Source organism: Lathamus discolor, chromosome 1, assembly GCF_037157495.1.
Source record: "Lathamus discolor isolate bLatDis1 chromosome 1, bLatDis1.hap1, whole genome shotgun sequence".
NCBI lineage: Eukaryota > Metazoa > Chordata > Aves > Psittaciformes > Psittacidae > Lathamus > Lathamus discolor.
In genome coordinates this window covers 119442576-119730933 of record NC_088884.1, presented here as the reverse complement: position 1 = coordinate 119730933, position 288358 = coordinate 119442576, and the positions used below count along the sequence as shown (strand labels likewise).

At 42.6% G+C, this 288358-nt stretch overlaps 5 protein-coding genes and 3 long non-coding RNA genes across 29 annotated transcripts; 4 read left to right on the top strand and 4 right to left on the bottom strand.

Annotated features, from left to right (window-relative positions):
- Nucleotides 1-116477: 116477 nt before the first annotated feature.
- Nucleotides 116478-120777, bottom strand: LOC136021210 (uncharacterized). 2 transcript variants are annotated; one of them, XR_010615695.1, is made up of 3 exons: nt 120372-120777; nt 119030-119238; nt 116478-117817 (listed from the first exon to the last, which is right to left on the bottom strand). It is a non-coding gene; the product is annotated as an uncharacterized LOC136021210 (long non-coding RNA). The 2 variants fall into 2 exon arrangements; XR_010615699.1 differs by lacking the exon at nt 120372-120777 and adding an exon at nt 119906-120036.
- SFRP2 (secreted frizzled related protein 2) lies at nt 117966-121798 on the top strand. Its single transcript, XM_065693179.1, has 3 exons — nt 117966-118616; nt 119220-119300; nt 120733-121798. Exons 1-3 carry the CDS (start codon nt 118124-118126, stop codon nt 121035-121037), a joined length of 879 nt encoding a protein of 292 aa, XP_065549251.1. The 5' UTR covers nt 117966-118123; the 3' UTR covers nt 121038-121798.
- Nucleotides 121799-125563: 3765 nt separating this feature from the next.
- RNF175 (ring finger protein 175) lies at nt 125564-152096 on the top strand. Its single transcript, XM_065664436.1, is given in 9 exon segments — nt 125564-125650; nt 126393-126676; nt 140454-140601; nt 147514-147668; nt 148498-148591; nt 150209-150268; nt 150271-150339; nt 150983-151116; nt 151967-152096. Coding segments are annotated over 9 exon segments (1161 nt in total).
- Nucleotides 152097-154004: 1908 nt separating this feature from the next.
- On the bottom strand, nt 154005-160673 carry TLR2 (toll like receptor 2). 7 transcript variants are annotated; one of them, XM_065693147.1, is made up of 5 exons: nt 160560-160673; nt 160140-160325; nt 158576-158643; nt 158237-158380; nt 154005-156587 (listed from the first exon to the last, which is right to left on the bottom strand). In XM_065693147.1, the coding sequence occupies exon 5, from the start codon at nt 156577-156579 to the stop codon at nt 154228-154230; it is 2352 nt and encodes a 783-aa protein (XP_065549219.1). In that variant the 5' UTR covers nt 156580-156587; nt 158237-158380; nt 158576-158643; nt 160140-160325; nt 160560-160673; the 3' UTR covers nt 154005-154227. The 7 variants fall into 7 exon arrangements, with proteins under 7 accessions (XP_065549219.1, XP_065549182.1, XP_065549189.1 ...); XM_065693110.1 differs by having other exon boundaries at nt 158338-158380; XM_065693117.1 differs by having other exon boundaries at nt 158338-158373.
- A 1135-nt stretch (nt 160674-161808) lies between these two features.
- On the bottom strand, nt 161809-184063 carry LOC136021131 (toll-like receptor 2 type-2). 8 transcript variants are annotated; one of them, XM_065693028.1, is made up of 5 exons: nt 183603-184063; nt 169541-169819; nt 166585-166717; nt 166359-166435; nt 161809-164579 (listed from the first exon to the last, which is right to left on the bottom strand). In XM_065693028.1, exons 3-5 carry the CDS (start codon nt 166660-166662, stop codon nt 162197-162199), a joined length of 2538 nt encoding a protein of 845 aa, XP_065549100.1. In that variant the 5' UTR covers nt 166663-166717; nt 169541-169819; nt 183603-184063; the 3' UTR covers nt 161809-162196. The 8 variants fall into 8 exon arrangements, with proteins under 8 accessions (XP_065549100.1, XP_065549119.1, XP_065549109.1 ...); XM_065693047.1 differs by lacking the exon at nt 183603-184063 and adding an exon at nt 183023-183039; XM_065693037.1 differs by lacking the exon at nt 183603-184063 and adding an exon at nt 169891-170088.
- Nucleotides 166365-176913, top strand: LOC136021165 (uncharacterized). 3 transcript variants are annotated; one of them, XR_010615689.1, is made up of 7 exons: nt 166365-166837; nt 167141-167230; nt 167802-167922; nt 168193-168388; nt 170236-170394; nt 174691-174793; nt 175823-176913. It is a non-coding gene; the product is annotated as an uncharacterized LOC136021165 (long non-coding RNA). The 3 variants fall into 3 exon arrangements; XR_010615690.1 differs by lacking the exon at nt 167141-167230 and having other exon boundaries at nt 167792-167922; nt 174691-174780; XR_010615686.1 differs by lacking the exon at nt 167141-167230 and having other exon boundaries at nt 167792-167922.
- A 123-nt stretch (nt 184064-184186) lies between the features above and the next one.
- On the top strand, nt 184187-185142 carry LOC136021121 (uncharacterized). Of its 2 annotated transcripts, XR_010615679.1 has the most exons (3): nt 184187-184249; nt 184394-184486; nt 184899-185142. It is a non-coding gene; the product is annotated as an uncharacterized LOC136021121 (long non-coding RNA). The 2 variants fall into 2 exon arrangements; XR_010615675.1 differs by lacking the exon at nt 184187-184249 and having other exon boundaries at nt 184268-184486.
- A 2243-nt stretch (nt 185143-187385) lies between these two features.
- On the bottom strand, nt 187386-270518 carry TMEM131L (transmembrane 131 like). 5 transcript variants are annotated; one of them, XM_065692963.1, is made up of 35 exons: nt 270371-270518; nt 270029-270099; nt 262766-262809; nt 234693-234764; nt 233281-233404; nt 232101-232217; nt 229955-230065; nt 223263-223340; nt 221256-221409; nt 218938-218996; nt 218505-218613; nt 217471-217573; nt 216692-216845; nt 215875-216045; nt 215513-215582; nt 213380-213497; nt 212506-212647; nt 211393-211502; nt 209916-209988; nt 207639-207781; nt 206864-207006; nt 206349-206535; nt 205278-205463; nt 203443-203592; nt 202227-202843; nt 199737-199891; nt 198635-198759; nt 196991-197148; nt 195897-196082; nt 194783-194861; nt 193664-193749; nt 191925-192045; nt 190247-190335; nt 189249-189391; nt 187386-187798 (listed from the first exon to the last, which is right to left on the bottom strand). In XM_065692963.1, exons 1-35 carry the CDS (start codon nt 270492-270494, stop codon nt 187520-187522), a joined length of 4851 nt encoding a protein of 1616 aa, XP_065549035.1. In that variant the 5' UTR covers nt 270495-270518; the 3' UTR covers nt 187386-187519. The 5 variants fall into 5 exon arrangements, with proteins under 5 accessions (XP_065549035.1, XP_065549055.1, XP_065549045.1 ...); XM_065692983.1 differs by having other exon boundaries at nt 193664-193746; XM_065692973.1 differs by having other exon boundaries at nt 212506-212644.
- Nucleotides 270519-288358: the final 17840 nt, after the last annotated feature.

The window sequence follows — 288358 nt, the reverse complement described above, 5'->3', positions numbered from 1 at the left end:
GTTTCGTAGTATGTTCAGTGTGCAAGAAACCCCAAATGCTTTTTGATTTCCTATGCACTTACAACACAGTTTCACAGCAATTTGCTAATGGCCATGGAAGCTTTGGCCCAAATCTTGCAGTCCTCTCTCAAGCAAAATTTCCACTTGCTCAGAAGTCACCTTGCTTAATGCCATTTACTGCTCAGACCTGGAGAGAAGCTGGACCTTCACACTTGATTCGGAGAAAACTCCAGGAACAAACTTGTCAACAAAGTTTTCAAGCTGACAAGCAGGTATTCTTTATTGCGGTGCCGGGAGACACGGGGGATAGCTCCTCCTAACGTGTGTCTCTCTGTTGCTCCACAAGCCGTCCTTATATAGTCCCAGGGCATACATACATTACGTCATTTTCCAGAAAGTTCCCCACATGCGTACAGAATTGTGGTGGTGGTCTCTGAGGGTCATTTACTTCTTCCAACAATCTTCATCACTTCTGGCAGCCTTTGGAGCATGCGCAGTAGATGCTCATACCAGTTTAATTGGTTCGTTAGCACCGGAGACATAGTAATCCTCCTATCCTCCTACTTATCAGTTAGTTTAGCTGTAGCCCATCCTGGACACCTGCCATTCCCAGATACTCCTTATCCCTGTGTCCTGTTTCTCTAGACTGTTTTTCTTAAAACTGTGTCAACTATAACGATTAATCTTGTACCAGAATGCTCAGTGTGTTCTCTAGCTGCGTTCTATTTTTTTTCTATGTATCATGCACTTTAGTAATTTTCCATTGCTACTGTTACAAAGCCGTCAAACTTAACATTACTTAAAACTGATTCTAAAGGTTTATATATTCCATTTTGTGATTTTCTGTCCCCCTTGTCTCACACTTGGGCAAGGCAGAGAAACCTGCTCTGATGCAGAGGATAAAATCAGCGCCTGACATGGCACAGCTGTTCTCTTAAAAACTAAGTGCTGTTGTCTGCAGGCAGAAAATACTGCCTCCAGTTTTTGTTGTATAGCACCATGACTTTCGATGTTGGTTTGTTTGGGCTTTTTCAAATGCTTTCTTCTATCAGCCTGATTGGTGTCACTAGGACAAAGTTTTGAGATTTTAGTTGGGATTTTTTTTACATATAATTACTTTTGTGGACCTAGAATAAGAGATGTATGTTAAAAAAGTTGTAATTGAAGTGATTATTAGAGCCAACATGTTTGGAGGAAAGGAGGCTTGTCTGTTTCTATGTTAGCAGCACTGGTCTCATGGGAGTAGTAGAGTCAGGACAAGGTTTGTCTATGCTCCCTCTCTGTTTCGAGGAGTTGTGGGAAATCGCTGGGACTTCTGGAGATGAGAAGGTGGGGTTGCTCTCTGCTGGGTGGATGTCCTTGGAACCTGTTCTAGAATAGGCAGCTGTAGTGCTTGGTTAGATATTAGGAGGCATCTGCAAGCAAGTTAGCCATTGCTGCTATATGTTTGAACAAGGTAGTGGTTACTTGTAGACTTTCTGAATACAATTGTGGATGGAAAAACAGGGGAAAAAAAGAGCTTTGTTACACTTATATGCTGCCTGTCAGATTTACATATGTGCCTGCAGACCTGGTGAGCTGAGCTGATCTCTCCCTGAAAGGCTGAAATTAATGAAAGGGCATCACTGAGTTCAGTGGAGGTAAGCCCATGTCAAACTGATATAAACACATGCGAAATCAGGCTTCAAGTAGCTTTTTTAGGCAGTAGAAATGTTTCAAAATCACCCTGATTCTGTAAACCCTGTGCAGGCAAAACTCTGGGATCAGGCTCTCATAACATCATTGCTGACAATTTGCGTGTCTGAGACACAAAAAATAAGGTCTGGCTTTATATGCCGCAAGCAAAGTGAGAGATGTGAAAATAATAATAATAAGCTATTTTTGATCCCACCCAGCAGTAAGTTCATTTAATTGATAAAGACAATTGATGACTTCTAACTTGAGCATCTGCTGTCAACAGGCATCTGAGCCTTAGAATTAAAAGAACCCTCAACAAAAATGGAAAAGCTTTGCTGATACTTCAGATGGGTTTCATTTCACGTTGCAAAGTTGCCAAGGCTAAGGGAAGAAGGGAGTGGCTGTAAGACTTAGCATTTTTACACACTTGGAGCAACTTTTGAAGAAAGCAAAGAGTGAGGGGCATAAGCTGGGGACTGGGCTACAGCTGTCTGCTGGAGTTTGCAAAGTGTGTGTGTGCGCGCATCATCTGTGAGCTATTAAGCTCTTATTGCTTTTGCCATCTAATACCCTTGTTCGGGAATGTACATACTTCAAAATAAATTAGACAGGGATATGGTATCTTGTATCTGTCTTAACTCATCTGTCTCTGCAGAAGGAAATTCCCCACTCCTGGGGTCCAAAACTTCCTGGTTACCCAGAAGCAGCAACAACCATATTTGAAGCATTCAGAAGGATTCAGAAGCATTCATATTTGAAGCATTCAGAGGGAGGTGACAAGCAGCAAGTCCCCATGTGCAAATTGGTGTGTGGCTCATGAGGTGGGCATACAAGGGTTGTGCAATGACTCAGGTGAACCTTGTACAGGGTTTTCAAGAGCTGAACTGATCTGGCCTATTTGCGCAGAAGTTGCTGACTTATTTATTGTTCCAGTTGTTAATTACAAAAAAAAGCCCCAACCAACCAACCTCCCACCCCCCCAAAAAAACACCAACCCATTAAAAAAAATTGTCTATAAAAATAAATACAATAAAAATAATAAATAATTAAAAAAAAAAAAAGAGACAAGGCAGTGAAGGCTGCATTTCTGAGATCAGCAAGGGTGGGGGCAGCACCCTGGAGCTGCCCCAAAGGTGGCTGTGTCCCGCCTGGGGCAAGCCAGCAAAGCCCTGCACCCCCAGGCTGGGGACACCTCAGGCATTGCCATAGCCCTCTCCCAGTTAACACTGATGAGTGATTTCTTAGACATCTATTGGGCTGAAATTATGTTGCTCAGACTAAACATATTAAATGAATTACAGCAAATTTGTCCTGGTTCCCTGGTGACCTAAGCCCTGTTAAAAGGCGGCTATGATAGTTATTAGAGCATTGCCTTTAGCTACTGCTTTGTGGATTCAGCGTCCCTTGCATGTAAAAAGTCTGCTCAGAGGTGGGCTGCTCTGTGGCAAGCGTAGTGGATCAAAGGGACAGGTATCAGACTCCACCACAGACATGTCTCCCAGGGTTCCAGGCGAGGTTTGCTGGCGGGGCACTGTGAACGTAAGTGGCTGTTGTGGGCTTTCCTCCATGCACAGTAAAATCCCAGGTGTCTGAAGGAGTCTGTGAGGCAGAAGGACCACTGATAACTTCATTAATACAAGTGGGAATAGGACTTCTGGGCCTTGGCCAAGAGGTTTTCGTAAGTCAGTGCTCTTCCCCTCAGAGGCTTCCTCCTGCAGGAGAGGGAGCAGTGAAGGAAACTGAAAGAAAGAAGGGGAAAATCACTGTTCTGGGGCAGCATTTGCCATGGTTTACTATTGCACATCCTTTGGGGGCTGCAAACATCTGCTGGGGACCAAAGCTGCACTGCTGAGCATGCAGAAACTTGGAAGTTTCCACAAGCTACATAGGACAAGCCGTGAGCAAAATGCCATGAGTTTTGAATCCGACTGACATCTACTTCCTGAAAGACCATTTCTCATAAAACCAGGATTACCCTGAGTTGCTGGAAAACACAAGGTACTTTGGCTGCTGGAGTCATCTTTCTCCCCTGGGGGCCTTGCACCTCGAGCTCCCTGCTCTTCAGTCAGTCTTCAGTCAGAAGTGGCTGCTAACGTTTAACCTGTCAGGTGTAATGGCCTTGTATCACATATTAAGATTATTGTTGTGAAATGGGCTGGGTTTATCATTTATTAATTTTTAAGACAATGATACAGGTATCTGTATTTTTTTCTCTTGTAATTTCAGCTAAAGAAAAAACTATTCTAATGTGACTATCTACAGAGTTCCTGAAGAAACCTACAAAGGCAGGTAAATGGAACATTTCACTCCATCTATTAACCCAAAAAACCAAAGCTGTGATTTTTCACTTACAAATATTTTACTGAAAATGCTTTATGTGAAACAATTGATGACTTGGTGAACTTAAGGGTCTTTTCCAACCTAAATGATTTTACAGTTAAGCAGTGTAGTGAAGTATTTGCCTTCTCATGGCTTGTTGAACCTTAGATGCTTTTAATTTTGATTTTCAATATATATGAATAGAGTTGTCAGTTAAACAAATTTAGAGCAACACTAGGACTGAGAGATGAAAATGTTTCTCCTGAAGGGCTGTATAATGTAGTAATTAGAAGTGGAAATAGGACTCTGGCCATAGAAGTTCTCTGAAAGTCTGGAAAAGCTACATTTGGCCTCTGCGTAAGGCTCCTGGGATAAGCAGGACCTAGAAGGCTTTGCTCCTGGCAGCCAGGGTTCTGCTTCATATTGTGGTTAATTAGAAAAGCAATGCAGCCCTCGCATGGCTCCCTGACAGCCCTCCAGGTGGGTGAACCTCAGATCCATCTTGAGCTTCATTCTGATACCTCATCCCTTCCCCATTGCATCCTCGTGTGCTCCACAGGACCCCCATGAGTTCAGATTTCCTCCTTAAAGCTCCTCTTCCCAGTTCTGCAGATGAACCACTGGAATTCCAGGTTCATCCCGAGAAAATGCCCTGCAGCATGGAGGAGATCTTTGTGAGGAATGAATGGCTCCAGTGCTGCATTTCAGCTGAGGACTGTGCAGTTCTTTTTCTAGGCTAGCGGTTAATTTAATTTGGGAGGATGTTTGTCTTCAGAACAGCTCATATCTCCTCAAAATAAGCTCCCTATTCTCTGCTACCCAAAGGAGCACCACTCAGATGCTTGGGCCAGGGAGCCGACACAGGAGCATTCTTCGACAGATAACACTGGGCTGATCCCAGATTCCCAAAGGAGGCAAACGGTGAAACAGGGCTGAGACAAGGTCAGATTCCAGTTTCCTCTGGTGTTTGTATAAAGAGCAGATCGGGTTTCTTCCTGTCAACTGAGATTTGGCTATGAGCACAGCGCTGGAATAATTCATAAAATGACAATGTCTGCCAAAGTCTTCACTTGAATTGATCCTTTGGGTGTTTTGTTTTGGGGTTTGGTGTTGGGTTTTTTCCCCATTTTGTTCCTCACATCATTTTATTTCCTATTAAACAAAGTCATGGTGTGACATAAGCGTAATGAACCTTATTCCTTAAAACCTAAGAAACCAGTGCTATTCTAGCCGATAGCATGAGCCATAGAATGTGCGAGTGAGTTTTCTTTTCTCTTCATACTTTTAAGAGGCCTTCTTTGTGAACAGTTTGGGAGCTCTAAGTTGGAAGACTGTTTTATAACCAACCTGTGAAATATATGCTACATATATGTTCATATGCATTTAATATGTATTCAGCTATATTAACAGCAATAGAAGGATGGACATTTCCATTCCTGTGCAAGAAGGGTGGCAGTCCCAGATGCAAAAAGATTACATACAGCACCATGTGTCCACTGGGGGGAGAGCTGGGAAGGGCATCTGGAGGCCCTTTCCCATCCCAGGCAGGATTAGCCATACCTGACGGATCATCTAACTTTTCTAAAAATCCCCTGACGCTGGGGGCTGAAAAATTGCTTTTGTTGAGCAATTTATTGCGTGACTTACTATCTTTTCTGGTAAAATGCTTTACTTAAGTCACCACTGCTGAAGTGACAGCCCATCCTTTCGTGTCTGATTGCAATGGACACAGAGAAAAGTTTCTCCCACTCCTCTTGGTAGCAAGCTTTTCCAGGTAGTCACATCTACCCTACATCTTCCTCTCTTGGGACTTCATAACTCTCTGACGTTACTGGTCCCATTGCGTAGTCTCCCTGCTCTTATCCTGACTGTCTATAAATGAGTGATGAAGTGACCCATGTTGCACCAAAGGGAGGAACATCATCTGAAATACTGTTTCACAAGCCACAGGTGGCTGCTCCCATGTGCACAGAAGATCACATGCACTCAGGATAGATCCAATGGGCCAGTCATACTGGTTGAAGTTTTGTCCCTGCCATGTTTCACATGTTCTTTGTCAGTAGAGCTGTAACCCCCAAGCATTCAAACCAGGAAAGCCATGATGCAAAACAAACCCTTGCTTGCCAGGGCTAAGCCTCTACCTTTGCTCTGGGAGGAGTGGAGGTGCCTACTGGAGGTGGGAGACCAACAGACCCTATCTATCTCCTAATGCTACAGTCTGAGTCAAAGAGCTCTAAGTGTGCTGATGCCTAAGGTTTTACAGGGTTCTACCTGGGTTGCAAACACCCTGTGCAGCCACAGACCAGAGCCCTGGGTGCACTGGGCTGCTCAGTTCCCACCACCCCAGCAGGGGAAATTACCTTCTGCTCTTAGGGACATGGTGTAGTGGTGGCAGTGTTAGGTTTACAGTTGGACTCAATGATCTTAAAGGTCTTTTCCAACCTAAATGTTTCTATGATTCCATGATTCTGTACTCTTAGACTAGATCCATTTTCTAATTGATCAAGTCTTGTGGATATCAGGAAAGAATCAGTGACAACAGGATGGAATGAAAACTGTCTTTAGTGCCCCCTCAGAAAAGTGGCACTTCTGAAAGGCAATAAGGGATGAGACTGGAAAATATCATGGATCCACAGTGGGATAGTTCATCCATTTCTATGGCAAGAGGCAGGGCAAGGACGCTGCCTGCAGCCGTTCCACAGGGCTCCTGGGCCTGGGGAGAGGTGCTGGAAGGACGTATTGCGGTGGGAGCACGCTCTGCGCCTGTTTCCCCAGCAGCGGTTTGCTGCTCCAGCTGAAAGCCCAGCGGCGGTTTGCTGCAGGCAGCTGCCTGCCAGCCAGGGGTCATAGAGGCATGAGTCACCACGGCAGGGCCAGTGTCTGCAGGGAGCTGAAATGAAGTTCGCAACTCTTAAAATAGTTGGGGGATGAAAAAGCCACTGCTGACGGGTGCTGAAACCCAGTCTTTTAAACACCGTGATAATCAAGAGTCCCTAGAATTTTAAACTAATTAAAATAAAGCTGGATGGAATTAATACAAACCAGCCTCAAACCAGGCGAAGGAAAAACAAAACCCCATGCAAGCTGATCTGATGAAGATTATGGAATGTAAGTGCCATTCAATTTTCTGGAATACCACATTATTTTTTATACTGATGTTAATAGGAAAGTATTTTACAGACTCCCCCAATAGGTTATGTTGGACTTGATTCCAGTGTCTCCTTTTGCAATAATGCTAGTGGCGAAAGAAATGCACATCAATGTTGTTTTAGCTGCAGTAGAAATGCCAGGGAACTCAGACCTACACTGTGCACTATCACCTCGTCAACTGGTAAATTACTAAATCGGAATTTTATGAAATTACTCAATCAATATTTGTGCAGATGGCTTCCAGGAAAAAGCACTTGTGTGTCTGTTTAACTCCAGTATGTAACAGATGGCTAGAGACAAGGCATTTCTTTTCAGCCAGGCTCATATTGACATTTTAAGATAGCTTCCTTCAGATGCTTATTAGTTCTTGTAAGCCAGCCATTAAATCTTACCTTATATATTACAGTTAAAATAAAATTCAGTCATATAAAAGGCCTTTAAGAAATGTTATAGCAGTTGGTTACAAAGAAATTAAGTGCAAACCATCGCTTCAAATTTGTATTTAGTTTTAGGTTGTAGCATTTAGATGTTAGAAATCAGTTACTTGTCTATACATTTACTGCTGTTCTTTACCGAATTATGGATCAGAGCAGTTCAGCCCTTATTACTAATTGGCATATAAGTCTTTTTCTTATTGTTCTTCTTGCAACTCTAAGCGCCAGTCACTCTCTAGGCAGTGTAACATATCTCAAGATGGACCAGCTAGGAGCATGCAACACCTAATTCTGTAGGTTGCATCTTCAATCGTTGTCTCAGGTCGCAGTGACAGATGCCTTATGGGTAAGGCTGCCAGACAGCCTTCTCCCCCTGGGGTCAGCAGTAGTGCTGGCAGCCTCCATGTCTGCAGCATCCGTGACGGTGCATGAGCAAAACCTCACCTCTCTACCTACAGTTCTGCTGCTGCGCCTTCAACTTCAGCACCCTGTGCCAAAGCTGTCCAGGTTTAAGCCTCTTCTTCCTCACGTGGCAATGTGGAAAAAAGTGGGAGACTCTTTCACAAGCCTCCAAACCATCCTGCCTCCTGCATACAGCTCTGTTGTTTATAATCCCATTGCACAGACACAAGTGAGGTAGGTGCTGGGATCTAAAAAGCATGTTCTCTGACTCAGACCACTTCCACCAGCCTCAGGCTCTATCACCTCTAATGTGCAGAAATGTATTTCTCTGTAAGTGTTTTTCTTCCATCTATCTTTTCCAGCCTCCCAGCCATGATTACTTACACTGGAGTTTTAGTATTTAAGTGGCAAAACTTAATCATCTGCTGTTTCACACTTGTTTCTGAAGTGTTGTGACCATAAGGGTAAAAAGAGGACAACACATCTCCGAAATTAATGGCAGTCAGGGAATGTAAATACAATTTCTCAGCATATCCCCAGCCACTGTGTGTCTGACTTAATGCTTTTAGATGGGTCCTTCATCTGAATGCATCTTTGTTGGGGTTTGTACATTAACCTCACACTTCGCCGAGTTTTACTGCGCAAGAATAACACTACCAGATGTAGATTCTGCTTTCTGATATCATCCTGAAAATTATTATGTGGTGACTTAAGCATTCACTTAGAAATCTTAGCTTTGTGGTAATGAGTTTCTTGCCAGAAAACATTCATGATATAACTCAATACTATTCGGCACCTATCGAAGAACTAGTATTAAATCCCAAATAGCTGGCATTTTTCTCTATCATTGCACCCACTGCAGTTGAGACATTATTGAGCAATGAACAACTTCTCTGCAAGATCCATTCTATCACTCACTCCAGTGTTTTGCTTTCCCTGCAAGGGAGAGGTGCCTCAAAGTGCTTTTGAAGTAATATTGCAGCCTCGCAGTAGGGGCAAAGTGCAATTTCACTGCACACCTCAGAACAAGTTTGCCACCCATAGCTGTGTGCCACAGCCTAGCAGTAGGATGCTTACTCCTTCAGGTAGCTCCAAGGATGGTCTCGCACCCAGGACAGGTTCTGCCTACCAAAGATGTCTGTGCAAAAGAGGAAGAAAACCCCATTCCTAAGACTTTGTTTGCTTTGACAAAGGGATTGAGAAAGAGAAGCTCTCTTGATCAGCACATAGTTTCACAAGCATTTCTCACCAGCCACAGTGGAAAACAGTGGCATTCTCAAAATAAGATACATTTTGGTGATATTTTACACCAGGAAAATTCTTGCAGAATCATCTCATTATTTCAACATCACCATATGGAACAAACTGGATCCTTACAGATGTTCATAAAGCCAATTTCTCTAGCAGAATCCACACAGGGTACCTCTGCCCCTTAAGAAAGACACTGACTACAGACAACAGAGAGGGAGACCCTCCAGTGACTTCCACTGCCAACCCTGCTCAGCTCTTGGTGGCTCTCTCCACATTTTTAATTCTCCTTCAATTCCCCTCTCCCAACTCCCTCTCTGTCTGAATAAGAACTGCGGGACGTGATAAAGGCTGAAGTGCTAAGGTTTCATATTCACTGTTCTGAAATGGAGAAGGATTTCCACATGAGTGGTTGAAGTCATCCTACAGCATTTTCTACTTGGATGCTTTATCAGTATGTATTTTCAGCAAACCCCCCTAGGGTGTAAGTAACTCTAAGGTTACTTTGGCCATGATGACCTACACACACATTTTCAAGGATGCAGTTACCTAAAAATTAATATCTTCTCTCCCTACAAAAACTGCTGCCTCTGTGGAAATGTTATTGCTCTCTGCTGAGCAGAGTTCTCCCCATCTCTCTCTGACCCAGAAAGCAAGACTCATTAAACAAATGGGCCTGGCTTTAATGGACTTGACAAAGAGGAACTTTCCATTACAGATGTGGCAATAACAGCACAATATATACTATAAGCACATCACTATTTTCCTTGACCTAGGGAAGTTGAGTTCTGATTTTCTTTTAATCACAATGTGTTCCTTTGAATAGTAAATTTGTGTCACTAGTCTCTTTTTAATACCTATCTTAGAAGAAGTCACTGTATACAAAAAACCCTGAGACATTTAACATAATGGGAGCTTGCAGACTACATAAACTACAGATTTATTTTCAAATGCTCACTGAAAATATATACCTCTTATAGTACCCCTTACATAGCTCCACATAAATATTTATATATGGTCTATATTTTAAAATGCCTTATCCTTCAGCTCCAGAATCTTTCAAAACCAGCTGAAGTGAATACCTCCAGAGAGGTGACCTGTTTCAGATGAAGCACAGCCCTGTCCCTGCTCCATCACTTAGGGTACAGTGAGACTATGTGAGCTAGACCAGCCCTGCCGTAGAGGGCTGCCTGCTACAAAGCCTCCAAGATTTCTGCACCCCATGCACAGCAGAATTTGCAACTGGACCCTTTTCTGTGTGAGACACTTATTTTCCCTTTGAGGCTTCTTTGGCAGGGTACATGGTGAGTGCACAGAGCCAGTGCTGCTTCCCCTGTTTTGGGGCTTGTAGGAGAGTGGGAAGGCAGTTGCTGAATCTTAGCTGGCTCCATCCTTGGGCCACAGATAGGGAGGAGCAAGCCTCCATGCTGCTTCCCTGCTGGCAACCTGCCCTGTCCCAGGACAGGGAGAAGCTGCTCTCAGACAGGTTTGATGAGTGTCGTTGCCAATTTATGGCCATGCCTTCGTGTTCTTTGCTTTTTCATAATCAATGCTTGGAAAAGGCATCTGTGAGGTTATCATCCCTTAGAACATTATTAAAGTCTAGTGGAAGTATTCATTTAGTACCAGCAAGCTGGATATTTCATATAACTGCTACTTTTTCATAACACAGCATGTTACTAAATGTGTTTTAAAAAACAATTGTGGATCCCATTTTACCAGTTGTATAACATGGATACTTGCTTGTCCAAGCAAAGCAGTCCAATGCATCAGTATGCTGCAGAGGCATTCATACGGGCAAAGTGCCTGCTGGGCTGAAATCTGCATTCAGATATTAGTTTCCTTATGTCTAGGGAGTTTTACAGTCATCCATTTGAAGAATTTTATGGCAGCTTGTGCTATCAGAGAAGCATTAAGGGGCTGCTCAAGGCCGACAGAGGAGAAAAGCAAAAGGATGGAAGTGACCACTTCCAGCAGGTCATGTGCTCGTACTGGAGGAGTTGGGGGAATAAAGGCTGTCTATCTAAGCAGTGCTACTCCAGGCTGTGTGCTCTTGTGCTGAGGTGGCTGTGGATGCTATCCCCAGATCCCATCACACAAGCAGGATGATCAAACCTGGTTCCTTTATCTCCAGCCACAGCCCCCTGCACTTTACAGGCAGGCTGTCTGAATTCTTTTCCAGCTAAACTACTGTCAGTTAAACAAGGAAGCTTTATGTATTTGCACCAACAACATCCCCACTGTTGGGAGACCGCTGCGGCTCGCCATACCTCTCCTTCCAGGGGCTCCTTCCAGCTCCTGGCTCACTTGGAGTCAGCAGGCAGGAGCTTACCATGCTTGGTGTGGGGGAGCTGCAGACAGTATTGCACTCTGTGTGTTGCAACCCATTACGTCACTGGGACTGTGATTCTCCAAACTCCTCACACCAGCAAGAACAAGAGTATATTTTATTGCCTTGATGAGCAAAGGCAGCACTTTGGGTTCAGAAACTCGCAGGTGGCTCCATAAGAACAAGACGTTGCATCTTAGCATCAAGTCCTGTACAGCTGGGACCCCATAAACTCCTTCCCCTGAGCAAGGATTAATAGTGATTCATGCCTGTGTGTATACTGTTAATGTGTGTGAGTTAGTTTTACTGAAGCTTAAAGGAAGTATGTGCCAAAGTACACACAACAATGCACTGATGGTCGCTTTGTAAAAGTTAATCATGAGATAAATGAGAAAAAAAAGGCATTTTCTTTAATTAATATGCAGAAAACTATTTAAGCAGAGAAACGATGAGCTACTTTGTATGTGTGAAAAATGCACACTGATAAAGGAAAGGTTCATCTTGGCATCAGAAAGATATTTGCATGCCCTGAACTCCCAGCCTTAGGCCATGTTTCTAGGCAAATACATTTTCCCAAGGCTAAGCAGGCAGCAGAATATGCTGGTGCACCACCTTCTGTTAAATGGGCTGTTATTCATCCTGCTAGAAAGGTTGTACTGTGCACTTCTCAGGAGAGCACCCAACGCATCAGCATATTCAATGAAAAATGGCACACTAAACCCAGAAAATCACTACAGATTTTCTATCCTTTTCCGGGAAATCTGGGAGTGGGGAGCAGGGTGAAATATTCCAGCTTACTCTACAAGCTACTGTCTACCAGTCCCAGAGCCCAGCTCCCATACCTCAGAAGCCAGTTCCAGAGAAAAGCTTGCTTGTTCCTCTTTAAGCATCATGTAGTGCTGCATATTGCCTGGAGCCTCTTGAACATGAGACTTTCTGTCTTGTAGGAAACTCCAATTCAACACTTGGTTTTATCGGCAACTAGAAATGAGGTTTCCGAATGTCCATTTCCTACAGAGGGGAAGAATTTAAGAGAAATATGGTTTTAAAAGGTCAGGATAACCTATGACACTGCCACAGGCCAGTCCACAAAAGCAAGTGGCTTGAAGTGTAGCTTTAGATATAGGAATAAGCTAAATTCTGGTGGCATGAGACCAGAATATGTACCCTCATGTATCCTCTGTCACAGCAGCATTTCAGCTTCAGCACACACAGCCACTGCCTCTGTTGTATAGCCAGGACTTCAGGATCCATCATAACCAGGTGGATTTGGCAACTGGTGGCATTTGCAGCATCACAACATTTCGGGCAAGTGCCGAAGGGTGCAATGTCTGAGGCTCATCTGGTATGATCCCACGTTTTTCCGTGGTTTAGCCACAAAGTGGTGATGACTTTAATGTTTGTCCTTATAAAGTGAGTAGGAGTTACATTGGCTATACTGTTACTTGGCAGTCTGAATGGCACTACACTCACTATTAATAAGGAATAACCGTCTTGTAGTTCAGCCATAGAATGAAATGGGAAATTTCGGTAGCAGTAACCAAAGAAAATGTTGGCAGTGGGTGCTGTCTTTGGGCTATTTTTGCCTAACCAGACTAATGTGAATAGATTTTTTAAATGGTTCAATCGTATAAATATTCAAAGAGATGGCAGTAGATTTTATTAAAACCAGCGTGTTGCTTGAGAGGGCAGAAGGAAATAATGGCTCAAGGGTCTGGAAACAGGAGATGGAACCACTTACTTCTAAGTCACTCTTCCACATCCAGCCAAGGTCAGCAGTAAACAAGACTCGTATCGTTACCAGCTGGTGGCCCACAGAATGAGAAATAAATTGATAGTGTGAGCCCGGTTTCCATTAACAGAGGCAAATATCACAAAAACAGAACCAGAACCAGAACTAATTGACACTATTGCTGGCTTTACCTGGGAAGTTAAGGACAGAGCTGTGGTGGAAACCGGACCACTTTCTCAGCATGGCAGGTGGTCCCACGAGAGCCAAGGTGGAGCACGGCCTGGCCCCTTCCTCCTCTGGCGCAACATGCCCAGTGTCCAGCATGAGCTGCACAGAGATGCTGAACACAGAGACCTCCTCCCAGCAGGGCAAGGAGGGACCCCCTCACCCTCCTGCCTTCCCCGGGAACCATATGCTTCCAGGACAAATGCTTATGTCTGATAGTTTCATTGGCATTTGCATCAGTAATGTTCTCTTCCTCCACTTTCCTCTAATTATACGTCCTCTTGAAATAATAAAGTTTTAAAGCATAATAGGTGAGCTTAGACTGAAGTGGCAGCTGATATATATTAATATTTTATTGTTTGTTTCTTCTAGATTTTCTGGTGTAATTAGTTTATCTAGCCATAATATTTTAAGAACACAATCGAATGTCATGTTAATTAGAAGCCAAAAAATATACTCACAACATATGAATGCTTAAGAAATGATGGCTCTTTTTTTTTTTAAATACTACAAAGAGAACATCAATTTAGCAAAATTACATTAAAGAACAATCCCTGAGAGAGAGAGGAGAGAGGGGAAGAAAGAGTAAAGACCTGCCAAAAACAAAAAGACTGCACGGGTCAGTGGTCACTTGATTACAATGTACACATTACAATACACGTGTGTATATATAAGCACATACATGCTTGTACATAATCATATCTAAACCAGCATACTTTAGCACTTGGCTCCAGATTTGTACTTTACAAAATGGTCCTTTCATAGGTATTAAGAGAGCATGAGATCCAGAACTACAAAAGGAAGTGTGCTGGTTTGTTTTTACTTTTCTCGTATGACAGGCCAAATATTGCCTTTCTTGATGTTAATATCTGGAAATTTGTTACACAAGTAAGGTAGGGGGAAAAAATTAATAAATGGGACTCATTAAAGGTATTGCCAGAAAAAACTTACAAGATTTGGCCAGGCCACTGATTTAATCAACATTTTTTCTTATTGAAAGCAAATGTTCAAGCACAGTGGAGTTGAACTGGCTAACCGGGGAATTTCAAAAGACGGAAAATGAGTCTGTATAAGTCTATATATACCAAACATTAAATGGAAGATAGCTCTGTCTTCATATTCTGGGGAAAGCAGAAATAAACTCAGCAGTGGCCAGCTTGGCTGGCTGTGTCTCCAAATCCCATCAGCTGCCCTGGAGAGTCCAAGGGCACTCATGTCATCTTGCTGGGCGAGGTGGCTTGAATCCCATTTGTGATCGATGTATCTGGGGGCAAAGGTAAAGGCAGCTGAGGTAGTGGGGGCAGTTTTCCGCCATCACCCTCAGACATCAACACCATATGCTCCTCTGATAGCTGGTGCCTGGTAAGGAGAGCCCTGGTGTCTCCAGCTCCTTGAAATACCACCTGTAGCATGTATGCACCTTTATGAACCTAAATCAGGCCTTATAGCTCTGAGGACATGGGGTGGGCATTCCTGTACATCAGTGGATGCAAATAGTACCATCACCTGTGCCTGAAGGGGTGGACCTCTCCTAGCTTTCTGCACCAGGGCTGGGAGAAATGGCCAGTCTACACCATCTTCCCTTTGCACAGAAGCAGAGGAAAGAACAGCAGCATCCAAGATAAGCAAGATGAGTAGTTTAGTCTCATTTAATTTCCTTTCCTTATATTCAGCAGAGAAACTCTTCATGCCTTACAACAACTGGCATAGCAATGGGTTGAAGCAGATAAAAACACTAAGCAGGCGCTGTTTGAAATGCTGCATCTACAAAGCAACACAGTACGAGGTGGTTGTGAAAGCTAAATATTTTCCTTACCCCTCTGCGCATGCAATCTGCACCTTGAGTCAACTATGCCACCTTGCTATAGACAAAGATTTAGTTTTATGTACGGGAGTCTTAAAAATAACCTTCACCTCCTGAACCCCTTTCTACAAATGCTCCTCCACTTAGCCACAAGCTGAAGCTAATTTTCACACAACATCTGCTGTAATCAAAACCATCTGTGTGGATATAAGTTAAGGACAGAGAATTTACAGCCCATGTTCTTCTCATCTGACACTGGGAAGCTTTCCTGTGCATTGTCTATATGTCTGCATTAGCTATATGACTTCGGGTCCAGACACCCACACTGTTTCTTTTTCAAAAGCACATTTTTTTTTTAAGTCAGCCAGGAATGCTCATTACCGTGATGCTAAGGAAGGAGTAAGTGATGCCAAGCTGACTTTAGCAGAGACGCAGGCTACCGTGCACAATTGGTTGTTAGGCACGGAAGAGGCCTGTCGCGGTTTTTTTGATCGTCCAATGTGTTTTATAAAGGCTCCTCAGCTTGGACCAACTTTCCCTCACCATAGGTAATTAGGAAAGAAAAATAAATGAAAGCCGGACCCTTCTGGCTGCAGAGGAGTGCTGTGCTCAACGTAACCCCTTCAGCTGTACAGTGCCAGAGGGAGCTGCTAACAGCACTGACAGTTCAGGGGAGTGATTTATGAAGCTTTTCTTTTGTGAAAAGTTGGCTTCTAGACAAACTATACCCCTGCTGCTGCCTGTGTACACCTCTGGCGAATATATAACCTGAGAATATTCCATAAATGGACCATTATGCCCAGTGACTCCTCTTAAAAAACATGATTAGAAAACAAAACAGCTTGATCCACATTCATATAATACGCGTATCAGAGATTATGATACAGCAGCAGCAGAACAAGGCACACACCACACCACCTGGTACAACAGAAGATAAGTAACCATTTGTTTACTTAGGTATAAACCTGAAATTCTCTCCTGCTGAACTTGTATTGCTGAGCTAATCTACTCTGTTATACCAAACATATTTTTCTTACAGTACATCACTAATGAACAGTTTCTCTGCTGGTTTGGATGTGACAATGACAAACCTCTATCCGTACAATTTCTTGTATCCTGTTCTTGTCACTTTTCCAAGAGCAGCAGTATGCACAAACTTTGCAGGTTAGTATGGTGACAAGCACCAATTCATATCTTTTACACAGTTTCTAATGTCCTCATGCAATTGCTCATAGATACCATGCATGAAAGGTGTCATTATGTTAATGGGTATTAGTCGGTATTAGTGCTTGCTTAAAAACACCACCCCAAGAAACATCCTATACCCTTCCCTGGGCAGCAGACCATTATGCTGTATTTATGACACTTTAAAGAGTCAGTAGACTATTTTTAGGTAATCATTTGATGGGAAGCTTAAAATTTAAGAAGTCTCTGATGCTGTATTTCTGTATTTCACAAGAATGATGCAGTCCAGCTTTGTGGTCAGAGATAACGTAGCACTAAGGAGTTCTTCATTAGAAGAAATTTATTTCCATGCAAGAACAACTGCAGAGGCAGATGAGAAAGAGTGCTGCTGAGCCACTCAGCTATTGCAAGGCTGCTCATAATTTGGGTGAAAACCAGTAACCCGGGTTTAAGGCAGCTTAAGAATGGGCTAACATGCTTAACCTATAAATAACTCAATCAAAGCTTTCCAGATCCTGCTGTAAGTGTACAATATACTTAACCCAGTGAAAGAGATGCCATCTCTGCAGCCTCCACAGGGGTGTTTTGCTACTCTGTTGAGCTGTTTTTGTTAAGGTAAATGGACTGCTCTGTCACAGTCAGCACTGACTCCACATGCATTTCCAGGCATGAGTTAAATTCCATGATGCTGGATTCTACTTATGCTGAGGAGATGGAGAATGATGAGAGTATGAAATGCAGAGGGGATAGAAAGGGTGAGCACAAGTGTGGGCACACTCACAATCACTTCAGAGCTGGGCTTACATAGCGCCTCTAGTGACTATGCTAGCATGAGCTCCCCAAGTGTCTTACGGCAGAAGGACCAGGCACAGTGCAGTCCTGCTCACCTTTTCATTAGCATGACCCAACCCAGTCAGGAGGCAGTGGTGATGCTGCACAGGCTGGACCGCACAGCCAAGGCTGGACCCTTGACAACCCAGGCACTGGATGTGAGCTTTGTGGCACAGCTAGCTTGGATTATTGTTCATCTGCATCCCTTTGTCAGCACAACTCAGAACTGAACTGTTGTGTTTGTTACGAGGAGAAAAATGCAGAAATGGCATTACAAAACCTCACACAAATGAAGTTTCAGTGACTCCCAGAAGCCTGTTTCATGTCACTTCTAGTTCATGAGTCTCTAGTTATTACTGGATGCTCCAGCTAACAAGGCACTCCCCCTCTACTCTGCTCTCGTGAGACCTCACCTGGAGTATTGTGTACAGTTCTGGTGTCCTCAACATAAAAAGGACATGGAACTGCTGGAACAAGTCCAGAGGAGGGCCACGAGGATGATCAGGGGACTGGAGCACCTCCTGTATAAAGACAGGCTGAGAAAGTTGGAGCTGTTCAGCCTGGAGAAAAGAGGGCTGCGTGGAGACCTAATAGCAGCCTTCCAGTATCTGAAGGGGGCCTATGACAGGACAAAGGGTAATTGGTTAGAACTTAACCAGAGGAAGTTTAGATTGGATATAAGGAGGAAGTTCTTTCCTGTTAGGGTGGTGAGGCACTGGAATCAGTTGCCCAGGGAAGTTGTGAATGTTCCATCCCTGGTGGTGTTCAAGGCCAGGCTGGACAGAGCCTTGGGTGAGATGGTTTAGTGTGAGGTGTCCCTGCCCATGGCAGGGGGGTTGGAACTAGATGAGCCTAAGGTTCTTTCTAACCCTAACTATTCTATGATTCTATGAGAATAAAGTAATACCTGATCTGGAGGACTGATGATAACTACTTCTTCAAAACTGCTACTCCTCAGATGTAGTGAAAGACATCTATAAAAAACAATGGTTATAGACTTAAAAAAAAAAAAAAAAGATAAAAAAAAAATAAAGAAAAAAAAGAGGTATCTTGAGGATGTGTTAATATCAAATCCCTTCAGCCTTTATTAGCAAATCAAGTACCACCACCTTTAAAGTATGGAAAGAAGGTTTCTTCATGGCACAAAGGAGCACCATAAAGAAATAACTTCTTTGGGGACTTAATTTAGAAGGACACAGTAGCCCTTTTCCTACCCCATCACATTTGTCACCAAAATTAGATAGAGAGGCATGTTTGGCTAGAAAGCTACAGGAAAAGAAAGATGAGGAACTGAGGTGAGTGTTTTGGATGACATCCATAGCGGGATATTGTTTTTTCAGAGTGTTGTTTTTATCAGCTTTGCACCTGTCCTGCCTGGAAAGCTGTGCAGACCAGCCTGATTAACACAAGTGAGCTTAATCAGGGCTTGAGAGGTCACCTCCCTGCCAAAAACCTGCGAGTTTTTTATAGGCCAAGTATGCCATCACATCAGCTAAATAAACTCTCCCTGTTCTTTCTGGAGTGGCGACAACATTTATTTGATCTGTTTGGCACCACAGATTAAATACAAAGCTGCACACTAAACGGGAGATATTTTTTTTTCAATTACATTTTAGGTGAGATGGAGCAAGAATAAAAGAGAGACAGAAAGAGCAAAGTCAAATAACCAAGGTGTTATGCTAGAAAAAAGACCTTTCCTTGGCGCAAAGTAATTGAAAGTAGAGCCAGGAAATTATGATTCTAATACCTACTCTGTCATCTGATTCTGTGTGGTCTTGGGCAAGTCCTTTAAACCTGCCTCTTTAATTCCTTCAACCTGTGAAATGGGGACAACCAACCACAGAGGAGTTTGATGAGTACTAGCAGATGTTTTCACAGCACATTGAAAAAATGTGAGAATCCATGGATGTGCTGTTATTATTCTCCGGGAGTACACCTGAATGAAATGAATCTAAACGGAAAAAACTTATATAAGATGTAGAAACCACTCCTCTTTCCGCAGTAGGTGATTTTATTTAATTTTTATTTTAATTTTATTTATTTTTAATCACGTTGCAAAAGTATCTTTACTAAGAATTCTTGCTCTAAAGCTGGCTGAGAAATACCTTCTTGCAATGTTTTATCATCAGAAATGTCTGCTGTTTTGACTGGATCCCTAAGATTTGTGGGACAATTCTGTTTCTTAACTACTTGAGTATGACATTAGGGATTAAGTTGCCAGGAAAATACTAGAAAATCTGAGATTTCCTCAAAATTTGCTCATTCAGGATGAAATTCAATCCATCCTCTTCAAGGTAGACATGACTGGAGGTTGTATTCTGTCTCTTTGCATTTCTCTCTTCCTTCTACCAGTTTTGACAACAAAAGCCCCTCCCCAGAGGCCTCACATAAGAGAAACACCGGCAGGCCATGCCCATGGAAAAAGAGAAGACACAAGACATTAAAATGGGGAGTCAGCAGGAAGACATGATGAGAACCTCCCCAGCTAATTGAGTATTCAATGGCTCTCACTGCAACAACATGAGCCACACAGTAGAAAGCTTAGATACAGCAGTTTGATAACTTGATGCCTAAAAGTAGTGTCCTTTGCTCCTAGTCAGAACCTTCCTATGGGTCTGATTTGCAAAGATGCTGACTGTTCGTTAGTCTTCATAGAAATCCACAGGAGCTGAGACACTGAGCTGGGTCAAAAAACAAGCCCCTTGCCTGGGTGCCTCAGTCCAGTGTGAAAATGCAACTCATGGTGTCTCTGAAATTTCTGTCTTAAATTTGCTTTCAAATGTTTCCTATGCTAACTTCAGCTTTGGTGCAAATCAGCAGATTTAAGGATTTTTTATTGGCTTGAGTTAGATACACTGTAAAGTCCATTTCCAGCAGCTGAAGAAGGGGCTAGGATTTCTTGCAGTGTGGAAGCCAGGGTGTGACAGTACAAATTCAGGCTAATGGAGCCAGTCCTGTTCAAATTTCAAACATTTTCCACCCCTTGGAACAAGTGTTGCTTTAGACAAGTTGCACAATATGATAGAAGAAAACTGGGACTCCACTGTCATTCTCAAACAAAGAGCATATTCATTAGGAAAACCACCCCCTCCAAAGCACTTACACTGGCATATGTTTCTTACAGACAGCAAGGGCTTCAAATCATATCATCTGTTACTCATTTACATATCACATTAACTAGTGAAGACAGCAGAAATCTAATGTTACTTCCTAACCAGCTCAAGATCTCTCTGCAGCTTATTAGTCACCTCTTCCCTCAGAGGACTTGTGCTTTGCTGTATGGTTGCAGTTAAGTCACCAGATGGTGTGGAGTCAGCACTCTAGCTTTTTACACCCAAAGCCCATTCTTTTTTTTTTTTAAGCCACAGGTAGTTCTATGAAAATCCAGCTAAATGAGGAAGAAAGGACTCTCAGTTTGGGAGAGGCATGCATGTGGTGGGTGCATGCATCAAGTGGTGAGGATGGTGCCACCCAGCACCTGCAATCGATGGTGTTGCTTGTTGGCTATGTGGATGGGCCAACAGAGGAAAGAGCTCACGAAGAGATGCCCCAACAGCACAGAACTGTGCATAACCTGCAGGGAAATGCATCTCACCACTTAACCTTGCTAACACTCCCAGGACTGCACAACCTCAACTACCCAAGTGTTGAAACTGTGGTCAGTAAAAAAATGTCCATTATTTAATAATAGTGGAGCAGCTGAAAGTGGCCCCAGAAACCAGTAACATAAATTTTAAGGAGTGAGGTCTTTCAAGGGAGCCCACTGATTTCTTTTCTTTAGAGGTTTCTAGGAAGACTTTAATTTCTTTGCCCCATGGAAGAGAGTTGTCACGAGCAATAGTTCACTCTTTAATGTGGCACGCTGCTGGTTTTGTTTAAACCACTTAGCAGCCCTGCTTAAGGCATCTGGTTGTGTAACTGACCTTCCACTGATGCTCCCAATCTCCAGAATTCATATGCTGCTGTGCCAGCACACTGAATGGCTTACCAGCTCCACAAATTCTGCATTCACAATGCCTGAAAGACAAGATGTTTCTGAAGCTTGCCAAGTAGACTTGATTCAAGATCATTGTATTCTAGTAGTGGGTTTAGGATATATGTCAATAGCTTTTGTTTAGTGCAGTTTAGTTGGACCATTGCATATGTGATTGATGCATCAGAAAGTAACTCTGGGAGAGCTGAAGCAGATTCATTTAAAGCTTCCATTTTGGAAGCATTAAAATAGGTGATTATTCCTGCGAGAGCCTCTGAATATCCTTAGGCAGGTAATTTTTTCGGGATCTTTCAGGATCTTCCTTTTTTCAGGATCTCAGTATGGAGCGGGAGCTGGCAACTTCACCTGGAGCTCCACATCACAAAATGGGCTGTGGTGTAGCCAACAGCATTACCAAGGAGTGACACACAGTTGAAGAGTAAAATACCCTGGCAAAGCTTTTCAGGGAAGTTTATACAAACTGTGCCTAATTAAACTTGGTTTAAGGTCACTGCTATTAGCCTCTAACTTTATCAAGAAAATTATTTTAAAAAGGGTTCTTGGATAACAGAGCTTTGGTTTTTTTTTCAGCAATAATCTGTTTTCTGTGGTGGATTTTAAATTAAAACCTTTTGCATTGTAGTTTTTCCACTTACAAGTGGATTATTGCCACTTAAAACAATGAAAGGCAATTGTTATCCTTGTGTTACAGAAGGATCTGAAAAAAATACAAAAGCAATAGAAATATGCCCAATTTTGTTTACACATGTGTGGATATCAATGGTTTCTGGTGCAGGCACATGAGAGGAGGGCTGAGAAGAAAGTGCCGGCATGATGGATTGCATTTTCCTGTTCATGGTCATCTGTCTATGTGACATACATAGAACAGTACATATGGTTAGCATAGCCCTCCTAACTCAGTATATTTTACACATAGCCACCTCAAAATCAAAGCTATAACTCCTTGCACTTGTTTATTTTCCTGGGGTAATATACAGGGAAAGGTGACTCAAAGAAAACAAAATGCACAATATCAGAGAATTAAATTTTTAGTCAAAACTCAGCAAAACCAGGCAAAGTTTTCTGGGGCGCAGAGAAGATGAGGGAGTACTGTGGCCATCTGACCCTTTTCCCATGGATGCTGCCATCTCCGTCATCAATCCTTTGCTTCTTACCTATTTTTGGGAACTGTTCTCACACTAAATTTACCAGAAGTTTTTTCAAACTGAATTAGATGCAACATCTTGTCTTTTATGTGGGTAATATATTTGAAGAGAGCACTGTTTAAACCTTTTGCCTTGCACAGAATGAAGCACATTGCCCCTGCTACACAACCTGCCCATGAATAACCACAGCCTTTCAAGGCTACTTTGTCCCCTTCCTCCAGCATGTTTCTCAGGTTTATGTATCTTTTCTCAGGACTGCAGGAAGTACTGAAATCACTTTGAGAGATGCCTTTTTGATATTATTTCTGCTTCAATGCAACGAAAAAAAAAACAATCCAAAGTAGAGGGGAAAAAAAAAGAGAAAGATTGATCTGGGTATTTTGCTCCTTAGCTTTTTGGCTTTAGTCATAGAGCTCTTGTAATTGCAAGATCTCTTTCAGGCTTTTAGGTTTCTTGAAACACAGAGGCCTTGTTTTGATACAGGAGCACTCGGACCCATGGATGGCTGTTGCATTATACATTTCCACTGTTGATCCTATATCAGCATCATGTGGTGGACATGTCTCATTTAGAGAGACACTCAGTTTGCCAGTGGATATCATTCTGACCCTGGGAAACATGGCAATCCATCAGTGTTAGATTACACCCAATATCAGAATCTGGTCACCATCTCCAAAATACACCTGTCTTTGTTTAGTCCATTTACCAGAAAGCAGAAGACAAGATTTTGTACTCAGGGTCCACAGATGTCTGGTTTGCCCCAGTACACACAAAAAAAGGGTTTTTTTTCATATCTCCTTCTACATTTTATTTAATTTTAATTTAGTTTAATTAAATTCATTTAGAATGGATTTAATAAATTCTTTTTTTAATTTATTATTTTTTTAAAAGGTCACTTGCCATCTGTTATCAACGAGTATGCTAGACCCAAAACATAGCTCTTTTTTCATATGCAGTATGAAGAATAATAACTACTTTAAGAATAAAACTGATACTCAAGCAAAATTCCGTTATACAATACTCCCCTGTTGGGGAAAGAAAATAAGCCATAACCACGGCCTATCCGCTTACTTTTTCCATTTCTAGTCTCCTTCTGTCTAAGGAACATTGTCAACATTTTGCAGAGAGAACCAAGTGCCAGAGAAAGAGTAAGAAGAATTTGATGGCTACCTTTCCAGCCACGTGTTTTCTTGTCCAGTTCTCCCCAGCCATCTGATTCAGCTCTGCCTGGGAGTTCAGTGCCTGCCACCCTGCACCTGCAGGGCCTGGGACTCCCATTTCCCAGGGTGCTCAGTATAATAGTGGGGATCTGTCCTACCTCTTCCTCAGTGTGCTTCATTCAGAACCTCACCAGGCATGTTTGGCTGTGGCTTTGATTTTGTACATACGTTCACTGCAGATGTCTCCCACTCAAGTGCACTGGCAGCATTAACTCTCCCAAACTTTGCAGGCTGTTGCCTCATCTTCTCTAAAAAAAGGATGTCAGATTATTTTCACAGCCTGTCTTCTATGTCCCTTCCCTGTTCCCTTTCACTTACAGGAGACATGCTTGAGGCAATAGTATTTGCTAAAGCTGCAAGCTGGAAGGTAATTCTGGAGACTATTTGGGGAGAGTGCAGGGCTTTTACCCCACGGTCATGGGAATATGCCATGTGGCTGATCACAACCAAGCAGGTTTGATCAGCAAGCTCTTACCAAGCTGTTCACCAGTTCTCCACAGACAACGGGCTGCTTGTAGACACTAAAAGGGGTTGGATTGTTAGTGGGCAATACAAATGAAAGTGCTTGTATTCTTTCAAAATGTATTTCTGCAATTGGTGCAACTTATACTACGATACACAGCTGCAAAAGTCTTCCTCCTCCTTCACTCCTGCCCCTACACTGGCCAATGGTGCAGCTCGAAGCCAGGGTAAGCTCTTTCTTCCTGTGGATTTGCAGCAGGAGGATGTGCTGCTCTTGTACTCCATGAGGCTTGGGATGCAGGTCTGCCCAGAACACTGTGCTCAGGTGGCCAGGCTGGAAAATGTCCCACCTGCTTGTGGATAACTCACAAAGAAAGAAGGAAGAGAAAGAAAATTGCTGAATAAAGTCTTCCTCTCAGATAGATTTCCCAGCCCCAATCATAACCTTCCCTCACCCAGAATTTGTTGCTGTTACTAAAATAACCAATCCATGAGTGCAGTGCACGTGGGAAGAGCAGACTCATCCTATGGAGGAAGGATGGGTGAACACCCTGAGGCCCTGCAGCGGAAGCATATATCTCTTAGCGCAGACAGAGTCTGCTTTGAGGCCTCTGCCTCTCAAGACAGTTTGATAGGAAAAAGGTCCTCAGATCCCCTCCCAGAACTCATCTTAACACTAACCAAGGAAAACACATATAATTAAATTAAGGCACTTTGTTTTTGTATCAGTACAATTTATAAAGATACCAGTGTGACAGTTTCTAGGCACAAATATAGCCTTCATATTTTTCCTGGATGTAACACATTGTTTTCTCAGCCAGAAAGCTGCGCTAAGAAGACTCTTGGGCACAAAGCAAAGCTCCAGGCCATCTTCCTTGGTAAAAAGAAGGGGTGGTATTTGCCCTTAAATTGTGTTTCTATCTAATTACATTCAGGAAGAGTGCCTTGTTTAACCAAAGCCAGTCACATGGAAGTATTTGGAGCAGGGAATTCTGATATCTGATACAAAAGTTCACATCAGCTGTCATGCCTTTTAAAGATGGTAAAACATTCAATCAAGCCATAAGTTGGATTGTTACTTTTTTGACAGCCTATTTCCTGTGTTTAGTGTCTCCAGTTGTAACAGGGGATATTTTCAGTACAGAGCCAATTCACTTTGGGTGTAGGCAACCTTATGAGTGCTGTCATATGCTGAAAAGTTGAGAGCAGGATATATCTCTGTCGCCAATTACAGATGACCACAACACTTGGGACTCATTGCTGTGGTGGCAGTTTGTTAGCAAAGGTCTCCATACCTCCTGCCCTGATAGCAGAAGGGGTTCTTCCATTCCCATCATTTTCCCAGTAACACTGAGCACTGCCTTTTTCTGTCCCCTGTACTCCCCAGTTGCCTTTTATTTTCTTCCCCTGGAGAAGACGTGAACACGAAGAACAAAAATCAAGCAACAACTTCCTTACCAGTTTCAAATTGATGAAGGATGGGGACGTCCATCAGGGACCAGCAAGTGGGGGAAGAAAGTGGACTGAGGCCGATGGGCTGCAAGTGAGGAGGCATAGGTAGAAAAAGCATGCAAAGCACTGACAAACAGGTTACCCTGAAGTTTTCTCTCTAGATCCATGGTCCCCTAAAAGGAAGGATAGTTTAATTTTCCTTCAGGTAAACAGCTCAGGATCTACACGCAGCATTTCCCTGAGCTTCCCACACTCTGCATGACAGCTGTTGTAGAGTTAGGATCAGAGGGGACATCCACTTACCTCAAAGCCCTGGAAGACTCAAGCCAGCACGGTGCAGGTGCCTCCAGAGGCTGTCTCTCTCCAGGAGAAGGCAGACTTTCCTCCCAGGCACGCAGGGAATGAGATGTCTCCTTGTCCTCAGAAAGAGAAATGTCCATTTTGCTGAAAGACAGATGCTTGAGCATTATCTGGTGCGTGCAAGCAGCTGCCAGCTGAGGTGCTGAGTCTGAGCCTGGACTGGCAGCAGAAATGGCCTTGGTTGATGGCAGAATTATTGCTGATGTTATTTATGAATTACTGTCTTTGATGTTTAACAGACCTGGACATGCTGTAAATTAAATTATTATTTGTTCATGGATTCATAAAATGCAGTCATTGTCAGTTGGAGATTATAGCAATAACCCACAACAAATGGGATTTGGCTTTAGTTTTTAATTTAGGGGCAGACTGCCATGCCCTTGTTCACAATGAAATAGTGACTTACTTTACAAAGATAAGGTGCTTTTATTAGCGCACAGGGTGTTTGGAGTGGAGGCCTTGCACTCAGCCTGGCCTTGATATTTACTGAAAATAGAACTATTTCATGTAGTTCTTGAAATATCAGCAACTAGGAAATTGTGCTTCATTTCTTCTACTACAGATAAGGAGGTGATCCAGTTGGTATTTGGGCTAGTCAAGGTTAACGTTATTGGTTGCACTGGGACCACAGGTCTGCCAGGTGCCCTGTCTATATGATCTTAACAAAAGAAAGGGCAGCGAGAGTTATTTTGAGACAGCCAGCTTTCTCATAAAGTTAAACTGGAGGATCCCAATAAATGTATTCCACTTAATTTACAGCCTCCTACGCTTGCCCATCAGAGCATACATACTGTGATATCCTTTTGCTGTGGGAGTGTGTTGAACTTAATCTAATTATTTCTTCTGAGTTGAGAAACTAAGAAAAATAACTCAGGTACAGGTTTTATGTGTAATGTTTTCTTAATCTTATGGACTGACTTAGGCGTATCATTCATACAATTGTAGCCACTAAAAAACTAAGGTTGCACTGGAAAAAACAAGGACTAGGTGCAGAAGAGAGAACCAACACTATATTCTTCTTAGACTAGTTTGTGTTCATGTCGTTGACCCACTGGAAGCCCCTGGGTTAACTCAGGAAAAAAAAGAACCTTCTAAAAGCAAAGTCCCATTGATCTCAGATCAAATTTACATAGAGAAAAAAAGCAGAGCATTTGACTTTCCTCTAGAGTTCAACATCACACACATGCAATCATCCATCTGTTTCCTTAACTAGCTTTTAGCTAGGAAAACATGAGCAGTGAATTTTGTCAAAGACCATGGGAGGACTACAAAGCATTGTGTACCAAACAGTAAATATTTGTTTCAATACTACAATATATGCTTACAAGATCAAAAGAGAATATGTGAGTAGTGACCAAGGCCCATGGCCTTGATGTGAAATACAATTTTGCCTGCATACTGGCTTGGTACTTTGGCCATAGGCCAGAGAAGGAGCAATGCTAGAGAGTAAAACTTTCAAGTCCCCTCTGAAAATGAAACAGTCTGTTCAAATGAGTGTCTAGTACACCCACCTAACTTATGAAGCACCCAGCAGTTTTAACAGCTATGACTCTGAGCCTTCCTGGGACAGCATGCTGTCTGCTTAAGCCGTGAGTCCAGAGACATTAGCTTGGGAATAAACTTAATACAAATGAGACATTGGTTTTATCGTGAAAACATATTGCATTAGGAAAGGAAAGGTAGATTAAGGTCTTTATGACTCTTGATCTTCATATATAGGCACATAGGGTGGGCCTTTGGCTTGAGACTATTTTCTCCTCCCTACATACTCTCTCTACGCCAGTGTTAATCCAGAGTTAGTGAAAAGATATTGTCCATCTGAGTGGGTTGTAACCTCTTGCATCAAGACCACATCTGAGAGCCTTATAAAAATATCACATTGCACGCTCACCTAATATCTTGATCCTAAAAGGCTCCCATTTGTGGAACTTGAAATTCATTAAAAAGTCAATACATCCTCATTTATATCCTTAGCTCTTGAGAAAGAGATGTGTGAGGCATTCTGGGTTTTGGAGTTTTTTTGGTTTTATTCATTTTACTGGGATCATAATGAAACACATCACTAAAGTACCCCATCCATCACGTCATTGCCAAAGTATTCATTTGGTCTTCTCCAACTGGGATCAAATTTTTAATAAGGAATTTGTACCTATGTAAAGATAAACTCTTGAGCTCTGCATGTGATTTTTCTCTGTGTTTCCAAAGAACTGAAAATATGATTCATTTTTTTCTGGTTCTTGCAGATAATTTGATACAGAGTATTTTAGAAAATTTCCTTTGTATTTACATTTTGGCACAAGTACATCACATTGTTACATTGTTCACAGCATTCCTATTGTCACTGCCAACTTCTTTTGGAGAAAATCAAAGTAAAGCTGAGACAAGATATATCAAGCCACAGCCATTTGGGTGCCTAGTATTTTATTGATCCCTTCTTTCTTACTGGTTTCCAGTTCTCAGTCTTGTCATTTAGTGCTTCTAAATAAACTATTTTCTTGATTGTTTAGTAAATAATTTTACAAACAGAGCTGTTTGGGCAGACTCTTCTTCATGTTAAACAAGTTAAAACACTCTACAAAGCCATATTGTGGTTGCCTGATGTTTGGAAGAGTTCCAAATCTGATGATTGGAAGATGTTTATGATGGTACATTTTAAAAACAGAAATGAGGCAACTTTCACTGAGCTTTCTTAAAAACAAAGGACACTCATGATGTAGCCATTTCGGGAATCTAAGACTTTGATTATTGAAGCCTTCTGCCTCTAAAGAGACTCACAAGAAATCAGTGCACTTGGCCTTGCACATTTATTTTCTCCAAGTGGTCTTACCTATAATTATGTGGAGGCTCCTTCTCTGGAGACATTTGAAGCCCATCTGGATGCATTCCTGTGTAGCCTGCTCTAAGTGGCCCTGCCTCGGCCTAGATGGGGTTGAACTAAATGATCTCCACAGGTCTCTTCCAACCCTAATGATTCTGTAATTTTAGCAGAATAGAAAAATCCCTACAGTGAGGGGTATCTCTTCAGAAATTTAGGGTGATCCATCCTAGGAGCTTGAATTTGCTCCTTCCCACCATCTCCTTTGCACCCTCTTTTCTACATCATGCTCTCGCGGTGAAAAAGGCTAGCTCAGCTATTTCTCTTCATTATGAAGGCCTTCTGCATCTGACTCCCCAGAGGCTCAAAAAAGGTTCAGACATATGGGGTAATTTTGAGGCAGTGACCCAGTAGAGAATCAAAAGACTGTTGCCATCAGGCAAGTGCTATCATGGGTATGCTGGTTTATCCTTCCTTAAATGTCAGGAGGGCACCACCAGGTATCTCCAGTGCTTCTTGACAGCATTTCAACAGTGGATGCAAGCTAGCTTCAGGTGTTAAATAAATAAGACTAAGTTGAGCACAATTCGGTATGTGGGCAAAGCTCTCTTTTGAATCAAGCTGTTCATGAAGTCTACATAAATAGTCCCCTAAGGACCTCATTAGGCATTATTCCATTTTTTAAGTTATTTCAATACTATCTTTTTTTTAGTTATTTTCCCCTGGAGACTGGATGATACAGTTTATTTAGCACACAAATTTTTTTTTGTTTTATTTTCTTTTTCTGTGTTTTTTTTAACTTGCTTCCATTTAATTATACGCCTTTATTTAACTACAGATTTAGTTCTAGTCAGACTCAATTAAGGTCTTTTTTTGGTTGTTGTTATTTAAAATCTTTGTCTTACACTATTGGCCATCACAATCTCATCTACTCTCTTAAGAGTCATTTTTCCTACATGCAGGGCAGTACTGCAACACTTCGCCATGCAGCAGAACACAGTTCACCCTCACTAAAGGCCCCTGGGGTCAATGAGGATTTCAATATACCTCAGACTGGAAAAAGGGTGAATCCTTGGGGATTTTAATCTCTCTGAAGGTTTATACCACATTTCACCGAAACTGTTTGTATGGGCCTAATCCTGTCTACATTCTGGAGAGCACCTCAGCACATGCTTAGCTGGAAGCATGTGCTCAGGGCCATTAAAGTTAATGATGCTTAGGCAGATTTCAAAGTTAACTGCGTGTTAAGGGTCTCTCTGCAGCGATGGTTTCCAATGGTTTGCCTGGAAGAAACTCAATAAAATATAACTGGGTTTAACTGCATAGTGTTTTCACTGTGGCAAATCTGTCTGCCATGAAAACATGAATGGGGAAGTGTAAACTTCTATACTAAATACTGCTAGAAGAATGATTTATACACAGCATTAAAAAAATATTGTTGCAATAGAACAGATTACCATAAGCTCTCTGGGGAGACACTTCGCTTTCCTTGGGTTTTGCACAGTGCCTGGCAGACTACAGATGCCAGAGTTAGCAAACAGCTATTAATAATAATAAAATACTTCTACTGACAGAGCAGACGCCAGTTCTTTGTATCAACTACATGCATCAGACAAATACATATTAGACAGATAAATATAAAGCTGCTCAAATTAACACTTTGTGAGTTAGTAATTTTTTCTTAAGATGGGACTGGCTCTACTTTGTGTCTTTTTCCACCCCTTACTCTGTCTCACTTCAGTTTAAATCTTTTTGTCAGCCATCTGCCTGAGTCAAATCAACCAGCATAAGTACAAGATCATCAACCATCCTTATTTCGCTATAGGAATCATAGCAGAGCACAGGCTGTTGACAACGGCTCTATACCTCACATCTGACTTCTTCACAGCATAGTTCTTAGACCTTTATTCATTAGAGCTTAGAACGCCTTGTTGCAGGTTAATTGCTTCACTGCCCAGCCATGAGACATGCTGAAAGCTGCACCCTTTCAAGGAGAGGGTGCTTTCAGATTAATGCTGCCAAATTCAGGTGAAAAAGGCAACTTTTTCCAAGTTGCCAACTGCAGCAAGAGTGTTGCACTGAGTCTTCCAAGTGTGTGACAACAAGGCTGCAAGTATCAAAACCTAACACAATGAAAATGCATTATTATGAGGTTTAGGGTAGAAACATGAAGTGAAAGCAAGCTGACTTGTTATGAGATGCAAACAGCTCCTTTTCTAACTCTTTGTTCTTCTGCTACCAATTGTTCCCAGCATGACCAACGCCTGCACCAGCCCAGCCCCTGGGAAATGCCTCTGTGAGGCAGTGAGGCAGCAGCAGGGCAGCACGTGGCGTGGACACCTTGAGTTCAACAAGACTGAAGCCTCTGCAAGACAGAAAATCCGGAGTTCAATAAAAGATGTGCCCCATGCCTGCAGTCCCAGATGGGCTCTCTTTGTTCCTGTTCTGATTTTAGCACATCCAAAGCACACCGCATGTTTTCAAGCTACTTTTTCCACAGCCACAAGGGCTAGGAACTTTAAAAAAAATAAATAAATATGAAAGCTAAGATTCCAACCTAATCAAAGCACTCTGGAGGCTCAGACAATAAAAAAAACAAGAGAAGTTATGAGAGCCGCCAATGAAGCCAGCATCGCAGTTGTGCCCCCGCCACCTCTAGCTGCCTGAAGAGACAGGCGCTGAGTTTGTCAGGCACTCAGGCTTCTCGAGAGCCCAAAAAAGCCCACATGTTTTGAGGAACACAGGATTATTTTGACAAGAGCTGCCAGAAACTAAAAGGTTCATACACGCGAGGAAGACTGACTCTTCTATTTACAATGAACCGGCCTGGCGGCTCCCAGCCCAGCTCCTAAGGGCTCTCCAGGGCAAAGGCACAAAGATGTTTTTTTGGAAGCCTCCATGCTCTCCGGCTGCCTCCTCCAGGCAGCTGTCCTGTATTTTCTTGACGCGACCCTCCCAGACGAAGCAATATCCCTGGCCTGAAGTCAGGCACCTAATGGTACCTTGGGGACCTGCCACTCATGGTGCACACCCACCCATCCCTTCCCATCGACAGATACTCCCACAGCGCCCAGCCCATCACTTGTCTCCTCAAAACGACACCAGCTGCCCTGCCCGCGATGCTGGCATTGCAAGAGGGAGAGGTTTCAGAAGAAGAAGCCCTGTCGGCACAAGGCAGGGCTGTAAGCTGTGAGAAAGGAGCAAGGCTCCTCCTTCACAAATGAACTTGGCCCATCACGCTTTGCATTCTGCCATCTACACCAACTTTAAAAGCCATTTCACAAATAAGTACATTAGTATGTGGAAAGTTGTCCTTAACAGAGTGTGTAAAGGGGTTTGGCACAGAAAAGGTGTGTGATAAAGTGCATTCCAAACCCCAGCCCTGAATTAAGTATTGAAGAGTGTTCTCCAGTGGGGAAAAAGGGTGAAGAAAAAAAGGATGAAGCAAAAAGAAAAGAACCAAAGCACTTGGCAAAGGCACAGATGAATCATGAAACTCTAAATAGAGCTGCCAAAGTTCCAAAAACACTCTTAGGTACAATTTACTAAACCAACCAAGTAAGAGACGCTCGTAAATTACGGATGTATGCAGATGTTGGTGGACTCCAGAATTAACTTTAAGCCTATTAAAACTTTAAACACTCAATGTGCTTGACTGTCAACAAAGGTTTTAAATAGTGTTGCAGTTTGCAGATCACCAGGGATTCAACTTTCTCAACTGAACACCTTTAGGCTGGAGGCTTAAGGGCTGCAGTCTGCTATGATTAACGGGATGCAAACATCAAAAAATGTGGAACCTCCAAATAAGTGAATTCATAGACAGGTCCAGCAGAGTGGCTGAAACCATGGCATGTCACAGATTTGAGATCAAAAGCCTTCCATGACCATTAAGATGTTAAACATTAATATTTACATCTTGGCATCTGCTGAGTTGTTTGGTGAGTCATGAGGTACTTCAGTAGGGCACGGTCTGGGGAATGCCCACCTTTCCTGTTCTCTGTATGGTAAAGGTTGAAACTTTTAGGTCAAAAAATGATGTACTTAGACTGCCAATCTGATGTTGAAGCCACTTTGCTCTATTGACAGCCCCAGTTTCACCTGAGGTATCTCTATTTTGGGATGGTCTCCGAAGAGGATGAAATTACGAGAGGACTAACTTACAAAACATAAGTTTTTTATGATGGAAATATCTTGCTTACAGCATAAAAAAATATGGACTATCATCTATGTCACTAAGCAGAATTCCAACCTTAATATCAAGGACCATTTCAGAAAGGAAGGTGCACAACAGACTAGATCTGTGGTATTTAGTGGGCACAAGCAGAGAGGTTTGGTGCTTATTTATACCATCTAAGCCACTGGATGTCAGCAATTCTACCAAGGCTGGCTTTGTCGTAAAGACAAAAGAAAGAGAATTAATGCAGATCTAGCATTGCCTACTTTTTAATGAAGTCCACTCATGCTCTTGGGAGAGGGTGAAGCAGTAATCCTCATCCTCTGCTGGTCTTAGGTTCCAAACTTTTTTTTTTGCCATCTGAACTTATTAAAACCCTTTATACACTTATAAATTCTTCTGTGGTACATGATATGTTTAAAGCCAAAATAATAAGAGAACGAGAGTGTTTCTGCCCAGAGATCCTTAGAAATTGAATGCAAATTTCCTGATAAAAATCCCAAAGAATCACAACATAGTCTAGTGTCCTATAAATTATGCTAAATCAAATAAATCAGACTATATCATCCCTAGTGGCTCCTACAAAGTCTTTAAATATATTACCCACTCCTCATCAGTCCATTCCACTCAATAACCAGCTCTGTCTTCGGTCCCCAGGCCTGCTTTAATTTGAACAATATATTAGCCTTTGCAGTATAAAGGAGAAAGAAACCTCAGGAAGAATGTAGGCCGGCTTACAGATGAATCTCCTGTGGCAGCTCACTTGGACATGTAGGATGGATGGCTATTCTGAGCGGTTTGCGTCCCAAATGCAGCCAGGGCAATAAATCCTTCCCTGGCAGGCCAGCCAGCAGCTGAGAGCCCAAGCTGTCCCTAACTCTGCCTTCCTCCAGTCTTCACCCCCTCATGCCTCCTAAATACAAAGGCCTGAAGCCTCTCTACCTCCATTCAGAGGGCATATTTCATGGCAGACCTGGTAAAAGCAGAATCAGAAGCTCAGCCTCAAGGGAGGGAGATCTCCCCTGGTGGGTCTCCCATTGTTGGGTGGCCATGACCACCCTTGCACGGGAGGTGGCACTGGGTAGAGCCAGATCCTGAAGCTGCCATCCTCCTAAGTGAACCCCCGGGGCCATGCCAGGGCACGTGGTAAAGAGGATGGACCTGAGCATCACCTCCTGTAAGCTGCTCCTTGGAGGCTGAAGAGGGCAACCAGAGGTAGCCAGTCAAGAACCTGCTCCTTCCTAAGGTGTCTTAAAAGCAGGGAGACTAAACCACCCAGCCCCTTCCCAGGGTACAGGCTGGTGTACAATGTGCCTGAGATACAGGGCCATGAGCTGAAGGATTGTGGTGCTGAGCCAAGGCTTTGCTCGGCCTTCCCCCGAGAAAAGAGCAAACGGCGTTGTGTCTAGCATCGTAAAACATATGGTAGGGCTATCAAGAAGGAGACTGCTGAGGATACAGTTTAACAGAGCTGCTGGGACTTCAATTTTATTGCATTTATTTTCACAAATCATAATAATAAAGAAAGGAAAAGTTGGAGTCCACTCAATTGAGTTAATGCTTTCGGAATTTTATTAATCAACGTCTCAGCATTCATAAAAAAATGACACCTTTTAAAACCAGTGGAGAGGAACTTTTCCAAATAGTTCCAATCAAAAGAAATTATTTTAAAACTCACATTACATGTATTTTTAAACCAACCCCTTGGGGAGATGGGTGTGAACTCTGAATTATCCCAATTAACTTCGGTGCCAGAGATCAAGGCCAAAAATTGCGAAGTCAGCTCTAAGCTTTCTGAGTCGGTTGCTGAGGGTGTTACAATGCCAGTAAAGCAGCGACCATGTGCAGCTGAGGTTTTTCATGCCCTGTGCAGCTGGGATTTTTCATGCCTTGTGCCTGTGTCTGTCCTGAAGCACCACTAAGAGCTCCAGCAACACAGAGCACGGGGCATGACAAAGAGCAAAATGTCACAGCCTTTAATAGCCCCGATACTGACTAAATAAAATCTGCCTAAGGGAGAAAATAGAAACCAAATTATTTTAATGCCCATAAAAAGTTGTTTACTGACCAAACAAATGCATTCCTTTTGTCTGTGTACATGGTTAGCATTCACTTAAGGGCACTAATTTCAGTTCTGAATTTAGACACTGTATTTCATGCCCACGGCAGGGCTGGATACCCACATTTTCACTGTGAGTCTAAGTGAGTGAGGGGGCAGTACATTTAAAGTGATTCCCCCTGGGTCTTGTCTTCTCTAACTCCAAATGCCAGATAATACACCATGTCCTGTTATTTACTTTGGAGACTGAAAATAAATAGTGGATACATCTAAATTTGGAGCAGCAAAGCTAAAGCCTAGGGCCATGGAGGAGTCTCCTCCAGTGGGAGATCTGGAGAAAAAGCAGTCTTTACCCTAGTAAATGCTAGTTTCATCTAAGAAGCTGTTTCCCCCCTCTTCTTCCAAAGCTTAATTTCTCCTTTCTTCTTTACAGCCTCTCTTTTCTTGCTACCTGACTGTTTTGCTTCTTCCCTAAGAGGTTCAGTCTCCTCCTCATCACATGCTCATTTTTCCTCCTGCAATATCCGCTTGGCCCCACTCCCTCAACCAAGGGAAAGCATGAGAATTCAACCTACCCTTCTCCAGGAAGGTGCAGCATCACTGCCTCTCCCACTGCCTGGAAGGGCAGTGCAAGGGGGAAGGTAATAATAATGAAATGGATGTGAAGGAAAAGCTTTGGTGGACCTACCCCAAGCTCTGAGGGTTGTGCGATGCAGCTCAACCAGACAGGTGAAAGCTGCTCGGATCTGCCGTGTAGGGAGTGCAACACAGGTCTGACCACGATGAAGAGGACTTCTGGTGGACAAGACAGTTGCTCTCATTGGAACATGATGCCTCCAAAGAAACAAAATACTGCAAGAGCCATGTCTTGCAGTAGCCCTCAGCAAGGTCCTGTCTCTCAGTGGCGCAGCTCCCTCTGTAGGAGAACTGTCTCTGTGTGATCGCACTCTTCTGAGACATTTCCAGCAGGTCCTACAGAAACCAGCCAGCCATTCAGTGCACTGACCCTGTTCATCTTGTGAAATCAAATGGTGAAAGACAGGATTTGACAGAGGGGAGTGGTTGTCATTAACCCCATGAGACAAAGGAGCTTTTTTCTGACTAAGAATGGAAGAATAACGTTCAGAAACTATTAAGGCTCTTCATTCAAACAGATACTATTGAGCACTATTCATGCCACAAAGGTTTATTTAACCAGAAGACAGTGAGGGTCCAGGAGTGAATAAACACAGAGTTTTAAAGTTTTCAAGGATGCTAAGTTAAATATAAAATAATACTCTATGAAGGTGAACTGTTGTGCTGCTCACAGAAGCCCATTGTGAGCAGAAATGTTCATGTGAGCAAATGTTACTGTGCAATGCTTGAGCTTTAACATCATACAAAACACAGTCCAAGAGTCACTCAGCTACGCAGAGCAAAAGGCAAGGTTTTACCACAAGCCCATGTTCTTCAAAACAAGTTTTAGTGTGACAGGCAAGACTTGGTGGCGTACTGTCTGCAACAGCAGCCAAGTAGCCCATGATCCTTGAAGGGCCAGGTTTCTGTCAACCCTATTGAGCCAGTTCTCAAATCCACTTTGAGAAGGGAACTTCCAGTTGGAGTGAGTGGGAACCTACTCGTTTGGCAGCTGGTGCTGTTCAAGTAAGTGTCTGGTAGTGAGGAATTCAATAATTCAAGAAGTTGTTGGATTTTAACCAGATCCCATTGACTCATCTCAAATTATTCAGCAGACTGCAATATTTACAGAACATTGTTTTAAGAAAATTATGCAAACTATATGTCCTTGTCAGATAAATTATTCACAGTGAGTAATATGACCCTGCCGCTGTTCATAAATACAGCTCCCGACCCAGTTATTTCTCCTGTTGTCTAACTACTGCTTTGGTTAGCTCAGGCTTTGGATAAACTCTAGGCTTCAGCAAAAGTAATGCAGCCATTTCAGTTGACTTATCTCTGCAATGCCACATCTCCTTTGCCGCTGAGTCCGAGAATGCTTTATAAAAAGAACTGTTACCTTCATTTCATGGATAAGAGCAGAACCATGGTAAAGGTAGTGTCCTATCCAAAGATGAACAGTGGCTACTGATAGAGCCAGGATCACAATCAAAGATGCTCAGTCCTGTACTGAAATTCATACTTTCTAAGATGTGTCTGGCAGCTCTCTCATTTTGTCAAATACCTCTGTGTTTTCAGATAGCTGAGCTACTGTTAAGCTGTCAGTTTGGGACTAAAGTCGCACAGAAGGACACTCAGGGATCCCAGCACACTCTAAGACTGAAGCTCTTGATGCTTTGGCCATCCCAGAAAGCCCCAGATCTCATACGAAGAAATTCAGGTCAGGGAAACCGACAGAGCCTGAATCCCTTAGGAGCTGTACATGGAGATGCCTTTGCTGTGGTATATAACAGAAACCAAGCAGACAGCTGGCATTTTAAAAAAGAGATCAGATCCATCATAAGTTTCCTTGGAGTGTTCAAGCTCTAGACTAGAGTAGTGCCAGAAAGAGTAACATTAACATTACAAGGAAACCCACAGGAAAGAGGGTGTTAATGGCTAAAATGTAGGTCTTACCAAATCAAGGAAGGAGAAGCATGGAAACAGAGAGAGCAGAAGAAGCTGTAAGTGCATAGTCTTTGCAGAAGGGGAGAAATGCCGCCAAACCTTAAAAAGCTTCACTTATGTACATTATTGAAAGAATGTAACATGGAAAAATGGAATTTTACCCTCCAAGGGGAAAAGTCTTTGGAGAGGTGGCTGATGCCAACTGTTTTTGCTGTGCTTGATATGAGGTTTTGGCAGGTACCACTACAAAAATGGAGCACACATTTGTGGTCATTTAACAAAAGAGAAGACACCTCTTCTCCATGTGGATTGGAATGCAAATGGCTTTGATGATTTGAATAAATGCGTTATGGTTTTGACAGTATAAAGTGTGCAAAGGTTTACATAAATAAAGTTTTAATCAGAAGGAAAATAACAGGGATGTAGGCTCTGCACAAGACAGAAAAAAAACCCGAAACCAAAACCAGAAAACCAGAGTGCTGGCCTAAAGCTGGAAAATGGAAAATATATTTTGTATGTAATAGAAATAATGTTCCTAGGAGAAAAATGAACACACCAAAATGGCCAGAGAGGTACCAGGACTAAGACCATTACACTCTAGGAACACTGGCAGAGACAGGTGCAAAAAGGACAAGCATCCCTCAAAATACTGAATGAGAACAGGAAATTCATACTTAATACAGCTACTTGACCTGGGAGCCTGAAAAGGTGTGCAGATAGCACTGTAAGATGCTGGCAGTATTAAAATGTTTGAGGTAGCTAATCAGAGTACTGCACTGAAGAATTTCAGCCTTGAGCCACTAAAACAGTAAGTAAAAACCTGAGAAGCCCTTAGACTCTTCCATGAAGGGTATTGGTGAGATCCTTCTAAAAGCATGAGTTTATGTCTCATGGATGCTAATAAAAATGTCAGTATGTTGTAACAGAGAGCAAGGTTTTGAGTATGGTATTTGGGTGTCAAAGGTTTTATGTCTTCATCTACTGGAGGCTTGTAATAGCTGGGAAGAACATTATGTCACTACCGCTGTTGAAAAGAGCATGACAAACTTGCCCTGGGAACAGCGGAGATATTTTTGTTATTAAGAGAGAATATATCTAATAAAAACACAGAAGAGAGATCATAGCAAAAAAGAAAGCCTCTAGAGAAATAATCTAGATTAGCAGGGGATAGCACCACTAAACAAGGGCTACTTTGCACTCTACCTGTACTCACTGTGGCACTTGTTGTGTACAAGCACCTCACCACAGACTGCACCAGTGATCTGGAGCTTGAAACAGAAAGCAGTGAAGTCCCAAACACACAGCTGCAGGCCCCCTTTGTACCAGCGTAATGGGCCAGTAAGTGAAGCTGTCAATGTAATGAAGCACCTATTGGCAAAGGAGGGAGAGAGGTCATCAGATCAATATGTAGTACTTTTAAATTATGAAATAACAAGGACAACATACGGGTTGTCAGCAGCAGACATTTTTTTTTTAAGAAACAAGAAATTGAGATTGCTGATGCTATAAGAAAGTGAGCTCAGGGATGTCAGGGACTTGCTGGGGCATGGAGAAATATTTTAAGAGGAGACAAATATAAAACACAATGGGGCATCCTGAAAGCTGCTGCCATGTACTGTAATTAGATGAAGCTGTAAATATCCGTCCATATGGGAAACTGCACTTAAACCAGACCTTCTGTAGGTGGAAGATGAGGAGTGTGTCTACAGCATTTTTGACCAGAAAGGCTACCTGCAGCAGCCTGAGCTCCCCACAGCACTGAAAGGTTTTGCTTCTGCTCAGTGCTCATGAAGCTGCTGTCCTCTCTGTGGACAGGAATAGCCAGAACCTCAGATATAAGTTGGATAATCATGGTTACTTTGATTAACAATAAAATTATAAGCTTTTCATATCCTTTCTAAATGCATTTAGTACAACGAAGCTTAGCTAGAAAGGACAAGGTAGGGAATTGTGCATTTGCAAGTCTCTGACAACCTGGTTGGACTGACCACTGTGTTTGTTACACAATAGTGGGCATTTAGAAGCCAGGCACTAAAAGAAATCTGCTCTCTCAAACTTCATGGCCTTCAGGGCTTTCTGACCAAGCACAGAAATGCCAACTGAATTATAGGAAACTTCTGTTATTGGGCAGTCCGTGCACATACTTCTGAGGTCTGCTTGATTCTCTCTGTTCTCCCTAAAGGGAAGGCTGCAATACATTCAAAAGAGAGATGCCCTTTGAGAAAAGACAACGCCCAGAGACAGCACAGCTGTTTCTTCATGCAGATATCCCACCAAATACGCAGATCCTTCAACATTAAAGGAACATTAAATATCTCCAGATCTGGCCTGATCCGGTCAGAGGAAGTCTCCAGTTCCTTCATGGCAGGCAATCACTGGAAGTCTAATTTGTTACTTGCTGTTACAGAAAAATACTCCCACTAACTTTAAGTCTTCTTTGACAGGACATTTGATGTTTCCATGACTGAAACATCAGCTGAGGTTTCAACATAGCTGAAGTCTCTGTCACTGAAAGACATGTCTCTGAATTCAGAGTTTCCTGCAGACATTTGTGGAGCCAAAAAGCTCTCTCCCTCTATCACACAAGAGTGGGATGTTTGAAGGTCTGTTTCCCACAGAAGCCACCACTCTTGCAGCAAACACACACACATGAAGTGAAGCAGCTCCTTCGGCTGCCTGTTTTCCTTTGCACAAACAGCAAAGTATGAGAGAAAAAGGAGTCCTGTAGGATTATGAGGGTTTCACATGGGGGATCTGAAACCATAGATCAGCTGTCTTGGTTGAAAGAGCAAAAATATTTATTTCCTATTTGCAGTTGCTCTGAGGGAAATTGTAGCATGGGAGCAACTGCACCTGAAGCCATAGCCGACAGGAGTGCTGCAAGGAGAAAGGGGTAATGTGTTACCATGCATGGGGACTCATGACTGGGCATAGATCAAGTATTCCCTTTCTCTTCCTCTCCATATTCCTTCTTCCTCAGTCAGCCCCTGCTTGAGAAAACAAGGAGATAATGTGCAGAGAGAAAGATACATTTCCACCCCTTTGTTTGAATAAAATAGCACTTTTCTATCCTTTGAAATACGGATTTGTTCCACAGAGTCCCTGGAGACTCAGCACCAAGAAAATACCACCCCACAATGCCAGCTGATGGCTTGTGTCTTGCGCTGTACCCATCTGCTGGCCTCTAGCCTACACTGACACTTCTTGTGTGGGCAAAGGCAGCAAGACCACTCTCCACAAGTGGATAGCAGCTTTATTCCTGTAAGAGATGCTATTTAGAGCAATGTTAAAGACAACTTTCTGGTAGCTAGTTTGTGTGTGTATAAAAAATAAAATAAACCAAATAAAATTCTTGGTGTCCAGCAAAGTTACTGGATCTCAGACTTGCTGGCATTTGCTTTTGGACTGAAGAGAGAAATATCTCTGTAAAGTTTCCATTGATCTATAAAGCAGAAACATCTGCTGCTAGTGCTGTCCCAGGCCGTCTCCGACTGCAGTCAGCAGGAGGCGGGCCTGTGGTTAATAAGCTTTCTCTCTCCCTTCCACAGTAGATGTCATTGCAATGAGTATGAAGCGCAATAAGAAGGTTTACAGGATATGGGCTAACTCAGCCAGAAAATACAAAACACAAACATGGAAAAAAAGCATCACTGAGAAGACTGTCAACAGCTTTCATATTAGCGATGTACTCCTGCCAAAGTGAAAACAACCACTGGACCAGCTACCCCAAAACAGCCCTGGGACTGGCCTCCGTTAAAAATGCCGCAAGGACCATTTTAAAGCTCTCTTCTGCAATCCTATATAAAACTGCTTGCAAGGCTGGGATTTAATCAGTAAGAGGCTGTCCTTTCTGGCAGGATTTTCAGGGAGTTTAATTCGATTTATAGTGTCGTTTATGCCATATACCCACACTGAGATTTTTCATTTCCTCCATGATGCTAATTGGTACACACTTCCAATGTGGCTAAAGCATCCCACAGGTACCAGGGGAGTGGAAATTCCCCTGCTCAGAGATGAGCCTGGGGCTCACCACTGACAGCACCATTAAAAAAGTTGAGTAAAGTTTGTACTTTCTTGGGCAAAGTTTGTGTTCCCCATAGGCTGCTTTTCACAAGATTGCTGGTTGTTTCCACCTACAGGAAACTTCGGTGGGAAGGCTCCAGCATTTCACCTAGACACCTCCCTAGTAAGGCCACTTCCCCACCACCCTGCTGTGTCACGTGCCACAGGCTCCTGCACTGATGAGTACCTACTGCTTTACTTATCCTGCCTCTGGGAAAACAGAGGGGCAAAGAGGGTCTGTAGTCGGCACCTGCAGCGCCAAAAAGGCCCTGGAACAGCCTGTGAAAAAGGCTTTTTGTGCACTGGAGGGACTTGCTGATACAGCGCTCCTGCTTGCACATCCTCCTGTCTGCCAAAACTGAGGTGGGTGCTCAATGCTTGGGGAGGGCTCGGTTTGAACAGGCTCCCCCAGGACAAACACCCCAACAAGGTCTGCCTGTGTCATGCCCCCACAGACTGCCAGAACCTCCTGAGACTCCGCCACCCCTGATGCTCTGATGCCTCTTGGTCCTTAATAGCCTCTGGGTAAGTGTCAAGCAAATGTCACTGCTACAGGCACAGCCAGTGCTTCTGTGAGACTTAGCATCATTTCGCTTCTCCTGGGGAACCAAAAGTTAGCTGGTACAGAGAACAGCCTTTTTAATAGCAGGAACAAGACTCTTCTGATTATGCTGTGCTGGTTATAGCATGTCACTCTGTCATCACCCTATCATTTCTCTGCTGCACGCACCACTTGCTCTAACTTTAATGGTGTTACACTTACCAAGGTTATAATTACACATTATGGTGCGGCTTTCCTACACTGAAAAAGGACTAAACATACAATTACACAGCTCATAAATAGAAGGACGCCGTACTACTGCACTAGCACACATAGCCACATAAAACCTTTAATTTTGGTTTCAAATAGATTATAGACATTTTACAAGGATGTTATCCCGACTGTGGTAATTGTTAGCACCACCTCTTGGTGAAAACCTTCAACTGCACCCGACTTTCCCGAGTAATGCCCCTTTACAGGGGTGAAGGCCATGGTTCCTGCAAAGCCAGTCATTAACTAGAAAAGAATCATGAAAAAAAGGATTTCCTGGTTGTTTGTTATTATTGTTGTTACAAATATTTGAAGATAAATATCTGAGCCTACGTGTACCTCTTTAAACCATTTTAAGAGTTAGAAATACTTACTGACCCCTAACAGTCAAAGACACACTCAAATGAAAAAACATATGTGCCAAATTCAGTGACCCCTTGAAACTTTAACATTACAGCTAAAAAGAAAAACATATGGAAAATACAAATGTCTCGACAACAATAAATACTAAGCCTAACTGTCACTGTGACAAAATGAGACCTAAGTGCTTTCCTCTAAAATCACCCATCATTTTGGTCATAAATACTAATCAAAGGGGATTGGAGGGCAAACTAATCACATCTCCAATCCCCAGAGGGTTTCTGAGAGCAACACGTTGTTGTGAGAAGTCATGATGCAACTACACTCTACCAAGAGGATCTCCCACACATTCGAACATTTTCAACACTCAGTAGTTTGGTTAAAATAAAAGCATATTGAATGGTTATGGCCTTTCTTAGCCACTCCCTTGTCTAAAAATATTCATTTAAGGCCATCTACATCTGAGATTTCATGACCACACAAAACCTTTTTCCTCAAACTGTCTTGTCAAGAACGCCACGTACATCCCACCATATGTGTTCAACAGTGTCCTTGCTGTCGTGGGACCACCAACAGCATCTGCTGGGAGGCACTAACCTTGGTGACCAGCTCCACCAGGACTGTGCTGGGGTCATGGAGGATGAACTGGTGTGAGGGGAGGGGCAGAGCCTGCAGGCACAGGGGCAGAGGGGCTCAGAGGCACCCTGAGCTCTCGTCCTGAAGGTCAGCACCAAGATTTCCTGCAAAGGCAAGGCTTTTCGCCTGAGGTCTTTTCATGAAAAGCCCCAGGGCAGGCCAGGTGGAGGTATCTGACAACAATCTCAAATGACAAATCCAGCCATCCTATGTCTGCATGCCTAACATCCATGTATTTCATAGGACTGATGCAGATGGTTAAATTTCATTGTTTATCAAGTGACCACATTGGCCAAACATTGAGCTATATATTCACAATCACAGATTTAGTCCCTGGCATAAGAGTGATGTGACATCTTCAGTTTCATTTGTGATGAAAAGACCAAAGCCAGGAGTAGGGACAGAAGAATGGAAGGAAAGACAGAAGAAGGAAAGTGAAAGGGAGAGACAAAGAGAGAAAGAGATAGAGAACAAGGGACGGACGGACGGAAGGAAGGAAGGAAGGAAGGGGAGAAAGAAAGAAAGAATTATTCAATTCATTCCTTTCTGCTCATTCAATTTTCAATTTTAATTGTGCAGAACAGGCAAACAGAAATGAATGACTGGTGTTTTTGGAAATGTATAAGGCATGAAAAGTATGCACTTCTCTTAAAGTAGCTTTTAAATTACTTACAACATAGTGCACTCAGAGTTGCTTATTGTAGTGTAGAGTTCTGTGATCTGTGAGGCGCATGAGTTTCAGGAATGGGAAGGGGTCACTACAACACTTTCATTCCTTCTTTTTTTCCTCATTTAAAAAAAAAGAAAGAAAGAAAGAAAAGAAGAAGGAAAAGATCTCTTAGCTAAGATTTCGTAGCTTTCTCTGTGATTTCTAGTATCATATTCCTATACATTTTGCACCATTAGGGAAATTCCCATATCTTACATTTGCTACTTGGCTACAGTAACTTCATGTTTCTCTCTCTTGGTTCCTGCAACAAAAGCTGTAGGCTCACACAAGCATAATTAACAAGAATATACACGTATATACTGGGCCATTTAAATCCTGATCAAGTGTACAGATAGGAACATACACATGCATAAATATGGTCACCTTCTACTTCCCTTATTCAGTAAGAATTCCAACTGGAAGTACTTAACAGAGGGGTATAAAGAAAGTGTGCAGGATGTGGGTCTGGAACTTGGAGGTAGAAGAAAATTTCAGTTCTGAGGATCAAGCAAGTTTGTGATGTATTTTGTATAACAGCAGCAGCTTAAGTCAAAATTTTCAGGAATGATTTTCAATTCCAAGTACTTTAAAATGAGACTGAAGCCTGGCCTTTTTAAAGGGGCATGATAATTTCTCAGATCCAGCCCGCTTGCTTTGGTCAAGTAGAATACAGAACAACGAATACCAACTTTCATTTTTTGAATCCCCACATTTTGGTTGACAGCTCTTGCCTTTTGGCAATACTATTGGCTGTGAAGTCTCAGACAAAATTGTGTACATTCACAACTTAACCATCTTCCTGCACAGAGTAAATTGACAGGGGGAAATAGAAGAAATTTTACAGTCTGGGTTTTTTTTTTTGCAACGTAAATTAGCTCTTTGTCAGGAAAAACAATGAGAAATACATATATATTTGAGAGCCTCATGCCCTGGTTAGTTATTAGCTGACAGCAATGAAAACTCCTTGTGAGCTCTCATACTTCCAATTTATGCTATGGAGGCAGTGGAACAGACTTCTAGTGGAAGAAGGACATCTCCAGGGAGATAGAGGACAGCTTCAGTGAACTGAGGTCTTGAGACCACACTGGTGATGTTCACTCCAGCAGGAATGGAGAGGAATAAGTTGGGCAATAAAAGCCGAGTAAGGTCCTCTCAGAGAGATTGCAGCAGGATGAAAAAAGGCAGAAAGCAGTCTCTTGGGTTTGAAGACGGAGACACAAGAAGAAAGTCCCTGAGGGGAGGCGTGGAACAGTCAGAAATGAGAAGTGGGAAAGAACTGATTAAAAATAAATAACAAGTGACTGGGTGAACATACATGCTAGTAAGACCTGTAGTAATTTTCAGTGTTACAGAGCAGACAGGGTGCTATTTTTGTTCCCAGGGGTTCAAAAATTTACTGTTCAGTAAGATACGCCAATGACATTGCCGTATCTGCCAAAAGAAAACGAGCCAAAAACACTGGAAGAAAGAGAACCACTAAGTTCATCTCCCCACTATGCAAAGAAATACAGCTCCTTACGGTGTTTAGTCACAATATACTCAGTTCAGTGCTTCACACTCAAAGAACAGGATCAGACAGTCCAAGCCCTGTCAATGTTACAGAAGAAATAGCCAAACTCACTGAACGGTGTTTACCAGTGGTTACAAGGCCTTAACAAAAACAGACGAGTCAGCATATCCTTTGACCTGAATTAACAAAACGAAGTGCTTGAGAGAGCACTGTCCTATCCGCAGTGGACAACATCTTTCCAAGATGAATGCCCAAGTTTTTTCCCCTTTTAGATGCCGCAAATGGTTTTTGGCAGATGCTTCTACACCCAGATGGCGCCAAGTTAACTACTTTTATTATGCCTTTTGGATGGTAATCTTTCCGCAGACTTCCTTTTGGCATTGCTACTGCACCCAATATATTCCAAAGGAAATGACAAGGCTACTGCAGCACCTGGAAAGGGATAGTTGCTTGTACAGACAAAGTCCTGGGATATTGCCATTAAGAAGCGAAACATGATAAAAGCCGGTCAAGATTTCCAGAGACACTTGGTATCCGCATCTAAAATGCAATAAACATTGGGCTACATCAAAACTAGCTGAACTACTGAGATAACATGCGCAAAACCTAGGCATAAGGGCAGACTGAGAAAAGGCAAATTGGCCTAAGTATGCAATAAATTAATGCAAGCTCCTGAATCTATGTCAAAATGAAATGAATGCTGGGTTATGAATGGCAATAATACATCCTTGGAATGAACTCCTGGAAAATGTAAGCACCTGATATTTGAACATAATACGAGAATATGTTTTCAACTGAGCAGAAGCCCTACCTGAGGCACAGCAGTGCTCCCTTCCCGTAACCACTTGCAGCCGCCTGCTGTAACTGCGTTGTAGATTACTGAATTATTGCAGCCTGGTCAGACCGGCGGGGCTGCTACATACTGCTCCTGGTCATTCGCTGATGGTATAAATCACTCTCTGAAGACTGAGGAGTGTCTCATTGAGAAAGAAGCATGTGAAAAATGCATAAGAAAGCTCTTCCAGAGCAATTTCAACTTTTGACTGACCACAAACCACTTGTACCCCTGATAAATAAGAAAGACTTGGATCATGTGCCAATGACTTGTCAAGCCCTACTTAGGGCTTAATTAAGTACAGTCCGCAGACATAATACAGGACTGTGCTTGGCACAGCCTTGGGAGTTGGTGGTACCCTGTCTAGATACCTTGCGAATGTGACAGAAGTATGAATATTGCAAATGGCTAAGGAAATTAAAGCTTTATGAGAGAGGTCTGCAAGCCTTAAAACCAATGTCTGATTCATAATTATAACACATCTGACTGGCTACTACCAAAAATGCAGAACCGCAATATTAGAGTGTGGGAAAAGAGACTGCCTTAAGTACATTAGAAACATACCAATAATAACTGGACTCTCATTCCAGAAAGAAGCAGCATTTTGTAGCCAACACGGTTATCCCAGCAAAAATATCCCTATGGTATTTCATTAGTGAGAATTATGAATAAGACAAGATGTCCACTTAGTGGTCTGCCACTGTTAGATGACATCCTGATCATTCTAGCCATGCCTGAATGTAGTTGTCTGTAAAACACAAGGGCTACCACAGTCTTCTGATAACAGCTGATATCTACCTTGCTCCTATCAGTTAGGAGCACCAAGAGCTCACAAGAGAAGCTCCTGACCCAGGCCTTGCCCACAGGGACTCCACTGTGCTGTGGCAGCAATATTGAAGCATGCAGTGGAGCAACACAATTACTTCCCATTTATTCAGGATTCTTTTGCTTAGGTTATTACCTTAACACAATGACTTTGAAACTGGAATGCCCTTACTCAAATATTTTAAGGTGCAAGCTTTCCAGCAATACATTGTACGTCTCTATCTGAAATTTTCTCTCCCTCTTCTCTCTCCTGGAATTCTTGCTTTCAGCAACCACATCCCTAGTTTTCTGATTCCTGGAAAAAAATTCTCCTTTCTCATGGCATCTTGCTCGATCATTAAAGTTGACATGCCAAAAGCTTCCCACCGAGATCTTGTTGGCTTTTTTGGCATCCTACTTCTCCACATCTGGTATTTTATATAGCCGTCCATAATATTATCATTCTTTTGCCAGTAGCTTGTCTTCTTCATGTGCAGACCATATCTCTCACAAATTTCTCCCCAAATGAGTGCCTTCTCTGCTACATTAGCTTCTCCAGCCCCAAACAACCCAGCTGTCTGAAAGCTCTAAATTTTTTCAGAAAACATATATCATCAAGTCCCAAAATACCTGACAGCCTTATACATAACGAAATTCCTGAAAGTAATACACTCATAACTTGTGATTGAAGGCCAATGAAAATGACACAAGAAACTTTCCTTTCCTCCATGCTGTTGCAGCTTAAGTAGCATCCAGAAACTTCCTGATGATTGATGTCAACAGAAATGGCAATTGATGCTGTTTGTCAATGAATTATCAAGATTACTTTGTATTTATGTAAAAGCGAGCTTCTATTTGTAGACATTAACGTGATAATGCACACCGTTCCCTTACAAATGAGGAGAAAAACCCATCAGTCTCTGTATCTCAGGTGATATGCCATCCTTTGTCCACATCATAAAAACTTGCCTTGAAAGGCTGATGAAAACTACTAGACAGGGATGAAAACAGAGGAATCCCAGAACAGAGGAACACCATCTATAAGCCATACCAAACTTTTACAATACTCAGCAGTAATACAAAATATCTTAATCTACACAAGGCAACTGGATATGCTCTTAACTATCTGCTCTTATTCAAAATAAGTATTAACATTTATTTGCTACTTAATATTCACACTAATTCTACTAAAATTTTGCTCATAGTTTCATTTCATTTGTGTCTTTCATGCTGGTATTTTCTGATCCTGCGATTTCTGTTCAGCCTGCTAGAGCTAGGTTGAAATAAGGTGTCAGTAACATCTACTCAAACTAGCAAACTACTACTTTTACTCTCTTACTACCCTCTCTATAATGGTTATTATATCCTATCTCCTATATTGTCTCACACTGCATGCTGTCCTACCAGAAAAATTTATTCACAGGTCTACAACTGCCAGAGTGACAGGTCTATGAACTGTGAGGCCTTACAGTAAAAGTGATTTTTTTCCCCAGTCAGTGTCAAAAGCAAAATCAGGTAAGTTTTCTGACCAAATTCCACAATCAGGAAAACCCCACCACCCCAAATAAAAAACCAGCCCACCAACCAACTGACCAAAACCAAACCCCAGCCCTCAAAGCAAGCAGCTGATGAGTGTGAAATGAATTTTCATAAAAAAGTCACAAACAGAAATAAAAACTTCACCAAATGTTTGAAAAAATCATCATAGGGACCGCTTCCAGCCTTCAGGATTTTTTCAGTTGACTAGAACAGGTCAAACTCTGGAAAGCAAGTCTTTGTCTCCAGGTATGTGTACAGCTACCTGCATTTTAAAGTCCTCAAAGAGTAAAGTGCCCAGCTTACACTGAGCTTTTCTGGAAACCAGGAAATAAATCTTTTCTTACCTGTCTCTTGGAAGAGAGAAGAGGATTCTTCGTGGAGGGGGCAGCTGAGCACAGGAACAGATTGTCCAGAGATGCTGCAGCAACCCCTGCAAAGATACAAACCTTCACCAAACAAGGCCTTGGGCAACCTCACCTGACTGTGAAGGCTTTCAGCATGGGGTTGGATCAGATGACCTCCAAACATCCTTTCCAATCTGTGTTTTTCTATAGTTTGATGATTCTAATCACTCACTAAATAAAAAATTAAATATCGGTCAGTGGTTTTGACATGTTTCTTCTGTGATAAACTACACTTTTAGTTTCACCATGTTGAGATAGAGACATGACAGCTATTGATGGTTTCTGGTTTACCTACAGGTGTAAAACATTCCTACATATGCAAAAATACTATACCTGTCATTTTAGCATCTGTGTTTTACTTGGACATGTTTTATCATTTGAACTATGATAAATGCCAGTGCTTGTTTCACCAAAATCTTAAATTAAGCCTTAAGCTGTAAGGATATACTTATCCCTACACTCTCCTGCATACTGTTTCCTTGTTTTACAGGTGGAGAACTAAAGCACAAAGGAAGCCTGCAGACAGGTTGCCAGCTGAACCTTTCCTCCTGAATCTTGGTCTGTTGCTTTCAACATAAATACATCCTTTGGTCCTTGTTATATATTCTGTGGGCAATTTTTTTTCAGTCCGTAAGAGTTTCTTCTTGTAGCTACAGCAGGTGATATAAAGTATTCAATGGCAAAAATACAGTCATCCAACCTACTCCTTATACACAGCTTAGTTCATGGAGTTTATAACACATTTTGAGATAGGACGTAACTGTAAGCATTTACTTTAGTAGCTGCTTTATAAAGGCACTTCTGTGAAGGAAGAATGTTGCTTTCATTATACGCCACTGGAAGAGCCAATTATCTCCAAGCTGTTTTATCTGCTGGGGGCAAGGATGAGACTGAAAATGCAGACAGCATCAGGCGCATGTTGATGCTGGGGACTGTATTAAAGCATCCAAGCTGTGTACCCACTCTGCCTCCAGATGTTCAGCTCTGGCACATCCACAGGGAAGAGCTGAGCTGATATCCATCTTATACTTTCCTGCCTCTCCCCATATGGTCTCTAGTCCCGAAGGCACACATCCTGCATCCCACAGACCCTAGTGACCTCCACTTATCTGCAGAATTTGTAGAATTTTCTGGGTTTTGTGGCCAGACACTGCCTTTGTTTGAGCCTTGCAGCAGTTACTGATAATCTCAGCATTACCTTTGTCAGCTGTCACTTGGGCTATATGCTCTAAAATATTATCCATTTCAATAAGAAGGATACCCTGGGGACACAGATGTCGAACAAGTGTCTAACTGCTTAGCTTTCTACTGGACTACCAAGCCTGCTTTTTGCTAAACCGCTACAAACAGAACAACAAAACCACTTGCTAGATCCTGCTCACTTTCTGTGTAAGTCCCTCTTCACCCATCAGAGACTTTTCAGCTCCAGTCAGGACATAGTGGAAGAAACTGGCCCTTCTCTTCAAACTTCATTACCCCATACGGGTACATATGCATGTCCCACCCCTGAGTGTGCCACACCACTGACCATTGATATACTCATTCAGGTGAAATGCCGGTGCTCAAAACCAGAAAGTCCCTAACTACCCTTACAGCAGTGGAAGCCAAGCTTCCAAATACTTACAAGGCAAAGAGGGGTGTTTCCAAGGGCATGAACAGCAGCCATGTTCCCAACTAGTTGTTGTGCTTGAGAAAATCTGTCTTGCATGTGTGAGCAGCTGGGGCAGGGCATGATCTCCCTCTGGGGACATCCTCTTTCTGCATTGTTTTCCCTTTTTAAGAGTACAAGTGCTGGGCAGCCGCCCGCAACTGTTGCTGTGTAGGATGAAATGAAATATAGTGTTATTAATAAAAGAAAAAAGTAACTCGCACAATAGTGAGATTTAGTTAGGTTTCTGAAAAAGGAAGAGCAAAGCAGCAGTTCTTCCCGCATCTCCAAGGATTTCTGGGGTGAATATTCAGTTCATACAACTGCAAGGATCTTGGCAACATGTGCCTAATTTCCAGTGGGAAGGCAGAATGGCCAGTGAGAAGGGATGCTGACAGGCAAGGAACTGAGTAGCAGTGTGGTATTTTAACGAAGATGAAAAGTGTTGCTCTACATCTGAGAGCAGCTTTGTTAATGCAGTTGCATTTCTCAGGCCACATAGCTGAACCGTCAGTGGGTTTGGCTGTGTCACCTTGGTATAAGCAAAGCTTGATGAAATGTGAGTAATTTTTAACAGAAAGCATTTCTGTGGGTTTGATTTTCTGTTTTGTGGTTATTGCCTTGGAAGGAACGTTAGTCATTTGGGGTTTTTGCACTTGCGTTACAAAAAATAATAAAAAGACGGGGAAAAAAGGGTGGGAGATACAAAAGGTTTCAGCGACGGTGACAAGCTCACTGGGGCCCACAGTCACAGCCTTGCTGACCCACACGGACACCCGGTTTGCAGAGGGGAAGAGAGGCTGCTTGCCCTCCCCTTCCACCTCCTCCTGGCCAGGAGCAGAGCTGAGGGTGAAGTAAGCTCACCTCTGCTCACCCACATGCCTGACAGAGCCCAGGAGGGCACACGCTCACTACCCCTGCCCTGCATCCCCCCCATGCAAACCTGGGTGAAGGATGAGCATGAGACAGTGGAAATCAGCCAGTGCACAGCACTGAGACAAGCACTAACCAACACCTACACCTTGCTGAAGGAAGGCACCTACATCCATATGGGACTCCATGTCCATCCATCCCCCTCTTAGAGCTGGTCTGTAGACTGGTCCTGTACAACTTTTTTCCAGAAGAGTTGTCAACCAGCAGGATGGTGAGATTCATCATTCCTCAGCCAAAATAGAAACATCCCCCTTCCTCCTTGTAGATGCATCTCCCCCAGGGTTAAGAGCCTGGCAGCTCCCACCCCTGGCCATACCTGACAGGAAATGATCTTTGGGCTTGCAAAAGGCTGTCAAGTCCAAGGCTTTTCATAGCCCTAGTGTCTTGGACCCTGCAAGCTGTTGGGAGGTTTCCAACAAAATTCTGACTTGCTGAGAAATTTCCAACCAAACCCAAGTGTCAGCTATGTAGCTGTGAGCTGAGAAAAAGGGGGGGGGGGGGGGGGAAATAGCATGGTCTTATTTGGTTTGTAATTGTAGCTCAGTTACAGTTATCTGCTCTAAAACAGTCTTTTCTTTAGTAAAAATTCTTGAACAATAAAAAGCTGTCTCTATCCCCACCTCAAATGCAGTGTAAGCTTTGTAGCTAACTAGGAATAGGATCTGTAAGGTGTATTATGCCACTTGCTACATGCCAAAAATAGTTTTCCAATAGCTTTGAAACAGAGTGACTGCAGTGCATATAAACAAACAGAAAGCTGTTTAGGGCTGGATCTTTAAAGTTTTACCTCCCAATTCTCCCTGCAAAAGTAATATCATCTCTGGCTCTCGTACTACTGTAACAGATATGCAAAAATGCATATATTTAGCTTTGCAACTGCCCTAAGCCATTAATTTGGTTCCCATGTGAGACTTGGCTAGCTGATTCCCCAGTTTTAAAAGGTCTGCTAGGCTGCCTTTTTCTGACAGGTCGAAGGATCACAACAGAATCAGTTTAAAGGGTGCGATGGCTTCATGGCACTTAGACTTGTCTCACGATAACAACACCTTTCCACAAAGACTTTGTATGTCCTCAGCAGGGTGGCTCTGCTGAGGGAGAGGTGCTTGAAATATCTATGGAGTATAATGAAGCAAAGATGACACTCACCCATAGCTCAGGTGAAAAAGCTGATATCATTGATAACTTAGGCAAAATATTATTGTATTATATTGATATTATTGATTAGCTGTAGGCAAAATAAGCTCTGTGCTAACGGAGGAGCAACCCTACCTCTCTGTCCAGAGCCAGAGAAAGAGCCACTGAAGACCAAGAGCTAGGTCTCTTTGTACTCTGAGAGGGGTTTCTATTCTGCCATGCTGCTTATGCTCTACCACAAGGCTTAGGAAGCTGTCCCAACCAGGCAACTTCACTCTGAGCAACAATAGAGGCAATGTGGCTGTCACAACTCATCTGCAATTAGTCACATTTTTTCCTCAGTCCTTACAGTGGAAAGGGACCAAGGAAATCAACGAAAGGTACAAACAGGCCCATTTCAGTTACTTTTCCCACTTTTCCTCTCTGCATCTGCTTTTTGCTTCCTGGCTTGCAGATACTTTGATAGCAAAGCACAGAAAACACTGTAGCAAGTACTTCATCAGTACTGGCAAAACTCTCAAGGGAGAGGAGAAGGAATAGGTATGAAATTGTTACTCTTTTTGCTCTCTGTGTTTATTTATTTTGGATCCATTGGGCTAGACCACAACTAAAACTTTATGAACCTAATAAAATTCCCAACATTCTCAGACGTGGGTCGTGATGTTTATATATTAGGCAGAATACAAAGGTGTATTTATGAGGAGATTGGAAGTACTTAGAGATGCTTGAGCTCAGGCAAGACATAAAGCACATGTAAGAAGTGTTTTCAAACTTAGCACAGGTACAATCGATCCAACTAGTGCTCTTTCCACCTGTGAAGGTGAAGACGAATCACATAGCACATCAGAACCAAGCATTTTGGAAGAGCTGTGCACCTTGTCATAGAACAGTCTCACCTCCTCACAAATGGCAGGGTACAGGGCAATTTCATTATTTTTTAATACATGTTATTTATTGCCTAGTTTTGCTACCCTTAAAATATGAGCTCTCCCATTTTGGTAGTGGTGGTAAATATACTATGCTAATAAACAGCATAAGGTTACAAAAGTGAACATCTCTTTTCCCTTCTGTCCTCATAAAACACACAGTATTAAATAAGCAAGATATACTGTCTGACTCAATTGCAGGGATAATGGGTCTTGGCGACAGATTAGGCTTTGCGTCTTTATAAATAAAAAAAGGCTAGTGGGAATATATGCTGGGATCTATTTTTGCCAGAGAAAAATAAACTGTTCTGTCAATACAGAGATAATCCCACTTCCCCCCATCCCTCTCTTGCCTTCGGCCATCTCCATCCTCCCAGCCTTATCCCCCCACCCATGAAAAAAAAGAAAGGTTATGTATTCATTCTCCTCCTGTCACGCATGATTTTTTTACTGGTTTCAGCATTAACTTTTTTGGATACTTCCTGTCACTGAAAGACCTCTCCCTCCCCACAAGAACAGCATACGTTTTCAATTTAGATTATGTTCCCAGCAGATGTTGCAGGATGTGAAGGCCTTGCTTTCTCTTTCACTAAGAAGGCACTTGTAACACGTTTTATTGTCTCGAATGGAAAAAAAAAGCTATTGCAATGTTCAGAAATCTGTCAATGCGATTTCGTAATCTCTACCTTAAAAAAAATCATAACTGGTTAACAGAAAAAAAAAAAATACAGGTCTGTGTTGAATATATATTCCTGACGAGTATTTGTAAACATTCCTTTAAAGGGTGCTGTGGAAGGAAAGGCTTACTATCTCAAGAACAGCTCTCCAACTTTCATGCACAGTCACCCCAAGAAACACTTCTTATTTTCATAATACTTTGCATGAAAACTCCAAATACATATCAGCGCCTTTTGTTGCCCGCATGGAGCTCCAGACTATCCTGTGTGCATGTGGCTTTATCTGAAGTTAGATGGGTTAACACGAGCCCTTCTGTTCTCAAGATATGACACTGATATCCAACATGAAGCCTGAGGTCTGGGTTCGAACGTAACACCCATATATACCATGCGGAGCTTGCTACTGGCCAGGGTCATGTCATCCATGTCATCCTTGCAGCAGGAGGACTGGCTTAAAGTGGATTGAAATACCCAAAACCTCAGTGCTTTGAACTTACCTAAGAAAGATGGACCAGAGCAAGTGAGGTCCTGCTTCATTAACAGTCACCTAAGAGTAAGGCTTGAAAGGAAAAGAATAAGGTAGGCTGCATTAAAACCAACAAGGAAGGAGAACTAATCAGGCACTCAACATGCCAGAAAATGGTATCCCATAGTCTCCAGTCTCTGAAGATTCTCTTTAAAAACCTTCAAGCTTATGCACATTAGGAAGTTGCTGTTGGTAGTCTGTAGGATGCTTGCAGTGCCACAGAACCATCTGTTATCATCTGTTTTCACAAATGCCTGCTGCTAAACACACGTATATGTGTGTGTGTACACGTATGGGTATGCATCTGTGTGTGTATATTTTAAATATACTCATATTTACTTATTCCATCCTTTGTGTTGAAACTAGGAACAAAATGAGGTTGTACCCTATGGCAAAACATGTACAAACATAATGCAGAATCTCCAGAGCTGCCAAAAAATCCCTGCTGTAGAGAGAGAATTAAGTCCAAGAAAATGGACAGCAAACCACAAGTTTCATACAGAAAGCTTGTTTCCAATGCAGTCAGATTTTATCATTCCATTTTTTGTTCCTGTATAATGGAAGCAATTGGTTTCTACTAAAACATAGGTATGTCAGAGCCAGAAGCAATGGTCCATCTAAACCTACATTTGTGACACTAAGTAATAAAGACAGATTGTTATCTCAGCATCTATTCCCAACCACATAAATCCAGCCAGCGTCTATATCTCAGGTTTCCTCATTTTCCATGAATTTGTCTATCTTCCCTTGAACTGATATGCACTGCTTTTTGTTACTGACTTTGGAAACGGCTCCATAATTTATAAACTCTTTATGTAATAGAAATTCAGCTTGAGTTATAACTGAGCTTGGTTGTTTCCACCTGGTCTGTTTGGTTTCCCGATTACACACACAAACTTCCAACTTACACCTTTCTGTAAGCAATTACAGGAGACCAGGATCAGCCATAGGCAGGAAAGAGAAGAAGCAGCCACAGCCATGGGGACAGCCATCCATCCTTCTCCAGGTCTGAGGAAGAACCTGCAGGAGGGCAGCAAAGGGATAGGAACAGCAGGAAGGCAAAAAGTTATCCTGAGGACACAGTGGCTCCTCGTGGGTAGAAGATCTGAATTGAGCATATAAACATCCCACGCTTCCCAGCATGGCTTTAAATTAATAAAAACCCATTCTGTAACACTGCCATGGAATGACTGACCGAGACATTTATAGCCCAAAGTATCCAGGAATTCACTCTCTATTACACTGTGAGCATTTATTTAAAATATAAAAATGAAATTCAAATGGCCATATTAGGAAGATTTTATGTCCTTTGTAGACACATATCTTTTATTTTCAGGACAAAGTTGCTTTTCTTCCAAGAAGACAGATGAATTCAGAGATGGAAACTTGCTAAAATCATCAGCAATGGTATTGTATAGCTCATTGCTTACTGCTAGGTGATATTCTGCAGTTCCTGCATTATACTGAGAGGCTGAGATAACTGGACTGGGTTAAGCCAAAAAAGCCAAAAATAGAAATAGAAAACCCACAGAATATTGTAACAGATATTCAAAATTAAAAAACTGTAATCAGCAAAGCAGAGAACCTCTGTTAACATCTTCACTTATAACAACTATTTGTTGAGGCATTCAAATAAAAAAAGTAAATGAGACCAATTTAAAAAGTAGCTTTTGCAAGCCCAAGAGTTTTGGATTACTTGTACAAATATCCATATTGTTGAAAGCTGGGCAGCTCTCAGGAATCCTTTAACTTTTTGACATATCTACACTGTGCATTTACATCCCTATGAGCTCTATTGGTCCTGCCTGGGAAAGGCAGCCTTCCAGAATGACCAGTCATGCATTTTCCATGAGCCAGCCCCTGGATAAAAAGCAGTGCTAATCCCAGAAGTGGGGATCATTGGCAGCCACATGCAGAGCCCCACTGGGTACTGGCCATGCTGTACCAGGCAGCCGGTGGAAATCTGCACTCAGGATGGGCAGCACAACCTAGAAGTGCTGGAGAGCACGGTGCTGTCCTCCAGCACAGGGTGCTAGCGTACTGCACTGCCATGGAGACTCAGCCATGCAGGCCTTGTCCTGTCTTTCTAGGAAGCAGCAAAGCACCTGAAAGGGGTATAAGGATTTACTTCGGCCACAGCTTTTTAGCACAATTTTGTGCCATGTTTATAACTGGATCAATAAAATAAACACACTTATGTCAGAATCTTCATGTGCTGCTTTCTTTTGAATTGAATTGAATTGAATTTCTTTTCTGAGAAATTCAACTCAAAAAACTTCCTATATGCATCGCCTCCTATGAAAAAACATACAGGTTTGGTCTCAGTTTAAACTGCTTCTTCATACTGCCCACAAGATGTGGACAGTATGAAGATAACAAGATGTTATCACCTTGATTTATTTATTTTTTAATGCTATTACTACTTTCAGTTCTAAGCTGGTGCATCTTCCAGTTACTCCTAGGTAAGTCCTGCACTCTTGCCTTAGGGTACAAGATGTCACCTCTTTCCTGAGGGACTATCAATGAGCATATAGGAACTATGAAATCATTAACCTGTAGGTCAAACTCTTCTTGCAAACGTGTGACCAAGGAAGCTGGTAAACTCAAGTCCATGGTTCTCAAAAGATAAATGTCTTTCTGTGTGACATATATTTTACAAATACCCAGCATGACTGAAGAAGCTAACTTTCTAGATGCTTCCATACAAACCCAGTTTTTCAGTTTGCTGCAACAGATACGTTCACCCTGAGAGTTACAGAGCACCTAAAACAACCACAGTCTTGGCAGAAAAATCCTTGTTGATACTTAACATCACTGTAAAATCCACTCATGCTGAGTGAATTAATTACTTACTAAGCTGGCAGTTTTTAAGACAGCGCAAAATAAAACCAACCAAAAGAGCAGAACATAAAAATCCAAACATAATCACAATGTCTGTTGAAATGTTAAAGTAAGAATGGAATAACGTTTGCAGTGCTGAACCTTGGCCCTTGGATGAGTTTCTTAGTACCAGATTTCAAAACGCATTAGCGCCTACAGACCCATACAGGTTTCTTGCAATGCTTTTCGACATGCATATCAGGCAGTCCCAATAGTCTAAAACCACTCAGACCAACTCTGGAAACTATTTAGCACCTGAATCAAATTTATTTCCCCATAAACCTCTCAGTTCCTTAATCATAATTGGGAAAACTGTACTTCTCTGCCCCTCAGGAATTATTCAATAAATTCTACATAAGACTACGGAAGTCCTTTAGGTATGATGGCAAAGGGAGAGCCCAGAAGTCTCTGGACAGATCCAAGTGAAATGAAGAATTAAGTAAAGGAGATTGACAATGACAAAATGAGCTTTGCTTTGGTTCCCGGAGATAGACAGACAGGCAGACAGACAGACAGACAGAGAGTGTGTAAACACTCTACTAAAAGTTTCAAGTTACAATCCGCAGTCTGTAAAACCCAGCTAGCACCATTTTCAGTGAAACAAACCCAAAATTAATCCTAATTCATAACACTGACATTTTCCTTAGTGTCACTTATGAGATATCAAATTATTTCCATTATTCACTGGAACAAATAAATAGCAAAATGCAGAAATTCATACCAAAAGCTGTATTTGTGGAAATACTGTCTAGTTTTTGGAGAAAATACTCTGTACCAGGTCATCAGTTCAAGACAGATGGCCTCATAAACCTCTCAGCAATGTATAAAACCTAAGGTTATATTTGATGGGTTCCAGGAACTGCATTTCACACAGATGACTGAATGCTGCAGCAGACAAGCAGAGGCCATTTACTGCCTAGTAATGGGATGTGAGCTGAATACACCCATCACCCGCACTAGATGCAGGGCAAGACCAAAATGCAGAGTGACCGAGAGCTGCTGTCCCCACTGCTGTGCCACACCACTACATGCTGCCAATGGTGAGCTGCAGATTTGTGAATTCCTACACTACTTAAATTGTTTTCTGCCATTTTCTCATCTACAAGGACTGAGTGATGATGCTGAAAGAAAAGCCCAGGAAAGTAGTATGCTTCATGGCATAGCAGAGACTGCATTTATATACCTGGCTCTGTCTGGCTCTTCAGACATTGCTAGGCATCCCTTCTCTATGATTAACGTTTGTGGTGAGAGCATCAGACTTCACTCATTTACTGGTATTTTACAATGGAACCTTGTTTACTTAAGTTTACACATGTGAAATACTCACTCATATCTAAGAGACAGACAAGTTACACAGTATTAGAAGTTTATGAATATTTTCCAGCTTCATACTATTTTTGACGTATCAATAAACTATCACCCTGAGTGCCAACACACATAAAGGTGTAGCAGAAGGCATCATATAAATAAATATGGCTACCATATGGTACGTTGATCTGGCCATTGCAAAGCAGGCACAAGCATTCTGTTGTCTGTTTGAACTGGAAGCCTCTCGATTATTTAACAGTACCTGATGTGCACTGGTCTTTATATGTGAAAAATAATCTCATGCTAAGAGACATCACTTTAAATTTTAGAAAAGAGAGTGCACATATATTGAAGAGAGAAGGAGACAAATCTTTCCACATGTGAACAAAATACTGCAAACAGGGCTACAAGGGATACGCTGTAACCTGGGACTGGGAAGTATGCGAGGGTTTTGCTAGTATTTCACCTACTCAGGTGATTCTACTGTTTTAATGGAACAAAATTATGTAGATGGAGCTTGCAACTTGTTTACTCATTGGTTTAGAGATTTCCTGGTGTTGCTACAGATCAGGCGCCACTGGAAAGCATTAGTGATGTTATTGTTTGTTTCTTTAAATAAACATAAAACTAGTAGGTACACCTGACCAACTGATACCACTCAACCCCTTTTTTTAATATATACTACTTGAATCCAACAATTTTTTAACAATTTCTACATTTTGTTACAGAATAATTCTTCAAAGCAACTTCTTTGTTGAAAATGTCTCTCAGCAAGCAGTTACAGCCTCGCCAACACAAAGTTCTAGGTAGGCCTGTTGACATTGCCCCGTTACTGACTTCATTCAATTCTTCTTTGTATTCCTTGCCCTTAGATGCTTACAACTGCCTGGGCTCAAATTGCTCACCTTACAAATCTGCCTGAGGATTAATTATTCAAAAAATGCCTGGAAAACTTCTGAAACCTTTGGAAAGGTACAGCTCGCAGGTGCTGAGGGATGCCCTCCCCAAGGCTCACCTTGTGCTTGCTCAGTGATGCTTGCCTGCACTGGGCACCGCTGGCAAGCAACAAGACTATGCACATGCACTGGTCTCCAGGAGCCTGGCCTCCTCTGCCCTTCTGGTGCTTCTTGCTGGGCTCGTGTGCTTAGAAGGAAGAATACAACAAGCTTTGGAGCAGAGGGGCACAGCCGGAAGGGGGAGGTTCAGGAGAAGATATTTCTGGACAAGTACGCTCAACACTGCCAGATGCACACACATCTATCTGCTGATTTTTAAGGACTCTTGGCTTTGAGATATCTTTCTTCTGTTTTAATCAGTAGATACTTTATAAGATATAATTATGATCCAAAACCCCTATGTGCCTTCTAACACAATTTGTAAAGGAACTTGAGTATCTGCAGGGGTACGGGGTGGGGAGGTTGATTTTAGCTTACTCTGCTCTCAGTGATTATCAGGCTATTTCATATTAGGCCATGATTCCACTAAAAATACTTGTAAAAGTCCCTCCCCATCCTTGATTTGCTTTGCCTTGCCTAGCTCTAGCTCATAATGGATTTTAAATCTCATTTTTTCCTGCTAGCAGTAACTTCAAGAATGTTCTTGTGTAGCTGCCACCTCTGTTTTCCATTTCCAGAGTTCATTTGTTAATCTCAGATATTTTTGAGCAGTCCCTTGTGAAGCCACACTGGCTTTTTAACTTGTTCTTTGCGTATCTTTTTTTCAGAGGAATTTTAATCTGTTGCAATCTAAATTGAGGTTTCTTACTAGAATTCTCCAGCTTGTTTGCACACCCTTGGATCTGAGGTACTTCTCATTGCATCGAGCCCACTAAGTCCCTAATTTAACTAAGTAGTTAAGGATGTGCTTAATTTAAAGAATGTGTATAATCCTATCCCTGCTCAACAGAACACATATATCAATGACTGTTCCAATGGCACAAAAGCACATGCTGAAAGTTACTGTAAATTTGTAAAAACTTCTATTTTTGAAATCTAATCCTCCAGTACTACTGCAGCACTTTCTGGCTCCTAAAGAGTTTTCCTCAATTAAACAAAAGGAGATTTGCAATACTCTGTTGTTTTCATGTTTTAATTTTCACAGGACTTATTACCTTCGGGGTTTTTGGGTCACTGCAGTTTTTCACATACCCTAGAGAAAGGTATCTGAATGTTTTACCATGCTGGTATGACAAGACATCATGCTCTTGAAAAGCAAGAGGCCCTTTATTCAGAGTAAGCAAAATAAAGCAGACTTTTTAGACCTCCAGTTTCTGACTGGTAGGATTTCCATTTGAGGAGGAATCAGCAGAAATCCACTGTGAAGGCTCAAGCTCATGTCATTCCCTCCAGGGCTCAGGCTGAGAGGCTGCACAGAGCTCATACGCTCTCAGACCAGGCTTTAGCTCATCTCAGTAGTTAGATGACTTTTTACCTTCTTGCAGAAAGTGACACGTACCACGCACTCAGAAGCATGTTTCCATGAGATGAAGGAAGAAAGAGAGGCTTACCACTTCCATGCTCCTTGGGGTTATTTGTACCTTTCTCATTATAAGACTCAAATGAACCACCCTGGAAGAGCAAAGTTGTGATCCAGTAGTATAGTACTGTCCTGATGAATCTTTGTTTACACCCTAAGCTGCTAAAAATAATAATTTTTGCTCTAGTAACCAAACGCAATGCAAATTGAGAAGAAATGAAAAGGAAGCAACATGACAGAGCAGCAAACCCTCTTTTTACCAGTCAGTTTTGCACTATAAATTAAAGCTGACAAAATAAAGATAATCATGGAATAGCTAGGGTCTTTCCACCTTGAGGCAACCAAGTAACTCATTGTCCCTGCAGCCAATCAGATGCAGTACTTACAGCTTTGCTCCCTGTCTCTTAAGGAGTATGTTGTTCTGTTTCTTGGCTAAACTGTTGACTTGGGGTGGAACACGATTTCCGGGCAAAAGGCAGAACAGAGCACAGACCTGTTTGATTCCTGGCTTTGGTGTCCTGTCATTGGCTCAAGGAAAGTTTCAGTTTAAATTATTTTGGGTTGTCTTTGTTTTTTCTCATTCTTTTCTTTTTCTTTTTTTTTTTTTTCTTGGTAAGTTTGCCTCATTTCTGTATCATCTGTTAAATATACTGTGCAGCTTGATGCTATCACCCACACCCCAACAGCACTTTAGCACTTTATCACTTACTCTCTTTCAAGCAGAAGAGGAATTTTTCTTGGTGTTAATGGAAGTGCAGTCAAGGGCTATGTGGGACCCCTCTGAGAAGAGAAGCACATACCATGCGCAGGGGCCTTTTTTAAACATAAAATTGAAAGATTTTATTAACATAGGAAATGATTCAAAAGAAGCTGCAGGCTACAAAGCAGGGTAATATCCCTCAGGTGGTACAATTACCCAGACAACTGGAAAAACTTGCAATTATACAAATAAGGCGTAGGCTGGCGAAGCTGATAGCAATGTAGGAAGTTACAGAAGAGTATTGCTCTTCTAGGGAATAAAGGGAGAGCATGTTACAACCAGCAGCCAAACTTGGATAACGTGATACCTAACATATTAAGGAAAGATGTTTAACATTTCTTCATAACAAAGTAGAGGAGTCATAAATCACAAGGTACTGATTCCTTTGGGTGCCACAATTCTACAAGTTTGAAGACAAAAGATGGATCAAGTTTCATTCTTATTCTCATTATAATCTCCATGTAGCAACCCTGAGGTCAGAGAGAGAGGCAAGAGTGATGGAAGTACACCTTCAATGAGGGAGAAGTGATTTTGCTTTTCATTGCTGGGATTTATTACAAGAAGAATCTGCTGCCTGAGTAATTGGGAGCGTTTTGCCTCATAGGGCTGAAATAGCAGAAAATTTGGTAATACATTGAGTTATTCAGAAATTATTTTGTAAAGGAGATGGCCCTTTAAATTTAACCACTTTCCCTATCAAATGCTCCTTTCCAAGAAGTAATTACTGAATCATTCTCTTCCTGTGTCATATAAGTACTATTTCTTTCCATCTCCAGAGGTTTTTGTGCTTGCATGAAATATTCCTGTTTCTCCACACTAACACACTTTAGCTACCTAAAAAAATACCAAAACCCAAACCCAAACCTAAATGTAGAAGAGACAATTCAACATGAACAGACATCTTGTGTCAGAAGAGATTTAGCAAGCTCTAATAACTGTCTGGGCATTTATTTGCTATCATTTACCTGATCATTTCAAAGTACTTTTGAGCCATTAACGCTTTACAACATCCCATGAGGTTGGTGGTTTTAACCTTCTTTCACAGACAGTAAAAATGATACAGAAATAGCTTAGCCCCTGTGCTGTAGGTCAAATGGGCAGCTGCAGAGAGGCGCCATAAACATGCTGACAGGGTTATAATATTCCAACCATTAGCCAACACCACCTCCTTCTGGAATGAAAAGTCAGTAACACAACTATCTGATACGGGGCGGCGGGGGGGGTGGGGGGGGTGGGGGGGTGGGGGAGTGGGGGGGGGTGGGGGGTGGGCAGTGTCCGAGGAGAAAAATCACTGCAGCTCCTTGAAAAAGATCACAAGGCAGTCTTCCTTCAAAAACAGACACCGAAAGGTTAAAAGGTGAATTATAAAATTCACCTTTTCAATCACATCCAGTACCCGGGCTGGGCAGTTAAGGGGTAGGTATGCTGCTGTATGTATGCTGTATGCATGTACAGCCACCCCATCCATCTGGTCAATCCGCCATGCAGGGTGGATTCTGAGAATACAATTCAGAGACTGCTTCTGAAGTTTCAGCCCTATGGGGAGAAGACTGTCTGAGCAGATTGTATGCAGCACCAGGGATATATGGAGCTCAGATCATTACAGTGCCGTGACGACCACAGCAAACACTGAAAAGAGTCCAGGCGATCATTGCATAAGAGTTGAGCACTTTCCTGGCAGTGACTGTGAAGAATATGAAAATGTTGAAACTGAATTTATTCTCCGTTTCAACATCATATCTCTGAAAGAGTCAACCAGCAACGGAGTTTCAAGGGGGAAAAGCTCCTACAAAGCTAATGGCTTTTTACTCTCTCTCTGTCAGCAGATGATTAATTACTGGTGCTGGAGGTGCATCTGAGCAACTTAGAAAGGAGTTCTGGAAGTCATGAAGAAGCAAGAGAGGTTTTGACCAAGGCTTAATCATTCTATTCTCAGCCCTTGCTCTGTCCAAAGCTCCGCTGATTAGAAGCCAGCAAGAATTTTTCCTTGAAAAAGGCAAAGGAAAACTTCAAGATAATCTTGGTTTGCAACTTGGGATCTCACATTAACAAGAAACTAAAGCAAAACATTAAAAGTGTGTTTTCCCTTCAAAGTCAGACGCCTGACAATCAGCACCTAAATCTGTTTTCTGAAGCTTATGTGTCTGTTCCCAAAGCCGCTATAAACTGGCTGACTGGGGCCTCGGAAACGTATGCCGCACATAGGCTGACACATTATTTGGAATCGTGAGTTTAATTGGAGTGACCCAAGTTAAAAACTTTCACTAAGTGAGTCACCAGTGATTACAGAAAAAAAACAAGTCCTACATCTCGTTTCTCCCTGTTGCTATGCTCGGAACACAAGAGCACGCAAACCTACACCCCCCACCCCCAGCTCCTCAAGTCACACCAAACCACACCATTTCTGGAAACACATTCCCCAGCCTAATATGAACTTGTGGTAGTCACTGCAAAGTAGGTCTCGATAATCTAAAGCAGAACAATGGAGAAAGAAGCTGATCTGAAAATACTTCCTGAGCAATAATTTATAAACAAGTACCTTCCAAAAACCTCCTGTACTAGAGCTGAGACTACAGAGTTGAAAACATGTAAGATTTTATCATTGTACTTTACAGATTTTAAAAGTAATAAATATACAATATAGATCCAGCACGTATGCATATAGATGATTGTATTTTTTTATATTTAAATATTTTTACCATTTTTTATGAAGCTTCCCTCCAAACATCTGGAAATTTTAATTAATTTTTTTAAAGAATCTTTTTAGCAAGCAATAGAACAGCCAAAGCTTTCTTGCCAAAACATTCCCAAATACTGATTTCATTTTTTCCCAAAATTTCATAAATATTTTTTAAAAATCCTCATAATATTTTTTTTTCCTGAAATGGAAAAGTTTGGGTCTAGCAGTGTTGCCATTACAGGCAAATAAATTCTTGTTCCTGAGGGAGATATTCAAGAGTCTTCATATGCATTAACCATTCTCTTTCCACATTGCCCTTCATCCAGAAAATACTTTTGACTTCTGCAATAAGAAAAGCAGGTATCCCCCAGAACAAATTGCCTGAGGCACTATGCACCTCTAGAATAGCCCTAGCCAACATAGAATCTTTACATGGAACTTGGTGGACATACTATGGAAAAAAATACCTTGGGATTGCCTAATTAAAGACTGTTGAATAACATAAGCAATCTTTAATCAACCTAGGAAGTTACATTAGGATGGCTTATCAGAGAAATTTGTACCAAAGTCTTAATTTCTTCACCTTGCCTTTTGTGTTGCTATATTTTGTCCCATCTCTGCCCCGCCATCCAGAAGGTCCATCCTTTTCCCCCCAGGATGATATTTCAATCCTTCCCTCAGCAGACAATGATTCCTGTGCTTTCAGTGTGCTGTTACTTCTGGTGACAAAGTTATGGCAAGATTAAGTTGGAACGCTTTCCAGATGGTGCAGGAGGAATGCCATGGCTCTCTTCCTCCAGCTCAACCCTTGCCCTTTCAGGCAGCAGCTCTGCGGCCTCTTCTTTAACCTGCTCCTTACCACTTGACAGTCTGCCTACAAATCCTCATCTCCCTCAGGTAATTTCAGTCTCCCACACAGCTCAGTGCACTGAAGCCCTGCTAGATTAAATCTCTACATTTCACTTCATTTGAAAGGAATTATCTTGTCATAGAGAAATATCAGCTAATCTGGTACAATTCAACTTTGAAAAACTCCTGTTGATTTAAGTTTTTCCATTTTCTACTTGCCTTTCTATCTATGTTCTCTACTGTTTCAAACCCTTGCATGCTACTAGGGTGACACTAATGACCTGCCCAGATATTTTTTCCCTTCCTTCTACAGATGGTGTTACAGGCATTATCCTCAGATGATAAAGTGCTACCTTTAAGTTTATAGATTATTAAAAATCCTTCCTATCAGACTTGTAATTTCCTCTGCCAGATCTTGGACTGTTATGAGATGGACATTATCCAACCACTCTTCCATTGCAAACGCATTCATTTGCACTTCTACAGTTACTCCTTACTACCTTCGTCCCCACAGTCTACCTTACAAAATATGCCTCATTATAAAACAAAGCAAGGTATTCTTTAGTTTGAGGTAATACTTGGACTACCTTTATCTTCATTCTTCCTTTATTTGACTGGGGGAAAGAGGGGATTTTTTTGACCTTATTTCTAACCAGGGTGAAGAAGTATGTTAATATTAAAAATGATCTTGTTTCCAGTGACAGACGTCAAAACGTGCCTCTAAAGGGTTCAGCTAAGCTATTTATGGCATTGTGATATGCGACAGGAAGGTCCTAATGTTTACTCAAATGTGAAGCTGCTTTGCTCTAGAATTGCACTGGCAGATGTAGCAGTAGTCATCCAAACCCCACATTTGGTCCAAAAGAGAAAGGAAAAACATTCCAACATTGATTTCAGATTCCAATGTATTTGTCATTTTGAGTCTCTATGTCAGTGAAGATTGACCAGAAACTGTTTTAGTGACTGTCTTACCTTACGTGCTTCAGTGTCCCCAGAAATGCTCCATCCGACTAGAATGGATGTGCCTGGGCCAATCCAAGTTTTCTGCAGAGCACTTTGTCGCCTGCCATGCTTCCTACAACCAATATAGCCCAAGCTCTTCCATCGCCCGGCAGTCAAAACAAGTGCACACAGCAGATATAGGAAAAGTAGGGAAAGTTTAATGATTATTTTATGTTTCTCCCAGGGAAAGCCATAGGCAGCTATTCATTAAATTCTCAAAACCCTCTTTCAAGTCCTTCTGGCTTGAATGTATAAGGAAGATCCTCCCTTCCCTGTCTCAAGCTCCTTCCATCTTCACCATGCCAAAACCCCACATCAAGCCTCATTTAAGCAATACACAAGGAACAATTTCAATCCACTTAATACGTGTAATCAAATAGCTCACTGTTCAGTATATTCCAGAGTTTGGGAATGCTTATGAAGCTGCAACAAAATTTTCAGTGCACTGCAGAGCTCTGCTTTGAACTGCCAAAGAAACTGGAGGTTCTTGCCATAAAATTGAGGTTCAGTGTGTCACAGAGTGTACATTGTTTTGCCTAATTTGAACCTGGAAACAATTTCTATGCTTGTTTCTAAACTGGTAAGTAACCATTGAGATTCATGTGTCCATGTTAGTACTGAAAGAGATTTTCACTGTGGGTTTGGCCTTCTAAGATACCCCATGGTGCCATCTCCTGTCTTACTATCTATACATTAAATTGCACTAAAGATTAGCTGAAATGCAGAATGTTTTTTAACTCTTATCACTCCTCTGAGGAAACCTTTCCTTTTATCTTCCTTAAGGATTTCATGGAAGACTGAGAGCACTGAGAAATCCCCACAACAGTCTCTATAATACATTGGTTAAAATTGCATATTTTTAGCCAGCGTCTGTAATGTTTTATATTTAAACTAAATGGTATGTCTGTGAACTATATTCCCATGAAAGCTGCCTAATCTGACAGTGGCATGATGGTGTTCCTAAGTACCACACTGAAGCAGATCTGGCAGCAGACCTTCGCATCAGGATGCCCTTGATACAAGGCATGCAGGAGTGCTCCTGGGCTTCTGAGGGCTTTAACAGCATATGGAGATGCAAAATGCCCTCTGGGGCCAGACCGGCCATCCACCTAGCCCTGTAATCTGTCTGTGACAGTGGCTTGTTGTAAATAAGACTGTACAAACATGAATGCACTAATACATCTGGCAGAGCTTACTCAATTCCTGTTATTGCAATCATTGCAACAGAGCATTCTTTTTGGATTAGTAGTGTACACCTTTGTGTCATGATCTGTAGAATCCTAATGACCAAACAAAATAAACTTGGTCAGTTTAATCTCTTGATCTGTCCTCAAAGAGCCTTTCTGATTGCAAATAATGAGCAGGCGGCACCTCTTCGTTTAGCAAAAGAGAGAAGAAAGAAAGAAGTATACAAAACCCATGGGCAAAATATTTATTAAAATATACCAGGCCTGGCTAGCATATGTTATCAACACGATGTCTCCAAGTGGGCATGGAGGCACTCCCCAATTTTGCTAGCATCTTTGAAAGAGAGAGAAACCCACTGGAGTAAATTATATGGAAAGGAAGAGAGAGGTCCCCACTCACCTCTGGAAATCCCCCAGGGCTTCATGGCAGTTGTGGCCAACCTGTGGCCTCCCCGAGGAAGGATGCCCTGAAGTCTTCTCCTCCTGTCTCCCCTCATCGACACCTGTTTTCGGGGTGCATAGGCAGGACCACAGTACAGTCCCCAGCTTTCAATGGGGTCATGAGGCAGCCTAACTACAACAGCCATTATGCAACACAAGAGCATATCCAAATCAGAACTTTTCCCTTTTTTTTCTGTCAGCCCTTTGGAGTTCTGTTTTTTTTTTAAATACTGGTAATTTCCAGAGAGTTTTCTCGGAGGTAGATGTTCAGCTGAAAGTTAAATACTCCGCCAAAAAGCAGACTTAGTGAAGAATACTTGACTAAGCCTTTCAATTTCCATCTCAGAAAAGCCTGTGCTAGCCTGTGGACCCTCTTTTCTTGCCCCTGGACTCACACACACTACCAGTAACTCGTGATTTGGAAGTAGCTACCTCTTACACTGCTTTCCAGCTTGTCAGCAGAGAGAAAAGAGAGACGGAGGGGGAGATAGCACTCAAGGAAGGCAGAATCCCTCGAAACAACAAATAGTGAAGACAGAGAACTTAGAAGTGAAATATTACAAAACTATGCTGTCAGATGTTCTCAAAAATGGCCCACAGGGGAGAACCGGCTAGTCACGCAGAGCTGGCTCTCCTTAGTCCCAGCTATTATACTGTTATGAAGCTAAAATTGCATGAAATAGTTTCCTAACTTTACTTTTCCATGTATGTAATAAGTATGCACACCACAAGGGTGTTTCACAACTGCAAAATGGGAAGGGGAGATATACACAAGACACTCTGTATTAAAATGTGATACGTGCTATGAAAAACAAATGAGAACCCTGGGTCTGACCTAACTGTGAAGTAATTTCAAGTGATAATAAGATACCAATGGTGAATTTGTTAAATCTGGAGTACATGTGGAACTCATCTGAAGCATACAGCCAAAAAATAAATACACCAATTTCAAAAGTGATGCAACGTGACATCTTGCCCATAAGCAACTAGCTGAGGACAGTCTAGCTTACAATTATATTTTTGTAGACCTAAGTTTGGTAATTTTTTTAGTGCATGTTAATATTTCTTGTTTACATAACAGGTCAGCAAGTTAACATTCTCCTTGATCTTGAGGCACCACAAGTCACACTGCACGGTACAGCAAAGGGTCTACCAACCCTCGAAGATACATCCACACAGTGTATTAGTCTTTTAGTTCAAAATTAAATCTAATACCAAAGTCTGGCTTCATATACATCACAATTATTTTGAACTGATCATGTATTTTTAATACCAATGTGTTCAAAAGATAACTAGATTAAATCATTATTGTAACTGTCAATACGTCCATAGCAGGACCAAAGTAGTTAATTTTCTGAAATCCTCTTCAGCACAATATTTCCATGATTTTATCCCATCAAGTATGTGCTGCTTTGCTCTCTGATGCGCCCAGACTCTCCTTCCTAGATTCCGTCTAGTCTCTTCTTGAAAGACCTCAGTGACAGCAATTCAGCTACTTCCCAACAAAGGCTGTTCCAAAATCTAAGCCTTCTGGATATGCCTATGGAGTACCTCTGTTTTCCATCTACTATATATTTTGTATTTAAAGCTCTTTGCAATTTTCATTACTGGCATTTATGGACAAGATTTTGCAAGAATTTATCCTGTTCTTATACACTGTTTTCTACTCATTCACTGGATAAGGAACTTAGGTCTCCAAGACACATTTCTTTTATCTGTTCCCGCTGCTAGGAGCTTACAAGTCAGGTGTAGAGATGCAGAGCACCAAAGAAGTGACGGATCTGGATGTAAGTACCTCTAAGCAATAAGATGCATCTACATATTAATCTGTTTCAGAAGAAGGTACAACTTGAAATGAAAATAGGAATAATTCTATGATAACCCTATGTTTAGACAAGTCTTCAGTGGCTAAAATAACATGTTTTTCTGAAATACTGATACCTTGCAGGGAAAGCAGTCATATGGATATCTGTTTGCATTGCTTAGCTTTTGGAGACAGAAAACTAGATGCATCCTCCTCATCCATCAACAGTATAATTTACTGTCAGGCTGCTTGATACCGGTTTTGTTTCTAACAGGTTTTGACTTTACATAACTCAAGAACATTTGCCCACTTAACAGAGACTTCATTTTCACTGTACAGCAAACAGTTGAAATATGTGAATATTGCCATGTAATATGAATAATGTCAGAAGTCAAAGTATTTTCTGTTTCTTATTTTTTGCTGTCTCCAGAGCATCACTCCTTTCCTTTCCCACAGCCTGATACTGAACAAAGTATTTTTATGCTAAGCACTGATAATTTATCAATAATGGAGGAGGGATAGTGATTTACCAAGGAGACAGATGACCAGTGCCGCCCAAGTACTATGACAATAGAAAGGGAGCATTTTAAATTTTCAGGGACTTTTTGGAAAAGCTATTTTGGATTGCCCCATGAGGAAATCAGGAAGCAGGAGGCATATGTTGCACTGCAACCTTTCACAACACAACAGCCTAAGGGCAATGAGAACACTGTCACACTGCTGAGGATAAACAGTCCATGAGTCCTACAGTAAAATATTCTGTGTCAGGAAAATGACCTTGGTCTTTGACCTCTACATGATTCATATTCTTTCAAGTTAATACTGAAGACAAAACATATGACTGTAAAGTTATGATGCGCGTTTAGCTGTAAACACAGGACTGCCTGGTCAAAATCACATGTTGTACTCCCTTTCATTTACCTTTGTCTTCCTGCACATTGTGTTACCACTGAAAATTAAATCCCCAATAAGCTTCTGGATAGGTTTTCAGACTGATTTCAGTTTAATGAGTATTCAAATGGCTATGTAATAAACATGGGACCCACGCTAAAACTCTCATGAAAAATTACCCTTTTAATCTTAATTATTTAACTGATAGCAATTATTTTCTTAAGTAGGCTCTCAGGAACTGAAAATTTGACCAAAAAAGAGTAATTCTAGTGATTTCACAAACCAGGATACTTGTTAACTTTTTTTTAACATCATCTTTGAAGACTTGCCATGCCTGTGTGGTAACCACGTAGGCTAAAATTCCCCAACCAATAGATAAACACAACCACTGTAAATATCTGGCTGCAGGTTAATAAAAAATGTCATAGAGATAAGCAAGTGTGTTGCTCCACCATCCTCTCAAAATCTCTCTGTTTTGGAAACACTAACACTTCCCTCCAAAAAAAGGAATACTCCAAACCAAATTATAATTCCAGTCCTTATCCTGGTGAAGTTTCAGAACAAGCTGATTTAGCACTGACAAGAAAAAGCTGAGGAAAAGCAAACAGTATGTCTGACCCTCATCCACAGAGAGTCTCTTATATGCTAATTTGACACTATAAAAAAAGCTTTTTCTGATGTGCAGTTTATATTTCCACCCACACACTATTGCTTTACTTCACCAGAAGAGTACAAAGAAGCCCTGGTAAATGAAAACAAGCCCAGCATTTGCATATGAAGTATAAGTGTCCCTCCTCTTCTCAATCAATGGGATGAAGTTTACGAATAGTACCTACTTTCTTAACAGGAAGCCTACCTGCATACACATCTTTACATAAATGCTTACATTTCTATTATTATGTCATATATAGGGGTAAGACTCAATATGCCCCATATAAACATGAACTTTGCATCTTCAGTTACAGCAACTGTATGTTAAAAACCAGGCCTGGGGTCAATATTACCTCTGGATCTCTACAGTCCATATACCAGAAGTACAAGACCAGTTTTGAGCATCATCATTTTAAAATACTCCACTGTTTAACATCCTGGTGGCTACCAAAAGCAATATGCACTCACCAAAGACCCCACCTGGACCCTGTGAAGATGCTCACCTTTGTTTAAATTTCACAAGCATTTTCTTAGTGTCCCCAGGTCTGCAAGAGCTGTAAACTCCTCATGGAGTTTAGAAAGTCCAGAGTGCCTTAGGTCAGGACACCCACTCAGCAAAATGCACCATTCTCACCAGTGGGTGGGATTAGCCCCTACAGACACAAGCTCTTTTAGGAGGATCACTACAGGGAGCCTTGAGCTGCCCCATCCACATCAGGGTCCTCACTGAGGCTGCCTTCTGCCACACAGGCACAGCCACAGCGAGGTGGACAGGCTTTGCTTGTGTCTAATAAGTCAACATTAAGATGGGAAAAATTCACCCAATACCAAGAGCTCCAGCAAGACCATATAACACTTCATTTGTGTGCTACAAAATTCAATGGGGATTTATATGAATTAGATCCTTGTGCACAAGAGAAAGTTAACCCTTGCTGAATAAACAATTTTCACTAGTGGATAAGAATTAGATAGGATATATTTCTTATGAAGCAGTTTAATTAGAATGTGAATTAAATTACTGACATACCATGTCTTTCAATGTTTCTTTTTCATAATTTGTTTCTTCTACTTTTGTTTTATGAGAGCAGTGTTCCACCAGTGTCCTGGGTTCAGGAGTAGCAGTCATTCTTTTATCTTCTTTTTTCTCTGTGTAACAAAAACAAAGATAACTTCCAAAACCAGAGGAAATAAATCAGAACACTCGAAGTCAAGGCTTTCTCTTCGGTTTGACTTGATTCAGTGAAAACACATTACCAAGTAGAGCAAAAGTTTGCCAAGTCTTTTTAATGACCCAGAAACTGATTATGATGTACTGAATTTTGCAAGTTAGTAAATCTGCCCACATACACAATAGCAAACCAAAATGTTTGGACTCTGCCACCAGCAGGATTTTCCATTCAGAATTACATAGATCCAGTAGCATAGTGACACCCAAGAAAATCTCTTGGTGGCTAGCTGGATGAAACCAACAGTCACAAGAAGATATTATCTGCAGACATCAGCATAATCACCTTCAGTAGAACATTTCTGCCAGCCACGCTGCAGCTGTTCATGGTCACCTCTGGCCCTCAAAAGGCCTTGATGAGACTGAAGGGCTAAAGCCAAATCTCCATCCTGGTGTCTGTGCCTGCCTCTTTCTCTTGCTTTTGTATTCTCGGCAGTGTCCTTGCATGCGAAGATAATTGTGCTGTTTCATGTTCTCTTGCGGAGCAGTGGAGGACAAAGCCACAAAAGTTCCTCTCAGATGTATCATTCCTTTTTTCATTAGTACCAGACATAATTAGGACCTGACCCAAAGACACCTCAAGCTGCTGATGTACATCCATTCACTCCCCTGGGGTTTTGACCAGCACAGGTCCCAGTATGGCACAAAACAGCACAATTATTTTCACACACAAGTACATTGACAAGAGGTCACCATCCTCTTAATGATGTACATGCTCTGCCTATCAAAGCCAAGGGGTGTTAACCATAAGAAATGACTGAATTTATATATATAAGGAGGAGACTAGAAAATGAAATTACTATAGAAATTTATTTATTATAGAAATATATTGCTATAGAAAATCCATCTTTGTTTTCCAAGCTGTTCTTGTTTTCAAACTCAAGTGTTTTGTGTTTCCCTCATCAGTAAGCACCACCAGTTGGGAATGGCTGTGTCCTTTGATGAACACAGTAAGCCATGGTGTTACTGCTGCAGCTTCTATGGGTATTCCTGGAAAATTTCTGTCTTAATTGTACTTCTCTCCAGAAGAAATGTGCTTTTAAGTCAATCAGGGTTTACAAACATCTCACCAAGTCAAGTGAAGTCCAAATGGGTGAAAGGCGGTTTTATTTTCCTGCTACGCATTTTCCAGTCACACTTATTTTTATGCTAGCAGGGGAAACCTCCATGATTTAATAACTACAAGCCATTTAGCAAACATGAACTCAAACAAGCACTTGTAAAGAACAAAAACAAATGCTTCACTCCAAAAGGTATGTTTTTCTTTTAAACACTTCTTCCGTTACAGAAACATAAATTTCACTGATTTTTACTTTTTTTTTAAACAAAAAGTTATCCCCCTCTCTCCAATCCCAGATGGTTAGATGTTTACTTAGTGCAAGGAACTTGGGAGGTTATACAAACACGAACCTAGTTTGACAATCCATTATAACTTGGCTAATGCCCCTCTGTCACCAATAATCAAGGCTCTGCTAACACTTTCATTCCTTTCTTTCTTATTTTTGCTGAGTACATTGCACTCTGCCCAGCTGAATAACTAGGATTTCTTTTCTTTCAAGAGAGCACTTTCTTTTAAAGCCTCTTAAGGGAAAAATATTTATTCCTCAAATGAAGCCCTTGATGGGGTTTGCTGCTTGCAGGTGAATTTGCAGAAATGTCCATTTTCAGAGCAGTTTCAGACATAGTTTTCTGTCTGCTCTCCTTTTTCCAAATGACAGCACTGTGCAAGGAAACAGTGCCCAGCTGCAGCACCTAACCCTGTATGTCTGCCCTGCCCCAGAACTACTTGATCAAAAATCCAAAACTGAGACCTGATCTTAACAGAGATGCCAAAGTCCTGAGACCACCGTATACCAAGTTCCTCAATATAAGTGAAAAAGGTCCAAACACAAAAACCCTACTGATTCAAGACTTATCTGCTTCTTTATGGGCACCTAAAATATCGATTGTAAAGGGATACTGGAGTGGGCCACAGTGTCAGCCTGTGAGCTCAGCTTCTCCAACCACATGAATTTGGGCTGTCCTAGAAGAAACCTGGGAATCCCACTGAGAAGTGCAGTGGCACGGTGAACCCACAGTCCAGCCACTGATTCACAAGCTTGCACGGATACCTGTAACTCCACCTTGACTTGCCAGTACAGTCTCCAAAGAGGCTTTAGCATGGCCAAAGGCTCTGGTCTTATCCTGCTCCCATGCACAAAGGAGCTGTGGCTATGTAAAGGACAGGGCTCCCAGGGACTGGCTACCCCAGTACCCATGTCAGCAAAACAGCCTTCTGGGGTGCTGACCTGACACATGAATCACATGCAATGCAGGGGGTACATGTCCTGCTTCTGCTAGGCAATACATCTCCCCTGGATGGTGTCTAAAGTGTGTCAGACCCGTGCATCTGTCAATGTGCTGGACCTCATGCTGGGTTGAGGTAAGTAAAGCTTGGCAAGTTTGCATTTCCCTGCAGAGCATTGCTACTGCCGGCAGGAGCACCTCTTGGGCTAAGCAAAGCATAAAGAATGGGGCCCTCCGGCTTCTCCCAGTTGGGGTCTCTTTGATGAAGCAAAGCAGAACTGAATAAAGAAATTCCTCTTACCCAGCCTCTGTGGGAATCCAAACATTTCTGAAGATGTTGTCATCTGATGCTGAATACAGAAGTGAGAGTAACATATTGAAAGGATCCTGAGGGAGTAAACCTTCATTTAAAAGAGAAGTGAATTAGGAGCTCTGGAACTTGCCCCTGCCAAAGCCCTCAAATACAGGGTCTTAAATCACTTTTGTGCTCCTAAAGACAGGGAATTTAGGAGTTTAAAAGGGGTGTCTAAGGCCTTCATCCAGACAGCAACCTTTAAAACTGCCATGTTTGCAAAGGTTTTGAAATCTCATTCTTGCCCTTCTCAAGTGGAAGACAATCTACCCAAATGCAATAACATTAAGGCAAAAAAAGTCCCTAAACCACAACCACTGAAATAAAGCATTGCCACCAAAAGAAGGCACAGCCCTGTGGAGGACCCTCTGTGGCATGAGGTTGCTCTGGGCACGGAGTGGCAGTGCTGGAGTGGAGCCATCGTGATGGGTCACAACCTCCCTGAAACCAGTGCAGGTCCCGGAGACCACCAGCAGGTAGAGAGCAGCATGCCGCTGGAGCTGAGGACCATGTTGTGTGGACTGCCGGCAGGAGAGGACAATGTGGTGTGGCCCCACACGCCACAGTATGCTCCAAACTGCTGGGGTGAGCATGGGGACAGTGAGCTCATCTCCCACCACAAAATAACAGAGGAAAGATTCTACCTGCTGAAGCAATGCTAGCGTGCCTGCCTCACCTCCAAAGCCATAAAGGGATGGAGCCCAGCTGTCAGCGCAGGAGCATCCTAAAGCACTCACAGGGCCAGTCAGGGAGCCAGGAGATACGGAGAGAGACAGTGAAGAGTGCAGCATCCAATTCAGCATATCCCTTAAGTATGTGTTTAAGTAAGTGCTTTAGTAAGTCAGGACCACAGGGTGTCTGCACAGATGGCCTTCACCAATACTGGGATCTTGTGAGGGGACAAGGAGGTGGCTCACTCCCCTGCAAAAACAGGCGATGGCAAGTAAAGCCAGCACAGGAAAACAGCAGAGCCTGCAGAATTCTGTAGCAGAGATCATCTGCATCTAGAAGGATGCTCCTCAGAGCAGCCCATTTCTCCAGGCAGTCACATTGGATTATTACCATACAGTATCTTTTTTTCTCTTTTTGCATTTTTTGTTTGTTTTTCTTTTTTTCTCTCCTTCCCTCCCCCCCCCCTCCCCCCGCCCCCCATGTTGTTTATTTCAATTTTCTGATCTGCACTCTTGACAATGGAAAAGCCGTATCCTACATATGTTCTGCAGATTATTGGACCCACCTCCCCTTCCAAGTGTTCCAACAACGATCAGTTGTTTTCTGTGCAGTGAGAGGGATTACAGCCCTGTGGTATCTTTCTGCATTCTTTAAAATCTTCTCTCCTCTCTGGGGAAGAATCTGTTTCTGATGTTAATGTGGTGCTACGTGTTTGTAAAGTGTTCTGATCCTGCCTGCTGTCACCACAACATGGTGATAAATTAGGACTTTAATTTCAGTTTAATTTGCACATGCAGATTAACAAAAGCAGAGGATAGGGCATGGAAGGACAGAATACAACTAACATCTCTGCTTCAGTCAGCTCACTCATATGCATCTCTGGAGACTGTAACTGCTTTATCTTAGTGTCAATACATAAAAAGCAAGAAACTTGAAAATTTAATACAATTAATATTATTTTGACTCAGATATTATGGAAGAAGGGTGTTTAAGAAAGACTCTTGGCTACAGAGTTAACACAAATCTTATTCAAGTTTCTCCTCTTCTTAGTACTGCAAGAAAGCATCATGTGCTACAATTTTGAAGTATGCCGTTAACCCCACTGAGCTGAAGGGTTCTGGATAAACAGCTATTACAGCACTTTAAGTGGATAGAAATGGAAATGTTAGCAGTCTCTCACAATGAAAGCACAAACCATCCCAAGGTGCTTTGAAGGATATGACCCCATCACTGCCAAAGGCATGAGGATCTTCAGCCCCACAGGCCACGAGGGAGCCAGGCAGGATGCAGTACATCCAGATATGGTCAAGCTCACCTTTGTCATATGGCCAGCTGGCCTTAGAGACATTTGCAAAGGTACTGAGTCACCGTGGGGACTCTGCACTTTTAAGGCACCCCATTTCTCAGCCACTTAGAAGAAAGGGATGAGGTCAGAAAATGTTATGAAGGAAGCAGAGACCCATCAGATCTTGGCAAGACAGCTTAAATTGATTGAAGTGTTAAACATGAAGGACCACATTTTGGCTGTAATATATAAAATTTGTGCTAGGCATCAGGAACTTTTCAAAGAGTGCTAATTTATAGATGCTTTTCTAAGGAGGACAACTGAGTATATTACTTTTCCTTTAAAGTGCAGCTGCAACAGCAAACCACACACACTCTGTAGGTTTTATAACCTTGCTAATTTTCCCCAAGTCTTGGGAGCTATTGGTGGTAAGTATAAAGGTATTTTGTTTCAACCTAAAAAGAAAAAGAAAATTGAAAATTAAAGAATTTGTTTTCAGAGGGCAGCTAAAAGCTAAACTAAAGAAGTATCAACTCTGATCTGCACAGAACAGCCAGTGATTCCAGAGAGACTGGTTTATACCAATTACTCTTGATTCAGCTGAAGGAATTGGGGTTTTTATTTTTATTCCTATTCATATCAGTGGAAGAACTGGGCACATAAAGCATGTAGCAACAAAATGACAGCCTAAAGGAAATGCTGGATGAATTAGTAACCCTTTTGGCTGTATGCAGAAAGTCTGTAGCCACAAGAAGATTGATCCTGGGAGCATTGCACTGGATGAGGTACTTGCACAAAGAGGAATCAGCTTCCATCTCTGCATCACATTTTTTTGCTTTCACATTCCCATTTGTAAAACAGGCAACTATAAAACTAGTTCCTTGGGATACACAAGAGGCTTAGATACCACAGCAAGGAGAAGCATGTAAGTGCTGAGACTGAAATCCTCATCTTCCAATCCCATTACTGCATAAAGCGCCAACCAGCCATTTTATGTCAGCTCTTAAAGCTGTGAATGTTGCTTTTGTCCTACAGGAGAAGGAAACCACATTTTTCATGGTATCATGACAGAATAGCTCAGCACCAGGTACCAGCCAGTACAGCAGAGAAGTAGAGTTCAGTACAATAGAGAAAGCTTGAGCTCATCTTCCCATTTTACCAGTGTCAGGGGAAAGCTTTCAGTGTGGGTCAGGAAGAACAGAGCTTTGACCACAGGTTTGTCTAACTGCCTATGCAGAAGGGGTGGATGAAACTTTCTCTGCAACTAAAGCATTTTCTGGGGACATGAAAAGAAGCTCTTCTGCTCAAACTCTAACCACAGTCCAAATTTTTAAACAAAATATTTTAGCTATGCCCCAATATGAGGGGCAGGCTGCAGAGAAAGGTTATTTGCGTTTAACAGCCCAAAAATGGAACTGAAGATTTTTCTCCCTCACAGTTCTCTGGACTTTTGTCCTTGCTAGATAGTCTATAGGGAAAAAAAAATCACTGTCAAACCCCTATGGAGGTCCGAAATGCTTCTCATGTTCCAAAATCACTGGGAGAGCTCACACAATAAAGTATTTGCTGGAAAAGTACCAGAGCATGTTAAGCATAGAGAGGCAACTTTAACTCTCACTTTCCATGCTTGCATGAGCCTGAGTCAGAACTGTAATGCTATTAGACCTATACCTATATTTTTGGTTTAACTTAAAGCATTTCTTCACCTGGTCAACACCTTATTATTTACTCCCATATGTTATCCCACATTATCTCATTAGTTACATTATTTTAACTGCACTAAGGATGCAAGTGATATTGCCAATTTGCTACCAAGTCATAAAATTATGTATCCTTTTATTATAATTGGTTTTCTAAAATATGAGCTAATTGTACCATCTCAAGATACATTTCACCAGCTGAAGAGTACTCTATTAAGCATTGCATTACCACAATGAAAATTAAAATGTATGAACAGAAAATTATAGAACTTTTTATCCTACTCTCATTATTCTAATTTTCATTTGCCCCTGATACTATAGATACAGATATCCTGCTTAAGAAATGTCACATGGGAGATTTAAAACTAAATGGTCTGAAACAGGAAAAGGAGTTAAGTAAGTCCATAATAGCTCTCAGAGATCTGCCAAAATAGTTTTTAAACTGTTCCTGACCAAGCTATAAAAGTACGTGGCTAACTATACTTACCAGCACGCAGGCAATCATATCATCAGCTTGCTAATATATCTTTCATTTTAAGGCCACCAGCAGTCAAGCAGAAGATTCAGCCTGGGTTGTTCCATAAATAGCTATTAGCCACAGCACTGAGCAAAGTGAGGGAAGAATGTTAGTGTCCAGGAATGAGTTTGTTTTGCAATGAAGGAACAGCAACAGAAATTAAGACTACACACTGTTTTGTCCTTTGTACACTGAGAGATCATCCTCTGGCTCATAAGGAAAACACAACTAAGTCCCAGTAAAGCTCTGAAGACACTCTTGCTTTCCACCTTGCCTTACTGGTCTGAGGCCAAGACTTTTCAGGTGAGTTTAACATAAAAATTCAGCATACAAAAAAAGAAAGTTATAAACACGCATGATGAAAGTTGGGAGAGCTGTCTGGAAGTTATACAGTCATCTACTGAATTCACAGGAAAACAGTTCATCGCATAAACCTTTACAAATGAAAACTTAATAGTCTGGAGTTGTCAGCACAGCGTACCATTCATGGTGGCTTCCTTTCTTAGGCATCAAATGTGAAAGGCTTTCTGAACTTCTTTTCTTCCTTCTGAGACTAAAGCACTGTTGTAGCACATGTGAAATAGGTTTCCTAATCTATTGGTACAGAAAAGACTAGCTGATAAAAGAGTACTGCATAACATTGAGTGAGATGGGAAGTAATAAATTTGCTGAACCCTTTAACAGAGAACAAGATTTTCTATGTGTCTCATTGTTGAATTTTCAATCATGATTAACTTATTAAGTAGAACTGGTGAAATAATAAGCAAAAGTAAACCACATGAACTCCTTTGACTGTACAGAAAAATCACACTTTGCCCCAGCCCTATGAAAAGTGACAGTGAGACTAAGCGGCAGTGACTGAATTCACCAAAGATCAAAGTGAAAATAAGAAGCAAGTGTCTTGCAGTGTTAAAGTGTGGGTTTCTTCACAATAATTTGCAAAGATATGTTACTGGTCTTGAAAAAAATATGCATCCAGTCTGCCAACTCAGCCCTGCTGAGCAGCAGCAGATAGGGCAGGATCCTCGAGCTCACAGCAGCTAACTTCAGGAGCTTATTTCAGCTCTAGTGAACCTTTCAGAGTACATTCTATGCACTGGAGCATATATCAGTGGAACCACTGACAGCGGTACACAGCACCCCTACTTCCAAACAAGGAAATAAAAAGGACAACCAGGAAGGCTTATCTTCATTTTCAACTGGAGATACATACCTTACAATTAGCATACTTATGCTACACAGAGGGGGATGAAAACAACAAAGCACACCAGACATAACTCCGTTCTCAGAAGAGTGCTGCTCCAGCAGCACCATCATCTCCAGGCTCCAGCAAGTCCATTGCCAAAAGCAGACCAAAATGTCGTCTCCCAGTCTGTCACCTAAGCACAGTTCTGTGAAACCACACATGCCAAAGCCTAAGAAAGATTGTGCAGGAAGCCAAACTGTGTCTTTTCTGAGGAAGAGTTACTGGCACACTGCGTATGAATACACAGCAGTAGCATAGAAATCTATGCATGCATCCTTTATATGCAAAGAAACCAGTAAAGATCTTTGCTACCAGTCCAAACCCACAACCTTTTATGTGCATCATCTTCAGCCACGCAGAGAAAGTTCAGTAATTATCCTTGAGTGACGAATTAAAATGCAATTCACAAGCCTTCCTTAAACCCAATGAGAAACAGTACTGTGCAGTGGTTACTGCACTAGGACTCAGCCAAATCAAAATCTGTATTTGACTTTCCTACAGAGAGATGGTGGAATCTTGACTACCCAATTCCTCACTAACCTCTGAAAACAGAGGGTATGGATGCTAACTATACATTGAAATGTGTAAGAGATGAGTGTTACAGCTATTTGCTTGTGGAATGCTATTCTGAAGTGCTATTAATTCCATAACTCCATAATAATAATTCAGTATTTCCATAATTTCATAACCATGTAACTTCATGAGCACTGACTTTCATTAACACTGCATGGAATTATATTCAGTGTCAGTGTGTGAAAGTCTCACAAGGACCATAAATTACTGTAACTTATAGGTCATGCCAGAAGAGAAGAATGTGTTGGTGATGCCTTCTAAATTATAATTCTGCAATTTTTTCTTACTGCAACCAATATCCAGCATCACTCGCCAGTTGTTTGACTGCTACGTTTCTCAAATGAAACCTACACCAAAACATTCTCATCAAGTGAATGCTCGTTGGTGTAAAGTATCCTGTATTGTCTGTCAGAGAATTATCTACTAGACTTTGCGACTTTTCAATTATGTATTTAACCATATACTAATGTCCTTAACGAATAAGAAAAAAATTAAGATATTGCATAGTATTTTAATGCCAGTTGTCACGTAAATTATGATTGCTCTGCTCTACAAGCACAAACAATCCTGAGCTGAATATTTCTTCAAGACAAGGTCACCTGAAGAAAAGCCTCCTTTAGGAAAAAAGGTGGATAATGCCTCCTTTCATCCACTTCTGAAATTCCAGTCACCTTGTAGCTTGCATGGCATGAGAAAATACTCCTGAGAAAGGCTGCTGCAATATAAGAAATGAACACTGGGATTCTTGGAATTGTTTTAAAGTGAAATAAAAATGTAGCTATCGGATTCCTCAAAGCCACAATTTTCAACATTGGGCTGGTCAAAAGCCCACTAAAATTAATCTGAATTTACTGATTTGCTTTAAAATCTGCCTTTCATTGTGCATGTAATATGAGCATAACCATATTTTTGATTCAGTGGGATATGCCCCATTTCTCTTACCAGTTCCAGGAGAGGATCAGAGATATTACATGATGAATATGCTGCACTTAGTGTGATTTTATTGCACCTCCGTTCCTGCTGCTTTGTGGAATGTGCAGAGAAGCTGGCTTCCATGATGAGAACAATCCAAAATGGGTAGGAAATAGAAGTTAAACAACTATTACTGATTTAATGTATATTCATAGGGCTATTGTTTCTATACAGTTCCTTGAATATTCTGGTTCAGCAGACGCCCCTAACATCTGTTAACCCCTATCAGTCTGCTTTTTCAGGAACTCAACAGAGGACATCATCATTGATGTAAGTAGGTCAATGTCACATAATAGCTCTGGGACTGCACACTCTATAGATTTAGTGTATGACTCTATATGTGTTACTGGTTTTTTACCGAAAAAGACATTGATCACCATGACAGACACAAAGCAACGCTATTCACACTCCCTGAACTGAGACATCAAATGGACCCATTGCTAATTAGGATGATAACAGCCAGGAATTAAATTTAAAAGCCTCTGTTTATTCCCACTTCTTAAAATTATTCCACTCTGTCCCATCCTTTTCCTTCTCACAAATCCAGTAGTAAAACTTTGGGCAGTCTCTTCTGTGATTCTGCTGAACAGCTTTTTGTTAACAGACACACAATAACAATGATAAACGAGATGGGAGAAAGTGGTCATTAAGCTATTAGAAGCTGAATGTACACCGTCTGAGCACACCCAGCATTTATCTAGCTTTAGCTTGCTTTCCTAAGCCAGGAATATAAAATGATACAGAGCAGAAAATGTAAATCATCAATGACGTAATAGTGACCTGTGCAATACCTTGGAAGAGCTTAAGCATACATTAACATTTTCTTTACAAAAAACCCCATTGTCCTATCCTGACATGAATGCTTGCTTACTTTCTTCAGGGCTTTCCAGAATGCATTAAACCTCTATATTCCTTAAAACTACATTGGCCCTCTTGTCTCTGAAAAGATGCAGCAGTGTTTTCCTGCAGCTGGCTGTGCAGCCAATAGGTTTTGACTCATGGCGATGGGACTGAATACTAAGAAATGTTTGGTGGTTTTAAGTTCTAATTTTTAAACAGCTCCTAAGAAGCACTCAGCTATACTACCAGTGAATTCCTGCTGGTCTTGGTAGAGGGAAAATGTAAATAAGAGAAAAAGCAAAAAACCTGTGCTTACTGAGTCATTTGTCATGGGAACCTGGTAAAATCTTGTGGAAGGAGTGCACCTAACAACTAATAAAAGTACTCTGAATGATTCATCTTTGGCTTGCCAAAAGAGGCACGAAGATGACGAGGAGCTTGACGCATCCATACCTAGAAGTTGCAGACACGGAGACAGAGCAACATGGGAGAGTTTGTTGGGAATACCCAATTTGAATACCCAAGAAGAGCAGATGTGGGCAGAGCTGCTCTCAAAACCTGATGGTATCGAGAGGCAATGAGCGAATCCAGAGGAACAGCCGAGGTGAAACTTTCCAGAGACAATGGTTTGCCTGTCTCGTTCAGGAGATTAATGCGCTGACAGGTGGTGATGATTAGCTTTTTAAAAAAGGCTTTGTTGGGGAAAATTTGGAATGTTAATTTCTTTCCTGTTTTCTGAAGTTTGAGGTTTGTGTGTTTGTCAAGTCATGCTTTGCAATGATCTTTTATCAAAAGTGGTTATGGTTTGCTTTCTTTAGACAAAACATTTTGATAACATGCTTTGAATATGTTCCAATAACCATTTCAGAACAAACTATCACTGACATTTCCAGGACGTAAAGTGTTGGAAAAGCCCAGCTTTTCCCACAAGTATTGTTTTGCTCTGAAAGAAGCCCATGCTGGAATGAAAAAATTTCTTATCAAGCTTCAAAACTCTCATCTGAAGATTCTGAGGGTTCACTATTATGTGAGATGGTGATTCATTAGTAGAAGACAGATCTGCTCAAACAGAAGGGTATCCCAGAGTCTGTAACTTTCTTACCTTGGTTAAAAGTTCACAGGAGGAACTTGGAGCAGAAAAGTAACCTCTTCAGTCTTTTCGACCAAAGACAGCATCTGTGTAGAAATAAGCGGCTTGTTAGCATACATAGCCTATCATCTTCATAGAATAGGTAATTTGCACTCATTTCTCCTCATGCTGAAATGGGCTTTTTTTACCTGCCTACATTTTGCACCTTTGTTTTACTTTCTTTCGGTGTCTGGGTACCTAGCTACAGCTATAATTTCATTGATGTTATTTTTACAAGTCAATACTGAATTAACTGCAGGCTGACAAAGAGACATAACAGAAGAAAAATTCTCTGCCTTAAGTTAACTTAATATGCAATTACAATATAGTGAGTAAGAAACAGTGCTTTACAATTAAAGCATTCAACTAGTTAAAATAACAATGCATAAATTTCTGCAAGAAGAAACTAAACCCCTTCACATGTAATCTTGGATTCAAGTTATGAATACCCATCAGATAAGTGAGAATATCCACTGGCAGGGCATCAATAACAAGGGAAGTTCAGTTTAAAAACAGCCACAAGAAAAAAAACCAGTAATAGCTCTTACTGCTTCTCATAGCAATGAAACAGCCACTCAAATGGAAAACGAAAATTTAAACAACAAATGGAGTGTAACTTTGAGCAAGGATTTGTTTTTCAAAGACATTCATCTATGTTATACAACTAGTAGACTTGAGTCCCTGTAATGCAACAAGTTCATATCCAAGCTCAGATTTTAGGGAGTACATGATGTTTTGATTGGAAACTAGATATAAGGAGACTCCTTCAAACAATAACCAAAATAAAGACACTGACATGAAGAATTCAGCTGTGGCTTCACATGTAGCCCAGGCAGTCTGGCATCTCGCTGACCAAGGCAGGGCTGCTGCTCTCCTTCCCCCAGATTTCGCTGCTTTTGCCCCAGCACCAGCCTTGCCCCATCCCAGGCTGCCCCACTGCTTCTTCCCTCCACTGCTACGCATCAGGTGACAGAAACCAACACAAGGTTTCTGCTTCTTATTTTCCTATTTTTTTGGCCATTTTAGTGAGCTAAATCAGGTAACAGAGAAACCCAGCAAGCAGAAGGGGAGCACTGGAAGCACATGGCATGGGGGAGGTACTGGGGAAGGAGCTCTTCCTCCCTAGGTCAAACCCAAGCTTTGTTCACTGAGGTCAATAGTGAGGGCCCCACTGACTCCAACAGGCACTTGATTGGTCCCACATTTGGGAGGAGAAGGGAACAGATTCATATGTGAAACCCATCTTCATTCTGCATGTGCTAGTGCACACGTATGCAGGTAAACTGTACCCAGCAGCCAGTCTCCTCTTTGGTGGTACACTGTACACCTCTGTTAGGGAGCTACAAAGCTTGTACCAAATTTGCCATAAGGAATAATCTATGAAAACTCACAACAAGCCTTACATCCTCCTCTTGCCCACAGTGCTCCTTACCTAGAAGGTCGATCCTATGACTCTTTTGTCTCATTCCCTCTTTGCCGACATGGCCAGGTAAGAACTTTGAGATGGAGTAGGAGCTTGGCCACTTTAATTTAGGCCAGAACACCCCCACCCAAACCAGGGCCCATTCTTCATTTCATGGAGAATTTCAAGCTGCAGAAGGTTAATTATGGACAGTGGCAAGGTGAGAATGAGCAGCGGTGGCACCTGTCAAGCCATGAGCTGCGCTGGATTTATAAACAAGTTCTGTACTCAATTAATGCTCTTGCCTTTGGCACGCAGAAAAAGTTTGCTCAAGAGCAGAAAAAGACTGAGTAATACAAAGCTGCACACTGCAGCACTTTATTCATTTTTTCACGTTGAACCAAGGACCTAATTAGTTATGTTAGTGTAGAACTAATAGCAGATTTGTTATAATGGCTGTTTCTTTCCTAAACATTTTACGTAAAGCTTAGAAGTTTGGTGTCTGAGTATGCCAAAAAAAGTGAGAAATGCTTTCTCTGCTCTTGAAAAATCTTAGTCTAATTCGATTGTTTGTTTTTCTGCCTAGATGTTAAACTGGAAAGAGTTTCTCTTGGTTAAAGGTACCAGAAATATCAATTCTTCTAGTTTAAAAGGTGCTCAGGAATAAATTTATTCTGACCACTGATTTGTAACATTAAAGTAGCAGTGAACATATTTTGGTTAGACATCCTATAGTTATCTGTAAACCTGGGGATACACTAAATACGGTCCAAATGTGATAACTGGTTTAAATAATCATGGGGCTGGCGAGGGGGAAACTACCAACAGTGTGATATATATTAATTACATCAGTAATCACATAGTATAGACCCCAATGTTCAAAGACTCTTTTCCTCATTTTAATTTGTACAGTATTTATACCACCAAGACAGTAACTAACAAAAAAGCTTCCCTTCCTGCTTGCTTTTCAGAAGATTTATACAAACGTTTTCTGCTTGTAAGAAAAATCCTGCCTGTGGCAACCCTTTTACCCCAGCCTTCACAGCTCCCTGCAGCAGGAAGGGAGGGCGAAGATATGATAATGGATGCAAAGCAATTGCCTAGCCCAAAGCTGCTGCATGGCCACAGTTAACTCTAATAATGGATTTGTCCAAAGACTTCCAGTAACATGCTGGTATTATTACAGCAAGAGAACACACTGCTGTAGATCATGCAACACTCAACGTATATTAACATAAACTTCACACACACACCTCCACATGCCCCTCTTTGCATACGGCTATGAAAAGCCTAGAGCGGATGAACTGCTTCAAGCATAGAAAGAGCCTGGCTGAACGAAGAAGAGAGTCTACACACTAGTCACCATCTCATTGCTTGACCTCCTAATCCTTTTCTAATATCACATTGATGATGTCATCTGAGTATACCTGGAGTGCAAGCAGCAAGCACAGCTCCTGCACCCAAGACAGATTTACAGCTGAATAAATCAAAAACCAACAATCAGATGAAAATTAATGGTTGACAACTTTTGAAAAGTGAGTTAAAAGCTCTTTGAGAAACAGAAAGGAGGCACAAACACACACCATAACTATTGAGGCCAGGAAAAAGAAAGAAACCTAGAAAAGAGAAAGAAACCTAGAGTCACTGTGCTCTGCTTAGGTGCCCTAACAAACAGCTGCTTCAATGTAAAGAACATAACCTCTCCTTCACGCACGGACTGCAACCCAGAGCTGTCTTCCTATGTGCACTTATGTTTTCCCAGCAGAATGCCCTAGACACTCAGTGTCGAGTCAACATTATCCCCCAGTCAGTGCAATGTGATTTATTTTATGTGATGTAGCACAGTTTCATAAGAAAGGGGCTGCGAGTCCCCCTCCCCATGTTGTGCCCCAGCACCCCCTTTTCCCTGTGGCTACAGCTTCATTTGGCTTTGAGGCATGCTGGTTTCCTTCCTGAAAGCAAAATGCTCCTGTGAACACGCAACACGATAGGCATGCTTAAAAACACCTCCCAGGCTGAGTGCTCCAGGGAGAAACACCTTGTCTGGATATTGCACGGGACAAGGCATGGAGAGGTGCTAAACTGCTCACCCAGCAGCGCACGGCAGAAAAGTTTCATGGTCAGAGCTACAGCCCAGCTGCTGGTGCCACAGAGGTGCAGAAACCTGAGCAGGAGTCCCAAGTCCCCAGGTTTGGCCTCAAGCACTGATACTAGGTACTGGGCCTTTAAAAACAGTGTTTTGGAACATAAATATGCAGATAGTTTTGGGGTTTTTTTATCAAGATATAAATTTTCCTTAGAAGGGTTACTTTGTTCTTTTATTATCTGTACATGAACTATGCAGGGCATTTGTTTAGGATCTGTAAAAATCTGTTTCCCATAAGCAGCTTGGCATTCTGTCTTTATTAGCTACAACTTTCATACAGAAAACATTGTACTATCAAAAAGAAGCATTATTACTTTAACTTTATCACACCAGGTGATTACAACTGAGATAATTAGAGGCTAATTTGTGAGGAGCGAAAGGGGAAGTGGAAGTGGAGCTAGAAGTTAATCAGTGTGCCCGTATTTAAATCAGGAGTGCACAGAGGTTGATTTTTAGCAGACTTTTGCAGCTCAAACAGCTCCCCTTGAAGGACATAAGAAGGAAAAAAATGTATAGAAAGAGCTGGAGGAGAGAGGACAGGCAAGTGCAGCGTGGGGAAGAGCACATTTAACCTCCTGGGCTGAAGCCACCTTTCATGTGTGCAAGGCTCCCACCTTGGCCAGGGTGCTGCTCTCTCCTTCCCAAAAGCCAAGTGTGAGCCCAGCCCTGGGACAAGGAGCCCCTGAGCAGCTCCACACAGAGTGTGCTGGAAAGCGCATGTCCCACTACCAGTGCTTCCAAGTAGGAGCCAGAGGCAGAGCTCTTTGAGAAAGAGCTCAGAAAAGGCATTTTGCAAGTAGAAAAGTTTAAAATAAAATTTAAAAGATTAAAAGATTAAAAATAAAATTTTAGAATTAAAATAAAAATTGAAATTAAAAAATACAGCTCTGGTTCTGATATTAGGGAAAGGTAATTTTGGAGCATAGGAGGAGTTACCTGAATCAGAGCAATGGCTGCTGGAGGGCAGATTACATCCTGCAAGCTCTTCCCAGAGCAAGATTGTTTCTCTTGCTGAGTATGCCCAGAGAACACGATGCTCACCACCACCTCACCCCCACCACCACTCTGGGGAGAAACTGAGAGACATGAGCCCATGCCACACTAGTTAAGCTGTGCTGCTTCCGGCATTCCTGCCAGCTCAAGTTCCTCCTCATAGCTCTATGTTATAGCACATATGTACCCCTTTGCTTTGTCCAGCGTAACTCACTACAAACATCCAGCCATGACAGCTCCTGTGCAACTGCTGAAGGTTCTCTTCCCTGCCATCAGATACAATAGGAACTAAGCCCTTGTATTCTTGCTGGCTGTTGAGCAGACCCCTTAGAAAAGCTTGGGGGATGCGGATCCATTTAATCTGCCTGGCTGTGCATTAGGAAATACTAAGTACTTTTTTTCCACCACTGCCTTCTCAGAAAAGTCCTCCGTATGGGTTGTTTGCTTTGCCAGAATAACTTGCGTGAAATAAGCTATTACCAATACAAGCATTCTTATGATAGGCTAAGGGAAATTTATGGTAGCGCTTTTAGCTGTATGGCAATAAGGTGAAGAGAAGAATTACAGTGGAAAAAAGAGTGTTTGCTACACCTGATCAGTGAATAAAGCAGTTCTTGGCTCCTGCCTGCTTCCTCTGATAGTATCTCGAAGTCTGTGTTCATAGGAGCATTGGTACCCCAGTTAAGGGAGGGTGAACTCTGCCCTGCTGTCCATCAACCCAGACTGCCACAGGAGCAGCACCATGGGCGTTTCTGTTATTCTCCCAGTTACTGACCAAAGCTCATTGAAAGATGGGATGCTCTTGTTTCCATCGCAAGGAGATTCAGCACATAGACTTTAACAAGGTGGGAACCACGGACTCTTTCTTCCCGGATCCAAGCCCCAGGCATCCCCTTCCTTGAAGAACGCCTTCCTGTGCATGTCTGATGTCTACAGGTGAAGCACGATTTTGCTTGACTTGCCTAGACAAAAGAAGCAAGGGCACAAGCTGACATATGAGTGATAGACACACTAGCGTCTGGCAATTGCCCCATCTCTGTTTTCTTGCTTCCTGTTTAATAGGCCCTTTAGGGAAGTTTATTGCTGATCTATACTAGAAAATTACTCATATAATTGAAACATCAGTGTAATATTGTTTGCCCAGTAAAACATTCTCTTCAGGAATTTCTGGATGCAATTATCCCTTGTGACTAATAAAAACAACAACTTAATTGCAAATATATGGTTAGAAATGTCATTTTATGTTTAAACATAAAATGCCTGTTGTCTCAGCATTTCAGATCAAATGGACTGTCCTTCCTGGGAGCAGCCAAGGGAATTCAAGGAGCAGAAACAGGGTAGGAATGACAGAGGCTAATTATCCTTTCCTCAGGAATTTTGTTGAGTAAGCATATGAGATCCAATTTACTATTATAACCCTGAGATGCTCCTGAGAGAGTCTCAGATGCATCGGAACCCCAAGGCACCTTTAAACCCACCAGCAGTGCAAGCAGGGAGCCTCTGCCAAGTACAGGTTTAACAGCACCTCTTCCCCACTGCCGTCCATGTCCCTAATCCCAGCTCTACCTGAGCAGGACCATAGCATGACCATAGGAGCTACTCAGCATTTACCCCTGGTTTTCAGGGTTTCCCAGAGCAGAGAATGGCACAATACTTACAGTACTCTACAAGGGTTTGGCTGGGTCATTGTTATTTTTCAGATTTTTGCATTACATCCTTTACTTTTTATATATCAATATGTGCATATACCAAAAATTCTACATACGCAGAGATGCAAAGTCCAGGAGAAAGAGGATGAATAATGGGGTTTGAGTCCCTGTAAAATCCCCAAATTACTCCTTTTTAAAATACTTGTGTTATAATAAAATGAAGAAAACTCTTTTACAATCCCATATTCTGAGAAATGAGGGCTACTGGCAAAATGTGACTAAGGCACAATAGTTTTCAAACCTGGTACAATCTGCACAACTTCACTAGAAACCAACCATAAGGCATTAATAATTTCTTTTCAAAATAACATTAAACAACCAGTGCTCAAATAACCCCAGGAAGTAGCCTAAAAATGGAAAGGTCACTTATTCAGGCGTTAGCACTAAACATGAGAGTCTTGAGCTCATGAAGTGAACAAATCATGTCCTTCTGTCCCCCTCTACATGAAAGAGGATTCAATATGAATAACACAACATTGTCCACATTCACTGAAATGGAAGAGAATTCCCACATTATGTCACCAAAATGTCTATTTGTTATTGAGTTTAAATATAATTCACTAATATTAAGATAGAAAAAGAAAATAAAAAGAAAAAACACCCAAACCAGACCTCTAAATCAAATAGCTTGTTTGAACACTCTGTGAGATCACTGGAGTCCACACCTGAAGTGCAAGGATGTTCTTTCCTCACAAGCAGCCAAGGCAAAACTAGACAACATGGGAGCCACAAGAAAACTTGGATCCTAGTTCTCATTCTCGCTCACAAATGGTTCTAGTCTTCGCAAGAAAGGAAAGCAGTCTCCCAGCTCCAAACACCAGAAACCCAGAGGAAACCCTGAAACTTTACAGTCAATGCTTTCTTTTAATTTATCATGCAGAGCATTCGCTTTGGGTTTTCAATGATTTACTACTAGTGCAGCTTAACTCTACTAAAGTTGAAATCAGCATATTACCATATATTGAAACAATTTTGGCCTTTTGTTAGTCTTCATACAACATCACTGTAAGCATTGACACCAGCTTCAGCGTCAGCAGAATACACATTTCGATATGTACTCTAAATTAAATATGCATGAGAATCTGAGAGCCACAATGACAATTACTGCACCTTGGAACGAGACTTGGAATACTTAGTCTGGCAGAGTTCAAAAGACTTTTCAGCTGGGAGCAGCTGCAGCTTGGTTAGTGCAAGAATGGCTTGATTGCAGTTCATAACTTGGAATATGGATTAATGCAATATTCATGGAAAACTGTGTGTGCAGAGCTCCATATGGCCAGTGGAGCTCTGAAAGTATTTTGCTTCATGGAAGAATCATGTCACCGGAATGCATTTGCCTTTAGTGCGTCCAAGTTAGGAAGGAAGCTATTTTCCTTGCTTAGCTGGTAGGCAGGTTGTGGAGTCTAAAACTCCCCTCCACTACCCAAGGAGGCTGGAACAGACCTGCTGGTTCTTTTGACTGTGTCTTGACTGGCTCCTCATTTCTGTCCAGCGGAATGCACAGTGAATTAGCTCTATCTAGACCATCCTCACAGATCCTCTGAGATGGCTCTTGAGATTAGCAATGCTGTCAATATAGACAAGAATCAGGACCTACACACAGTCCAGGTGGGCTCTCTACACATCAAACACACCCAGCAGCTTTGTACAGTATGAATAAACACTTTGGTGACTAAATAAGCCATCAGACAGGCTCGAGCAGATGAGATGACTGCGAAGACAGCAGGCAGACTGCAGCACTCGCAGTTTTCCATCAAAGGCTGAACAGAGCACTGCAACCACCCTTATGCTGAGTACCAGGGGGAGGCCAGCCAAACTCCCACACTTAGTCATTTGGCACCTGCTTTCTTGTTGCTCTGGTGCTATTGAAGATCTTAAGGTCAGGACTGAAGAGTGTATCTGGCAGATCTCATTTGGGGAGGTAAAATGAGGGGGGGTGGCACAAAAAAGATGTGATGCCAAATCACACTTTTAGCTGGGTCCCCATTCTTCACATGGCTTTATTTCAAGGCACTGCAGGAAAATACCAGAAAAAAAAAAGGATTCATCCTAGGTCACAGAATGGTTGAGATTAGAAGAGACCTCTGGATGTCATCTTGTCCAACCCTCCTGCTCAAGCAGGGCTCCCAGCATCAGTTGCCCAAGGCCATAGCCAGTCAAGTTTTGAATACCTCCAAGGATGGAGACTTCACAACCATTCTGGACAAACTCTGGCAGACCTTGATTGCCCTCACAGTAAAAAAAGTTAGCTCTTTTGTTCCAGTTTGTGCCCTTTGCCTCTGATCCTGGCACTGCCTGCATGACTGGAAAGAGCCTGGCTCCATGAACCTTACACCCTCCCTTCAGGTATTTGTACAAATCGATCGGATCCTCCCAGAGCCTTCTATTCTCCAGGCTGAACCGTCGCAGGTCTCTCAGCCTTTCCTCATAGGAAGCATGCTCCAGTCCCTACATCATCTTTGTGGCCCTTCACTAGACACTATCAATGTGTCTATGTCTCTCTTACACCAGGGAGCCAAGAACTGGACCCAGCACTCCAGGAGGGGCCTCACCAGTGTTAGCAAAGAGGAAGGATCACATCCCTCAACCTGCTGGCAATGCCTTTCCTAATGCAGCCCAAGGTACCACTCACCTTCTTTGCCACAAGCACACACTGTTGGCCTCCCAGGTCCTTCTCTGCCAATCCACTTTCCATCTGGGTGGCCTCCAGTGTGTACAAGTGCCTGGAGTTCTTCCTCCCCAGGTGCAGGAATTTGCTCTTTCCCCTAACTGAACTTCATGAGGTTCCTGGATAAAAGACACTGTGCAAAGATGCTGCTGTTGCTGTTGGAATGAGTAACCCTCATTTGCTTTGCAAATTTGGATCACCAACATAGGCTTCATGAACAGAAATCATTCTCCTTCCAATAGGGTGAAATACTGCAGCTGCACTAATACATGAGGCATCAATTTAACATTTGAAGTAAATAATATTCTTTTGAAAAGGAATATACTTCTGCAGGATGAACTTGCAAGAAAGGCAGAGTGGAATTATCCAAGTTTGAATTGAGCCAGGACCCTGGAGCACGACACAGGTTACCATCCTCACCTCATGGAGATCACAATTATTCAGAACAATTAGAAATGCCTTTGGCAGATAAGCTTTGACCATATGAGATCACCTGCCACTGCTCAGCAGAGGGGATGCTGCTCTGCAGCATGTGCAGCTCACTCCATGCTTGAACAAGGCCAAAACAGGAATCTTAGCCCTTCCAAGAAATACCCACAAAGACCAAGTAGCATGATAAACCGAAAAGCAAATTAGGAACAGCAGCAGGGAGACACCTGATGCACTTCCCAGGCATGTATTTTGGGGTGATAGTTAAGCAACTGTGGCTGATTTAAAAATGTGGCTAGCTCCCATAGTTTCATTTCTGTCAGGAGGATCGTGCACCTTCGCACCTTTCCCTGGTGTTACTTAATCTCTTCCTACTTTTCTATCACTTCCGTATTTTCTGATGAAGTGCTAGCACATTGGGAGCACCCGCTCGGTTCATAAGTGGCTGTGATCTCACATACAGATTTCCAGTGAAACGGCAGTGTAGCTTAGGGAAATAGGAATGTGCTTAAAGCAACTTGTGCAACTCACTAGAAATCACACCAGCTATTACATGGAGGAAGGTGCAATTATTGCATGCTGTTATCTGACTTCTGAGAATTTGGAGGAGTGTTGCTCCAAGTGCAACAAGATCAGTGAAAGATCTCTTACTGATTTCAGAGGGTCAGCAGTCTAGCTCTAGATGTTCAGTGCTCTAACTTGATGTTTCCTTGAAGTTCCTTTCCAGAGGTTAAAAGTGGTTTTGGGGGGGGGGGGGGAATAAATCTTAAATTATAGGACTCCTGTTTCTCCTCAGTGTTCAAGGGTTGTCCATTTGCAGTCTTCACAGAATAGCAAACCTTCAGCCAATATTCATGTGATGCTGCTGAACACAGACTTCTTGATGATTTCTTTTTCAGCAACATCGCTGGCTGGTGGAGGTTGTGATAACTTGCTAGAGCATTTTATTGTGCTCTTTAAGTGGATTGTTTTCCTTGCATCATGTCCTCTAAGGCATACTGAAATGATTTAGGACCTGGCAGATCTTATCTGGGGAGACAAAACGATCAGACCTGATGCTCAAGTACATTCCAATTTGTGTGTCTTCTCATTCTTCGCATGGCACTGTTTCAAAGCATTTTTAAAAAAGAGAATGTTTATTATGTATATTCTAGTATTCTATAGAATAGAATAGCATTTACATCCATGGATTAAAAACAACATTGTGCTTATCTTCTCAGGACTAATCTACAATTACAAAGCATGGCCTTATGTGGGAGTATTTCACAAATAAATAATTATGCTTTCTCGAAGGCAAAGCTGTCACCACCACCATCACCTTTCTTTTAGCATTATGGTAGAGACTGTGTGTGTCGTCTTCTTAAGCTCATTTTCCCTAAACTTGGGTCATTCTTTCTTCAGGAGATCCTATGGTTTTCTGCACTCTGCACCTTCCAACAACTTTCCTTTCCTAACAGCTTAAGAGCTCTTAAGGTGAGTCAGGGCCATGTGAAGTTGTGGCAGAAGACCCAGAAGTAGTAGAAAAAGGGCTAGAGGCTGCCAGGAGCTGCAGATAGAACATCCATCTCATCTCCACCTGCAGCCAAGCAGTGAGGCAAACCTGCACTTTCCTCAAGCACCTAAACCTCTATGCCATTGTCAAAGGCATAGGAAGAGCCTGCCCCTGTGGTACTAACATACGATTCAGAAAGCAAAAGGTCACCAAAAATCACCAGTATCACCCTTACACAAGGCAAAGACTGACACAGCCTGAAGCATGCTCTCTCTCTCCCTCTTTCTCTACCACCCAGAAATTCAGCCAAATGAAAAGCAAAGCCTTCCCTCCAGGAAAACCAAACAAAAGCCATGTGTCCTGAACCCTCATTGTGTCCAGACAGGCACAGGGAGTTTGCCAGAGCAAACAAGTTCCAGAGTCAAAGGATTTCCGCTGAGAGCTCTCTGCATCCAGTCCTCCTCAGCCTGGCCCCGCGCTTCCCAGCCAGCTCTCACTGCTCAAACCGCGGCAAAGAGGCCTCCCATTACAATGACATATTTGACAGCTTTGCCAAGAGCGCTTGGTGAGGTGCCAAAGAAAGAAGCAGTGCGCTTTCCTGAAAAAAGCAGACATGCTGCAGAGGAATACTTGAAACACTCCTTCTAGTAAACCTGAATGGCTGAGCGCCCATGTGGAGAAGCCCTTGCGTTGTTATACCAAGGGAGAGTGGAGAACAGGCTCCATGGGGCCTCTCTCTCTCCATAACTTGCCCTCCCTTTCCCAATAGCATTCAAGGCATCCGCGCTGGAGAGCAACCAACCGTTTTCTGCCCTTGGGTTCACTTTGAACACATTCTCACCTGCTGAATTTCAAGCTAATACCCTGCATTTACCTTGTATCAATTAGCAGCACTTCAGAGCCCCAGTGCTCAACACAGATTTTACTAGGTCTCCTCTTTACCCAAGCAAAAGCCCCAGGCCCAGTTCCAGCTGCTCCCATGGTGAGAAGTGCCATATCCACCAAAATCCCTTAGCCCAGTGGAAAACCACTATAAGAAAACCAGAGATGCTTGAGAGGACACACAGTATTTGGGAAGCATTTTCAGGTAGATGCTGAGTGACACAAAGCCATATAACTCCAAAGATGGTGTCACCCCAAAGCACCAGCTCTGAGTAATAGGATAAGGATTCAAAATAATTATACTTTCGTGTGTCTAGACAGAGACAGAAACCACAGCCCTGTCCAGGATTTCTTGCTGTAGGGAAAACCCTGAGGAGGAGTAAATGCCATTGCAGACACTAGAGCGCTTCTCTCCATGACCCAGAGTAAAACGATACTTTCCAGTGGCAGAGTTTTAAGGGGCTTATGGAGAAAAGTGTGTGTGTGTGTGTAATGAGTGGATGAAATGTCTTCATCATAAGGTCTCCCATATATTTATCTGAGGCATCAGTCTGCTTCTAAACTTGTATGATGCAGGAAGCTTTTAATGGCATGGCATAATCTAAGGCACGTACCGTTTCCATTTTTAAGACAGTTAACTTCTCTCTGGTTTACACAACTCCCTCTGATTTTACACAAAATCAAGCATAGCAGCCTTCCAGTATCTGAAGGGGGCCTATAGGGATGCTGGGGAGGGACTCTTCATTAGGGACTGTAGTGACAGGACAAAGGGTAACAGGTTAAAACTTAAACAGGGGAAGTTTAGATTGGATATAAGGAGGAAGTTCTTTACTGTTAGGGTGGTGAGGCACTGAAATGGGCTGCCCAGGGAAGTTGTGAATGCTCCATCCCTGGCAGTGTTCAAGGCCAGGTTGGACATACCCTTGAGTGACATGGTTTAGTGTGAGGTGTCCCTGCCCATGGCAAGGGGGTTGGAACTTGATGATCTTGAGGTCCTTTCCAACCCTAACTATTCTATGATTCTATAAGGGAAGGCTGTTCTTCCATTGCTTTTAAGCAGCATATCCTTTCTTTTTGTTTCTTCTTTAAACCACACTGTTGTTTTGGGGTTTGGTTTGTGGGTTTTATTTTATCATTATTATTTAATGCAGGATTGTGCATCCAGAGCCTTGCAGATGTAATGCATAATTGAACATTATATTCCGCTCTTAAGAGAGACACCATAAAATTAATATTCTAACTATATTCTTGATGATCCAGGAGAAGAGAGCAAAATAACACAAAGAAAATACTCTAAACCAATTTGTGGCCTACTACAGATTATTTTTCAGATATTAGCATAGTAAGAGGAAGACTTAACATGAATAGAAGGTGGGGTTTAATTCACAAGCAGTGTTATACTGTGCAAGAATGCTTTGGGTAATTTTGCAATTAAGGAGTCAGAATGAACAGGATTTGGGATGATGGGGAGAAAAGAGAGTGAGAAAAGACCAGATTTCAAGCAATGGTCCCTTATCCCTGTGGGGGAAGAGACTGCTAGGGCTCAAATCACATTGCAGATGGGACCACAGTGGGGTCAGTATTTCATAGCATGGCATTCCTGGCTTCACAAAAGACATTTGAAATACTTAGAACAAAAGTTTATGGGTACCATTTGATGCAGTACTCTAAAGCCAAACAGAAAGGGGTGTATGTGTGTGTGAAGTATAAAGTGATGCATAAACTGTATTCAAGAGAGAATCAAGGTCAGGGGAATCAGAAAGGGATGGCCATTACTAATCAGCTACTTCAGTCATTACCACAGCCATGAAACTAAGATATGAATTTGGAGTAAAAAGTACCTCATATGGGGCTGTTTTGCCTTGGGATATTGGTGTGAACAAAGAGATGTCAAGTCATTAAAGTTTGAGCTGATGCCAGGTAGTCTCAGATTTCAGAGTCAGGATCCAGAGTTTCTATTTGTGTCCCAAACTGTTTCTAGAAGTAGAAATAATGAATTTGAACTTTATCATAGGAGCACTGATGCCTGATCTTGATACCTACTGGCATCTAAAAACATCTGAGTTCTATATAAGGTGTGTTTTTTTTGTGCATTGCTGAGGCTCCATTTTTAATTTTCATCAGGTTAAGGTTTTCCTTAGTTAAAATGCTGAATTCTGGTATTTGTGGCTGCAGAAACGTATCCTTAAAGGCATACAATAAGTAAATGATGGAGTTCTGCCATTGTAAACACACAGTTTAAAATGGTGGCTGAAATGGAAATCTGCTTTTTCAACCAGGCTGACATCTCTGCACTCCATAAATGGGCAAGGAACAAAGAGAAGGTGTGTTATTTTATGCTCAGAAATAGCTAAGGTGCATAACCATGACCAGCAACTGCCTGAGTAATTAATGCTAGAAAAGGTCCAGGGAACAGGTACACCTACACTACCACATCTGCTGTTCAGATGTTTATTAGTCACAACTTGACATTAAAAGGCCTTCTAATTGGCAAGGGTTTATTCCCTTTGATCTCAGGAAGTTTGCAATTGTGAGGGCCATAGACACAACACAAATGATGTCTAAGTCTCCCACCCTTCCTTATGTATTGCAGAAAGCATGAACTGTAGTGCAGAAAGCAGGGTGGCAGCAAACAAAAAGCAGGTGAGCTCCTCTCTCTGGTCTATAGGGGAAAAAGGACACACACCTCCCCAAGTGCCCAGATTAAGGGTGAAAACCTGATTTCTCACATATAGCCTTGATTACTTCTCTAACTTTATGTCCAGAAAGCACAGCTTTCTGCAGCATCACCTTACACACTCCTGCTAGTCACCCCATCTGGGAGCCAGCCAGCACCCCCATGGTCCTCTTTACACAGTGCAGGGGCCACCCTACTGCTAGTGGACAGGGTTAAGGCACAAGTGCCCCAGTAGCATAGCACTGGGCAGCATACATATGGTGCTGCCCACACACAGAGCTGTGATGGGGATGGCATGGTGGCACATTTATCACTGCCACCCCATCATGTCCCATGCTCACCCTGACACACCAGGTCTGGCCACTGCTGCCCTGGAAGGAAGCCCTGTTGCAATGCCAGGGATGTTCTGGCAAGAAACATTTCCAGAGAGCTGCACATTTGAGAAGGCACTTAAAAAGCTCAGACCGCTTTGTTTAAATTCCATTTGAAGACAGACTCGTAAGTTCTGTGTATTATTTATTGGTTATTGTCTTATTTAATCCCCTTTGGAAATGCAACAATAGAGGAGTTAGTTCTCCATTATTTTTTTCCAAGCTAGTGATGTTATTCCTTTACTTAGAAACAGAAAGCGGAGCTTACCATGCATTTAACTACCAGCACAGACGAGTTATGTGACCACACTTTCCCAGTTCCTGACTTACCACCAGCCACCATAAGTGATGCACTGGTCACTGGTACATCACTTGGGAACACAGATCTTTGACTAGCTACCTCAGCAGGTGCATCTCTGCCCTCAAGCAAAAGTGCACCTTTCCTCATCACTCCTGAAGAGCACCAGAGGTTTGGCCCTGAGAAACAAGCTTCCAGGAGACTGTAGGTGTCTTGTCCCACATGCACCACTGCACTAGTTTGAAATTCTCACCTCCAGGCTAACCTACAAAGGAAAATCAGGAGTAGAAAAGGGCACTTTCAAAAAGAAGGGAGATTGTCACCACTTCAGAGTGGTCTGCTTATGCTCTCATTGAGGAGCACCAATACTCCCACAAGCTTCAGAGAGAAACTCGGTTATCAGCGATGAACAGGAGGACGCCTCTGGTTTTCACTATCAGCTTTCTTTTAAAAAGCCCAACAAAATAAACACACTCAAAAGCCCCACACCACCACTGCTCTCTCATGCTATGTAAAAGCCCATTAAAAAAGTAGGAAGATCCTCAGACTTTCACCCTCCCTTTCACACTGAAGCAAGCTGCCCTCAGACACAAGTTTAGTTTATACGCATCTGTTGAGCTTTTTTGCTTTGAAGAGGCATTTGTTTTCAAGGAAGACATGCATAAGAGTCAGACTGCACCCTGAAATCAGATTTTACTCCTGTAATGGTGGGCTTGGGCATCTGGAGTATATATGCACTACAGCTAGTCTCCAGTTCAGCTTGTAAAATCTTTTTGTGGGGGGTAGTGACTTTCCCAGTATTTTTCATGTTAGAATAAATTAACTTAAGTGTGCATGGAAGGTAGGAATACATATGACTGAAATGAAAAGTCAGGCTAAAAATAGCACTAAACCAATTGCATTGTTCACAGTGAGGGAAAGGAAACCTGGGGGGAAAAAAAGAAATATATTTAACAGCTGTCTCAACATAACGTCAGATTTATTCAAGATTTCTAAAATGGTCTTTGACAAGTCTTGACTCATTGTGTAGGGCTGGAAAGGGTATTGAGGGTGGACTATTTCGTGTGATTTATAAGAGACCACTGTGACTAGTCTGAAAAACCTGCATACAACTGCCCTAAATTAAAACAGAAGCCTACATAAGACATGTACCTTACAGACAAAAGGCTTAAAGCATTCTTCAGTCTGACTCACCAGAGTGCGGTTTGCAAAGGGAAACTGGTTTCAAGAATTTCTGTTAGCCAAAGATGTATTCTCCAAACTCTAGAAGAACTGAATTCTTCCATTAGCACATTTTGGAAATTAAAACCTAAACTCAAGCAGCTATCTCATGCTTCCAAAGGCACTGCACTTGGATTCTGGATCAAAAATTGCAGACATTTTCAGTGGCTCATTAACACTGAATCACGTACTAGCCTCATTTGTTGAAAAGCTTGCATGGCACATACAGCAACTTCTACATGGGTACAGCTTCAAAAGCACTAAAATTTGCATGTGTGGAAGAGCGGAAAATAATGAAACCATGTGCATTTGATCAAAGATGGACGTGTTGGCCTCCTCCTTAGCTCTGAGACATAATTGCACAAATTTTCACATGAAATTTGAACATTACCCGACTCATCAACAGAACCTTGCACAGGCTGTACCATAAAGAAAACACTCCAAACATCATCACAGGAAGCAAGGGGGAAGTGAAAACCCCACAGCTAGAGGTGCCCTGCATAAGAAGTACATTAGTTTCACAGACTGAAGAGAGGTCAGATTGTGATCTTCCTTAAAACCCTGGTTTTCCCTCTCCTTCCAGGCTAATACTCACTCACATTCCCCTGCAGAGTCCAAGAAATTACTAAGCAGAGGTCAAGTCTGACTCCCACAGCAATCCCCAAGCCCCATGAGTAGCCCCATACAGGCAGCCCCTCTGGCTTCTACTAAATGTCTACAGAGGTATGTGATTGACTCCGAATACTGTGGGAAAGGCCTAATAATTCTCCTGTGCAGCTCTGGCACAGATTTGGATGGCCAGCACCACTGCACAAGTAGAAAGACCACTTTTCCTTGGAAGTATGACACAGAACTTGAGATTAGGCCTGAAATCCTTAACTTTTACATCATTTTAAAATGCTAGAGTAATAGCTAGCAATATCCCACTGGAGAACAGATTGGGCTAAAATGGCATCTTACCAACATGCTTTGCTTCCCATTGACTTTTCATGATGCCAGCTGGTGATCTGTATAGCAGCCACCTCACATCACACATGGCAACTCAGGAGCCAAAACCCTCCTGCCCAGACTACATGATGACCTTACAGCTTCTGTGTCACCATGCATATATGGGGAATCAAACCCAAGCAAACCTCCCAGAACCTTCTATGCAGAGTCATAATACCCCTTTTCAGGGATGGGGCTTTGGAGGAATAGTGCTTGTGGAGGAACGGCTGGAAACAGACCAGCTAATACTCTTAATGAAGGCTTGACAGCTCTCCTTTTATAACAGTGCTCCTAAACTTTGCATAATACAGCCAGGAAGGTATAGGCAAAGTCAAAGGGCTGGAGAAAATGAAAGTCACTCCAAAAGAAAAAGAAGAAAGTCACAAACAAGAGAAGGAGGTGAGACTTCCAGCTCCTTCATAACCTCCAGAACACCACATCTGGGACATTTCTTGCCCAATGTGAATGATGCTATAAGGAATCAAGTATTTTCTTGAGTGCACCTACTCCCATTTGCCTCATACAACTACAGCAAAAAAAGATTTCTACATGAAACCTTGGGGGAAGAGGTTCCCATCCAGTATTAAATCATCCACAGCTCCTCCCTTATTCCACAGAAGTTATCCAAGATATCATTCCCAAACTTGAGGAGTTATGATTGTCTATAGCAACATATTTTGTGTCAGCTAAAATAAAGGATCCGGATTCTGAATTCCCACACATACACATATAAACCCAAATTCAAGTCAGCGCAGCTCCACCAGAGCAGAACTGCTGTAAGATCAAATGTCTTTTATCTCCTGGACTTCCTACACGTTGCTCTGAAATGATGGCTCAGTCATCACAGTGCTGTGCTCTGCCTGGGATGGATAAGGATAGTACGTTGAGATCTCATCAATCACTCTAGCTCCTATTGCTCCCGCAGAGAGAACTGTTATGGCAACAGGAGCCTAAAACCCACGTTTACAGTAACTGAACAGATGCATTCCAAAAGTCTGGGATGTTCTTGCAATGGAAAAGCTGATGAACTACAGAATAAAGACATATGCCATTTATTTAATTTTCTGATTTTCTTTGATTCATTGCTAGGACAAGGAAACAAAAAAGGAAACAATGAAAACCTGAGGTAAACTGTAATGAGACTGTCACTTATATATTTCATGCAGTAGCGATTCCTTCCATGCCAGCACAATGACTGCTCCTTGACTTTCTCCAGCTCAAAACCCTAGGCTTTATGCTGATTCCTGAAAGGGATGGGGCTTACATAGTAGCACAGAAGGTGTCTCCACTTCCCTCCCCCCTAATTTTTTTTCCCCGCTGGCCAATTGTATTAACATTTGACAGAACGATATCAGCTCAGGCACTACATATCTATATGAATATTGGCAGCTAAGCAGGGGAGAGAAACCTCAAACTGATCCCACAGCTAACAGCAACTGTGGGAACCTCCACATGCAGTCTCTTTCTCCCTGGGCAGAGGGAGGGCAGGAAAGACTAGAAGTGACGTGCAATCTAAGGACCTGAGATTTCTGCAGGGGATGTAGGATTCTTGGTAGGAAAGCTGGTTACACTGCTCAGGAGCAGATCTCTGTGCATCTTTGCACTAAAAATTGAAATGTTTCCCCCCTGAAATGGAAGAGAAACAATTGTAGAGATGCACTGTGATGAATATGAGTATTCGTGACCTGTAGCTGTGTAAAGTGGGAAGAAAACTTCTGTATTCAACCTTTCCGCTGTGTGTGTGTGCTCACACACATATGTGCACACAACCAGAATACATACACACCCACACAAACAGAGTATACACACAGACTACACACATATGTGCGCATACACACCGGGGAACAGTCAAACACTGGAATTATTGCAAGTATATCTATGCACATGCACACAAACAAAACCTGGGATTTCTAGCAAAGCTCGAGTGATTCAGTGTAATAAAAAAGGGCTCCTTGCAACAAAACACTTAATGAATGGCAGATTGTGCCCAAAGGGTGCCATTACCCAAGGGAGCCAGGGGGGTTGGCTGGAGCGAGCAGTATGAACAAATGGCCTAAGGATTTGTTAGGGTGAGGACTGAATTCAGCACAATCAAGTGGCTTCATCTCCTCTGAAGCCTTATATATTTCATCCCCAAAGAAGATTAAGCTGCAGTATTTTTCCATGCTCAAAAGTAAATTTTTTGTAAGAGAAATCCGATTTCTGAAAACTACTGCACCCTCCCAGTATTTTTAGAGTCCAGGTCTCCTCTCAGGCCCAGTAGCAAAGAAACATGAATTAATACTTTTCATTATAGTTTAATTTCATTATTATCTTCTTGTATATTGACTGGGAAAATGGAAAAATTCTAGCAAGAGACAACAACTTGCTGTTCTAAATGGCCAGTAGAGATAAATGATGGCTCTAACACTGGGTACCTTCTAGAAATCATGTTTTCACTTTCACCTATAACCCATAATTTGAAGTATTTGTAACTCCTCTTACCCCGAGGAAAATGTATTATTTACAGCATGTTTTCTATTTATGTTTTCTATTTTAGGAGATCAGAATTCCTCCTTGACTCCAGCTCATACATCACTTCGGTGTCAAACTCTGACCTCATCCCTATTTGCATTTTCTACTCTGATAGAGCAGCTATTTCTGATTACAGACTGGCAAGATAAATCACAGAAAATTGGAATTCCAAGGAAAAGAACATTTCATGGTTCGTCATGTTGTTATGAGACAGGCAGGCTTTCAGCTTGACTGTTTTATTTTTATTAGGGGATGCTCAGCACTATGTTTTATATGCTCTCAGAATACAAGCCCATGTAGTCAAAACCCGCTGTCGATTATACTCCTCAAGAATTCTGACTCTAGATTCGTGACAACCAGTTTCTCCTGAGGTACTACTGGCTCCATCTATCCCATGAAGCCATACTCGTCATGGTTTTAAAAATGCACTGACTCACAGACTGGTTGAGGTTTAAAGAGATGTCTGGAGACCCTCTTGTCCAACCCACCCCCTCAAGCAGGGACACCTACTGCCAGTTGCCCAGGACCATGTTCAGTCAAGTTTGGAATACTTCCAGAGAGGGAGACTTCACCACCTCTTCGGAAAACCTCTGCCAACAGGTTTTCCAAACTCACCCTCGCAGTAGAAGAGTTTATTTTTATGTTCAGATGGTACCTCCTGTGTTCCAGTTTGTGCCCATTGCCTCTTATCCTGCCACTGGGCACCACTGTAAAGAGCCTGTCTTCATCCTCTTTACACCCTCCCTTCAGGTGTTTATAAGCACTGATGAGACACCCCTGAGCCTTTTCTTCATCAGGATGAACAGTCCCAGCTCTCTCAGCCTTTCCTTATAGGAGAGATGCTCAAATCCCTTCATCTTCACCACCTTTCACTGGACTCTCTCAGGTACACCCACATCTCTCTTGTACTTGGGACTCAAAACTGGACCCAGCACTCCAGGAGTGACCTCACCAGTGCTGAGTAAAAGGGAAGGGTCACCTCCCTCAACCTGCCAGCAACACTCCTAATGCATCCCACGGTACTTATTAGGTTTTCTTGCCACAAGGGTGCATTCCTGGCTCACAGTCAGCTTGGTGTCTACCAGGACAGCCAGGTCCTTCTCTGCCAAGCTGCTTTTGAGACAGTCAGCCCCCAGCATGCACTGGTACTTAGGGTTATTTGTCTTCAGGTGCTGGACTTTGCATTTTTCTTTCCTGAACTTCATGAGAATCTTATGGTCCATTCCTCCAGCTTAACAGGGACCCTTTGAATGACAATACAAGTGCCTGGTCTATGAACCATGCCTCCGACTCTTGTATCATCTGATGTGGTGATACATTTTATTTCAAACTTGCTGAGTGTGCACTCTGTCTCAGTGTGAGGAGGTCATTAAGGAACAGGTTAAACAAAATCAGCCCCCAGTGAAAATTCACATGAAGTCGTCATTTCTGTATCCACCACCCTACATCTCCCCAGCCAGCTCTTCCTTCTTTACAAATATGAGGTCCAGCAGCGCATCTCCCCTCATTGGCTCCTCAATCACCTGCATCAGGATATTACCATCAATGAACTCCAGAAACATCCTGCATTGCTTGTGTCCTGCTGTGTTGGCCCTTCAGCAGGTAACTAGGGTGGTCGAAGCCTCCCATGGGGCCTGTGAACATAAGACTGTCTGAAAGCCTCACCTTTTTTTTCTTGATCAGTAGGTCACAGTTAAAAATATTATTAAATTCATACTAGTTTGTAGTTTGTGACATTTCCACAAATGCTTCTGTGCAGTGGTTCTTCGCCAGAATATGAGAGAAATAAAATCTAATGCAGGAAATACATCTCTGTGTAGTCAAGCCCATCTCCTTTCTTCCTGTCACTTCATTTGTAGGACTAGCAACTTGCAAAGGACACCCAATAATTCAGAACACACTGTGTTGAAATCAATATGTAGTGAGCCACAGTTTGGGATATCCAGACATACTTTCAATACTGCTTAATTTACAGATTCCCAACTTGAAGATGTTTCACGCTTAAGCTCTAGGCTACCGTGTGAAGACTGTAAGGCATAAGGTCCCCTTCTCCAAAGGAATATGTTTGTAAATACTGAATGGCATCACTCACAACGAACCACCAATTTAGGGAAGGGAATAACTTTCAAAAGACAATCCTGATTTGCTACCCACAGACGGGAAAAAGCTGTACCTTGTTAAAGCCATCAAAAGTAGTCAGGCTTTTTTTCCATTTATGTAAATTTCAGCCAAAATGTAACACACAGATGCACATTTTTATCACCTGCAATTTAAGCATGAACACAATTGTTAAGTAACTGATGAGTGTCAAGGAAGTAACAGATAGTCTCTTCTCACCATGTGCAATACCAACAGCATGATGTTACCAGTGAGTGACCCTGGTTCAGATATGCATTATGGTGTAAATGCTCCTAAAATATTCTTAAAAATAGAGCTGTGTAGAGGTGTTTGTTAGAATTTTTCCCCTCCTTATGAAACATGTTCTTCCTATGCAAAAATCTGAGTATGCTTAAATATGATGAATTGCAAGCAGCAAGGTGCCAACTTTCCCCTTAAGCAGAAGACATATTGTTCTAGAAGGACACAACGGAGGGGTTTTGCTTTATGTAAGAACACTTGTACAGTCAAATCCAAGCCTTCCTTAGACTGGTAACAGGGCTGTGCATCCCCATGGGATAGGCTAAATAATAAGCTAAGTTCCAGAGCTCAGGTGTGCCATAGTTCCAGGCTTTGGTGTGCCATAGGGGGTGAATTGACTCTAATAATTTCACTTGACTAGAAAAGAAAACATATACAGAGAGTTGCAATGATTTGTTCAAAATCACACTGAATTAAGCAAAGTTGAGAATAGAAGCCAGGTTTGTCCCAGCCCTTTTTCATAGAGCCATCCCTCTGCTTTCCCAGAACGAAAAAAGTTCAAGAGGGGGCATATGCATACATTGCTGTAAAGGATAGAAAAGTAGCTGCGAACTGACACCATTAAATCAGTGCAATCTCATTTGCTTAATGTATTAAGCAACATATGAAAGGAAACCTCAAGAAACTGCACAATAGTCATCATTCTCAACAATCGAACAGCCAAAGGAAAATTTTCTGCTCAAGCACAAGATAAGTATTCATGGACATTTTGTAGATACATTTAAAAATGCTAATAGGTGTTCTACATCTCTAAATAGGCTGGAGATGCCAGATGCTTTTCTCTCTTCTTCACAAAATCAAGAGGTGAGGGGAAAAAAAAAAAAAACAAAACCCAAATTCAGAAACATATCACAAAGATAGTAGCAGGCATTTCAAGTATATGGCCAGCTCTTATGGCTATAGGCACAGCTGCGCTTTGCATAGCATTACAGAATTAAAGCTGTTACCTGCACACATTCTGAATGCACAGCCAGTATTAATGACACAGGCCATCTAGGAAGGATTAAGGATTAGTTATCATTTCAGCTCAATGAAAGAAGATCTATATTTCTCTTTTGGACACATAATTCACAGGAGAATCGTCCTTGCCAACACTCTGAAAAAATAATCTTTCAGAATTCTTGCAAACCCACTGTGTTATGATTTCATCTCATGAAATACAACACCTTTACATTAAACCTCATAAAACTAAATCCTGCTGGATCTCTTCCAGGCTCAGAGAATAAACAGCTATATCAGTGATGCCTAGAACAGTAAAATCTGGCCCACTGTCATATGGCATGCTCCCATTTACAGAGGGGAGCAGGTCTGCAAACAGCTAATTCACATTGCTATTACAAAATCCTCACATATAATGAATTTCTCACATAATTGGTCTAAGAAATACTTCAGGGGAAAAAAGAATGCTTTGAACACCATAATACATATTTATTTCTACTTTTTTTTTTCCTTTTTAACCTATTCCCTGCCTTCCCCTTAATGAAATATGTGCTGCAGTGCTCTGTTTTTTAGCAAGCAGGAGTGAGTTTAGTTGCATCTGGAACTCTGGCAGATAGCAAAGGAGGGAAAATTATTGTCAAAAGAGTTCAAAAGCACAGATGAATATATCCAACGAGATTACTTTGTAAAGCCCTATTATTTTCCCTTTGCAGTCAGAAGACCTACAGATTCCTTTTAGTCTTGCCGGCCCCACCCAAAGCATGAGTAAGAAGGATATTAAAATAACCAAGTACAATTACACCACAGATATGGAGACCAGCGTATGGCCAAAGAACAAAAGAGATTTTCTGTGTGAATTAGGCTCTTCCTTGTCCCCTGTGTAGAGCTATGCCTTAATCCCCAGATCTGGGCAGAAGCTGGCAAGTCTTCATGCAGGAACTGCAATCACAGACCCAGATACACAGATGTCACACATTCCTTCCGATCACTTAGCAGGCTAATTACATCTCAGGCAGACGGCAACCAGATCATCTTCAGTACCAAAGCTCACTTGGTGCAAGCACAGCAGCCAAGGCTGACACTAACTGATACCACACCTCACCAGGGCCTGAATTCCCCTAAGGCTGTCCTCCTCATTTTTAACATTCTGACCATGGCACTCTGGATTTTAGTAGCCACAGCTAGAAGATGGTATTGCTATAGTAAAAAGGGGAGGTCAACTGTACTGCAAATAGCCAGCGACAGAAAGCAGAGGGAGTAATCCTACAGCAGAGGGAGGCAAGCTACTGAGGCTTCAGAGGGAGGGATCTGCTGGAGAAGGGACAAAGTTTCCCAAGGAACTGTCAATGTCCCTTTTGAACCAGGCAGAAGAGAAACATCCCTGTTAAGATGGTTGATTAGATGGTGTAACAGCAGGACAAGGTCACTGACCCTGCACTGGGAACAATTAGGACAGGATGTGCACTTGGAGAGCAGTAGATTGAGCCTGCAAGAGGACAACGCAGGACACCTTCACTACCCCCGGGGTCATCGTGCCCATCCTTTTCCTGGGGGTGGGGAAGGCTGATGCCCTAGGATAGCTCTCTGTGGTTTGGGGGCTATCCCAACCAGTGAGTGACTTCTGTCAGAAAACTGTAGCATAGGGTCTCAGCATGTATAAACACTTGAGGCTGGGATGAGGGAATGGCAATTGTTTGCAGAACTTGGCTACATAAGATGCTCTCTCAAATTGGGTAATGAACCTACCCCAGAATCAGCTGCTCTTATTCAGGGCATACCCAGGCTGACAGAAACACATCACCAGGTGAAATCCTAGTATCCACAGAGGCCTATAATCCTTAGGGAAAGAAAGTTAAAAAAGAGCAAGAGAGGTGACAGAATACGAGGCTAAAGTGAAACTGATCTGACCTAGTATTACCATTCTTGAGGCTTTATTCTGATATTTCAAGCATCGTTTTCAACACAGTTTTTGCCAAACCAGATGAAGATAACAGAACTTGGTTTCAGCTTTGTTTGTCTTTTTCAGTGTGAACACTTTCAAGATCCAAATGTTTAACTCTACACATTATTAAGTAGCAAAGGATACATGTCCGTAAACCATGGTACCTTTACTTTCAATGTTTATAGAACTACTCAAAACAGCATAATTTCACCATTTACTCACAGATGTAAATATTAATTCTAAGTTGACCCTAACACACTTTCTGCCACAACTTTACTTATAGGGACTAAACAAACCTTGTTCTCCCAGAAACCTGGGGGGGGGGGGGGGAGTAATATTACGCAAGTAAACCAGAGAATTACATTCTCACCTTTCTTTCCAGACATGAATTTAAGTTTTCCCTGCAGGGGGTCAATCAAGCCAGCTACATATCAGTTGGGAACGTGGGTTGCAAGGCACTGTCATCACTTAGAACTAGCAGTTTCAACCAGACCAGAAGACCAAGCATTGACTTGGATCCCAAGGTCAGATCTGTTGGCTATGTTTAATTCACTGTCAAGTTCAGCCTGCAGCATTTCCATATCACATACCAACAGTGCAAGAGTATGTGAATAAAGGTGCACAATAAAAGTGGCAAACAAGCATTCTGCCTAGCAAAGCTCCTGCTCTAGCACAATGCAATCTCTCAAGAAAGAAATTAAGATAGCAAGGTAAGAGAAAAGCACAACAATTCTTTTTCCTGACATTTACGTCATGTCTCCTTCGCTACAGTACAAACGCCATGTGTGAAGAGCCCTATTAACTCACACTGAAGCACCCCTTTGGTCAGGAGCAGAATTTCTACTGCTGCAATTCCACGATGAGCTTTGGGATGGGACAGCATCTCACTTTTTGCAAGCAAAGAAGTCCAGCTGATGCATGGCAAGGAATTGCACCCTTCCTCAGCATGCTGTTAACCTGCTTTACCTACATACCATTCCAGCTACCATCTCGGCCACAATGCTTCACGGTTCAGCTCACAAACTATTTGGCCAGAGTCATTACAGCTAGCAGAGTCCTACAGCTGTGACCCAACAGGCTTGCAGAATAGAAATGTTAACTACTAGACCAAGCACTACTAGGTGCAGTTGGAACTTGATCAAACCAAGCCGGGGTTGGAAAAATGTTGTGAGGAGATGTGCATTTGAGTAAATGGAGGCTGAAATGTATTATTCACACCGACAAAGAAAAACGGAGAATATTGGAATAAATAGAAACAAATCAATAATTAAAGGTATGCAAAAAACCCGAAATAATAAATAAATGTACTGGGTGGTTCTTAGACTTATGTCAGCCTATGTTACGTGTAAGTATTTGCACATACTGAGAAAGCAAAAATACACATGGAGAAGATAACCGTGTTCAAAATGTACATTAACAGGTTTGTTTTCTTTAAACGAGTTTCTTCAGCTTTACTTTTCTGTGTCAAGTTCATGAAGGTAGAACTGTAAATTTCTAGTTTGAAAGCAGAATAGTAGAGGAAAGAAGAGATTGGAGATGAGGACCAAAAGTTTGAATATATTCTTTGTTGAATGCATGTTAAGTGAACATTGCTGCTGCCTTTTCCAATCATTTCTGAACTTTGTGAAAACTGGAGATGTAATACCATCACGAGCCATGTCACCCAAACTGCTCCTGGGTCAGCTTCTTCACACATCTGGATTTTTTATATATTTGGAAATAGCAACTTTATATTTTTTTTAATCATTGATTATGTGCCTACCAGTTTGATTACTTAAATCACTTTGTAATTGAACCCAAATCCAGTGTAGAGACTAATTTGCTAATTAGATCAATCTGTCATCCTGAGCAGATTGTTTCACTGCTTTATTTTAAGTCAGGCTTAATATTACAGCAGCATAGCTTTGGGCAAGAAGTTCCTTGATTTTGTTTTTTGAAGATGTTTTACTACAAATTAGTATTTAAAATAATTTTTCAGCAAATAACAGGTGCCCGACCCTTGAAGCCATTAGAATTGCCCTCTACCCGCAAATCTGACCATTTCCCAACAAGTAGCAATTAGTTCTGAAAATTACTTTCTGTGCTTGCCTCTCTCACTCATTTACAGTCATTTCCTCTGTTAGGCAGTTGCAAAAGCATCTACAGAACTGTATGACTCCACAGCATGTAGACCCACTCCAAAGCTCACTGATATCCACACCTTTGGCCATTCATCAGGGGAAGTACTACAGCAAGCTTGAATGCAAATGGTCAAAACCCACCCAAATGCTGATGTGAAGAGCAAAATTTGGAGCTGGACCCTTCATGACCAGCAAACTGTTGCTGTGGCCAATGATGGTAGTATTTCTGTCCCATGCCACCCTGCCCAGAGGCAGCAGCTCTTCTTTTTTCCCTTTTGCAGCATCTGTGCCCTAGCCAGAGCTCAACATTTTGACATAAACACCCTGTCTTTCTGTATGGCTCACATAGCAAGGCCCTGCTCTCTGTTCAAGGTGCTAGCTACTAACAGGCTGCAAACAACAGGGGGAAAAAAGGGGGAGGAGGAAGATCTGTTACGTGATAGCTTTTTAAATAAAATACACTAGAAACACCAGGTACCATGCAATTGTAGTCCTCTAGCCATGGTCTCTGCTATCTTTGTCATCCAGCATTTAGATTAGATACAGAACAAAGGGAGCGGTCATCGCAAACAGACACTTTGCATGAACAAAAATGCTCACTATGACAAAAACTGTAGCTAGATATAGATGCATGTCAGATAAATTTGAAGAATAATAACTTGCTAAAGCACTAGCACATAAATAAATCTAATTTATATATATATATATGTCTGTGTGTGTGTAATACAGCAACCAAGCACCTATATTTACCATTTAACATAAACAGAGGAAAGTACAATGCAACTTTGAAAAACAGAGGCTTGCAATAATATTTAAGAATGTTCCTATGGAAAAAGTTCCAACTTGGAAAAACTTGCCTGAAAATTTTAAGCTACTAGATACAGGGAAACTATTGCAGGAATGGCCACTAAAATAAAAATGAAACAGGAAAACAACTAGAAAACTCCTTGCGACTTGCTTTGGTTTCCATGTGAAAGTAATCAGACCTGGTTTGATCTTTCCCCTCATGACACGAAACCCTGATTAAAGATGGTCTAGAGTTTTGGCCCCCGAACATACCGTTTCTGGAGCAGGACGGCAGCAAGCAGCAATACGGAGCGTTAGGAGAGCGATACCCGGTGTCCCTGGGCAAATTAAGAGACGACATGGTGTGCACAAGCGCCACCAAGAGGATCTTCTTCCCAGCGTCCAAATAGGATTTTCTCCCCACCCCCAGAGCAGCACCCTGGATTGCTCAGGCACTCGCTCAGCGCCCTTCGAGCATGAGCCGCTCACTGCTGCATTCTCAGTGAGCATTGCAAATGCAGAGGGAAGGATAAACGACTTTTTTAGGGTTCCTTTCAGAACACGGGGGGGAACGGAAGATGCATCTGCAGCACATGCAGTTCTTGACAAAGGAGCTTTTAAATGTTGTGGGAACAGAACACAAGACCGCTGCCCAGTCCTGGGTCTGGAAAATGTTAAATTCCACCTTATCAGCCACCAAAACAGAGTCAGGAGGGGTCTGTTGCTGCGCTGCCTCCCCTCAAAACCTGTGCAATCCTGCTTTTTTCCTATCAAATGTAACTGTGAGATTCAAATACTAATAATATTTTGGTAGTGTGATGCTGGAGCCCATTTTTTAAGGTTAAGCAGACATTCTCATCAGATATTTTTTCATTATGGGGAGAAAGCCAGTTTTGTCTTCACCACTGCCATTTTATGGGATGAAAAGAACAAGCTAAAAAGCCACAGCTTTTCCATTCCTTTACACTGTTACTAACCAGAGGGTAATCCCTCAACCTCAAATTCATGCTCAGAGAGCCTCTGAGGCCAGTATCTCCCTAATCTGGCCTGGCTACACACACCAGTGAGTGGCCAGTGAGGCTGGACCTCCTTTGAGGGTGAAAGCAGCACCAAGCTGCTTGGGAAAGGGGGGTGCTTTGTGTTGGGTAAGGCTTGGCTACCCTCCACTTGTGTGTGCCTCCTTCTGCAAATCACTGCTCTCAGTGTGGCTGATAACACAGCCTGGTCTTGCCATCTTCCACGGTGGGAAACCAACCTGTGAGCTGCTCAGGGACAGAAAGCTCAGTTTTGTCCAGGAAGGGGAGAGGAGGGAGGTTGCAATAGAAGCTTGAATCAAGCCTCCCAGGTGCCAGGTGTTAGCAAGCAAGGGCTCAGCTGGGTAAGGCTGCAAACCACCTAGACAAACTCTGAACTTGGAGCATGGGTTGGACTAAATGGTCTTCTGAGGTCCCTGTCACAGTTAGCCTATGATTCTGCAACTGAAAAGGTGATGTTGCCTGCAGGTTGGTGACAAGCAAGTAAGAGGCTCAGACTGGGGGAGCCATCAGTGATAGCGGTTTTCATCCCAAGCTCATCACATCAGCAAAAGCACATGAATGAGTCATAGGGTCTGGGGTGCAAAGAGGCTCCTACATGCAGTACATACCCAGGTAAGGGATTAAGTGATCTCAAGACAGTGGATTTGGAAAAACATGCAAGGCAGTTTAACAGAGTGGTGGTATTTATTGCTGCCTGAGTTGAGGCAAGTCTTGCCCACCCTTTCACAGACAGGCAAGTGTTTCTCTTTTCCAGTTCTCAGCTTCTAGGTCTGGCCAGGAAAAGGTACGAAAGGTCCAAATTCACACCAAGGCTTGAGAGCAAGAGGAAGCAGCAGTATGGTTGTAACACAGACAGTGCAGACAAGGCAGTGCTACTCTTAACTCCCTTCAAGCACCCAGCAGTCAAGTCATTTTCCCCATAGCTCATTTTCACCACCATCCACCAGTTACCATTTACTGAGAGGTTGGGGGGGGGGGAAAGAGAACTGGGGTTAGGGTCTTTTATCCATGCAGCTCATTCTCTCACCTAACTCCTAAGACTTAAGGTGATTTAAGCACTTAAAGATTAAAGGCGTTTTAACAGCTTATATTGCTTTAAGCATCTAAGGTAGCTTAAACGCTTATGCTACTTTCAGGGGTTTATAGCGGCTTAACTGTCCCTGCCACTTGATGAATTTATGGGTGCTCAAAAGTCTATGCTCCCTTTAAAACATTAAAAACCTACCTTAAACTATCATTGTTTTTTTAAGCATGTCTTCCTACTTGGCTCCCCCAGGTTGGGAGAGGGGGTACCCCAACCCCTCAGCTTTTCTTGGGGTGACAGCGCCCTTACCTGATGGCAGCAAGCTCCAGGGAGACTGGAACTCCCATACGCACGGGTCCGAGCCCACGGTTAAAGGGCCGGGCCGGATCAGGGCAGCGGCCTCTGTCGGGCAGGGCCCGGGGGGTTAAACCTCTCTGGGCCAGCTGCCCTAAGGAGCTCATTAGTTTCATTCCCAATTAAGCGTGAAGCAGCGTCTGTTTATGGAGCACGTGCAGAGGGACACCCCCCCCCCCCCCCATCCCAGTCCCAGCTCCTGACTGGGTCCCCCCGGCCCCGATGTGCGCCCCTAAATCCGGGGAAGGCATCCGCACCCGGGGCAGCCTGAAACGCCACCCGAAGGCTGCCCGCACCAGCCTGTCAGGGCTGCAGGCTGGGAACGCCGTGCCCGGTGTGCACCGGAGGAGCACGGACGGCAGGCACCTCCCGCTCCGGCACTTTCCCCTGCAAGGGATCAGAGCCAGGGCAGCAGTGGTTGCCCCGGTCTGCAGGCTTGGGCTGGTTTTGTTTACGTGACCTCGGATCGTTTGAAATTTATAGTAAATGAGTTCTCCAAGGGTGATTAAAAGTGGAAACAGTAAGGTCTCATAAAGCCTCGTTTCAAATCAAAGCTTAACCCTGGGAAAACTATGTGTTTTTCCTCTTTATTTCCTGTGGGCTGGAAACAAACAAGCAAACTGTTCTGGTGAAAACAAATGAGCAGATTTCTGCTGGATATGTCTCACCCTCCACCCCAGAAAATAAATGGTTATCATCTCCAGCCTAAACAAAGTCTGTTCAGGTTTGAGTCCTTGCTTTCACACAGCCCAGCTGACTGGATCTGCAGAAAGCAGCATACGGGGCCACCAGAAGTTTTTATGGAGCGGCACATTGTTTTCCGATCATACTGAGATCCACCTGAAGGGATATAGAATCATAGAATCATAGAATAGTTAGGGTTGGAAAGGACCTGAAGGTCATCTAGTTCCAACATCAGTTACTCCAAGCAATAAGAAGCAGTGAAAAATAGGGAGGCAGACACCCCAGCTACAAACCTGTCCATTTTACAAAGACCTGATGGATAGCCCAGCCATTCAGGGTAAGAGCATACATGCTGGTAGGTCCTCTTCCACAGAAGAGGAGTTTGAGGACAGAGGTGGGTGGGATCAGCACTGGGAACTGGAAGGGGTGTCTTGTGCAAGTGGCAACAGCTACAACCTCTGGCAATCCTCAAGACTTGGCAAAACAAGCTCGAAATGGGCACCATAAGTCACCAGCAGGGCTCAGAGCTATGGAAGTCAACTGAGGCCAAGAGTTTGCAGATTTATTGTTTAAAAGAATGAGTTGAACGCAGAAAATAGATGGTAAGAATATGTGGGGCTGTAAGAAATAAACTACTTTTATGCTCTTCCACAAGTGATATTAGACATTCAGGACATTTATTTTCCAGGTATGAAACAATTCCAAGAAGAGAGAAGCTGACCTTACAGGGAGATGACACCAACCAGCATGGCCTGATGGAAAGGATCTTGAAACCTCCTCCGAAGGAGCTGGCACTGGCTTCAGTGTGTGACAGCCGCTTGCGTGGGGCAGCACTGCACTCTACCAGGGCACTCCAGCAGGGCAGCCCTGTGCTTTCCCAGTGGGAATGCTGCAAGTTCCATCTCTTTCCTATATGCCCCAAGCAGCAACTCAAACCTCTGGGAAGCCTAGCCTGGAAACTGGACACAGAGGAATTCTGTAGTTTACAGAAGTCATCACAACTAAGCTTAGCTTCCCATAAAACATGTCTATCAGGAGATATATTCAGTAGCTGATTAATGAATGTGGCTTACCACAAAATGATACTACACAGACCTACTCTTTTCAATAATAATCCCATAAATAACATTACTAAAATTTCAAGAAATCCAAATCTCACTGAAGCTGCGTCATGATCCCAGTGCCCTGTCTGTTGTCTTCCCTTTTGTGGTAAATCAACACAATCATAATTCTTTAAGGGAGCTTCTAGTTGAAGACAGGATCGAAGGCAGAGGGACATGCCTGTGCTGTGCAGAGCCAGGGCCACATTTCTAGCCTCAGAGAAACGTGCCAGGTGTCCGTATTGCAAAAGTACTCGGATCCTCCCGCCCGGGGAACCCCCTTTTTGGCGGTCGGGGGCCATCCAGGGGCTGTGGGGCCGGGGTCCACTGCAGCCCCCCGCTCCTCGTAGGGGCAGGAGGGGCGGGGGGGCAGCAGAAGCCCCGCCGGCAGACCCTGCCTAGCCGGGGGCTAGGATTACCGGCAGCCCCCAGCAGCTGCCTCCTGCTCCAGCGCCTGGCCGAGCCCTGCCCAGCATCGCGGCGAGGGGCAGAGGTGCCAGACACCCCCCGGGGGATAGGGGAGCAGCAGTCTCGCCCCCTGCTTGAGGAACCGGCCCGGCCGCATACACATCCGCTGGCAGCGAAAGCACGGAACGTGGGCAAGGGGGGCCGGCGGGGCGAGGGGGGTCCCGCTGCTCCTCAGTGGCTGTGTTAGCGGCGGAGCCCACCTCCAGCTACCCCGGGCTGGAGCGGCCTCTCTCCCCCTGCTCTCCCCAGGAGCGTCTCCGGCTTCCGTGGCTCTTTGTTCGCGGGGATCTCTCCCCCCTTCCCCGTGCTCGCACGGTAACGTTTCTCGCAAGGATTTCCTGCCAAAAGACAATCCCCCTGAGCTAAAGCAGACCGAGAAAGTAGTGACCAATCCTTTCTGGATGGCTGTCACCAGGCTCCTCCCAGCCCCCACTCCCCCTGCCATTTGCATACAAAAAAATCCAGAAAACTCCCGTTTGCCCCCACATCTCGCTCAGACCCTCCGTCCCCGGCTGGCAGCAGGAGCCCGAGCGGGGGACGCTGCCTGCTGCTGAGGGCAGCGGCGCGCCGCGCGCTCCGCGCCCTGCCACCCCGGCCCCTTCGAGCCCCTCGCCAACCCCCCACCTCCTCCTCCGCGCCCCAAAATGCAGCGCCGCCTCTGCGCCCTGCTCCTGCTGGCGTCCCAGTGCATGGGCTCGGCCGCGGGGCTCTTCCCCTTCGGGGAGCCCGACTTCTCCTACAAGCGCTCCAACTGCAAGCCCATCCCCGCCCCGATGCTGCTGTGCCGGGGCATCGAGTATCAGAGCATGCGGCTGCCCAACCTGCTGGGGCATGAGACGGTGCAGGAGGTGCTGGAGCAGGCCTCCACTTGGATCCCGCTGGTGCAGAAGCAGTGCCACCCCGATACGAGGAAGTTCCTCTGCTCCCTCTTTGCCCCCGTCTGCATCGACGACCTGGACGAGATCATCCAGCCCTGCCACTCGCTCTGCGAGGAGGTGAAGGAGAGCTGCGCTCCTGTGATGTCTGCCTTCGGCTTCCCCTGGCCCGACATGCTGGACTGCAGTCGCTTCCCCAAGGACAACGACCTCTGCATCCCGCTGGCCAGCAGCGACCACATCCTCCCCGTCACCAGGGAAGGTAAGAGGGGTCGCTTCTGCCCTCATGAGCCGCCCCGGCAGCGGGGTCGCCCACCCCCCGCCTTTCCCTGGGGAGCGGAGGTCGCTCCTTCCCGTTACAGCACGCCCGGTGCTCCGGGACGGGGCGCCGCGGAGGGAGCCACAGGGAGGCTTGCCCGAGGGGACGGGGAAAACCTCGGGCACCGTCGGGGAACTGGTACCAGCCCGCACCCCACGGCATCCTCCCGTCTCCGTGCCCAAAGCAAAGGTCCGGGACGCCGGACTCTAGCCGCCCGGCTTCCAGAGGGACAATCCCCATATGCGAAGGTCGCGGCGTTGGGCTGTTTTATGTGCCCATCTCTCTTTACTCTTTCCCCCGGATTAAAAAAGCCCCAAACCAAACAAAAACTCAATAACTTTTGGTTGAGGTCTGACCTGAAAAACACACCGCGCCCCCGCCAGAGGGGCTGCAGCAAGGTAAGGCGCCTCAAAGTGTTCCGGGGCCGCGGGGAAAAGGAAGGGGCTGGTGTGGAGGGATGGGAACCTGGTGTTTCCCGAAGGGCTCCCAACGCCACCTGCTGTTCCTTTCTCCCCGGACTTGACGGGGACTGTCTTGCACTTCCAGCGCCCAAGGTCTGCGATGCCTGCAAAAACAGAAATGAAGACGATAATGACATCGTGGAAAACCTCTGCAAAAACGACTTTGGTAAGTGGAAGCGGAACTCCCCTCGGTTGAAACTTGAGAGTTGAGGATCAGGTAAAACTCCCAGTGGAGTCAGAGAGAGATGTGCCTGGATAAAGGTAGGGCTTTGTCTTATCTGCAGATGGACCCTTCTGACTGTTGAGTCATGAAACATAGAATTCCACCTTGGAGTAGAAAGTGGTCCCTTTTATAGTCCTTTTCTGTTTGCTGTTTTGAAGTAGTGCTCTTTTATGTGGATGTTGCTGGCAAGCCAAGTAGAAAGTAAAATGGAAAAAAAAAGAAAGGATCTTTCATCCAGACTATTGCCTGGGGAGAAGTAGAGCAAAGCTTCATTTAGACGTATGAGAAAAAGCCGCATGACCAATCTCACGTATCGCAAGAAAGACTCTCCCCGCAGATTAAGAATGAAGCTCTATATATCATTTGACAGAGAAGGTAATGCACAGACAATTGGGGATATAAACTTAATGGGAAGATCTGGGGTTAGAAGAGGACAAGAAAGCCCCTTCGACACAGACAACTGAACGGCACATTATCCACACATTAGCATTTAAAGAGAAATAGGGAATAAGGAGGGGAATCCTTTTATAATAGGTCAATGTTTATACCTGGAAACAGATTTGTAGTATAAATATCTGCAACAGTTCAAAAGTCTTTCTTAAGAAAGAAAAACCAAAATCCAACAAAAAAAACCCACCACCCCAAACCTGAAACCATGACTGTGGGACATAATTGCTAAAACAACCAATAGCTTTGGCCTGGCAAATTGCGCTCAGATAAATCCTCCTAAAGCTAAACATGCCCCACGGATTCTTACAGAGCCCTGTGTCCCCCTCCTAGTTATTTTACCAAATCAAATGCAGCTGTTGGACCAATTTGCCCTCCATGGGATCTATTCTTTCAAAAAAACAATGCATGTGAAATATTATTTCCTTACAGGTTTGCCTAAAATCCTCTCCAGCCTAATAAATTAAGTTTAGACGTTTTCAGCTGCAGAAGAGATCAGGTTTCAGATTAGGTCTAGGTACTTGCCTCCCCACCTCCCTTTCAAACTCTAGTTTCAGGAAGACTGACCTCTCCCACCAAAAAAACGCAGGAGTTCTGCTTAACGCAGTGATCCTGCCCGCTCCCTGTTTGCAAACAGGAGAAAAGCTGGAGAAAATATTAATTTAGAAAGGAAGGAAAAAGAGGGGGAGGGGGTAGAGGAGAAAAGAAGCTCAAAAAACCCCTCAGCCCTGAGGTTGATTCAAACTGAAATGACTTGCATGCCCTTTGTGGCTTTAGAAATGGAGCCACCTGCTGCCTCTTCTGTCAGCCCTGACAGTTTAATTAGCAATAGAGCACCTCCCTCCCCAGGTCCTCTTTATGTGCACTAATGGGAAAAAGCCTCTCAATCTCTCCCTCTTCCCGCTTCCCCCTCCTCTCGCTCTATTAGCCTTGAAGATAAAAGTGAAGGAGATTGCCTACATCAATGGGGATACCAAGATCACCCCCGAAACAAAGAGCAAAACCATCTACAAGCTGAATGGGCTGACGGAAAGGGATCTGAGGAAGATCGTGCTCTGGCTCAAAGGTGGCCTTCAGTGTACCTGCGACGAGATGAATGACATCAACGTCCCCTACTTGGTGATGGGGCAGAAGCAAGCTGGGGAACTGGTGATCACGTCCCTGAAACGATGGCAGAAAGGGCAGCGGGCTTTCAAGCGGTTCTCCCGCAGCATCCGCAAACTGCAGTGTTAGTGGCTTCGGCTCTGGCTGCCTCCACCAGCCACCTCTGTCCTGAGCTCTCCGGGCCTCCAGCACCTTCTTGCTTCGGCCCCTCTGAGCCTTGAGATGCCACGGGCATGAGACATGGTGACCGCTCTCCGAGGGGGGAGGGAGCCCTCCACTCCTGTACATAGGTTAAAATGTAATAAACAAAAAATATCATGATGATTTTTGGGAAGCATTAAAGTATCTTGCTTAAAGCTTGGGTTATTTTATGGTTGCAAATGTGACTTTGGTCTGAGGTTTTTCCCTCTTCATTTTTGGTAATGCTGGCTCATTTATATTGCTGCTTCTCTGTATACATGCATGTTTGTTGTGCAAAAGTAGGAGATGCAGAGAAAGACAGCCACACGTGTGACTGGCTTGTCACAGTGGGTACGACTCTTTCACTGAGGTGAAATGGCTTGCCATCTATATTAACACTATAAAGGTCACATTACGACTCTTGCATGTGATACATAGGCACCAGTAAGAGTATATTAACCATTCTCACATTTTATTTTCCACAAGTCTGAGCCCTTCTCTCAGAAAAAAATGTACAAGTTTTGGAGCTGGTTATTCTGAATGCAACTTTTTTTTTATTCTTATTGTTTCAAAAATTAAACCATCTGTAGCCTAACTGTAATATACCTAGTGGTTAACCTGAAAGAGTTGTAAAATATTGCTTTAATTAACCTTGTAAATACTCCAGATAAATGTTATATTCTTGTACATAAACTTTACATCATAGATTACCCATTGTCTCGGTCTGCATTCATTTTAATCTGTTTCGGGAGAACTGGGGAAAACTGTCCAACTGGGCTTTGCCATGACAAAGTAAAATTTGGCCTTCCACCCAAGTGGCCAGTAGAGAAGCAAGAGGAAGTATCTAGTGCTGCAATCAGCAAAAACATAGTGGACCTCATTTCCCCAAAGATGAACCCACAAGACACAGAACTGGGTCTCAACCACCTCATTTTAACATGTGTCTGCTAAGCACTTTGAGATGAAGAGTTGTCTGTGAATCCTTTGTTGGACAGCCAATGTTTCAAGCTCATCTTCTCAGAAGACTCTGCTGATGTGTAATAGAAATAAGGCCACTTGCTTAAAAAACAAACCCATTTATCCATTTCTTACACTTGAAAAATACATGTAGAGTGCAAGAGTAGACAGAAAAAAAAACATTTGCAACTAACAATTCAGATTAATGGTAGAGCAAAGCATGTTTTGTGTGTATGTATACTCACGACTCTTACTGAGAAAGAAAATAGACCATACATAAGAGCTCAACTGGAGGACTGTTTTTCAGCATTTTTCTTACAATGTTATTTTGATGAAGAGCATTACCTGGAAGAATTTTATTGTACTTATCCTGAAAAATAGCCTTGCTTCCCAGTGCTGCCACACACGAGAACAGCCCAATGTTCCCAAGGACAATGTGCAATTGTAACCATTCACAGACAGAATACAAATCCAACACTAGATTTTTCTTTGAAGTAAAAAATAATGTTAATTTCATATATTTAGTGCTGGGTTTTTTCTCACCCTCAGGATAAAAAGATAAAATCTGACGATCCATCCTGTCAAGTTTGTTTTGGTAAAATTAATTGTTTGCCCTCTCCCAGAGTCTTAATGTGCTCACTATGCCTGGTACAAGCAATGGTAGGGCTCTGACCATAGAAGATGAGAGCAGTCCTCACAAATGTCCTCAAAAATATAACAATTAATAAAACAAACAAAAAAAGCAACAAACCACCAAAACCAAAAAAAAAAAAGCTGTATTGCAAACTGCCCAAATGTAATTCTTTTGTGAAACAGTATCTTTATTTAAAGGCCAATACACTGCTGAAATGTCATTAAAGCTGTTCTTCTGAATAGACCTGGCTTCCCAGGAAACAGATTTTGAGTCTTTTCATGCCATGGTATAATTATTTTAATACCAGCACTATGACCATCATCTTACAGAGCCATCAGTATTCAGCTCTACCCATCTCATTCAGTGTATAATGTAATACCTGTCCCTGAACAGCCTTGGGTTTAGAGGGAACAAACTCACAGATAAAGAGGAGCTGGCAGAAGACGAGCCTGCAGAAAATGGGCTTGTGCTGCATGGTGGAAGAAAGCACTTCAAAGAGGCAATGCAGTTGTTGCAATGCAGTCTCTGGGGATAGAAAACAAACAGGCAGGAGTGCTCAACTCAGCCTGCCTTACAGATATATGAAGTCCTCCTACAGCAACCATAAAATTATCTTAATTGGGCTGTCCTAGACGACAGCAGTACTGATGGTGATGAGGACAGACAGGTCGCAAGTTACTCACTCTGAGGTCACGCTGAGGTCAAGACTACATGACAGAGTTTTGCCAAATCACTTTAAATCTATAAGGACACATTACCTATGACCAACATTACTCTGTCTTTAAAAAAAATCCCCTTCCTCCATCACAAAATAAACACCATTTCACCAGCAAAATCCTGTTGCTGTCAAGACAAATTCAGGAAAAGAGGAATAAACTAGATTGGCAGACATTCAACTTTACTAATATCATCAGTGTCCTGGATTAAGAGCATCCTGCCATACAGCGTACCCCTACTGATAAAGCCTTCTGCACCTTCTGCACGTGGCGCTGGGCTGAATCACTAGGACTATCCACCTTCAGGGCGAATTGGCAAATGCAGGGTTACCTTTCAGTTAAGCAGGATTTAGGCAAATATGAAGAGTAATGGGACTCGTGTTTTCCCAGCTAACAGTGCTGTGTTAAAAGACGGGTCATATTCACCTCACCAAGGAGAGAGAGTGTCAGTGTTTGTTATACTATCTGTTTCCAAAGGTGTGTAAGGCAGACATTGCAAACTATTCAACTGAAAATCAGGATTTTAAAGTCACAGCCTGAGGAAACTTCATCTCTCACATGCTGGTAAAGAAGTAAACACATACATTTTTCACATTTTTACCCTTACTCTTCCTTGCTCAACAATAACTGAAAATCTTCAACGGTGCCAGGCAAACAGTGAACCAAACATGTAACAAAAAGTGGTCGAAGCCCGTTACTTTTGATCATTGTGCCACATACACTTCAGAGTAACCTTATTACCTGGTACGGTATGGTTCAGTTGTAGCAATTTATTTATTTATTTGTTTTGCAGTTGATGAAAAAGAGCAACCGCTGTTGCATTTTTCAGACACTTTTTGTCTTCTTCTAATTGAAACAACATTGTTAGGCAGCCAATTATGTAGCTCCCATTGTATTTGCTTTCATAAAAACTATAAAAGCAGTTGACTAGAATGGATTAGTTTAAGAACAATAATAATGATACTTGACATTTATACAGAAGTTTCCATTTAAGTTTCTCAGACTGCCTTCACAAAAATAGGCATTAATATCCCTCTTTTGTAGATCAAGAAAATGAGGCACAGTGAAGTGAAATAATTCATTCAAAACCACCCAGCAAGTCCTTTACAGTCATGAAAAGCAGCATATTTTTTGTCTCCAAGTTTTATGCTCTAATCACTAGGCCACATGTCGTGGTTTAACCCCAGCTGGCAACTGAATACCATGCAGCCACTCACTCATCCCCTGGAGTGTGGGATGAGGAGGAGAACCAGAAAAAAAAGCAAAACCTGCAGGTTGAGATAAGAACAGTTTTATAGTTTAAATAAAGTAAAATTTTATAATAATAATAGGAAAAAAGGAAGTAATAAACCCCAAGAAATACAAGTGGTGCACAATACAATCGCTCATCACCTGCCAACCAATACCCAGCCTGACCCAAGCAGCGATCTGCTCTTCCGGGTAACTCTGTCTTGTTTTTATACCAAGTATGATGTGCTGTGGTATGGAATACCCCTTTGCCTAATTTGGGTCAGGTGTCCTGTCTCTGCTCCCTCCTGACTTCTTGTCTTGGCAGAACATGAGAGACTGAAAAGTCCTCAATCAGAGTAAGCTACTTAGCAACAACTAACACATCAGTGTGTTATCAGCATTGTTCTCAGACTAAAGCCAAAACACAGCACCATACAGCTACTAGGAAGAAAATTGACTTCATCACAGTCAAAACCAGGATAGTATCGCAATTAGAGTTGTGTACAATCAAGGCAGCGCTTAGATTTTAATTTGAAAGCAAAACAGCAGCCAAGGCTCCCTCCAACTTCTTCCCCATGAATGTGTAAAAAAAAAATGACTGCCCAAATTCAAACTTACAGCTCATCAGCAATATTCCTCACAGCCATTTCCTTTCTTCCTTATTTATCGTTCTCTCTATCCTTTAATTACTTCTTAATCCTTTCTTTTCTCCCTCACTTCTCATTCATTTCAGACACTCACAGAGAAGCCACTCAGCTTCTCTCAGCCCTCTCACACAGACACTTTCGCCCTTGCTATGGTTTATTAAAGAATTCATGCAGTATAACTACACACAAGCCACAAAAATCCTAATGACCAGCTTAAGACACAAAAAGATCCATGCGGGAAATTCAGCAAGAGGCATTTAAATTTAATTAATGATTTTCTGTGAGGACAGGATGGCGGTTAGGTGCCACAAGGAGCACCGTAGACACATGCTGGTTGCCCCAGGCACAGCCACTATTCTTTTTCCGCAGCGGGAGAATGTAAAGAATATAGTGAGCATGAGGAACACACAGATAAAGTACACTTCCCCTTGCATGGCCCCGTCTTCCACACATCTCAGCCCGATTGTTATAACCCTGTGTTCCTCCACTGGGGCCATGGTGCACCTCTGTCAGCCTTCTTCCAGATGTCTTACTACCCCTCTTCAGCCATCAAGGTCATCAGCCAAGAGCAGAGCCATTGTGTCTTGAGAACAGACTACCTCATCATCCCCAGGGTACCTTCTGGGGCATGAGCAACCCCTGTGAAATTTGCAGGGCAGCTCCTTTCTTACTGCTTCTGTGGCTTGCTGCCAACCTCAACAAACCCACCAGCCCTATGAGACCTCACAATATGTCCGCAGTTGGCAATACCAGGGGAAGTGCTATGGTCTGATTGCTATTAGAGCAGTAGGCTGCCCAGCCTTCCTTAGGTTGGGCAGCCCAGGATTTTGTTATTGGAGCCAGAAGTTCTTATTTCTAGGCTTCAGAGACATTCCTGTAAGATTTATCTAGAAGCCGCTTTCTTATCAGCAGATGTACGTTCTGTACAGCCTGAGTGTCTGATGAAACAGCCACAGGAATGGATCTTATTTGCCTCTGTACGAAGAGAAGAGTGCAAGATATTCACAGTACAGGAATCCAAGACCCTAAGCTGTCTTACAAACATAAATTAGCCCATGATATATCCCTTTGGGGTGAGTGTAATAGGGTAACATTTTCCAAATGCATCAACCCCCTTCAGGGTGAGCCATGGGCTCTTAAATCACCTAGATGCTTGGAAAATATTAGCCGCTATCCCCCTCTGGAGTTAAAGCCAGTTGGCCGAGGTCAGCCAGCAAGCCTGTCACCCAGCCAGGAGGAACACCTCAGCAATCAGCCAGCCAGCCCATCGCTCTCAAGACTGATCAAAATAGCCAACCAAGGCAAAAAGCTGTGTCGCCAAGCAGCCGATGGAGCAAACTTCAAAGCCAATTACTGCACATACAGAGAAGCTGTCCGGCCAGGAAGAGCAGCACGAGTCGGGAGGTATGCTCAGTGTCTTACAGAACAGACACAAGAAAAGAGCATATAGGCCTTCTAAGACCCACAATAATGTGATACTATTAATGCAGCTCTTTCAAAACCCAAATGCGCAGATCACCCTTTTTAGTCCGCAAAGGTGATTCTAAAATAATTGAGAATTTTCTGTTTGCACAAAGCAGGTTGTCAAAACTAGCAACCCCCAGATTTAGGAGTGATCTGAAAAGGCAGCAGAAATGCTAATTTAAGCATGCTTTCAAATTTCCAGGTCTTTGTTTTCAGAGCTTAACCCTGGCAGTCTTCATTAGGCATTAAACTTTCCGTATGGAGGCACTATAGAAAGACAATTTAAGAGTTTTCCATTGATACCTGCCTTTATCAGGCAAGAGATAACTAATCCTTCCCTGCAATTTCCCTGCATTGTTCGTTTGCTTCAAATCCCTAACATTGTCTAATTGTCTTTTTTGTTATGTGAATCTCCAGCCATGCACAATAGTGAACCCTGGCTGGTTACACACTGAGACAGGTGCCTTAGTGGCTGGAGGGCTCACTTCATTAGGCACACACAGAGCTATTAATCATTTCAGTTTACTCTGAGGCACAAACCTGAATTAAGCTGGGCCACTTTCCTAAGCAAAATAATAGCTTAATTGTAATAGGTAAGGCAAAAGAGCTTTGAGAGGCAGAGTTTCAGAAATTAGAGCAACCTGCTCACCCCCCTGATCAGGCAAGACAAGAAAATACACCATCATTTAACAATTAAGAGGCTTAATACATTTTTTTTTCAACAAGAGAAGGAAATCATTTTGAAGACAACATTATAGCCTCACACAGCCTTTCCTTTAGATGCTGTGTTCTTCAATATGGGAAAACATTGCAGTACTCTCATTTACATTCTGTGATTTGTAGCACTGCAATCATTCTTGTGATATGAATGCTGGGGGGGGGGGGGGTTCCACACAATATGGATTTTTAAGTAGGGTTTTCAAAGGACTCTATGAAGCTAAAGCATCAGCTCAATTTTAAAAGTATTATTACCTTTTGATTTTTAAGTAAGTTATACAAATAAAGAAAAATAAGATGTTGGGAGCAATGTACTCGGAGTCCTGTTAGATGTTTACAGGTGCTTATCTGTTGCTTGAGGTGCCCACATACAGTTAAAATTTGGCTGCAGCACATATATCTTTAGAGAGTTTAATGTACTTGCACCCAAGGATTTTGGAAATGGAATCTAGGCTCTTGAAATATTAGCAAGTAGTGTAAATATTAACAGGTATCATAATCTGTCCCACACGCGTGAAAGGTTAAGATTGCCTTAACCCTTTTGTTTCATCATTTGACTAGAATATGCGATTTACTGGGAGAGCACAAATAAGATGTCCCGCCTTTCCCACAGAAACAGACTTTATACATTCATACCCTTGAATTCTAAAGTTATCTCTTCCTTAATGGCAAAATATAGCATACAAATCAGCTCCTCAATCCAGAACTAAACTTCAGAAGTCTTGGAGGAAGCATTAGTATCATTCTCAACTTGTACTGCTACATTAAGTGAACAAAAAAAGGTATTTATAAAACACTGCTTTCTACAACACAGTGTAACAGGAAACTACATTAACTGTTACGACTTGCCTTGGAACTGCTGCAACTAACTAGCACATAGCAAGGAGTAATATAAAAGTCAGCAATATAGGATACATACAAAACTCAAAAAGACCATTGGAGAGATCTAGAATATGGATTGCAATACAGCAGATCTCCTATGCTAGTAGTGTCATAACCTAATTTAGGGTGAATTTCACCTAGCAATAACTACAATAAACTTGTGCATATTGTTGCTGCTCCATAGAGGCTCCATTTTCTGTATAATATTACCACCCCCACCCCCCCCCCCAGCTGTGTGCTCCCACCACCTTCGTCAATCACAGAAGGTAGACAGTGCATTAGCCCAGCTCTTTTACTCAACCTTAAATGAGCCCTGAATCATAGAATCATAGAATGGTTTGGATTGGAAGGGACCTTAAAGCTCATCCAGTTCCAACCCCATGCCATGGGTAGGGACACCTTCCATTAGATCGGGTTCCTCAAAGCCCCATCCAACCTGGCCTTGAACATTGCCAGGGATGGGGCAGTCACAGCTTCCCTGGGCAACCTGTGCCAGTGCCTCATCACCTTGACAGTAAAGAACTGCTTCCTTATACCTAATCTAGATCTGCCCTCTTTCAATTTAAAGCCACTTGACCTTGTCCTGTCACTACATACAGCTGTGAAAAGTCCCTTGGAAGAAGAATGAAAACAACAGAGTACAATGAGTGATTTGTGGTGAGTTCAGCAGCTGAGCAGAAGACCTTCCCAGCCCATGGCTGCACCATCTGATGCACAGGGAGCAGGTGATGCAGGTGCCAGGTAGGTCACACAAAGCACATCCTAAAAATGGGCTCTCAGCCCAGATATTTGCAAATAAACAAGTATATTACAGCAGGCTGAGTTTCACTTTGCTGCTATGGCTTTCCCAGGACTGAGGGAAGTTTGTAAGGACTATTAAGGAGCTTCCAGTATAAACTTTTCTTGATTCAGCCTGTCCCCACAGCACATGAAAGGGTCCCCCAGGGACATACCCCTGGGGGTATAGGAGGGTAGGAGCAAGGGTTGGGGTGCTGTTCTAGCCCTTTGAGCTTCCACAGGGCAGGAAAACAGATGACTGGATCCTTTCAGATGGCAGCCTAATGACCACAGGGCAAGGCTCAGCACACTTGTATCTCAGACATGAAAATACACCTTTTCTGCGCCACACTAATCTTGGTAAGGCTCTGCACCTGAGGCCCAGGCTTGCTGCATTTGCAAACTAGGCTCTCCTCCTGCTTGCCTGTCTGCCACACTCATTCTATCTTTGATCCTCTCAAGGAGAAAAAGGATCTAGAAGAGCTTGTGGAAAACTTTACACACAGCAGCACTCGAAAAACAGATAAGAAGAAGGTGCTGGTGAATACTGTAATGGCATAATCTACTTCAGTGAGAGAGTCTCATCTGGCTGACGCATTCCATTTCTGATACACTACTGAAAGGGTGGTGTATAAACAGGGATTTAAAAAAAAAAAAAAAAGAGGACAAGATTTGCCAGGGAATCTGGTACCAACACATGTTCTAGGTAGACTTTATGAAGTGTGAAATGATGGCCTAGAGCTGGTCCCAGGGAAATCAATGGTAAAATTTCAGGTACATTAACAGAAGCAGAGTAAATCCAGTATTGATCACTTTAGAAACATCTGACTGTTAACAGTGAGAGTATTTCTTTTCCAAATGTCATGCTATGTATAAGTTAAGGACACCAAGAATTCAGAAGAGCCACTCCTGCTCAAGCTCCGGTTAGAAGAGAAGCATTCTGAATGGATTTAACGGAGCCCTACTGCAGTTACTACTCTAAAATAGTATTAATACAACAAGTGACTAAGTCTGAATAAGACATGAACTTATATGTAAATGGAGTAGCAGAAGCTATCTGGAAGGAAAAACAGCAACCCTGATTGCCACTGGTTCAGCACATAAACAGGCAGACAAGTGACTGTGGTCAGGATGAAGTCATTATCACCATATAGCATCAGGCAACTGGCCGAGTGCAAAGCTGCCTGAGGTTCAGTGGAGTCAGCCTGGTGACATGTGGAGCAGATGCTGAAAGTCTGACAGCAGGAAATGTTGGAAGCACTTGTCATCAGGAGGTGGCAGGAAGCTTATGTCAGCTGGAAAAGAGCCTGGATGCCTATTGCTAGGGCAGCAGAGAGGGTTTTGACAGATGAAAGTGTTGGTGAGCCACGACAGAGATAAGAGTGCAGATCCCTGGGAAGGCAGAGGAGGGTTGGTTCTTCAAGTTTATCTTTAGAGATAGGGATACAACAGGTCACAGCCAACCCCCAGTTTGGGGCAGAGGCTTGCATAGTTCTCAAAGTCATCTGCTGCTAGCTTAACCCCAGAAGGGAATTGTTAGTTTGACATTTCATGCTCATTTTCAGTGTTATGGTATAAATGCTACAGCTAGCAGGGAGGTTGCAGATGAGGAAGAAAGCAAGCGGTGGGGAGAAGAAAATGCTCATATTTGATTAGATTCCCTAAACTTGACCTTGAGAATACGAATGACAAAAGTTTACATACGCTTAGGTCTGTGCCTGGCAAAGCACTTTCTTTTTGTATTTTTCTTTCCTCTGGAGGCATTCAGAGTAAATCAACAAAGGCACAGCAGATGTGCCTTTGAGTAAATCTTAGTTGGTCCTGAAAAATAAAAATAGAGGGGAGAAAATATCCAAGAGGTTCACAGGTGAGATAAGTAAAATGTGTTAAAGAACAGGAAGAAAACCTGAGGACTATGAAAAATGTATAGTCCTCAGAAAGAGAGAAATAAGACCTTGTTAGTAGCTGGTACCCCAGATACAGTAAAGACACTAGAAAACAATAAAAAAAATATAAAGCCTTTTTCAAGTTTTGGTGTTTTTTAGTAAATTTTACCAAACGTACAATATTGCTCAGAGATTTTCCAGAGCAAGAGCCTCTTCAGAAAGTGTTCTAAATGTTACAGTATTGATAGCAATTTCAGATACATGGAAAACCCAAAGTCTTTATCAGTTCTCACATTATGGTATGTTTCTTTAACTAAGTACAGCTGGCAGAGCTCTATCTCATTAAACGGCTTATTGGTTTGGGTGACATTTCTGACTCCCACAAGGTTGGGAGTGGACATTTCTGAAATGAAATATTCCAGGTTTGGCAGCAGACTAGCACAGTCACAGGCATTATCTATACTCACTGATGCACACTCAAATAGACACATGAGACCAGATGGCAAACACTCATCTAGGCTGTAGGAGATCCAGGTTTATATCTGTTCTCTCTTCCTGCCCATGTCCCAGTTCAGATCAAGAGCTCAACCAGTAACCAGAGATTTTGATAGCTACACACTTGAATGGGGAGTATGCCGCGTGTTCCACTCCCAACTTGGTTACTGAAGCTCTTCCAAATTATAAATAATCATAGACTAAATAGGATAAAGAATAAGCTTATGGCCTGGTAACTGGTTACTCACTTTTCAAATCAGCAGGAGGATGCGAAGGAGGTGGGTCAGAGCCCATCTCTGATCCTTATCTTCTCTTGCCCTTGCAGATGTGTGCCATGACCCTACGTCAGACTCGTAAACAAAGAAGATCCAGCACAAGAAACCTTACCCACAAATTCTAATTTTGCCTGCTTGATCCATTGGGGTTACATTTTAATCCAGGTGTCCTAGGAAAGAAAGAGAGCGCCATCCCAGAGTACTTCCAGTGTTAAGACTTTCATCTGGATGTTAGGTGAACCTTACTAAAAGCTTGAAGCAGTTTGGCATCTTGAATTTAAGTTGTTAACATCCCAGGTAAATTGCCCTACTCACTCAAGCAGTAGATAAAACGGGAGAGCTGGGACTACTTCCCTCTCATGTTTATGATCCAGTCATTTGCTTTTATTAAAAGTACCTGAAAACCAAATGAAACAGTTTGCCAGGTGTTAAAAAATGTTTCTATAACCTCGAATCAATCCTTGTTTCTGTGCAGACAATTCTAAAGAAATGAAGTTTCCATTCAGTCCATAACATTTTTTTTTTCAGTTCAGCTGCCAAAATACTTTAAACCCACCAACTATTTGCACAGCCCTATAAATTAGGTTTACTAAAGGAAATAATTAGCAAGCTTGTAGCCTACAGGAATTTCAATTGGTGCTGCTACAGTGCATTGTTTAAGTAATCAGAAAATGATTCCAACTATTATAGGTATTTGCAACACAAATGCAGAGCACATAGATGCCCTCCTATTAATAATGGGAGCTATAAAAAGATTGAAAAGCTAGTCTGCAGAGGAGGTCGCATGCTTATTAATCTAACCAGTATATGCTTTTCATTGTCACTGAATAGCAATATTAAAATAACATAGGACTGTGCAGGGAAATGTGCTCCTGCACTGCTAAGTTTGTGAGAAATGAAAAGTTACAGATGTGTCGCTTACTCCATTTGAGCTTAAACAGATAAGCATCTCGATAAAGACATGAATACAATCATGAGTGAAGTTAAGGTGTACCACCAGGCTAGAATTCTGTATGAGACACTGAGCAGAGCTATAAAATCAGCAGCAAACCAAAATGAGTTTCCAAATGAGGGTCTCTTTCCAAATGGAAATAGCTTCAATCATAAATGTTGATCTCGTGGAAACTAATTTAATGGGAAAACTCAGTTGAGATGCTCAAACCACAATTTAATACACTCTACAATCCTGAAATGCGATTAATCTGCTTAAGACGGTAATACTTTCAAGTAATAATTTGCAGCCTTAAGAAATTCTGCACCTCAGATTTAGCTATTAAGCTTTCGAGATGGGCTAGCAGCCAGATGTTTATAAACTCTTTTCAGGTTACAATTTAGTTACGGTTACAGGGTTAGACAATGTACTCTCATTTAGCCCTTCAACTGACTAGCTTAACCATTATTTGCCACTACACTAGGCATATGCACCCTGCTGGCTGCTACTGTCCAATGCCAAGTCATCTATTTCCCTGCTACTGCTAGGCTGAGGCTGCTCCATTCATCCCCTAGACAGCCTCCTTTCAGGGGAGCATTACAGGCTCAACAGACCTCTTTGTTGGAGCTCTATTTACACCACCATTTTTTTGTTACTCAGATTGTGAAAGGAAACAACAGGAGATGGAGAGGAGACGGACTGCTAACACACTGGACCAGAAGTCATCAACCTCGGTTCTTTGAAGTGATGTGCACAGTAAACACGAAAACTATTCCGATATGTGAAATAACCTGGTGGTCTAAGTGCAGTTCCAATAGACGTGTGGATCTGTATCTACAAAAAGTCAGCATCATAATCAACAATAACTGGCAACCTTCCCTGTCATTTACAAAGAATTGCAGTGTAATTATTCACCCGGCTCTCATTGATTTTAATGGGATTTGGCTGGACAAATCCCCATGTAAGTCTTTGAAAATTTGGGAGCTTTGCGGCAGTCGCTGCTCAGAGGTGCAAAACACATTCAGCCGGAATGTGCTCCTTTCTCAATACAGCTAAAATACAGCAGCAAGTACTGTGAGCCTTTGACTTGATTGCTGCTGTCTCAGAGCTGTTGTGAGACAGAAATGCACCTCCCTGCAGCAGGACAGCACAATGACACAGGAGTGCTGGAGCGCACGCTGAACTTTGAAGACGTGCTTAATTCCCTTTGACTTCAGCAAGACTAAAGCACGCACACGACTGCTTTGTGGCACAGATATCGGCATGTGACCCAGGACACAAGGCATATGGCAGTTGTCCAGAGACCTTGCAGTGGCTTCAGTTGTCAGATCTTAGCTGGGGAAGCTACTTTGCATACACACCATGCTGCTCAGCAGCTGCCTCCCCAGCACACCACGGGCTGGCGCGCTCCTTGCCCACGCCACAAAGGCTTTTGCAGGCATATCACATCACTCCCAAGATCCACCCTGTCAGCTTCAGTGGGAGCAACACTGCATTTCAGTGAGCAATAGCAAGACCAGAGCTTTACATGATGAGGTGAAAGACACAGTATGTTGAACTGCAAGCTGAACAGGCATAAAGGGATTGGGTTCAGTGAACTCTGCACCATTCAGATAGACTTCCTACACCAGACAGCAGCTCCAGCAACAGAACATGTGTATCACTCACTTCTTTGCTATACTTTGGCTGGAATACGTCTGTTATCCCCAGACATCTTCTTTACTTAGTACAGCATGCTGTCATCCAGCTTCAGCTTTCTCTGTAGCCCTCAGCTATCCTGCTCCTTTCTGAGCTTCCCTGAAAGGCAGCTCCACATTACTTCAGTTACCAAATTTTAAGCTTGCAAATGCATAGCATCCTGCTCCCATGGCCACACTGCCCATCAGCCTTTCCACCACTTGCCCACTCTCTGGTACTATTTATCCCCTGGAATAGGATGCATTAGAAAGAGATGCCCTAGACAACATAAGCACTACTGGAGGCAAAAGTCATGTTGCTTCTCTATGAGAACTATACAATGGGAGAGATGGCAGAGAGTGAGAGCTGTTCTGTAAAACAGGTCTGCATGGGTTGCTTTTACCATGACCCCACCACCAGTCTCTCAAAACATTTTACTGGTGACCATATTCTGGGATCCTGGGATGATAAAGGCCTCGCTGCTTCCATTCTACAAAATGCACATTTTTAGACTTTTTCAGAAAATAAAAATAAAAATAAAGAGAACCCTAATAGGAAAAATTTAAAAGTGATTAAGAGGAATTGTATTGTTATGCTGAAAATTTTTCTATTCCTAAACCAGTCACACCACTGGGGGAACAACGAGTTTTCTTCATTTAAAGTAGAGAGGATTGCTTTACTAACTTTTGCAGATATGAGGAGAAGCACATTTTCATGTCCTGCTTTATGGCAGATTAACTTACTATTTCTCCCTTGCCTGGTGTGCTTTGCTGACTTTTAAGAGCACCTCCTTCACAAAATAAAAGTGTTCTTCTTTTATCTGACAATAACCAGAGGCTGGACATAAAATAGACAATGCACAGAGCACAGCGTGAGCATGCATATTTCAGTGCATAGAAATTTGCACTTTTAATTTTAACCAGTGCAAATGACAATTAAAAGCAATAGCCTTTTAACTTTTGCAAGAAGTCCCATTTTTGCATTTTACAGGGTAGTTACAAAACCAAAATTTTATTGCCTGTGTCGGGGAACAATTTTCCGTGTTTTAAGCTTACAGTGAAACTAGCTGATGTCCATCTTGCTTTATCCTCGCTGCTTTGTTCTTTGATCGTAAAGGTGTCCAATGAATAATTTTATGTTATTTTCTTGGTGAATTGTGCACAACGAGAGAGAAAAAGAGGTATAGCAGTTGGTATTATTTTCCTAATGGGTTTTCCTTTCCAGTAAAGTACAGTCATCACATTGAAAATTTGCCAGAATTATCTGACAGACCTGCTCTGGAGATTCTGCAATTCAGAAATTCCCACAAAAGTTCAAGAAGAAAAAAGAAAACCCATTAATTTTTGCTTCCCAGGAGCCCCAGAATCCAGCCTAGTCAGCCAGAAAGCCTGTTCCCTTGTAAGGCCAAAGCAAGCCTTTGAAGCATATCAAGTTTATGAAAACACAGATGAACATAGTAAGGCAGTCTTTTGGGGGGAGATCAAGGAATAGATTTTAAAGTGTTTGTTATGTTCTGTTGAATGGTGGGGTAAAGCCAACAACTGACAAGGCTGCTTGGTCATCAAGAGATCGAGATGGAAAAACAGGGCCCCAGATGTTAACTGCATGTGTCACTTAAATTGCTGTGATTGGGTTTACGCTATCTTCCACAGCTCCTTGACTTTTATTAGATTTCTGCCAAAAGCTCTGAGGCTCTTGTTTGATAAGTATTATAAAGGTACAGTACGCATGTTCTGAACGTGAGGACTATTAGTTTATCCAGAAACAGTCCTCTACACCCTAGTCTCATTTTGGCTGCTTGGCCCTATTTACTGAAACACCAAAGAAAGGAGTGGAAAAGGTAGGATAACAACATGTACAAATTTTGCCTTGAATACTCCTGCTTCTCAGAGGTAAATGGTCTTTAGCCTTCTGACTTTCAAATACAGAAATCTGCTGCTGTTCTATACAGAAATATAAATCTACTACTTGTATAACAAACATTTAGTGTCTTAGGCTTCTTGTGAAGGTTTTGATAAATATTCTGGGTTAAATGGCAAGGATGGAAGCCCTACAATGAGACTGCCTAACATTATGACATGCAACATACTGTATAATTTTGTTTTCATTTTTTAACTACTTCTACATCAAAATTCTGGCACAGATAGGCTAATATTTGAAGAAAATGTGTCATTATCAGTATGAGTTGGGGAGGAAAAACAATGACAGCAAAAATCAGTAGTGTACAAGTTCTTCACTTAAATAGTTGGAAAGAAGCATTCTAATGGAATATGATGAAATACTAGCAAATGGTCTGCTGTGTCTGAAATAAAACCCATTTTAGCTGTAAAGCCCAGTAGGCTTCCTTTTAACTGGTCCTTAGCTTGCTACAGAGCCAAAATGTTACCATGTACAATGTTGAGAAAAGTGGGCTCTAAGCTATCCCAAGAGTATTTCCAGTTTTATTGCATAGTAACAACAGAAATCAGATCCAATTAGCAAGATATGAATGCATTTTCAGAATCTGCAAGTTCTGTCGCTCGCTAGCTGGTAAACAAATAAATCATGCAGTGTGAATTGAAATTCATCCCTAAGCTACATAATGTAATTGTTGAAATTTAATTCAGCTCTAATGAGATTAGAGCTTGCAGATGTGTAGTCAAGTGTTTTTGTAAAGGTACATTACCATAAATTGCAACTACAAAAGCAAGTCTCCATTTACAGTATTTGCTGACTGAGACTAGACTGTCAACGGTTACCTGACTCTGCAAAATTACAGCGAATACTTAGTTTTTGTTTCTTGGTTATGTTTTTTTTTTTTTCCCATTATTCACTCAATTTTGTCTTCATGACCTCTAAAGATGAAAGATCAGGAGCCACTTGCCTCATACTTTTTCTGAAAGAAGCAGCAAATGGAGCTGGGAAAACAGAGAATGGCAGCTGGGCATCCAGATGCGTTTGAAGTTTCTGTTAGGTGCAGCTGTATCTTTTGGTATTTTCAGTCTTAGAATCATGGAATCATAGAATCATAGAATAGTTAGGGTTGGAAAGGACCTTAAGATCATCCAGTTCCAACCCCCCTGCCATGGGCAGGGACACCTCACACTAAACCATCCCACCCAAGGCTCTGTCCAGCCTGGCCTTGAACACCGCCAGGGATGGAGCATTCACAGCTTCCTGGGCAACCCATTCCAAGTCTTCTCAAAGCGTTCATCTTTCCCAAGTGAATGGTGACTTTTATTCGCTGTTTCTCCCTTAGACAAGTACAGAGTGCCACACAGTTGCTTAAGGCAGGTGATGAAACTGCAGCATAACCCTCAATTATACAGAGCAAAATGCAAGGACACATCACCCATAGGGCTAAGATGAATATGACAAAACCCGATATAAAGTGGCACCTTGCCACCTCGAAGTATGGTATTAAGAACTACCACAACCAAACATGAACATTTCAACTGAAAACCAGCAAACATTCATAAAAGTTGGAAAAATTTATACCCTTGCGTTTTAGAATTCTTATAAAAATTTTGAAGACTTATTTACAGAATTTGAAGATTTTGAGGAAAACCAAAAACTGAACGCTGTCTCTAATAACCTTTTCTGATGGAACCCAGTTTGAAACCAGAAGTACTACCTTTAGACTTCATTGCATACTAAGTCCCCTTTTTTAGCCTTTTTCGTGTGAGCTATACCACAGGCTATATGGTGTACCTGTACAGATGTCAAATTAGAGTAGCTGAAAGATCAGACCAGGACCTTTGTAATTAAATCTGAGGGACATTTTGATTAAACCTCAGCTTGTTAATTTTGTTGCAGTGATTTTGTCTCCATGTACTGAGGAAAAAAAAAAACCAGAATTCACTGGCACAGGAGATGCAGAGGGGCAGCAAAATATCTATCTGTGGAGATACTAATGACTCATCCGGACTCAGCCCTGGTCAATCTGATGCCCTTCACTCTGTTTTGCACTGGGAGATTCCTCCAGATGACTGCCAAGCTCCCTTCTGGCTGAAGTTACACTATAACTGTGGGTGTGTAGAATAAGTGGTGGTTTCCATTGGTCAGTCACACTAAGGGAATTTGTTAGCAGCATCCGCTGTACATCCCAGCCATTGAAACTGCGTGGCCACCACCCTCAGCATAGCTGCAAGTTTCTAAGCAGCTTCCAGGCAAAAGGGGCAGAGAGAACTTGCCAATGTGTCCAGCGACCCACAGGATGGAAGGGGTAGTGAGGGTTAAGAGAAGAAAACCCATCTGGCTGTGTTTGCCGTGAAGTTATAATACTTGTTTTGAATGTGTTTCAGGAAAACGATTTATTATCAACAGAGGAACAATGGAAGCAAGTTAATTTACATATAGCTTGCAAATATTTTCTTAAATGAATTGTACATTTATAGCGACACCAGAAACCTTTAACATTTCGTTCACATAAGTGTATTTAGTAAAGAATTTTCTTTTCTTGAAAAGATTTACTGGAACTCTTTATTCTGTCAGTTTAATTGGCTCCTTGGCAAAACAAAATACGGAACAGCTTTACAGCAATCGTTACGGAGATTGCTGTTTAGTACATTATTTTCCTTTAGGTACAATAAAAATTACACTTCCTGTCCTTGAAAATCTAATAAACAAATGGTCCTTTAACCATCTTTTAAATGCCTGCTTGGGGGGAACAGGGAGTGTGAGGAGAAGAAAAGCTTATTATGTCACTGTTGCCGTCTCCCCTTGCCTTAGAATGCACATTAAGTATGCTATCTCCAGCTATAGTTTTGCTCCCATAAGGGGGCACCCTTGATTGCGGCCTGAGGGACATCAGGTGCATCACGCTGATGAGCTGCTTCAAAAGCTTAACGCAAGCACACTGCCAGCAAAGATGTGATGCCCCGTGGTACTTGCATAAAGCTGGGGAAATGTTTGACACCGGTATCGGCCCCCACTTTGGTGCTATGGCATTTGAGCGTAGTTTCCATCAGGTAGCCATTTCTTTTTAAATGGATAAAAGTGTGTCCCTGCTAAAAGAAGGGATAGGGAAGAACCACATATTTTAAACTTGTGCCCAGATTTCTGCAAAGTCGAAAGTTTTAATAGGATTCAAAGTTTGGCTAACATGGGATAGCAAATAATAGTAGCAAAGAATGGCTTCGGGCTTTTGTGTAGTTCCTTGCTCAAATCTGGATCCCAACTGATTTAACACTGACTATGTCCAGAGTAGCTGCTGCCCATCAGCCTGCAGGACAGTCTTGATCTGTGAATCAGCCAGGGCAAGTGTCAATCAGAGCATGCTGAAGCAACCCTCCAGCCCATGAGTATGGTGCTTCTCTGCACAGGGACCAGAGCACAGAAGGGGAGGAGTAGACGGCGCATGGCTGTCTCTTTAGCTTCGTTTCAGAGAGCAGCTGGGCTGGACACAGCGCATACAGAGAAATAGAAGCCAGGAGGTGCTGTTGAGTTCTGAAATGAAGGCCCGGAAAGCTCCAGGTCGGAGAAAAACTGACATCCAGGTTAATCTGAGTTAAATTCAGATAAAATCAAGATTCTTACTACTAGAGTGTGAGGCTCCAATCTAACACAGAAGCTCACCCAGCTTTAGTTATGAAGGAAGCTGATTTGTACGGCTCCAAACGATTCTTAGGGGCTCAAGGAAACATTCATTAACTCTAGAAAGAAGATAAATACCAGCTACAATTCTCACTTGATAGTGAAGGGAGCTGAAACAGGGGTTTAAGTCCTCCTCTGAGTTTACATTTGCATAACTTTGGGCTAAAAGATTATGTGGACTCAGATCTGCAATTACAAAATGTCTGCTTAAACTTCATAGGCAGCATGTATTTGTGCCTATATTTATGTTCAGGACTGAGTTACTAGAAAAATAAAAGAAAAAGGACAACTCTGCCCATCGCTTTACATTTCCTTTCTCAGGATAATAGTTCCAGTTACAAAGACCAAGTATTCTCATCTAGTTTGTCGCCTTATATCTTCATGTATAGCAACAGTAATCTATTTCTTCATAAGGTACCTCACACATAGGCTTACTGCCACCTCTAGGTATAACAAATCAATTTATCAATTTACATTTTTTTCTTTCTTTTTTTTCTTAATAGCAACCTTTTCAAACGCTGGAAGATGCATGCAAAGCATAATGGCTGTGAATCAATGCATGTTGAGTTGGTTCCTGTTCTCATTGCAGCCTTAGCTGTCACCCAGATTGCGCTTCCTCAGTGACAGCAAAGACACTGTCGATCATACAGTGTGAGTAGCTTGTCAGGAAAACAGCAATTCTGGACCCATAGTGGTTAAGACATGATTTTTCTCAGGTAACAATTGGGAGTCATGACAGGTTCTTAAGAGTTTACATCTAACAAGACAGCTGAGCCTCTGTGGAAAGCGCCAAGCCATGGCTTTTGGTCAGATGGAGAATAGCTTTCACATAGGAACTAAAAACAACTTGTATTTTCTTTTCTGTGGATGCAGACTGATGCTGTGGTCAGTCTTTAGTAGGTAAAAGCTTTCAAGGAAAAAGCTTTGAGTTTTCAAACTGTCTAGGCAGAATAAGGTTACTATTCTTATATAGCTGAAGTAATGTTACAGATTGTTTACTGAAAGAATTCAAGGCCCCTATTCACCTATTTATTCATGGACATGCTTAATTAGAGGGGAAGTTCATTTTGTGGTTAACGTGCTAAACCTGGGGCTTACGGTGCTTCACATCACTTCCTTTCCCCTACCACAGACTTGTCTGCAAACCTGAGGAAACTAGAGTGACATGACTTCCACCCCTGACCTCCCTATCCAACAGTTCTTTTAAAGAACAGGCATCTCAGAAAGGGCCATTCCTTAAAAAGCAATGCGAGTTTTAAGTAAATGTTAAACAAATAATGGGGATTACACACGTATTTTGAACAGGCAGAATTTTAAGAAGACAAACAACTTCTTAGCTTTTCCATCTGCCCTAAGTCATCTGCAGATTGAAATCCAGTCTTTGGTAACTGAATTTCTTAATAGCAGTGACATCAATAACTGTCATGATCAATGCTTTTATCTCTTGGCAATTGCTCCTCAGACTCTGAAGCATCATAACCCCTGATTTGACATGTCTGTCAAACATTGAAGAATGAAACCTTGATAAAATTTACAGAGATTGTTTTGGTACAGGATATATAAAACCAGCCTGATCTATGACAGCTTTACTGTTAGTAGAGTTTCACAGTAGCATAAAATTGCAATATAGAGATTGTGAAACAGGCTTTTCAGCTATACTTAGAAATAGGTCATCATGACAACATATATGCAGGTGAAGTATCTAATGAAGTCACAGGCAGCACAGCTCACTGAGGATTTTAGCTTCGTATCACCTTTGCAAATACACACCCAACCCTGAGCTCACACATTACCTGAGCATGTATAGTATAATCATATACGGTACTACTTTACCCACTATGTTCTCTTTAACTTCTCTTCTAGACCAGTTCTGCTGTATAATTCAATCATTTTTTGTTCACGTTAGCATCTCGGTTCAGAGATTTTCAAGTATTTATTTCCCATCAATTTTGTGTTACTGATTTCAACAGACATTCAGAATATAGAACACAACACTGAAGTGACTGAAGTCACTCAGACTGTCAATGTCTTTGTTTTCCATCGAAAGTATTTCAGATGAGACTGGTATTGAGTCAGTGTTGAGACACACTTGAACTCTGAGTACGCATACAGTGATGAGCAGCTGTGAAGGTCTCTTTCTGCCTGGAAAGCCTGTAGGAATCTAGAAACCATGCACCCTGTATTGCATTGGCATTATACTCCTTAGCAGTACTTAAAGTTAGTTAACGTGCACTACATAGACTTAACTTCTGCCAAAAAATGCCAATAGCCAACACTTGTCACAGTTCTATTACTTGGGTAACTTAGCCTTCAGCAATTGAAGCTTCATTCCCAGCTATTAATTTACAGGAGCCGGCCACATCTACAGAGTGACATAATCAATATAAAAAAATATACATTGAAATACAAATGAAATTTAGTCTAATTTAGGGAGGCTCCAATGCAGTTACAGCCAGCACAACCCTTTAATAAGACTTTTTGATGGGTTTTGTGTGTTTGCAGTACTTTTTCAAATAAACAAAACATCTGCACCCGAAATGCTTTGGGACCTCAGTTTCAGTACATAGCTGTGTGAGAGCAGCAAGGCCTCCTCCAGTAAAAGAGGAACTGAAGCAGAGCTTCTTTCAGTAAAAATAGCAGCACCAGAAGCTGAAGTTCACTTTGTACTGCGTTTTGGCAGTTCTGCTTCATGCTCTGTTTATCTGGGAGAGTAATGTATTCTCACACCTATCACCTATGTATGAAGTTACTTTATAATAGCAAGCATCACCCACAGTGGGTCTCTGCCAATGGTTTATTGCATTTATTCCATGTTAGGTAACTTAAGAGTGTCTGTCACCAAAATAACTTGAAAGTTTGTCTGGTAAGTTATAATTGTCCTCATGTTTCATATTCAGATACTTTTGTATAGTTATCAAACACACTGTTGATCTTTAAAAGCACATCATTCAGGTCACAAATTTCTACCAGTATAATAACTGCAAAAATATGATCCACTGTACTTTGAAAACTAGCAAATAGGACAAGCACTAAGACACAAAGTTGAATGATGAATGAGTTACTTGCAACACACAGATGAAAAATAGCTAGTATACATTGTTGCATCAAATAAGGAAACCTGATTTAGGAGTAGAAACTGTAAAGATGGTGGCACTTAGGATTTAAGCAACTTGGTTAATGTACACAGGAAATTGTTCATTTGCCATAAAAATAAACAACAACAAAAAAAAAAACATCTACCGCTCCCCTAAGTACAGGCAGGTCTAGATTTCTGCATTACAGTCCTTCCAGGTGGCAGTTATTACGCTTGTGTTCATGTGCATATCATTTTTGTTTGATTTGGTAGGAAACATTTTAATAAGTCAAATTTGAAAAACAACCACATGCTCACTAAAGAGAAAACAGCCCTCTCGTTTTGCTTGCTTACGCATTTCTCTTACTTGCCATCTACCTTTTGACGGCTTGGTTTATGCCTGTATAGTTCACATATAGGTTAGGCACAACACTGGCAAATACTGAAGAAACCAAACGCTTTTGCCTGCCTGTGAAAATACATCCTTAAGAGCAAAAGACAAAGTAAATTAGACAAAGAGGTAGACCATGTTATTTTCAGTTGGAGGGGGTAACCTTAAGGCTCTTTTTCTCTGATCAAACCCTGCTCTGTTTCTTACATGCAAACGTGAAAAAAAAAATAAAAAAGAAAGAAGCTTGCTTTCTTTTTGAAAGGAAAGGAAATAAAGGTCAAAGGGAGCCTAAAATCAGTCCAAAATGGAAAGCCCATTCATTAGCTTGCTTAAAAATAAAACCCAAAATAAAAAGCAGTGACTACTTACTAGATGCAAAAGAAACAGCACCAGCCTGTACCTTCCAAAAGAGCCTTATCCAGGCTTGGTGAGAATGTAAAAAGTCCACCTGAAAAAAAACCAACTTGCTCAAAAAGGCTCCTATTTCAAAGAGGCAAGAGCAAAACAGTTGCAGCAAAGCAAGCAAGGCTCAGCTGTGGATAATTTTGGCAAGAGGGAAGAGTTTGCCCTTTACCAGGTGGCTACATATAAAGTAACATGGCATGACCCTAGCATGGGAGGGAAACAAAAAAATACAGGAGGGTTTTTCATAATAAGCCTTGGACCGAAATAAAATGTAGGCCACTTTTTCTTCTAGGTGGTAGGTGGCAGTTTGGGGTTAATGCCCGAATGATGAGGAAGCAGATTAGAGAAAATGATCTTTCCTCAGCTGTTTTTGAAAATTCTGCATTGTTATTTGAGATTTTTGGAAATAAATGTGGAGCCTGTGTTCTGCTAATTCACTTTGTACAAACCTGGTTTTTCAATAGGTTTTCATCTGTGCTCACATAACGCTCTCATTTCTCCATTTTGCTCACAAATTTTGCGCTGCTCTAATGCAGTGAGATGCAGGCAATTATAAATTTGCAACTGCATTATGTGCTCTAGAATGGCAACAAAGAGAGCCAGTCAGAGAATTATCATCCTTGAAAAAAACATTCTATCCTGTCCAAGACTATTCTATCGATTTTTCTCTACATAAAGGCAGGAGTCTAGCATATCAAATGGGGAAGGAAGGAAAAAGCTTGTTAGTGTTCTGAATCTGTATCTTCCCAAAGGAAATTCTAACTACCAGCTACTCATCTGATTCTTATAATACAATTTGCTTGCTGATGAGAGCTGTCCATTAATGAAAAATAAATATATGTGGGCAATGTTGTTCTCCCCTGGTATAATAGAAATCTTAAAATATCTGAGATAGGCAGATTTGTAATGGTCTCAGAACAATTTCAAACACAAAAGCCTTATTTCTTGTCCCATATGCAGTTGCCTAGTTGCCCATTTTACTGATTATGTATCTTGTATCATGTGGCAGTCATGTAATCATGTGGCAGTAAGGAGAACTTACTGTGGAATATAATTGAAAGATGAAGCAGCATATTTATGACAGCATTGATTTCTATACCTAACTAATGCGGCAAATCTTGAAAATACGGTTGGTTGATTTACTTAATATTGAAATCCTTGCCAATTTCCAATGTACTACCATGTATAAGCATATTAATTTAAACCTTAAAGAAACCCAAATAGCTGATTTATTATTTCTTGCATGCATATGTTTTTGAGTATTTGAATATCTCTACATCAAAATAAACTAGATTTTTAGAGAGCTAGGTAGCTTGCGCTGCCAAGTTAACGAGTTCTAGTAAGGTCAGTCTCTCACAATAAATCTAATTATTACACAGCTATTTTCTTTATGTATGCAGTTTTCACCGTATGCTGTAAGATGGAAAAGGTAGTGCAAGCATGCTCTTCTGTTGGATTTGTTGGTGATAGGCATTCTTATTTTCTCAGAGTGCGTGTGTGTGGGGGGTGTTGTGAGGGAAGCAGAGGACAGATGGATGTTTTTCAGTTGGTGCTTGTATGACCTATTTAATCTGCATAATTAGAAATGGGAAAGTCGTCTATGACGCTGATGCTGACTTCATTTCTAGGTCTTTTTGAGCTAATTTAAAGTACACTAATGAGAAAAACATTTTACCTTTGGGCAGCAATCTGATTTGTCAGGAAATTCCTCTTGCTATGATGGGTGGATGAGGAAAATTTGGAATAATACAATCCAGATGTTAAGCTCCCATTTAGCGGCAATGCAGATGCATTATTTTATGGAATTGTCCAGATGGTGACCTTCCAGTATTAATAATAAATCAACACTGTGGGTTTCATCTATATGACTCGATTCCTATCCTTGTCCTCATTTACATGACAAAATATTCATGTATTTCATGTAGAGGCTAATAGTATTAAAATTAACAATCTGGAAGACATAAAAATCAATAAAGAAATCTGAAACAATTACTGCAGACAATATACACCCATTGATCTGATAACAGCATCACCTGAGGGAAGGTCCTGATACCATTTTTTAAATCAATTAGCATTTCATTTTGCAGCTAACATGATAGCAAAGTTCTGTTACAGATTTGTATTGGAAAGTAGCTACTTTAATGAAGATGTGTGCCCCTTTCAATTTTGGCTCTGACACTTACATTCAGACTTTCAGTCTACTGAGAAAAAAACCAGCCCACAGTCCGTATAGACATTGGAGAGGGGTCACATTGGGTGACAGTAGCAAGACAGGCAGGCAGGCAACTGGGAGCCTTTGATGGCCTCCAGTGAAAGCCAAGAGACCTCAGGCTCCACGGACAGGGATATGTAGGGAGCACTGACCTGTGGCATGCCAGAAGGGCACTGATGGAGCAATTTCACATTTATGGTCACAAGCAGCATACTTTGGTACTGCAAAGGAAGGGCTGCAGGGTGGAGAAATGAGTTGTAGCTATGTGATTTAATAATGCTGTGTTACTATCTTTTTCAGTTGTTTCTATCTGTTAACTTGTATAAACTTACCTTGTGAAATACCAGTTTCCTCAATAATTTCATGCTTTCTGAGGTTTGGGGGATGTTTTTTTAAGAGTTTCTCCTTTTTCTTAGCAGAAGAAGAATCTAGTCCTGCTTCCCTTGAAATCTGTTGCAACACTGTGTTAGGTTTTACAGGAAGGAACACATTCCTTCAGAATTCTATTTATTGGGTTAAGGAAGGTGATTCATCTTTCATAGAAATAGCTTTTTACTCTAGATTGATTGTGCTTTTTGTTTGCATTTAACAAATCCCCTCACCCCAGACCAAATGTAAATTTGAAAACCATGTCCCCTCAGATTTTTTTCATCATTTTTAGTAAACTTTCTTCAAGGAAGCAGGAGCTAACTCTGCAAACACATATCGAAGTCAGTTTTGCTTTATCTTTGTCATCATCAGTTTTCCACAATCCCAAATCCATGGTTTATTAATGTGATCATGGAGAGAACCAAATTTTGACCCTTCAGTGGGTTTCAAATATTTGCTTATTGGAAAAGATGTTGAATATTTCATCACTGTGGGCAATTCAAGCCAATATACATATTAAATTTGATATAATTTCATTTAGGAAAAAGGTTTAAAAGTTTAATCCGCAGCATTTTGTTGTGCTGAGAAAAAGCTTTAAAGGAAAACCTTCAGTAGTGTGGTCATGTAACTGAGCAGCATCCCAAATTAATGTTGTCAAATGTGCCCTTCTGAGGGTTTCTAAGAGTTGTTCCAGGGTTTAAAAGCCAAACTGCCACCACCAATTTCAGAAAACTTGCTCCCAAATCTTTAGTTCTGCAGTCATCATGAATTATTTGAGTTAAAAAATAAACCTGATTTTTTTCTTTTTTTCAGTAGCATTAATTCTATCAATAGACAGTTTAGTTTTTTCAGGACAGGACATGGGGGTCCGATGAGTTGTATCCTAGTGTTATAACTACTTGCTGCAGTGGGATTACTGTTTAGTAATTAGGTACAGGCAGGATAACATTGTTATTCTAGGGTCAAAGGCCCTCCTGTGTCAGATGCTGTACAAGTCACACTTTTTATATGAGTTTTACAGTTTAGCATTAACATGTTACTCAAACCTAACCATGCAAAATGGAGCTATAGGAAGTCATTACTTTGAAATGCCTGTCTCAATTTTGTCAACAGCTAGTCACACTGCCGCAGATGTGGGTTGTTCCTCTTTATTTCACCGTCAGACTCTACTGGTGTAGATCCCTGTCCATCTGTGGAATGTTCTCAGTTATCTCAGTTTACGTCACTGTCAGAGCAACCTGCAAGCCTTTCTCGGGAAGATCACAACAGTACATCCTTTTGTATTGTTTTTGCCTTAGTTTGGGGTGGGGTTTTTTTGATATTGCTTTTTAAAGGAAAGCTGTAGGGGAAGAGCAAATAAGAATCACCCTGGAACGAATCTTCATAGATTACAAAAATGGCCATTAGCAGTTATCAAACATGACATGCAAATGAAAAATACTTACACAAGAGTTAAAATTTAATTAATTCCATCAGTTCTATTTTGGTTTTTCATTCTTCAGACTCTTACCATCAGCAGTCATCCCAGGTATTATTTAGCCTGATAGCTCAATTTGGTATACATACCAAATAGTCTGAATGTATTCATTAGATCCCCCTTTACTCTCTTAAAGAGAGGTCTCCTTCTTCCTTCTCCAGTCTTCTGAAACTCTGCCTCTCTACGCTGGATTCACAAAGACAATTATTGATGCTTCAGATGCTGTTTCTGCTAACTTTTAAGTAGTTTAGATAAAATTCATTGGTAGGATACTGACTTGACTATATCTAATCTCAGTTGTTTTTCACCTGCTTTTGTCCTGTTCTGGTCTACATCTCCCTTCTTCAGAATTCCCAACTGTTAGTTTTAATTATGTTAGCAATCTGTTTACAGTTACCTCTTCTTGTGAAGCCTTAAGCCAAAAAAAAAAAAAGGTTTTGGTTATTTCTCTTTTCCCTCAGCTTTTTCATTTTTATTCATGTTTAAGAAAGCAAGAAATTGAGAAGTGTAAAACTTGCATTGAATTTATATGAATACTTCAGCAGAAGCTACATACGTGGCATTTTGTGTCACTCTAGAAAATACCTGAGGTCTTGAGCAGTCTTTCATCTTATCCACAGGTTGGTCTACAGATGTTTCCTCCTGATCTATAAACTGATTTATGCATTTGGAATTCTGGATTATCTAGCCATAATGTTTGGATTTCAACACGATGTTTGGTATTTTCTAGGTCGGTATCTTCACATAAAATTGTGATTGGCAACTGTTATAATTTCCCATTCAATACATTTTTCTTCTTCTGCTCCAGGCTGATCTCTTCGCCACCCACTTCAACATACGGAATCCCTTTTACGTTGTGTAGCTGTAGGTTCTCTTACTTCTTGATTTTTCTTACCGCACAGTTGGTCTGAAGTCTGATATTTAGTCATATTACAACTTGTGCTTCTGGTGTGAAGAGGGAAGGGGAAAAACCTTAAACTTCATACATGTGTTCACTCATTTAATCCCCTAATTTAACTAAACTAACCCTCACTTCTTCATTTATGTACCTGGAAGAGATGAGACATGAAAAGGCTTGACATAAACAACAAAAATAGATGAGCACATTCATACCAAAACCACATTATAATTCTTTCTGAAAATTAGTATTTCCCACTCTACTAGGCTATGATGTTGCTAGGGGGTTCTCCTCTTTTTTTTTTTTTGACTATTGGGTTCTCCTCTTTTTATTTTGACTATTGCCAAAGAAAATGCTGTACTCTTGATCCCGCCAGAATTTTTGCTTGGGTAGAATGTGGATTTTCTTTATGTTTGTCCAGTATTCCTGTCTGACAAATAGCCCAGCCAGAGCTACTGTGCTGGACCCTGTTTGAGGTACAGTGTGACCAGAAGTTCCAGGGGCTCATCAACAACATGCAGATCAACTACATAATACATCTGCTATAAGTCCAACACCTCTTGGAGCTATTGGAGATATTTTGCGCATAAATAAATCAGTTGTTCCATTAAGCGTCAGATTTATTGCCCATATGTTGTATAGTTGATAAAAGTATGTAACTCTGGTGGAAAATTCTGGGCAGAAACTTAACAGTCTTGTGTTACCAATACCATTAAGCTTTACTCTGTTGAAGTATTTTATTTAACCAGCTAAATGCACCCACCAGTGTATTTCAAAGATATCATTACAAAATTTGTTAGCTCTATTTTAAAGGTTTTCACTTTGTGCCCTATTGCAGCAGAAATGATGAGTCCTTTTTAATGCTGAGAAGCTCTATTTTTATGAATATTTGGTAGCTAGATTTCCATATCCCAAGACCTGTAACACATATAATCTCAGAAAGGTGGCAAGAGATGTTAACATTTTTGCAGACTCTATTGGGTTGGGGTTTTGAGGGGGTGGTGGGTTAAACACAGTTTGCTGCAATTTAGCAAAGATTTTATTCAGGAGGACAGTGGGCTTTCAGGTACTGCCTTATTTAGATTTGGCTGATCTTGTTGCTTCTGCAAAACAATTACATTTATCTAATTGGTCTGTATAATAAGACTCTAAGGAAAATCCCTTTCTGTAAGAAAATGCATCAGCTTGGCCTTCCTATAAACAGAACTAAGTAGCCATGACTCCAAAAGCACTTCATAGCCTACTTTCAGTGTCGCTTACCATGAAGCATATTGATGCTTCCAAGTATGAGTGTGTCTGCTGCTGCAAGAGAAAAACGAAACTATACCTGCAGTTTGAAGGAAGCAGGAGCTACCTGGAGTAAAAAAAACATTGTTGGTATTGTATTCTGGCAATTTGGACAAGAAGAGACCCACCTGAGTACTCTTTCATAGATTTATGAATGAATCAAGCCTGGTGGCGCCATGGACTTTGTTGTGTCACTGTTTCTTGCAGACTGTACTATGAAGTGATGGAAAGGGTCTTGGCAGAGATTTGTTCTGACTACATGGCTTACACCATTTGTGTAAGCACTGAGGTTCATCATCTTGAAAACCACTTGGAAGGTCTGGAAGTGAGCTATTGAATCTCTTGTGCCCCTGGATTCATGTGAATGAGTTCTACTGGATACTTTTACAGTAGATTAGATCAACATCACTTTTCATGAGGAGAGCTGTTTTTGTACCACAGACAAACTGCTGAGCTCCCTCGTCAATCTTATGATTAGAAGAATAGTCTTAATGAAGTAGTACACAGTGACATATGTCAGGGTCTGATTTGGGGTTTCTAATAGGTGGCCCCCTACGTGCAAGAGACTACGTAATTTTCCATAGGAGACAAGTTTCTTACTTCCCCAAAGTTTGTGAAAGACTCTTCTTGCCCTTTCCTTTTTATAGCTCTTATCTTCCCTTTCCAAATAAAGTGATTATCTCGGCACAAATCTCTTATGTCTCAGTTACTTAAAATCAAGCAGACAGTTGCTGAATTTTTTGCATCAGCAATAAGATTTTATTTTGTGTGCATCCTGCCAGTAGTAAACTAAGACAACTGCAGCCATTTCCATGCTGTCCTTATCTCTGGTGGCATTTAAAATGTATTTGTGCACCCTTGACTTTAAGCAAATGTTGTTCTTTGGCTTCTTTTCTTTCCTGTAAATTTGATCTTGACAGTTTTACAACATCAGTGGCATACCAACAAGGAATTTGTTCAGTGACATCTGTGCAGTCTGTGGGCAGAAAATTCTTGTGGGGATAAATGAAGAAGGGATCATTGAAAATACCTACCAGCTGTCCTGTAATCATGAGTGTCTTTTCCATGTAATTATGGAACACTAGTTTTCTCCTCTTTTATACTGCATTAAAAAAAAATAATAACAGCAGCAATAAATACTAAGAAAAAAAAAAGGAACCAAACCCACATTCAGAACCAACGTAGCACAAAAATAAAAATAGGAGCATGAAATATATTTCAGTTCTGTGACACCAGTTGAAGCCATGCAGCTTTTTGACAGGTGAACTGACGCAAAGTGTCCATAACACCACAGTTTGAATCCTACATCTGCCTTCCAGGTACTTTGTGCACAGCTGGCGTGGGTGTGCCTGGCAGTATATTAGATTAGGGATGCTGACCCAGTGGTCAAGTCTGATAGCCCAAACTCCCCCATACAGCAGAAGATTTCCCCTGGCTGTGCCTGGGGCTGTGTTTGCTGGATAAATTTTAAGGCAAATGTGGAACCCTTCTCAAACATGGCACGTGCATGCCCTACAGCTGGACAGAAGATGCAGTGTCTCATACCTGGGGACACCAAACAACTCCTCACTTTGCATTCCAGAAATTAAAGTGAAAGGTATCACATATGTGTTGGAACAATATTACTAATCACCCCCTTCTGCAGTTCATAAAAGGATCCTGGCTTCTCACAAGCTGGAAAATATGAATACCAGTCTAGATGTTCAGGACATTGGATTTAACTTCAAAATAATTCTAAATATTCTGAATATTTTAAGTAAGTTGAAATTGCTCAGTTATAAAATAAAGCAGTATCCCTAATCAGTCATTAAAATAATCTGTTGATGGTTTAACTAGGTTTGCAGATGTAAGCACTGCACCTTCTTTATATTTGAAAGAACTTTTAACTATACACCTGATCTCAGGTTTCATGGATCCTACATCCATGGCTGGTGCCTTGCTGGCAAGGACCAGGCTTGCCCATACTGCCTTAAGAAAGTTAATTCAAAGAGAATGTGAAGTAACCCATACCCTCTCCCTAGCAAGTGCTTTTGATTTGGGTTTTCTAAACTGTAGCCTGATTATTTACTAATTCTTGTTTTGATCTGCAGTGAAAGGATGAGATGGCCACATTAAATAAGTCGAAACCCAATTATTATTAAGGAACTATTACATTTAGGGAAGATGATAGTTATGTTTGTCTTTCTCTTATCTAAGACCCCAAGCAAGCTAGGAAAAGTCCATATATTTCTTCCTTCTTGATTTTAAGACATCCTGAAATCATTTTTATAATGAGAGGAACATTCTAAAGCATGTAAATCACAGTTTTAGAAAGACCATGCAGTGGATTTTGCTCTTTAATGAAATAACAAAACTGATATAATCCTCTTTCAGAACAAGTGCTGGTTTTTCTCTCTTCTCTTAGTAGTTAGTAAACAACATCTTTTTCTTTAATAAATGAAATCATAGTTGAAGATCTGCTGCTGCAGCTGGAGAAACCTGCTCAAGTAGAAGCAAAGTTTGGCTTGCTCTTTTGAAGCCTATTTTAACCATTTATAGGGAGGATATTTAATTTCAACCTGACCCCGATTAAAAAAAAAAGAAAAAAATGTAAATTAGAAAAGTTGATGGCATTTCAAAATTTTAATCCAATACTTTTTCTTTGATTCTGGCTAAGAAAAACACTAAGATTTACCTATTGTTGCATTTTCTCTCCAGACTGTTTAACAAAAGAGTAGGTGGGAACGCATATATATTGTATAGACAACTTTTGGACTGGCTCTGCTACCTGATGGCTTGGCAACCAGTTGTTATAAGCATCATCCAAGACATTAGTTACTCATTGGGTCTAGAATAGGACTCAGATTGTTAGTCAGAATGCAAAGTGTTGGATATTGACTGGTCTATAATAACATGTATATTCTGCAGTTAATTTTTAAAGACTAGAAAAAATAGCAGCTGGTTGAACTCTAGTGTGCTATACACCCTTTTGGAGGACAGTGCCTCTTTTTGTATTACAGCAAGACTGTACAGCATGCTAAAAAGCATTTTTTTTATTTCCTCAAAATAAGAATTAAAAGGAATTTAAAAGAATTTTCTGCCAAAAGGCCCAACTCTTAATAAACAGCTTCTCAAACACAAACAAAACCAACAACCGGATCAAAATGGATGCGTATGTCTTGCCGCTTAGCGGCTGAATGACTGACATCTATACTACTCTGGCCACACTGTGGGGAACTGAAACGTATGATGTTTATCCAAGAATGGTGAGTTCTGCTTAGGAAGTAGAGAAGCTGGTCTTAAAAGGTAATTAACCTAGCTGAAGTAGCTTTGGAACTGCATACATAAACAACTTTTCATCATTAAATATTTAAATGAAACAGCTTTCGCTAACACTGTTGATTAACATGTGTAAACAATTGTCATGGTTTAACCCCAGAAGGCAGCTGAGCACTACACAACTGCTCGCTCACTTCCCCCACAGTGGAATGGGGCAGAGAAATAAGTAGGGTAAAAGTGAGAAAACTCATAGGTTGAGATAAAGACAGTTCAATTGGTAAGTTAAAAGCTGCATGCAAGAAAAGCAAACCAAGGAATTTGTTCACCAGTTCCTGTCAGCAGGTGGACGTTTAGCAATTTCCAAGAAAGCAGGGCTCCATCAAACTTAACCGTTACTTGGGAAGACAAACACCTTAACTCCAAATGTCCTCCCTTCCTCCTTTTTTCCCACAACTTTTACTGCCAAGCATGACATTATTTGGGATCAGACATCCCTTTGGTTGCCAGGGATCTGCAGTCCCACCTGTGTCCCCTCCCAGCATCATGCACCCCCAGCCAACTCACTAGCAGGACAGAGTGAGAAACAGAAAAGGCCTTGATGCTGTGCAAGATCTCCTCAGCAATAACTAAAACATCCCTGTGTAATCATCACTGATTTTGTCACAAATCCAAACCACAGCAACAAAGGGTAAACTACGAGGAGTATTAACTCCATTCCAGACTGGACCAGTACAACAATCCATGACCACAGCTATAATAAACAAGTAATGTACATGGATACAAAAAGAAAGTAATAGAATTTACAGTAGCTCAGCCTTCTATTCTCAATATATAGATAGGTGATAAGATGAAAAGGGAAACAAATCCAAACTATATTTGCTATCTAATTATTCTTTAATGTCACTCTCTAGGATTTTAGAGCTATTTTCAAATTAAACCAAAACATCGCCTGTTGCTCTTCTTCAAGAGGCCACTCCAGGTAGGTCTTGGTGTTCATGATCTTCCGCAGCTTGCAGAACCTCTTGGGAATCGCTTGACTCTGGATGGGTTCCAGAAGGATGAGAATCGCTGCATCGTTGTTCTCATCAAAGAGGCGGAAGTGCGAGAAGTCCAGCTCGTACTTGCACCACTCGCTCTGCACAAAGTGCTCGGACAGCACAAAGAGCGTTTTGTGGCTCTTCTCGATGGAGTCGATGATGTTGTCCACAATCCACTTCCCGGGCACAAAGTCCCGCTTGTGGAGGCAGAGCCGAAAGGGGGGACAGGCCTGCTCCAGCTCCCGCACCATGATGTTTTCCACCCAGTCCGAGTCATTCTCGCTGTAGGAGACAAAAGCGTCGTAGCAGAGGTCCTTTGGGGGGGCTCGCCTGGGCTTCCGCTTGGCCCGCAGCCATGCCCAGGTCATTCTCAGGTACCAGACCGCGTGGTACTTGTAGCCGACAGCCACGAGGGAGAGGATGGCCAGGAACACCAGGGTGCAGATCAACGACACCATGAGGGACCGGTGGCACTCCATCAGCGAGAGGTGCACGGCTCCAACCTGAGCCCCTCTCACTGCCAGGGGAGAGTCACACACGTACTTGTCCGGCCAGCCCACCAGCACCGGCGCTAGTCCTGCCTGGTGGTGGATGAAGGAGAGGAACTCACAGGAGCAGATGAAGTTGTTGTCGCTGGCATCCAGCAGCTCCATGTGCTTGAAGGACTCGAGCTCTGCCTTGGAGAAACTGTTGAGCTTGTTTCTTCTCACTGACATGGCCACTAAGTTAGGGATGGGTGCTGCATCAGGCAAGGTCTTCAGCTGGTTTCTGGTGAGGTACAGCTCTTTCAGAAACGGGAGCTGCAGTCCAAACTCCTTCAGGTTGTTCGCGCTAACATCCAACACTTCCAGCGTTGGGGGAATGCAAGTCGTTACCTTAGGAATTTGAGTTCTGGAGAGGTTTAAATATTTCAGGGTCTTTGGCCATTCACACACATCTGGAATATCGCCAAAATTATTTTGGCTAATGTCTAGGAGAATTAGGTGTCTCAGATGAGACAAACTTTTACCCGTCATTCCTAAGTCACTCAGTGAGTTCTGACTTAAATTTAGAGTTTGCAGTGAGGGCCAACCACCCTGACACGCTGAGTGTTCCAAACTCTGGTCTCCAAGCAAATTCGAGCTAAGGTCAAGATACTCTAATGATCGAAGATGTTGTGAAAGCCTGCATGGTACCAGAAAGACCTTGGTGTTTTCAACTGTGACTTTGGTGAGGAAAGATATTAGTCCTTGCACAGTCTGAAGGTCTGTAAACAAATAGAATTGTTCTATAGATAATTTCTCTATTGTCAGAATTTTAACAGTCTGTGATTGATTTACATGAATTTGCATTTTCCATCGTCCAGTTCCCATGAGTCTACAGTCTATGAACTCAACCTCCTCTAATTTTGGCATGTCTGCGATAATGCTGACAATCTCAGGAACAGTGGCGTCTGTTACTAAGGACTCTTTGAAAGAGATTTTGTTTGCAAAGGAGTTAGACATGACTCTCAATAGTTGTGTTTCAGCAGGTTCATTGAGGTCAATTTTTCTCACTTCTAACCAAGTGACAGAGTGCAGAAGGTCCCTGACCATTGCGGAGACTATGCTAATATTTCTTATGTTTATGATCATGTGATTGATCTTCCTAATCGGCTCCAAACCTCCTGGCTCGTACTGACTGAGGTTGCCACCGTCAATCCACAGCTTGTCAAGAAGCGCAACGCCCTCAAAGTCCCCTTGCCTGATTGTGGAGAGCCAGGGGTTGCCCAGGTGGAGAGAGCTCAGGTTCCTCAGGTTAGAAAACAGGGAGCTTTGTCCCAGGTCTCTGTAGGAGTTGCCTTGCAGGTGGAGGTGCTGGAGTGAAAAGAGGTGCCCAAACCACACAGGGGACAAGTGAGCCAAGCTGTTATTTGACAAGTCCAAGAGCTCCAGTTTCCCAAGGGAGCGGAACGAATCCTCATCTATTGAGCTGATTTTGTTGGACTGCAGCAGCAGGGCTCTCAGGTTCACAGCCTGCCACAGGTCCTGGGATTGGATGTGCTTTATCCTGTTGTGGGCCAGGTTTAACACTGTGGTTTTGGCTGTGAGCCCAGGTGGAATGAAGTCCAAGCCCATGGAAGAGCAGTTGCAAATCTCAGTAGTATCACAGGAAGGACAAGTCTGCTTCATCTCTTGCTCTCTGGAGAGATTTACAGCTAAGACCACGCAGATGGTCCACACTTGCCAGGTGTGTGAAGTCATTATTTTGCCTTAAAATATAAAATACAATCAGAGCAAATACAAGATGAATAGTTAGTTTTGAATAATGTCTGTTTTGGATTTATCTAATCCATAGCCTTTACTGTTCTGTCCAGTTGATTCCACTATAAATATATTTAACACCATTCAGAGATTAAACAGATTAGTCAAAAACAGGCATACTATACACAAATATTCCAGAATCATTTATCAAAAGCTACATTCCTTGAATTTACTTTTTTTCCCCTGCCATTTCTAATTCCATGAGGACTCTCAAATAAATTAACAGCTGTACAAATCTTTAGCTGATTCACCTCAACATCTGAATAATCACAACATTACTACTAACCTGATCCTTTGCCTGTTTAGGATATAGTCCTCATACATCCCACCTCGGCCCTGTCTTAGGCATTTTTCTTCTGAATTTGTGAGTATAATTTTGTACATATAATTTTTTACTAAGTCTAATCCTGGATATGTTAAGAAGAGTCAGCATCTTGCAAGAGACAGTGACATTTGCATTTAATATTCATGTCAGCTATATGTCTAATCTCTATTCTGACAATAGGGAGAAGAGGATTGCGTATGCTTCAGTCCCCTTCCTCATTTCATCTGCCTTAGGCTATTCTGTTTATAAATGTGCTAGGAGCAGGGAGACAAATATTTGCCTGGATGTCTGTGCAGGCCATTATTGTCATGTTGACAACAGTGCAATACTTGCTAATGAAACATAAACTGGGAAAGCTGACCATTGTAGTTTACTGACTCTTAGCTCTTCCTTTTTACTGCCACATCCTTCTCCTCTGCCAGTGGCTTTTTCTGCTTTGGGTATCTGTGGCAGGGAGGAGGTCAGAACAAATCACGAGAAAGAGCCAGGGGCTTTTGGAGCCTCCTGCACATCAGATCAGCTGGACTAGATCAGCTTTTTCCAGTCCCAGAGCCTGTTCCTCATCTGGGCTGAAATTACTCAAGAGAAGCTGCACAGCTGTGGATCCTGTGTCACTTCTCTTTCCTCACAGAGCCAGGCCTTTCGTAGTACTGATTTGACATGGCTTTTTGTGTTACAAATCTTGCTGCATATCCAGTCTGTCCTTACTCCTGGCGAGGTGACTTTAGTTCTTCTGTCTCTCTGAGGAGCTGGAAAAACAATTCTTGAAGCCTGAATCCCCTTCAAAACCCTTATTACATACTGAATTATAGCCCTTTTTTGTTTATGCTTTCCTGACATGGATCAAAGAGCACTTTTGAAGCTTTTTCCAGCGTGTCACAAATCCCTCTATTTCAGTAGGTGTCTTACTTAAGAGGGTGAAAAGAGTGAACTGACCCCAAAGAGGACAATGAACAGGTTCCCAAAGATCACAGTGGGCTCTGTATAAGGTTAATCAGGTTAGATTGACTGAGAAGTACTTTCTCTTTCAGTCATACTAACACTCTGTGCAAAGACCTACTGTACTTGGAATTCATACTCTAATTTGCTGTACAATAGCTGATCCACACAGACAAGTTCATACAGACAAGTTCTTCTCTTCTAGTTGCATTATTTTTAGCCAGAGTTGCTTAAAATCATTCAGAAGGGGCAGAATTAGCTGAGATTGTTCAGGCATATGGGAGAGGAGGAAAAGTTGTGGATAATTTTTCCAATCATTCCATCTCTTCCCACCTGCGGGACTATAAACATTTTGACCTCTTGTGCTATTTTCCTTTAATCTCTGTCTCTTCCTGATGTAGAGCTTTGCGTCTTGAAGGACACAATCCTCTCACCCATCTTTAGACGTCCACAGCTGAGCCGGTCAACCACTGTGTCCTCCAAAGTCAACACAGAGAAAAAACAACTTTTAGGGGCAATTCACATCATATCTCTTGGACACCCACACTAAGATGGGATGATCCCAAGAGAAATTACTCCATTGACTTAAAATGGAGCACCAAAGTTTAGATACTTAGATATTTGTCCATGTGAATCCCACCAAAACAAACTGTGGTCTGTAGTTACACTCACCTCTAGTACAGCTGAGACTTCTCTATGGGGCTTTTTTGGTCTTGCAGGTCTGGCTGGTTAATACAGTGCTATAGGACATAGGAGCAAAGCTGTGAGTAAGAAGAGTTTCAAAAGCAACCAATTTAAGTGGCATTTTTGAAGTTGCCATCTAAAAGCTTACTGTTTGGAAAAGAAACAACCAGGCAACCTGGCCAATCAAAATCTATCTATAGGTAGGCTATTTACAGATGGAAAATTTAGCAGCACAGAAGGGAACTGGGCAGGTACTGAGAGGGAAGTATTCTCTTTCCCTTCTCATTAATGTCTAATAGTTCATCTTAAGACCCTGACTTAGAGAGTTTTTCAGGCTTCTCTGCACCCACTCAGAAATACAGTCCCAGTCCACAATATCATTGCCCTACCAAGAAATCACTTTTCCCTGTTGCACTGGGAGGAAAAAAAGCCACATAGAAGCTAAAATGTAGCTAAAAACACGGAAACTTGCATAGATGCCTTTATGCCATAAGGCACTGTGATGAACTAGACATTCAAATTGTGTCTGGGTTATGGACAAATGGTCTGAGACACCAGACGTGCTCAGGGTTATCTTCCCTGGCCCCGACGAGTAGAAGTGTTTGAGGAAATATGCACTTAAACAGAACCACAAGTGCCCACAAAATGAGGTTGTATAAATGCTAACAAATGCTAAAAGCTAATGTAATTGCTGAAATTAAGCATGCCAGTAGTGTGCAAATTGATTCTAGCTTGGAGAGTGCTACAAGCTAAATGAGAGCTGATAAATTTGAGCAATGCTATGGATTCTGCAGTGTCACTAGTTGGTGAAGGGATTGATTTGCAGGCAGACCTGGGAAAGCTGCTGTTTTCCACTTGACTTTGTATGGATTTCATAAATCCTAGCTATCACCCACCAGCATTGCCTTATTCATATGTATGTGTATACACACACACACATGTATAAGCATGCCTCTTCTTGTTTCTGACACAGAGGGTATGCAACAGGGCAGTTAGGTGGGGAGACAGTTGATTCCACTGTCCTGAAGCCATTATTCAATGAGCCCTTTCCTGGTTGAATTCCTAAGACAAACACAGAATTCCTAAGACAAACACAGCCCACCTTCACACCCAGCCTTCCCAGGGCAGCCGGTATCGACACACAAGTGGGACAACACCCAAAGCACATACAAGGCACCCTCCCACAAGGAAACTGAGCAAGAAAGGGGAGCTATCTCTCCCCTTTCCCAAAGAACATTGCTCCCATCAGCATGTCTCAGCTCTCCTGGCTCTCCTTCCTTTTGCTGCCTGCCTGCCACGCAGCCATGCCGGCTGCCTGCAATTGCATGTGCCAGCTCCATTTCTGCTCGCAGCCAGAAATCCCTCCCTCCCCTGCACTCCTGCAGACGCCAGCCCCTGCCTGGCTGCCCCAAATACCCTGAATCTCCCATGCAGAGGAAGATGACTCAGTGGTGGAGATTATATAGCCTCTTCCCAGTGCTCCCTCCTTGTTTCTGCTCTGGCTCCACTCTCTTTCTGTGCGTCTCCAGCTTCCACCCACCTGCAAACTCACCTCTGTGCAGAAAAGATTCCCAAAGATGCCAGCTCCAGCTCCAGTGCCTGCATGCTGGTGAACCTATGTCACATTTCATCTCTCACTTGCTCTTCACCCAGCTTCCTCCCACGCTGGTGTTTCCTTCCCACTTCACTGGTCAGCCTTGGCAATGTAAGCAAGGGAATTCCCACATGGGGGCTCTGACTGACAGAAGAACAGTAACACTATCAGTACTTTTAGATGTGCCACCTCATAACGATGGGTTTATAGTAAGGGCATACTGTGTGAACGCCAAGGCTTATCTTGCCTCTCTCTCTGACCCTCTCTTTGCAATGACTAGCAAGATGTGTTTTCCTCCTTACCTCTAGGCACTCAGACTCCTAATCTGTTTTACCAGTGCTCAGTGTTTTGCTGTCAGATCATTTGCTCATCACTTACCTGGAGTTCAGCCTGGATTAGCCCACGAGCTATTCTTCTCCAAGAGAGTGTACGGATCAATTCTTTTGTAACAGACTTTGGACTAACCCTACAAACATCGTTATAACAGGAAAGTAGAACTGAAAGTGGTGTTTGGAGGCTACACCCAGAGAAACCACCGTCTCATGTGTGTATTTGCATATAACACGCACAGGAGTGGGAATACGCATCAGCACATACACAGATACACATATATATGAGCATGTACAACTTTTAGACGTGTGTATAAGCAAATTTCCCCATTTTTCAATGCTCATCCCATATAGCAATGCTTCAGTATTTCAGTACAAAATAATTGTGTGTATAAAGTTTAACCAAGACTCATTTAGACTCTCCTGCACTTAAACTCTAGCAACACAAGCAAAGGGGAACATGGAAGTGCCAAGTTAGAGAAACCCACACCTAACTTTATCCCCTAAGAGACAACTTCAGCCTTCCACAAAAACCTCTAAAATGCAAGAAACCCACAACTGTGACTCATGGCACACAGGGTGGCGTCAGCTATCTTAATATAAACATCTATATCTACCTGCTTGTAATTGATGAAGAGCAATACAGTAGTTCCAGGAGATACCTCATACTGAAGTAGAAAGATAACCTACCTCTTATCAGTGTGATTTTCTTCCCTGGTTATAAAGAAAGCTAAGTAGAGCTGTAAGGGGTGCTTGGCCCAATGATTACTTAAACACGCTGTGCAAAGTAGAAGAGCAGAAAGAAGTGAGCCAGTCTGCAACGCCATCTAGCCCACTCATTTTAAGCACAGCCTTGAGGCCCACAGAGAGAGGGCTTCAGCTATTTCTGTGGGTAGGTAGAAGGGAACAACACAGTCACCATGAAAGGAGAAACAAGCATTCGCAGGGAGAAAGAAGCCTATGGGAAAACAAAACAACAGAAAAACCCCAGCAAACCCCAGTGATTTTATGCCTATGGATTTCACCAGTCATGCAAGGTGCCAGGATGGTTCCTTCCCTCGTATTGAGCAAATCGCAGCCTGTGCATGGCGGTACAGATGCTGGTGTAACTAACCAGAATAACACACTTGTGAATGGAATTACATATTCAATACTGTCTTTTATAGTGTTGCACAGCAATGGTAGGGCTTCAGAGAGCTTATTTTGATGTAAGTCCCCAGGGTTTTTTCAGAATTTAATTTTAATTGCTGTGCTATGCATGATGGTGCTGAAAATAAACTAGAGGAGAAGAACAGACATGGAGAGTATTGAAACACTTGGCTTTTGTTTTAATTTGTAAATTACAACAGTATTGTTAGGAACTAGTCAGGAATGTGGTAACAAGAGGAAAAAGTACAGAAATACACTATATTCATCTAAATGTATTTGTATACATTTAAGTATATGAAGTCCAACAGGGCTTCCAAATATCACAGTCATTGGCAGGGATTTTGACAGATCAAAGTACTAAATCACTGTAAAGCCGAAAGTGGGTCTTTCTCATTTAGAAACATGAAAATTATTTCTATATCTAACAAAGCCAGTTCTCCATAGGCAGGAAAACAGGAAGGAAAAATTTCTTAGCAGAAAGAAACACTGACATATACATTATGTGAAATATGCCGAAATAGGGGCTGTTCACTTGTCCTACATCTTCAAGGCTCCTTTCAAATTTTCCCAAAATATCTCCTGCTGCTCCTCACCAGAAGGCCACTCCAGGTAGGTCTTGGTGTTCATGATCTTCCGCAGCTTGCAGAACCTCTTGGGAATCGCTTGACTCTGGATGGGTTCCAGAAGGATGAGAATCGCTGCATCGTTGTTCTCATCAAAGAGGCGGAAGTGCGAGAAGTCCAGCTCGTACTTGCACCACTCGCTCTGCACAAAGTGCTCGGACAGCACAAAGAGCGTTTTGTGGCTCTTCTCGATGGAGTCGATGATGTTGTCCACAATCCACTTCCCGGGCACAAAGTCCCGCTTGTGGAGGCAGAGCCGAAAGGGGGGACAGGCCTGCTCCAGCTCCCGCACCATGATGTTTTCCACCCAGTCCGAGTCATTCTCGCTGTAGGAGACAAAAGCGTCGTAGCAGAGGTCCTTTGGGGGGGCTCGCCTGGGCTTCCGCTTGGCCCGCAGCCATGCCCAGGTCATTCTCAGGTACCAGACCGCGTGGTACTTGTAGCCGACAGCCACGAGGGAGAGGATGGCCAGGAACACCAGGGTGCAGATCAACGACACCATGAGGGACCGGTGGCACTCCATCAGCGAGAGGTGCACGGCTCCAACCTGAGCCCCTCTCACTGCCAGGGGAGAGTCACACACGTACTTGTCCGGCCAGCCCACCAGCACCGGCGCTAGTCCTGCCTGGTGGTGGATGAAGGAGAGGAACTCACAGGAGCAGATGAAGTTGTTGTCGCTGGCATCCAGCAGCTCCATGTGCTTGAAGGACTCGAGCTCTGCCTTGGAGAAACTGTTGAGCTTGTTTCTTCTCACTGACATGGCCACTAAGTTAGGGATGGGTGCCGCATCAGGCAAGGTCTTCAGCTGGTTTCTGGTGAGGTACAGCTCTTTCAGAAACGGGAGCTGCAGTCCAAACTCCTTCAGGTTGTTCGCGCTAACATCCAACACTTCCAGCGTTGGGGGAATGCAAGTCGTTACCTTAGGAATTTGAGTTCTGGAGAGGTTTAAATATTTCAGGGTCTTTGGCCATTCACACACATCTGGAATATCGCCAAAATTATTTTGGCTAATGTCTAGGAGAATTAGGTGTCTCAGATGAGACAAACTTTTACCCGTCATTCCTAAGTCACTCAGTGAGTTCTGACTTAAATTTAGAGTTTGCAGTGAGGGCCAACCACCCTGACACGCTGAGTGTTCCAAACTCCGGTCTCCAAGCAAATTCGAGCTAAGGTCAAGATACTCTAATGATCGAAGACGTTGTGAAAGCCTGCATGGTACCAGAAAGACCTTGGTGTTTTCAACTGTGACTTTGGTGAGAAGACTTAGTAGACTTTCCACGTCCTGAAGGTCTGTAAACAAATAGAATTGTTCTATAGATAATTTCTCTATTGTAATAACTTTAATAGTCTGTGATTGATTTACATGAATTTGCATTTTCCATCGTCCAGTTCCCATGAGTCTACAGTCTATGAACTCAACCTCCTCTAATTTTGGCATGTCTGCGATAATGCTGACAATCTCAGGAACAGTGGCGTCTGTTACTAAGGACTCTTTGAAAGAGATTTTGTTTGCAAAGGAGTTAGACATGACTCTCAATAGTTGTGTTTCAGCAGGTTCATTGAGGTCAATTTTTCTCACTTCTAACCAAGTGACAGAGTGCAGAAGGTCCCTGACCATTGCGGAGACTATGCTAATATTTCTTATGTTTATGATCATGTGATTGATCTTCCTAATCGGCTCCAAACCTCCTGGCTCGTACTGACTGAGGTTGCCACCGTCAATCCACAGCTTGTCAAGAAGCGCAACGCCCTCAAAGTCCCCTTGCCTGATTGTGGAGAGCCAGGGGTTGCCCAGGTGGAGAGAGCTCAGGTTCCTCAGATTAGAAAACAGGGAGCTTTGTCCCAGGTCTCTGTAGGAGTTGCCTTGCAGGTGGAGGTGCTGGAGTGAAAAGAGGTGCCCAAACCACACAGGGGACAAGTGAGCCAAGCTGTTATTTGACAAGTCCAAGAGCTCCAGTTTCCCAAGGGAGCGGAACGAATCCTCATCTATTGAGCTGATTTTGTTGGACTGCAGCAGCAGGGCTCTCAGGTTCACAGCCTGCCACAGGTCCTGGGATTGGATGTGCTTTATCCTGTTGTGGGCCAGGTTTAACACTGTGGTTTTGGCTGTGAGCCCAGGTGGAATGAAGTCCAAGCCCATGGAAGAGCAGTTGCAAATCTCAGTAGTATCACAGGAAGGACAAGTCTGCTTCATCTCTTGCTCTCTGGAGAGATTTACAGCTAAGACCATGTAGATGGCCCACACTTGCCAGGTGTGTGTAGCTCTTGATTTGTGTTTTGTTTGGCTGAACATTTCACTGTAGGAAACAGAAAGGAGACAAGGTAGTGTCAGGTTTTAGTTTTGAACAGGAACTGAAACAATTGAAAACTTGACAATCTGTCTGACACTCCCACTTCAGCCGCCCAGATCTGCAGACATGGTGTGCTACTCATCTTTGGACTCCAGGCATATCATGTCTTAGCAATCTTCAAGGACCATTCTTAATGTTCTGCCTTTTCATATGTGCATTGGCTATGGCTCTCACCTCTGACATCTCTTGCATTGTGCTTCCCTCAAGAATGAAGCTACGGCTGGATCTTTCAACTCTAACAGGGGTTTAACAGTCCCGTAGTCCAGATCTGGACTAGGTAATCATGTGCACCTTCAGTAAGCTTGCAGAAGACACCAAGTTGGACGGGAGTGTTGATCTGCTAGAGTGGAGGAAGGCTCTGCAGAGGGATCTGGACAGGCTGTATCAATGGGCTGTGGCAAACTGCATATGGGCTAACAAGGCTCAGTGTCAGGTCCTGTACCTGGGTCGTAACAACCCCATGCAACGCTACAGGCCTGGGGAAGATGGTCTAGAAATCTGCCTGGTGGAAAAGGACAAGGGTGTGTAGGTCCACGGCTGGCTGAACATGAGCCAGCGGTGTGCCCAGGTGGTCAAGAAGGCCAACAGCATCCCCGCCTGTATCAGAGATAGAGTGGCCACCAGAACTAGGCAAGTGATTGGTCCCCTTCTACTTGGCTTTGTGAAGACCCTCACTACAGGAGAGACATTGAGGTGCTGGAGCAGGTCCAGAGAAGGGCAATTAAGCTGGTGAATCATCTGGAGCACAAGACATATGAGGAGCGGCTGAAGGAACTGGGGTTCTTTAGTCTGGAGAAAAGGAGGCTCAGGGGAGACTTTACTGCTCTCTACAACTACCTGAGAGGAGGTCGTAGCGAGGTGGGTGTTGGTCTCTTCTCCCAAGCAGCAAGTGATGGGATGTGAGAGGAAATGACCTCAAGTTGCACCAGGGGAGGTTTAGACTGGGTATTAAGAAAAAAAACATATTCACCAGAAGGGTGGTCAGGCATTGGAACGGGCTGCCCAGGGAGGTGGTGGAATCACTGTCTCTGGAGGTATTTAAAAGACATGTAGACATGGCATTTAGAGACATGCTCTGGTAGCGGACTTGGCAGTGTTAGCTTAATGGTTGGACTTGATAATCTTAAGGGTCTTTTTCAGACTAAATGATTCTGTGACTATGATTCTAAATGCTCGTAGCTTTTGTAGCATCAGCCTGCCCATATAGTATGGCTACCTGACAGGGAGAAGCCCAGACAGGAGCATGTTCTTCCTTCTCACCCCAAGTGTGCTGTGGCTTCCAACACTGCAGACTTCCCCAGAAGAGATTTTGAGGTCCTCTGCATAGTCTCACCAGCCTCAGGGCTTTCAAAAAGCAAAGTTGTGTTTGCTCCTGGCACACCCTTTTAGACACTGTGTAAGCAATTTACATTCTTTACTGGAAAGGCAGAACATGCTGATATGCAACCAAACAAGCCTATCACCCTTTTCTGAAAATCAGCACTGGTAATAGATGGGAATTGGATGCTACTGTCAACATATAAATGGTGGATGTAAGTAGAAAAATACTGATTTTGATTTACAGAAGGGCTGTGTTTCCTGCCATGGGTGCCAAAGATCATTTTTGCATTAGCTGCACCGGAAAATAAGTCACTTATTAAAGTTCACAAGACGCTCTTAAACAGTTCCAGTACTGCCGACAAACAATACCCCCAAATCTTGAATAACCCTCCAGTAAATACTTACCTTGTGTACTGCATGCTGTGTTTCAGTTCCCTTGTGTGAGAATCATGTATTCTGGGATCCAAGTGATCACCACGCACCTGCGAGTACAACAAAAGCTGTAAACCCTTTGGCAGGTCTGATGTGATGACAGTCCTGGAGTAAGAAAATATTTCAGTGTGCTTCTCAAACAAAACTTTATGTTAACTATTTCCCAACATCCTCTAACTATTCAGCCTGTGAAGCATACCAGTCTACACGGCTTTTGCTTAATGATTGCTCTCCTAAGGAATCCATGTCTTCTGAAGAGTTCAGCACTGTCCGGCATACATGACACTGTCCTTCAAACTCACATTTCAACCGCTTCTATCACTTCTGCTGACCTGAAAATAAGCATAAATTGTGTTTGCACTCTCTTCTTCTCAAGCTGAAATTCAGTGGCAGATCACTCTCCTTTTGTCGGTCATCACCCATCACTGGAAAGGCTGATGCAACCATTTTGCGTAAGTCATTCTTTCACAATCACTTCCTCCAGCATTAAGTGCAGAAATAGTTCCTAGGCAGAGCTGCATTCACCTCCCTGTATCTCTGCTTTCAATACTTATTGTTTGGTATGCACTGGGAGGTTATTAACTATACGGAGCAACAGAACATTTGAGAACGGAAAAGTTATTTTGTTGTATAGGTTCCATAAAATGTTATCAATAAATAAATTGATATATGTATTAATTTGATAAAAATTTGGAGTCAAATTGTTCAGCCAAAGTCAGTGCTAGAGAAACATGTAGCATCATTTCATTTTCTAGGACACAAGCAGCCTTATGTTATCAACAAATAGAACACGTGTAAGAATGAGAATGGCATTCTGTGTGAAAAAGAAGACAGTTTGAAGGAAAGTATCCACCTGTAAGCACCCAAATCGATTCTGAGAGGGGAGGTTTGATAATATTTCAGCCTGACTGAATGGAAACACATGGTTGGTCAAATGACCGTAAAGGTATAGGGAGTCTTCCTACCAGCTCTGAAAGGGAAACCCATTCAATTCTCAAGGGTGCAGACAGAAGCTAGAGTACATCTCATAGCAACCTTCAGTCTCACTGAGTTGAAATTAGCATTGCACATTAGGTTAAGGACTTGACGCTTTCCAAACAAAAAGGAATTGAAAGACTGAAATACCGTTGTATTTTCTGTCTGCTACAGAGGGTAGATGATAATCATAACAACATTTTCAAATAGAGACAGCAGCTGTGGGACACAGCAGAGAAGGGAAATGGTCTTTTAGTGAAGGGGTATCACCAATTTCCCCAAAGCTACCTCTTCCCTATAGCACCACTCAGTTCTTGGTCTGAAACAGGGAAGACTTTCAGTTTTCAAAATGTATAAAAATGTGAATTCTGAGTTTTATGTGACTCATTCCTATATGCTTTTGTCATCAAAACTGCAACTCCTTGATACAGTTAAACATAGTTACATTTATGAGAACTTTTGAAGAAGACCACATATGAGGACACATACACCCCTGAATGCAAAACGGGCCTGCTCTTCTACCTGTTGCAGCTTCACCACCATGCGTTCATGGAGAGTTGAGGTAGGTGCCAGCTATTTCTGCATAAGTACCCACTTTCTCCTAGCATCCAAGCTCAGCCCACTCTCATCATGCTTCTAAACTGGGCTTCTGGTTTCTCTCAGAAAGAGAAGACTGGAGCACCCCTACCCAAACTCCCATGCTGCAGTTTAGAAACCAAGCAGTTCATTTCAGTAAGCTGCTTCAAAAGCCAAGAAACCTGGGTGGGTCTTCTGCTGGTTTCCATCAGTAGGGAAAAAAGTCTACAAGCAACACATCTCTTTCTCATTCCAGGTCAATCTGCCAGGATTTATAAGGTTATCCAGGGACAAGAAGGTCTGAGGATGCTCAGGGTGGCTGGAAACGCCGTCTGCAAGCTGCCCCACACACAGAAGAAACACCTGCCTCCCAGAGCATCAGCTGTCAGACTCAAAACAACTTCTTGTGAAATCAGAGAGTCTAAAGTAGGAGAAAGCTGCTGTCTTCTAAGGTGAGAATATCATCCATTTTCCCTTTCTCCAGAGTAAACACATGTTTAGCATTGAACAAAGTTGCACCTTGTGGGTGCTTTCTCTCAGCCTTCAAGTTTAAGCTGGGATTATCCTTCCTCCTTTGTTTAAAAAGAGGCCATGTGCCTTCACCTGTGCCAGTACATTCCTTTTTCCCATCTAGGGGGGCACAGAGCTGCAAAATGTCTGTGTATTTGTGACTTCAGGTGTTATAAGCAGAAACAACACACAAGCCTCTGCCAACAGATAGATAGGGCTGAGGCAGAACTCTGGCCATCATTTTTGAAGGTCTCTTGTTTCCTGTTTATTTGACAGCAGAACAAGCAGCACAGATTCCCTCTGCCAGCTCTTCCCTGATCCCCAGCTACAGCCTGCTCAGCATCCCTGGCTCCCACAGCTCTGTGTCAGGTCCCTGAGTGCTGCCTGAGGGACAGGCTCCTGCCACAACCCTTCTCCACTGGTAAACTGCTGCTGCTAGACAGGGCAGCGACCAGTGATGGAGGGCTGTATGAGATGAGTGTTGACCAAAACGGATGCAGAAACAGAAATACACTTGTGTGGGATAGAACCCCACAGGGATGAAATTGTTTAGCAAAAGCCACAAACCAGGTGGAAACACTGGTCCTCAATCAGTCTGCCATCACGTTTACAAGGATTATTTCACTGTTACAACCCCACTGTCTCTTCTTTCTGCATCTGTGTTGTGTTACTCAAGGAACGCAGCTTTGGGATCAGACTCCAACTGCTAGAGCCCTGAGCCCTCTTCCCTTTGCCAGCTAGAGGTACTGACTCCTCCATCTCCAGCTGCATCTGGGCACATTACACTCTTTAAAGCACTTCCCCTCCCCAGTCCCACGTGAGGGGATCCTCCAGCCTGCCCCCTCCCTTCCTTCCTTCTGTATGTCAGCATCCACATTCAGAATGCTTTTTGCTTTTCTGCTGAGAAAGGACAAGCGAGCAGTGCAGAGGGGGCACAACCCAGGTGACACCCTGCCCCAGAACCCTGCCTTGAAGAAAAGGCAGAAGCAGTAGAACGGGGAGGGAGCTTACAAACACATTGGCCAGGCTGTGTTATGAGCAGAAACGCCTTCCAAATATTTGCAAGCAGTGCAAAACTGCTTCCTGATACTTACGCCTGGTAACCAGGATGTGTCAGCGTGTTGGCTTGTCTGCACCGGTGCCAGCTGGACTGAGTCGGGGGCACTCTTCTCCTAACCCCCCAGGAAATGGATGGCGAGGAAAAGTGGTCAAAGCTGTGCTTGCAGTCTTTGGAGCAGGAGGTGTAATACTCGTGTAATTAAAAGCAGAATGGCTTGGCATTCTTTCACGGTCCGGGAAGCAGAGCCTTGGCATGCATTGCTGGTGCCTGTGCTTTAATTTGACTTGCAGGGCTTCAGCTATTCATCTTCAAACTACAACAAGAAAGAGCACTATAACAAAATATAAACATTTTTAACTTTGCCATGTCTGGTATCAGGCCTACCTGTCAGCTGCTCAATATCCTGGTTACATCTTCAGACTGAAAGTTTAAATGCAAAGGAGCAGATTAGCTTTGCTTTTCTTCTGGGCTGTCCTCACCCTACTGTTGTGGCAGAGCATGGAAGTGGTGTGTAAATGGTTACTCATGCAGCAGCGAGCCTTCGGGACTGCCTCTGCCAAGGAAGCAGAGCTGTGTCGTGTTTTTTTTATCCTATCCTGTCTGAAAGCATTCAGTGGGAATAACATGACGCTGATTTGCTGCCTTAACAGAGGAGCAAGCGAGGAGGCAAATTCACAGGCTAAGGCACCAAAGCTTGTTCTAATAACACAGAAACTTTTGTTTTTCTAGACCAGTTGCATCCACATGACTCAACAAGAGAAAAGACCTCATTTCTGGCAAAATAGTCCTGATGAGGTTCTGACTCCCAAGGAAGTTGCATCAACAGAAAGCAGTCTACATGCAAGGCAAAGCTGGACAACGCAGTTCCTCTCTTACTTTGCACTTTAGGTGAGCTGAAAACTCTGTTTCTGAAGCAATGTTAGGATACTCCATGAATACACAGTTACAAAACAGTAAATGCTGTAGCAAGCGTTGGCACCCTGTTCTGAAGACCGCTATGACAAGCACATAGAGCCCAATTACCAGCACTGCTCAGAATTGTTGCTCCAAAATGAGAACTCTGAGACAGCTCATACAGAATGGGTCCCCCCAGCCATCACTGCTTGCTCCCAGAACCGCATGGAGCTGGATGCCAGAGAAGCATACCTGGGTACCACTCAGTATTTTGAAGGGCTTCTTTGCTTTGCACTACATCTTGTTGTGTCAGTCAGTTTGCTTTGCTGTATCCCAAGCTACATGACAGAGATCACGGGCTGCCCAGAGAGCATTTGGAGACATAAAACATATTTGCGGGTTTTAAGAAAACAAGGCGCCATGCCTATTCCAAAACAAGGATTTTGCAGGTTTCCAGACAGAGCCACAACCACCCTCAGCTCGGGCCTCCCAGGAGGCAGCAAACCTGCTTGCGCTGAGATGGTGCCGGCCCCCAGTACATCCCCAGCTATCAGGGGCACTGTAGGTGCCCCAGGGTTGGGTTCCTCAAGTGGGCTGCACTGTAAGGGGGTCAGGAAATGAGATTAATAGGATCTCTTACTCTCACTGTTGGACAGCTTCCGCTTCATTTCTTCTCACTAGGAGAGAAAATACCCTGTCACAGCCCACCGGGTGCAAGCCATCACTGGCAGGCTGTTGTGAGGGAGCTAGGGTTTGACATCCCAGCACTGGAATTTCCCACAAGGAGGAAAATCAGCTTTGCTCAGCTCTGAGGAAAAGCTCCTTCAAAAGAGGCTGAGCAAAGGGACACGTGTGTCAGTGGGCTTCAGTGCGGGAAAGGTCCAGCAAACCTTGTCTTGCCTCACTGAGAGGAATGCATGGACACATGTCTCATGTCTAGGTCTAACAAGTGCTGACAAAGTACTTGCTTTCTTTCTGGTTTTGTTGTTGTTGAGGGGGTGTCTTCTGTTGTCTTTTTTAATGGAAGGGAAACATTCCTGGGAATGGGACCAAGTCACTGCAGAACCAGACAGAGTTTGTTTCCTGAATGGAGGTGGAAAACACTGTGCTGGGGTGCAGAGATACATATTTAACTGCTTGTTGTACCAGAAAAAAAGTGATTGTGTTTAAGAGTTGGGCAAGAACCTGAGCAGGAAATGAAGCAGATCATTATCATATGCCATAAAAATATCGAGATTTTTGTGTTTGTTCCAAGAAAGACAATGCCAGGATATGTTTTGTACAGGTAGTTCAGGCTTTGCATTCAGCTGCTGCCTCCTTCTGTCTCTGATGACATGAAATATTTCAGACATGACAGTGCATTTCAGAAACATAAAGCCGGTCCATTCCAAATCTTTGTTTTTGGTCATTCAAGGCTTCAGAACATCTTCCTTCGGTGCAGGTTCTTCTCTTGATTTACCACCTATCAATGCTCCATATTTTTTTTTAAATAGGGAAAAATCTAATGAGTTAATTCCTAAGTTTTTTGCACTGGAGAAATATTTCATGAGTCTCTCACAGGGATTATTTCTATTGTGTTCCTTTACAACTGTATAATTTTTTTATACCAACTTTTTAGGAACTTGGATACAGCAGAGCTGTAAACACCCATGAAAATCTTCATTTTTACTTAAAGTTAAAATTCTGATCATAAAACGATGCCAGTATTTGAAAAGCATGCATTGACTCTGACAGAGCCACCAAAACATCTTCAAATAATTAGATATTTCCAATATGTGACCATTCTCTGTCTTTCCAGTCTTGAACATGATTGAAAACAGACATCCCAAGCTGATTTTCAAGTACACGCTCAGCTATTTTAATCATTCCTCCTAAATTACCCTCAGATTGTGTTTCTTGCTCTTTTGTAAGTTTCCTTGAGTGTAGCAATACCAGCTTAGGAATGATAGATTCAGAACAGGCCGTGTAACTCCTGTGCCTGCGCTGCAAGATGCCTTTTTGTTCTTATTGCAATATCTACAGAAAGAAACACCCCCTATCAGGGGTCAACTGCCAAAACAAGGTGCTTTCTACTGCTGTGAAATACCCACAATTACAAACTTTGAACTTAATTCCTCCCTAACATATCACAGAAGCATAGACTGGTTTGGGTTAGAAGCAGCCTTAAAGCTCATCCAGTTCCAAGCACCCTGCCAAGGGCAGGGACACCTTCCATTAGACCAGGTTGCTTCAAGCCCCATCCAGCCTGGCCTTGAACACTGCCAGGGATGGGGCATCCACAGCTTCTCTGGCAGCCTGTGCCAGGGCCTCACCACCCTCACAGGGAAATTTCTTCACAGAATCTAATCTAAATCTCCCCTCTTTCAGCTTAAAGTCATTCCCACTTGTCCTGTTACTCCGTGCCCTTGTAAAAAGTTCCTCTCCAGATTTCCTGTAAGTCCCCTTTAGGCACTGGAGGCTGCTCTAAGGTCTCCCCAGAGCCTTCTCTTCTCAAGGCTGAACAAGCTCAGCCTGTCTTCACAGGAGAGGTGCTCCAGCCCTCAGATCATCTCTGGACTCACTCCAACAGGCTTATGTCCTTCAGGTGCTAGAGCTCCCAGAGCTGGATGTAGTACTCCAGGTGAGGTCTCACAAGAGCAGAGCAGAGGGGCAGGATCACCTCCTTCGACCTGCTGGTCACGCTCCTTTTGATGCAGCCCAGGACACGGTTGGCTTTCTGGGCTGCGAGCGCACACTGCCGGCTCATGTTAAGTTTCTCATCAATCAACATCCCCAAGTCTTTCTCCTCAGGGTTGCTCTAAATCCAGTCTCTGTACAGCCTGTAACTGTGCTTGGGATTGCCCTGACACAGGTGCAGGACCTTGCACTTGGCCTTGTTGAACTTCATGAGGTTGGCACTGGCCCTCCTCTAAGTGTATCAAGGTCCCTCTGGATGGCATTCCTTCCCTCCAGTGTGTCAACCACACCACAAAGCTTGGTGTTGCTGGCAGACTTGCTGAGGGCAAACTCAATCCCACTGTCCATGTCGCTGGCAAAGATGTTAAGCAGGATCTGTCCCAGTACTGACCCCTAATGAACACAATCCAAACAGTCTTCTATGGCATTCAAACAAACATCCAAATGAAGCTGTGTGCTTCGGTTGATACGCTGGAGGGAAGGGATGCCATCCAGAGGGACCTTGACACGCTTGTGAGGTGGGCTGATGCCAACCTTATGAAGTTCAACCACGACAAGTGCAAGGTCCTACACCTGGGTCGGAGCAATCCCAGGAACAGAAACGGGCTGGGCAGAGAAGGGATTCAGAGCGGCCCTGCAGAGAAGGACGTGGGGGTGCTGGTCGATGAGAAAATGAACATGAGCCGGCAGTGTGCGCTCGCAGCCCAGAAAGCCAACCGTATCCTGGGCTGCATCAACAGGAGCGTGACCAGCAGGTTGAAGGAGGTGATCCTGCCCCTCTACTCTGCTCTTGTGAGACCTCACCTGGAGTGTTGTGTGCAGTTCTGGTGTCCTCAACATAAAAAGGACATGGAACTGCTGGAACAAGTCCAGAGGAGGGCCACGAGGATGATCAGGGGACTGGAGCACCTCCCGTATGAAGACAGGCTGAGGAAGTTGGGGCTGTTCAGCCTGGAGAAGAGAAGGCTGCGTGGAGACCTAATAGCAGCCTTCCAGTATCTGAAGGGGGGCTATAGGGATGCTGGGGAGGGACTGCTCATTAGGGACTGTAGTGATAGGACAAGGGGAAACGAGTTAAAACTTAAACAGGGGAAGTTTAGATTGGATATAAGGAGGAAGTTCTTTACTGTAAGGGTGGTGAGGCACTGGAATGCCCAGGGAAGTTGTGAGTGCTCCATCCCTGGCAGTGTTCAAGGCCAGGTTGGACATAGCCTTGTGTGAGATGGTTTAGTATGAGGTGTCCCTGCCCATGGCATGGGGTTGGAACTGGATGATCTTCAGGTCCTTTCCAACCCTAACTATTCTATGATTCTATGACATGCCATGTAGAGCATGGCTGTGCATTGGCAATGCAAATGTAGCCAGGATGGTCTAGAGATGCCTGAGGGAGTCCTCACCACAGCTGACCACACTCTCCCAGAGTGGTGCTTTTAGGCAATTGCTTCAATGGGAAAATTTTTCCATTGTTTTTCTTTCTCCAGGTTTTGTTTCACTCCAGTGGTCTTGGCCAGGTCACAGTGTCTGTTTGAATTAAAGGAAGCATAGGCTGGGCAGCAATGGCATGGACTTGAGAGGGAATCGTCCTTTCTTAACGATGTCCCATTACTCCAACAGTGACAGTCCAGAGAAACTACGGGTACTGCAGGCCTTTCCGCAGGACTTAGGAACTCCAGCAGAGATCAAAACTGATGCAACAAGCACAAGGTACAAGCACAGGGTAAGAGAAAACAAAAAAAAACCCACCTCTTTTCACATGGAAGCAAGTAGGGAACTTGTACAAAGACCACACCAAGGGCTTGTAGTAATGTTAAAAAGACTTTTGTAGAACTCTAATGAGTGCAGGATGCATTTGCTTCACAGTTTGCAGCTTTTGGACAGAAGAATTATCAAAGGAAGAGGAATCAAAGGAAATAGCATAGACAAAAAAGTAAAACCAACCAACTTCCATCTCAACAGAGAAGGATAAGTTGGTTCAAAGATAACGATAGGATAACAAAATTTGTCTACCTTACATCTGCTGTATTGTGGGAAAAAACATCAAATTAGATGCATTCCCTTACCTTGTATCAATTCAGGCAATATTATTCCAACATTGAACTCACCATGAGGTTTGCACTTGAAGGCAAAAGAAGATCTTTGTTTCTCTGGGTCTTAGCATCCAGTGTTTAACAACACTTACCCAGTAGGCTGTCCAGCTGGTTTGTTTTCAGCTTATAACTTACACAAGTGTCAGCATAAGGATTCTTTTCTATTTACAGAAATTATGTTACATTTGCACTTCTTTCATGTGCTATTTTTATGACATCATTTTAAATTAATTTCCTGTATGTTCCATGATTAATAGTTTCAACAAATTTCCCTTAAAATCAGTCCTTCGGAGTACTTTTTTTCTCTGGGGTTGGTTCCTTGAACTCTTTTTTTCCCAGCTCATGCCTAGGAGCGAAAGGCCAAGCAAAGCATACTGAGAGGCACAACTCTTTTTTGGTCACCTCTCTGGTGTCCCCATGTTTCCATCTGATAGTGTCCTCTGTGATTGCAAAATCTTCCAGTTGAATAGTATCTGTCAAGGGTCACTAACAAAAATGCAGTGAGTAACGGGAGAAGGGTCAGAGAAGGTGAATGCTGGATGAGCTTTTCTCCCCTACTGTTCAGAGGCCTAATTTTTTCTATAAAATAAGTATTCCTCGCACTTGTCATGGTGGAACACAGCCTATGAATGAGCTTGACTTGTTCCCTCTTTCTGCAGGTGAAGAAATCCCATCTCCAGCCTGGGCGGCCCCTTCCTTTTCACAGGGAACTCAGAAAGCAGCTGGCAAGCTGGTTTGCTGGACAAAAAACCCCTGTGAGCTTGTAACTTGTCACCAAGTTACGGGACAACATTGATACCACTGACTCACTCTAGGTAAATCAGGTCTGCAACTGGCTTAAGGGAGAAGGGAAAGTTTCCATTCATTTTGGCTCCTCCTGCCAGAACAGCATCCTGGCCATGAAGGAACTGCTTTGTACTCTGCTTTGCCTCTTACTCCTGCTAGGAAGTCAGTCCCTAACAGAAACCCTCCCATCCACCAGGAATGCCACCGGTCATAAAACAATCCCTCCCCGTTTGCTTTCCCTAGCTCTGTTGGCACAATGACTACACACGCTGCCAAAGTTAACAAGCAGGCACATTAATCCCTCCTCTTGCTAGAGAGTCTTTCCAGACCTCTCTAAGCTTTCTGCCTGCGGCTGTGTACGGAGGCAGGTTTGTCTCAGGGTGATTGCCTATCTGCAGAAGAAGGGCAAGCGAGCACCTAATCTGGAATGACTAAAGCGCTGGAAGGCAGGGGACCAGCATTGCTCTGCAGCTGGTTTTTAAATCTGCAATTTTTCATTCGGGTGGTTTACTTTGGCTCTCTGTCCTTGGTAAACATCACACAACACGGAAACCAGGAAATACTCGAGAATAAACAGAGAAATGGGCGATTACTAATAGATCTCCCTTTGTCATCCCAGCAATCAGCCTTACTTCGGCCAGATCTTGCTATCCCAAGAGGAGTAAAACCTCCCTGGGGAGCTGCCAGGAGTGATAGATACCCCCAGTACAGGAGGCAGCTGGGATGGGGGGCCTCAGCACTGCCTACCTTGTGCAACCACTGCCATGCCTGGCTGTGCAAACATTTGGAAGCTGCAGGCTGAGCAAGGGCCTCACCCCAGCTGCCCCGGAGGCACAGGATGATGAGAGGGTCACCACTGTGCCTCTGAGGCTTCTCTGTCCTGTTCTGCCCTTAGAAGTTCCTGTTTCCCACTCTGCAGTTCAGCCAGGGGTTTTCCTGCCCCTCCAACCCTTTTCCTATAACCTCTGGCACAAAGAGAACTTTGCAGATAAAGCTGTGCCTCTAATCGTGTGTTTGCTCTCTCATTAGATGGACCCCTACTGCATTTTAAAGAGGGAATTAAATAGTGAATGTGCTGAGGTGCTGCAGAGCTGTCTGCTTGCATCCACTCCTCCTTGCTCTGTTCCCCCTCCTCCAGGGTGAAAAGCCAGGAGATGGGACAGACCAGAGATAATGAGATCCCCCCCCAGCTCTGCATCCCCACTGGGTCACTGCAAGCACGTACGCTTAATCTGGCCTGCCCATTTGGCAGGCAGCAGGACAAGACTGCTCCTGCAAGAGGAGGCACTGGCTTTGCCTGGCTCTGAAAGCTGTGATCTTCTGTCCAAGAGGCTGTGGCAGGGGGGTGTCACTGAGAAAAACTGTCACAGTTGATCCATTTCCTACAGGAAGCAGGACAAACACAGACATTGAGGGCAGATATCCCATGACTGCTCCAGTCCCGTGGCAGAGGGGATTTTTTGGAACCCAAGGGCTCCCTAAACTTCTGTAAATGCTCCTACAAGTGAGGTACAGAAGAAAAGGAAGTGCTACTTTCTCCTCTTCTGGACATGAATATGGGACACCCAAGAACTAAATGCTGAACACTTACACGTCTAAAGGGGCAGCAGGATCCCAAACGTTGCCCCAGTCTCTCGGTTGTCACTGAAGTAAGACTGTGCTGTCTGATTCTTAAAGCACATTACGAACGTCTCTAAACATAGCTTGCTGATGATCTACCTACCAAAAGAAAGCTGACCTTCTTCCCTTCTCTCTTCGTTATAGGAGAAACATTAAAGTCTAACTGATAAGATTGAATTTGAGGAAAAAAATCCCTGCCGTAGATCTTTTTGCACAAGTTTTGTAGGCAACATTGACATCCAGCTTCTTGCATAGGCCTTCTGGAAACTTGACTTGAGGCCATTTTGATAGGGAATACAGAGGAAGGGTACTGTTACCAGATCTGCAGGTTTCTCAACTGTGCCCTAAATATCCACTGCAAAAAATATGCTTTTAAGTCAAGCTAAGTAAAGGCTTAAGCTCCTCAAAAACAAACAGACATGCACGTAACAAACAAAATGGAAGCCTGTGTCCTGGGAAGCCAAGTTTCAGTATGGTAAAAGGAGTTAAGAGTCAAAGCACATGCAGTGGCACTCCCCTCTGATAGCACTGGGTTTGGCTAACGGAGCAGAGCTGCGAGGCGCAGGAGAAAGACAGGCTTTCCAACAGAGCTCAGTGTTTGTGTGAAAGCAGCAGCTGCTGTCCTGCAGGCACACTAATAGAGGTCAGCATCTCACATAAAGAGCAGGCTTTAGCTCACCTGTAACTCTAAAGAAATCTGGAAGCTAAAAGGTTTACTCCAGCTTGGGAGAAACCGCCTCTTCTACCCTCAGAATAAACTGTACAACTGGAAAACAGTTCTCAGCATAAACTGTACAACTGGAGGCCAGTTTTCCGCGTTGGCAGCACACAGCATTCCAGGCTGCTGCTACGCTGCACTGCAGTTCCCGTGGGTTCAGTCATGCTAGACACCGTACATATAGCCTGTCCAACAAGTCACAGGGCAGAGCCAGCCTGAACCAATCTAAATCAGGCATGCCACAGTCTGCCTTCTCCCTTTCTCTGGAAGTTAAAACAGGCACCCATAGGCAAGTGGGTTGATCTAAACAGGGGTGGATGCTGATATACTGAGCTCCTTGAGGAGCTTGGGAGCTCCAGAGGCTTCCTACTTCTTCCTCTCATGAAACCCTTCCTTACCAGGGTGTCTGTTGGACCTCTGGCTTGCAGACTTCTCTTAATATCTACAGGATGTGTGGGGCAATGCTGGGTCCACAGTAGTAGCAGTAAAACCCGAAACAAAGCAAAAAACCACTACCAAAAAACTCAAAGCAGCCATTAGGCTTTATTCACTGCAGGAATACATGGGGGAATTTGAAATCAGCAGGTCAGCCCCATTACTGTAAGGACATATTTGGTCTGTCATCTATTAAAACGCAGGGCTGCGTGTGCCTGGCAAATGCTTCAAAGTTTCCTTTTGATCTTTGCAAAGATAAAACTGTAATATTTTTGTAGGTATATGAGAACTTTAGCAGTAACTAGTTAAAAACCACTTAACTTTTGAAACTGGTGCCATCTGTTCCCTTTATTTATGTTTAGAACTCAATACTCACTCTCTTGAGGACTTGTCTAACAAACTCTATACGCAACATCAGAATACCAGTGATGATTTGGCCAAAACTCCTGCTTCACAGGTCTGCGGATGGGGCTGTTCATGTAGCAGCCTTTAGCTCATCCCTCAAGTCAGCTCTTCAGAAAGAATACTGTCTTGGTTAGGCTTCATGTTTCTCTATTATAGCAAATGGCATATCGGGTTCTTGCAACCAAAACCAAGCCTGCAGCTTACTGAGTTTCAGTCGTGTAAGCTGTTCTGGATGATGGTCACAGGCTTACATTTCACCAAAGAAATTGATAAATGAAGAGTTAACAAATACTTTATATCCCACTTATGGATATAAGAGAAACTCAGAATCTTGCCTGGTCAGAAAGCAGAAACACTCAGACAGGAAAAGCTTGTGTCACCTTGAGCCCAGCCCCCACAGGCTGCCTGCCCCAGCATCTTGATCAGGACTTTGTGTCCCAGGTTTTTGCTTGCCATCAGGAGCATCCCACCCTGTAAGCTGCAGATAGCTCAGGCCAAGCCACGCAGAGCTGCAATGTTCAAGGCTGCAACTGAAAGCATAGGTAAACTCTACAAGCCAGGAGAGAGGGAGACCAGCTGCGCTTGCTGTGATGTACCAGTGCTGAAGGTGATAGCAAAGTGCCAGGAGACAATTGCTCAGCCACATCTTTGCTCACCAGAGCAGCAGCATGGGAAAACTGGATGACTGAGCCTTGATTAAGCAGAAGATACCTATGGTCTGACTTGTTGCATCCCTGGAAAGTGCATTACATGCCAAGGATATGCAGACAGGAACAAATGATATGCGGTACTGAAAGTCATTTGGTGGGTGCATGAACTGAGCGCAGCACTAGCAGTGGGAGCCATCAGGCACGCATAGTGTGTACCTGATGTCCTTAGCCAATGGGAAGGGGTGGTAGGTGCCTAATTAAAATCTAATAACTGAAGGAAGAACACAAGCTGTGATTCAGCAGAGTCTTTCATCAACAGAAGCGGGGCTGACATCTCCTCTGGTTAACAACTGATTGCTGTCCGCAGAGAGACTGAACAACCTGCAGGCAGCTCTGGAAAGAACAGATCAATATGAAAGCACCGCTGAGCTCCAGAAACCATTTACACCATATACCATGGGTCATGTGGCTGAAAAGCACCGGGTGAACAGAGGGGAAGCAAGGTCTTCCTACGCTACTCTGGAAACAGGGTGGCACTGAGGTCATTTTCCATTCGCTCACAAGCACCACACATCCCATCCTGGAGGTTTGTGTGCGGTCACAAGCTGGGCTGGAGGAAGGGTGAGCTAGCCGGTGTGCAAGCGGCCGGAGGAACGCCGCCAAGCTGCTGCCTTCCTCATACGAGGGCTGCTGAGACAGACAGCAAGGACCTCCCACTGCCACGCTGCTGTCTCAGGTCTGAGGAGAGCGGTGGGAAGGTTGTGGTGTTTTCTGCCATTCCGGCAAGATTCCCTTATCAGCTTCAACATCTGGCTCACACTTTTTGGCGTTTCCTACAACACACAGCAAAGCACCTTTCATCTAACAAGGCCTTGTTGAGCAAATGAAGTGAAACATTTCTCCCCTAAATCAGAACCAGCGACTGTAGCAGGTTCTCACTGACGGCCAAGCGCGTTGCCGCAGCACCTCAGCATCGCGTGAGAAGGTTATTTGTAGTTTCGAGACAGCCCCGCACCACCGTGCCCGCTGACTCCCAGCCCAGCCTTCCACGTCATCGTCCCTGAGAGCCGGAGCAGGTCCAGCACGTAGGCTCCTCCAACATCTGCGCTAGCGAAGACGTGCGAAAGCATCGGCTTCCCCTCACAAATCGTGCTTCCACTCAAAATTAAAACCAAACAAGCGTCTCCGGCAAACCGCACGTTTTGCCGGCGCGGTTGGAGAAAGGAGGTCTGGCAGAGCCTCTCACCCCCCAAGTACAGCAGCCATACCCCAGAGTGCGACAGGGATGGTCAGGGGTAGCGGTCTGTCACCTGCTCAAAATCACTGCATGGGAGTTGGTTTACTGAAGAGGATGGGAGCTTCTTGGTCTCTCATGGCAGTGATGTGCTCCTCCCAAGAGATGCATACGCAATGCGCTCAGTTGCAAGCCAAGCTTGGCTGCTGGTAGTTTAGCTGACAACGATTAAATGACTGGTTTTTGCTAGATGAGAACTTTGTCCACATCAGCTAGAGAAGCTCATCTGGCACCGGTTTGTATACTGGGGAGGCCCCTCTTTCCAGGCCAGCATGGTCCCTGCTTGTGCAGGTTGTTGGCAGCCTCCAATCAACAAAAGCTCCGGGAGAGGTGCGTGGGGCGATATGGAAGCACCAAACCCATACCGCCTCTGAATAAGGCTGGTAAACCCTCACTGTCCAGGGAGCAGCTCCCATGTACAACTAGGGCAGCGACCAGGAACAGCCCCCCTTCAGAGCAACTCCAGAGTTAGAATAGGTTTGAGGGGTGTCGTGGTTTAAACCCAACCACAAAAATCGTTCACTCACTCCCCCCGCCTTCTTGCCCTCCCTCTACTCCTGGAGGGATGGAGAAGAAAATCAAAAAGAATGCAACTCCCATGGGTTGAGATAAGAACAGTTTAGAAACTAAGGTATAACACAAACCACTACTGCTACCACCAATAATAATAATGATAAAGGAAATAACAAGGGAAGAGAATACAACACCTCAACACCAGCCGACCAATAACTCACCCCACTCCCCCCAGCCAAGCACCAACCGATACCTCCTCCAACCCTGCAGTCCCTAACCCTTCCGGGTAACTCCCTGTTACATCCCGGGCATGACGTGCTGTGGTATGGAATACCTCTTTGGTCAGTTTGGGTCAGGTGTCCTGTCTCTGCTCCCTCCCAGCCTCCCCTCCTCCCTGGCAGAGCATGAGGCTCACAAAGTCCTTGGTCAGACTAAAACATTTGAGCAGCAACTGAAAACATCGGCGTTATCGGCTCTCTTCCCAGGCCAAAAAGTGAAAATATAGCACTGCAGTAGCCACTAAGAAGGAGAAAAATGACTGCTACTGCTGAACCCAGGACAAGGGGTTGTGCTGCTGCTGTTGAAGAAAGCCCCAAGGAATGAAATATAGCAGAGGTCACAGAAGAGGTGAGGCACATGGCGTGCGACCCACAGAGACAAATGAGGCATTTTTGTCAGGCAGGCACAGACAGCTTTTGGAGGGAAACCTGCTCCAGAGATGAAGGGAGGAGCAGCAATATTCAGCTTTAGCAGCAGGAGAACGCCTGTGTCTGTGTATTAGTGACGAGCTGCAGAGGCAGCGGGTGTGAGCTCCCAGAACCTCATCTGCAACATCACTTTGTAGGGCTGGGACAGCAAATCCTCCCCCTGCTCTGCTCATCACTCACCCACAACAGGGCAGAGCACAGCTCACCCGCTGCCTCCTGCCCCTCCACATCCCACAGCTCACGAAGACAAGGAGCACCACTGGGTCTCACCCAGCAAAGCATCCTCCAGTGCAGAACTGCCAATGCCAGGATCCTCCTTCTCTGGCTGCCAGCTTCCCCCCATCAGAAAGGCAGGTGAGTATTGCATGTGCAGTAGCACAGCAGTCCTGGAGAGAGTGATCTCTCAGCATACCCAAGGGTGCTGCAGAAGAGGATGTGGTAAACCCTGCCCTGAGCCATTCCCCCATAAAGTGAATAGGCAGACTGAACAACGGGATGGGACAACCAAAGGTACAAGGTAAAACACACCCATAGTGACGGGAAGGTGCCACCACGCACCTTTCCCACAAGTTGCTGAAAGCAGAGCAAACACATGGAGAGGGCAGAAGATGGATGTGCCTCGATGACTAATAAAAACAAACAGGGGGTGTTCCCTGAGGCTCTAAGGGGGAAAAGCAAATGCTGGGAAGCAAAGCCGACCACACCACTGTACAGACCAGCCAAGACCTCACCTAGTGGGACAGCGGTGCCAGCTCTATAGGAACCTGTGGCGCTGCCGAGGCTTCCCAAGCGGCATCAGGGCTCTTCCCGAGGCAGAGAAGTTGGGTGCTGGAGGTGACGGCACTGCCAGCCCTGGGGCAGGTAGTGAGCACCTCCCATGCCTCCTCCTCTTCCGCCCTCTTGAGTGGATTAAGATCGTTAACAGCTCTCTTTAATGAGCTCATTTACCCCCTGGCAGTCAGATCCCTCAGCTGCCCTCAGAGCTCTGAGGCTCATTTCTGCAAGCCCAACAGCGAGCTGCCAAGCTGGTCATTGCTCCTTGGGGCAGCTGGAACAGCCCTGCATGCCCAGCTCCAGCTGCAGGACAGACCGTGTGCTCATGACAAGAGCCATGCTCCTTGGCTGAGCCTGCCGGCAGGCATTGGTACCGTCCCACATGTGCTTTGAACCCCACAGGCAGTATTTGCAGCTCAGTCTGGCCAGTGTGCTGCTCCCAAGCAGTTCACACCTGGATCCCAGGCCAGACTGGTGCCAGCCAGACTGCTGGCTAGTCCAAACCCTCCATACAGAAGCAAGCTCAACACCACTTACCAAGAAACATGGTCCCAGTGGACCTGCGTTGGATGCTCCTCTTCCCTTAGCTCTCCGGCTTAATGCTGTGAGGGGCTTGCTGCGGCTTGGCAACGCAAGGGCAGCTAAACACCCCTGCAGTAGATGCTGGCTTTGTCCAAATGCTGTCTCTCATAGTACCTATAAATCTTCACAAAAGGTGCCAGTAATATTCTCTGGCTCCAGGATGGAAATACTGGACCAACTGGGCAGTCTTGGCCAAGATGTCCTGTGCGAATCAAGGACAGCGACAACTTGGTGCCTCTGTCCCCTGTGCATATATAAAAGAAGCCACAAATCCACTGGGAGCAGGGAACAGGACTGGCTGTCTCTTCTCCCATGTCTCTTATTGGGAAAATGTTCAATGTCCTGAGCTATGGAGCATTTGCATTGTGATAGAAATCAGCACACTTGTTGGATGGCCCATGTTTTTCCCCCTCTTCCATCAGCAGCCCTACTAGTGAACTGTGCAAGCCATTCCTCTTTTATACTGGCATTTTTGTTTCTCCCTTTGCAACCTGATGCATTTCTTGGGTTAATCAAAAACTTCTTTTGTTGCAGTTTCTCAGAAATCGGTACAAGTTTCAGAGATCAGGGAAGCTCCCGCTGTAAGGAATTCCTGGCACAAGGCAAGAAATTGGGAATTATTTTGCTCACGACAATGCGATGTCTTTAGAGCAACCTCTCCAGTTTCACTCCAGAAGAATTATAATCATCTCGGTACAAAGAAATTCACGGTGGAATTATTTATTTCATCTTCCCCTTTACTGCAGGAGGAATGATTTTTAACTGAGCCCAAACGCACTTGAGTTGAGTGGGTTGCTAATTAAGCTACAGATGTCTCCTGATGGCAGCAATTATTCCTGGTAAGTTTAATGAGCTTGTTACATTCCTTAGCTATTGTTATGAAAAGTTATATGAAATACTTTGCCTAATACTACACAGCTCCCAGAGGAATGACTTCTTGATCTGTTCTGGTTTGATTAAAGAGAATGATTGTTTTCTTTCTTAGCAGTATTTCTCCAGTTGTTTTCAGCTCATTTCCCTTGTCTTTTGCTGGCCTTTAACAACTCTGACCAGCTTCTTCACAGAGGTCACCTTTTCTAACTTGTTTTTTTTTTAACCCTATCCCTGACCTCTACAGTGTCTTTGCCTGGCATATTGCAAGCTTCTTTTTCTCTCCTGTCTACCAATCTATTCTGTCTCAAACATACGTTACTTACAACAGGGACCTAATGCTGATCATAACTCTGCGGAGTTTTCTTCTTGTTGTTACAGGTCATTACAGTTGCAAGAAAAGCACCTACTTATACAGGTACTTGAAGAAAACTTCAGTGCACGGAAAATACAGATCTCCTTAAAACAATTAACAGAATTAACAGAATGAGCTGAGTACGCTGACTAGGCACAGCTTTGCATGTCTCCTCTTCTCTCCTGTGCCTTTGTACATACAAAATTCAATGGACATGCTATACAACAAGCAAAATCATCAAGGGAATAAAGAATTTCATTGTGTTTCAAACCAAGAGAACACTTTTCTTTTTTTATCCGTATTTATTGCGTTGGCACTCCCACTCTATTCCTCCTGAAGCCTCCTACCATAGGCAAGAGGTGCACAGAAAGCATGTCAGTGCTTAAGACTATTTCTCACGGCTTAGTACTGATCCCAGGAGCATCAAAGTTCATACGAACATGTGAACTTCCCTTCAGAATCACATGCAATTACGATTAAACTGCAGTTAAAACAGATTCCTGCCCAGCACAACACATTGTGGAAAGCAGCCAAAGATTCCCGTCACTAGGTCCTGATCAAGCCATTAAATCACCACGGTTTTCAAAAGCATTCAGGAATGATCCCGTTTTTCTGACATCAAAACCAAAGGAAGCCTGAAGAGCACTTTCCCCATGAGCAGTTAAAGCAAATAAATGTAACAGCTTTTTGAGTATCCCACCCAGTTGCTACCTCCTTCTGAGCTAACTCAAGCACACATGAAAGCATAGGTGGCAGGGTATCTTTCAACACAGCTTTCTTTGCAGGAACTGTGGATTCACTGAAATAAACTTCACACGGAAATGTTTCTGATGAAACATTTCAAGCCCCTGGATAGCATTTCCAGCTGAAACCAGCAAGTCAGAGGAGCTGGTCCGACAGCTCAGAGACATGGTGAGACTGGCAGGGCCAGAATTTAGGTCTGGGAGCTTAGGCTGCCGAGCAGCCTTGCTTGAAGGCAGTCAGCAGGGCCTCTTCTGCTCTGCCTTTGAATAAAACAAATGGGAAAGCCTCAGCATCTCGTCGTCAGAGTTCTCATCTTCCAGTCTGCGTTCAAAGAGCAAGAGGACACCAACTGAAGCAGCAAAAGTAAGGAACTTCCTCAAGCTCACAGAATCCTCAGAGTGGTAGATGGACAGTGATGGCCTCCCCTAGTCCAACCTCCTGCAAAGAGCAGGACTGCCACCACCACTAGCACTGGTCAGTGCAGCTTTGTTCAGCCTTGTCATGAATGCCTTCAGGCAGAAAGATCTGTCTGCCCCTTGAGGCAGCCTGTTCTGCAGCACCACCCTCCAAGGGATGTCACTCTGCCTCACGTTCAACCTGAACCTTCCATGTGGCAACCTGCTACCTCTGCCATTTGCCTCAGTGCCAGCAGACACCACAGAGGATTTGGTTCTGCCATCTTTATTATACAATCACAGAATGGTCTGGGTTGGAAGGGATCTCAAAGCTCATCCAGTTCCAACCCCCTGACACAGGCAGGGACACCTTCTACCAGAGCAGGTTGCTCAAAGCCCCGTCCAACCTGGCCTTGAACACTGCCAAGGATGGGGCAGCCACAGCTTCTCCGGGCAACCTGTGCCAGCACCTTACTACCCTCATAGTGAAGAATTTCTTTCTAAGGCCTGTACAAGCCTGCTACTGGATCCTCCTTCACTCTCTCCAGGCTTAGCTGAGGACATCTCTGAACCTATGGGACACCTTCCCCTCTTTTTGACACGTAAGAGGAAAGATGCCCAGACACACTCTGCCACGCCAGAAGAAAAGGCTCTACAGAGAGGTAAGCTGAGACATGATGCATGATGGATTCAGCCCTGACACGAGTGGCAGCACTTTCCTGATTGCCTTTCCCACTACAAAGCTTCAGTCTCACAACAAGAGCTAACACAATGCTGTTCTGTTTTGGAGAATGGTGTGAACTCTGCACTCAAAGAAGCGTTTGTTCCAGTTCAAGCTTTGGCATTTTAAATAAGGGCAGTTAAATGCACTGAGAATGCTATTGCAACATGAAGGCTAAAAATATAAACACAATATGTCAGGAGTCACTCAGAAGGAAAAGCTCCTGAAGAAATGCTCACTTACCCATACTGCACAAGCATAACATCACCCATGTGACAGCTTGCATTTTGAAGCCAGATAAACAAGCCCAATTCAGCCTATTTTCTACTGCCAGAATTTTACACCCTGTCAGCAGCAGAAGTGGCACCACTTGGGACATCACTGATCTGCACCAACAGGTACGTCCCCAGTGCTACTGTTTGGTACAGATACGATTGTTTACGGGTGTAAGTTTGTACCTGCAAATCCTAAAGCACTCCTAATTTATACTACAGAATGTAAACTTCAGAAGAAACACATGCAGTACAGGTTCGTGGATGCTTTAAAGAACCTAACAGCATCCTTAGCCTTGAAAAAAATTGAGTTTTAAATTTATAGCCTTTACCTGACAATAACAGCGTCCTGGCTTTGTAAAATGCACTGAATGCTCAGACTTCAGTAAAAAAAATTTATTTTCAATATAAAAGTGCCAAAATATCCACCAACATTGTAATCTATTCAACAACCAGCTTACTCTAGTAATCAAAATTGCAAGCATCTTTATTCACATTTTAAAATCAAATTCCTTTCACACGTTTCCACAGTAACCCGAGTCCCTTGAAAGTGGGAAATTTGCATTTCGATTGGCTGCTGTAGTCCATATGTCCAAGTTCATGTAGGCACGGAAGGGGTTAAACCTTGGATAGTATTCCTGCTTACACATAACTGCCTGGTTCTCCACGTGGGTCGAGTGCTGGGTCGTGGCACTGACGGGGCAGCAGCTTTCATAAACATCACTCTGAGGTGCCCAGATGGAACCAAAAAGTCCAGACATTGGAGACAAGCTTCGGGTGCTTGAGAGGTAGGGCTGTAGGGCAAAATAAAAACATCATGGGAAACTGCAAAATGGACCACTTGGAAGAAAACGTGGATATGTAGTATTGAGTGGGAGGAAGGTGAATCTACACAGAGAACTTGGGAAACATACAAGTAGAAAACTGCATGAGTTTACAAAGCAGTACGTTTGCAGAAAATATTACAACAGCATTAGTGTGTGTGTGTAAAGGCACTTTGCTAAATGAAGCCATATGAGCTCCTCCCTGCATGGCACCGATATTACTGTAACAGGAATACAATATTCAGTTCTGGTCAGGCTGTTAAGAAAAATAAGGGAGAAATGGAAGACACAAAGAGCACCACATATGTTTTCAGAGTTAAAAGTGAAGGACGCCTAAGAAATGACAAGAAAAAGGTTGAAGTATGTGTCAGTACTGAAAGACTGCATGCTGGGAGCAGAGAGGGGTATTCACTGTGGAAAAGAGACCGTAATTGGGAGCTAGGGAATTTAGTTAGAAAATTTCGAAAGCTTATAAAGAACCTCCTGGAGGGCAAGATGTGTTAGGCTGTGAGGAAATCCTCTCGGAGAAGGTCATGGAAGTCTTGGGACTTTTAAAACTGAATGAAACACTGAAATGTATTGTGGGGAAAAGCTCGCCAGGGAAATTAATTGAATTATCTAATGTATTTTCCAATCTTTACCTTCTGTGTTTCCTGGCGTTCCTGAATAAAATACAAAATAAAGCCACATCTACGTTACCAAACAGTCTTCTACCAGTTTTGCCACTTTTTAACACTCAGAATTTTCACTTTTGCAGTTGGAAACATTTCTTGATTTGGTTACTCAAAATAAACCTACTGTAAATAAAAAAATAAAATTCTAAAACAGACTATTTTGAAATATGAGCAGAAAAGAAGGTGGTTACTATTAAAGACCACCTTGAACCAAAGTCACTACATTGCACTATGGGTTGACATAAGCATGGCTAGTCTGGAGCACAAGAGGTCAAAGTCACCACTCAGAAATCTGCATAACTCCAGCTTAAATCACTTGGATTTCCTAGCAAAAAAAACCTGTCAAAGTCACTGAGAGCAGCTGTCCATTCAGCTCTACAATTTCCAAATCTCTCTGGGTTTTGCTGTCAGCACTTTTTGTGGTTTACCCTCATCTGGAAAGGTTGATTTTGATAGGAAAAAGTCTCAATAGACTATGCAAGTGCAAAACGTTCTTTCCATATGCAAGATGATTTCAGTCAATTTTCAGGCAAGAGGATCTGTCTTAAAATTTCACAGACATGGTCCAGCAACAACCTTGACCAACAGCTGGGAAAAAGCCAGGCCACCAATGCCAGCATCACATACATACTTCAGGCTAAAGGATTCATGAACAGTGTGCAAGGAACAGGTAGAAAAGACAGGAATGCACTGGGAAGGCTTTGAAGAGGTGCACAAAGGCAGAGCCTTGCAGTGACAGTACTCACCGTGGAGCTGACATAACTGGTGGGCTCCCAGGCGGGTGGCATGTTGGGAGGTGCATTCCAGGTGGAGGGACAGTTCTGGTCAATGAAGGCTGTATTCTGCACTGCGGCAGTACCTGGGAAGCCACTGGGGTAGTTCATGTTTTCTGCAGTTTATAAAAGCAGGAAGGCAAAGTAAGACTTTTACAATATAACAGTATTTACAATATAACAGTAACATTTCAGTGGAGAAGCACTGAATCTTCTTGGAGTGAGCAGGCTGGAATCAGCTTAAGCACTGCCTTCAGTGACTCCAGGCAGCTTCAGGGCAGCACAGCAGCAAAGCGTAACAATTTCTGTTAACAGGACTACCACTCTGTATTAGGGACCCACTAACAAACTGCTATTAGGAGGACAGGATAAAGGGTTGGCAATCTCTCTACTGGAGAGCAGAGTCGTTATTAGCAACAGAACTCGCATGGCAGAGCCTACCCAGGCTTCACTGCCAACATGCCTCAGCTCTAAGCACCTGAGGGATCACCGTGCTGCCTGTGATACTGTAGCCTGACCTTTAATTATTGCTTAGGTAATGCTAAAGAATTCTAGGTTGTTGCCAGTGTGCTTCCCAAGCCAAGAAATTCTAGCCTGAAAAGGTAATTGGTCACAAGAGGCCTTCTGTTTCACACACTTGAAGGCAGAAGCCTACCAGAGGGGAAACAAAGAAAATTATGCAAAAAGATTTATGTAATACTGTAGTCATGAGAATTTTTCTCTATTCCCTCTCAGAGTCCTGTAGACTGGCTTTGCAGGCTTAATAACTCCATACAAAAACCAATCTTCTCATCCACCACATGTAGACATTGTTTATTACTACAGAGCACCCAGTCAGCTGGAAACCATAAAGCCCACTTAAGCAATCAACACCCAGATGTTTATAGACAAGCTCAGCCTTTTGCTCTACAAAAGGTGAGAGGAAAAAACATCATGCCCAGTGATAATTCATAAGCTTTATTTCAACTTACCTTCTGGGAAAGCACCATATTCATTCATCTCTAGCGGACAATACATGTTGGAGAACTGGCTGTCGCAAGCTGCATTCCAGTCGATGAAGCTGTCCCAAGGAAAAGAAAAATCTGCTGTCAGAAACAATTTGCAGAACTCTTGAAAACTGTTTAGAAATACTTATTTAACGTAAAGCTGTTGGATGCAAAATGCCTGCAACTGATGATGAGGATTTTCACATTCTGCTTGCCACTTCTGCCAGTATCCACTCTGACACACTATGCAACGATTCTCTCACTGAGCTCTTTTCCCTCTGGGAGGATGAACGACTTGTAATGACAGCTACCAGAGTCCTGCAATACATAACTGGCTTCAACTTCTTCCTCTGTAGAAAGAAAATAATTGCACTTCTTTCCCACAACCATGGAAATGGTAGATATAAAGTGAAATAATGTAATGTGAGGTAGAAGAAAATGTAACCCGTTCTCAAGCATTCGAATGCCTGAGATTAGGAATTGAAATGGAGAGTTCTACTTCCCTACCACACATGTTAAAGTCCTGTTAAACAGTATGTTTTCTAAACTACACATTAATTTCCAGGGATTGTACTTCTTAAATTAAAATAATTTCAGAATCTCAAGAAGACTTTTCGAAAGTAATTCTTGAAGATATGTCAGTAGTGAAACAAGCCCTGCTATGCAGAAAGCCTGAAGAAGTCCAAGCCTGGATACAGTCTGGACAAGGTAGGATTTCAGTTCAAGTTGTACTAATTCAATTTTAGCATTCAGGCAAAAAGCTATTGTAAGTTATCACTACTACAGATGAATAAAGAATTATACATATTTCTTGCATACATAGTCCAAATTGAGATGGGCGTATGAAAGCAAATTAGCATAATGCATAATCTGCCACAAATCACATGTATTTCATCTGATTCCAGAGTCGAACAGATTGCCAGCCACTGCTCCCAGTCACTAGGGTTGCAGTTTGTTGACATGACAGTCAGAATTGAGGTCAGCAGGTTGGTTGGGATCACAAGACTACACTAGGGGATTTCCACGTTACCACTGTGTCATTTCGGAAGACAGGATCTGACTTGAAGAACTGGCTCTAATTCACTGCTATGTGATGGCAGAGTATTTCTTCTCCCTAGTTTGTGGTGCATCTTTCATTAGTAAAATTTGCAGTGTGGAGAGTCTAAAGTACAAGAACTACTCAAGTTCATTACTACAGGAAGCTCAACACAAATCTACACAGAGCCTGAAACAGTAAGATGAGCTTGCATCCTTACACCACACTGGATTATTTGTCTTTATTTAACAATGTCTGTTCATGCCATTTAACACAGTACACACTGCATAACAGACCCCATGATATGCGGAAGCCATGTATTTAGCAAGAGGGCAATGAATGCAAAAGCCAGGCCCTCTGCCTGGCCAGGCAACAGAAGTGGAAGAAATTAAAAACTTTCCCAAAAGTATTTAATTGAATTTGAAAGAAGTTCCTGGATATCTGTATATGAGCAGAAACACCTTTGTCAGCAAAATTAATCCCAATTTACTAATGGAAGAGCATAAACAACTAGAACTGAGACTGAACTGGCAGCAAGAATTTAACTATCATCTACTTTTCAGATATTGTAAGATAAGCTCAAGTGCAAGCGCAGTCCTCTGCATGTTTACATGAAACATAACTTGCCTGTTGTGGACAGAGGGGGTTTCTTGGATCATGCATGGTATATTATTCTCAAGGTTGTAGTTTAAACTGTTTGTCAGGCAGACTGGCTGGGCAGGCCACAAGTCTCCTGTTGGATAAAGACCTAAAAAGAAAAAGGGAATGAAATGCAGAACAACAGGAAGGAGGCTCCACAAACTCCAAGTATCACAATGACACTTTATTCTCAGATCCGTAACAAGGAGTGTATGTTAGACTAAAAAAAAAAAAATCCAGACAGCAACCAACCTATTCTTTTGTGATGAATGTCCATCTTTAAACAAATTTCAAAATTTCTATGTGTTAAAATACACATACATAAAAAGACTTGAACTGAGAAGCAGAAATGCAACAAAACAGGGCAAGAAATTCCTACAGACTGTCCTTAATTCATCAACCACCAGCATTAAGGTGGCACCCTTCCTCACAGCAGGACAGACAGCAGGGATACCAGCCTCCCTCTCACCCATCAGTCAGTAACCATCTCTGAAGTCTAACCAAGAATGAATGCAGTGGGAACAGGGTCCAGTTCTTAATGGACTAGAGCTATTCTTGACCAAACAATTTGTGAACTTATTATGGCTGTATTTAGCCCCTAGGGCAGATTTTCATTGTGCTGCTCTCTATGGACTAAGTGCTCTGACTGCCCACAGATACTTGGTTTCTATCAATCCTGTGAGAACAGGCAGCTGGAGAAAAGAAAAATTCCAAATTAGCAGTCTCCACAAGAAAAGGGTTGCAAAGTTGGTTCTACTTCATTATTCCACATGATAGATAATATGGATATTGCTACCATGGAAAAAGTTTAATCAGCATTTGTGACCTACAAGATTGAGGTTAAACCTACAGCAGAATGGACAGTCACAGGCAGGCAGTTCTGTTGCCTGAAAGAACCATGTGTCCTAACCATCTTTCAAACTCCACCTCACCACGCCTGATGCTTATGAATCCCACTCAACAAGCTAGTATTACTTCCCTTAGAGATACAAACAATGAAAACTCAGAGAGTTTCAACAGCCCAACCCAGCTTCATTCATTATTGCTTTCAAAGAGAGCAAGTCCCAATTGTCTAAATTTGGAGACAAAAGGTCATATTTGATTTGATGCCAAGCTTCATTTTAACACAACAACCAGTGCTCTTCATCTTCCAACCACGTTACTTCTGGACATAAATCTTGCAAAGCAAAAGGATGAAAAAAACACCAAAGAACATCTAAAACGAGTTGAAATCTCAATGTCATCTTCTCCCAGGTAACAAGTGATAGGACAAGAGGTAACAGCCTCAAGCTGCATCAGGGGAGGTTTAGATTGGGTATTAGGAAAAATTTCTTCACAGAGAGGGTAATCAGGTATTAGAACAGGCTGCCCATGGCAGTGGTGGAATCACCACCCCTGGAAGTGTTAAAGAAACATGTAGATGAGGCCCTCAGTGATACGGTTTAGTGGTGGACTTGGCAGTCCTGGGGTAATGGCTGGATTTGATCTTAAAGGTCTTTTCCAACCTAGTTGTTTCTATGATTAACATAGAGTAGATCCAGCAAAAAAATAAAAATTATAAGCATTCATTTAGCAAAGCTAACTTTGCTCTTAACTGGTTTAGAAGCCAAGTTCTAATAACAACATGTCTATCAAGTTGGTGTATGGAAGTATTATTAGCAACATCAATAAAACTGCTTGACAAAGTGTGCAAAAACCAGCTTCAGCTGTTAATAAAAGTAACTGACCTTTGTTTTTGTCAGGATCTGCAGCTATGTCAGTGAAATTGGGACATAAGGTTTCAGGATATTGAGGGATGCTGTTCATGTCTCTGCTGGATGAAAAGAAATTTTAATTTCTTAAGTCTAGACATTTATGTTTCATAATCCAAAGTATTTTGAAGGAAATATACAGAGATGCAAAAAATATTCTAATGAACATCATGATTGTTACTGCTTTCCCACTTTCCTGATTTTTCATATTTTGAATTACCACTGCGCAATTTTATAAAGGTATCTTTTTCCTCAATTGAAACACATGCAAAATGAGTAAGATTAATACATCTTAATTACCCCACTTCTATTATCCAAGTATCAACCTATTGCAAATTAAATTCAACAGCTCTTCTCTAAAATTGGAAGATGAGTAGGATCTCTCATAATGTTTCAATGCTCCCAACAACTTTCAGGGAAGTTTACTTTTATGTCCATGAAGATACATAGGTGCACATAAACATCAATTTCATATTTGTCAAAACCCATCAAAGAAGCTAGTCAAAATGAATGGAAAGGGAACATTTGCAAGCACCAGAATCCCAGGGGATTAAATTATTTCTGCTAGTAAAAAGAGAGTTATGAATGAGAAGTGAAATGAGGACTCACAGTAAAAACTGTAGATGCTATCACTACTACAGTAAAGAGGTAGAAAGGAATGTGGGGAAGGGGGGAATCAATTTTCATGCTGTACATCCTAGGAGAACATTATTCCCATTAAAAGAATAGCATCAACTTGAAAGTCTCATTCCCACCTTTTTTTTTTTTTAACTGGTATTACTTTAATATAACGAAGTGGTAATGGAAATGTAGTAGGTTCTTAAGATCTGGAAGAAATGAGAGGGGAAAAACACTTCCCTTTTTTCCCCATTTTACAGTTGGAAGCATTTATTGTATTTCCCCAGCATAATCCACTTCGTATATCTCTTTTCATTTACTGAAGAAGATTCTTCTTCTTCTAACCAGTAAGTATAATTAGATGATCACAAAAAAATGACAATAAAACAGGCAGGTATAATTTCTCAAACTGAGACAGGATTTCAAGTTGGTGGTGTTTCTTTAATGTCTTACAGGTGTAGATTCAATTTTTTTTACCTGGTATTGCAGATGTTATGAGACAGATTTAAAGTGATAGGAGTTTCAGATGGAAAATCATTTTGTGAAATATTCTCTCCTAAAGAAAAGAATGACTGTGAAAATCAAAGATCCTAAAAAAAGAAGTATGCACAGAATATACTGTACACAGAAACAGAACCATCCATGATGTGTATCAAGTTTTCTCTCACACCAGAGCATCACTAACTGCATTAATTTCAAAGCATGCTATCTATGTCCACATGGTCTTAAATGTATTTTATAAGTGATTACCACACTCTTAATGGAGAGTTTCTTTGTGACTACCAAATCAATTCCGAATTTGAAATCACTTATTTTCTTAAGGGGCATCACAATTTGAACAAACAGAAAAGTTAGGCACGCACAATTCACTATCTATTAGATCGGAGGTTTAGATACATCACGTACTATCTTCGGTAATTTAAAGTTTTACACAAATACACATAAAAGTACATGAATATTTTTAAATTATTCAGAATGGCTTTTTTTGGGTAAGCTGGGCTTACTTTCTTTAAAATTTCATTCTAGTCCCACATCAGTCTGGCTAGTGATGGCAGTGACAGGGTTTAGGCTTTCAACGATTTAAATGATATTCAGGTACTCAAAAAAACTGCAGTAATAAACCACAGTTCACATTTCACGTATTAGTCAAGTGGCTCAAGCCTCCTGGCTATTTATGCCTCACATACAGCTATGTAATCCCAGCATCCTCAGATCTGGACTGCTTTCACACATTCCTCGTTTGTGGATTTCTTAAACAGCTGTAATATTTTTCAAAGAATAATGTGATATAACAGAAATACGAAGGCAGACATTGCTTTGACTAGTTAATTCTCAGTTCTTCCATCTTTCCATGAAAACAAATTGAGCAAGTGAGCAGCCTGACACTTTGTAACCTGACAGCTCATCTTTATCCTCACAAAACTTGTGGTACTTTTTTCCAAGTACCAAGTTCTTTAGATCTCTCCCCATGTTTGAGAGGTGCCCTACAGAAGGCAGTTTACATGTCCCATGCCACAATACCCCTTTCAATTCAGAAGGAAGGCTAAAACTCTGCCCACTACTGTGCAGAGGTGATATTTGCAGAACTTACTGGATGGAAGAAAATGCCTGGCAGTAATCATAGGCTTTTTATCTCCGTCAGAACTGCTGGTACTGCTCCAGCTACCCCAGCTCCCACGACTGGCACGAACGCTTCCTGATGAACTTCCACAGTCGGAGCTTGAATCAGAGCAAAACTTCTCCAAACACTTCTTTTTAGACCGCTGATAAAAACTTTCTAAAAAGTTGTAAAAAAACCCAACGATACAAAACATTAGGAAAAAAAAAAAATCTTTCAGCTGAAGATTCGGTGAAAAGTCATCTGAAACACGAATTTACATGGCTTCTCTGAACTTACTGATAATAGGACAGAAAACAGTATTTACTGATAGCCTCAACATAAACGCATAAGCCCCTACCACAAAGAGCTTATAACCTACACGACATCCCCAGTAAAATGAATGCAAGTGAGGACACAGTATAATTAGAGGCATTGGTTTGAAATAAGAAGCCCGTAAGGCTCTTTGAAATATATAGTTTATATTTTAAATATGAGACATATCCTTGTAGTAGGAACATGCATATTGAAAGCAATGACAAATATCGCGAGTAATGAATTCACAAGCAATAGATTCTCCTTTCTTACTATCTCATCAGGGAGGCAAAGGACAATCCTATAAACATTGACAGACTCTTCAGCCCTCCTCTACCCAAAGCCAAGGAAAACAGCTGCTTAACATCTTGATGGAAAGGCAGAAAGCAGGTATCCACGCTAGAGGTGGGTTTTAAAAATGACCTGCCTATTCTAAAGGTGGCTGGCACAATACGTCCGCTTCAGTTAATACCAGCTTTAATTTGAACACACAAGCAGAACATCAGCCCTTCAGCCGGGACTGATGGATTATGACTTTAAACTGACTCCTCTTCTGATTTGTACCACAAACCAACAACATGGACAAAGCATGCCGAGCCCTTCAGAAGCGAGCAGATATTATTGCAGGCACTGCATCGTGCCAGTCCTGCCATCTTCATGTCAAGGTTAGAAAGTGAGAGAAGCCCAAGTCTCTCAAGGAAGGAGTAGAGCCCTACTGCCACAAAAAACACATTACGCTGCCTCCCCGATTTAAGACAATTAAGACTGCATACCTGTTTCTCCCTGTATAGACAGGCTCCCAGGCTTTTGGTCCGCTTTACAGTTTTCCCCGTTACCCTGAGGACACCAGGCTCTTATTCCAATATTTGCTCTCAGATCCGGCCTTTCAAATTCACTGCACATATGCTTCAACTCATTCTGCTCAGGGACCCTAATACAACCACACCCAAAGAAACACGTTTGCACTTTACATTTCTGCTGCATTTTTCCTTTTCAGGCATTAAACACTTCAACTCACCAGACTACTGAGGCAGCATATGGGGCAAACAATAGGTTCAGGAGTCTTAATTCCTACCTTTACAGAAAGCTAAAAAAACTTTCCCAAAGTGCTCTATCCCACCACACAGACTACTACTTCTCAGGGGGATAAGCAAAATAGTGTGTACATTTAACTCCACTCCCTAGTGCACTTCCAGAAGCCAGTCAGATTTACAGTGGTAAGTATAGTCTAGCAATGTACGAAGACCTAGATACACAGAAAAATGTGCCCTATGTCTATTTCACTGGTGTAATTATAACTAGAGTAAAACCACCATCCGAAGTAATCTCGAGTTTTTGCTAGTAAGACTGAAATATCTGGACCCAATATCTTAATCAGAGAGTATTAAGGAGAAATGAATACAATCCATCTGTCAAGTTTCTACAGAAAGGGAATGGTTACATCTTAACTCAGAAAACAGCAACTGCTGAATCAGTTCAAGGAATGAGAATTTTAGTATTTCTCCTCCAATTTTTTTTAATCCTTCCTAGCTACAAAGGTGTGCATCCTACAAAGATTTACACGTGCTGACTTCCCACACGATGAACAGTAATTTGTTTATAATGAATTACAACAGCCCCTGCAGATTTACAATCTCCTTGTTAAGTCCACTGACCTCAATAGGACCACTTGCAATAAAAATTAAGTCTGTGAAGGCTTTGTAGGATCATGACCTAAGTCAAAGGGCTGGGGGAAGGGAAGGAGGAGGATTTTCTCCTCCAAAGTATTTCTATTCAAGCAGCAGATTGCTATCTTTCAACAATAATCCAAATAATTTAAAATACATGAAAAAAAAATATTAAAAGTAGTTTACAACTGACATTAGAAATGCATTTAAACAACCCTTAAGGGGAAACCAAAAGTAACTACCCAAGGTGCCCTCAACATTCTTCTGAGCCTAGTGATGCTGTAGTATTTGTAATCATTATGGCAAAAATGCAAGCCACTGTCTCCTTCTACATATTTCTCTTCATCTTCCAGAACTAGAAGACAACATTGCCTCAGTTACTCAGTACAGCAGACGATTCTCCTGAAGGTGGGACCATTTCAACAATTTTGTTTTCCTTTCTTCACTGAACAAAATACATGACTAGATTTTATTCACACAATACACAATGGAATTCCAAATTCCAGACTGTAACACAGAGCAACCACTGCTATACAGAATGGGGTGTGCCTATATACATGCAGGTTTACAAATGGAATGTTTTCTTGGTTACACTTAGTACTGCACATTCTTAAAAATAAAGGCTCAGGCCAGGATTAAATTGTGTTTATTTAAACAGATAAAGCAATCCTGCCAAATGTACTATGCAAAACCTACGGAAACATTACAGCAACTCTGTATTTCTTCATGACTTGGTGAGGCAATACATACCTTGTAGATATATTAACACTCTTCTTCTTATTTTTCCTAGACGTTCTATTTCTATTCCAATTCATATTTGGTAAGTTTCCTTCCTTCTTCTCCTGAGGTTTCTTCTTCCTATACACATCTTCTTGCTAAAGGTAAAAATATGAGCCGAGAAAATACATACATTATAAAATGAAGTCAACTCAGTAAATGAACTTCACTGGATTTTTCTAGCTACATTTCTCTGGACAAAACAACCAGACCCAAATGCATAGTTACTTCATGATTTAGTGCCTTTCCACAGCACATCCTCTTTCCAGCACCATCAATTTGACCAGCCTTTCCAAGACTCTGTCCTTCAAGACACCAGCAGATGATGATAGAGAAATATCTGAATTCCCAATGTTAGCATTTTACCCCTCATAGCATCTAGCTCTGACTTCCAGGGAAATAAAAAAGTGGGGGGAGAAAAAGGAAAGCAGTCAATAAAATTCCCAATGCGCTAAAAACAAAACACATCTGCCAGATTTATGATCAGTCTGTGTGCAAGTTCAGCAGCAATAAATCCTCCCTTTCCTCAGCAGCTGGGGGGCGGGAGGGGGTTGGGGTATTCATCTGAATTACAACCGAGGAACTTATGGGGTAAGTTAACCAACAAATAATAGCAATTTAAAAAAAATGCAAGAAACAAACTGAGCTCCATCAGCCACACATGGAAAGAAGTTTCTAACAACAGTTCTCAAAACAAGACCAGACCCTGTCTTTTCTGATATATATTCCTCAAGCATAGTAAGCAATTGCTCCTTACACCTTTTTGCCATGAGATTCCTATGCAGTAGAATAGGACACAAATATAAACCAAATTCTTGGGTTTACCAACTACCTGATGAAGTTCTTTAAGTGTTTTACTCTGCCTGCAATAAATGTACAGTCTGTGGCATTAATATGCAGTGGGTGTGGACAGCACATCTGCATACTTCCTTATTCATCTGATTTATAGTGTTTCAGATCTGTGAATAGGTAATAATCCCTACATACACACACATACCTCGATATCTAAGCATATATAAATAAACACTAAAAAGACCATTTTAAATTTGGAAAGCAGAAAGATCACAACACAAACCTCAGAAGAAGTAATCTCCTCTTTTCCGCAGCACGGAGTCTCTTCTTTAGGTCCCTTATTCATCTTTTTCTCTGTGGAAGGCTTTAGGTTGATCTGCTTTTTCAAAGTCTCACAGTTTTCTGTTTCATTCCTGAGAGGCACTTGCTGACTATTCCCTACAATTACAACAGTAACATCAGTTTACTTGGGAAGAGAATGGGCTCCCAATCATAACCACAGCATCTTCTACTTTTCCTTAAAAACAGACATGTGTTGCTTTCCAAAGCACTCGGAGACCAACATCTAGGCTGATGATGCTGAAAAGTTCAAAAGCAAAAGCTAGTGCTGTATAAAAATTCTTACAGCAGTTGCAAGAAGTAGCTCTGTACTGATTCAAGCACATGGGCACACCACTCCTAGCACATACCTAAGTTACCAAAGAACTGCTCATTTCATCTGAATTTGAACTATTTAGGTCCCAGCCATGGATCTGTAAAATAAGCCAGGGAACACTGAGCTAATAAACAGAAAAAACCCTGCAAGCTGGGTGGGGAGGAGACCTTTCAAAAATGGGTAGATCAAAATAAGAACAGTCTGTATTTGGTGCATTATGTCTCTGAAGTGCCCTCTGCATTCACTATGAAGACAGAGAAGTCATCCTTTCTTTCCACATTAAAAGCTCATCTTCTTGAGAGGCTTGTGAGGAAGAAGAAATATTCTTGTGTAACAAAGTCTAAGAGATGAAGAAAATGAGAGGAAACCTGCCTCAACAACTAGCTGAGTTGCCCACTTGAGTCACAGCCAGTGCTGGATAGGGTAGAACTAACTTCAGCTCTGATTGTTTCAGGTACCTCTGATATCTGGTATACATCCACAGTGATCTGCTACCGAGACTCTCGTCTGCTCTGCATGAGAGATGCCATCACTTACTGGTTTCCTCAAACAGTAAAGGTCCACCTAAACATTTTTTTTTTTTGTGGTTTCCTATCTATCAACCACCTACAGCATCCTAGCTCTGAGTCAGCCACCTTCTCCTCTCTGCAGCAGGCAGTCACAATGACCTCAAAAGAAGCCCATATGAATGAGACACTGGAAACACCAAGCAAGGGAGGGTGCCAGAGCTCTAAAAACACCCTATTCTTCTCCAGCATACAAACATGGGAGTACCTGAGATCTTTAAGAGTCTGTTTGCACAAAACCGGGTCTGCAACTAAATCAAGATACAAACAATGCAGCATAGTACTTTTTAGACTTCATTTATCCTACCAAACCTCTTGAATCACAGACATACTCACATCCCTGACAGTGCACAAAACAACTGGTCAATAAACAATACATCAGATTACCTGTACTGTTTTACCACTGGATAGAAGTACTCCTGAAACACTGCCTCAAGGTGGAAGCCTTGTCAATAAAAATGTCTACTAATTCTCAATTGTTTCATGTACAACCATGATTTCCACAGTACTTTGAGGTACTTTTTGAGTAACTCAAAGTTACTTTCCTGTGCACATAAATACAGTTAAGACAATTACCAACTATTCTCCCCCTCTGATTTCCTAATTCAAAGCAAAGAATGAATAGCACTCTGCAGTTTAGAAGCACATGAAGAATGTAAAAATACTTTGTAAGTATGAGTGAAATTATTCTGCCTCTACCTGAAGACAGCACTCTTGTACCTACTGTATCTCACAGATAACACCAGAACTGGAAACAACGGGCCCACTACACACTATAGCAGGGCCTGAAAGCCCGCTGTGATGGCTCACTCACTAAGTAACTCTGCCACAGTTACAGCAAATGCCAGATTTCAGTGTTCAACTACTCTGCTGAGTTCCTAAATAAAGCCGAGATTCCAGAGGACACATTCTCCTACCCTGCTCTTGATTCCCCCCAGGTGCTCTTGAGCTGCTCTTAAAATTCTGAGTTGTGAAGGTAAGATGTAAGACTTCCCAGGCAGCCTAGTTCCACAAGTGGAAAAAACAACCCATCCAAGAGCAAGGTAAAAAATACAGCTATGCAGCTACTAAGAGAAAGGTCAATCTGCAAATTCCTACAAAATATAAAGGCACAATACCCTCTTTGTTATTTTAGGTGGGGTTTTATCAAAGGATATCAAAGAATACCCAGTACTGGAGGTGCTGGCTTCGTGACTCTAAAAATCAGGCATCAGATTTTCAGTGGACCTGAAAATCACAAGCTGGGATGTTTCTGAATATTTGACAAGGGCAATTTTTGTCTTATAAGCAGATCTACGACATCAATTACTTTAACCATTAAAATGCTTTTGCATAAGCTCAAAATCTGTAAGCCAAGGCAAATATATGATTTATGAAACAACTTTTTAATGCAAGCTGTTTCCTTACGAATGTAAACAGACAAATCATTGTGAAAACATAAGAAACACATCTTGTGCTACACAGGAGACAAAATCCTCACCACAGTGAACGCAACAGAAGATTTCACCCAACAATTCTGACTGTCAGAAATTGAAAAAGAAAAGAAAATTACCACTATTTTTCCTAGAAATTTCTTGCAGCTCCGGCTGTTGCTGAGGTGAATTTCTGGACAAGTGACTTTCAGGTAGCTTCTTGGACATCTTCACAGGACAGAACTCCTGTTCTTTGAGCTCGACTAGATTTTCTGAAGTTTTAAGGTTAGTTTCCTTAGGAAACATACATGTTTGAAGATCTTCCTTCAGATCACACTCTGAAGAAGTATTTTTAATGAGAACTGTATTTTTCAGTGCACTTTCTTCTTTACCCAGAAAGTCTTCTGGAAGAGTTAAATTCTTGTTAACATTTATGCCATCTGCATATTTGAGAGTTACCCAGTTCTCACTGACAACATCAGTGCAAATGTCCTCTTTTGGTGCTGAGATTTGGTTCTCTGCAATCTGGTTTTGTTTCTCATCAGTAGCTGCAATGGCACTGCCAGCCACCGTGTTTGGTTTCTGCTTACTGTAGTAAACTGAACATTTGTGTTTCTTCTGAGAGTGACTGTAGGTCGCAGGACTCCTCTTTGCTGCATTCTGACTTCGGCTGGAAGAAGTGCCTACAGACAGGAAGCCCTTCCCTTTACCTTTATCTGAGGAACTATATGAATCCATAAATGTCTTGCAGCTTCCCCTTGAGAAAAAAATAAATTGAGATTTGCTTTTATCTATGAAGCTATCATGAATTGTTTTATAGCATAATTTTGTAAAAGAAGGTGGGGGGAACAGTCACAAGCTACGACACTGGATTGGGTATTCAATTTATCATATCAGCTAAGCACATTCTGATTTCAGGGGGAGCTGAGAAAGACTCGGACTTCGAACACATTTATATGCTCCAGTAAGTGCCTAACCGACCACTCAAGGGGGTCAGAACTGAGGACCACTAATGTATTTTCAACTCTTTTCATAGCTGCTGTGATGGATTCTTTACTTCTTTTTTGTGGTTTCCTATGTACTGCTATCATAGTAAAGGACACATGCTTTATCTTTTACTTCCATCACACAATTTTTACCCTATGCGCTACTAACAATAATCAAGATTTATAAAGTTCTTCCATTTCTCTTCTGTGGAGATGAGACCCAACACTAAAAGCTCTCTGAAAGAGGCTGCTTGGAACACCATCACCTCTAAACCAGCCCACAACAATATCAAAATACAAACAGACAGAAAGCATTACTCCACAATACAGAGGGTACCAAAAAAGAAAGGCAATTCAAAAGTACACTTACTTGTAGGAATCAGAGTTGATTATGTCAACAGAGTTGCTGTTCTGCTGTGGTGAAGAACTAGGATTTGGCCTCTGTCTTGATTTCATGAACTCTGCTAGGATATACTGGGCTTGCTGGAAGGCTATTAGAATCACGCCGAGCAGGGACAAACTGCCAAAGAAAACAACAGATACTGGTGTCTACAATTTTCAGGAGTATTCAGTGATAGAGTTAAAAAGCTTTAACAAAATGCATTTTCCAAACATTTTGTTAGTAAATTCTAAATAAGGAGAAAACAAGAAAGCTCAAAACACAGTTTAAAAATAAATAATAATTGTAATGGTCTTTTCTTTACCTTTTTTCTTTATAGCCCTTGCCAGTTATTCTCTCAATAAAATCACTCAGCCAAAGGCTTTCTTTACAAAGGAAAAAAAATAATACAGGAAAAAATCCATCCTAAAAAAGCTAATACTTGATTTGAAGATCAGTTAGAAGTCTCATTACCACATAATAGCAGCATCTTATAGTATGATACCTACCAGTCTTCTAAGTACTTTCTATTAATTTATGACAGTTATGTCATTATTTTGATGTTTATTTAATACTGTCTCTTTCTTTTCCTAAAGAAAATACTGGCATAAAATGGGCTAAAAATGCCACCACACTTTTGAACTAAACTTGAAGCTGCAGAATATCCTCTTTCTCTGTTGTCTTAACTGCACCAAATACAAACCAATCAGAATAAAGATCTTTGTAATTCATCAAACCATTTTCTCAGTCACACAATAAAAATTTTGTCAGCAGGAAAACAGAAGGAGAAACTCCTGATCTTTCAGATCCCTGCAGTCTCCTTCTGTTTGCATCCAGAACCAGTAATACGGTCCTTAGTGTTGCTTCACTTATGCTCTGTTTTCAGTGTCAAAACAACAACGCAAGCAGAACCACAGCGTGCATCCGGAACTCAGTGAGGTGTGCATAGGCACATGTATGTATCACCACGACATTCACATTCACCACTTGTTAGTACCGATTGTAGGAATTCAGATTGGTGTGATGCAAGCACTGGGGATCATCTATGACAAACACAACATTCACACTACACAGTGTGAAAGCTTAGTTAAAGAAAACAAGAAAAGAGTTTGCGTAGGAGCAGAACCCTTAATTGTTGTACAAAGGTACTGTCCTCTTAAAAGCAGTTCACCACGTGCAAGCAATGAGCCAGCTAACACAAGCCAATTAATCTTTCTGGCTAGCCTGTTTAGCAGTGTGCCTACCAAAAGCTAACAATAAACACAAGTATTTTTCAACAAGTGAGAGGAAGAAGGCAGAAGGAAAACCAGGTCTTCACTTGGTTGTCTGAAACTTTATAGACAAAACTCATGTTAATTTTTCAGAAATACTTCAAGATAATCTACCAATCCAGTCGATTCTATTTATGACATTCAAATACTAATATGTTACATGTTGTCCTGTGTTCAGCAGTAGCAGAAGGGGGGGAGTGAAAGAGCAGCCACGTGGTTCAGGGTTGCCGGCTGGGCTTAAACCACGACACATGTGCATCTCTGCTGTGGCCAAAGTCTTCTTAGCAAGGGTATTCCTGTGGGGGTATCCTAGCCTTTTTTTCCTCTGCAGCCTTAACATGGAGTTTATTATTAGGAGCAGAAAGAAATGCTTCACAACTCTATCACCAGCTACTGCATCACACCTAAGCTGTCCAAGCCGTCTGTCAGAAGTGTTGGGACACAGATGCAGTAGAGATTCAAGCCCTATCACCACTAAAAACCTAACACAAGCCAAAAGTGCTTGTGTTAGCATGGGTCCCTTTCGAATTGGTGCAGGGGCCCTGAAAGCATTACCTTACAAAGAGGACAGTGAGCCTCCAGAAAGACTCTTCCCAGCTGGGTCCTGGCACCACATCTGCACACAGTGGTAACAGATGGTGAGGAAGAGTCACATTGAGCGTGAAGTGGAACTCCAAATCGGCAGCAGTTACAAGTGTAAGCTCCCGGATTACCCAGGAAGATGTAAAGTCAGGAGTAAATCTGTCAGGAAAAGCAGGCAGAGCTGGTGTTATTTTTCCAGTGCTGGATTGAATTTAATTTTCTGAGTCATGCTGATACCAAAAAATACAAAATAACTTCAGATTTAATAATATATATATATAAAAGGCAATGAAATAAGTGACCATTGTCTGCTTAGACTATGCAGATGCCATTAGACCATTATAGAGGTAAGACTGTCAAGTTGTCAATTGTACAGGCAGCATTACTTCAGAAAGGGCCAAGTACTACAGTATGTCTAGAACAAGACAGGGAAGGCAGAAGAAAACATCAAATTTGTCTCTTCTTCTATTTATTTCCCTGACCCATACCATTATTCTATTTGACTGCCACAGGTACTGCTAGAAGGTATGACTTGCTTTCCAGTCAGTAGAGGTGATACTTGTAATGAAACTGCAGATGCTGCAACACAGTAATATTAGCTCTACTTGTGTTTAAGTCATGATTCTCACTCAACAGGATTTTAAAAAGAATCAGTTTTAGATTATGTGCAATGTTAGGAAAACATGACTAGATTGTGGTCAGGCTACTTGGAAAAAGCCAGGGAATAATAATCAAATAATAAGAAAAAGCCAGTAGCAAAGCATTTCTTACTCTTTTATTGTGACAACTGTTTTGCTTTAGTTTATTACTTCATAATGCACTGATAAGACACATAATGCTGCTTTTAAAAAATAACTGAGTCTTACAAAGACACATTATTATCAATTTGTTAGAATTACCCTTAGTGACAAGGGGAAATGCTTTTGAAATCTGTATTTGAAGCTCACCAAATTTTATGTGAGGGTGTGCTATTGGAGTGTCTGTCACTGAGATTAACTACTTCAAATTTCCACTTAATTTGTCAGCAAATTTGTCAGTGCTTACACAATGCTTATCTCTCGTGATGAGTTCTGAGCCAAGAAAAATTCCTGACAGTCTAACACTTCAAATCCATATCCTTGGCAACTGTAACCATTGATTTTCATTGATGAAATTGTTATAGGAAGAGGCCCAATATTCTCTACTTTGAAGTTCTTCGTAATGGATAGAATTTGCTTGCTGTCTTTCAGTTCTTAAAGGAGAGAAAAAGAAGAATTATTTTATAGTGTTTAAAGATTATTTTTCTTATGTTTACAAAAACTGCTATTTTTACTTTCAATCTAACAAAAAATTCAGAAGTGATCAACACTGATACAGACTGATTTGCAGTAGTATATTTCTATCATTTGTAACTATCCTCAGTCAGTGTTTTGAGAAAACAGAATCTACACCTCTCATTACCAAGCTCTCCAGCTTTTTCTATTTCAACATCCTGTTTACCTTACAATAATGTGTATCTGTACCACTATGGAATAACGCAGCCAGTTACAAAATCAAGAGACTTGTTTCTTCTTACTTACGTCGTCTGCAGTCCATTAGTGTAGCTTCTGGCACCTTGAATCGAAGAGATCCTCCTGTACCAGGTAGTCTTCCCCCTACTTTAAGCAATTCTTTGGCTCCAAAGCCTTCTACATTGACCACATCCAGAACAGTCAAGTTGTTTCTGCCATAATACAAAAAGCAAGCCATCAGCCACTAAACCACAAATGAAGTTTGCAAAATCACTGCTTTGCTATCTAGGTGCCAATCCAAGACAACAGTGTTTCAGTAACAGTTACTGGCCACACGAGGATAGGTTTCCCCTAAATATAGACCGGAACACCCTGGAATCAGTCACCAGTGAATTTCACACAGTGAAGGAACAAGCTCTGTGACCACTGCCACTGGATAACAACAGTTCCACCTAGTGAAAATGCTTGCTTTTTCCATAAACTATCTTTTCTTTCAGAGACAACCAATGAGTGGCTGCACATTAGACACACTGGATACTCAAATCCTACCATTATGAAGCTAAATTGAAAATAGCAAAGCCACCCCAATGTGTTGCTCACTTAACTCAAAATTACCTCAGTACATTCGTATGCATTTTATAGCCCACTGGTCACATACCAAGGGAAAAAAAGGTGCTTTTTTAATGACTGAGGCATAAGGCACAAAGACCCTTTAAGCATTTTTTATTAAACTGGAGGTATTCTGACTTTCAGATTTTGACCATTTGTCTCTGCTTCAAGATTTGTCAAATTCCTTTCCACATTGAGTTATTTGATTCTCACTTACAGCTGAAACTTGGCTTACCTGATTAAAATAAGGGAAGCTACTCTTCTGTAGTCAACTGGTGTAAAAATTACACCAACTTTTCTAGTTTCCAGTGGCTGCAAACTTAACCAAAGCAGCTCAGAACTGCATTCCTGGTTGATGAGATCCTCCCGATATGCATTCTGTTAAACAAAAATGCACTTCTTATTCACAGAAAACACGTGTTTAAAGATCTCTATAAAAAAAGCACTACAACTTTACTTAGCACCACATAAGATATTTTTGGCAAGGTGCAGTAACTGCTAACTAACTTGTTATACAAAAGTCTTTCAACTTGACAACATAAAACATCAGATAAGGTTGTTTATTTGAGCAAAAGTTCATATTACTGCATTTATTATTATGAGGAATGTATTACTTCATTTTTAAAATCAGATTTTATTTGCTCAAATGGAAAAAGAAATTATATAGTGTCCTTCATACTCAAGGAATCCTGAAACACTTCACAACACAATGAGAACTGACACTATACCAACTGCACAGGGAAATGTGGCAACCATTATACCCTCAGCATAAGACTCGCAACTTGATTTAAGTGAGAAAGGGACTGTTGGCAAGTATGTTGACCATTTAAGTCACTGGAAACAAGCCAAAGTGAACTCCCTACCATATTAATTGAAGACCAGAACTACCAGAAGTACACTGAGTCTGGAAATAATGTGAGTTTTTTTCCCCACAACACCGCTGTTTATTCTTTTTTCCATTAAAAAAAAAAAAAAAAACACCAAAGCAAAACACAAAAAACTCTAAAACCTTCTATTCCAGAAGTTGGGGTCTCATCTTAGAAAGGGGTGATCAGATGCCTAAAGCAGTCAAAACAACTGTAAACATTACTAAACGTTACAAAACAGGCTCTTGCTCGGTGGTTTTTCAATTCATGGCTGTTGTACTAATGTTTCTTCTGATCTTTTCCAGTCCAAACTGTTTTTATTCTTAGTCCATTTTATGAAAAATGAACATACAAAAAAGTTTCAGAACCTGCATTTAACAGTCAATATTTAATAAAAGCAAACCACATATGGCATTTGCAAACTTCACCCTGTCACTCCCTACAAACAAAGATACTCATGCACTCAAAATGTGAGCCTAACAATTCATTACACGTGTATATAGAGTGACTAAGGAAATAATGACAAATTCAAAAAATGTAAATATTAACAGCTAGTGATTTGCTAAACAAGTCAAGATCCATCTCATACACGCTGCATACCTACCTAACTATACATGTTCCCCCTAGCTCTTCAAGTCTCTAATGAAAAACAGGTATTACACACATTGATATAAAGATCTACTTCTATTTTTCCATTTGGTCAAGCACATGGTGTATAGGATTGTGGAAACTCAGTCCTAAACAAGTACTAATGGAACTAGCTTCTCCTTTTCAGTGTGTGGCTACAGGCTGGGATTTATGAACTGCTGTCTCCTCTCTTTTACAACAACTCTTACAACTGTTGCCAGAAAGGAAAGGTCAGCTTAGATTAGTATAGCAAGCACAGTCTTTTCTTTTTATAAGGTATTAACATTTCATTAAGGTTCTAAAGCACATGTGCAGAAATATGTATCTACCTAGGACATTAAAGAGGTGACTGCAGCATGCTCAAACTGCAAGGAAAATATCAATTCCAGGCTTTTGTACAAACTAAAGTCTAAGAAGAAAATCTCTGGGACCCTGGACAGTACTCTGGGTTGCCAGAATATGCCAATATCCCTAATACAGCATCTTCTCTATTCCTGTCATCCATGACCCAACACCTCAGGGTTTAACCACAGTTCAGCACTGGTGTGACACAGTGAAGTGTTATTACACTCATGCTAAAAATGAGGCAATGGGAAACAGAGGCAGCTATAACATCCCAACCTGAATCTGGGGGAGTTGCAATGAGACTGAGCTGAAGCAGAAATCCAGCTTTCCTCTCCCTTGAGCTATTGGACAGTATTTCCCTCTACTGAAAAAATTATCAGCCAGCTTCTGACATAACCAGCTTAAAAGCCTGACACTTCATGGACAATCAGTGGCTAAATGTAAGTCCCAACACAGAATGCAAACTGTGGCTCTTCAACATGTACACACGTGCATGCACACACTCAGACTCAAACTCTGGAAAAGAAAGGTAATTGCAAACATACAAACCTGACAGAGAATCAAGAAAACACTGTTAAATTGCTTTAAATAGCACTTGAGAACAACTCAGATGTAGTGTAGATAGAGCTTTTTCTAGTGTATCAGAACACTTCTATCAAAATTAGCCATCTTACCCTGTAAGAACATTCATCCATGAGCCTGAATTCAGTGGTTGTGAAATTAATAGCTTGCACATTTATGCTGAACCTAAATAAACCAAAACAAAAAATTAAGCACTTCAAACCTAGCCTGTCAGAACTACACTGACTTATTTTTAGATACTGGCATTTATTTTTAATAAAGAATACTTTTACAATTGCACTTTGGCAGATGTGAAATAAATGCGGGTCTACATTTTAACACAATACACTACAAATCAGTTTTATGTGGATTCCACACATTTGGAAAACAGACTGGGCATTTCAGATCTCTCAGCAAAAGATCACCACCAAGAAATACAATGTCTAAGCCACACAAACACAAATGCCCCAAGGCTTTTTCTGCCTGCATAACTGTTAAAAAATAATCATTCTCAAATCTCATTAATTTACTCAAATACCCCTCTTTCTGCTCGTAATTTGTTTGGGACAAAAATCTTATTTTCTTTCACATACTTTGTAAATCTAACTCACTTACAGCAGTTATTTGCCCTGACAGCAGATTGTAGGCATTTCACATTAAGGTATTAAAAACAGACATAGGACAACCAATAGGTAAAATTTTTATTATAGAGGACTAATGGACCTCCAGCCACTGAACTCATAATGCACTTGTCACAACTTTCTGTGACATTGGCTTAAAAGAAACCAGTTAGTGGACATGATTTCTGGTAAACCTAGAACATCTGCAGAAACAAAAGTGTGCAAATACAGGAAAAATGTAATTTCAAATCACTAGAAAGAGTCTATGTGGAGATTCTATTTAGTATGCAAACAGATGTAGTTATTAATGTGCATATATACACACACACACATATATACGCACATACTAGTACTATGTAAAGAAATGAGATTAAGAAAGCAATTATACAGGGATTTGGAACCCAAATCAGTAAGCGACACTTAAGCACATGAGCAGTCCCACTGGCTCCAACTAAGGAAATAGTTTACCAACAGTTTTTCAAAGTTAAGTGTGACAGACAGGGCTCTTCTTCAACCAGGGTTTTTACTTAAGAAAAAGTGAAGAGGAAAACTTTTTCTGGTAGAAAGGCTCAGATACATCCCTCCTCACCCATCAGTCTACAGACTCTGTATACTTCCCAACTAGCCTTGCAGGGAGATGCACATCCCTAGTACTGCAAGTTGCTCCCCTCACCTGGGCAGTTTGCGCAGGCTTGCACTAAGCCCCAGATCTTAAAAGATGACAGATTATAGTCTACAGGTGGCAGACATAAACTTGCTGAAAGCATGCTCCGTTTGAGCAATGACCAGGTACATTACAAAGTCAGGCTGCTCTGTAAGCTGCTCTGAACATTACTGTATCTTCAAAAATGGGTCAGAACACTGTCCCCACCTAAGCTACACTGAAAAATTAAACCATAAGCAACAATCAGATGGCATGGGAAATAGATATTTTTAAAAGGAAAAAAATGTATCCTGAGATAGTCATTACCATTTGTTCAGTAGACTCAGTGAAGCTTGGGGATCAGGGTAGTAAGAAAGAGGCAGAAGCTGCAACGTAACTGGGAAGGATGAAGGGTTTCTTAGTACAAAATATTTTACCTAAACAGTTTGAAGGGGAAAAGAAACAGTTAAAAACGACATACTTGAGAACTGGAAGGTAAAATCATTCAGCACTGGTAATATGATCTGCATTTTCAAAGGACTTCAACCTGTCTTCTGTTTTAATGCAATATAATCATATGTGCACAAAGCTGCATGGAACAGCAGGACATGTCACTACAATGTTACCATTTGTCAAAACAGCTAAGAGTGCATGAAGAACCACATGTGCAAATATACAGGCCTTCCCCAGCCCCTGAACAACCCTTTCATTTGGATTTTGATTCATGCAGGCAGATGTGAAGACAGCTCTTCCACAGAATAAGGTGAAGTTAGGGAGGTGCTACTCTTTCTTACAGAAGTCTGAGTGCAATCAGGTTATACACATTACTATAATGACTGATAATTAAATGGCACAAATGGAGTATTAAGGTAAATCACAATATGTGCATATGAAAACTATCTCTGTATGACTGGTTCTGGCCCAGGCTAGGTTAGTAGAGACCTAAATCTGACAAACAAGAAAGAGGCAACCATCAGTGTCATTGAAAGGCACATTACAGATCTCCCAAGCGCTGTATCTCTTGCAAATGTTTTACACACTTCTGTTGCATAAGACAGTGGCATGAGGAAGGCTATGCTGTAACCACATACATCCTTAATGACAATACACCCTATCCCTAGTCCCTTGTTCAATTATTTTACCACATGCATGTAACTTATGCAATGATGCAAGGAAAGCTTTTACAGCCATCAGCAATTGTTAGTTAAGACCTACACTGCTTTACTCCTCTCCTTGTATTAATTATTACAGTTACGTAGCTAGAGAACTTCTCAAAGAGCCACAGGTATACAAGTCTGGTGTCTTAAATTAGACTTCAAACACTGATCTGCAAGCAGTATTAAAATGCTAAGTATCACCCAATATTAACTGCAGACAATGCTATTTAAACAAGCTAAACATACATCAACTCAGAAAAAGTGCAACAACAACCATCCTCACCATGCTACTTTTAACTGCTGTGGCACTGAAGTTGAGTGTAAGGCCAGGCTCTGTAGTCATCCGTGGCAAGAAAAAGGCAAAGGACTCCTCTTCGGGCTTCTTCTGGTGAATAAAGCGAGACGATCCTAAAATACTTCTCCTGCTTTATTGGAAAAAATAGAAAACTTTGTTAATTTTATTTTCTCTTTTCTTTCAGATGAAGAGCAAAACAAATTATGATTTGCCAGAACCTATAATTACACCAACTAATCTTTCATTGAAAATATTCTTCCCAAAATTAAGTGCATAAAGCTGTAATCTAGTAGTAGAGAGTCAGTAACTTATGTGCATCGCTTCAATCTCCACTTTTACACCTGCAACACAACTGTGGTTTTCACAGCTCTATCTCCTCATTCTGGAAAGGGGCTGGTGCACTGTATCTCCACAAGAGTTACTCAGTCACAACAACTGCTTCCTTCCCAACATCCCCAACATGCAGCATCCATTAAGCCAGGGACTAAAAAACCTTAAAAAGCTATTTAAAGACCCTGATCCTGAAAAGACTCCTACGAGACCTGTTGATGCAACTCCATAAACAATCTGATAAAACATGCTTTGACTGGTTTCACACTGGGTAGCTATGGTTGTTATACTAAGAATATTATTTACATTCTAAAGCCAGGCATCTGAAACATTTACTTATGGCTGGCAGTGCCTTGAAATAGAAGCTGGGGGTGTTTGGGGTACTCTGAAACTCCCAGTGCTTCAAATTAACAAACAAGTGCAGGAAGGCCAAAAAAGTTTGTTCTAATTAAGAATACTTCAGAACAGAAATACTCTTTCTTACAAAACTGTACTGGCTTGAATTAAGAACTTCAACAGATTCTATACAGACCTGCAGGCTTCCCCACGTCTTATTTTTTGCCATCTTTCATAAAGTTCACTTGCAAGCTCAGAATCCACATCCCAGGCAGAACGGTCCAGAGAGAGACTCTTCTGCCAAAGCAGATTTGCTAAAATGATAACAGATTTTTCATATTTTACAGAGATAACATTTGCTCCTTCCATCAATTCACTTCTGAACACAAGTAATCGGTATCTGCAAAGGGTCCTGACACAAAAATAAAGCAAGCAACCCACTTTTTCCCTTCAAAGGAAGCATATGTGCATGTGAGGGTAAATACATGTGAGTGTATACATATTACTGCATATATCTTCTTTGCTTAAGATATCTGCAAAACACAATAATTCTATATGCAAACAGAAGTACAGGTATAGCACTGGCTTTGTATGCTCCAGTGAGCTCTTTTTACTGTTGCTATTTCTAATGCATGCCATTGAAAAGTCATTATGTTATCGGTAGTCGTTAAACAGAACTCTGCTGATGCCAATAAAGCATCAAGATCATACACTATTTTCTACATAGTGGTACAAAATTATAACATCACAGCACAGCAGGGAGCAGAACAAATCCCACAGGTTGGCAGAAATGATGTTTATATGTCAGCTTCTCTTTTTGAGCTGCTGATAATTTTCTTGAATTCTTCTCAAGATAAAATTGCAAGGCTTTACATCGCTCTAAAGATTAATGCCTTTTAGAAAGTCAAGCATTTTCACATAGCAGAATACGGTTAGAAAAGCAAACTTTCAAGAGAAAACAAAAATGGCTTATTTTGAAAATACATGTATTTTATTTTACAATCCTTAGGGTTTAAAGTAACCAACTGAGATCGATGATGACTGGAAGAATCCAGCTACAAGTTCTTTAGGTCAGTGTTTTCAGGCTTTAGCATTGGACTTTTTTTATTTAACAAATACTACACTAGTATCCTGCATTAGAAGGTAGAATATCTGTACATAAAGATCTGATTATGTTCAGATAATCAGATGTGAATGGAAAATAAATAAGGACTCACATTTATCAGAAAGATTTCTTTCTAAAGATTAAAAAACAAAACAAAAACCAAACAAAAAGCAAACACTTGCTTCCAAGATCTGTACCTAAATGTGCATATGTATCAGTAATTCTTCAAGCTGTATGTTACCATTCGGCACCTCAATTCTTTTTACATTTGACTAACTACTACTGCCTTATTCATACCCTCATACAAAATGCACTGCAGGAAAGCACCATTGTGAAAACATGTTTGGGAGAGTATTCTATTTAGCATTTCTTTAAAAGGTACCATGGTACCATTTACTTGTAATGGGTACCTATGTTACCAGTACTGGAATTCTTCACTGAGCAGAGATTAAAAAAACACTATTCAGAATCAGTTTTCATCAGATTCAACATTCTCCAGGAAGTATTATGTCCATGTAATACCCAACACTATTTTGGTAAATGCCAGCCAGGTACAGGTAATGCTGGGAACAGCTCCCAGCATTACCGTATCTGCAGATAGATTCCTCAGTTCCAGAAAGAATGAGACCCTTTCTTTCTATTTCACATGATACAGCATTAAGGATGCTATTTTAATGAGCCTGATAAATGGTGTTTTGCAGAAATCTAGGACATTATTTCTGTAAGAAACAGGTAAAGAGAAGGCATTCAAATTTAACTATGACTAAAGGCAGGATATTGGTCAACATTTGTTTTCTGTTTCAAAGACTTCCCAGGATCTGGACCTGGATGACACGCATTGCCTAACACTTCAAGCTAGTTGGCAGCTTTACCATTCTACCACAACATCTCCAGAGAACATGCATATGAAGAAAGAAAGGAGCAGTACACAATCAATGAGAACCTGCAGCAGAGTCTTAAACATTAAGTCCAAAATGTTTCAAGACAGAACAATAGCTTAGCATGTGCTATGGAATTAGAGGTCTGAAATACTGCACAATGTACTCGGAGCAGGTTACTCAAAGCCATTTATATGCTCCCAGAAAAATGGATATTTTTAAAAGACATAAAACTAAGTACTCGCATTAACAATCTCAATATTTTCAATTCAGGTCCTGCTAGATAAAATGGATTTTCTACAATGAAACTACTAGCAGATGCAAAAAATCCCCAAGAGAAGCCTACCTGAATCAGACTTTCCCAAGTAACACTGAATATCACAGTGGGCAATCGCTTCAAAATGAAGATCTCCCTGCTGGAAAAACAAAAACTATAGCTGACCACATGATGAGACAACAAGACAAATTCCAGTTTCTCAGTGCATAATTTAGACAAGTCAAGAGAATTAAGGTTGTCTAGAGGACTGCGATCCCATCACTGTTCAACTCTGGGGGCTTAACTTCTCAAGCTACAGAACGGTTTCACACAATGGTATGATACCAAGTTTTTCTTTCAGGACTAAGGGACAGATTTCTGGCCTAAGAAAGAGGCTGCTGCATTTTGATTTGCAGTGCATAATAATCATACAACACAACTGAATATGGTACCTTGGACACAGTCGAATATATCTGCAGAGGTATTTCAAACATTATTCCCACATTTGTGGCCAAACAAATACTAGACAGCACATTTGTTACAGTGTCTTTCACACTGAGCTTCAAAGAAAATACGTTCCAGCAGCCTGGAGGCAGAGTCAAAGGTTCGGCAAAGTTCAGAATCTAGAAAGAATTAAATGACAAGTGAATGAAAACCGGTACAGTATTTTTGGTGCAACTGGTACCTTGAAGAATGTAAACTTTCTCTTCCTTTGTGTTTTTGCTGTTATTACATACACATATGTGCCCGTAACTGATCCGTACAGTGCACATATGTAAATCTCCTATCTAAATATACGAAGAGCCAATTAGATGCCTACATCATGTGCTTATTCATAAGCCAGATTTGCCTGGTTTGAATCAAGCAATTGCGCGAGTAAATTATTGGCTTTGCCTTCTAAACTTCAAAGCTCATCTATGTAGTAAAGACTTCCACTACAGGCTATGAAGAAATGCTGAATCCTATGGAGCACAAACACACATGCAACAATTCTGAGAACAGAGCAATGGTATATAATTTGATGCATCTGTAGCTGCAACTCAAATGAAAGAACAGTTGTTAATGAAACAACGCAAAAACAAGCCGGACAGTGAATAATGCCTGCTGAGAGAGTAAGCTCTTCAGAACCTAACATTTATGAGCATACAAATATCTTTTTCAACCAGCTCTGAGAACACAGAGTTCTTCAAAGGATCTATTTTGTATGTTGAAGGACTGTATCCCTAAACCAAAGACAAAACAATACATGAAGCAGAAAAAAAGGCTTACCTTTAAAACATTTTTCGTTTCTCTGGCTATGAAGACTTCTGTCAGTTCAATGCTGAAGTCAAAATTGTTTGTAAACCATATGGACCAAAATCCTGAAGTATTATGGTGTGGTTCTATATGAAACAATGCTGCAGAAGGATCTACATCAAAATACCTGTAGGTAAACACAGAAGAAAAATAAATACATCTGCAACTGTCCTTGAGCACGCATAAGAGATCCACACAAGGATATAACTGTAGTATTCTTGCATAACGATGCTCCTTTAAGGTTTTAAGGAGAAAGAACAGAATTATTTCCTTTGGCATACTTACATAGAATATCAAAGTAAAAATTGACAGGAGCAATGCAAAAGAGGTAGGCAGGTTTACACTCTTCCTGTGCTATATAGTATATCACTACCTACTGCTTTGGAATATGGTAGCTTGGATGAAGTGTGCAAAAGAAGAAAAGACTCCACAGTTTTTTTATAACTATCCTGGTTCTGCATAACAAATTTTATCACGGACTCTAAGCAACATTTATATGATATAAGCTGCTAAGGCATACCTCTTTATTGGCTCCTGAAATTCTTCTTGGATAAAATACAGAACTACTACTTGAAATGTCACAGGTCTGTTTTGGCAAACGACACAGTAACAATAGCAAGAAGTCTCCTCACATTTCTTGGAATTGTTCAGTGACAAAACAAGCTAACCTCATTTCTTAAAGTAGGGTACAATATTCTTCTGACAATATCAGTGAATGTTAACAAACAAACAAAAATCCATTGTCAACCTACCCTTCCATCACAGGACAGGAAAGACAGGCTTTTAGTGTTGCAGTGCCTTCCAATTGATTACTCTTCTTGTCACCATAAGGACTTTCACTGTCACAGGATGCAGCTGGGCAAAGAACAGACAACAGGAGAATACAACATCAGCCAGAACAATTTTCACATGAGGGTTTGGAAGAACTCTACTAAGAGGAACATTTGTTAGTCCAATTCTAACACAGGTAGACTAAGCATCTAACTGCTTATATCCTGATTTTCAGAGGTTTCAACACTTTGCTTTAAGAATTTATGAATGCTACACACCTTCCAAAAACACATGCACAAAAAGGCTGTGAAGAGCAGCCCAAGCAATTTTAGCCATGTGCGACTGCCTCAGCATTCTTACTTATCAGTGCACACTGCCTCCTTTTAATAAATGAAATCCTGGTCTGAAAAAAAGCAATCACTTCAAATATAGTCCTTTCTTCTTATTTTCCCTCTTTGCTAGGAAAAAGAAGTCCCAGCATTATTATGAAAGCAGCCTAGTTCACAAACGTTTAAAGTCTGTGCACTGCAGTCTAGTGGTCAGAATAGGAAACAGGCTGGAGTCAGGAATGCCTAAATGTTAATCTCTGCTCTTCCACAAACACGCCTGGTCCCAGGCAAGCCTCTTCAACGATCCTGCCAAGAAATGTCATAGAAAATGACCACCCAAGCACAACAGCCTTTTAGAAAATATATTGGAAACAGAAAAATAACCACAAATTATAAAAGGATGTTGAAAAAGCATATTCAGTAATTATGCTTACCGAAAATCAGCTCACATTTTAGCAAATGCTTTCTTCCCTTTTTTGTAATATGTATAGCTTAGAGCCTTCGATCAGCAAAAGAGAAAGCACATATACATCAAAATGGTGGAAACAATTAGAAGAAAGAGTTCATCCTCCTTCTCAAAAAAATCCAAGCAAGTTGATTCTGAGGCCTTTCAGGGTCTCTTATCTGATGAAAAACAGCTACTCTTTTATAATTAAATCCTGTTTAGTATTATAAGTACACTGTACCTTTACAAGAAAGAGAAGCAACTTTTGTAAAGTTAGTAGACGATGAAGATAGCAGTACTGGCTCAAACTCCACAGGTGACGTTTCTTTTTGCGACAACTGCCGTATTTCCTGCATGAAGACAAGACACAATAAAATCCTTGTAGAAGTACTAACATTATTAGTGTAGCTCCTGTATTAGTGTATCTTCTTATCAAATTTGCAAGCTAATATCTGCCATTTTCTCACATCTTTTAAATGAACCCATGGATTTTTATTCAAGTTAACAACTCTTATGTCTCTTGAGATAGGTATCTGGGCACCTTTAAAGATACAGAGGCGTGACATTTGCTACCAGGAAAATCAATCTGCTATTACAGAGTAAACCAGTGGGCTAATTAATACCCCAATCAAATTCAAAACCCTAAAATATGACTTCCTTATGCTCACAATTACCTGTATATGTACAAGGCTGCTCCCAGAATGCATGACATATACATCTACTGAGGAATCACCTGTCCAAAAGAATGAACACTGATGTAAGTTGACCAAGGACAGAAGCACTCTTGCTTTGTCAGATACTCATATGAGAAGCAATCCCAATATAAGCATAAGAATCTTTGTGAGACAGCTACCCTTGTAAAAAGAACGAACTATTCACATCTCGAGCTGGCAATTATTTCATAAAGGAGTAAAAGTCCACTCAAGCATTTTGGCCATAAACATGAAGGCAAACATCAACAGGGAATCTTCCTTCATTATCTCCTAAATCCAAGATGGAACATTAATACCCCTTTCCCATGGGCAGAGAAACAGGAGGCAGAGCTAAAGGAAATGATGGCTGATGCTACCATGACTTTCTAAGTTTAAGTGCCAACCTATCAGTAGCATGGGATTGTCCAGTAAAAACTGTTCTGTAGGCATATACAGCTAACTAAAGATCCTGCACACCGCTTCAAACAGCAAGCATTATCAGGAGATAGTGAGAAGCTGGATTAGATCCTTAACATCTTTTGGGCTTAAAATAGGAATTGTCCTATCAGCTGGTAGGGTAGTAACCTGTTGACTAGAGCAACAGGATATGGGTATAATTCAGGTTTCACTTGCCAATGAGATGGTACGACTATATTGGCTAACCACCCTTCTTCACTGGAAAAGTTACGTTCCCATTCACAGGACACTACAAACCAAAGGTAGAGGACCAAAGGTAGAGCAGCAGGACAGAACAAGAGGTAACTTATACCAGGATGGTCATCACACTTCCATGAGGGAAGACTACCTGAGCTTTTGCCCTTGCTTATATTTTCATTGCATTAGTAGATGCAGGCTGACATAAGATGACATTCTCCCAATTCATCAGGCACAATTTCTAATAATGAGTGTGCTTTGCTCAGCTGCTTGAAAGCAACACTACAGCTGCCAGCTTCCAAAAGAGAAGCTGGTTCAAGATACTGACTTTGAATGAGCAGATGGTCCACATATCTACAGCTGCTTAAAGCACATACTCTTCAATCTTTCCAGCTGGCTAGTTCCCCTGGGCAGACCTTGCCTATCTGCTGTCCCACTCTAAGTGCTAACACACGTGCTGTACATGGAGACTAATACAGCACCATATTCCCTTTTGCTAGATCTTTCTCTCGAGACCACATCTCATTTAATTACACAAATCAGAGGCAAGCAAGCACTGCTGTTTGATATGGTAAAGCACCATATCAAACGGAGCAAGACCTGGAGCTTCCCACTGACAGCAAGTCCAAGGGCTAGACCAACCTCTAATGTAGTGAGGACTTATAATTGCATTATATTTAATAAAAAGCAGTCTTAAGAGCATACATCTATTATTTAACCATCAGAAGTGTTAACAGTAAGCCCCCCTGACACAACAGATGTCAACAATTCTCTGCCAGCATCAGAATAAATGTATGCCCACAACTCAGCAAAACAAAGTACTAGCATCTCACTGGCAGGGAAACTAGGTTTACAGAGGGTATTTCAGTTTCAGCTCTACATAAATATCACATCTCAGAACAGGCACAGGAAAAAAGCATATGTTTTTTGACTAGATCTTAAACAGAACTTCACAAAAGAAAACAGATCATGTTCTTTTTTCACTAGTATGTTAAAAAAATATTATTTTAATATGGATTCCTAAGCAGTTCCTTCTTCTTTAATAAGAAAGTAAAACTGGCAGAAATGTCTAAAAGAAACTATTCCGACAGATTGCAAAGCTCCATAAGTAATGTAAAATCCCCTGGATTTAGAGGATTTGCTCACCCAAATGATGTAGCATTAAAAAACTGCAAGGAGTTGATTGTTTTGCTTGTGGAATTCTAGCTTACAGGAACAAATGATGCGCACATCTGTATTACCTCACTACCCTTCTTTCCACAACAGCTACTATTCCCAGTGCTGTACAAACCATTCTGCCTTCGCAGTTCTATTATGGTCAATTTAATTAATGTGAAACCAGAAATGCAGCTGTAGAAATCAAAGGACCATGACATTTTCCCATACTACGAGGGACTAAAGAATGAAACAGAAGTAGTTTACAACTTTACAATCATTACCTTCATAAAGAGCACTGTGCTCACAGTAACTACCTTAAACAAACTAGCTGACAAGCTGTGTTTAAACTGTTAACTGTTAACACTTAGCTTTTTCCCTTACTTGCACAATTTGGCTGCCGCTGAATTTGACTAGATTTATCATATCAAATTGCAACTTATGTATAAAACCAAGTTCTATTACAATTAACAGTCATATTTAGGACTTACCCAAGGTCTTCGTATTTTCCATTGCTACATAAACTACAAAAAGATTCTCCAGTAAGTATTGTCTGTGCTCCACAAAATCTTGTTGGGCATTTTCCATTCTTACCGTTAAGCTCATTTCTAGCAGCACTGGGTCATCAGACATAAAACAGCAACTCTGGAGCGAGACAAGGGGATATGGTGTGTATGTGGTGTGAGAGGAAAAAATTAGTACAGTAAGGTATTTTTAGAAGTTAATCAAAGGTATTAGCTAACAGAGAAGGTTACCAGCACTTTGGCGCTGGCAAAACAGGAGTAATTAGGACCTCAGCTAAAATCTCAGCAGAAACCAAAGACAGTGCGGGTACAAGCAGCACAGCAGAAACAAAGACGAAAAACAACTGAAAAGGACACTGAACCTTGAAAGAATGCAAATTTATAAACTGTCTTAGTCAGTCTCACCTCAGGGACTGCAAAACAGTTTCCTTTGTTAAATCCTCTGCCTTCAATAAAATGTGCCATAAACAGACTGATGCATGTGTCTTAATGGTAGGAAGACAGCTCATGTTCACTGGTCTGTTTATAGTTAATTTTTCCAAATCCTGTGTTTTTTGTCTCCATTTCTCACTGAAGTAATTTTAAAAAACAAACATACATGTACAATTCTTAATAGAAAACACTGTCGTCTGGCTAGAATACTTCAGATAAATACAAACAGGGTCTTATTGCCTTCTCTAAGTAGTGGCTGCTGTTAAGACAGCTGGATCTCAGCAACTACAAAGACACAGACACCATTTCACAAATTCATGCCAACAATGCAAAAACAAAACTAGGTAATCAACAGTGAATAACATAAATTGGTCCTGCATCACACCACGAAGGTTGTTAGGCTTCAATGCCCACCAAGAGGACCGGTTTGCTCAGGAGGAAGAGGAGAAAACCACTCCTGGCACGTGAAGTCCTCTCATGAAGCGGTAGCAATACACCTTCAGCTAATCTGAAGTGTCACAAGGAGGTACAGTGGGAGTAGGGAAGAGTCTTTGGGAATGGAATGCCAGTTCACTGCTCAAACAACATTAAAGAAACCATCAGCACATGAAACGGCTGTCAGGAGCAGGAGAGGAGACCACTGTGGAAACTGGAGCACAAGGATGCTGTGACCCTGAAAAGCTCACACCAAAGAGCAGGCAGCTGCACTACATGCAATCTCAAAAGTTCAAGTGCATCTCAAGCTTAGCCTTATTCACCCAGAATCAAACATGGGAGTAAAACAGCACAGGGTCACTGTGACATCTAACGTACAGGAATACAGCTATAGAGTCCAGGCCTTGTCACACTTGATGGAAGATGCTGTAGACCACAGCACAAGCCTATCTATCTGATCAAACTAAATATCCCATCGAATACCATTAGCACTGTTAACCAATACCCATTTACTGTGTAAGGACATTTAAGGAGAGAAGGGAAGAGGAGAATCAGATAGCACTGCCCAGGAGGATGGAGAGACCTACTGTCCTGAAGGCTCAGAGGTTTCGGAGGGGGCTTTTCTGCTAACAAGCTCACCCCTCCTCACCTCTGCCCAATGCCAAAGCCACCTTCAAAGCCTCTTGAGCACAGAGCCCAGACTTCAGCTTCCCAGCTCATTGATTTCTTGTTAGTGTGAACCGGAAACTTGAGAAATGCTTCTGGAGAAAGCGAATTACAAGCATCTAATCACTTCTGTACCTCACAGAAGTAATATAACATCTACACATTAAAACACAGCCTGCTGGTTTGGTATTGAGGGAGGGGGGCCATAGAGGTATTTGGTGTCTTTTTCCATCTCCCCTCTTCTAAAGGTTGTAACGTAATGTATGTGACATTTCATGTATACCATAAGGTACCATTTTATAAAGGCATAGGTAAAAGCACAATTTCCCTTTAAACTAAGACACTGGATATTGTATTGTTGCTAAAACTTCTAGAGCTGTGCCCCTCTAAATTTCAACTGAAATAAGACTTAAATAGGTATAAAATTATAATAAAACACACCTTAACTTGCTGATATGCATCATTAGGTAAACTGCATTCAAGGTGAACACGTAAGAGACTGGCATTCGTAGTTTCTGCCTGTAAGAAAGGAAAGCAAAGACAACATCAAACATCTGATTCAAACGTGCTTCAAATCCGATTCACACACCACAATTTATAAGGATAACAGGACTGTTTCCACATATGCATGACGCAAAAACATAAGAAAATTTAGAAAATAAATAAAGTTGCTCTATACAGTAGGTGAATAATCAATCTCCAATTCTCAGGAACTCTGTCAATACCTGCTTACTCATCAAGCTATTATTCTACACGAATATTAAATATTTATACAGCATCAACAGGAGCAATGCTTATAAACTTTCATGTTTCAATAAACTGTATTCAAGAGAGACTTTTCTGTGTAATATAAAAGCTTCTTTCCTTGTTTTCTGTGTATTTTTGTTGCTGATTAGATACTACAATAGAGTTGCTACCCCAAGAACATAGTGATTCTTGGACATAGGCTTCATGCCAAAATGGAAAGACAGAAAATAACTTGTTTTGCCTTTTTGTTCATTTGGAACAGGAAAAGAGAAGACGACACTGACTCTGCCAGCTTGTAAAGCACTCATAAATCTAATGGGGTAACAGCACCAACAAAGCCCAGTATAGTTCATGAAAGCTCTTTGGAAATCTGGACTGCCAAATTAATTGCACAGACTGCTCAGCCAGAATATCTTGATACTAAATTAAAAGCAAAAATAAATTAGAATGCCCGACTTGTCACTCTATCAGAGCCTTAATTACAGCAAAACTAACTAGTGATTTTGAGACTTATGTGGAACTCCCCCCAGTTTCTCATGCGATACTTAACTAAATATGAGTGGGGTATCTGCAGGTTCAACTTTCTGCACATGTCAATGCAATTGACTTTAAAGAATGTCAATAATGATAATTATTGACAATGTCAATATTATGTTATTATATTTATAATAATTATCTATATATTATTATATATTTATAGCAATTATCATTACTATATATTATGTCAATATTACATTATGTCTATATAATGTCAATAATGCTGAAAAGCTAAACTGTGAATCGAAGTTTTTTTCTGTATCCAGCACCCTATTTTGCATCTCTCTGGGATAGGCAGAAGGGGGCAGGGTGCACCTGAGCAGAAAGTAGGTTTACCACATGCGTGGCATTTCATGGGGTCCAGTTTTAGGCAAGCACAGTCAAAAGGAAGCCAATATACAGACATTCTGCATTCCTGATGCAGACAAATTTCACATCAAAATGACTGGGACTTCACACAAGAGGGCGATGTAACCTCTGCAAAGGTGGAGATCCACATCCCAAACCCTGTCCCTATCGCAGCTCTTAGGGGAACATGAAGGTCTGCCACCATTCTTTTTGACAAATGCTTTTGTCCTCATCAAATTTTAAGAGCAGAAATAAAACCCCACTCGATTCCAAGACATGCACCACTTACTAACCTCTCACAGCCACGACTGCTAGTGTAGGTTTAATGAGGCAGTAAGGCTACACAGAGAGCAATTTTGGAGCTGCTTTTCTGGTCAGATAAACCTTGATACTTAGGCTTCCTCTCAGTGGTTCTTGAGAGAGCACTACCACTTTCCTGGTCCTACATAAGGAGTTGTTAGCCTTTATTCAATGCCATTGTAGTTTAAAGAAGTTTGAGACCGCATACCCCTATTAAAAAAGCTAAATCATTTTTCCAAACTTTTTTTTTTTTTACTTTTGCCATGGCATACATCTAACATGAAAAACTGCTGCCACCTTGAAACTGAAGCTGCTAATGTATCACAGAGATGAAAAAAAAAAATGCAACTGGGGTGTATTTGATGTCGATGTTTTCTGCACAACTGCCACACACACATCCTTCCCCCCTCTTTGAGAAGCTCTCTTCAGAAAAGGAAAAGGGTTTTCATTTATCTAAGGCAGACAACAGATGCATAACTGTCATGCCCACTATCTTACAGCACTGGTAGGACAGCTGTGTTAGCCATAAAGCGAAGATAAAGCATCTGTGAAGAAAACACTGTCAGAGGCTGAGTTTCCAAGACAAACCCAGGACCATGTCCACATCTCCCAGCAGCACAAGCACTCCATTTACACTGTGAATATCACTGCCTATGAATCAGAGCAGGGAGCTGAGTTATGCAGCATATGTTTGCATCAGAGAACTGCAACAGAGAGGCATGGCACAAGGGAAAAGTCAGAGAGAGTGCTGCAAAGCAGTACAACCACTGCCACATCATTACCTGGTGCCTCTATTTTGTATATGAAGGCATAAATACTTGCGCATACACACTCTCAGCACACACAAATCCTGTGTGAGCTGAATAGAGAAGTCTGATAGAAGCCACACAAACTAAATTCTTCCCAGTTTTGGCAAGTTCTTACGCTTTAAAGAAACAGAGGCCTCTGTCAAAAAAAGAAAAAACAACCCTGAAAACCTGAACCATCTGATCTGCAAGGAGCCCCACTCTCCTGGCAAAGGTCTAGGATTCCCAGTGGGGGACACTACAGTAGGCAACTGCTTAGGAAATAATTCATCCACCAAAAGAGAGACAGAGCACCCACAAGACAGCTGGCATGGGCCAGCTCAAAAGCCACCAAGCAACCACAGACCCAGAGTCACTTTTAGGGAAAGAATTCCTTATTCTGCCTCAGGTGTCTGTCAATGGCTCTAACCAAGATTTTCACAGAGATGCTCCCGCATCACGATTGGGACTGTAGAGTTCAAACCACTTCCTGGAGTTTGGCTACAGTATAATCAAAAAAGAGCAAGCATTGAACAAGCCTCCCCTTCTTCCTGCAGGCTGATACTTCAAAGTTTCTGTCCTGGACTAGCCCTGGCCCTAAAGAGCTTTTTCCACTCTGAATGGTGTTAATTAACTGTCCCTGTAATAATGATTCAGCAGGGTTTCATCAGTTTTTTGCAGGCAGTTATCAGGCTGGCACACCAAGAAAACTCTACTGTCCAACTACCTTCCTTCTTCACACCCAAGCGCCACACTTGCACGTATTTGCTTCTCTGATCTTCTTGTCTGCTGGCACAAAACACAGCTTAAAGTCTTGGATTCCTGCCAGTATTTGCAACGTTATATTGGTTCATAAAGTCTGAACTCCTCCGGGAAGTCAGCAAAGTGATGCCTCTGTCTCCTACGATAAGATGCTCTACCTTGCAGGTCACTCCTCCATTGACATTTCCAGTGTGTTTGTACAGCATATTGAACACAAAGAGGCAGTGACGTAGCTGCCCTGACAGTGCCATCCAAATATTAAACAATGCCAAAACCTAGATAACTGGAGCAAAGACTACATCCAGAAGTTGGATAAACAAAGATGACCTATATGTGCTCCACCATCTGTTACTGCTTAGTGGTAACTAGCCACTGCTGAATGGCCACGTGGACATACTGTGAATTCACAGTGTCAGGAGACAGGTCTTCTTTCCTCCCGACTGAGTGAGCCAGGAGCTCAGAAACCCTGGGATCCAGGACCACAGCCAGAGCGTGCTCATCCTGAACCGTTCAGAAGCTGAAACTTTGAAAAGAATAACAGAAAGAGAGTGAAATTCAACAGCAGAGAAGGCAGGTTTGTCTTTCTTTTTCTTTCCTTTATTAATCTCAGGAGTTTCTGCTAAAAACCCCTGGGGGAACGATGAAGAAAAAAGAAAAGCCTGTGCACCTTTGTCTATTAAAAGATAAGAACAAGCCTCAAAATCAATATAAGTTTATTTTTCACAAAAAAAAATGCAAACATAAACTGTATTTCCAATGGAAATACTACTATAGAGGTAAACTTTCATCTGTAATTCCCATGGATACATCACATTTCAAACATAAATGCTCTGCAGAGACAAAATTTCATCCATATCCCTATGTACAGTTCTGGTCAATCACCTTGAAAAGAACTTTTACAAACTGGAGAAGCTGCAGAAAGTGTTTGTCAATTTGATTAAGAAATGGACAGCCCATAACTGAAGAAGATACTACAGAGCATAGACTGTTCAGCTTGGTAAGGTAAACATGCAATGACACCTACAAATGCTCAAGGGCTTATACCATGACAGCAGCAGAAGTTATATAAACTAAATGCGTATCCTAACAAATATAAATAAATATTTATATAAACCATCCACAAAGCAATTTACATTGGAAGTCAGGTGTAGGTCTCCAACCATCAAAGGAATAAGAACAAGTTTTTGGGGGTTATGGTAACAATGCCGCCAGCAGTTCTGAGAAGCCACTTTACTGAGCACGTGATGGGATTAAGTGATGTTACTTTCTTATCAAGGCCTTTATGATCAAGAAAGTCAGTATTACCAAACAGCTTAAACACAACCACCTTTAAAACAGTGGACACAGAGGCAAAAACCAGACACACACCATGCAGCACTCAGTGAGTAAGCTTTCTCACAGGTTTCCAAGCAGCAGACTTCAGAGGGAAGGATACCTATAATGTATCAAACTAGACACTGCTGCCCAAGGTGACAACTCATGCATCCCAAGATGACAAGAGATGTGTAAATGAGGCTTATATTATCCTGAACTTACAGTGGTATTTTACCTCAGTAAAAATAAACAGGGAAAAGCAAACATACACAGTTAACTGAGTACGACTGGTTTGTTTCAAATGCTTTTTCACTACAGACCTCCACTGTGCGTTTAATAGCTTTGTATCTTTAAGTTTTCCCATGTGTAGTCATTCACTCAAACCTCATATACATCTCTTCCTCCCAGCTTCTGAGCCTATAATGTAAACTGGACAAATCAGAATCATATCAATTTTTACGGTATCTGGATCAGAATATTAGGAGAGTTAATTGAAGGAGGTACTTCTGGACAGCTGTCTGAAGATAGGCTAAGAGAGTTGGGGTTGTTCAGCCTGGAGAAAAGAAAGCTCCAGGGAGTCCTTACAGCAGCCTTCCAATACTTGAAGAGAGTCTACAAGAAACCCGGAGAAGGACTCTTTACAAGGGCATGTAGTGACAGGACAAGGGGGAATGGCTTTAAACTGACAGAGGGGAAAGTTAGATTACATATTGGAATTCTTCCCTGTGAGGCTGGTGAGGCCCTGGCACAGGTTGCCCAGAGAAGCTGTGGCTGCCCCATCCCTGGCAGTGTTCAAGGCCAGGTTGAATGGGGTTTTGAGTCCAGGTCTAGTGGAAGGTGTCCCTGCCCATGGCAGGGTGCTTGGAACTGGATGAGCTTTAAGGTCCCTTCCAACTCTAACCACTCTATGATTTCTCTAAAAGGAACCCAAACTTGAGCCATAAGGTCCCGTTCAGTATTACGTAGATCTTGGCCACCACCTTCAGCTGAGGAGCTGCTCCCACTGCTGCAGCATTTCTGTCCAAATCAGTACCTGTGAACTGAAGACGAATTCCTCAATTACAGGAAAATTACACCCTCATGATACATTAAGGACAATGTCAAGTGCTTCTCAAAACTTCTCTACTCAGGAATTCAGACAGAACTGTGAAGCAGCAGTCTGCATTCAAACTTCAGACAGTAGATGACAATCCCTCATTGAGCTAGACGTGAAGATGCAGAGACACATCATTAACAGCATCCAAGAAAAGCCTTCTTAGTTCTACCCTTTGCACCCCAAATCACAAAGCCTGAAGCCTTTTGGTTCCTTTGCAAGAGTACGTGCACACTCACAAGCAACCACACCTGCGTGATTACAACAAAGGGACTGGTACAAAGGAAAAGAAAGGAAGAGAAGGAAATTGTGCATTATCCTCAGGTAGAGGTAAGACCGACCTTACATATATGCAGAAGACTAAAAAATACTACCTAAACTGAGAATTTTTCTCAGGTACAGAAAATGACATCATGAAGGCAATCACAGCTCACATATAGATAGAAGATTAAATTCTATTACATGCTAAGACATTCTAAATATGTTTTTGAAAAAAACTAAATCTGTGTATAATACAAAGGGAAATTTGAAAGATCGTTTTTTTCCTTATTCACCTCAAAAGGTTCTGTATGGCCTTTAAGACTATGAAAATACCTGCAACTGCAACCAAATGACAGAAATGTTAAAACATCTTTCAACTGAAATACATACACCTCTTAAATCCACCTTGCTGTATTCTCCAGAGCTCTCTGCTTTAGTCAAGCTGAGGTAAGCAAGTGTGGTTATCTTCGGCACCAATATGAGCAGGAGGGGATACTGCAGCCTGACTCCCACCTCTCATTCTCATCTCCACAGTATGTGACACTTTTTAGCTGTGGCAAACTGTTGGCACAGCTCTGCTGTGAGCTGGCACAGAGAACAGGTCTGAAGTAAAAACCAGAACAAACCAAAACAGCCCTCCTCCCTGCCTTTATAATACAAAGTTTATTTTTTTAAGGACAGGTCAATCCTCCAGTCTAGTTCAGAGCAGGGCCTCACAAATAGTTCTGTTGGCACAACTGAGACAACAGCACCCCACAGGAGCATGAACAAGAAGAAGCAGGAATAGCTTAAATGCCAAAGACTTCTCAGAAAACCGTAACACCAGCTGATCACAGTAGCCCTGTATCTCACAACCTCTTTCCCGCAGTCATCACTGATACTTGGACTCTTTGTTAATGTTCCTTGCATCCCAGCAACCTGAGGACAAAACCCTTTCATGCCTAAGAAGGTTTATGTTTCATCTCCATTTGAAATGTATACTGTACCAGTGTGTGTGACGCCCGGATGTTTTGAATGTGTGGAAGCAGTAAGTAGGTGTTTGGTAGCTGCATTCTAGGTTCTTCTGGAGAGGGCATCAGAGTTCCTGTTCCAAAAACCTGGTGTTAAAAACAAAATGTTTTAACATTAACATTTAACATAACATTTAACATTTTAACATTAACATCTAGTATTTCAGTTATCATGGTAACTTACAAAACTACTTTGCTAGTAATAACAATCTTCCCAAGAAGCAGATTTGGTTTTCACGTTAGTCCTTTTGAAAGAGAACTTACATAAGTTCCAGTGTGGAAAATAACTGTACACATAAACAGCACTTTAGCATTTTCACTCATTCAGGCACTATTACAGACCAAAAACAAAGCGCCTACCAGCAGAGCATCAGGTTATCTCAAAAAGAAAGTATCTAAACTCTCTTACTATTCTTCTAGCAATTACAATACTTGTAATCAGCATTTGGAGGTGCAGCAATTTCTGGGAAAACTTTGTTACTAGTCCCATTTCATATTTAATTCAATGGCCTTGTCTTAAAAAATGGGTAAAATTATTTTTTATCATTTTAGTTATTAAATTCTACAGTTTTCAGAGCACTACTAAAATTTGCAAGTTGGGCGTTTTTACTGCACTCATATTCTGCTCCACCAAGATTAGTTTATGACAACAAAGTGCAAGATAATGGGGAGGGGATAAAATAATTAAAAGTTAAGAAAATTACCTTGGAGTTTTTCACTTGTGTACAAAGATATTTTTTGGTTGGTTCTTATAACAGAAAAAAACACGTTTTTAAGTGGGTAATACAATACATTCTGTGTTTGCTGAGGATCTCTGACTACATAGAAAATATCAGAACAAAGGGAGTAGGTTTCCTTTTTTTATGGAGGCATTTACAAAGTACATTTTACTATAACGGTACTTCTACTCCACTTGGGTGAATCTTCTGTACATACTCTTGCATAAGTGCATTAGGAACATCACACATATTTCAAGACTTTGGGGCTGTCAAGAGCACTGTAACCACTCAAGTTATGCCTTATTTTGAAACTCCTAAACCTAATGCAAGCTGAAATCATAAGCAGCTACTTCTTCTGTTTCAAGTGGCTGGTGAAACTGCTCATGAAAATCAGTCCATTACTGATTTTATTCAGCAGTCAAACAAGAGACAAACTGATTTTCTGGTAGCACTGACAACTGCTTCCCCATGACTTACTTGATAAAAGGCTCTGCCTGAGCTGATCAGGCAGGTTAATAAATCAAAGGGTCAGGGGTGAGTGCAAGGAGAGGAGAGACATCAAAAAGAAAAGGTCAATCACTCTATAATGCACCCTTCCACCTACCTGGATGAAAAGTTTCTGCCAGATGTGGCATTTCCTCTAATAAACAGTAGATAAATACAACATATGTATTAAAAAACAGGTATTTCAATTGAAATTACCTATGCTTCAATTTAAGGAGCTTTGTTTTCCAGCACAATATCTAAGTATGGAAATGGAATAGTTGGGTGGTTGATTAAAGCTGGCACTGTAAATCACTGAATTCAGAGACAGATTTTTCTTTAACAAATTAATAAAAGCAAAGAATTTGGGAGTATAAAATGTCCTTCATAAAAATAAAAAAGCTTAAGACTTGCTTGTATTCAGTGATTAATCAGACAATAGATGGCTTTAATGCACAACCATTACTTTGACTTTCCTGTTTTAAGGGCCTAAACCTCTCACCCTGTGCTACATCCCCAATGTGTTTACATAAAATCCCACAGAGTAGCTGAAAACCACCTAAAGTATTTCCTAAATAGGTTTTTCATGACAAATGCATTCCAGCACAGTGCAGTCTAGACTGTAATATTATATGAAGCCAACCAGTAGACCATGATCTTTTAAGTGCACATATACAAATACACTTTGTTTTACTACTGCAAATAGCCGCACCAGTAGTAATTTTAATCATATAGATAGATGCATGCATGATTACGAGACCAGAGAGATCTGGTATACAGCACGAATTGTAAACATTAGCCCACCTGATTTGTATCAGGAATTCAATGAACTTTGAAAGTCTGTAAGTTCTAAATGTATGAAAATCACTTTTTAAAACACAAGTAAATCCAAAACTCAAGCTAAAAAGAAGAGTAGTTACCTGATATGAAAGTACTCCATGAGATGAGGTATTTATAAATAATGAGCTTTCAATACTGCCTTCTTCTGTTGGCAGGAAGAGTACTCTGAAAGAGATTTTTCCCATCGTAGGAATCACCTGCAGAGACCACAAAGAAGTTTTCTTGCTCGGTGCCAGTGATCACAACACTCACCATTCAGTCACATGGCCCAACAGACATCTCCACATGTACACTCGTGTCTGTAGATCCTATTATGCAAATCTCAGCCCTGAGAAATTTCTGCTGTCCACAGCTCTCAATTCTTACTTCAGAGAAGAACTGAGACCACGCAGCAACTCGCCATATTATGGCTGGAGTTTGTCAGCTAGCTCAGGCCTCATCAGTCAAGACTTGTGTTCAAGAAGTTAAATCATGCTTTTTTGCGCCTCTGCGTGCATAAAAATTCTTCCCACATATAGATACCTATTACAAACTGAATCAATCCCTGCCATGATACACAGTTGAATGAGTCAAGGCTGAACTGAGGCAACACAATTAGTAACCAAATCGGTCTAACTGAAAGAACAATGACGTTCATGTCTGCACAGTAATACCCATTCAGTCATTGTAAAAGCACAAATCAGATGAAAGCATAATAAAAACCCTTTGCACATCAGCCGAGGATAAAATGTGGGCTACATCAAACTGAGATCACAGCAATTAATTCTTAACATGCATTATATTATTATACACTGTTAATAAAAAAAATCAGAGTGAAAATAATAGTCTTAGATCACATAAGGTAATTATGCTCATAATTGCAATACAAAATGCATAAAACATTTCACTGCAGGTTGTTTTGAGGAATAAGCAAGATCATTCAAAACACTGAGAATTCAAGGCTGTAAAACACCCACATGCCTGTAGATTACTGCATAATGCTGCTTAAGGAATGAGAGTTAAACAGCCTCCTCCTTAACACTGAAAAATTCTTCTTCTCTGTTACTGTAAAACACATTTCCTACTGTAGGTTTTGGATGTCTTTTACCAGTCTAAGGAGAAGTGAGGAAAAAAAAGCTAACAAAACAGAAAAAAAAAATATTTGGAGGTCCTACAAAAAAGCACTAAGAGAAAACACAGTATGAAAAGCTTAGGCCAAAGGAAGCATGAAGGCTTGGCACTTGGCCATTACATAGTTTCCAAAAGTACATCAACACTCACCCGGCTATGAGCAGGAGACACATGAAACTGTCTAGTAGCTGTAAACACTGAATTCACTACAACTTCTCTATCTCTACTAGGGTTGTAGGCATGCAGCATTTTAGCTCTGGGTAACCCCAGTAATCTACAGAAGGGGGGGGAAAAAGAGAAAGAAATTATTCACTTTATAAGGATAGACTATGCACAAAACAGCAACAAACACAAATCATTCTAAACCATACTAATATGCAACAATTTTCTAGTTGTATCTATTCTTTGGAAACATGCCAAACAAATTCTGTCCTTTGGTATCTACAAATAAGCAACACTGGGATGTAAGAGGTGCACTTAGCCAAAACTCATTTGAGTCACCTGGAGTTTAAGAAAACTTATAATGCACAATGTTTTGAATAAAGAAGTTTCAGTAACTAAAGCCTTGTTTTGTCAGCTAAAGCAACAATTTTCCCAAGGCTTCTGCTTTAGTTAATACATCCTATACATTCATTCTGTGCATCCCCTGAAACACTCTTTGAACTCCTAAGGGGAGCATGTTTCCTTTGGTTACTGATAGACCAAAGGCTGATTATCATTTAAGAATAATTCTTAAAAGTTTTCTTAGAGGAAAACATAAAACTAAACCGAACTAAAAAATATGCCTTCCAGTATCTGAAGGGGGCCTATAAGGATGCTGGGGAGGGTCTCTTCATCAGGGACTGTAGTGATAGGACAAGGGGTAACGGGTTAAAACTTAAACAGGGGAAGTTTAGACTGGATATAAGGAAGAAGTTCTTTACTGTAACGGTGGTGAGGCACTGGAATGGGTTGCCCAGGGAAGCTGTGAATGCTCCATCCCTGGCAGTGTTCAAGGCCAGGTTGGACAGAGCCTTGGGTGAGATGGTTTAGTGTGAGGTGTCTCTGCCCATGGAAGGGGGGTTGGAACTGGATGATCATAGAATCATAGAATAGTTAGGGTTGGAAAGGACCTCAAGATCATCTTAAGGTCCTTTCCAACCCTAACTATTCTATGATTCTACCAGTATGTTTTGCCTGGGACTTTCTGGATTTTACCTTCAGAAGTTAAAAGGAAGCAACAAGCACCCCCCAGGTACTTCCCTAGGAAGGGAGTTTTTAAAGAAGTGAACAACCAGCATGCAGAACCGATTGGACATCCACACAGAATCACCTGAAATGTACCCAGAATGTCTGATGGTTCCCTACTCCCTTTTCTTCCTTTCAAGAATTATGTTGATTTTCATTTACAAAGTATTGCAAGGCAAGAAACACAGTTTCAATTCCGTGGCAATTATTACGTGGAAATAATCTTTCTTTTCAAGAAGACGTCAGCTAACGCTGTTTACCCAAATGTAGCCCCAGTGTAGTTGTCCCTCCCTGCTTTGTTATTAATCAAAATAACAATAATGTAAGATACTTACTGCATTCCAAAATGCAGAACTGACGGGTGAAAATGTAAGGCCTTCCCATTTGGAGGCATCTTTGCTGAGAAGCTGAAAAAAAGGGAAAAGAGGCCACAACTATTATTTAGTGGGTATGATGCTACAACACTGTAGGGAAGGACAGACTCTGACTCTACATTCTAACCATACTCTATTTCCAAATCTTCTCATACATTCCTTTCGCTGCCATAAGACTGACCTTTTAAGAAGGTTTCCATACAACAGCACGTGCTGGAAATATCATGCCAATAAAAGTTCAGTTTAAGAAGTATCCCATTTTAAAGACAATGCTGCCTTGGATAACCTCAGTCATGCTGATACACCTGTTTATGGGGCTGCACAGTGAACCACAGAGGGAAAACAACTTCAGAGTCCTGGGGAATGAAAACTACACCGGCATGGTGCAGATACCCAGTCTTGTCAATTCAACATTCACACAAGCACTGGTATGAGCACACCCAAGAGACGCAGAGGTAGAGAAGTAAATAGCAGCTTGGGCAAAAGCTGACATCAAGAGAACTGCTTGCTGAGCTGTAGCTTTAATGCAAAAGCCAACTCGTTTCTTATATGCAAAAGAGAGTTAGAAATAATGTGTAACACACACACCATCATCTTTCCTTTGCCCTAGGAAAATTCACAATACAGTTCCCATCAGTTCTAGAACATTTTTACCTTATTTGAACATGAGTCAATGTCTTATAACATAGAGATCTCAGGATACCTTCACCACTCTCTCAATTAAAACCTGTCCTCTGCAAGTCCTAACAACCACAGTGGTAAAAAGCAAGTCCAGCACTTGTTCACTACATGTATGTACCTAGTGCTAAGCTGCTGAAAACTTCCCCAGAAGCAGTCTGCATGCTGCACGGCCAGAAACAGTTTCATCTTTACTGGATGATGCCAGTAAGTATCCTAGCAAGGATGAGTCTGAGACAGAGGGATGGACTGTGGTCTCATTACTTATCCAGCTGCTTTGTGTAATGTGTGGTAGTATAGTTAATTGGTCCCCAATTTAAAAATGTAGTTTTGTAACATTACACCTTTAATCTATTAAAGCACCTACATAATTCTGTTGTTATATTCCAAACCAATAGACATCATAATTTATTACCACTCAGGAAAAATCAGGTTTATTATTATAAAAACCCACAACTTGTATGAAAACATTGCTCATGCAAGGGAGCAAACTCCCTTGCTGCTGCAGCAGGAGGAATGCAGTATATTCAGGTAGCATTTCTGGGGAGCTGCTAGAAAGTAATGAAAGAACAGATGACGCAGAACTGAAGTCTGGGTGAATGACAGCCTCCTTCCAACCACCTTGTCTCTGCGCCATACGACTCTTTCTCCATTCCTAGAAACACCGCAGCAACCAGCATCTTCCTTTTCCAAGTCAGCCTCAGAGGCATACCCAGGAGGAAAGTCTGAATACTGCTGTTGTAAACAGTAAATTAAAATTACTACTGCAGTAAAATCCCCAGATATCTGGGGCAAGGAACACTTCTTAAGGGTCCTCTGATCCTTTTTTTATATGCACACAAATATATGGCAAAATAAAAGTTAAGCCTGTGGTTTATGCACTACAGTATCACCCTGAACCCCATCATGGCTTAAGTTTCTAGCATCTTGCAGGTACTGCTGAAATAACCTTTTCCCACCAGAAAAATCTTTGCTGAGAAAAGCAAGAAGCCAAGTGCTCCTCTGTGCCAGTAAGTGTAATTGGCAGTGGCTCTCCAAGACTTACTAATCTTCCTTCTGTGGAGCTCTAGCAGCATCAGCACTTTTCCTCTCAACCCTCACTCTCTGCAATAGGCCCCCACTGCATAGGGCGCAGATGCAGCTGTGGATGTAGGAAGGTTTGGGTGAACAAGGCCATGCTGCAGCACTGATTCTTAGAAGAGCAGTGTGTTACTGTCCCGAAAACAATCACAGTCAACCCTCCCCTAGCCAGAAAAAGGGGAAAGCCCTCTGACAGCAGCAGCAGATGCAGCAGGATCCCAGGGCTGCTGTCCTATTCCCTCTGGAGAAGGCAAGCCAGACCTGGGATGGAGGAAGCTAAGCCTCAGCTAACAAACTCTCCAGGCTCCGAACTGACTCTTGAGCATGAAATTCCAGAGCATCCCTACACACCACTCCCCAGCAACCCCAGGAACAAGTCTGTGGTTACAAGTCATCCAGCTTCTGCTCTGCACCCCACAAAGGCTGCCAAATTGCCCTAAGCCCCAGCCTGGCCACAAAAGTAGAACAGCCACATTCCTAGGGCACTGTGCTCACAACCCTGGCCAGCTCCAGGGCATCTTCACTGCTTATCAGCAGCCCAGGAGCAGTGCCAAAAACCAACTTGAAAGCTGAGGAGTCTAGTCAATGGCAGGGCTAGTGGAAAGAGAAATCCACCGTTTTGGGGTTCCCTCCCTCTCCCAAGGGAGATGACAGGTTGGAATAGCAGGAATGGGCAGAGGATCGTTCTGCCCATCAAAAAGGGAAAGGCCCATCTACATTACAAATGGGTTACCACAAGTCTCTTAAAGCCAGCTGGAAGCTGGCAGAACACCCCTCTGCATCCCTGAACTCCAAACACCACTCAACACATTCAGATCTCTGCAGGGGATCTGACATGGAAATAAACGTCAAAGGCAATTTATTAAGACATTTAAAAGCTGAACTTAAGTAACTTTTTAGAACAAAACATTTACTTTGGGGTGGTTTTTTTTGGTCGGTGGTGGTTTGTTGGGGGATTTTTTCCCTTCCTTTAGGAACCTCATCTCACTAATAGATCCACCTCAAATTATGCCAAAAATTTCTTTTTCGGCTGTAGACAACATGGCCAAAAAAGTACATGGATCATTTCACGAGAACTTTACAAGCCTGGGAAAGACACACAAATATCAGCCTGAGAATGGAAGTCTTGAAACAACAAATGTGGAGAAACAGTCCTCTTCATAGTTGGAAGTCAGGCTGCTTCTGTTATTTCATTGCTTTTAAAATCAGCTAACATCACATTATGCATGCCACCTAACAAAGCCGGACTCCCCACTCAGGGCATCTCTCTGTTTTTTCAGGCAGACCAGTTGAACATCAACTTCTGAATGGTAAATTTTGATATAGCAGGTCAATTCCAACATTTCAGGGGGCATTTTCAAGCACAAGTGGAACACAGAACTGGAGAGGCAATAAGAAATATAACAGGGGAAAGAAATTCCTGGCACCTATTCTGAACACTCAGCAGTAATTGCCTTTGTATCAAAAAGCTAGTTTAACTGGCCTCATTATCACTGCCAACCCAACAATTTAAAGCCCCTCCTCCCTCTCCATCCTAACAATATATCTAAAATGCTGACACCCCGATCATCCATCTATAGCAAAAAAGGACAGCTGGAACACTGGGGAGGCAATGGAGGGCTCCACAGGGTCACCCAGAACACCCAGTGCAGGGGGAAGATGGGGGCAGACTCTAGCAGGAAGGAGAGGGCGAACCCAAGAGACCCGCAGCTCCAGTCCGCTCCAGCTCATCACCTGATTCATAGAATCACAGAATCATAGAATGGTTTGGGGTGGAAAGGACCCTAAGATCACACAGTCTCAACACCCCTGCCATGGGCAGGGACACCTCACACCAGACCATATTGCCCAAGGCTCTGCCCATCAGATGGGTGATTCACAGAAAACACCCAGCTGAGAGGAAAAAAACTCTGAGCATGCACACAGCTCCCAGCACCAGGGATGCTTGCTGGGGAGAAAGGTGCACATAGAGCAGACAAAAAGGGGCTGGAGGGGAAGGTAGGGTGAAGAGAAGGGGTGACACTAGGGCAAAAGAGCTGGATGAAGGAATGCAAGAACCCCCAGACTGCCTGTGCAGAGAACTGTGTCACTACAGGGCAGCAACTTTGGGCTGTTTTGTTGTGGTTTAAAGGAGCACGAGCTGTAAAATCTTAATCCATCATATTCCCTCTACTGAGAGGCCTCAGATGTGCTTTTCTGTAGGAAAAGAGGCATCAGAGAACATGTATAAGTTGTTCCAGTCTTTTACAAGATTTCCTGCACCAGAGAAGAGCATTTTGGTGTCCTGCTGATGTGGGACTAAAACAGGATGCTAATATGGTATGCTGAGAGAGCTGTTAAATACACAGTTGAAATTGTTTTTCCCTCGTTTCTTTCAGTTCTGATATTCTTCGATGCAACTAGTAAAAATAGGTAAACAACCAGGTCAGCATGATTTTATATATATATTCATAGCCCCAAACCCTAATATTTATATGTAGTGTATAGGACAAGCAAACATTTGTTCCAAATAAGCAAAGACCCTTTTATTTCCCTGAAGACCAACAGAAAAATACCTTTCCTCCTACCAGATTTAGTCACACTTCACCAGCCAAAACCACAAGAGAAGTATTTCTCCTAAAAATCCCCACAAAAGGCCAAATCTACTCTGAATTTCACCACTTTTGTGCCGCGGTTTGGGGTTTTTTTTTTTGTTTTGTTTTGCCCCTTTAAAAAAACAACCAAACAAAAAAACCTTCAAACTGCAGGTAATTCACCTAATTCCACATAGAAAACACTCAGCAACCTGCAGAATAAGCTGCATCTGACCGGAAGCAAAGGAACATTTCCTGGAAGGAAGTTTATCCCAGTGTCACTTTTTCTTCTATTTGCTCCTTCAAGTCTGCCTTGTGTCTTTATTTCTTTACTTTAATTGGTTACTCTAGATTAGCTTAGAATGCATGTTATCTGATGATTCAGACTGTAGTTGAGATTAATTGCAATTGCCACTTGGTGGCTTTTCTTCATCCTTCCTTTTTGTGCCCTTTGTTCACAGCAGATGAAGAAAAAGCAAGTTGGGGGAAGGCATTTTATTGTTGGGTCTTTTTCTTTATGGCTGTGGGGTTTTCTTGGAAACAGCAGGCAAAAAGGTCTGGGCTCTTTAACACACAAGAGGTCCTTTTTGAGTGAAACTGCTTAGGCAGTACTGTTTTATTTTTCAGTATGCTGATAAAGTAAAATTTGACTTATGTTTGGTATTTTGGCACTTTGTTCAGTGCAAGAATATTAATGAACCCTCAGGATGAGGTTTCGAGATAAGAAAGCATGTATGTATTGTTTAGGAAAATATAATTTTTAATACGTAAACTGAAACAAGAGAAATTAAATTAAAATCCCCCCATTTACTGATGAATTTTAGATTCATTCCTCTAGATTACAGTTCATAAACAAAAAGCAGACTAAGAGGACAAGATTCACACTATGGGAACAACCAAACCCAAATAAATATTTCTGATTAAAAAAATATCTTGACACACAAAACCAGTTAATTAAGAGGAAACTGACACAGAAACAGCAGCTGAACCAAAGTCTTTTGCAGAGCTACTTCAAAGCCTTGGTTTGTCACATCCCCTTGTCCCTCTCTTCTCTCAACCTCCCGTTTACCAAAGGCAGTAAAAGCACCAAGCAGGAGTTATGAAGGTTAAACTGCAGCTCCTGAAAAGACACACAGCACCTTTGAAAGAGATGATAAAATTGTTTGGAAATGCAAAATTAAAACTTGAGTTCATCAAAACAAAACAACAAAATTTAAACTTGAGTTCATCACGGCAACTCTGCCAAAACCAGAAACAGATGTACTTTTAAATTCTGGCTTTTTGTAACCAAATTCATCCTTTCTCCTAGAGGCAGAAAGAGTTCTCAGAAATCAGAAAGTAAGTTCATCTTGCAACATCCCTATACAGCTCTCAGGCAAGCTACATGTGCTGGCGTCCCTGTAGGGCTGTGGCTCCTATGCAGTACCAGAGCTCAGCACAGCCTGAGCTCTGACATACTAACCACCTCAGCTCCAGAGACTTATGGAACTTCTTCTGAAGCCCTGTACCAACCTAAGACTCAGGTGATAACACACGAACCTCTCAGTCTTTGTAGATGTTTTTATTTTTTAAGACGTCCAGCAGGTAAAAGAACAAAAATATGAATTTTAAACCCTGGAAACCTAGAAGTCAAAAAAACTCCACTATTTTTAGCACTGCATTGTTTAGGAAGAGCGGGAGGACTGACTCACTGCTTCTGAATGCTTGGGGACTGGCAAACCATCCTTAGGAATTCACTTACAACTTTACCAGAGAACAGCGCTGCTTCTGGAAGAAGGATGGTCATCTTTTTCTCTGAGCTATGCTATGTACTTCAGGGACTGAATCCTAGACTGTGGAAAGCAGAAAAGGCCAAAATGGTGTTACCCATCAAATAACATGTGTGCACGCATGCCTGATATTTTGTATGTTTCGGCTACAGGAAAATAGGAAAGGGGAGCTAAACCAAAATAAACCAGTGAAAGGGATGGGATAATCACTTTAAAAACAAATCCCATGGTTTCTGGCCAAGGTAATGATTTCAGGGGCAGAGAGGCCTAGCGGTCTTTGTTTTCTTTTTCTAAACTTCTGAAATTGGCAAAGCAACATACAGCCAAGACCTGCTCACCAAAGTTTCAATGGGCCGCTACTTAGTTTATTTTAAAAGTACCGACATAAAGAGGTAGGTAAGCCTAGCTCAATGTGTAAAGCACAAACTATTCCCCATTACTTTCATTTGGCCCCTTGTCATCTCAACTTAAGCATCCCCTTCTGCTCCTCTCCTCTAGACCTGGTGTTTCCACTGCCAATATTTGTCTTTCTTGGTACCATTCTCTTCTCTCGCTGCTGGTACTCTCTTTTCCTATAAAACTCTGCAATAATGTTTATACAAACCCTTTGCAGAATAGTCATTTAAGCTAGCAGTACTTCAGTTTTATTTATTAAAAAACTACAACAAAACTGCAATGATAGAACTCACAGGATCTCACAGGATAGCACTTATAAAGTCACATTTCTCAATGGGATATAAATGGAAGGACACGTAAAAAAACCTGTCTTTTTCCCCTTCCTTCACACCCAAACAGTCTCCTTGAAAAACATCCAAAGAAGTCAAATGCAGACCACAGTAAGAACCAGAATAAGACTCATGAAGAAATCTAGCAGATGAGCAGTGCGGCAGAAAGCACTCTAGTGAGCATCCTGGTTAAAGGGCTTTCTTCTCCAGATGTGCCTGTGGTTTGTATTTCAGCAGCAGCAGAATAGAGCACGCTTAATGGCAGAATAGAATTACTCCCTCCCATATATTAGCCCCCAACTTCTGAAATAACTGAAATCTGTACTAAATTAAGAAATTAACTCACAATGACTTGAGTTCATTTGAAGCTGTTTTCTGAAACCTTTCAAAATAGCAGCCTTCCAGTATCTGAAGGGGGCCTGTAAGGATGCTGGGGAGTGACTCTTCATTCGGGACCGTAGTGATAGGACAAGGGGTAACGGGTTAAAACTTAAACAGGGGAGGTTTAGATTGGATATAAGGAAGAAGTTCTTTACTGTAAGGGTGGTGAGGCACTGGAATGGGTTGCCCAAGGAAGTTGTAAAGCTCCATCCCCGGCGGTGTTCAAGGCCAGGTTGGACAGAGCCTTGAGTGACATGATCTAGTGTGAGGTGTCCCTGCCCACAGTAGGGGGTTTGGAACTAGATAATCCTTTCCAACCCAAGCCATCCTATGGCTCTATGAAAATCCTTTAGCTACCCAGATTTCAAGCAACATGCAACACTCTCTAGAGATGGTCCAGGGGGACCCTGTATTTTTTAGGCACCTCAGACAGACAGTTACGCTTAAGCAAAAGAAAAGGTACCCTAGAGTACCCTAGAATCTCCCAGGCACAGACCTGGGGGAACAAGAAGTGAGTTATCAGTGAACTGGGCATGCAAATCAAGCACTCATGTGGCCTAAGCTGAACCTTCAACTAACTACTTGTACACACACACAAAAAGAAAAAGAGTCTTGCTCCAGCAAGGCTGAGAAATATCCAAATTATTTGTTTTGGATGAGTATATAGGGCCCACCAGTTCAAAAGGCACATATTTTTCTCTAAGCATCTCTACCACTGCCAGCAAATTCCAAATATCCTGGTAAGCAGAACATTCACCTTCATTTTCACAGAATCACAGAATCACAGAATCCCAAGGGTTGGAAGGGACCTAAAAAGATCATCTAGTCCAACCCCCCTGCAAGAGCAGGGTAACCTACAGTACATCACACAGGAACTTGTCCAGGCGGGCCTTGAATATCTCCAGTGTAGGAGACTCCACAACCCCCCTGGGCAACCTGTTCCAGTGCTCTGTCACTCTTACAGTAAAGAAGTTCTTCCTGATGTTAACGTGGAACTTCCTATGTTCCAGTTTACACCCATTGCCCCTTGTCCTATCACTGCTTTGCATAATTTAACAGGTGCACGTTCATTCTGCAATTTCATAAGCCAATATCCAAGTAGTTCATACAGCGATAACTGCTCTGAAATAAAACCTTTAGCTTACTTTTTTTTTTAAGCTTCTTTAGATTTCAACTTGAAGAAGTCAGCAACCTTCTCCTAAACTGTTAAAGTCACAGAAACAATAAAGTCTGTTCTTTTTTTCAGTTCTTCCCAAAACAAATTAAGAGTCTCTTGCCTAACACAAACACACACTTTTGGCTCCATCAGAAGCCCTGGCTTTCTCCATGTTTTATCTTGAATTACTAGGTTCTGGACTTCCAGGGGTATGTATGAGAAAATACTGTATTTCATGTCTTTTAAAAGAGTGCTTCTAGTCCATCAGTATGCATAATAAAAACACAAATCCTAAAGGCACACAAAACAGCTCCAGCTATTTTTTTACTTTTTAAACCTCAAGGCTTTTAAGCCAAATTCCCTTTTTTCGAGTAATTTGCTTACCCTGTAGTTGCCAAGCCCTCAAATAAACCCCCAAAACTCAACTAAAACCAAACCAAAAAACCCAAACAAAACCCAAAATCGTTTAAACTGCTTGCATAACCCAGGTTTGTTCTTCAAAAACTGACACTAACATCACAAATAATTTCTGAGATGATAACTTTTGCCTATCTTGCTTAATTAACAAGCATTAAAAAAGGCAGTCAAACCTGAAAGCACCCTGGCCTCATTTATACACGCAAATAAATGGCTGCTTTTTGAAGAAATCTGCTCAATGCTCACAACTCAAGATCACTTCAAGAGCAGCTAGGAGACTCCATACCTCTGAAAGATCACACTGTTCCTCCAAGCTCCTGCCCAGTCTCTAAACTGAAAATGAAACGTTTTCAAGTGGAGATGTGCTGCTCATAGTCCTTTTCAGACACTCTGAAAACATGAACCCTGGAGAAAAAGCACATGGAGAAGTACCTAGAGAAAAGGCTTCTACCACGTCAGTATGGTGCTTTCTCCGGTTAACAGCAAAGAGGAGACTAACTGCAAACCTCATGCTGAAATACCATGAAATTTAAATAACCATTCCCTATCCACAGTTTTCAAAACATTTTACTGAAAGCAATCAAATTTCACAGCATGGCCCTGTAAAAGAGGTAGGATAAAACAACCTTAAGAAAGGCAGAGAATAGAACACATACCCACCTACCCGGCACCTAGGGAGAGCACGCTTATTTTTACTTACTAGGCAGTAAAGCAATGGTGAAACCATGGCAGGAGACTTTCGTGGCAAGGGCTGGTTTTAAACATAGTCCTGTATTAATGTTATTAGGAATCTAGCAAAGGAAGAGAGAGATATTGCAGAAGAAACAAATACTGATTCTATCACACCTGCCTTTACTAAGTTTATTCCCTTAAAAATAACAATAAACTAGTTTTCTGTTCTTGCAGTGTCTACAAGACAATTAGCAGTATAGATGGAAGAGATTCAAGTGAAAACAGACCTCGCCTTTTAACGCACCAATTGCAATTCTGTTCTGACTAGTTAAAATACAAGTTCATTTCACCAGGGACACACAATTTTACTTCTAAAACTCCCCAAGCTGAAGAGCAGAGGGCCAATTTCTGTCAATTCAGCAGCAATCTTCCTCCAAGTGTTTCACTTTCACATGCTGGGGCAATGCAGTATTTCTCCAACTTGGGGAATCTGGCTCCTGCCTTGAAAGAAGGGGAGGAAGGCATTGGCAGGAAGCACAGTGAAGCTGCAAAGTTCACAGCAATAGGAAGTTACATTCTTGTCAAACATCATTGCACCCAACCATTTCCTTTTTCTACTTACAGCCACAGCCAAAAATTTCCATCTTGACAGAAACCATTTTAAGTTAGAACAGTTCAGCAAAATGCATGAAAGAGCTCTGTGGTCGCTGATAAGCTTGACCTGCTTAATAATTAAGAGTGATAATCTTCCTACAGCAATTAAAAGTTATAATCTTCCTACCAGAGCTGCCTTTTACTGTTTCTATGTTAATCCAAGCCTTTTAGTTTATTTTTATAATGAAAGAGAATAGGCCTGTAGAACAGCTAAGGCACAGATCTTAACAGCCCATAAGAAGCCTTTACACTGAACGCATTAAGTACTAAAAAAACCTTCCTAATTTTTCACCAAAACCAGAAAAGAACATTAACTAAAGAGGAAGCCAAGCAAATACAAGAAAACTCATACCTAGGATTTTAAAAAAATAGTAATAATATTTTTTTGCCTTTAATTTATTCCCCTTAGTCTAAACAATGCACCTGATACCACCTGCACTGAAAAGAAGCCAAGGAAAAGTCAGTAAGTTCACATGTCAAAGCTGCAAGATCCAAGTTTAAAACAATAGTGGAAAACATCAGCCTAGACTTTGCATGTCTTCTCTCTTGTGGATTTCAGCCCAGATCTTTAAAAACAAAGTATAACCTTTAAGCATCAATCTTCAAGCATAGTAATTTACCTATGGGCATCCAATACTGTTCCTTGTTTAAGTCAGCGTATGAAGGCAGACAACCAAAATGGGTTCAATATGGAAAACTGTACAAGTTACCTCAACATTACTTTGCACATAGCTTCATATGCTGTAAATGTGGTAAAGCAAACACTACAACATACAGCTTAGATGCATTAGGCTGGTAAGACACTGGGGAAGTCCCTCTTGGAAACTTATATACACTCATCTCTTTCAAAAGCCTCTTAGCAAGCATTTGCTTGAGTCACACCAACACCAGCTTTCTCAGTGCTACATTTCAGCTTTATAAGGAGAAAAACTATTGCTGCTATTGATGGCCAGACTTATTAAAAACTTAATTCTTTCCTCTAACAGACAAAATTTCATACAAGACTTCCCTCAGCATGTGCAAACTACCCAGAATTTAAACTACATCTACTAGCTTTCTAAGAATACCCATTTTTTCATGTCATTAAATAGTATTTTCTAAAGCTGTATTATATGACTGCAAAAGTAGGGTGCAAAGAAATACAACAAGAAGGAGCAAGGCTGCACTTTGCTTAAAGGTATTTCAAACATAGTGCTGCAGGGTGAAGCAAAGTCATCCTTACTGTTGAGGTAACTTGTACAGTTTTCCATATTGAACCCATTTTGGTTGTCTGCCTTCATATACTGACTTAAACAAGGAATAGTATTGGATGTCCATATGTAAATTACTATGCTTGAAGACTGATGCTTAAAGGTTGTATTTTGTTTTTAAAGATCTGGGCTGAAATCCACAAGAGAGAAGACATGCAAAGTCTAGGCTGATGTTTTCCACTATTGTTTTACATACAGCAGGGGAACAAAGCTGCTCTCCCACACCCCAGGGGTCACTACCAAATCTTGAGGAAAAGTTAAAAGATAAGTCACTAACCAAAGAGCAAAACCAAAAAGTAGCTTTGGCCCAAAACTGGGGTATCACTCTCTCATTCTTGTTTTCCAGCCCTCCCAGTTGGGATGCATGAATTATCTCTTCTTTAGCCCCCCTCCAAACATTTTGGTGTCACTTGCAAACTTGCAAAGCTTTTTCTTCTGGTGCAATTAGTAATCTATTGGACCTATGCCATTTTACGTATGTGATGGGTACTGTTGTTTATTAGATGGGACATGCATTTGCTCCAGAAAAATACAGAACTTTATTCTTATGAAGAACCTTCTTACATTACTATAGCAATAAAAGGAAAAAAATGCATACTATTATTGTTCATTCTCTTTTTATTAACTGATTGCACTGTCATCTATACGCTTCAACTGCACAGTCATATAAACCCGCTCTCAAACTAAAAGCTTTTCTTTCACAGCTCCCCATACAACTACAGCTGTACCTCCAAGTACATCCCTTACTGCAGGTAGAAAAAGAAAGGAGGAATCCTCCACAGCTTCAGATCATTTCTACACATGGTGGCAGGACACTATGCAGACAGCCCATTGAATTCCCCTGCCTGCACGTTCTGAAAAGAGCAGCTTGCTGTGCTTGCCTGTCTTGTGTCACTCAGCACTCTGGGTCATGGCATGCAAAATGGGAAGACAGCTCCATGATTTAGCGCTATTAATAAAGGGAAGCGCTCTCACAATGTATTTGTGACCTACTCCTATGTACCAGCGTGTATTTATACTTTGTCAGATAACGCTGTTAAAGTAAGCAGAGATATGAAAAAAATTATACCAGAAAATTCCAGCTGGCAACATTTCAAAAACTTTGGCATTATTAGGATTAATAGTTACAATGCTTATTGCAGAAATTACCAGGTCCTTACAAAACATCTGGGATCTGTTGAAGCCAATGCACAGCATATGCTCTGAGCCAATTTCTTCTGACGTACAAAACGCTGCAACCTTCTACTATTAAACAAAGCAGAACCATGTGAAACACACCCTGTTTCACAGTTTATTAACAAAATGTCTACCATCAAAAACAACCTCAGGTATGCTACGGCTGCCACGTTAACCTCTAGAGCTCTGATTTCCAGCAAGGGGCACCTTGAGCCAACAAGTTAGCATTTGTTTCCTTCAGCAGGATTGCTGGTGGGGAAAAGAAAAGGAGAAAAATTAGCCTAGGAAAAAAAGCAGGAAGTCAGCTTTTGATTATTTTGTATCAGTTATGAAAAAGCCCTTGCAATCAAGCACTATATTATGACTCTGCCTCCCCTAGACTCTTGCATTTCCACCTTTCTTTCAAAGCTAAGAAGCTGATCGGGATTCACTAACTTGAAATTTTCACCTGAGAAACTAAGGGCAAAGAACCAGTAATGCTATTTTGAGTTTCTTAACAAGTCTCGAACCAGAGGTGGTCTTCTACTGCAAGAAAGGATGCACACTGCTTCTTCACACTGCAAATATTAACCTGTTTGACACAGAATTTCTCAAGTTGCCTGTGAGAGGAAAAGATCCTTCCGACAGGCCAAAGATCTCTCTGCAGCCCAGCGCATTTAACTGGGCTTAGCATCTCTCTCCTCCCCAAGATAAGCAAATCAATGTCATGATCCCATGTGGGAACCCCCTGGGACCTGCACAAAGTCCTCTTGAAGCCGGTGGAGCTTCGCGGGCAGAGGGGGGCCTGGGAGTGAGACTGGAGTGGACCACTTTGCCCCTTAAGGATGCGTTCTGAGGGACGATACACATGGGACTCAAGTGCATGAAAACAAGCTTGGCAAACGCATTTAACCTCTGAACAGGCTTTCATTTCACTCCACAGAAGTATTTCACACTAAAACAGGAGCAACAAAGCTTTCTAAAGGAGACTGCTCTTTCAAAATGGAAAACATTTCAAAAAGAGGGAATAAGCAAGCATGAAGTGCTGCCCCAAATCCCTTCATGGCTTTGCAGCTACAACGAGGTCACGTTTTCATCACCTTTCCACAGCTTGTAAAATGTCATCAGAGAGGGAAAACAAAATAACAAGGTGTGAGTGCTCAAACGAAGTCTCACTGTCCCTAGTCCAGTACTTGCCCCCAGAACAATCTAAACTTCAAGCCACATGACAAAGCCGCAAAAGGCAGGCATAGGGCAACCTGCAGTTCTCCAAGTCCCAAACGAACTTGAGAGCAAAAGCAAAGATCCGCATCTTGCAGTCTGGCAGTGTACACTCTACATGGTTGGGCACTGCTCTCCCCTCCCTGCACAGCAAACATTCAGTAACTATTCCAAGCACAAACCCATCCACCAAAATGCATGCCACTGCTTCAGTGAACAGAAAGCGTTAATAATTGGTTTTATTTACAAGGAGGAGGAAAAGAAAAACTCCAAGCAAGACTGAAAGCATGGGGACCTGGGCTGGGTGGGTGTTTGTTTTAGAGCAGCTCCCCGCATCTGCCGGATCAGCCACATTATCCCAGCACACTGGGAATGCTCACAAAGGCCAGAAATGCCCCCTTTTCAAAAGGGCAGTTTAAACGCGGCAGAAACTGGGTCAGCAGCAGGCCACAGAAAATACCTAAGCAGGCAGCAGGCACCTAGTGGGTTGTAGGCAGCAGGCTTGCAGCAAAGGACTCCAATAAAAGACACAACACACCAAGACAGAAATCAGACAATAGCTATTGAAGAAAGGCAGTTAATAGCAACAAAGCACGTAAAGCAGGGGTCAAGGAGTCGGTCAAGTACAGGCCCTTCAACTCCCTACCCTCCTCCTGTTGCCAGGAATCAAGGTTTAGACACAAACCAGCGATGCACATGGCACACAGGACTAGCAGCCAGGCACAGAAACTAAGCCGGTACGTTAAACAATAAGGAAATACAAAACTCATTCTACAATATTCCAGAGCTGCTCACTTCCCGAGGGCAGCACAGTGCTCCTTGTTGTTTGAGTCTCATGCAAAAAAGCCCCAAACACCACAAACTGCATGATTTATGCACTCATATATAGGTGGCATATTCTTCATCTCCGTGTTCAGGTCTTTACTGTCTGCATGCTTATTGATGGGCAGAGACCTTAATTTCAAAATGCCAACCCACAGTTTCAGTCGATAGCACAACGTAATTCAGCACAAAAAATATGCATGCAGGCAAAATACAAGAGGTGACCTACAAGGTCACTAGTGAGGTCTGACTTGCTGACTGCTTTGTACCCTGTGCAATAGCTCACATTAAACGAGTGTGCAGCAGGACCGTTGAACACTTCAGACAGAGAGAGTGCGGAGACTTGATTCCATTTTGCAGAGACCTTTAAAATCATTTTACACTGAAATAATTTCACATATAAGAGGTGGCGGTGGTTACACAAGGTGCAAGCAGTTATGAATCAGTCACTCCCTCCTTTCTCTCATTTCACTTCCCTTTTGCTATTGTGTGTCTTTCCTTTCATGGTCAGATTGCGATCTGCTGTTGTCCCTTATCAGTTTTGCCTATCACTTAAGAAAAGCAAGCTTTCATTTTTCCCTTCCTACCAGTATCTTTGCTCACTCTGCATTTTTATCAGCGGCACCTTTTTTTTCTTTTCCCTCCTTTCTTCCTCTTCACTATCTTTAGTCCTTTTCTCTCGTTACCACACTTCCCCCCTTTCCCCGGGCTCTCTGGCAATGATGCCCTGTCCTTCCTCCACTGCCAGATTCTAGCCCAGACAGGCTCAGCATCACATCTGAGCTGTTTCCGGCACTGTATTAGGTGAGATGTCTCACCGGCACCACGACTCGCCAGCTGCCCAGCCTCTCCCCACCAACCATGCATGGATGGCGGGCATCCTGTTCTGGTAGGGTTTTGCCTTCACCAACACACTACTCTGAGCTTCAGTAAGAGGCCACACAGCTGAAGAGAAGAGCCCTATGCACCAAAGCAGATGGGAGACGTAAGCAGCAGCTCCCCAGGAAATGTCTGGGGGTTGCTGGGGTGCCCTTTGCTTCTGCAGCAGAAAGTCCTGAGGTACCCAAGGTGCAGGCTGCCAGTCATAGGCACTGCCCCTGAACACCACAGACTGAGGGCTGGGCATCTCGAGCCCCTGAATCTGTACAAAAACCTGAGCAGAGAGGGCAGCCAGGCTCGTTGTGCAAGTCAGAAATGCTGCAGGGCTGAAAAAGCTACTGCAACTTCACCTGCTGCCTTGCCCTCAGCGAGAAGGGGAAGCTGTGGAGGCAAGAAAGCTCGGGGGGATGTGAGCACTCCCTCACCTTGGGCTCCAAATTTAGGAAACCTGTCATTCCCCCTCCCTCTTTAAGTGCTGGGAAAAACAACCTGCTCCTGACAGCAATTAAAAGCAGCTAAATTAAAGTCCCTTTGACCGCCCTGTGGTGAAACCTCTTTCTCACTGCAGGGAGAACCAAAGGTGACCAGCCTTCCAACATCTAAAGCTCTGTCCCAGAATTAGTCCTCCACTACTGCCCAAGTGCTTCCCCAGAGATGAGAACACATACTGTGATGGAACCTGCCTGACACCAAGGGCCAGCCCCAGGTCACAGGGCAGGTAACTCTGACTGGCTGCTGTCCTTACAGCTCTTCCATTGCTTTGGAAAACATTTTTATCATGATGCAATCTGACCACTGCCATACTCTCTGTCCTTAACATGTGCTCAAGCAACACATGGGCGGTGCAAAGGTGCCATGATGGCAATGTGGGATACTGCACTCTTGCAATTACAGGGAAACAACACTGCAAAATAGTCTCATGGCCTCAACAACATCACTGGCTTTCCCCATTTAGCCACCACTTTGCTGCCACCTCCTTCTCCTCAGATGCTCAGCCTCTCAGACTCTGGCTCCCTGACAGGTAATGGTTCTGGGCTGCTGCATCCATGGGATTTGTACCAGTCTCTCCAGAGAGCTGTGCTGGGACAAGGGTCTGATAAGCCCAGAGGGGACTAAATGGGAAAACCAGCGCTTAGTGCAATTTTGCAGTGTAGTTTGTTGTGAGGCAAACACTGCTGCGTATCCTGCCAGACAGCAGGGATTTAATGAGAGAGGAAAGAAAAATCACCCCTCGTCCTCCCACATCACACAGCAAAAGCCCAGTGCCTCTTCACTCAGAGGTGGAGACACAAGTGTAACCCTGATACTGGGCAGCACTCAGTACTACTGACAGCATTATTACTCCAAAATGCTTGGGATCTGTGATTAGTGCATGGTGCGGGAGCTGAACCTGCTACAGCATTACTTCAGCTGGGACCTAGTGCCCAGACTGCACCTGAACCATGACTGTCCCAGCCCTGTGGGTGATGACAGTCACTAATAACTTTGGTCCTAAAATGAAAATCTTTCAAGCTTCAATTTCAGAGAGCAAACAACTACACTCCGTAATTTCTGCATTTACTCCTGCAAATGCAACCAAATCTTTCAGGACAACATCTAGTATCTACGACTGTGACATTCCATGCAATGCACATCTCCATACTCTAAGCAGTGCCTCGGTAGCAGCAGTCACAAAAGTAATTAAAATTACAGCTTAAAAGGTACCATTTTTTTTGCATGAATCACAACAATTTACCCTTAAAGAAAATAAATCCACTGTACTGTCAGATATTTCAGTATAATTCAACCAACCAGTTTTGCTTTTTATCCTAAACTCTCTAAGGATTCAGCTCTGTTGTGCAATGACAACTGTTACACTACAACACAAAGATGGGTTTCAGACAGAGCGAAATGTACCCTAGAACACACTTGTTTATAAAACATCCAGCCTATAACAGATGAGCAATTAACAGCTTTTATATATTCCCACCAAGAAAAGCTTTGAGAACATGGTGCACTTTGCTCTGGTGCTCTGACAGAGCAGAGAGGAGGTCCGAGCACCTCGTGGCATTTTCTATGGCTTGTGGAAGCTGCACCTCTCCTCCAAGCACACTACAGCCATGGAGTTAAACGGCAACACAATGTACAGGAACCTCAAGACCTTGGAAACCAGACAAAGGATCCTCCTCGCAAATAACACACAAACAAGCACACATCTGTTTTTTCTCTCTCCAGTGCTAAACACATCACACTGAGACTGCTGGCTCAGAGCCCAAGAAGTCTCCAAAGTCCCTCTTTTATTCCAAGTGTATTCCCAAACACTGCTCCGACAAACATGGACTGGTCTTCTAACTGCCAGGAGCTGGCACCCAAGCACATACACATATACCCATATAGCCCAGTTTCAGTTTGATACACAATTGCTGAGCCTGTTTCTGTTCCCACTGATAAGAAACAAATACCTACTGCTAAAGGACTGCAAAGAGTTGCCTGGTCCCACCAAACCCATGTGCTGCCCATAGAGGAGCTAACTGTTCACAAGTGCTCGCAGGGGAAAGAGCATCAGCAGGAAGCTGGATGCCAGGTGGCCTCTTTTTTTTTTTGGCTTAATTTTGGTAACTAGAAATCACAGAAATAGTTGAAGCACCTTCACAGGAAAGGTCAAGACTGCAGTGCGCCAACACATTTAAAAAGTCATTAAGCACTAACATTTGGATCCACTGCTTGCCAAACACTGTCAGCTCTTTAATAACTGTGCAGGAGTTGATGGCAGCACTTGCAGTGACTCAAAGCCAGCCTCTAGAGCTTCCAGAAATATGAGAATCTGTGTAACAATCCCATTCTGGACTCTCAATTCAGAGTCACAAAAGCTTTTCAAGCATATACCGGCCACACAGGTGACCAGGAGAAGCCCTCCAGTAAATCAGGAGGGGAAACAGGGCTGTAAGAACATGGCAGAGAAGGCACAGAGAAGAACAAAGAACAGTAGGACAAGAGAGATAATTAGCTTCCACTAGATCAGTTATAAGCATTCAGACATAATTAAAAAAGGCTGGGAAATTCCCATGCAGGAGATCAACATGTATATGTTGATAGTAGCAGAAACGAAGATAACCAGATTACAAACTGGCCATTTATCTCTTTTTCTACTTTGTAAAGCTGAGACTGCCTACTTAATTTGGAGTTAACTTTTTTGAGATGGAGGTACAGAGATATGTGGCAATGGAATTATGCTTCAGTCTGTCAGAAAATAACCAGGTCCTGGAGAGAAGCACTAAAACAATGAACAGCAATTAAAAAAAAACCTGGAAATGATGCAATAGGTAACAATTTATATATTCAAAAGAAATAGAATGTATGGCAGAACACTTTTGACTTAAGGTCACTTTTTCTTCTTCACATATATCAGTCAAGGTTTCTGAAAGCTTTCCTAGCATTTTGAAGTGTGTGAAATTATCATTCTATAGATATAGAAGTGTCTCCAAAGGTCAGACCAGTTTCAAATCTTAGGACTGCAAGGGAATTGAGGTCTTTTATAATGCAAACTCAGCTACATTACTGCAAGCATCACCATCTGATCAGTCAAAAGAACAATTTCTAGGCTTAAAAAAAGAAGCCAGTTGTTTTCTGCATTTCTCACATTTCCTTAAGGACCTTCCTGTTGTGAGCAAACATTTTAACATTTTTTTCCCCTAGCTCAGAAGGCCAAACTCCTGACTGAAGCACAAAACCACGACCCAGAGTCAACACAGCCCGTGCTTTCAACAGAACTGAACACGATTCACTATTTTTCACTTTCAAGTCCTTAGAGCTTCTTCATTTGTCTTCATGAAGTTCTGAAGTAGAAGTTGGCTTTTATCAGGCAAAAAGTATCATTTTGCACTTCAGATTTCTTAATTTTGACATCTGTGGAGTTCTGGTATCCAGGTGGGTGAGATGGTAAACCACTGATTACAGCTTCCTAGCTACTGCAACAGTATCCTGAAGCAGACAAGAGGCTGTCAGAAGATGGAAACTTCACCAAAAACAAACCACAGGGCTACTTCTCAACCTCCTCTTGAAAAGCATTTTCCCTTCTCTCTCCTCTACCTCACGATTCTGAGCAAAAGACAACTTACTCACAGTGACTGGTTTTGACTGAGGAATTCCCATGTTTCAAATTTATACAGAGTCCACTTTTGTTCTGTAGAAAGTAAGGTCTCTCTGTACACACACATAAAAAAAATACCCTGTGTTGCCCTTGGTCAATTATATTTTCATTGCACATTCTGAAAGTTACCAAGACACACACACATGAAAAGAGTAGCTTTATTAGCATCACACTTTGGGGGCAGGAGATGGAGAAGATGATAGCTGACACAGCCAGCTTTGCCCTCTATCTTCCTTATCTCAGGTGGCAGCCTGGACATAACATAGAAGGGTGGACCCCTGATAGGACAAGCAGATACCTATATTATTCATAGTAACCACGTATTTCTCCCAAGCAATCAGCTTATTTGATTAAAGCAAACTCTTCTATAAATATAAAGCAAATATTTGCAGTGAGTACTCAGAACTCTGCAGAAGGTTAATACACACTGTTGTCAGACGCAAGTGTAATATTTGATGAACTTTTCCTCTCCCTAAAGTAGACAGGGCTATTCTGTCCTAATGAAGAGGTTGGTCATTCTGCAATAACCACCACAAAGCAAAAGGCTTTTCCCAAAGCAGCTACTCAAGAAAGCAGATAAAAAAATGTTTAAGCCAATGTAACTAAGATGGGCTTCTTAAACTTCAGCTTGAATTTATAACAAGACTGAACTGAAAGTGGTACAGATGAGCTATTTGCTTTGTTTTCTGCCAATGTTTTTACTTACGCTACTATGGCAAACACCAAAATTACTGAAAGGGCTTCTTCACCTACATGCCTACAAGTCATCCACCCAGAGCCACTGCCAGGGTGGGAGTGCAGCTTTCCCTGTCAAACAAAAATACATGAAACAGCATAAGTCAGGTTTGCTTTACCTTTGAGTCTCCAGGAAGATAACAGGCAGGTAACAGCATTGCCTAAAACACTCTATCACACTGCATCAGATAGACTTCAGGGAGATTTACATCCAGCTTATAAAACACAAGGTTGGGTTGATTCAGGAGTGGACTCTGCAAATTCCTGGAAGGGAACAAGCTGTTGCTTTGGGTTTGGTTTGGGGTTGAGGGGGGTGGTTCTGGTTGGTTGGTTGGTTTTGGCTTTTTATTTTTTATTTTGTCATGATTTGCCAATATGCAGCAACAGAAAAACTACGAAGCTAAATGCACATAGGGTGTAAATTTTCAGATTGCTGACATCAGTCTATTATTCCAGATATCTATCATTTAACTGCATAATATTAAAAATACAGCAAATCAAGCTCTCTTAAGGGCAACTAAGAAGCAGCTATTAAGGAAATAAAAATAATTTATTAATAATAAATTACAGATATAAAGCAAAATCTTTTGTGGCCCACTGCCCACAAATCAGAGGGATTAGCCTGAGATTAACACGCATTTGAAATTCATTATTAGTGTATTAAAATGTAAAAGTAGAAGCATAAGAAGAGAGTTCCTATTCTGAACTACCTATAGAAGCAGTATGCATGGGTTATGGGGACACTAAGTTCACAAGGATTAGAACAAGGACAAACATGCCACAGCACCTGCTTTTGCCTTCTTTTGCTCTCCTCTAAGCACAGAAGCATGTTCTAACATCCCCCTTTTCCAAACAAGCAAGGTTAAGTTGAACAAGAAAAATGCCATCTACACAGAAGACCTGCAGGGCACTCACAGCATGTGGCTGCTTGGCAGCAAGAGCTGACCATCCCCATGTGTTTGCTGAATGACAACACTCGCAGCCTCCATCACCATGAAACCTGTCTCTGCTCCTGTGTAGCTTTGTAGACAGTACTGCAACTAACACAGAATGGTAAATAAGACATCATGTGCCCTTTTGTCCCACCTGCTCAGATCAGGACTGTCTTCATCATAAAGGCCATGCATTCTGGGTGGACTTTGCCCCAAAGCATAGACTACAGGAGAAGCCTCCAAGGCTATCCATCACACAGATGCAAATGCTTTTCCGTTCTCCTACCCAACAGCTATTGATTCAATAAGGCATCACTCCCACCAGGATGTTCTCCCTCTCAACCCCACACTGTTGGAGACTAATCTGCTCATCTATCTCACCAACAGTGAGCAGAGCAGCAGATTTGGCTGGGCTCCTCTGCAGCTTCTCCTGCACTGCAGTAGATAAGGGAGCAGAGGCAGCCTTGGCACAAGTACCACCATACAACCCGGAAGTGGGAAAAGAAACTGAAGAAGTTAACAGAATAAGAGAAAGATACAGGGCACCAAAATGTAAAGCAGTTTATTTGTCCATTTAAAACAGGTTATGTGAGATAGTTTACTTCAGTAGCACATATTCACACATACAGCTTCTTCACATACACTAATCCTTGCACAATCAATAACCTCATAGCCCCAGCTGGGAGGAGACTGTCACTGCCACTATTTGTACCAGTATAGAAACTGGGGTAAAGACAGCCTGTGTGGCTTTTTGAGGCAGTGTGAGCCATATGAAAGCACAAGTGCCAATTCTCAATTACCACACCAAGATTGCTTTCATTTCTCAAAGCCAGGTTGTCATCCATAGATGACAAAGTCCATTTTAGGTCAGCATACAAGCCAATGTACAGATCAAACAGTCACCAGGGTGACCATGGGCTTCTTCCAACCCAAGAGGGCTTACAACAGCAAGAGAGATGCACACCTACCATCGGGGCTTCTTCAGTGAAAGCAGGCAAGATTTTGACAAGTGGGATTGCAACAGGGTATCAATACCAATCTGGCCATGCATCACCTTTAAAGTATTTCTGTTAATGTCAAGCAGGACTTACGCCCAGGACAGAAGCAGGTCAGCTCTTTGCAAAACACAGCAGGGCCGTCCCATTCAGCGACTGCAGGGACAGGACAAGGGGTAATGGGTTTAAGCATGGGAAGTTCAGGTTAGATATACGGAAGTCCTTTACTGTGAGGGTGGTGAGGCACTGGAACGGGTTGCCCAAAGAAGTTGTGAATGCTCCACCCCAGCAGTGCTCAAGGCCAGGCTGGATGAGGCTTTGAGCAACCCGTGCTACTGCGAGGCTTCCCTGCCGATGGCAGGGGGGTGGAAGCAGATGATCTTAAGACCCTTTCCAACCATTCTATGATTTGCCATTAACTCCAGCTCTTAGAAAGCCATAGCATTAGCTCCTCCATCTGGTGTGAAACACAGTACAGCTGGCCTAGGCCACGGTTCTCATTTCAGAAGTGACTGAAAGCAGCTTAAGGACAAAAAAATAACCGGATAGCTTGTCTCATTTGCTAGCACACAGCACTGTCATACCACGTCCCAGGAAAAAAAAAAGAACACCACAAACAACAGAACTAAACAGGTTGTTTTACAACCCGTATCAACGCAACACCATTCTGCAAAAGGAACGGTATTTTGGAAGAAGCAACACACACAAGCGGACAGCTGTCCCTAGCAGCATTTAATACAAAGTTCAGCAAGGCAAAGTTCATCAGTGAATGAATTACAACATATGAAACAGAGATAAAAGATTAAAGCAGCAATAGCTCAACCTGCCACCCTAGCTGGAAGCATACGTAAGGGGAGGAAGAGTAACAGTGACAGTTCCTTCCAGAACAATTTGTTTCTTCATCTATAAGAGACCCCCCAACTTCACTGGCCTTCTAGCAACTTTTGTCTGTAAGCTTTTTCTTGTTCTAGCTTCACATTACCCTCTGTGTTCCCAAATGTGTTTCTGTAGGGATTTTCACCAAAGCATAACAGGTATGTGTGTGGACATCTCATTTCTACTCCTTTATGTCTCTAGTACATTACATAAAGTAAATTTAATTTCTTTAGGCACCAAGCAAAACTTGAAATTAGCAGTCCTTTGGTGATCTGGTGTAAGCAGGATACAACAGCAGTGACTTATCAAGTAAAAACAAAAGTTAACCAATAGCAAAGCAGGTTTGGGTGCAACCCAGTAAAAACACCCATTCCATGCATACTGTAGAAATGTGCACACAAGTGCATTAATGTCAACTAAAGAGCTTCTTCCACACGAAACGCAGCTTTTTTGCCTTTTTAAATACAAACAAGGATTTCTGCTTCTTTTGTAAAGAAAAAAATAATTACAACTATTAACAACTTAGTAAGAGCAAACGTCACTGTCACAAGCCAGGATCAAGCACATATTCTAGAAGTCTTCATGTAACCGGAGGTAAATTTAATGACAATCTAAATGACCGTGGTACTCAATACAAGCTTAGGCTGAAAATGTTAGTTTAGGATGATACCTTTCAAACAGTTCAAGCACTCACTGATACTATCAAAACTATCTTTCAGCTCTTCATTTCAAAACACCTCCTCAATGGATACTCAGTTTGACTTTAATAAAAATGTTTAAAAAGTAAGCAACGTAAAACATAATTTTTCTTACAATTTGGATTATTCTTTCAGGCACAAAATCAATTTTTATTTTTTATTATCAATTTTCAGTGAAAAAAAAAAAAAAAAGCAGAAGGAAAAAAAATCCAGTTGATTCTAACCCATTTTTTTCAATCATTTCCTGGCTTAGCCACCAGCCAAGCTAGTTATCTGGTACATAGGCCAGTACCACCAGTCCCTTGCCATTACTTCTGAAGAACTGGACTCTCAGTTATGGCACTAAGACCACAGGCTTTGTCGAAGGATAAGTCCCCCTCTGAAGTGTCTTAACAGTCCATCCACAGCACCAGACCCATCTGTAGCTTGACTGGACATGAGATGAAGCTCTGGACAGTGAGAAATTGCCAGGTGTGACCTCACTCCCCAGCCACAGTGGATTCTTCCTGAGGCAAATGTTACAAACACATCTCTTAAGCATCCGCTAAACCCCAAGTAATTTTGCAGTCAATGCACCTTAACTGCTTTATTGTCTCTCAGGCAACCAGTAAACGACTCCCTCACTACCTTTACCTTCCAATTTCTCTTCTGCGTCTGGAGCGCTGCTTCAGGGACACAGCAAAAATCACAGGAGTAATCAATCCCACTTGGTAACCAGGAGAGGTCAAAGTGCCAGGCACCAGCTGCACCACCACCCTAGCAAGAACCCACTGGGAGCTGATACCATCTACTTCCCCAAGCAGCTCCAATCCACAGGGTCAAATGCTCTCCCAGTGATCAAAGGCAAAAGTTCAACAGAAATGCTTGACTGAGCTAACTGCATCACATTTATCATTTTCCTAGCAGCTGATACCTATCTACTCAAAGCAAAATATGCCCTTACTGTCACAGGTAACAGCTGGAAATTGTCCTTTTACCAATTACACACCCTACTCTTAGTATTGTACGGCTTTCCTTTCTCGTGGACTATTAATGCCCATCACATATTAAGAATTCATGCTCCTCATCTTGAGTAGAGCAGCCAAGTACAGTGCAAATGTTATTTAACATGTCAGCTGGGAAACTGGATCCTCAAAGGCCTTTCTCCGGAAGTCCTCAAAACCACGGATTAATAGTGTCATACATATTAAAACTTATTTTTTCTTTTGGTAGTCCAGTGTCTACTTCCTTGAAGTGGAGGGCCGAAAATTTTGATAGTACCATTTGTGCACATCACCTGACAGTACCGTCCTTTTATCTGCGCCCGACTTCTGCATTTGACTTGTTCTGCTGCTTTAGCAAATGCTAATAAGAAGCAAGCAGCTAACTCCTTAAAATTTGCTACTGCCAGCTGTGGCAAGTGAACAGTCACCAGTGTGAAGGGGAGTGGGAGACAGCAACCACACAAAAAACCAACACCCACAAAAAAAACAAACCAAACCAACCTTTCTGTCAACACCTGACATTGACTTTCTTCTAATAAAACTTCCCAAGCCACAGCTGCTCCTGGAGACACCTTGTTACTGCTGACTTTCAGACACAAGAAATGTTTTTTTAAGGAAACTAAGCTTTTCTCAACAGGTTAATCCAAATACATGTGGCTCTAATTCTGTCCAAGCCTGTGGCCTGAAGCAGTACACCCAACGACTCAAATACCTACTGTCCAGTATTTCTTATTTCAGAGTCTGATCCAGAGAGACAAAATAGCAGAAAGCTATCTGTGGCAGCACCCAAGCAACCAGGGAATAGGCTGGAAATTAGGAGTTGCTAATTACCTTTTTCTCACTCAGGGCAGCTGCAAACCACAGCCCTCCAAATCAACCACTTCTCCTTCACCTCTGAAATAGCTCTTTACAAAAAACTGCTATTTTGACAATGTCTTTTTACCTCCATGCAAACTTCTGTATTTGTTAAAGCTAAACCTAAGGCAGAAATAGTGAGACTACATCCTCCCTCCTTGTGCACTTGCCACAAAAACAATAGTAAACCAAGAAGCCCACCACAAATGGAAGCTCCTGTGATGCACATGCACAGGAAGTCAGTTTGACTGTTATTACATTACTTTATTTTTTGCTTAAAGTAGGTTAGCAAGCTCCCAAGGGAGCCCATTAACCTAGAATTAAAAACAGAATAAAACAATGTTTTGGGAGAAGACTTTCTCCTTTATGCCCTAAGATGCCAAACTACACTTTCTTCAGCTCTGGGAAAAAAATCTGTTTTTCTCTATCTCCATTAACTTCTTTTCACACTGCTACTTTAAGGTGCTTTGCTTCTATGGGCTTCAAATCAAGTTTCAGTAGCTTTAGCTGATTTCCCTAGGGCACGCTGGCAGACAATGAGATGGAGATGCTGCAAGCTCTCAGCTTTTGCTGCTACAGGAAAAGGAAATCCCCATGATTTCACCATACAGTAATATAAGCTAAGGGAATGAAAGTTAATCTGGAAACAAACTAATAAATTCTAGTCTTTTTAATGTACCTTTGCTAGGTCTTCTTTATAAAGTCTACACTATAACTTGCCTTCAGTATACAGAGCACACACAGATTGGTGTTTACATACGACAGCAAACCAGAACAGTTTAAGAGATGCACAAAACCTGGTGTCTGTTTAGGCAAGTTTCCTGAAGCATTTCAGTACGACAATAGAAGGATGTTTCCATTCATGCAAGTGAACCTCATAAGCTTTACTTATACAAAACAAGTTCATTTTTGGAAATAATTACTAGAAAAACCTTTAAGCACCTGAATGACAAGAAAAAAGTCAAACCACTTTTTCCTATTTCCTGAGTCTCATAAACTATTTATCTTTCAACAACATTTTTATTATTGCCATAGTAGCCTGCTACTCCATTCATTTCCAGAGAAGAACAGGCAGGTAGATATTTTTTCCCTAAGCTACATCTCTGCCTACTAATGAAAAATCTCAGAAACCACCTTAAGCACAGCATTTGAGACTGCTGTCTTCTCACTACCTCTCAATAAAGAGAGCATGCAGTGAAAATGTAACATCAAAACCCATTCTAGTCCCCAGATGAAAATCGGGGAAAATGCCAGCTCTCAATGGTTTATCCTTTTTGTAACAGGAGGAGGAAAAGAACAAGCCATCAGCACCAGCTGTCAGAGGCATCAGTAATTGTCCCATCCTGTTTTGATACCACTTTTGTCATTCCCATGGCGGTGAGGCACAGGAGCCCTAATGTGATGCTGGGTTCAGACAAGAAGGCTCCCAATGGGGCAGAAAGAGAGAGAGGAAAGCCACGCAAAGAAGTGTTATAGTGCTTCAGGACAGACCAAGCTCATCATAACCATCCACTTCCCACCCCCAGGTTACCCCTTCTGCCAGCTCCCAACAAGGCTTGTGTTTTATCAGATCTATTGGCTCTCAAAGCCAAGCTAAGGGCATGGAGATAAATGAGAAAAGCATTTCTGGCTAAATGAGTGCAGTGGTGTTACACGTGTTTATTTTAAGTCCTGTGATCTTTCTGGCTGGCATGGCACCGAAAGCTGTACCCACATTAACACATACCAAAGGAAGGAAGTGTTTCACTGGTAGATGTCCAAGCATTTTAATCTGGTCGCTCAGAGGAAACAAAATGTGTATTTAAAAAAATAATCTGTGATGCTATTTACCCAACCCTTCAAAACAGTGGAGGCCTGATATTATCAGAAAGAGCAGAGTTGAGGCTGTGGTTCTTAAGACCTTTATTTTTTATCTGATTTCAAGAAATAAGGCAGAATATTTATTGTTCCACAGCAAGACACTAGTAAGCGTTTGGCTTTAAACCTTCCTTGCCCCTCTCTCTGCCTTGGTACAAATTATAACTCCAAGACTACTTATTACTTATGGAAAATTGTCCTCTTGTTTAAATAAATTCACTACAAAACATACAACAGAGCAGAATTAATTAACACAGGGTTTGGTTTTTTTTTTTGTGTAAAAGCAAACGCACCTTAGAATAAGAAAGAGATGTAAGAGAACATTTCAGTCTTTCATACGCTGCACACTATTTGCTCGATTTGCTGAGAGATTAATATCAACATTAGCTGAGAAAATAGCGAGCTACAAGTAATGAAAATCTATTTAATATGCAGCAGAAAAAATAACTTTTATTAGTTTGTCCAATTATACTTCAGTATTTCCTAAAGCAAAAAACAAAACCAGTTTCACAACTCTTTGTTTTCATTTGAGTTTTGCTTACCTTTGCTCTTGTGGATGCTCTTCCACATCCTCCTCCAAATCAGCCTGACAAACAGAGAAAATACTATGTAAGAATCTCAGAACTGCAACAGGTTACACTGTACGTATGTGCTATTTTTAACTCCATTGAAGATGGACTCTCATGTGACTTGCTTGCAAAACAAACTCAGAAATCTAGAATTCCTACAGAGATTCCTTGATGACTCAAGTAAGGTAGGTGCTGGCCATCCCATCTGAGGTTTCGGCTCATTTCACCAAGACAAATGGTGACCTAACATGGCTGCTCCACTATTTTTTCCCCAAGTGTTCACTGAACACTCATTTTTCCACTTATACATCTATACAAAACTCTGCTCACTCTTACAATTTCAATCTAAACCAATCAATTGTCCTCCAACTACAGCAAGACTATTTCCTCCACCTTCAAATCACTTACCTCCATCAGTAAATTTCATTAGTGAGCACCTGAGAAAATAGGATGCAGAATGCCTTGAAACTCAGATCATGTGGCAATGCCAAAAGCAATGGCAAGGTACCGTGTTCCAACAGGAACCGCAAGATCCCAAACCCAGATCTCATCAGTGATCAGCAGCACATAAAGAAACGAGAGAGCACAGAAGCTTTAAAAACAACAGCTTAGCTCAGCTGCTGGACCAGAGCAGTTTTTGAGACATGCAGTTAACACACTGCCAGCCTGCAGTTCACAACTAACCACTTTGAGCTGTCTACAGAAATGAACTCAAGCATTGGTTCAATGAGCTCCCTGCAGGAAAACCATTTAAAACAAGCAGGTAGCTGCTCTGAACCAGCCAAGATCTCCAGGAAAGCTTTAGGTACAACTCAAGATGGAGCATGTTACAGCCACCCAACCGGCGCTGATGAAACCAGGGACAACTTTAGGCAGATTAACATTTTTCAGGAAGAGGTCACAGTTATCCTGCCAGGAACAGCTGGTAAATTTTACCAGCTACTGCTTCTAGTTTCACAAGCCGTAAGCTACAGACCGTAGCAATGAAAAAGTATGGGGGGCAGCGGGGAAAGAGACTTTTAAAATTAAATGAATGCACCTTCCACCACCCCTCCTACACATTTCCCATGTAAGTGCATCACGGAACAGGCCCCAAGTCACCAGCTTTGACTCTTGCTCCTATTTGCACTACATACTGGAAACAGAAAAAAGAAATCACCTGCACAAACACTGAACATCTTTCTATGGGCTTCAGATGCTTAAGCAGACCAGGCAGCCCTACTCATGTACTCAACAGGGCAGACAGGATTTCTGAGCACTTGAGCCTTGTGCAGGGGGGAAAAAATGGCAACCATACTAAGGCAGCAAATATGGATAATAATAATAATTCACACTATAGCTAAAATAATGATAATATGGCTAGTATTATTACAGCTCTTGCTGAAAGCTACCAGATGTATCTAAACGTCAACCTTTCTGCCACAAGCAGCTCATCCAACAGCAGCAGCAGAGCCTTCACCATAGTATAACCTAATCTGCAACTAGACTGACAAGTTAATCTGAGGATTTGACAACTTTTCTGTATGCATGCCCTTAAAGAGTGTTTGGAGACACCATGGTAATTGCCCAGGATCTGCAACATCACACGGCCCTTCAGCACAGACCTGCTTACCTAGAGGTCCTAGCTCCTGCCCCTCATGAGCCATCTTCTCCAACAACCCAGCTAAGCCTTGTTAGACCCTACAAGTAGGGCACAATATAAACCCAACTTCTCAAGGCTCCTTTTGAACTTCAGAACCTCAGTACATACCAAGCAGAATTAGGAAACTCCTCATCCACACCCTCCAGAAACAGCTTCTCTGCCACAACAGGCTGACAAGCTATCCTCATTTTAAATGGCTTAACTCCTCCTTTAAAAGGCTTAACATCCGCCAGGCATCAGAAACCTGTGTCTCTGTCATTATACGGTGCTCACACTTAACACTAGCTATCTTGCCACTTCTCCTTTTCATTTTTTCTCAAGCAACAATGACAAAAACCTCCCCAGTCTATAAATGCAGCCACAGCGTAAAAGCTCAACTGTACAAGAAAAAAAGTAATTACAGAAAGAAAAATCACCCTGGACTCTTAAGCATGCACAGAGTTCCATGTCTTCTCTCCTCTATATGCCACAGGCCACACGTATACTTACACTAGGATTTAACAAGGCAAGCTTTCTTAAACTACCATAGGGCCAGACAAGTAGTACAGTGGGATGGGAGAAAGGGAGCAGCTCTGAAGCTAAAATGCAGGTCCCAGCAGCCTATCCATGACAGGAAGAAAAAATCCACTTCCTCCAAACCTCATCCTGAATATGGGCAGGTGCTTATCTTCGCACTAGAACGCCCCTGAAAGTGCCCCTCTCATGTCACACAAGTGTTGAGAGGCTGGGCTGGCAGCTTCTGCATAATCTGCATGGCCAACCAGCCCCAAGTCCTATCAGCACCATCCAGAAGCTCAGCTGGGAGGCTGAAGGAGCCCTTTAACACCCCAATGAGGAGCCCAATTCCCACCCAAGTCTGTCTCGGGCTTTCAAACAAATTGTGTGCCTTCCGACAAACCCTGCTTTGAAGTCAGTGACTCCGTACATTTAATTTGTGCATAGCTGATGGGATGCGCCTCTGTTAATGACATACTGCAGTGCTGCATATCTCAGATACACAAGCAAGATCAAGGTCTTCATCAGCTTTCGAAACCAGCAGAACAATTAACCTTATTAGCCCCTGAGCTGCACTGAAGAACAGGAACTGAAGATGAGTTGCTACTACATGGGAAAAGAAAAAACAATACAATAATCTTTCAGAACTGAGCAAAACCTTTAAAGTGAAAACCCAGGCAGCAGCTCTGAATTTGCCCAGCATCTGTAACAATACAGCAAATATTGTGGCATCTTTCTCTTCCTCCAAAATTCAAGCGGCCTAAACAGTAAAATGAAGTATCTGTCACTGTAATCTCCTGTCTGCAAGCAAACTGAAACATACACAAGGCATTCCTCTAATGAAACATCTCACTCATCTCCTACACGCAACATGCAGAAATGGTAAACCCATCACAGAAGACAGCCATGGCACTGACACCAAAAAAAGAGTTTGGTCTATGTTGCCTTCGATGACTTACTATCATTTTCAATCATGACATCAAGACCTACAATTTAACCTTCATTTCATTTTAAAGTAGTTCCTCCCTCAAAAGTGAAGAGGCTGAAAGGAAAGCACTGCAGGCCCTGCTCTGCAGGTACCCAACCCACCTGCCCATGCCTTCAGATGCTCACAGCTATCACCCACACAGTGCTTCTCCTTTCATACCCTCATGGCAGTGGAGGCAGCAGGCCCTGTACCCTTACTGTGCTTTTCATTGAGCTCTTTCCTCTCCTCTCCAGCAAAAAATACAACTAACTGCCTTTCAGTTTTGCACTGAAGTGCTCCACCATGGCTGCTCCTATTTGGAGCTTTTTCAGCCTTTAGTGGTGAAGGGCTTAGGTGTCAAGTCCTACACAAAGGAGCTTTTTTCCCAAGCATTTTACTTAAGTAAGTATTAACAAGTTACAAACAAACAAGCAAAACCACAAAATTATAAGGAGTCTGAATAAAAACCACAACTGCTCTAATCAAGCCTCTCACACTCAAGATTTTCTGTGTCGAAATCCCACTGGTTTTCCAAGCATCTCCCAACCATCAGTGCAGGCAAGGCTCTACATTTCTCCACAGCGAGGACAAATGATGGGAAGAAAAACAAAATCAAAAACCCAGTCACCCACCACAGGGACATTTGCTATAAAAACAAATTCAAGGCGAAAGACAGCAAGGTGGCTACCTCACACTTCACGCCACCTTCAAAGAGAAAGAGGACCTGGGCACAAAGGAATACGGATACCACATCTGACTGGGAAACCCAGCCTATCTCAAAGCAAAAAGGGAACCCAGGAAGAAACATTAAAATGCTGGAGGAAGCTGCAGACCAAGGGAAGACAGTCAGCATGCTAGATACAGGCAGCTGCTCCTCAGCTCCAGCACATAAGCCCACGCACACCCTTCGGGCTCGGCTGTGGAGCAAGAGCAGTAGGTGAACCATCCCCAAACAGCTCTGCAGGCTTCAGAGGAAGCCAAATTCAAAGGATCACAAGCATAAGGGGGTAAGAAAGAAGAAAAGCACAAACACGTGTGAGAGGGAAGCTGGGAGGGAGCACGCGAGAAGCACAAACAATGAAAGGGAAGCAAGAGGAAACAGAAGGTAGAACGACCAACCGGGGTGGAGGCGCGGGGGCCCTGGGCGGCTGCGCTCCAGCATGCAAATTCATGCAGTTCACGTAGACAAAGCGATGCTGCGAGAGGCCTAGAAAGCAACTACAAATATTAAAATGCTCTGCTTCCCCCTCCCTCGCCTCCTAACGCGATGTCTTTATTCCGTACGCGCTCTTGGAACAAAAGCACGCGCCAGCAACCTGACGGCTGAATGGGCTATCAACCCATCCAACTTTCACCCTCAAATTCTGCAGGCAGCAAAGAATGCTCAAAACTGCTCTGTCACAGGCGGCTGATGATGCATGGAAAATAAGATAATAGTGCAAAGTCACAACAGAAAGGGAAAACATCCATCAGACAGCATGGGTAACACACCAGAAATGGGCAAAACAGCTGGGCAGACAGGGCACATCCCTGCCTGGAGCCTGCAACACACAGGCAAGAGGGAGCCACTTTGGGAGAAGAGCATGCACAGTTTCCTCTCTAGATTTTTCACTTCTATATGCAAAGTCCTTGCCCTCCTGTGCCACACTCCCTCCTGCCCTCCTCCAAAAGGGAACAGGATGAACCAGATCGAGAAACCACGGCACTTCCTGTTCCCAAAGTCTTCCCCGAGACCCGTCTTTAAATACATGAATGAAGCAACCTTCAGATATTCCCTATCAAACAATATTTATTATCCACTCAAAAGCAAGGAAGCTCTTCCTCTTACTAGACCCTCACCATCGCATCGCCACTGCTATGGTACACAAACACTGGGCAACAACCCTCTATGAGGGTTTAAGTGAGAAAGTCTGGTTTTGCAAGGAAGAGAATATGGACAACCTCCTTGCAGAATTAAGGCAGACCATTTTTCTTTAGTGGAGATGGATAAGCAATAAACCCCTTGCAGTCTAAGCACCCCTCTAAAAAAGAAAGGGCAGTCAGGTGTTAATGGATGAAGTGATCTTCCAAGTCTCCAGCATCTCTGCTGATGCCCCTCACCAACCCAGAACAGTCACCCAGGAGGCTGACGATGCTGAACTGCCTTCAGGACCCCGCAGACACCAGAGGGGATCGTAGCAGAGTGGGTAACCCTTGACTCCCTGGGCACTCAGGAAAGAGCCACAACCAGCAATCACAGAGCAATGCCATAGAAACACTCCATGGAAGGGGTGTGGAAGGGTCCCTTGCCCTATCTGCACAGGCTGAGAGAGGTCTCCTTTAGTTCTCCCTGACGACTAGAAAAGGCAGCTTAAAATTCAGCCACAGACACCAAGCCCACAAGGGAACAGAAATGTGAGCATCAGCCTTGGACCTGCAACCAAGCTTTGGTCTTAAAACTGTATTTGAGGAACCCAGGCCCTTCTGCTTTAGCTTGAGCAGTCACAGATGCATTAGATGCTGCTGTGGTCCCCACACTAGGAGGGAAAAGGCATGCAAAACAGCTGATGCACCACCAGTGCTCAGGAAATGGTTCATCTGGCTTTTAACATTCACCCTGTATTTCAATGAGCCTATCGCGATTTTCACTCCTCACCCTGTCACAGCTGAAACCAGAAGACCTGCTCTCTTTCCTGCATGCCAACCACAGCATCTAGAGAAACGACAGAGGAGCAGAGCAGCAGCCTCAGCTTTGCCTTTCACGGCTGCAAGGACTCGGCAGGACCATATGCTCAATCACGCCAAGTTCACGGGCCATTCGTGCCTGGTTCTCCTTCAGCCACACCACAGCTCATTTTTATGAGGATGCTCAAGAACAAAGTGTTTTCCAAGTGGAGCTAATCTCCTCAGGAAGTAAATATCACGTCATCATCAGTCAGTTGCAGCTTTGCTATGAGAAGTGACTGTAGAGGACTGCATTGCACGCTTCTACATCTAATGCATCTTAATGTCTTCAAGGTAAAGAGTGCAAAAGCAAAAGGTTGAGTTTTTTCAGCATCCCTGGGCACAGAGACTGCACCCTCCCTTAGCTACTACTGTATCGGCACCAGGCAAATTCTGAACAGTGTAACATATATATATATATGCACATGTGTATATATATATATATATATAATCATTTGCATATACAGTAGGTGACACTTTCATAACACCACAATACAAAATGCTGGGCCCTGGTAAGCAGCATCAATCGTTAGCTAGCTGAGGAAAGAAGTAACACTTCTGCTCTTTTTCCCCTATTTTAATAGGTATCAGCGGCTGAGCGCTAAACAGAGAATGATATAATGGCTTAAGAGAAATAAATTACCCTCTTTTCCCTCCCTCACATAAGATGATGTCCCCAAGGACTGCTTCTTCCCATTTACGAGCCTGGTGCCTTGAAGTCTAGGAAGGCCCAGCTCAACATATGGCAGAGTCTATGAGTGCAAGTTAAATGACTGCCTCAAATGCCAACAACTCCAGACCACCGCCTCCATCCCGCACAGCCCCCCGCCGCACTCACCAGCCCACCCCTGCCTTTTACCATCTCGGCTCCTCTTACCAGCATAGAATTGAATAAACCTCATTAGCGCTCTAACAGCAGCAGCTAAATAAACCAGAACTGAGCTAGGACAGGAGAGGGACAGCATCAGAAATGATGTGTCATTTGGGGGGGGGGGGGGGAAGGGGGTGGGGAAATGGCCTCACCTGAGTAGGTCTGAGATAGAAATACAAAATACACGGCATTCCTTGTATGAACAACCAGTATTTACCGTGCACTACTGCATTCATTAAAGAAAGGAGGCAGACAGAGAAAACGGGGGGAGGAAAGGGAAGAACACTGGGGAAGAGGGAGGAATAAAGCCTCAGAACCCCACCGTCATTCTCTGCCCGGTAACGGCAAGGCGCGGGGAGGGGGAAGCCGCGGCGGCGACGGGGCTGTGGCGTGTGACAGCGGGCGAGGCTGCCCCCGATCGCCCCCCGCCGCGGCCCCACACACTCCCCCCCTCACCCCGGGGCCCCGTAATGGCTCCTGACCCCCCGGGTCTCGTCCCCACTTCACACCCTCCACCCCGGCCCCAACCACCGCTGCCCCCCCCAAGCGCCCCCTCACCTGTGCGGGCAGCAGGAGCTCCCCCTCCTCGGCCTGCCACAGCTCCACCACGCCGGGGATGGGCTCGATGACTGCAGGGGCAGAGAGAGAAACCGCGGGTGGGCCGGCCGCGCTCGCAGGGGGCCGGAGCCCCGCAGGCAGCGACGCGGGGCCCGGCTGACACCGCGGCGGGAGGAAGGGTGTGGGGGGAGGCTGCGAGCCGCGTCCCGTCTCCCTTTGTGCCCCCGGGCTGCCACCGCGGCAGCCGCCCGAGGGACGGCGGTGGGGGCGGCGGCCGCTCTCGTACACCCGAGGCGGGCAGCTGCGGCGGCGCCCCCCGCTCCCTCCCTCCGGAGCGCTCACCTTGCCCCTGCGCCTCACCGGGCCGGAAGCAGGGCAGCAGGACGTGGAAGACGCCGAGCAGGAGGTTCATGGCGGCGGCCGCGCGGCAATAGCCGCTCTGCTGCGGGTAGCGAAGCCCCGCCATGCCGTGCCGCGCCGTGCTGCGGCTGGGCGGGGGCGGCGGCGCGGGGCGGGGCCGCGGGCACCACGCCGCCACGCCCACCGCCACGCCGCGCGGCTGCGCGCCCCCGAGACACGCCTCGGGCACGCCCCCGCCGCCCCTCGCTGGCCACGCCTCCCGGCGGCGGCGGCGCGGAGCACGTGGCGGGGGGCCAGGCGCGGGTACCCGGGCCCGAGGAGGCAGCCGGGGCCGCGGGGAAGGACGGTGCCGGTGCCGGGTCGCGGCCGCGTCTGTGTCTGTGTGTGTGCGGTTGGGGCGTGGATTGAGGGGGGAGCGGGAGCTGCCCGCCAGCGCTTACCCCGTGCGCTGGCATCGATGCATCCCTTACCCCGTGCGGGATGTGGGGACACCGGTAGCTCCCCTGCTGTTTCAGGGGGAAAAACAGCGGGGGATGGAAAGCAGGGTGCAGCGTGAAGGGGTAGGGGAAGGCACGGAGAGGAAAGCCGAATGGAGGGGGAGAGGGGAAAAGAAAACTCAAATATCCCCAGTAATCCGGTGACCTGCACGTGCAGATGTTCGTGGGAAAAGTGCTGCCAAGCATGCGGCCGGTTGGGAAGAGAAACGAGCAGAGAGGTTTACCTGCCTCAGTATTCCTTGCTGCTTACCGGTGCTTCTCATCAGCGGATTTCATCTGCTGTCCTCACCTGTAACTGCCCCGGTGCTTGGTGGGGCTCTGATGGTTGGGGCATTTATAAAACACAAGTGTGGAACAGAGACCAGCAGAAGCAGCATGTGCTGCTCGCGCAGTCTTAACACACGTTGTCTCACATGCCCTTCTTAAACACTTGTCCCTTTTCATCAAAAAATAAACCTTCAGATGCTTAAATTACAGGGGAAAACAGTTGTTAAACAAGTTCTGCAAACCTTGAGGAAAACAGAAAGCTAACAAGGTTTGCACAAGCCCAGAATTGCATTTGGTTCTCTCCTTACTGGGCGCACATAGTAACTCATATAAACAATGGAAACACGGTGCTCTGAAGGCTTATATATGAAGCCAAGCAAGTAACAAAACTCATTTTCATTTCCAGACTGAGACAGTATATGAAGCCATGGGAGACCTTGGTTTCCATCAGCAGCAGGATAGCTACCCCATGCCTGCTCCGCTTAGCAACAGTGAAAGCTTTTCCCACCTGGAAGCCACCCAGGTTTGGCCAGAGGTGAGGCTGGCCTGCATGTGGGCAGCGCATCTGTCCTCGTGGCAAACACACTGCTGACCTGCTCCCAAAAGGAGAAGACTTTGTTGTCTGCCAGCATTGCACAACAGCTGACATACAGTGATGCAGTCTTGTGTCCTGCCCACATCCTCCTCTCGCTTTCCTCTCTTCCCCCCTTTTTCCTGCTCTCTGCCTGTTAGATGGGTCTTCTGTTTTCCAGCCTCTCTGCGCTGTTGCATGTGCTTCCCCATGCACAGGCAGAGAAATGAGTGCTCCAGCACACCCCATGGCACCCCTCTGCCTGCACCCCAGGTTGCCTGGGGCTTGCAGAGAAACAGCGCTGTTTAAAACGGGAATGGATGGGTGTTTGTCTGCCCGCAGACATGCAGCCACGCAGCCACACTTGGACAGGTGCTTGAATAGCTGCTTTAGAGAGAAAGAGGGTTACAATGGCATAAACTTCATATAGCAATACCACCGAGGGGCTGCATGGCACCGGGAGCATTCTGTGCATTCAAGCAGGGAGCTGTTCCCACCAATTTTTTCAACTGGTCCCAGTAGGAGCACCAGTTAGAGCCATAGACCGGTATTATTGTAAATTATTAGCTTTTTCTCACAGAGTTTTTAAAAACCAGTGTCAGCACAAGCTGAGGGGTTTGCCTGTCTGAGTCTAGAATTCAACTGTGGTTTCCATGTCTGCAGAATGGGGTCTGGCTGGCAGTGGGTAGGTGCATAGAGGAAAACTCTTCTAGGCAGTCTTGAGGCTGGTTTAGCTGAACACAGTTTAAAGTGTTAGGTGAGAGAGGTGGTCTGAGCTGCAGTCCAGCCCAGGACCAGGCCTACCTGAGAGACACTTCCCCTGTAAAAAGCAAGGGGCATGCTTGCAGCTTTGGAAAGGATGAAGGGAGGCTGGAAGGCTTTCTGCAGTCATGGTAGAGGCACCCCAACTCCATGGCACGGCTGAACACACTGCTTTCTAGAGGCCTTTTTGGATGCAGTGGGCAGGACTGGGAGGAAATCAGGGCCACGACACAGAACATTGCAGTCAGATGGGGAGATATATATGTTGTGTAACAGACATCAGGTGGGAGCGGGCAACCTAATTACATTCCTGCTCTTGTGCCTCTGTGCATCCCTTTACCAGCAAAATACACCTGGGACTGTTCTTCAAGTGCAAGATGAAATGAAATGTACCTGCTACTAATTGCTCCAAGATGCTCCTGAGCCAGCCCCAGGAAAGCCTGGAGAGCTGCCACTCGCCGTTCGGGGGCTCAGGGGAAGACAGGGCAAGGATGATGCTGGGTGAGCAGAGCAGAAGGGAAGCCAAGAGGGAAGTTTTTCCTCCCAGGTGAGGCTCAGAATGACTTCAGAGGGTTGGAGCACTTCTGTAAATTCAGGCTGAGAGAGTTGGGCTTGTTCAGCCTGGAGAAGAGAAGGCTCCAGGGAGACCTTAGGGCAGCCTTCTAGTACCTAAAGGGGGCTCACAAGAAATGTGGAGAGGGACTTTTTACATGGGCATGTAGTGACCGGGCAAGGGGGCTTTAAACTGAGAGATGATAGGTGTAGACAGATATAAGGAAGAAGTTCTGTGCTATGAGGGTGGTGAGGCACTGGCACAGGTTGCCCAGAGAAGCTGTGGATGCTTCATCTCTGAAGTGTTCAGAGCCAGGCTGGATAGGGCTTAGAGCAACCTGGTGTAATGGAAGGTGTCCCTGCCATGGCAGAGGGGGTTGGAACTGGATGATTTTTAAGGTCCCTTTCAACCCAAATCATTCTATGATTCTGCAGTTGTAAGAGATGGGATATTTTGGTTTCTCCATGCCAAAACACCTGCCTTTATTTGCCTTGGTTGCACAGGAGGGGCTCCGAGACCTGTGTCCCACCGCAACCATTGCCCTTTGGTTTCTGCCACCCCATTTTCTCTTAGCCATGGTTGGTGGGTGCTGGCCTCGCACTCCCCCAGGGAGGTTTTATATCCCCCCCCAGTGCAGGGGGGCTGTGCTACTCCTCCTCACCCACAGCACTGCCTACAGGAGCTGGCATGTGACATGCAGCCCCTCTCTCTGCTCACATCTCCCTTAGGCAGCCCAGGCACCCCTGACACCACATCCATCACCATCTGGCTGTGTGCGCATCGGTGCTGCTGCCAAAGGCTTTCCAACTGCATCCGACCTACATTCGCTGCCGCCTCACCGGTGCAGCTTGATTTTATTTAGAGCAGCCTCACTCCTCTAGAATCACTGTGGAGCGGGAGGTGAGAAGGAGCTTGGTGTGCAGCAGGGGGGAGCCAAGGCTGCCGGCATGTCCCTGCTGGCCCTCTTTGACAGGCCACCACAGTACTCTTGCGTTCCGCAGGAATTAGTGACTAATACCGAGCAAATATATTCATCCCACTCAACCTGGAAAAACAAACAACTAAGACATTTGGATGAGGAATGATGTGAGATGCACCAGGAGAAGAGGGTCCTGCCGCATGAACCCCGCATGGACCAGTCCGTGCAGCTCCCTCAGCTATATGCAGATGCATCAGTGCATTTCCAAAGCTTGCAGACCTATTGACAATGCTGTTTCCAGCTAGGGAAGAGTTTTTTTGATGCTGTACACATACTTACTATTCATGCAGAACAAATCCCTGTGCTGGCATACTTTAAGATCTTTGTTTTCAGTAGTAGGATGTGCTGCTGAAATATTTACTTTTTACTGTTTCCCCTGCCCTTGAGTTACAAGGAAAAGGAGCTGAGTTTTATCTACAGCAGACAGGAGATACTGCTATAAACTTCTGCAAACCGTAAAGCACACAGCAAATTAATCCAGCCCTGAATGCCGTTACAAGTCCCCATTACTTTCAGCATGAGAATCACTACTTGCCTTTCAGAAAAGACATGAAGCTTTACAGAAACACTAGGCAAAATTAATTCCTGGAGGAGGTGACCCCAGCAAAAGCCTTTCTAGTCAAAGCATGTGTCCTGGGTTCAGCAGTAGCAGTCATTTTTCTCCTTCTTAGTAGCTGGAGCAGCGCTGTGTTTTGACTTTTGGCCTGGGAACAGAGCTGATAACACCGATGTTTTAGTCTGACCATGGACTTTGTGAGCCTCATGCTCTGCCAGGGAGGAGGGGAAGCTGGGAGGAAGCAGAGACAGGACACCTGACCCAAACTGACCAAAGAGGTATTCCATACCACAGCACGTCATGCCCAGGATGTAACGGAGAGTGACCCGGAAGGGCTAGGGACTGCAGGGTTGGAGTAGGTATCGGTTGGTGCTCGGTCAGGTAGGGTTGGGGGAGTTACCAATTGGCTGGTGCTGAGGTGTTGTATTCTCTTCCCTTGTTATTTCCCTTATCATTATTATTATTGGTGGTAGCAGTAGTGATTTGTGTTATACCTTAGTTACTAAACTGTTCTTATCTCAACCCGTGGGAGTTGCATTCTTTTTGATTCTCCTCTCCATCCCTCCAGGAGTAGGGGGAGGGCAAGAAGGGGGTGGGGAGTGAGAGAGTGACTGTATGATTTATGGCTGACTTTGTTTAAACCACGACAGCATATAATCATTTCATTTGCATCCACCATATGCTCAACGTAAGCATAGAGGTCACCTATACAGGGGTTCCCATTAGGAACAGTTTGAGAGGTGGCATGAACTGAAGGTGATACTTCTTGATGTTTTAAAGCCCCAGGGAAGTACTTAGCCTGCTCTAGAATATTATCTTCACCTTGCCATCCCCAGCCAGGAAATTGGCAGTGGTAAGCCCCGTTGATGTGGGCTGAAATACACCAATCCTGGGGTCTGCAGCAGGCTCCAGTGGAGGCCAGGGCCTCTCCTTGCCCTCCCCAGCAGCTTCCCTACACTGCTGGGCTCCACTTTATCAGCCCTGTGGCTGTACATCCCCACACCCATCCCACACACCCGGGGTCAGCCCTATCGGCAAGTGCAGTGGTGGCCAGTCCCTGCTGATAAAGCTACAAATCCCAAAGAGAGATTGAGAGGGGATAACGCCTTCGCTTGGGTCACCTCCTCACCCAGCTAGCTCATTCTTCACCACAGAATGGGGCAGCATTTCTCCAAACACCCTCTGCTAGGTGACCAGATGAATCCCCAGGGGCTCAGTCCCACCCAAGCAGAGCTGAGTCCCACCAACCTCTGCCATGGGGCTGTGTGCTCCCCAGAGATCATCTCATGGGTGAGTGCACAGGGCAGGGGAAAATAAAATAGAGAAAGAGGATCTGGCAGGGCACAGCCATAAATTTCCGTGCTCCCAGTGTGACAACTGAAGATAAGCAGCCCTCCCTTTTCTCCTGATGCTTGCTCAGCCAGACAGCTTTCAGGGAGCAGAGCCTCTCCTACCACCTCGGTGCTTGTGTAACTCCCGGTGGAGCAGGGCCACGATCTCTGTCGGGGTGCCTCTGCACCATTAGAATAATAAAACAATATGGGAACAAGAGTTTCTGTCTTCCTCCTGGTGACAATTACCATCGTGCGCTGCGCCCACCGCATCCCTAGCAAAGGTTTATAGCGAAGCTAGCGAGTGCAGCTCGAGCTGGGCTGAGCCTAGTTCTTCTAAAGCCTAATTCAGCCCGGTAAGAGTCCCTGGGACAAAGCCTGCCCCGGCTGTGTAATTAAAGAAGTACAAATTGTGTCTAAATCCTCACGCTGGCAGAATTTTGACCATTAATGACCAGTTGTCACTGCTGGGGCTTGTCAGGAAGGAACCGCTCTCGTCTTACATGCCCGATCTGGGTCAGCAGCCCATCCATTGCCTGTCTGGGGACGGGAAAGCGAACAGGCAGTGCAGCACTGCCCCAGTAAGCTGTTAATGACACCGTACTCATTACTGTGGATGACAAACATCGTGCTCCTGTTTCTAAGCAGAATTTTTGCCAGCTCGCTTTGACTTCCTAGGCTGTGATTAAACGCAGCCAGAAGCAGGGTGCCTACCTGGCCTACTTTTTGTCATTTTCCCCTCTTCATGCATTTTTCATTGAAGAAATCTGCACAGCAAAGCAAGCGTCTGTATGATCACACAGAAGACTTGATGAATGTTGGACAATATTAAGTTATTCTAATAACACAGCTTATAAAAGATTGAGAAAAAATGATATGGGTAGGTGAGCTATTCAGAAATACCTGCTTGCTTTAGGATCTCAGATAAGAAAATTATATATATAGCATATATACATATATATACACAAAACTTCTCCGTGTACTAAAGGAAAAAGGATAAGAAACACTTTTATTTTCAAAAGCAATGTTGCCATTCCGCTATCAAATCAAATGCTAGGTAATTCAAAAAATATGCTGACATGCTCTGTCCTTTCCTTGCCCTGCTCTGCCTACATTTTTTAGCACATACACTGCATGCACTTGAAAGCGTGGTGGATCCTTGCACACAGCAGGATTTTGCAGTCTCCTGCGGGACCCACCATGTTACAATAGCGTTCAAAGCTTTATAAGCTTCATTTAGTTTCAGCAAGCCTGATGGAGCATTGTCTGTGCTTAAAGAGGCATTTAAAACTAAAGCGAAGCTTTGAAAGCTTCAGAGACAATGACGCTGAGCTCCCTAAACCCATGAGTTCACTGCACGGTTTGAAGTGATGGCATCATGTAGAAAACATGACACACTGCTCTGAGTGCCCTGCGGTACATAGGCACAAAAGAGAGGGGGAGAAGGAAATCTGTGGCACACGTGGAGCTTCTATTGCTGAAAATCACTCCTGTACCGGGTGGAAGAAAAGCATCCTTAATTTTTCCATGCCCTTGAGATTTGTGCCCATGCATATTTATTCCCTTGCTCTGGAATGGTTTCTAAGCCATCGCTATGTGCATTTCTAAGCTGCTGTGAATAAAAGAAAACAACGCCTGGAGCGCACGCAATAAAAGCAAGCGGCAACAAGGCAGCAGTGCCGTGAGCAGTGCCATGAGGAGGTGTCCAGCTTCTGCTGCAGCTCCAACCTGCAGCACAGCATGGGTGCAAACTGTTTGCACATCTCTGAGCTGAGCAAAACGCTGCATTTAATGCAGAGCTATGCTGTCTATGAGCTGAGAGAAATGCCTGCAAAACAGGCATCAGTAAAGCTGAGCATTCCCAAAAGCACTGATTTTTCAATGTGCGACCCTGCCTGTCACTGTTTCTAGGCAAGAGTATGTCATTTGTATAAATACAGTGATAAACTGCACCACTAACATCTTAAGGTGAGAGGAAAACATCCCACTGACTCCCAAAGATGAGCATCCACCCTACACATGCCACCTTACTTGGGCTGTGAAGGTCACCTGCATGCTTGGGCTGCAATGGCTCACCTTGTAGGACTTTCCTGGCAAAACCCTGGTGCTCAGCCACAAGCCCCAGCCTCTCGGCCACCTCAGCCAGCAGAAAGAGTGATAAGCAGAGGGAGACCTATGCAAAACCAGGAATGACCCATGGAAAATAGCACCTTATGGATCAAGTAAGCTATGTGATAGGATTATAGAATCAACTAGGTTGGAAAAGACCTGTAAGATCATCAAGTCCAACCATTACCCCAGGACTGCGAAGTCCACCCCTAAACCATGTCACTGAGGGCTTCATCTACATGGATTTTGAACACTTCCAGGGAAAGTGGTGCCCATAAGCAGATCAAAAGGACAGTCTGTAGCAAACAGGTATAATAAACACCAGCTTTGTGAAAAGCCATTGGGCCTGAGTGGGTTTAGAAATAAAACAGTAAAATAGGATTTCACAGAATGACAAATGCTGTCAGTGAAAGCCGGATGCACCCCGGTGCCAAGGCAGCCCTTAGAGAGCCGTATCATGTCTGTGGGCTGCATCTTGTTCACAAGACCACGGTATTTCACTGGGGCACAGATGCAGCCAAAGCTCGATGGAACAAAAAAGGAGATTGTGTGAGCCATGGCAGAGTTACTGTGGGGTTTAATTTTCAACTTCAGTAGCTCTGGAAGGTTTTAATAGGGGTAAAATGCAGTTTTACTTAACCTCAGTCCAGTGGAGCTGGTTTTCACTGCAACTAAAAATGAGAAAAATAAACTAGTTGGAGGGACATAAAGGGCATGGGAAAGTTTAGCCCAAAAGGTTAAAACCAGGTAAACCAGAATCAGTTCAGTATCTCAGTATGCCAGAAAAAATCTTAGCTGTCAAAGACGCAGCAGTTCCACGTGCGTACAGATGCAGTTGGGGGAGGAAGAGGCACTGATGACACTGAAAAAACACAGCACAGAAATAAGAAAGACTTCAGAATACATCCAAATTGGAACCGCTACTGTTTGAAGATTACTTAAACACAGTAAAACGTTCCTGTAGCTCTTTGCTGAAGTCCTGGAACACTACTATAACAAAAATAAACATGCTGATAAAATATTCGAGAGCGGCAATGCCAAACTCACATAGAAGTGAACGACTGCTTTGCCCGAGCCATGCTTCAGGCCTGGCTCTAAAGCTGGCTTTGCAGCCTGGGATCAAATGTTAATGGGTCACAGATGTTCTGCTGCAAGAAAAAGAGGTTGCATGTGTTTATTTCTTTATGGTACAGGCCAGAGGGCAGTTAGGGGAGCAATTGGAAACCTGCGAGTTGCAGTTACTTGATCGAATAACCAGATTGAGGAAAAGATGCTGCTGTGCAGTTATTCCCCCCACCTTCAAGTTTTGGCCACAAGTAAGAGTTTCACTTCCATCTGAAACCGAGGGGGGATTTAGGTAACCTAGAAAAACCATGTCACATGCACTTTGTGAAGTACCAGGGATTTTTTCATGCCACAGCCTTAAGGTCCCCTCTTTCTTTTATATTCCCAAAGAACCTGATGGGGCTGGCCGCTGCCATGCTCGGTGCCAGTGCATCATGATGCATGTGCAGGTCAGATTCTCTAGCCAGGGCAGGGGTCACTGCCTGCCGCATGAGAGCTGTGATGAGGGGGCATCACCCCTGGGCTTGACTTGTCTTCACACCTCACCTGTTTCCAGATGAGTAGCACGGCTGCGGCCATTGGTCTTCTTACTGAGCTCCCTTCCTCAGCACCTTGCTGTGAGTAAATTTAGTGAGGGGCTAATCCTGTAGGGAAAAGAACAGCCAGAGTACTACAAGGGAGAAAATAAATGTGTCCCAGAGGACTAGGACTGCTACTACAGAGTTTTCCTGACTATCCCAAAACACTAGCATTTGGCTGTACTCCTGTCAGGGCTGGTTTTAACAGGGAGCAAGGAAAGGCACTGGCTTGCACCTGGGCTGCGTGGGGAGCAGTGAAGTGGGCAGCAGGCTAAGATGAATCACTACAATTTCTCTGACATGGAAATGGGAAAGATGATGAAACTCAAGCTCAACCCGTAGCATCAACAACAGTCCTTTCTGGATGCCTATACTACTTAGAGCACAGAAATCCTAGACGAGAGTTGACTATGTCAGGACAGACTCAGGGTACTGAAGTCCCCTTCAGGGCCCCAGTTGACCAGTGAGGTCAAATGTCACGTGTGAGTATGGATGCTTCTTCCAAGGATGGTAGGCATGGGTGCCCAGGAGCCACATCGCTCCCCTCACCTGACATGGTTTGATTTCTTGAGCAGTCTCTGCGGAAACCCTTGCCACGTGTTGGATCCCAGGGCAGAGCTGGGAGCAGGGGTGCCCAGGCTGCCCTGGGAAAAGCAGAAAGAACAATGTTTTTCTCTTATTCCTATTGCCGGGGATCAGCCTGGATACTGATGACTTTCTAATCCACTTGCAGATGCTACCTAGAAAAACATTGCAGAAAAACAGATGATTTTGGACATTCTGAAGATTTTTTTATTTCTCAGAAAGCAATTTTAGTCTTATTTATTTCTTTTTGCAGAACACCTACAATTTCCTGCAACTGTAATCGCTGTCATTGTCTTCTGCAGCCAACGCTGGCACTTGTACAGCCTCCTTCCAAATAATTGCAGGTACTTTGAATTCCTATGGAAAGCACATTTCTGATGCGCAGGGCTTCACCTCACAGCACTTCTGCCCTTTCCCTAGGGATGTGCATGCATTCATCTACTGTGCTGACATGCCAGGGGCTGTGGCCCTTCTCTCACCAGCTATTCGCAGCAGCACAGCACTTGCAGCTGAGCAGGAAGCGGTACAGCTCCAGGACAGCCTGGATGAGGAGCCATGTGGATCCCACCAGCCACAGGAGCCGGGTGCCTAATTCTCTGCATGCCATGCCAAAAATATACCATGCAGGGTGCCTGAAGGCCGTGCAGGGTTGCTTTCCCAAACCTATTGTGTATGCTGGGTGACACTCAACTGCAGTGTCGCTCCAAAGAGCATGATAAAACACTGAACAGGCAGGCCTCTGGACCAGCCTACCCATCCTAGGAAATACATTTTGGTTGTTCTAATGAATTACATGTTTACATCCAAAACCTGTTCAGTTTCCATCAAGAAATCATAAGATAGCTAACATGCAGTATTTCCTTAGATTCTGCCAAAACAGCCACCTGGGGGCTGGGTAAATGCAGAAGGATTGGGACTTTCTTTAGGATGTTGAAGGCTATCATACAAATAGGTTACAAATAATAGTTTGTGTTTCTGTGTGAAACTGATAGCCTCCTAACACACAACACTCTGGCTTTGCTCCTGGCTTTCTGAAGCGTTATTCCTTATGCTGCTGACTGCACACTTGCACTTACATGTTTGCTTATTCTTTGGCTCAGTGGAGCAAGCAGTCAGCTTTTCCCTCATTCCTGAGGGATATCAGGTTACAACCAATGTTGTTCTGCTCTTATAAATTTACCCAGTGGCATATTAAAAACGCATATTTTCCATTTGCTTTTTCTCCTCACCAGAGTTGGGTTTAAAGCCACTTTTCTTCTCCCACTTGCTAGGTACTGTTAACAAGCTACTAGCTTATTCCTACATGTCAAAAGGCAGGCAACACAACACACACCCTGTTTCACCCCAATTGGGGATATAGCCCTTGCAGGTTACAAAAGTGCCATTTTTAAAGTAAGGAAATTTTTTATGGCATCCCTACAGCTAGACGACTTCTGAGTGCATTGTTATTGTGAGGAGGAAGGCAAATAGAGGGGCATAGGGAGACTGCCTGGCTATGCGACAGCCTCCTGCAGCTGTGAGCATTCCTGCCTGGTGATGGACAGCACGTGTTCTCATCGCAGGCCCCACAGAGTCCCTGCCTGCACGGTGGGTACAGTGCCTGCCTCTCTGCCCTGCCCTCAAGCTGCATGTGTGGGGCCCAGGGCCAAGGGTGGACACCCACTGCTGAAGCTCTGTGAGACGTTCAGGGCCCTTTGCTCTCACTTCTGTTCCATTTTTGAGATCCATTCAGTTGTTAAAACTGAGTAGCAAGTTCAAAGAAGTAACAGCCAGAATTATAGTGTGGGCTCATTACTGCTGCATGCCGAGGTCTCCGAGGTGGTGGGTATCCACCTACCTGTTCCTTGCTCACCACTGCAGTGGCTCAGCTTATCAGTCTTATCCATGTCCTGGAGGAAAGAAAAAATCAGCATGAAGTCTCATGGGTGGGTTTGACTCCACACAGGCATTATCCAGTACTGCTCCAGCAGCCTGGAGCACCATCCAGCTGCCTAGAGCCCATTATCCAACTTGAGGAGAAGCCAAAATGCCACAAGGCCAACATCTGCCCATGGCAGAGGGGTTGGAACTTGATAATCTTAAGGTCCTTTCCAGACCTAACCATTCTGTGATTCTACAATCTGTCCATGTTTTCTTCCCCATGTTTGCTCTCCATGCTATAGAAGGGTGGTTCATCAACCCCATGCTCTCACATCAAGGCACTGCAAACCCATCTTCACATACATGGGGTAACACCAGGACCTTGTTCTCAGCCATGAAACTCTTCAAGTCCAGGAGCAGGCCAACTGGCTTTCACATCTGTATGCATTCATCAGTGCAATAGAACAAAACCCCGCAACTTACCAAGTAACTTTTTTTCTTGTCTACAATTAAGTTAAACATTTTGAATCAATAAGTAGAACTCATGCTAATAATATTCTTTCACAGAGGCTAGAAACTGTTAGCATAAGAATCTCAAGAGGCAATTTAATCACTGTTGTGAGTCCCCAAAACACCAAGAGGAGGGATATATATAACTGTGTTTCCTACAGCAAAAAAGGGTGAAAGTTTCAGCCTGAAAATACATTTGTGATTTGGTGATTGCCATGTGTGAAGAACATGAGCTACAGGACTAGAGAGAGAGGGACAGTAAATTATATGGATATAAAAGCGTGATACCACTCAAGCTAAACATACTGTTAAAAGGAATTATGTTGTCTGTTGGCATAATATTTTATTTTCTCTTAATTGAGTATGTAGATCAATGCAAACTTCTGAATGGGTACCTTACTACTTGGATTTATCTGTGGCCATGCAATTGCAATTACAGATGAACAAAAACAATTAAATGCATTCATTGAGTAATCATCTTACCAACAGAAACTACATTAAACTGAAAGGTCAAAAAAGTCATAGGATAAAATGGTCTAAAATTATTTATATACTTACATTCTAATGTGATGTGCAAGAGCAAGGAGGACAGGCTGGTATTTCTAAAAGGTCATTTTTTTGTGCAAGTAACCAGCAAGGAAAATACCAGAATCATATATTCCACGTGATTCATGGTCCTAGCAACCTGAGGTAAGAGTTTGCATGGGCATAGTGTAACTCTTAACCTACAAAGAGACACATCTAGGTATTATGCCAACTCATGAGTCTTTAGCAAGAGAGCAGGGCTATCTTTCTTTGCTTTATACAAACCTAAGCATTTAATTTACACCCATTCCTTTGGGGAAAAATTCAAGATATTTTTTATCCTATTTGGCATGACCAGCATGTGAAAAGAAAACAGAGGATGCAGCTTTCTGAAGGAAAAAGAGCGCAAACTCATCTCTCTCCTGGGAAACCCTCCTATTCCAGACTAGAAACAGCATAACTGACTAAAATTAGAATCATAGAATAGTTAGAGTTAGAAAGGACCTTAAGATCATCTAGTTCCAACCCCCTGCCATGGCAGTGTCCTGGGTTCAGCAGTAGCAGTTATTTTTCTCCTTAGTAGCTGGAGCAGTGCTGTGTTTTGACTTTCGGCCTGGAAACAGAGCTGATAACACCAATGTTTTAGCCTGACCAAGGACTTTCTGAGCCTCATGCTCTGCCAGGGAGGAGGGGAAGCCGGGAGGAAGCAAGAGACAGGATACCTGACCCAAACTAGCCAAAGAGGTATTGCATACCACAGCACTTCATGCCCAGGATGTAACGGAGAGTTTCCCGGAAGGGCTAGGGTACCGCGGGGTTGGAGGAGGTATCGGTTGGTGCTTGGTGGGGTGGAGTTGGGCGAGTTATTGGTCAGCTGGTGCTGAGGTGTTGTATTCTTTCCCTTTGTTGTTTCCTTTATCATTATTATTATTGGTGGTAGCAGTAGTGATTTGTGTTATACCTTAGTTACTGGGCTGTTCTTATCTCAGCCTGTGGGCGTTGCATTCTTTTTGATTCTCCTCTCCATCCCTCCAGGAGCAGGGGGAGGGAAAGAAGGGGTGGGGAGTGAGTGGACGAGCTGTGTGACTTTGTTTGAACCAAGACAGGCAGAGACGCCTCACACTAAACCATGTCACCCAAGGATCTGTCCAGCCTGGCCTTGAAAACTTGGTAGTTGGTTTGTTTGGATTTCTGCTTTAAGTAGCTGAAGATAATGCATGCATCCTTCAAAAGCATTGAATTGATGAGGCTGATCCTCAAAGTGAAAAAGGACACAAGGCTTCTGTCAATTCCAAATACGGTTATTCAGAAAAAAAATACATCTGCTTTACAGCCAGGCCCTGTTGAGATCCCAGATCCTATCCAAGGTATCTGGGGCTCTGAAAACAGCAGGAAGCAAAATGACTTTCATCTAGTTTGCATATTCCTGCTGTATTCAGAGCCAGGCTCAATTGCCTCTGCATTAAAGGATGATTTACTTAGCAGAGCTGTACTCCGAGCCCCCAGGGATGTCAAGGCAGATGCTGAAAAACACTCAATAACCTGCTGAGGGGCCAGGAGAAAAGGAGATTGTGTTGTGCTTGAAGCATGCCAGGAAAGCTTCAGTTACAGAAATTGCACTGTGGAGTACGATCTTTCCTTTAGTTCACAGGTAAAATGGGGGCATAAGCAAGAAATAAAAGAATTAGCAGTACTATTTATGATGCCAATGGAGATACACTAAGGCTAGTCCCTTCCAGAGGCCGGGCTGCAATAGAGCTGCACTTTAAGTTGCTTTTGGTGGAGGCACGTTTATCAACAAACCCTCTTCAGTCTGGAAGCCCTCTGATGCTGCAGAGAGAGCTGCTTTTCTCCACAGCCGGCTGAAGCTGCATCTCACGTTTCATTTCAACACACGACAGCTGTTTCTGCAGCAAGACATTACAAAGCACGTGGTGTTTGAGTCTTGTTCACAGAGGCTTTGCATGACTAATCACTGAGCCATCACAAGCTTTCCTCCAGAGAAGCTCCACAGCGTACAGCAGATTCAAGGCTCTGCCTTGGCATCAAGTGCTGCTCTGGCTGAAACATGTCCTGGGATGGAGATGTAAGAAGGCATCAGCAAGGAGGAAGAGGCCAGTACCCTGCACCATCCTGCATTGCACTGCCTCCCAGACCTGGTTTGATTAAAAGGGTGTGCAAGTGAAAAAGCTTTAGCTGAAAGGTAAGATGGAAGCCACACACCAACAATTCTGTAGCACAAACCTCCCAGATTTATACCCCTGAGGCAAAAAGGTACCAATTTCAACTCAGAAGGCAAAAAGGAGTGAGAGATGGAAACTGTGGAGGTGAAACCCAGGGCACATTTGGTGGAGGCGAATGAAGGCAAGAATCCCGATTCCCTAGAGGTGAATAGGGTTCAAGTAAAAAGGGAATTTTACTAGGCTGAGCAAAGGATTCCTAAAAAGGAAATTATTTTCCTCCTTTTCATCGACAAAAAGATTGTTCCAGTGACAGAGTTACCATGGAAACTGATTTGGAGAATAACAAGAAAGCATTTATGGTACAGAGCTTATTTTTAAAGGATGGTGAACCGGCAGCATCTCATTCCCTTAACTGGGATGATAACCCGATCATATGGTCTGAAGAACTAAAGTAACACATTTTAAACAGGCCTGGAATAGCATGCTAAATGGAGCTGTTACAGCTTCGTATCACTGTGCCTTTATGACCTTCAAAGCAGTGGGCAGGGGCCTTGAAAGATTCTCCCAGGATACAGCTTCTGCCAGGCTGGCTGGCACTGCATCTCTCAATGAGCAAAAGCCGGAGGCTGGTGAGCACCTCTCCATGAGTTAGTTTGATTAACGTGCTATTTTCTTGTGTCATTCAGTTTTACTAGGAAGGAGCTTGGGTTTCATTCCCCAGCTGACAAATGCCTGCTGCCCCAAGGGTTACCATGACGCTGACTGCACACCTTGGTGGCAAATATTTCCTTCACCAGCCATGAGGAAACTGCTGATAACAGCAACTAACCTCACCTGTAAAATCTGGCATACACTGAAACAAACACATAACCCCAGACTGCCCGTCTGTGATTTACTCCAGCCAAAGCAGAAACGGGTCACCCTTTTATATTGAGCTTGGAGGGTCTTTTGCATTATCCCAGCCCTTTGATCTCAAAATGCCAGGGAAAGCTGTGACCTTTAAGAAGGGCCCATCACCTTGCAGGTCTGCTCTTTACAGTGAAAGGGTTAATTTCCACCAAGGTAGCTCAAGTCCTAAAGGAGGAGGAGGTACTGTCTTGCACAGCCAGAGAATATCCCTCTGCAGCAGGGAATGAAAAGCCATTATAATAATGGTTATTGCAAGCATGAAGTCACTGGCACCTAAAATTTTCATTCTTGTTAAATAGAAATGAGAGCAAATAAAAGCTCCTTGTGTATATTGCCCCAAGGTTTCCCATCTTGGGAGTAGCTGTGTGAGACTGCAAGTGATAATACTCATCCTCTGTGAAGAAAAAAAGCCAGTTTACATTGATCTGGGATTCAGCATGAGGTAGAGATAAGATGTTTTTAGGGTCTTTCTCAACATAACAGTGTTAAAACATTGACTTCAGGGTAGAAGACATGAGGTGGTTTTTTTCCTTCCCCTCATCCTCAGCCTTTGCTCTGTTTTGTATTTAGTTTCCATTTTTATTGCTTCTCCTAGAACTTCGAATGCTGAGGAACAGGAGGCCGGACACGTGCATTATCTGAATTTCAGACTTCAAAGGGAAAGAGTAAGTGGATATGAGCTCTAAAATAAAGGGAATGATGTTGTACTAGCACTGCCACAAAAATTATCATGCAAGGCTATCAAGAGCTTTTCAGCTTTCCAGACAGATACGAGGCTGTTCTCCCCACACCAGTAACCAAGGAGCAGTATCTCGGCCCACAGCCACCCGCAGCACTGGAAGGAGAGCCTTGCAGCACAGGCTCTCGGGGCCAGCCTCTAACGGCCACAACCCAAGATAAGACGACACCTGTCAGGTGGAGCAAAGATAAGAGGCGAACTCTGGACTTGTGCAGGATGTGGGAGCACAAGCAGATGAGAAAGTAAATTACCTCAACCAGATGTGAATGCTCTTCAGAGTGCTCAGAAGTCAAGCAAGCTGTAAAGACTTAATCACAGACTGGTTTGGGTGGGAAGGGACCTCAAAGCTCTTCCAGTTCCAACCCCCCTGCCATGGGCAGGGACACCTTCCACTAGACAAGGTTGCTGTAAGCCCCATCCAGCCTGGCCTTGAACACTGCCAGGGAAGGGGCAGCCACAGCTTCTCTGGACAACCTGTGCCAGTGCCTCACCACCCTCGCAGTAAAGAACTTCTTTCTAATACCTGATCTGAATCTCCCCTCTTCCAGTTTAAAGCCATTCCGCCTTGTCCTGCCACTACATGCCTTTGTAAGAAGTCCCTCTCCAGATTTCTTGTAGGCCCCCTTTAGGTACTGGGAGCTGCTCTAACATCTCTACTGGGGAATGTTTCTTTTTCAAGTACACTGATTCTGCTCGCAAGGTTCTTACTCTGCTGGCTTCCTGGCAAATCTTCTTTCATTTCAGTAAAAGCTGAGGCTATGCATCCCACCATCATTGCCATTGTCCATACAAGACACAACCGTTGGCACTGGCTTGGGGGAAACTAACACTCCTGAAATATATTACCTTCAAAAACCACCCACATTGTCAAGTAGATGGATTGACAACAAATGGTTTCTTTTAGTGACCCCATAGAGCACCTGCAAGTTTGATCCTCTGAAGTGCTGTATTTAACTGAAAATGATTGCATTCACTGTTATGAACTAGTTTACAATGCAAAAGCACTTGCATTAGAGCACAATTATTCACCACTCACTCGCCAAGATAAGTGTTTGTTAGGGTTACTATGTCAAAAATAAATTTGTCTAAAAAGACTGAGAGGGGAACTGCTATCAAATGTAGATCTAAGTGTAGCTCTTGATAATGCTTTTAAGCAGTGAACCCTCCTCCCTCTGGCCTTAATTCAGGACAGAGACAAACTAACCAGCAACAGTAACCATAAAAAGGCAAAAACATCTACAAAGACTCGTCACTGTATCTGCTCCTTACCAACAGCTGGATGATGCCACAGGGGGGTTGGTATAGGAGATAGTTGCACAGTAATTCAGGAATCAGTGCTTTTCATTTATGTTTTTCTAATTCAGGGACTGGGTCCAAAACAGAGGTCAGAC

Bases quoted from the DNA above. Each gene is read 5' to 3' on its own strand.
- SFRP2 (XM_065693179.1), top strand. From the start codon at position 118,124: ATGCAGCGCCGCCTCTGCGCCCTGCTCCTGCTGGCGTCCCAGTGCATG. The intron at 118,617-119,219 runs GTAAGAGGGGTC...TTGCACTTCCAG, and splicing joins CCTCCCCGTCACCAGGGAAG to CGCCCAAGGTCTGCGATGCC. The intron at 119,301-120,732 runs GTAAGTGGAAGC...TCGCTCTATTAG, and splicing joins CCTCTGCAAAAACGACTTTG to CCTTGAAGATAAAAGTGAAG.
- LOC136021131 (XM_065693021.1), bottom strand. From the start codon at position 166,631: ATGGATTCCTTAGGAGAGCAATCATTAAGCAAAAGCCGTGTAGACTG. The intron at 166,491-166,584 runs GTATGCTTCACA...TTCTTACTCCAG, and splicing joins AGCAAAAGCCGTGTAGACTG to GACTGTCATCACATCAGACC. The intron at 164,580-166,358 runs GTAAGTATTTAC...TGTTTCCTACAG, and splicing joins CACAGCATGCAGTACACAAG to TGAAATGTTCAGCCAAACAA.
- TMEM131L (XM_065692963.1), bottom strand. From the start codon at position 270,494: ATGGCGGGGCTTCGCTACCCGCAGCAGAGCGGCTATTGCCGCGCGGCC. The intron at 192,046-193,663 runs GTCAGTTACTTT...TTTTCTTTTTAG, and splicing joins AGATCCTGACAAAAACAAAG to GTCTTTATCCAACAGGAGAC. The intron at 189,392-190,246 runs GTAAGTTGAAAT...TATAAACTGCAG, and splicing joins ATATGGTGCTTTCCCAGAAG to AAAACATGAACTACCCCAGT.